This window comes from Kogia breviceps, chromosome 5, assembly GCF_026419965.1.
Source record: "Kogia breviceps isolate mKogBre1 chromosome 5, mKogBre1 haplotype 1, whole genome shotgun sequence".
Lineage (NCBI taxonomy): Eukaryota > Metazoa > Chordata > Mammalia > Artiodactyla > Physeteridae > Kogia > Kogia breviceps.
The window spans coordinates 55315251-55603608 of record NC_081314.1 but is presented as its reverse complement, the minus strand read 5'-3'; the positions used below and the strand labels follow the sequence as shown (position 1 = coordinate 55603608).

The 288358-nt window shown below is 40.1% G+C and overlaps 2 protein-coding genes across 5 annotated transcripts; one reads left to right on the top strand and one right to left on the bottom strand.

The window, feature by feature from the left end:
• Nucleotides 1–24611: 24611 nt before the first annotated feature.
• TMEM212 (transmembrane protein 212) lies at nucleotides 24612–34027 on the bottom strand. The gene is made up of 3 exons (XM_059065374.2): nucleotides 33869–34027; nucleotides 26000–26059; nucleotides 24612–25014 (listed from the first exon to the last, which is right to left on the bottom strand). The coding sequence occupies exons 1-3, from the start codon at nucleotides 34025–34027 to the stop codon at nucleotides 24619–24621; spliced, it is 615 nt and encodes a 204-aa protein (XP_058921357.1). The 3' UTR covers nucleotides 24612–24618.
• A 34053-nt stretch (nucleotides 34028–68080) lies between these two features.
• On the top strand, nucleotides 68081–286037 carry PLD1 (phospholipase D1). Of its 4 annotated transcripts, XM_067034015.1 has the most exons (28): nucleotides 68084–68223; nucleotides 120359–120519; nucleotides 157915–158079; nucleotides 158324–158451; nucleotides 162454–162599; nucleotides 162827–162932; nucleotides 164682–164747; nucleotides 168607–168665; nucleotides 169692–169784; nucleotides 185146–185298; nucleotides 187996–188145; nucleotides 188850–188933; nucleotides 198835–198916; nucleotides 206308–206418; nucleotides 208329–208529; nucleotides 209570–209783; nucleotides 210364–210477; nucleotides 219217–219345; nucleotides 220072–220190; nucleotides 221888–222001; nucleotides 231817–231927; nucleotides 234353–234441; nucleotides 248861–248974; nucleotides 251317–251366; nucleotides 262342–262476; nucleotides 270097–270250; nucleotides 279219–279336; nucleotides 280959–283691. In XM_067034015.1, exons 3-28 carry the CDS (start codon nucleotides 157920–157922, stop codon nucleotides 281181–281183), a joined length of 3225 nt encoding a protein of 1074 aa, XP_066890116.1. In that variant the 5' UTR covers nucleotides 68084–68223; nucleotides 120359–120519; nucleotides 157915–157919; the 3' UTR covers nucleotides 281184–283691. The 4 variants fall into 4 exon arrangements, with proteins under 4 accessions (XP_066890118.1, XP_066890116.1, XP_066890115.1 ...); XM_067034017.1 differs by lacking the exon at nucleotides 210364–210477 and having other exon boundaries at nucleotides 68081–68223; nucleotides 157919–158079; nucleotides 280959–286037; XM_067034014.1 differs by lacking the exons at nucleotides 68084–68223; nucleotides 120359–120519 and adding an exon at nucleotides 121874–122061 and having other exon boundaries at nucleotides 157919–158079.
• The last annotated feature ends 2321 nt before the right edge of the window (nucleotides 286038–288358 follow it).

Here is a 288358-nt window from a genome sequence, read left to right as displayed (position 1 = left end):
AAATAATATTTTTACTGAAGTATAACATACATGTAAAAAAGTGCACAAATCATAATTATAAATATCAATTAATTTTCACAGAGTGAACAATCCCATGTAATAAACACACAGATCAAGAAATAGCACTTTTTTAGCACCCCAGTTATTACTTTTCCAAAGTAACCAAACCCCCAAATCACAGACCATTATGGCTATTTCTCAGAGGGAGGATGTACTCACACTCCCACCCCCCAAATTTTGTTCAGATGTCAAGATTAATAATGTTGCACATATACCAAGATGATATGAGAAAGTTTCTTACATACTGAGGCTTTCTGGGGAGAGTAAGGAACACCTCCCAAGTTGGTCTAAAAATGGATTGAGTGATTAAGAAAAGGAGACTGGCCTGAGATTTTTATGGCAGTCAGAGGATGGGGCCAAAGAGAGTGTTCCTTCATGTGAGAAGGGGCCTAAATGGTTTGAACCTCCCACCAATGTCAAAGAAAGGAGCACCCAAGGTTTTTTTAATCAGCTTGTACAGATGTTGGACAGAAGAGAAGCAGGTGGGGTGAGACTTAAAATATGTCAGTAGTCTAACATCAAAAAATGGAGTCAGGCTTTTTATTACATGAAGACAACCTACATTTATTTCTTGCTCATGCTGCTTGCCCATCATGGTTTGAGTAGGGCCTCTGGTTCATGACATGTTTACTCTAGACTGTCAGGGCAAAAATTATCTGGAACACTGCTAATCACTTTAGTGGAAAGAAAAAAGAAAAGCCAATCTCACACTACTTTGTAAAGCTTCTGCTGGAAAGTGACATATGTCACTTGTACTTATATTTCATTGGTCAAAGCAAGTCATATGACTCTGCTGGATGCAAAGGGGTAAGAAGAGTGCAATCTACCATGTGTTTAACAGGAGAACCAGAAACACTTGATGAACCACACTGTTGTCTGCCACAGGTGGTTCTTAAAGGATGAGTAGGGCATTGATAGGTGAAGAAAGAACAGTGTCAAAACTGAAGGAATAACATGAGCAGAGATGTGGAAGGGTGGATGGTGTGACCCAACAAGAGAATGCCTAAAATGAACATGTGGGAGAGGAGATTAGAAAGAAGTGTTCAGTTTAGTAATAGAAAGCCTTGGAAATGAAGTATTTTGGACTTTTAGCATTGGATGGAATGAACTATTTTGAGAATATTGAACATGTATTTTCAGTAAGATAATTTACATAAATAAGAAGTCAGGAAGTGATCGTAATAGAGAAGAGTAGATCAAGGTCTGAACTAGGACAGCGGCAGTGGGGATAGAAAAGCGGAGGCTGGGGTCTTTGGAGGTTCACCTGGTTATGAGGTGAGAATAAATAGTGAAAATTATTCCATTGTCTTCTATCCTAGATGAATGGAAGAATGGTGGAGACATTTCTAGGGCACAGAGGACAACGTGGGGGTGAATTAATATACTTGCTTCTGAAAATGTCCAGTTTAATATAGTGGAAGGACACTACTATAGACTGTTTGTGTCCTCCTCCTAAATTTATATGTTGAAATTCTAATGCCCAATGTGATAGTATTAAGAGGTGGGGCCTTTGGGAGGTGATTAGGTCATGAGGGTGGGGTCTTCATGAATGGGATAAGTACCTTTATAAAAGAGATCCCAGAGAGCTCCTTCACCCCTTCTGCCATGTGAGGACCCAGAGAGAGAAGGTGGCTGTTTATGAACCAGGAAGTGGGTCTCCACCAGACACAGAATCTGCCAGCGCCTTGATCTTGGACAGTCCATCGTCCAGAACTGTTGTTTCTAAGCCACCAAATCTATGGTATTCTGTTATAGTAGCCTGAATGGATTAAGACAGACATCAAATGTAGAGAAACACTCAAAAACTATTGTCTAGCACATAAAAAAAGAAAGAAGACTGGACTTATAGATTCTAAAGTCAACATCAGATAGGAGATGTTGAGGCCAGAGAGACTGTGAAGTTAGAAGAGAAGACTGAACTTTGAGGCACATCTACATTTAGGGAGTCCGATGAATATAACAGACGTTAGTAAAGAAAGCCGAGAAGGACCTATCACACAAAGAAGGGGCACAAGCTTCAGGAATAGAGACAGCTGAGCAAAAGGGGAATGACTCACAGTGTTGACGCTGCCGAGAGGACACACAGGAGGAACGTCAACAAAGATCCCATTGGGGCTTCCCTGGTGGCGCAGTGGTTGAGAATCCGCCTGCAGATGCAGGGGACGCGGGTTCGTGCCCCGGTCCGGGAGGATCCCACATGCCGTGGAGCAGCTGGGCCCGTGAGCCATGGCCGCTGAGCCTGCGCGTCCGGAGCCTGTGCTCCGCAACGGGAGAGGCCACGACAGTGAGAGGCCCGCGTACCGCAAAAAAAAAAAAAAAAAAACAAAGATGCCATTGGATGTGGCTGTTGAGCGACGCTGGGAAAGCCATTTTATAGAGAAGTGGGATTAGATGGCAGGAGGGTTAGGGCAAGAAGGGGGAATAAGCAAATACAGATTACACTTTGTGTAACTTTGGAATTGAAAAGAAGGTGAGTTATGTGTGGGAAAGCTTAGGAGAAAGGCAGAGTTTCTGGAAAGCTTAACTGTATATCTTGGCATGCCATCCTATATACTTTCTTTAGGGCAAGGGTTTTAGTTAAAAATAAGTTATGCTAAAAATCTAACTATAATTCTTGGTAAATTCTAAAATACTTCATCAGTACTTTATAGGTGTGGCCAAGGAGAATTCCACAAGGGTGGGCATGTGACTCAAGAGGGACCAGACAGAATGAACCCAAGGACTGTGTCTAGAGTGATCCAGAAATTCTTCTGCTGGGTTTGGAAGCTGGCCGAATGTAAGCTGAGCACGGCCAATGGCCATCTTTTCCGTTACATGGGTTGAGCCTGCCTGAGAAAGTGCCAACACTGAGGAAAACAGAGTGAGAGAGACAGAGACAGAGTCAGAGATAGAAGCCTGGCCCCAGTGTGCCCCCCTTTTAGCTGTGCCTGTTCTATGTCTGTACTTTTCTGGTATGTAAGCCACTCAACCCCACTCTTTGTAAAAACTAATTTGTATTGGGTATTCTGCTATTGCAACTGAGAAAGTCCTAATATAGTACAACATCACCAAAAGCTCGGTACACACACTCTCCACAGGTACCTTCCACATTACAGAAATTAACATCTGTTAAAATCTGTACAGCTGTGATTATGAGAACTTCTGAATAGAACTGAATTTAACATTTGTCTTTCCTTAGATTGTTGATGAGTTTCACTGAAGGAATAGGAAGAATGTAACGAGATAAACATTAACTTTTGAGTCATCAGTGTACATAGTTTTCTTTGAGATATAGTAATGGAATGCATATGCATCAGATTACTAAGTTGTTGTTTTCCTCAAATGAAATCTTTTAAAAAAAATGGCATTGCCAGTAACAAAAAGGTAATATCTTTGATCTTTTTTAAGGAAAAACTTTCCATCTCTATGATGCAACCTCAAGGTTCAAAAATCTAAAAAGACTCTTTCCCTACACATACTGCATGAGCTGGTCTTCCTTATTTGTTTTTGGATTAGTTCCCAAGTGACATCAGACACAGCTGCAAGACCCTTTTCTCTTTTGTGTGGCATCAGGCAGCATCAGTTTGTGAGTTGCAAATACCCAAACTCTCTCCTGAAGATTAGCCTAAACTAAATTGCCCTGGGGACAAGAAATGAGGAATTCCTCCTCCACCTGCAGAATTTAAAAAAAAAATCTAACTTTCAAAAGGAGCAGGAAGCAGCTTGTCCACAATAAATCACCAGCAAGAAAGTGTTCTGAGGAGGAAAATGTTGATATTAATAGAGGCGGCATTTTTCTTTCAGCAGAAACGATCTTTCAGGGAATTTGGAACTGACAGCATTGAAGACCTAGTCAGCTGAGATTCTGAATGCCATAAATTTAGGGAGAAATGTTATTGTGTTTTATATACTTGAACATGCTTCTTCCTCTAATTGGGAGGTAGTTGCATTCAAATGTCCAAATCATCTACAGCATTTGTAAGCTCCACACACTGAAGACCACAGTTTTCTTTCTGTTTATATGCCAAGGAGTCTGACTAATCCATTTAATTATCAGTGGGAATAAAGCATCAATGAGGATAAAACTATGGCATGACAAAGAGTGGTTGTTTGGACCCTGCATATAATTATACAGAAATTTTCTTAATGCATTATTATATATGAGAAAGAAAAAGGCAATGGCTGTGGGTCAGAAGCCTGATTCCTAGGCCCTGCTTTACTGTTACCAGTTTAGAACCATGGACAAATCCGTTAATCTCTCTGGATCTCAGTTTTCCCAGCTGTTAACAAGGGGTTATTGGGGAGGATTCTATTGAGACATTGGTTGATGTCTTAGTTACTATTGCTGTGTAACAAATTATCCCAAATTGACTGGCCTAAATCAACAACCATTTTATTGTACAAACAGACTCTTTGGGTCAGATATTCAGGCAATGCTCAGGTGGGCAATTCTTTTGCTTTTCAAGGCAATTACTGAGGTCACTCAAAGGTGCTCAGCTGGCAGATGAGATAGTCTTGAAGGTTCAAAACAACCTCACTCACATTTCTTGTTAGAGATGAGCTCAATCTGTAGACTGGAACAGCTGCACATGGCTTGTCCAGCATGGTAACTTCTCTGGCCTGGTGGTCTCAGGGTGGTCAAACTTCTTACATGGTGGCTGGCTTCTTCCAGAATAAGCTTAATAAGAGAACCACCTAGTTCCAACTAGCCATGGAAATGACACACCATCATCTTCACTGCATCCTATTTATCACAAGGCTGTCCAGATTTAAGAGCAAAGGATATAGATCCTACCTTTTGATGAGAGCAAGGTCAAAGAATTTGGCAGCTATATTTTAAAACCACCACACCTACTTATACAGTCCCAAATATTATTTTTCATTATTCTTCTCCAACAGTGTCTCCATTCCCATATTTTAAAAATTCATTCCTGGGCTTCCCTGGTGGCGCAGTGGTTGAGAATCCGCCTGCCGATGCAGGGGACACGGGTTCGTGCCCCGGTCCGGGAGGATCCCACGTGCCGCGGAGCGGCTGGGCCCGTGAGCCATGGCCGCTGAGCCTGCGCGTCCGGAGCCTGTGCTCCGCAACGGGAGAGGCCACAACAGTGAGGCCCGCGTACCACAAAAAAAAAAAAAAAAAAAAAAAAAAAAATTCATTCCTCACATATATTAGTCCCTACTCTGGGTCAGACATATTGGGTAGCCTACAGTAAAATTGAAGAGCAAAACGGAAAGATGATTCCTGCCCTTAATGGAGCTTATAGTCCAATGAGGGGCACACACATTAATAGAATGCAGGTAAGTATATAATTACAAACTCTGCCACGTGCTGCAAAGGTAAGATACAGGATCTCTGTGGTTCCACAACAGAGAGACTGGTACAGTCAAGATGCTGGGAGGCTCCCCTGAGGAAAGAATGTTCACTTTGGGATCTAAAGAATGTGCTGGAGGGTTTCGGTTTCCCTGGTGGAGCAGTGGTTGGGAGTCCGCCTGCCGATGCAGGGGACACGGGTTCGTGCCCCGGTCCGGGAAGATCCCACATGCCGCGGAGTGGCTGGGCCCATGAGCCGTGGCCGCTGGGCCTGCGCGTCCGGAGCCTGTGCTCCGCAGCGGGAGAGGCCGCGACAGTGAGAGCCCCGCGTACCGCAAAAAAAAAAAAAAAAAAAACCATCACACAAGACTTCCTCTTGTTGCCATGTTGCCCCTAAATCTTGGTCTCCTAACTCAGAAGACCCTTTCTTTCTACCCTACTTGATTGCTCCTTAGCAGTAGTTTATTTCAGAAGTTACATGTTTGAAATTGAATATGTACCCAACGTCTTCTTTGTTCGTGTCCCCAGAACCTCTACTGGCTCCCTACTATTAGCTGGATAGAATTAGTAGATTTAATATGGCATTGGAGGCCCTCCATGTGTTGGCTCCAACCTAACTTCCTGGCCTCCTCCCCCTGCTGTTTTTGGTATCCTGTGCTCCAGCCATATCAGCCTACTTGCTATTCCCAGAGCATGCATTACTTTTCATGCCTCTGTTCTTTTGTCCTCACTGGTCTCTTTCTGAGGTGAACTTCCCCCCTTTGTCTCCACCATTAAACTACTATTCATCTTGCCATGTCTTGCTCTAGGGCCATCTCCATTATGAAGACTTTCCTAATCTCTGGGCATAGTTATTCTACTCATTTTTTTTTTTTTTTTGCGGTACACAGGCCTCTCACTGTTGTGGTCTCTCCCGTTGCGGAGCACAGGCTCCGGACGTGCAGGCTCAGCGGCCATGGCTCACGGGCCCAGCCGCTCCGCGGCATGTGGGATCTTCCCGGACCGGGGCACGAACCCGTGTCCCCTGCATCGGCAGGCGGACTCTCAACCACTGCGCCACCAGGGAAGCCCTGGGCATAGTTATTCTATCCTCTAAGTGTCCTCTATAGCTCTTTACTAATACTTCTTTTCCATTCTGCTTTATTAGCTCTTTTCTGACTCCGTTAAATTTTAAGATCCTTAAAGACAGGAACCATTAAGAAATCATGCCTCTGCCCTCCGAAGAGCCTATCACAGTACTTTCCCCAAGGCAAGCATTCAATAACTGCAGAATGAATGAATGAATATGCATTATTTTGATCAGGTTATAGGGATACAATGTGCGGGGACTTTGCTACCTTTTTGTACATTCAGCATTTAGCATAGTAGGTGGTACCCAATATTGATATTTCACTGTAAATAAACTTAGAGCTTTCATATGTACATATTTTAAAAACCACTGAGTCTATTAAAATGTTTTGCACACAAACCTGAATACAACTTTAAGCACTTAACACTAAACTATAAATTCTTTGAGACAGGAGTTGTGTCTTCTCTATATCTGTGTATTTTATACTCTAAGATATTGTTTTATATACAAATCACTGATATGAAATATAAGAGTTTATAAACCGTTTTTTAAGTTCAAAAGTTATTTAGACAGTTTTCATGTTTATTATATACACATCACTCTGCTAAGCAATGTGTGAATATGAGTGTATATATACATAGACATTAGAACTCTGAGTAAACACAGTTTGTCATGGATTTGGATATGCTATGAAGGAAGTAATCTATCCTGAAAAGTTATAACCACTTCTAGTAAGTCTTTGCTATAATAACTCAATAATCCTTAACTAGGTCTCAATCTTGTCCTTCAGTGTTGCCATTACACACATGTTGCCACTGTACTTGCTCCCATATTGTTTTTCATTGTATTTGAAGAGAATGAAAGTGATGACTATCTGTGTGGAGTTGTGAAGCCAAAAAGCTGGAAGTAGAATTGATGGTCATAAAGTGACAGATGATTAGAGCTAGAAGGGGCTAGAAGACTAGTGAGTCCAGCTCCTTTATTCTACAGGAGAAGCAACTGAGGTTCAAGTTCACACTCTTGCCTTTGTATCCCATGACGCTCAAATTTGGGGAGTCAGGAGTTTAAAAAGGGCACTTCACAGATTAAAGGAAGCAAAAAGTTTACTGACTGTTTTTTCTCAATGGTCTCATCCAAACAGCACTGTTCCAGAACACACCTGTTGGATCCCAGTCAGAGCGTAGTAAGCACACTTATTTATACCACAAATGACATCATCCATCCATCCTGGAAGCCATAGTGTTCACCCCCACGGCTTCTCAGCAGTTGCTAAGATGTCCCCTGATTTCATCGACCTCTGTGTGTCTCGGAGCCTTGACCTTTAAGCCTCCCTGGTGCCAGAATGTCTGCAGCTGTAGGATCAAAGACCCTCAAGGGAAAAATCCACTCTAACTAAGATGGACATGGGATGAGTTATTAGGAAAACCAGCTATATACCCAGGAACCCTTGTTCATCTGGAAAATGCCTGAACTGCAACCCATATATAAACATCAAGCCCTAAGACCTAAACACAACACAAGCCAGAGACAGAGTCTCCTGCCTGCCAGGCCAGAGCTACATCCCACCTGCCTCCAAAAGAACTTGATGTGCCCAGCACATAGTAAATGCTTAATAAATATCTAAAATAAATGAGTGAATGAATGAGGTGGCATGTAGTGAAAGAAATGAATTTGGCAAAATTATGAGCAAAAGATCAAATGAGAAGTTAAAATTTTTTAAATAGGGGGTCAGATATTTAAGTGTTAAGTCCTGAAATGAAATCTAAATTTCGTTTCCAGTTTACTGACAATCAAGGCAAAATGGCAATGCAGAGGGCTTCACCTAGTTCTTATTATGGAAAAGAATATGTCATTTCAGAGCATCAAGTTTTCCTCACTTCTCTATCTCTTGGGAAAAATGTCGTGTGCGAAATCTTTCTACTACACTGAAGTGTCATTTATGTCTTGAGGAAATGTGAAGATCCTTCTTTGGTTTGCAGCCAGAATGATTTTTTTGGCAACAGTTTGGTAATTCTCCTCCCAAGTGATGTTCGTCCAAAGTCTCTGCTTAAAGAGAGTAACTCCATTTTGGTTACCATCCCCTGGCTGCCTGTAACTGCTGGTTCTTCACAATCCTCAGCCAGGACCTACTGTCTGAAGCTGAACCTCAGAGCATTCTTAAAATACTTTCTAAGCCCTCTCTACTTACAGACGCCCTTCCTATGCTAGTCTTGTGGACCTGGATGCTAGGGTATTTTCACAGTACTATACTTAGCATGGCTTATAATCCTTGACCATGTTATCTCAGGCGCCCCCTTAAGAATCCCTTAACAAATAAAGTAACCTGAGCAGAATAAAATCCTTGTTGGTTGATTGATCTGAGACTTGCAGTACTCTCAGCCCAGTTTTGCTTTACAGCTCTCTGCTCCCTCCCACTCAGTCTGTCCATTCCACTTAGATAGTTTCTCCTGTTTACAGCCAAGCTCCATATTTTGCCTTGTGTTGTTCACTATCTCCACAATGGCGTCCATCTCGCTATCTGCAGTCATAATTCACCTTTGAGCTTATCTTCTTTATGATATTTGCCAAACAAAGCATGTGAGGGTTTGCAACTTTAAATTCATTTTTAGCCCTGGCACATATTTCTTTTACTCCCAGAATTTAGGGGCTAAATGGACCTTACAATTAATTTTGCCTCCTTGGTCTTATAGATGAGGAAACTTAGGAGACCCCAAAAGATGAAATGATTTTCTTTTCAGTCCTTAGCCTGGTAAGTATAGAACACATTAAAACTTCTTTGTGGTGTTTATTTTCTGTGTCCTCTCTGTTTTGTGGACTAGGAGATTTCATTTTCCAATTCTTTGCACCTTGTCCTCTGGCCAGTACCCTGCATATTCTTTTTTTTTTTTTTTTTTTTTTTTTTTTGCGGTACGCGGGCCTCTCACTGTTGTGGCCTCTCCCCCCGCGGAGTGCAGGCTCTGGACGTGCAGACTCAGCGGCCATGGCTCACGGGCCCAGCCGCTCCACGGCATGTGGGATCTTCCCAGACCGGGGCACGAACCTGCGTCCCCTGCATCAGCAGGCAGATTCCCAACCACTGCGCCACCAGGGAAGCCCTCTGCATATTCTTAATTGATAACAGATTCATGAACTAAGTGAAATGATATCATCATCATTTATTTATATTTTACTTCAACCTGAAAAGAATTAATTCATTAATAAATAAATTAGGGTCACTTTAAAGTAAAAATAAAATACATAAAAACTTTGTCGTTTGGTTATTTCAAGGCAGAACTGATAACAGGTGAGTTTTTTCACTGTTCTACATCAGTCTCATCATTATAGCATATTAATTACAAACACCTTTTCTCACCTATCAATTCTGACAACACTTTGTACTAAAAATATCTGTTTTAATACTATGAATTTAAAAAGCCATCATTACAAGGTAAACAACCTATCCGATGGGTAAATTCCCTTTTTGAGGATGCCAAATGGGCAATGAGAGTCTTGTTTATGATAAGTAGATTTAGAGAAAAGAAAAACAATTCAGCCTGTGCATAAGCTTCTACAAATAGGAGATGTGAGACGTGTTCAGAACAAAGAAGGGGTCATCCTTAAAAAACACAGGAAGCTTTGATCTTTTTCCCTGCCTAGAGCAAGGTGAAAGGGTAGAGTCTTAAACAAGTCTGATCTGTGTATTTAAGTTAAATGACAGTTTCAACTTGTATGGGCAAGCAAGCAGAAGGGTTACTCAAATGGCAAAAAGTACCGGCTCTAGACCTGGTGACTATACAAATATACCAAATATAAAATAAATTCCTTTTTTATTCCTCATAGGTTTAACTATAGGAAATAGTGAGTCCTCAAAAGGGAGCGATTAGATAGTATAAGACTGCAAATTTGGCAGAGTAATAAAACCCCAGTAATTTCAGACATTTTGCATTATTGCCCATGATTTAAAGTTCTGTACTTTTTTCTAGGCTTGTTATGCTTCCTAGGCTTGTGACCACTGATACTTCTGACAGACCTTGGAAACAGTGACTCATTTATGAAGACCCACACGTTTGAGAGAACACCCACAGGATAATGAAAGAAAGGTGTGACAACTATGCTTGTTTTGACTCATCCTGGGGAAATGTATAAGCCCTTCAGATATTTGCACATTTTTCCAGAGATAGCATATTTGTCACTACAAGGTCCATCCAGTTACTATGTAATGATTTATAGATGTAAATGCTGTGTAAACTGTGTCTCAGAGCATCTCTGACATCTACCCACTCAACTGCTGTAGAGAGCTTAAATCTGTTTGGCAAACCTAGCATAGTACCTAGAAACATTGCTTTTAATGTAGAAATCCATCCTGGTTCTAGGACTTTTCGTTTCTGACATGATAAGTGTTTGATTTTTTGGTAGTAGAAACTTATCACTCCTGATCACTCTCCTCCACTGACATACAAGTGAGTTAGTATAAATTCTGTTTTGAAATGGACAAAAGAAGCATCAGGAAGCTGTTTTTTTCTGTCATATCTGCAGTCTTTGCTTGGTAGATTCCACTACCTCCCAGGAGGATCCAGAAGGAAGATAAAGAGAAGAAAAATGACAGATGATAAGGCTGGACCCCTCCCTTCGTTATTTACGAGCACACCTGTGGTTTCCAGAAGGGAAACAAGAAGTCGAGGGAATAGACACTTGTTCCCAGGCAGTACTCACCAGCTACTCAGCCACTGGATCCCGTGTCCAAGGCAGAAACCCAGTTATTGAACCAAGTCACAAGGCTACACATGGACAAGCAAGGGTGATTTGGTGTGGAGTCCCAGGGGGTTGGCCTCAGCTCTTAAATAATTCTTACCTCAGTCGTGTCTCTCAATTGGTCTGAAGGACTGGAGCAGGTCTGTCTGCACGTGGAGTCCAGAGCAGGGTCTACCATCTGGGGAACAGTAGGGCCACTATAGTTATGCGATTTGCACACGAGAGCACCTGGCCAGGCTGAAACCTAGCCCAGAGCTCATACTCGCCAAGCTAGGTGCCTCACACCCCCTGTGTTGGCATATTGGAAGCACCTGTTCATAAATCCCCAGAGGACTCCCTATTGCTGAGGTGACCCAGCCAGGAGGCAGATTTGGCCCAGAACTCACAATGAGGCAGGTCCTCGAATTCACACTTCTAGAGATATGCCCCAAGATGTGATGCCTACAGTTACAGGGACACTCAGGATCGAAAGGAGAAGACTGGTTCATCATTCACCTTCAAACTGTGTCCCATTGCACTGTCACTGGTTGTGAGATGTCTGTGTGAATCCAAAAAAGGCAGATCTAGTCCTGAACCAGAAACCATGGTTTGATAATCGGAGAGTGAGCTAGCTTTGAATCCTGCTCTGCCTTTGGCCAACCTGTACAATCACCCCTGGTGGCTCTGCCTATATGTCAGTTTTTAAAATAATCTGGAAGTCACTTTGCAAGTGGCAAAATTATATATATATATATTTTGTCTAAAGTACTAAATGCTCTAATAACTAAAACATTCCACAAGTTTTGTAACAATGTTTTAGCACATCTTTATCTTAAATATATCAGGACTGTCACTAAATAGAAGTGGCCTGGGTCTCTTTCGCTCTCTCTCACTGACCCCTGGGAAGTCCCAGCCAAGGAACAGGAGGGAGGGTGGCAGGAGCTGGAACAAGGCAGGCCTGACACCTTCCATGGCAAACACTGCAGCTAACGAAGGCAGCTTGTCAGCTCTAATCATTTTTCCTGCAGGAAATGTCATTGCTTCATTGCATTGCAAGAAAATGATGTCATAGCGTGGGGTCCTGATCCATTTCCTGACTTTTAACCTGAGTCTTGTAACCTTTTTCAGCTGCACCGTACCCAGAAAAAATGAAACACATTGAATGTAAAGGCCAGTGTGTCTCATTAAGGCCTCTGAGGCTCCAGGATGGGGGTAACTTCTGCATATATATTAATGATCAAAGTACAGTTTTGTTTGGGGGTCACGTCCTGGATATGGCACGGGCCCAGGACCCAGGAAAGTAAATAGTCTTCAGGATGTGTCTGTAATTTCTTGGCAGAAACCTTTCCTATATTGTGTTTAATTAGCAGGGACAATGTTAAATTTAATTAGGAAGGCTTGCTTAGTTTTTGCTTTGTGGTGGTGGTCTTTGCTGTTAAGCTCTGTATGAAAATGAGTAATGGTCCCCAAACTGATATTTAAAATTTTACACTGCGTTTGTGTCTCCATGTCTTAGGACTGGTTACAACCCCAGACTAAATGACATTATTAAGCTATTTCCTGGAATGTCAAGGGTTGAAATTGCCCTGTCAAGAACGACTCTGTTCTTTCAGGGTTTCAGAGAGCAAGGGCTCGGATTGCATTCTTGCTCTGTTATTATAAGTTTTTCCCTGGCAGGAAACCGCTGGATCTCAGAAAATTTGCATATATCCAACGAGAGTGATCCGCTGTATAGAGGTTTTCAAGATTCCATGACAACACTGTGGAAGAATCTCATATGGGGAAAGGGGATTTTTTTTTTTTTTTTGCTTTCCCTAAGCCCCATTTTAAATAGTTTCCTTCCCACAAGCTGATGTGTCCACATTCAAAGAATTATAAGTAACCCAGCCTCTTTTCCCGCCTTGGCGTCTGTCATTAGCCCAGTAATATCAACAGCCCCACAAAACTGAGAACAGGCTGTTTAAAGTAAGAGTGCCTTATTCCTTCCAGTCGGTAAATCGGACTTTTTCTGGGCATGTGATGGTGAACGTTAACCATTTAGTTTCCCCAGGCAAGGGCATAGCAAAATGTCTGCCCATGTCTTTGTGCATGCGAGACCAAGAAATAACCACACATATTCCTTGATGTCTGATTAACAATTTATACAAAGGATTCCAGTTAACCTAAAGCACTTGGTATTGGTCTACTTCTCTTATGTATCCATTTGGGATCCTCAGAATTGTGCACATTTTGCTGAGATCCTCTTGCAAAAGTTCCAGGAAGCAACTATTGGAATTCACTGGTTCAACAGTTAGTGCTGTAGTGGCTGGAACTCCAACCGTTGATAAAATGCCCAAGAGTCACCTTAAATCCTTTCGGAACAGAATAAGGTATAAATAAGAAAGCAAAATGTAAGTAAATAAGTAACCATGGTGTCCAATTCTAGATGGGAATGCTCAATTAATATTAAAATTAATTCAGACAGTATACTGATAAATTCGCAGTCCCTACTTGTGTAATCACCAGGCCTAGGAATACATATCTTACTGCTGTATTAAGTGACGGATAAACATGTGTTGATTGAAAAGCTGAGCACTGGGAGGCACCTAAAGGGTTTCCACACACCAGCAATTGAGCTGTGTGTCCTTGAACATGTCACTTCACCTCTCTGAATGTTATACTTTCCATTTGTAAAATGAAGGTATTAAATACTATTATGTCTAAGGTGTCATGTCTAAAATTTTCTGTACTTCTCCATTTTCAAAAGAAAGGGCTTTATATAGACTCATACCAAAGGCATCTAATAAATGTGTTGAATGAACCAACATCACTAGACACTAATTTTGAGCGCTAAGGGTGTGTTAGACTTTCTGCTGTGTGCTTGACCCATATAGTATCATTGAATTCTCTCAGCAAGTCTGGGAATTAGCTATGCCCATCAGCTCCATTTGATCAGAGAGGAAATGGAGGCTATTGCCTAAAGTGACAGAGGGCCAGGATCTGAATCCAGGTATTTTTCATTCCAAAATTGCACCCACTTTCTGCTACGCTACACCAGTGCGTGCGTCTCAAACTTTAGTGTGCTACACAATACCAGTGCGTCTCAAACTTTAGCCCTCACCTGGAAGAGGGCTTCCAAAAGCAGATAGGTGGACCCAACACCAGAGTGTCTAGTTCTTACAAGTTCCCAGATGCTGCTGCTGCTGCTGACCTTGGAACCGTATTTGAGAACCACTGTACTGTGCTCTCAGGGGCTACAGATGCAGGACCAAGACACAGAGACACAGAAGTTATAAGAAGCAGGTCTCTAGCCAAGACAAGAAAGACATTTTACATTTCGAACCACTCAGCAACTGACTGGAGTTGCCACTTAGGAATGGCTGAGCTGTCGGGGGCATATGAATCTTGGGACATTTGATGAAAAATGAGTCTAGGGGCTTCCCTGGTGGCGCAGTGGTTGGGAGTCCGCCTGCTGATGCAGGGGACGCGGGTTCCTGCCCCGGTCCGGGAGGATCCCGCGTGCTGCGGAGCGGCTGGGCCCGTGAGCCGTGGCCGCCGAGCCTGCGCATCCGAAGCCTGTGCTCCGCAACGGGAGAGGCCACAACAGTGAGAGGCCCGCGTACCGCAAAAAAAAAAAAAAAAAAAAAAATGAGTCTCAAGTGCCTCTAATAAGGTCTCTTCCAATTAATTAAGTAGTTTGTCTTAAGTGCCAAAGACAAGCGATAGAGAGGTCAGGAGGGAGGACCACAGTCCCCCTGCAGGAGAGCCTTCTCATTATCCCCACAATTCAAAGTTTTAATTGTGTTTTGAAGATTTAGAGTCACTTTGGTAATGGCAACAAAGAAAGGGTGTGAAAGCATTTCCTTAATTTGGGTATTATGAAATTACAGTTCAATGAAACATCACACAGGGAACAAGAGGAATTTAAAGAAAACATTCATTCACTTCCAACTTATAGTTCAGATTTTAAAATTCTATGACAACAATGACATAATTTCAATTTTTGTATCATAGCATGTAAATCAGAAAAAACAAGGTTAACCATCAAAAAGGGCTAAAGTGTACAACTACTTCAATTTTTTATTTTATAAGAACATAGAGGAAAAATGTTTAAAGATCAAAATTATTTTAGAAATATTTCAAAATAATGGTCACAAAGATGACAAATTTAAGAGGAATATTGCTTCAAATTTATTGTCCATTATTTTGACCCTAGGAAGGAAAAAAATACAATAGTGTTTATTTCTACAATTTATCAAAGAAAATAGAGTGTCATTTCTGACATTTAATTTAGTCTTTTTTATGTCACAGGAGCCCGATGAAGAATGACTCAAGTAACAGCATCATGGTACCTCTTAAGGATTTAAAAGGAATCACCAGAGAGAACAAAATTGGTGATACTGGTGGAGGGGGATGGCAGAGAGATATAAAAAAAGAAATAAATGTGTAATAAAATATCTGGCATAAGCATGAAACGATCCAGAAGAACCATTACTTTTGTGGACAGGGGCTGCCTAAAGAGTAGGGAGTCTCTCTGTTGACTATCTCTTTTGGTGGTTTGCTGTTTGTTTTGTCTGGTTTGGACTGGTTTGGGGTTTTTCAAAACTTACAGAAGGCTAAAGGGCACTTTCTGAAATCTTTGACTGAGTCAAGAATTTTAATTTGATTAGCAGTGGGGGGAAGATAGCAAACATTTCTTGAGGCCTATCAAGTACCATGCTCAGTGTCAAGGCTCTTAATAGTAATTATATCATTTCATTTTGCAACATGTGAGGTAGGTGTTATCTCCATTTTACCAACAAGGACCTTAGGCTCAGAGAGATTCAGTATTCATTTGCTCAAGGCTACTCAGATAGTACGTGACAGAAGAAGCAATTACCCCTCAAATTGTCTGATTTCAAAAGTACCATATCTGGTTCTCTCTGTTTCATAATGCTGAAAGCAATTCTTCATTAAACCACTGCTCCTTGGTATGGAAATTCAAATCTACTTTTTCTATGTATTCTTTTCTGGAGATTCTTTTTGGATTCCATCACCATAGTAAATTTCCCCATGACATGTGAATTGTCTTTAAATTTAAAATATTCCGGGCTTCCCTGGTGGCGCAGTGGTTGAGAGTCCGCCTGCTGATGCAGGGGACGCGGGTTCGTGCCCCGGTCAGGGAAGATCCCACATGCCGTGGAGCGGCTGGGCCCGTGAGCCATGGCCGCTGAGCCTGCGCGTCCGGAGCCTATGCTCCGCAATGGGAGAGGCCCCAACAGTGAGGCCTGCATACCACAAAAGAAAAAAAAAAAAAAAAATTTAAAATATTCCTTCTGTAGGTTTAGGTAAGATTTTAGCTATGGCTAGGAAGACATAAAAATGACATCTAGTATCACAACCTGCTTCCCTTTTCCTCTTTTGATTCTTACACGGCCAGTCCCACCTTTCTTGCTCACCTTAGACAGTCCCTGTCCTTGAGGAACTCACGTGCTCAGAGAGGAGCTGAGTACGCATGATGTCATGCAAAGGAGCTTGGCTGTATCCTGAGCGTGAAGGGGAGCCACAGAAGGATTTAAAGCAGGGGAATGATAAGCACAGATGTGAACCTGAGAGCTCCTTCTAGAGCCTGTGTGGAAGATACTTTTTAAGAAAGACAGACTGGAAGCAAAGCAGTCTGAGTGAGAGAATATGGGAGCCAAACCTGGGTTGTCACCGTTGGTACAGAGAACGGAGGACACATTAGAGAAATGCTTGAGAGGTACAGTTGTCAGGATACGGTGATGGACTCAGGTGTAAGGAGTCAAGGATGACTCCAGGTCTCAGGCTTGTCCTGAGGAGTATCATGAGTGTTGGCAACTAAGCCGCAGATACAGGAAGAGGAGCAGGTGTTGAGGACAAAGAGATGATGCACTCCACGATGAACACCTGGAGGTTGATGTATCTGAGGGACACCAAAAGAGTGTCTAGGAAACAGTCAGATGCAGAGCTCATTAGAGCAGGAGAGGGGACTGGGCTACAGATGTGGATGTGTGAGGCGCCAGCCCAAAAGTGGTAAGTGAGGGCACCAGTCTTTAAGTGGTGAGCAGAGCAGAGGACCTTTTGGAGGAGACTGAGGAGGAAAAGCCATGGAGAAGGAAGAGAACCAAAGAGAATGGTGTGTGGAAGTCAAGGGAGATAATTTCATGAAGAAAGCACTCAAGGGAGATGTGGATTGAAAAGAGACCATTGGGCTTGGCTATCTATAGGTCATTCGTGGCCAATCCTTGCCATGGGAGATTCAGTAGAAGAAAAGAAGAGATACATTGTTAAATTAATTCAGCCTGGATTGAAACTGTCTTATAGCCCATGCCCTTCTGCACTAGGTTTATTATAAACTCAAAGCAAGGCATAATTAATTTTTGGTATGCAAACAACTTGATGGAGTGTCCGATGGCAAATTTTAGTACCTCATTGGCTAGAATCCCAGGTAGAAGTCCTCTGATTTCTTCTATTAAGTTCTTACAATAATTTTTTTTAAATGATGAGATGTGAAACTGAATATTTACCTTAAGTGGAAAGAGTGGGACTCACACATTAAATCCAATCACTCTGTCTTGTCTCTCATGGTCCAGAACCCTTTTGCATCTTCCTGGACTCCTCCTTTGTCCCACATGCTACCTGTTATGAAGTCCATTGATTCTACTTCCTAAATATCTCTCAAATGTATCACCTCTTCTCATGCCCACTATCACTACCTAACTCAGGTCTTGTTATTCCTCATCTGGGCTCTTGATCCTCCTGGCCTAAGTCTCATTTCCCCTCAGTCCTTAGAAGTCAATGGAGTGCCAGAATGTGTTTTGCTCATTTTTCTGTACTTTAGCATGATATCTGGCTCATAGTACATGCTCAATAAATGTTGAGGAGCAAGGATAAATAATGAATATTATATTTATGGCTTTAGGTTCATAATTCTTGATATGTGACAAGAGAGAAGTCATTTCTGGTGAACAGAAGATACTCCTCTTGTCCAATAGGTACTAATTGCTGTCCAGAACCCAGTAATTCTATTGCTTTAACAAGGAGCTTTCTGTTCCATCCAGGACTCTAAGTTAATTATATGATGTAAGAGAATAAATACATTTAAGAACAACTTTTTGCAAATAAAGTGGAGTCATAAGCTTCTCACTTATTCAATTATATAATGCTAAGTTTTTTGTTTTGCTTTTTTAAAAATTTTTAAAATTGAAGTGTAGTTGACTTACAATATTGTGTTAGTTTTAGGTGTGAAGAAAAGTGATTCAGTTTTATATATATATATATATTTTTTTTTTTTCATATTATTTTCCATTATAGGTTATTACAAGATATGCAACATTGTTCCCTGTGTTAGACAGTAAATCCTTGTTGCTTATCTATTTTATGTGTAGTAGTTTGTATCTATTAATCCCATACTCCTAATTTACCCCTCCCTCACCTTTCCTCTTTGGTAACCATAAGTTTGTTTTCTATGTCTGTGAGTCTGTTTCTGTTTTGTATATAGATTCACTTGTATTATTGTTTAGATCTCACATATAAGTGATCTCATATTTGTCTTTCTTTATCTGACTTACTTCACTTAGTATGATAATCTCTAGGTCCATCCATGTTGCCGCAAATGGCAATATATAATACTAAGTTTTTAAAAAGACAACAAGATACTTCTGGTTGGTTTGATACGACAGATTGAACATGGAGCAAAGAAAGGTGCTTTACTCAAGCGGTTACAGTACGCTGTGGATCTGTGACAACTCTCAAGCCTCGCTCGAGTACCGTTGCTGGTGTCTATCACTCCTTGAGCTGGCATAGCAAGGCCATGTGGTGCACCCCAGTGACACATCAGTGTGGCTTAGGACAGCTAGAGAGCCACCCGTTGCTGCTGACAGTCCTCCCTTCTGAATGGTAATCTTCTCAAGTGAAATAAAGTTTTCTTTCAAAATCACAGACTGAGAAAGATCTGGCAAGGTCTTTGGAGGTCGGCTGCCAAGCCCTGGGGTCTCAGAGATGAGGGAGCTCAGGTGCACGACTACTGACGTGTGTAGGGTGCACTGCTGCCTCGCGTCCACCGTCCTCTCTGGTTCCTAGGCTCGGTCTGAGATGGGAAAGTGTGGTGTCATTCCTCACCCCCCACGGCTCCCATTGTGGTTCAGCCTCATTATTTCCTCTATTTCTCTCCCTTTTTTCATCTGAGGTGTGAACTCAGGCATCCAATAGTAGCTGTCACGTATTCTCCTCTTTAATTAATAAAATTTAAAGTATCCAACCAACATTGTTGCACTCCTAAATGGTTTTGTACTTACAGATTAGCACCATCACAGTCATTCTGAAATATTCACTAGTATAAATTCAGTTTTCTTTGTTGAAAACTGACTTTAAATGATTGTAGAGAATGGAGGCTTCTGATTTCTACTCAAGTTTCTGCCCTGTTATGAAACAAAACTGTCTTCTTTCTTTTAAATCTATTTCTAATTTAAAAAAATATGACATTTAAAACATTTAAAATTTGTTAAAAATTATATTCATAGTAAGAACATTTTAGATTAAGAGTAAGGGGTGAGGAAAAAATTCTACTAGGATATTTTTTATTAAAAGATAATGTCAAAAGGGAAATACGTTGAAGCTCACAATAATTTATAAAGTAAAAATGGACAAAAAGCAGTTCTCTGGTTACTAACCCCTCCCCACCTATTGCTCCTTCTTTGACAAAATATCGAGCTTTTTTTTTTTTTTGCGGTACGTGGGCCTCTCACTGTTGTGGCCTCTCCCTTTGCGGAGCACAGGCTCCGGACGCGCATGCCCAGCGGCCATGGCTCACGGGCCCAGCCGCTCTGGTGGCATGTGGGATCTTCCCGGACCAGGGCACGAACCCGTGTCACCTGCATCGGGAGGCGGACTCTCAACCACTGCGCCACCAGGGAAGCCCCAAACTTTTTTTAATACATTACAATGGACACTTTTCCTCTCTTAGTAACTTGCTATCACCCTTGGCATGGTCCCACTGATTTAATAGAATGAAAATACCTGGAGAACATAGCTTTCATTTCTAAATTATAAGTTAATTTTTGTCTGTGAGAAACATACGAAAAATTGTCCATAAAAATCATGACTACGCCAAGTCAACTGGAGTACGTAAGACTGGAGATGCACCACCTAAGAGGTGTGGTCCAGGAGCGAGGAGCCTGGTCTCTAGGCCCTTCAAGACCTGGGAGAGAACCTTGACCCTACATGGCCACCTTGACATCCTCATCTGTGAAATGGGGTCAATGAGCTTTGGAGTGTTGTCAGGAATAAAGTAGGCAAATAGTAACTGTCCAATAAATAACACCTACAATTATTCTTCTATCACTTAGTTTTATGGCAACATTATTATTATTCCAGAGAAAATTATGAGACAGAAGGAATAGTAATGCCCTAAATCGCAATTATTTTTCTAGATTTTAATTTTTCAACTGACCACTTTGAGGTGACCACATAATAGAATTTGTGAGGAAGAAATACAGTGGATTCTTACAGTTGCACGGTACTGCTTGAGCTTTACTGGATCTGCCCGAGGGGATTATTTCCCAGAAGCAACGGAAATACCTTGCTATAGCCCAATGTGGGACCTCAGAACTTTAGGATAAGAGTCATGGAAGAATTTCTTTCAAAACACATTTCTATTGCTAATGATGCAGAGTACGTCTGCTGAAAGATTTGGAACCAGTATATTGCTGTTAATTTGCCTTTTGTTTGTCCTCCTCTGATAAATAATCTGTCACCATGTTTTAAACTGCATTTAGAGGGTTTACCTACATCTTTTATGGCAAACATTTCTCAGTTCATTGAAAAAAATAATAAAACCATTGTATCACATGAGAAGGAGAAAATATTTTCTTTCCCCCTTTCATTAAAAAAAAAACAACCCCAAACATAACAATGAATAATGAAAGGAAAACAAACGAAGCCATTCCATTCCATGGAGGAGGGGTAGAGTAGCTGCAGGGGACAGCTGCAGCGCGTCTGGCGTCCCAATTCTTTCCTTTCTCATCACTTTATTACTTACTGGACCAAGAATGTAGACAATTTCAGCTACGGTTGTTATGCATTTTAGTTTTTCAACTTAATTCTGTGTGGTGCTCATTTGCCCTCTGCACTGAGTCCTAAGCCCACAGGGTCACTTCAGTGTGTTGCATGGAACCACACAAACAGGGGTCTCTTAGTCCTCTCCCAGCTCCACCCCTTCCCACGAGGCCCTTGAAATTTGGAAGGACTCACTGTCTTAGTCAGCCTGGGCTGCTATAACACACTACCATAGACTGGATGGCTTAAACAACAGACATTTCTCACAGTTCTGGAGGCTGGAAGTCCAAGATCAAGGTGTCAGATGATTCAGTGCCTGGTGGGAGCCCACTTCCTAGTTTGTAAACAGTCCCTTCTTGCTGTATACTATCACGGTGGAGAGAGACAGAGCACGCTGGTCTCTTCATTTTCTTATAAGGGCACTAACCCCATCACGGGGGCTCTGCCCTCATGACCTCATCCAAATCTAATTACCACCATCACAGTGGGGGTTAGTGCTTCAGTGTAGATTTTGGGGGTGACACAAACAGTCTGTAGCACTCACACCATGCTTTTGTGGGTGTTTGTCAAAATCATCAAACCCTTCATGCCTCTTTCAAGCATTAGACCTCTGGTTTTAGTTGGGCACCAGTTGACTGCATGCTCATACACTGTCACTGTGTTACTTTCAGTAAGATGCTATCAACTGTTTATGTCCCCTCCTAAATCCATATGTTGAAATCCCAATCCCCACTGTGATGGTATTCGGAAGTAAGTCATTTGGGAGGTAATTAAGTTTAGATGAGGTCATAAGTGTGGGGTCCTCATGATGAGATTAGTGTCTGTAAAAAATAGGAGACAGAGAGATTGCTTGCTCTAGGAGCAAGCCCAGGAAAGGCCTTGAGAGAACACAGTGAGCAGGCAGCCATCCACAAGCCAGGAAGAAAGGCCTCACCAGAAACCAACCATGCTGGCACTTTGATCTTGGACTTCCAGTCTCTGGAACTGTGAGAAATAAATGTGTGTTGGTTGAGCCACCCAGGCTACGGCATTTTTTAATAGCAGCTTGAGCTGACTGGGACACAAGATGACTTCAATTCTACTAAACTGCAAAGACACAGGAAGGAAGAAATAATGAATGTGGTGATTCCTAAAGGGGTGCTTGATTCATTTTTGAAAACATGTTTTTAAACTTGCAGAAACAAACCCTTACGAGGGAATATTTTTCATCATAATATTGACTGTTACATATAGATCTGAAAAAATTGATTTTGTTTTACAGTACAACCACAATTTCCCCCAAATCCTCCTTCAAACCATCACTTTTTTCTTTTTTACAAATTTTCATAGCTCTTAAGTTTCCTGCTATGTACTATATTTACATAAAAGAATTTTACTTTTCAGGCAGACACTTAAAAGTGGGCGGGTTTTAAAAGCATTTTCAGTGTTCTGTTTATACGAAAAAAGTATGAATCAGCAGCATATTTCACAGTTTATTAATAGTTTTAAATAAAAATTTTAAAATATTACTTATCCCTTTCAGCACTGTAGGGAATCTAACAACATAACTACACAGAGGTTCATTAAAAGTAGAATCACTATGTAGAACTCTGTATCCCAGCAAAGGATCCACCTTTCTTTCTAAGAAAGTTATGTGTTTTCTAGAATTTTGATAAACAATGCATTTATTTCACTGCTAGAAATTGTGCCTAACGTAGCTGAGATTTCTGCATGGTAACAAAGGTTTGTGCAGGCTTCATGAGCTCCTTTTGATATCGGGGCAACAGTGGTGTATTTATTAATATAGGACATCATATCCATTATGTCAGCTACTCATCCTTGCTAATGAAATTTGATCTGCCACCCCTATGGATTAAGTGGTGTCAAGTCATCCAAGAATGTTCACCAAAGACATGCTTATTAAATTTATCTAGAACTCTCACCCAAGCTAGTGCTGCATTTTATGCAAATGGGAAAACTGAGATTCTGTCCAGAATTGATACTTAGTGCATTGTGTGCTAGGAAGAGAATTTTCATCAGCATCTCTTGGGGGCATGTGTTAAAAACGCACGTTCCCTGCCTCCAACCCCAGAATTTCTGACATAGTGGGAATGGACCTGAAAGGGATGCAGAAATCTAGTTTCACAAAAACCCTGGGTGCTTCTGATGTCATTGATTCCCTTTGAGGAACGTGTTGTAGTTGCACTGGGTCCTATACCTAGCTCAGAAACCACACAGCAAGGAACTGTTCTGAGGAAGATGGGCAAAGGCAAAACCCTGAAGTCACAGAACTTTGCTCTGCTTTCAATTAATTTTCCCTCTCTCCAGGCACTTTAGGTGGTCTCACTGTTGGGTTTCCCTGGCAAAGCACTGTTGGCTTACCAAGCTCGGCATATATATTTTTCATTCTTTTCTCCCTATCCTCCACCCTACATTAAACCTCAATGTTGTGAGGGTCATGCTTAAAATGACAGCCAGATGTCTGATTAGCTATGCATGCTAAGGGGTTATGACTGTCAACTTTTAATGTCTATATGTCTCCTATATGCATAGGAGACTATGCATATGTTCCTTAGTAAATAGTCTAGAAAGTTACGACATTTGCCACAAGGGAGAATTCTCAAATACTAAACCTCTACATGCCCTGGCAGTACGACGGAGGCGGTGATTTTGGTCTGCTTGCCTTGTTTCTCGGCAAGTTCCTTGTAAAATCAACTCTGTTCCTAAGAATGTACAGGATTTCCTTTGCAGATTTATGAAGAAGTTGAAGAGGACAAGACTGACCACAAAAAGCATTGAGAGTGCCAAATTCTTGTCTTCCAGCTTTACTGGTTGGTGCTGATAGGATGAAACTGGAAAAAAATTGGCTAACATAACCCAAATTCACTTGACCCTGATGTAATCCTAACTTGAATCATAAAGCCAGTATAAGAGATTGCAGTGAGAAATACCTCTTTTCAGAGGGAGGTTGTTCAACCCACAAAGGAGGAACCCAGTATCAACTGTAGGAATTTGGAATCAGAAATCACTTGTGCTGTTTTCCCAGTGACCCCGCTCTAACCCTTCTGGAGGCTAGAGCCTTGCATCTTAACGGTCTGGCAGAGGAGCAGAGGATGCAAGGAGGGCGATGAGGGAGCCCAGGACAAATCTGGCCTGATGAGGAGAAATAGCTCTGGGTTCTGAATCTGGTCCTACTAGTCATTAAGCTGTGTGACGTTGGGCAAGTTATACAAACTCTTTAGCCTCCATTTACTATCTGTGAAATGGGAAGTACACCGACACATACTAAATATTCAGTTCATAATTCTATTATTATCATATTAAAATTATTATCAGCCCTTTCGGAAAAAGTTAGAAAGCTAAATCTGATGTTGATGTATTATATATCAGCCTCTTAGCTGCAGTAGAAGTAGAAAGAGTGGGAGAATTTTGGTTATAGAAGACACAGGGGTAAAAAAGAGAGACAGATTAAGTATTAATATACCAAACTTTCCATTTTAGCATTTAGGATGGAACAGGAACTGGCTTCCCCTTTCTGGAAACTTACATTTATATGTCCATTCCGGATAAGTCTTGCAGAAAGTGTGATGAACGCTGTCAGGGACACACAGAGCATGGCAAAGCTCAGGCACAGATCTAAGGCTTGAAGTGTCAGGTGGTACTCTTCATAGTGTGGTGGGTCTACACAAACTGATGGGAATTTTGCATACGGAAAAGGAAAGGCAACTGCATAACCAAGGTAATTGGTCCCTGCAATCCCCCAAAACGAGTAGAAGCAATATGGGCCAAGGAGAGCAGATGCCAGGGCTACAGTAAAATGAAGTGGACATCCCAGGATGCTCAGAATCACAAAGGTGAAACTAGCTTCCCACTGAAAATAAAGCAGAAACAAATTGTTACTTTGGGAACTAGATTTTTCAGAAGCTTCTTAGCAATACGTGGAAAGAAAGAGATGCTGGCTATTCATCTTTCCTACTGCGAAATGAAGGAGAAATGGGTTACAACCGTCTCTTTAGGCCCTTTTGCCTTTCTCTTGAACCTTCACTATGGGAGAATAACATATCGACCCACTGGAGCAAAAATGGAATCAACTCCACTCAACACATGTATTTGCTTACTTCCTATCATGTGTTGAGAAACAGTCTGGGTAGGAAAACAAAGATGAGTGAAGAGAATTCCTGCCTTACCCTAGGACCTTGTTATTCAGAGTGTGGTCTATGGTCCAGGAGCACGACTATCCCCTGGGAACTTATTAGAGATGTAGAATCTCAGGCCTCACTCAGATCTACTGAATCAAAATCTGCATTTTAACCAGATCCCCGGGTGATTCACATGTATATTAAAGTTTGAGAAGCCCTGCTGTAGCCATGGGAAGAGGAGCTATAATCAAATCAAGGTAGTCTTTCTGTACCTTGGGATTTACTTGGCTCTATACTGTTGAAATGCAAGATATCACAGACTTTTCATCCTTTTTTAGGGGAAGAAGTAACAGGGAGATTGGAAGGAAATGCCAAATTGAGGAATTGAGACTTGAAAATACATTATTAAGAACAGAGGATCCTATAGATCCACTTTTTCAGAATGAAATTCAGGAAGACTAACACTGATTCTGTCCTCCCCAAACTACACTACTTAAATACAATAATCACAGGAACTGGTAGAAAATGTTTGGAGCAGGTATCAGATAAAAATTATGCATTTAAAACATCATTTATGACTGAAATTCATCATAGTAAGGCATCTATTAGATAGGATTCAATTATAATCAGAAATCATTCTCTGTGTTCCATCCTGAACTAGTAGAGATTTGACCTTCAAACTTTCTCTGCCAACCTACTCGATGTCTATACATTTACCAGGTGTCTCTGGGTCCACTCTTTGTGAGCCAACAGTAGGAGTATCCCAGTCATGATGGCCTGTGAAAGGAAAATGGAAAAACAACATTCCGTGAGAGAAGGTACCTATGGAAAGAGTTCAGTTTGCTTCACGGTTTGACAACTTTATCATAAACCAGAAGGAATAGCAAATGGCTAAATGGATTTATGGCTCTGATCACTGCCTCATCCATGATGACAATGAGGAAAAGAAGCCATCAGTGTCACAGAGACATGATTCACACAAGCTCATTTTCTTGATTTTCTATGTTGCTGTTGCCATCACAATTTATAACCTTTACTACTGTAAGATGTCACTGCAATGAAAGCTTGGCTTTAAAACCCTTGCCGTATGTTTTATTTTGATTAATTGTCTATTGTTCATCTTTTTCCAAATTGCTAAATTTACAAATGGGAGGAACTGAAAAGGAAACGTGTCACAGAACCGCACCCACCCCCAAACCCTCCTGGCAGTGGTGTATCTTTTACTCTTTGCTTTCTTTTGAGATTCAGCAGCCTCAGCCTACCGGTGATCCCTGTCTCTCAAGTAACAAAGATTATCATTAGAATGAATGCATGATGGGGCATTTATTGTTCTGGAGGCAGTGGTGTCCCGCTTTTCAAAAGAGAGTTCTTCATAGTCTCCATTGAAGAAAAAGCCCCCAAATGCAGAATAAAAATAGTTCCACAAAGGAGAGAATGGTGTCACCAGAACTGAGCAATAGATAATGAAAAACAAATTCTGGGCTCGTCTTCGCTTCAGCACCGGGTCTGATGGAGACCTTTGTAATCAGAGTCTGGAAATTGCTTATTCCCAACCCATAAATCGTTTGTTCCTGGTCAAGGAACGTTTTGAGCTTGGGAGAGAAAACCAGGAAGAGATGTGCCTGAAATAAGATATAGAATGAGGACAGGTTTAAAAAGAGTTACAATTTAGGGTTTTGACAGAGAAATAAACATGACTGTATGTATAGTATCAACAGGAGAAAAAAATCAGAGCTTTTACCAATATGGTTTTGTGGGACGTTGCTTTTTGTAGCTCCAGGTCTGGCATATTTATTGTTTTGAGACCTAGCTTTTCATTTTCCTGGCATATTCTATTTTGAATATTGGATTTAGAGTATCTGAGAGCGAGGGAAAAAAAGCACGCACATGCACACTCACACAAAACTTCTCATGTATCTAAGCCTGACATTCCAGACTTTGGCATCGCCATACCATAAAACTCCCATGGATAAAAACAGAACCATCTGCAATCAAAAGTGGTTGGCTTGATTCTGCAAGAGGAAAGTTTCCAAGGGACCCTATGGAGGTTGAGCCAGCATAAACAGTACAACAAAACAGGAGAATTATTAACAGCAACTGTAGCACTGATGCTAAGCCTGGGACTCGTCTCTGCTTTCAGAGGCAAAGTGCTCAATTGACACGTCACTCCTCTGTGTGAGAGAAATACTAAAGCAAACGAGATAAAAAGCAAAGGAGATGTCTCTGCTGGTTGAAGTCCAAGTAGATAGCTGACATTATCAGATGCTTAGAGTCCAGGTTGCCTTAACTACTTTGGCACAGACAGTTTCTTTCCTTTCAAAAGTTGAAAAATCCTGCAGAATTGAAGTTGCCTGTTATTTCTGTTGTAGCTGCCAGCTTCAATTTTGCTCTGTTTACACAAAACTTTGAAAAAGATCTTTCATGGGGGAAGCTGGTGTATGCATGCCATTCAGCAACTCGTTAAATCCACCCTGAGTACTGTGGCTCGGGAGCCAAGCACACCCATCTTTCCTGGTGCACGCCTGTGCGTGGGAGATGGAGTGCGGGTATTCCCCCAAGAGTCACAGGCTTTCCTTTTTCTTCTTTTCATTTATTTTTAAAAAATTTATTTTTAGACAGGGAAGGGGAACAGAATAAAAAAGGAAGAGATTTGGGACTTGTCTGGCGGTCCAGTGGTTAAGGCTCTGCTCTTCCAGTGCATGGGGCATGGGTTTGATCCCTGGTTGGGGAACTAAGATCTCACAGTTTTTTGGCTGCGTGCTGTGCCACGCAGCCAAAAATTTTTTTAAAAAAGGAAGAGATCTGAGGGAAGAGAAGTCAAGTGGGAAAAGGAAATGTGGGAGGGTCTGAGAGGTGAAGAATTGGGTAGAGAGGGGCGGTCAGGTTGTGAGGAAGGGCGGAAAGGAGGCCATGCCTGGGGAGGGTGGGAGTGCAGCTGGAGGCCCAGCCCTGCACTCTCCACCCTCAGCTCTTCTTGACAGGCTGTGGACTTGCTCTGTGGGGACAGTTCCAAGGACATTACTTGGGTTTTGCAAAAGTTGCTGCTAACATTCTGCATGCTAATTGTGACCCCTCCCACTAAATCTTTAAATGGCCCCAGTAAGGATGCAATTCCCAGAAGCAGATGAATTGAAGGAAGCAGAGAGCTTCACAACAGAAATAGAAACTTTTAGAGGAATCATTATAACATGGGCTAATTTATTCACTTACAGACATCTATTTTGGGTCTACTGGGAACCAGGGATGTGATAGGAACTATGCTGATGGAATAATGATAATAACGTTTAACATTTATTGAGCACTTATTCTATGCCGGGCACTCTACCAAATGCTTTACATGTGTTAATTCATTTAATCTTCATAATGAATGACCCTAGGATGTAGATCGTCTCCTATTTTTAAAATGAGGCACAGAGAAGCTGAATAAGATAAGCAAGCTCACCAGGCAATAATTATTCAAATAATGGCTCCAACTCTCAACGGAATCTATAGTCCAGGTATGAAAGGAATGAAGGCACTGTGGGGGAAATATGACTCAAAGCAGGTTTGAAGGATGGATGTGACGTCAGTGGGAGATGCAGAGGGAAGGGCAGTCCAGGCAGCCAGGGTTGCAGCCGGTGGGAGGGTCGGTTTCTGGCAGAGAGGAGTAGGAAATCAGGCTTGAAAGCCACGTGAGGTCAGGGTGTGGAGGGCCTCAAAATCCAGGCTAATATATCTGAACTTGGTTTGGACAATGAAGCAACACTAAAGATTTTGTTTGTGTGTGTGTGTGTGTGTGTGGTACGTGGGCTTCTCACTGCTGTGGCCTCTCCCGCTGAGGAGCACAGGCTCCGGACGCGCAGGCTCAGCGGCCATGGCTCACGGGCCCAGCCGCTCTGTGGCATGTGGGATCTTCCCGGACCGGGGCACGAACCCGTGTCCCCTGCATCGGCAGGCGGGCTCTCAACCACTGCGTCACCAGAGAAGCCCGACACTAAAGATTTTTGAAGACAGGGCTAGACCGGCATAGCAGAGGTTTAGAAAGATGGGCCTGTTATTGCTTGCTGGCTGCATTGGCCTAGAGGTCTCTGTAGGACCTTGGTCTTTAAACTTCTTTTTTTTTAACCTTTACCCATAGTAAGAAATTTATTTTGTAACATGGCCATGTTACAAATATTTTTACATCTAACCAAAATAACAATAACTTTATTATGTGTGATACACTGTAGTATTCTCTATTATATTCCATTCCATTCTGTCCCATCCTATTCTATTCTATTCATATTCTATATGTTTAAATGCTAGCAACACAACAGGTTGATTTTATAACCCATTAATGTATAGATTCCCACAGGTTGGTTATCAAAGTTTCAAGGCATAAAACCTGAGTGGGGCAGGAAGTGGTAAGGAGGTGGGCAGGGGGTGCATAGTGAGAATGAAGAAGAAAAAATGCATAGGGATTTGCCTCGTAGGAAAAATAAAAGTTGGCAATGGATTGGATGTAGTGGGGCGGGAGTGGGGCTGAAATGGGTTGGTTTGGGGCATTGCTGCCCTAAGGACCAGTAGCATCTCCTCCCTTGGGAACCTGTCAGACATGCAGAATCTCAGCTTCACCCTAGACTCACTGAATCAGAGCCTGCATTTTAAGATCCGTGATTTACATGCACATTTCAGTTTGAGAAACACTAGTTTAGAGTAAAGGATTGAGTCAAAAGTCACTCCGGTCGGGTTTCTCTGGTGGCGCAGTGGTTGAGAGTCTGCCTGCCGATGCAGGGGACACGGGTTCGTGCCCTGGTCCAGGAGGATCCCACATGCCGCCAGAGCGGCTGGGCCCGTGAGCCATGGCCGCTGAGCCTGTGCGTCCGGAGCCTGTGCTCCGCAACGGGAGAGGCCACAACAGTGAGGCCCGCGTACCACAAAAAAAAAAAAAAAAAAAAAAAAAAAAAAAAAAAATTACTCTGGGGTTTGAAATTGGGTTCAAAGACTGGGAAGTCAGGAGAAGGCATGGTGGTAAGATGATGACATTTTTGGACCAGTTAAGGTTCAAGAAGCTTAGGATATCTAAGTGGAAAATGGACCATCAGCTGATTGGAAATCACAGGACTGTTGATGCTATAAGAGACCTGAGCACTGGTGCAATCAAGTCCCTTCTCTAATGAACGAGGAGACTGGAGCTTGCGTGGATGAGTCCAGCCCTACCTTTCTCCGAAGTTCCTGTCTCCAAGCAGGGTTCTGGGTGCAGCACTGCTGCTCACCATTGGCCAAGTCCCTGGACCCTACAGACTTTAGCTCCTGTTTTTAAACTCAGTGCACTTCAGTCTGTTCATCAGAGCTTGATCTACAGGCCAGGTTTTCCAGGATTAAAGTAGAGTTCAGTCCTTAAGGCTCAATGATCTCCTTGCTACATACTTTCTAGCAGCTGATGACTTTCAATAACCTGGTTCAAAAATCCTAGGAAAACAGCTTATCATGTGGCTGTCAGAATTGAGCTAGGAGAGTCTGAGGAGGAATATTTGTGAAGAATTTAGAAAAAGCTTTGAAAGAAAGGCACCGAACAAACACAAAGTATGGGTCACTTCTAAAATCTATCTCTTCCAATCTCAAAAGAGATATGGAGTCATTTTCAAAAGGAAATATGTTTGAAATGTTCATATTATCTTTCTACCAGAGGAAGATGCACTTTGCAGGCAAGTTGAGAAGTGATTGGCAGGGAAGGTTGTGGGATAAGTCAGAGACCTTTGAAGTTGACCCTAATCAGACAGAGCTGTGGTTCACTACCAAACTCACTAGGAAAAAAATCATGTTGTTCCAAATTTAGACGTTATTGAAAGAGTGAGCATTCTTATTGCTTTCCTTCTGGTGAGGATTTTTTCCTGCTTTAGTGTAAATACCAGCTTGACCTTTATTCTTTGCCACCAACTGTATAAGGAATTCTGTACTGTCAGAATGGAGAGCATGGCATTCACCTCTCATTCGACAATATGTATCAAGCAATATTTAGCACGAATACTTAGCACATCACTTACTCCCTTTCAAGTGCTGGAGATATAGCAATGAACAAATTAGAAAAAAAAAATCCTGCCTTTGTACAATCTACATTTGGGGGGAAAAGACAAACAGACAATAAGTCAGTCAATTATGTTGTATATTAGATGGTGTTATGGGGGGAAAAGTAGAGTAGGGGATGAGAGATTGAGAATGCCATTTGCGGGGGAGGTCTGCAATTTTAAATAGGGTAATGAGGGAAGGCATCAGTGAGAAAGTGACATTTGATCCAAGAACTGAAGAAAGTTAGGGAACAAGCTCTATGTGAGAAAAGACTTCAGGCAGAGAACTGGCAGTGCAAAGGCCCTGAGACAGAAACACACCTTGCCATGTTTGAAAACAAGGAGCCAGTGTGATGGGAAAGAAAAGAGCTAAGGGAAGAGTGGTTGGAGATAAGGTCAGGATGTAACATGATAGGGAACTCAGCAGGTCATCAGGGAACAGAGTGGGAGAGTGAGGCAGGTGGCAAGGAATTAGGAACAAAGGGTTTGGACAGAGAGTAGGGCATAAATGAAAGGCATCGTATTAACTAGCATTTGTGTAGGGCTTTAAAATTGGCAAAGCTCTTTATTATGCAGTCTCTGAGCAAATTGTGTTCATTCTCTTTGAGCCTCTTATGTTTAGACAGTTTCACATGGGCTCTCTTTACCTGTGAAATTCCCCATTCTACAGGTAAAGGCAATGAGGAACTGGTTGAATGAGGGCCCTGTTCTTGACTACATACGAAGAATGTTAAAGTCAGGATTTGAACAGAGGCCTACCTCTCCAAATCCTAACTCTCTGATCTACTTTCCCATGCTGTCACTCTCAAAAAATCAAAAAGCCACCAATTAGCTATGTGCTAGAGATTTGTCATGTCATTTCTCTGGGTCTGATTGGTCAAACAGATGTTTGGTGTAGAATAAGCATATATTCAGTAATCTGTGAACCTAATCAAATCACCAATATCTGTTGACTATATTATGATAGACCCTGCAGGGATAGGCAAAGAATTATAAGAAAGGGACATAGGATTGAGCTATAACCATGGTTTTGTTAAATTTTGGACCAGTTGTAAAGTCAGAATTTTTACAAAGTTAACTAGAATAGAAAATATCAGAATTCACTTCACATAGGTTAAGTATTGTTTTGTAAAACATATGTTATATAAATCTAGTTATATGTATATTTCAGTATCTCTCTTTTTACCTTGAGAGAAATATATAGATGTATTTATGTACATTCCAGGTCCTGATGTAAAATATTTTTCTTACTCTGGGTCACTAACAAAAAAGTTTGGTAGTCATTTATATAAATGCCATCACTGCATTCTAGTAGACATTTAATAAACATTTCCTTGAGTGTGCGGTTTGGGGTAGTTGTTGGGGGAAAGAGGAAAAGTTCAAGACTTGGGTGGTGGTGTAAAAGAATACATAACTGAAAAAAAAGAAAAATACCATCAAATCGTTTCCATGTTCAGTTCCATGCTCCCGCCATTCTGCTTTCCTCCATCTGCACGCCATCATTAAACCCCACTAAACCAAATTCCTTTAATATCGAGATCTTGTTTTATTCTCCATTGTAACTCAAGCATGTAGTAGGCTACCAATACATATTTATTTATTAAGCAAATTAAAATTATATTTCCTAGGGTCTTGCTTTTAGATGATATCTCTGTTAAGTTTGATTTTTTAAAAAACGTAAAATATTGCCCCTCCTGAGAGTGGCTACATTTTAAGAGAAAACTCCATACGATCAAAAAGCTTCAAAATCGAATTGTCCAGTCTCCAATAGTGAATGTCAGGCATCCCAGGAAACCACGAGAGAAGGATTTGTTGGATGTTTGGGCCTTTGTAACCCCTCTTCGATCATGCTGCCATGGCAGCCACCTACTCCCAAGACTACATGTGTTGGTTTCTTTGACCCAGGGAGCTGAGGTACCAGTGTCATCATTCACCTGTGGTGACCATTCAACGGGCAGACATTGAGCAGTTACTTAGTACCCCCGTGTATTTGACACATGCAAATTTGGCAACAATGTGAAATTAGTAAAGCCCATCACTCAACTTCTTCAATTATTTTCAGTTAAAGCAGTTGTGTTCAAAGAAAAAGGTGGGAGAACTAAGATTTGGGGCTTGTAAACATTTCGGTCACATAAACACCCCTTGGTGTTTCTAATAAAAGCATTAGTCTGTAAATTATTTTACTTCGTTCTTCATTTAAAAATTATTTTTCATGGTTCATATTTTTTTCTACATTCAAATTTCAAAAGATAGATTTTGATTTCTCAGAATGTCCAGGTAAAGAAGATTAAAATAAAATAATTTTTGAAGAATGTCTCGAACAGCATTTCCACTATAGTATACCTGATGTGTTGTAGATATGATTAAATGATATTAAGAAAACCTTATATTTAAAAGATAACTAATAGAAATCAATGTTCTAAGGTAAAATCTGATTTTCTGTAGAATTTTGATGTCTTCATATTGTTGGAAAACTTTAAAGGTACATGTTATTCTGGTCCCTCCTTCCCTCCCTCTTTCCTTTATTCTCTCAACATATGTAATAAAAATATTTTCTTACCAAAGCTCCATTCCAGACGGGACAAGCAATCCAGACACTCCACCCTGTGAACCAAAGCTTGTAGGAAAAGACTGGGAAGAAAGCAATAACTCCAGAGAATACACTGAGAGCCCCCAGAGTAATGAGAATCCAGCCAGCAGTCTTGTATAAGCCTTGCATTTTCCTCTGTGACTTGGGTTCTAGGTCTCAAAGATGTTTTGTTACCAAAACATGAGAGTATGTCAAGCCTCAATAAACAGAAGTTTCTTAGAGACAGTAGCCATGACACATGTGGACTGTTGATCTACTTGGAAACAAGATTATATTTGTTTTCAGTGAAATAATAATAAAATGTAGTGATATAATCCTTGACATAAATTTGACACAATAAATTCTAATACCAGTTTTTCTCAGAGAGAGAAATCATTCCTCGTGTTGGGCTACCGCCTTCATTCCCTTCATTTTACTCTGTCTTGGGGAGTGACCACTTCCTGGCTTAATCAGATTCAAAGGCTTGCTGACTGAGCTAATTGTTTCTCAACTCAACCTGCCTGGTGGTTCCAGCATAAAGCCAACATCCTTTGTGCACAATAGACCTACATTCCCAGCACAATTTCCCACAAAACAAAGTAAAAATAAGCACTCTGATCACTTTTCATTACATTTAATTTCAATGATTTATAGCAAAAACAAGACCTCTCCTCTGCTTCAAAGTTCAATTCTACTACAATTATTTTTAAATTTTTGATACAGATTTATCCCCAAATAGGCACAAGCTTCATTATGGACTTCTGCATTGTTTTCACTAAACCAGCTTCAGCTCAGTTAATTTATTATTAATTCAATTATCAAGTAAAGGGCAAAGATGGAAATGTATGCAGTTGTAAAATAAACTTTGAGGAATCATTCATTAGTTGACTAAAATACTGATCTCCATTCTCGAATCGTAATTCAAAATTTAGACGGTGGGCTCATGTACATTGAAGCAATCGCAAAAGTTCATCTCTTAGTTTCTCACGCATTTGAGAAGTGGTGGGTATTTGCTTTTGACTCAGAGGACATGTTTGACTGTCCTTCCAAGATAACATCTGGAAAACACAGACAACTTTCTGAAGCGATCTGATTAAATTTCTATGCAATATTAATACCTTTTTTTCCCCTTAAATAAAATTAAGAAAAATAATTTTATGGATGGAGAGGTAGTGGTTTAGAACATGGATTTTGGAGTCAGACACAGCTAGGATCCTGTTCTGGTTCCACTCTCTACCAGGTATGTGTCTTTGGGCAAAGGCAAGTTGCTTAGCTTTTCTAGGGCTGTTTCTTCATATGGGAAATGGGAATAAAGTTAGTGTTTATGTCATCAGGTGGTGATTGTCAGCATTAAATGAGCCAATATATGTAAAATCCTTAGCGCTGGGCTCCGAACAGCAAAGATGCTTGGGAAGCTACCTGTTATTTCGTTGGGACATTGCATCTTTGGAGTTCTTTCAGTATGGGACAAAGGCACAGCCTTCACTGTTTCTCTTATCTGTCGTCTTATAGACATTAGGTTTAACTTTTCCTTATCAGTCTGGTAAAAGCTTCCAAAGGACCCTCCCATGTACAGTGAGGAGTGAAGCTTCTCTCTGACTCTCTGCAATTTTCTGTCTTACTGTCTTTAATCACCTTTCCACAGTGTGACCCAGATTTTGAAGAAGTTGCATTCCTGGATATACAGAATTCAGGAAACCAGCTCAGGCTTTCTGCTATAGATGTTATTTTCCATCTCCTCTTAACATTGTGGGAGTGTAGTCGCTGATATTGTTTTCCCCCCAATGCCACTAGGTAAGTTCCACAAGAGCAGAGGGCTTGTACGTCTTATAAATCCCCTAGATGTATGACATCTCCAACACCTAGAAACATGTCTCGCCCAAAGTAGATACTTAGGACACACTTGTCAAATTAGTTAATGAATACTTTCAACTTCCCAGCTTCGCATTTGGGGCCCCATGGGTTAGACATCTGGATCTGTGTGTGGGCACCACGGTCAGTGTGTACTAATGTCAGTGTGTTCCCTTGTTACAGAGGCAAGCCTTCTGGACTGAAGAAAGACGTGTTTGTGTTAGTATTTGGTTTGAGCTGTTTTGACTTTTTCCTTTACTTTTTATCTCAAGGTTATAGCTACATGGTATGTCAATATACTGCGGGTCAGATCACTCTCTCCTGTTTGCATGTTTGGAAAATAAAGACTGTTGAAATACTCATGTTAAACAGTACAAAGATGTCAAACAAAGGGAATATGTTTTGTTTTACTCTGGGGGGGGGCTTTTTCGGTGTTTGTAACACTGTCACACTAACCCTCTGTCACTGTGACCTGTAAACCTGAATTTATTAGTGATTAGGAAAGTCATCGCCACTTATTATAAAAAAAGAAGGGACAGAGGGAGAACTAGGGATTTCTCTGTGTTTTCCCTGCTGTAGGAAACCTTTCCACACTGATTTCATTAACGCAAGAAGACTTTCAGGAAGGGCAGCTACCGGCAAAGAAGAGAAAATGTAATTCTGCTCCTGGCCCGGGCTTCCTCTCAGCTCGGCCACGTCTCCTGTTCTCAGTGTCTGGCAGCCAGGGAGGCTCACAGGGTCCCTGCCCCTTCAGGGCCCCTCCCTCCCATTTGGCACTAATTTACTGGAAGGCCGGTCTGTAATCCCTGGTGGAGGTGGTGTTTGTCAAGGTCTTTGCAGGCTGCTTTGCAGATCTTTCCTTCCCTCTCGCCATCTTGGCACAGGGAAGAATGGTAGAAGTTCTACCAAACTCTTCAATCCAGCTTTGCCACTGGAAAAAAAAAAAAAAAAAAAAAGGTCCCAAACAAACTGACATTTTGATTCCAACACTCATCCACCCACCCCCTGCAAAAAAAGAAAGAAAAGGAAATGTAACCTGGACCCCCAGGTAGGTGGGATAATGTCAGTGATGCTGAGAGGGAGAAGCTGATTTGGACATTTGCCACCTCTCTAGATACACTCCTTCACATGTAAGTCCTAGAAATAACAGCTCTGTGTATGCTCAAGTCTTAGGGTTTTTTTAAAGCAAGTTTCAAAGCCACAGAAGGGGTTCCATTTTGCCATGATAAAAGAAAATGGAGCTCTAAACAAGAGATGGAAAGAAAACGCTTTATTTCCCCAGGAGCTTCAGGTGACTACCTTCATTTGTTTACACATTAGAGAGGTAGCTCCTCTAGCAGAAAGAGCATGGGCTTTGGCATCAGAGAGACCTGGGTTCCAGCCTCTTACACTGTTGGTGGGAATGTAAACTGGTGCAGCCACTTTGGAAAACAGTGTGGAGGTTCCTCAAAAAACTAAAAATAGAGTTGCCATATGATCCAGCAATCCCACTCCTGGGTATATACCCAGGCAAAACTATAATTTGAAAAGATACATGCACCCCTATGTTCATAGCAGCTCTATTTACAATAGCCAAGACTCGGAAACAACCTAAGTGTGCATCGACAGAGGAATGGATAAAGAAGATGTGGTACATATATACAATGAAATATTACTCAGCTATAAAAAAAGAATAAAATAATGCCATTTGCAGCAACATAGATGGACCCAGAGATTATCATACTAAGCACCGTAAGCCAGAAAGAGAAAGACAAATACCATATGATATCACTTATACGTGGAATCTAAAATACAACACAAATGAACACATGGATGAAACAGAAACAGACACACAGACATAGAGAACAGACTTGTGGTTGCCAAGGGGGAGAGGAGGTGGGGGAGGGATGGATTGGGAGTTTGGGATTAGCAGATGCAAACTATTATATATAGGATGGATAAACAACAAGGTCCTACTATATAGCACAGGGAACTATATTCAATATCCTGTGATAAACCATAATAGAAAAGAATATCTATCTATCTATCTATCTATCTATCTGAATCACTTTGCTGTACAGCAGAAATTAACACAACATTGTAAATCAACTATATTTCAATTTTTAAAAAAAGACCTGTGTTCCATACTGAGGATTCCATCTGATATATACAAAAAGGAATGAAAAAATTAGAAAATTTTTAAAAATTTTTTTTAAATTTTCTACTTTAAAAAAAAGTTAGAAAATTAGAAAAAAATATCCTGCCAACCTCAGTGCAGCAACTGATTCAAGTACAATGGATATGTTTACAATGGAAAATATCTTAACCAGGATAAACCAGGTTAAGTCACCATCAAGTGATCAAACTTTAAATCACCAACAACAGGGCAAACGGACCTCACTGTCTCCTGATATGATACCATTACCTGTGTAGCACTTTTGGTAAAAATGTATAGCTTGAATCTAATCATAAAGATATAGTCAAACTCAGATTACTGGGACATTTTACAAAGCACTAGCCTGGACTCTTCAAAATTGTCCATGTCGTGAAAGATAATAAAAAGGTTACTGGGACAATTGGGGAAATATAAACCTGGAGTTTTATTAGATAACACTAGTGCATCAATGTTAAGTGTCTTGAGAGTATGAATGGCATTACAGTTACATTAGAGAATGTCTAATTGGTGACTAGGTACATCAGCGTTCTTTATGCTTTCTTCCAGCCTTTCTGTAGGTTCGAAAATTTCAAATTAAAAGGTGGGAGAACAAAAGGGAAATAAAAATCTATGGATTTAGTAATGTGCAAAAAATGAAAGGCCTAACTTTTACTCAGACATCCAGCCATGCTGCTCAATAATCCTTGAGCATATTGACCAATGTAGATCACAGTGTAAGGAATTCCCCTTTAACACCAAGATGAACCTGTCTTCCTAGCATAGAAACGATGGACAGATGTGTTTGATTATACTGTGAAGACACAGCACTCATACAGACACACTGATGGGTATCTTTCATATACTTTTTTGTCTTTCCAAATATTCCAGGTTCTTAACTGGATTAAAAACATTTCCAATGCTCATTCATAATGCACACTTCCCTCTGCTTTTTACTAGCTATTCGGCTTCAACTTTGAGTGAACCCTCCCTTCTCATAATGGCTTGGGGTTTAAGGAGAGCAAAGTTCAATTTTTATCATCCCTAACTGGGAATTGTCAAATTTAAAGGCTTTCAATCTGCAAGATGTTTGGACCTAAATAGATTTGTGCCTCAACGTGTACTTACCTAATTCAGATTTTATCTGGGGTTTTTGTATATCTGACCCTCAGATGTGTTTTGAAATCATCTGGAATTTATCAGAATTTTCTTCTGTTTTCGCAAAGAAAAACAACTCGAGTGTGTCACCGGCAAACTTGTGCAGCTTGCTGTCGGTTGGCTCTCCCAAGCCCTGCAGCTGGAAGGAAGTGGTCTTATTGGCAGACTTGAGGAGCCAGGCAGCCTCCCACAGGCTACTGTGGAGATGTCTGTCTTTTAGAAAGGCCGCTCCTATCTTGTTTTATCATGGAGATAGAGGAGCCACAGATAGAATCGATTGTGACAGCGGCAGTGATTGATTGGTGCTTTGGCCACCAAGGAGAGGGGAAGAAACTAAGAAAACAGGAAGAGAGAAAACAGTGGGGGTGTCTGGGGAAGAGAGGTGGGGAAAAGACGGAGAGGAGAGAAGGACAACAAGAGAGAAGTCAGAACACAGAGGAAAACATTCCCGAGGCCAAAACCAGCTTCTTGCGTCACTCTCAGATCCAAAGCCTGGGTCTGGACAGAGTTGACTCAGGGACAGAGGAGTGATGGGAGTCATGGGCCGTCCATGTACATTTTACAAAAGTTGTTTGTAGGGAGGACAAAAGGAAATAAATAGAGGGAAAGGGCAAAAAAAGCAGAAGGAGAAAGAAGCTGCTCTAAGAATACGGAAGTGTTCTCAGATTATGCTTGTTTTTCAAGTTGATTTTAGGGACCAATTTTTAAGTCCTCTTAAATGGAAAATGTATATTCATTTAGATCCTTCTCTTGGCATTTTTGAAAGAGGAAAGGACCAAATTGTTCAGTGAGAAATGAAACACACTTTTTGATCCAATTATACCCATGTGAAAGGCAAAAGGGAGGGAGGAACAGAGAGGATGCGTTCACTAAAGCTCTCTATGGGTGTCTTCATTATTCCCATTTTACAGATGGCAAAACTGAGGTTCTTGGGTGTTAAACAACAAAAGTTACCCAGCTAATTAGTGTCAAATCCTGGTTTGGAACTTAGGAATACTTGACTCTGACATTTGTAATTTTTGTTTTTCTCTAGTAGATCAGTATACAGGGGTACTACATCTTTTAAAGCACATATGTACATCTGAAAATTGAACCATGAAGTACCAAAGCATATAGGACAGTACTCAAGCCAAGGACATAATAGAAATGGAGATGATGCTGCATATGCACAAAGGAGACATTCTTAGAACTGCTGATTCTACTCCCAGTTACAAAAAAAAAACAAAACAAAATTTAAAAACTGAACAAAGAGATTCCTTGCTATTTCTCTTTTAAAAATTAGAACAAAGAGGGAACTAAAACCAAAGTTTCATTTCTGTGTATTGATGTAAAAATCCCAGCATTCCTATCTAGAGCATTGCTGTGGCTAGTTTTCCATTTTGCAGTGCTTCATGTCGGGGCTCATCAAGGGCTCTTGCCCTTGATGTGGAGATGGACTGGGATGGTTGCTGTGTGGAATGTTCCTGAACATCTGCTTGAGGGGGTGTGGGCTAAAACAAATGAATATGATGAGGAGCAGCCTGGTGTAGTAGACAGAGACCAGGGCTGTGTGACCTTGAGTAAATCAAAACCTCATAGTCTTGGTGTCCTTCTCAGTAACATGTGGAGGTTAGACTAGATAATTTCTAAGACTCCTTCCATAGCTAAGATTCCATGGCTTAAAATAAATCCCAAAGAAGCAAAAGTACCTAAGTGGCCAAAATGCCTGTCCTTAAGAAGTCGGTATCACTAAGAATGTTATCTCCTTGAGGACTGGGAACTTCCAACTAGATCCCCCTCTATCTGGTACAAACAATGGGCATGTAATAAACACTGCATGCTGTGTACTGGCTAATTGGATTCTTGCTGGACAGATTTCCCCCAGAATTCCTCCAAGGAGGCCTCACTTTGACCCTCGTGGCACACAAATAACCAGTAACTGGGAGCCAACATCCACCAGCTGGATAATTAAAAGACTCCAAGTAACAAACTGGTGATCTCAGCCCAGCTCTGGTGACTGTGTCATAAAATAATGAAAACTTGTCAACAAACAGCAGAGGCTAAGGAGGGCAAGGACTGAAGGAACATAAAACCTAATCACTCTTCTTTCCCAGCTTCTTGAAAAGGGATGAAAAACTGGGAGGGAAATGGTAACAAACATCTCAGGCATGGAATTTCTGGTGGAAGAGATGAGAATTTAACGAGGATCTGGATGTGGCAGAAAACCAAAGGCAAATCCCCATTCACTGGCCAAGAGTGACTAGATAGGGTGAGCCTCTCTCAACTAGTTTCTGATTGGTCAGGAAACAAAGTTCCTACTCTGTTTTCCAAGCAACAGTTAAAATATCAGGAGCCCCTGGGCTTCCCTGGTGGCGCAGTGGCTGAGAGTCTGCCTGCCGATGCAGGGGACACAGGTTTGTGCCCCGGTCCGGGAGGATCCCACATGCCGCGGAGCAGCTGGGCCCGTGAGCCATGGCCGCTGAGCCTGCGCGTCTGGAGCCTGTGCTCCTCAACGGTAGAGGCCACAACAGTGAGAGGCCTGCATGCCGAAAAACAAAAAACATATCAAGAGCGTCAATTTTCTACATATTTTAAAATATAGGAAAGCAACATGAGCTAAACATGGTACAAACAACTGATTCACTCCTTCACTTCATCAAGGTCTCTGCTCAAAGGGCCCCTCATCACAGACCATCCCTCACCAATCTGTTTTGCCATCTCTTTTCTGAGCTTACTTATGACTACCTGATTTATTCTCCCTAGCTCCCTGGCTTACTTGTTTACTATGTATCTTCCCAACTAGAATGAAAGCTCCATGAAGCCAGTACTTTGTTTTGTTCACTGCTACATCTCAGAGCCAAGAGCAATGCCTGGCCCACAGTAGATGTTTAGAAAGTATTGATGAATGAATGAATGAATTTATGAAGTCACTGCTTATCACAATAGCTAGTTTATCCAGACCATTTTGCTGTGAAAGCTAGCTCCTGAGGCCTTCACTTAAAAAGATTTAATTTCTTGGTACGTTAAATCTCTCCTGCTCTCCATGAAAATCCACACAGAAACACAAGGAAAATCTTCTGGGTTAGCTCACCCAGCTGTGAGACTGCACTGTGACACTTCTGCATTGTATGTAGGTATATGGGAGAGGCACCCTGAAGTCACCCACCCTGGGATTCTTTTGGCCTGGCTGAACCAGCACAGGACATACTGCCCATGACCCTGTGTTAAACAGAGGAAGACACAAGGTCACAGACTAACGGCCTGAGTCCAGCAAGAACTTCCGCCTCTGAGAGAAAGCTCCTGTGTGCACTTTTTTAATCCACTGATGATGCCAACTTTTAAATTGGTTCATGTTCATGGTGATCTATCTAATCTAGTGGTTTTTATGGATCTCTGCATATTCAAAGGCTTTATCCATTTCTTTAGCTGACCACTTTCCATAGATAAAAAGCATTTTCTCCTTATCTGTAGAAAAATGAAATAACAAAGACATATAAAACTTTCACTTGGGAGAATCTGGCTAGGCAAACTTATGCTTCTATTGTATTTTCATACAGATGATATTGTGATCTTTTCTAAGATAGGATAACTAATAAACTAAGTGCATCCTTATAACATAAGGAGTTGGGTAGCATAGTAGAAACATCACCTACTATTAGCAGATGATGGTATCATTTTTGTATACAAAGGCCCACACTTTCCTTTTTCAACAATGCAGATATCCTGCCCTAGTTTTTTAATTTATTTATTTTTTAAAGAGGAGAAAGGCAATTTCTTGGAACTTCCGCATAGCATTGTCCCAGTACATAAACCCTTCTAGTTCTTCCTCACTATCCACAGAAAGCTAATAGACATAAAAGATAAAAGCTAGGCTTAAGCAAGCCTCCTTTATCTAATGGACAAGTTCACGAAGAAGAATGTGGGGCAATGAGAATGAAAAGTACATGGTAATAACCCAACTGGAGGATCACAGACAGAATCTAAAAGAACCTTAGAGATCCGTTGGTCCATGCCTGTCATTTCACAGAATAATTCCATGGTTAAAATACCAAGAAAAAGAGCCATCCAATTGCAACATTAACCTTAAATTTAATAAGCCAGTTGTGACCGATGATCTTTCTGTTATATCTGCATTTAGCACTAGGTGTTGCTCTACTGCTATTTATAGATCAGCTTTTCTTTGATATGCAGCAGGAATTGAACCTCCTAATTTGAGTTCCATTCTGCAAATGCTGTTTCTAAGATTATACTCTGCTACTATATTATATGTTATGTTGAACAAGCTTCATTTAAATGACATAGGTATAAGCATACTGAATCTACTGAAACAGCCACTCTGGAAAAAAGTGATCAATACATGTCAGGGAAAGGCTATTCCAAAGCTAACTTTTTCAAATTGTCCTAATTCAAATATTTACTTAAACTCTGTTTTTATATTGTGTGCAATACAAGGGGAATGACATTGTTAGCTGTGTGTTTCCTGGAACTGACCATCTGCTACAAGGCCACAGATAAAGTTTGTTTATAGAAAAACAAAATATGAAAAAAAAGTTTAGCACTGTTCTATTTGAGGTTTAATACTCCCACACATACTAAGTGGGAGAAAGGACAACTTTCTAGAATATTTCTTTCTCCGTGACAACAGAGGACAGAAATACTTTAACCCCCTCTAGTGACAGATGAATCATTACATAGATTAGTTCAGTTGTTCAGAGTTGAATGATAATACCACAAGGACAGACAGGTCATGCTTCAAGAAGTTTATAGTTTAGGAAGAAGGCAAATTTTCAATTCACCTGTAAGTTTTAAAGGGTATAAAATTCAGCTGTTAAGTGTGACTCTTCAACATCATTACTTGGTTCTTTCAACTCGGGTCAATTTGTTATCAACCTCAGCATAAATGTTCCAAGTTCTACAAGTTACATATGTTATACTTATCTAATCTGAATTTTAAATCTTCGGGATATATGTAACAAAACAATGTCTAGTATATTGTTGCTAAATGTTATTTCTCAGTTTTGATATTTACCAATAACTATTTGTAAGACCAATAATCAGGCAATGATGCTAATAACAGCCCTAGGTTTTTATCAAAAAGGAAAGTGGCGGGGCCTGAAGCCCAGAGTGGGAGAATCGTAATCACGTTACAGAGCTTAGAGCAAAGAGAGAGAAACAGTTCGTGCAAAACTAGCTGCTGGGATCCATAATATAAATCCTTCAATCTAGTCCTAAAGAAAAGGTTTCTTCTAATTTTTATAGTTTGGGCTTCAGGCTGAAAAAACTGAGTCCTTGGTTGAAATTTGACTTTCTTACAAAATATACTTTTTAGCTCTCTCCCTAGCACAAACGCAGCTCTTCTTTTCTGAGGATTCTGTTTTATTTACATCCTTTGAGGATAAAACTATACTTTGTGGTTTTTATACCATATTCACTTAGGATATTTAAAAATAGAGTAAACTCTACTTTTTCTCCCAATTCTCTCTTCACAGAGGTTCTCCTCTCCCCACCCCTTACAGCCTCAGTGATAATGTAAAATAGTTTCCACTATTATTTTTGCACTTCTTCTGTCAGGCTCCATATTAAAGATGGGCAATTTTTCAAAAGTGATAGGTCAAACTCCTGATCCATGTTCTTGTAAATTTGGGGTAAGAAGATGTTTACGTGTTAAGAGAATTGTGTATTTTCTCCAAAGGGAAGAGGGGGAAGAATGTTTGAAAGAATCCATTTTGGAAATCAATGTTTAGTGAATGGCAGGACCGAGAGGTCAGTAGGTGCCAAGGAAGTTTCTGCCATCTCTAGTCAGACCCACGTCTATATGGACCATTCATAGGCAAGGCTATGGGGGTGTGTGTAGTGGATAAGAACAGTAAGAGCTATGAACATAGGCTTACCATTTACACACACACACAAGTTACAAAATGCTTACCCTTCATTTTTCTTAAGGCTAAATTAACCAAAGCTTAAAAAAAAATTCTGCTGTATGAGCTCTTCTAATGTCAGCTACTAATCTCTTCCATCCCTTTCAATCCTCCAAGCAGGTTCCATCTGCATGATTCCAAAGAGGTGAACATAGGTCCCGTTCTTGCTTTAAAATTGTTTCCAGCCTAGCTTAACCACCTCTAATGTTCAAGTTCATTCCAAGATTGAGACAAAATCTCTCTATCTAAAGCAAAATAAAAGCTAAATTCCTACCTTTTGGCCTCATTTCATGTTTTATTATTCTATGTTAAATTCCTACATTTGGGCCTCATTTCATGTTTTATTATTCTATGTTTCCTAATAATACATTTTGTAAATATTGAAATGGGCACACGTTCTGTGTACCAGAGGCAAGGCTATGCACAGTTAATGCAAGTCACGATCCTCAGAAGAGGTCCATTTCAGGCCACATGCAATTTACATTTTTTCCCTCCTTCTTGATATAGGGAAAAGAAAAAAAAATCTAGAAAACATTATAGAATCCAACTATATGCATTTTTAGGCCAATGATAAAGCGTAGGCTTTAAATGCTCACAGTAGGGACAGAGCTGGCCTGAGCTGCAGCCTGGGGGTGTGTAAGCTGATGTACAGCTGTGATATTCACAAATCATAAAATGTGGGCAGACCGCATTATTACAAGGTGCTACTAAAAAGCTTATTAAAGTCTAGCATTATTAAAGTCTAGAGATGTTTGCTTAATACCAGCTAAGCTCACACACACTTGAAGAATTCATTTTATGTGTTTTAGTAATAATAATAGAAATAAAAATTCCCCCTCTCCCCAAGCTGCTTACTTTTTTCTTGTTAATTCTTGGTTAGAGAAGACAGTAATTATAAGAAAGACATTTCAAAGAGCACGTACACTTTCATCAAATAAAAGAAGTATTTACAAAATAGATTTAATTATGCTTTTTAAAATGTAATTATTTCAGTTAGACAAACCTTGTGCTCTATTTCCTTGAAGGAGAGGTTTGCAACATTTTGGGGGTGCACTTTTAGTGAGCAAAAGCCTTCCTTTTGAATACCCACATCAGAGTAACTTTGGAATGAGCAATCAGTAGTTTCTCCCTAATGTGGTAAATGTGGTGTTTTTAAACAGAGGACACTCTATAGCACAGGTGAGTTACCTTTTATCAGCACTTCCTCATAATGAATGATAAAGAAAGATGCTCTTTGAAGTGCATCAGTTTCCTTTTCAGATTTTTTTCAAAATACTTCAAAACACTGAATCCCTGGGCAACACTATTTTCCTGTGACTTTACTCCTGCCTGTAGAATTGTAGGACTCTGCCCCAATTCTGCAAGAGAATGTTTCCGGTCTCCCTCTGGGAGTCTGCTATTCTTGCAGCAGAGGCTCCTACATTCATTTCCTCCAGATGCCTCTAGGCGGCGCTGTGCCCTGTGCCTTCATCCAGCAGCTGAGGTGATGCCCCAGCTGCTGCATGTCCTTGGCAGATAGCTGCAGTATGATCTAGTCCATTATCTTTGGACCAGGCCTCTGGCCTTGACTCTCCTTCCTTGTGAGTCTTCTTCCCCAGGGGAGTCCACAGCCTCATACACATACAGCTGGCCCTGGAACCTCCCTAGGTTTGTCTGAATTTGCAACAGTTTAGGCTGGCCTGGGGGCCCTCAGTTATATAAAGATTGGGGCTATCACTGTCAGTCACCAAATGCTTGGTGCTTAGCACTATTTGACACTACAGAAAGATAGGAGGAAAGGGATGGCAGGAGGGCAGGAAGAGGAAGGAAGGAAGTGGGGGGAGGGAGGGAGGGGGAAAGAAGGAAAAGAAGAAAGAAAGAAAGAAATTTTTAAAGGATGAAAGAAAAGGACTGGAAATGAAAATTCTAAAAGGTACATGTTTCCTGTCTTTAAGAAGTTTATTATCTACTTGGTTATAATTATTCATAGCTAAATACACTGCAAATTTCATAACAAGATGACTAAATCAGGGCATATCTAGATGCCAGCTTAAAGACTATTTGCAAACAGACAATTGATATCAATCAAGCCAGCCAATAAACTCCTCTTATGGGAGATGTCATTGCAAAAAACACCTTCTCTGCCTAGGACCAAATCTAAGTTTATGGTTTTAGTAAATGAAAGGAGAAAAATTTCTTCTATCCATCAATCTTTTTTTTTAAGATTTTTTTTAATGTGGACCATTTTTAAACTCTTTATTGAATTTGTTACAATATTGCTTCTGCTTTATGTTTTGGTTTTTCGGCCCTGAGGCATGTGGGATCTTAGCTCCCTGACCAGGGATTGAACATGCACCCCCCTGTATTGGAAGGTGAAGTCTTAACCACTGGACCACCAGGGAAGTCCCTCTCCATCAATCTTAAATTCAACTGTGGCCTGGACTTCAGAAATAAGCTTAGTGCTAACGATTTTTGAAAGTCCTTATGCAATATTTTTTTCACCAATACTCTCATAGAGGAGGAAATTGCAAGTTAGGGAAATTGCATAAAGTATTTAGTCTTTAGCTGATCTAAGTATTGGGTCTGAAGAAGTGTGTGAACTTCGAAGACACCAGCAGTCAAAGCATTGTTCACCTGGCACTGAAGAATGTCTCCCCAGTTCTCTGGGATGAGTAACATCTCTTCTTCCCCCACCGTCCCCCATTTAATGGAACTGGGCCAATTAGGGCACAAATATACAAGTAAAAAGGGTTGTCATCTAATTAGAGATTGAGGGACTATTGTCTACCTGTTCCACATGTGACATTTTTATTAACACTGCCTAACATCATGGTAGCTTTGGGCCAGGCAGACAGCACTCTTAGGTCTTACTGAGCTTGCAGTCAGCTGAAGCTCTCAGGTGTGTTACTGTACCAGCTCTTCAGGCATCTCCCATGCCATATATATAGCACTGATTTGTCGAACTGGACACTTATTGCTCCTTAATTTCTTGGTAATGTTCACCCACTCTCCTATTCTACTGAAATCAGTGTGAATCTTGATTCTGATACTTTCCCTCAGTTTCCATCCGCAAACTTAATAAAGACAAATTTGTTACTGCCATCTACTTTATTAGATGAAGCTACCTGGAATCCTGTGGCAATCTGCTAAAGGCCTTGTTCCAGGCTGATAATCTCACATTATTAGAAACACTTTTGGGGAGTGATTATTCAATCAGTTTTGGATCCACATAATAAAATAATCAGAAATACCATGTATATGTATTCTCCTAATTTACCAGTAGCTCTAGCCAAATATTACATCAGGCTTGTTTATGATAACTAATTCCTAGGAAACCCTTGCTGGCTCATCTGAGCGTCCTCATCTGAGCAAAATAATATTCATGAGTCATTTTCTGTTTATAAAAGTAATAAGAGGCTCTTTGTAAACAGGGTTTTAAAATAAATGCATAAAGAAGAAAACAAAGCCAAATGAAATCTCACCACCTACCACTGTAAACAGTTTGGTAACTTCCCTTCAGCTTGCTCCTTCCGTCTTCACTCCTCTCTCTCCCTCCTCTCCAGGCACACACCTTATTCAATCCCCTCTGACATTCACTCTGTGCCCTCCCATGCCCCAGATCAAGTAACTGGATAATAGTCACCTGGCGCTTTAAGAGTATATGGGTACAACAAAACCTGGAAAAAAAAGGGTAAGAGAATTTTGACCTTTAAGATCAAACGCTGCAAGACTAACCCTAAAACGGAAATGTCTGTGTGCATACTTGTAGAGTGATTATTCTTGAAACAGGTCAGAGGAAGTCAAGGAAGACTGAGGTACTGTAGACTTGGACTTATCGTAGTCAGGAGGAGCCAGAGTTCAAGAGAACACGGCCCCAGCCGGTCACCTGCACCAGGGAGCCAACTGGGTGCCAAGTCAGTGCCCAGGTGTTCACGCTGATGCCCAGTGGAAGCCACCAGTCAGCAGTGGCCAGTCAACTGTCTTGCAAGTTACACCCCTCTGTTGCCAAGGCTTTTCACGTGTGACACAGCACTCTCTTCAATGGACCCAAATGATATTGGAGGAACAGGTAACTCAGCTTTCATCAGCTCAAAGCTCTATCTGTGTTGAATGAATTTGAGTCCCAAGTAAAACCGTTGCCAACTGCCCTCCAAAAAACCCCCTTCAACATGTATACATATATCATCATAAACATGTGTATTTATCTATAGCTGTACTATATACTTAAACCTATATACCTCTGCGTACTTGTCAACCCAAGGCTCTGCCACTGCAGTTGCCTGGTCTCTACCAAACTGAGGTGCTGCTACCATCCACACAGCTAGAAATCTACTGAAGCCCTTCTCACCCACCCTTTCAAGGCTCCACCGCTGAAGGCCAACCTCCCCACTGTTCTGAGTCCAGATGCCCTCAGCCCTCACATCACTTGGCAACTCAACATCTGCTCAGACAGCATTGAGTTAGAGCTCTGTTTTGTTCCTTACAGTTTTTCCTCCTCAGGTGCACACAAGCTCTGATATCTTACTGTGCTTTATTTTTGTATTTTAAAATGTCCAGCGAGGTTAAATACTTTTTCATTTATTTATTTGCCATCTTTAAGTTTCTTTTGCAAACTGACTGTTTGTGTAGCTCATTTTTCTGTCTGTCTTCTTTTATGTGCCCCCCAATTACAAGCAAACCCTTTTCTCAGATATTAGGAAATCATCTCTTTAGAGAGCCATTGCCCTGAGGTCACTGAAGAGTCTTATTAATTCCTGCATGGAGTAAAAAAAATATATATATATAGGTCTAACTATGTCTTCCCTTCACTACCTCTGGAATTCCCACTTCAGTAACCTTTTCATCAAAATTATGAAACCCTAATAAATCTTAGGGTTCTATGTAGCTCAGTTCACACAGTCATTGTTAAAGAATTACAGTCCAACAACAGAGTAATTTTAGAAGATTTCTGATATTTATATATAACAAAGACCGTAAAAAGGGTTCCAGTTCATACCCCCAGCAACACAGAGCATAGGCCCTTTCGTGCAGCCACACCAGATCCTCTTGGCTCCATGCTCTGACACTTTCCCACTACTCCATTTCCCACACAAATTTTCTTCCTCTCTCTTCCCCACTGTCTCCTAGATCTTTATTTTGTAGATAGCTTAGCCTCTCTGCCTGAGTCCTCTCTTCCTTTATATCTACCCCTCCTGCCTAGTTCCTTCCTACTCATTCTCCTAATTACAGGTCACAAAGGTAAGGAAGTTGACTAGGCACATTCACACCTTGATCAATTTTGTTCCTGTAACATTTGAAACATTTGACAAAGTCCACTACCATCTGCTAGCAACCACAGGCCTAAGATACCATCAGGAGCAACAGTTTGCACCTGCATGGAAATTACACAAGAGTGCTATTAACACTTCAAGCCAATTAACTCCAACCCTGCCTATCTTTCCTGTACTTTTGGCCAGCTCCCCAACTGCAAATGTACTGGTCATTCATACTCTGTGCTGTGTTTTGTCCTTTTTGCCTCATTAGCTCCAACACTAAACCTACCTCTGGGGCCTTCTTATGGTGCTCTGTTGCTCTCTAAACAAACTTCTCATCCTGAAATACTCACAGAACAATATCACGTGCCTTGTACTCCTGTAACGCTACTCTATTCAGTGCAGCCTGCTGGAAGGAGGCCACTGTGGGATTGGGGAACCATGTTCAGATAATAAAAACTTATCCCTCTTTTTGACAACAACTCTTTGAAATGATTTCATTCGCAGTTTAAAAATGTTTGTGGACCTCCTGTTTATGAGTATGGATTACACGCAAAAGTTACAAGGTTAAAAATAAAAGGCAGCCCTTAATAAATATTTGTTAAACTAGTAGAAATATTATTTGTATGGGCCAGTTGCAGATATTCTAAAATGGTTAAGAGGAAGTAGTGGACTTAGATGGGACCCGAATCTATAATATCAAGTACAATCAGTATGCCAAGGAACACTTTCTTTGTTGAGTTACATTTTCTTTCTTGCTGAAAACTTGGATATCAGTTTTTGTTTTCCAGTGCTCTGGTGATTTTCATCTTTTCCATGACTCTGCAAATGTTACCAAGCACAGATTCTGCAATTGCATCTACAATGTTTTTAGTGAACTGGAATGTCAAGCATCTGTGTTTAGAATCCAAAACTTAAGAGAAGCTAAGAGTTCTCTTCCTATCTGATTCTTCACTTATGTTAGCCTTAACCCTTGTGGTTGTTCTCAATTTTTTAGCTTGAAAGTTACTCCCTTTGATAAAGACAGGCTAAAATGGAAATTAAATACTTCTGCTTTCTTTTTTCATCTCTAATGGCTTCATCTCTTCTTCATACTATTTCTTGTTCCAACCACTACTTCATAAAATGGTCTTTTTTTTTGGCTGTGTTGGGTCTTTGTTGCTGTGCACAGGCTTTCTCTAGTTGTGGCGAGTGGGGGCTACCCTTCATTGCAGTGTGCGTGGGCTTCTCATTGCGGTGGCTTCTCTTGTCGTGGAGCATAAGCTCTAGGCACGTGGGCTTCAGTAGTTGCAGCATGCAGGCTCAGTAGTTGCGGCGTGTGGGCTCAGTGGTTGTGGCTTGTGGGCTCTAGAGTGCAGGCTCAGTTGTTGTGGCACCCAGACTTAATTGTTCCAAGGCATGTGGGATCTTCCTGGACCAGGGATCGAACCTGTGTCCCCTGAATTGGCAGGAGGATTCTTAACCACTGTGCCACCAGGGAAGTCCCTATAAAATAGTCTTTTAAAGTTGAACTTAGTATTTGTCATGAGCCTCCACTTAATCAGAGCTTGAGCCCTTTTAACAAAATTCTTACTCTTTTGATTTTGGTTCCCGCTTTCTGTCTTTTCTATCTGTGCTTTAGAGAGCTAGGAAACTCCAGGAACATTCCTTGAAGAGTCTCTTGCTATGCAATCATGTCAAAGTTTCTCTAAATATTTTCTGAAATCTGCTTTTCTAATGTTTAGAGTTTGTGTGTCAGTAGGCTCAGGATTCTCATTTTTGGCTACTGTAAGTGCTAAGAAAAAAATAGACAATTTCTGATCTCAAATCAACAACATAACTTTAAAATCTAAGGATATAGTAAATAACAAAATAAACCCAAAGCCAGCAGAAGGAGAGAAATGAAGATTCGAGCAGAGATAAGTGAAATAGAGAATAAAAGAACAATAGATAAAATCAATGAAACTAATTGTTGCTTCTTTGAAAAGATCAACAAAATTGACAAAACTTTAGCTGGATTAAGAAAAAAAGAGGAAGACTCAAATTACCTAATTAGAGATGAAAGTGGGGACATTACTATTGATTCTACAGAGATAAGAGAGCACTAAGACCAATTGCATGTCAAAAAATTGGATAACCTAGATGAAATGGACAAATTCCTAGAAACATAAAACCTACCAAGACTAAATCACGAAGAAATAGAAAATCTGAATAGACTCAAGATTAATAAGGAGATTGAATCAGTAATCAAAAATCTCCTCAAGGGCTTCCCTGGTGGCGCAGTGGTTGAGAGTCCGCCTGCCGAGGCAGGGGACATGGGTTCATGGCCCGGTCCAGGAAGATCCCACGTGCTGTGGAGTGGCTGGGCCCGTGAGCCGTGGCCGCTGAGCCTGCGCGTCCAGAGCCTGTGCTCCGCAACGGGAGAGGCCACAACAGTGAGAGGCCCACGAACCACAAAAACAAAACAAAACAAAACAAAAAACCTCCCCAAAAAGAAAAGTCCTGGACCTGATGGCTTCACTGGTGAATTCTACCAAACATTTAAAGACGAGCTAATACCAATCCTTCCCAAACTTCTCCAAAAAACTGAAGAAGAGGAAACACTTCCTAACTCATTCTATGAGGCCAGCATTAATCTGATACCAAAGCCAGACGAAGGCATTACAAGAAAAGGAAACTACAGACCAATATCCCATATGAACATTTATGCAAAAATCTTTAACAAAATACTAGCAAACAGAATTCAACAGCATATTAAAAGGATTATAAACCATGACCAAGTGGGATTTATTCCTGGAATGCAAGGATTGTTCAACATATGAAAATCGATCAATGTAATACACTACATCAGTAAAATAAGGGAAAAACCCAACTTAATCATCTTAACTGATGCAGAAAACATTTGACATAATTCGACACCCTTTCATCATAAAAACACAACAACATAGGAATAGAAGGAAACTACCTCAACAAAATAAAAACTATACGCTTGGCTTTTGAACAGCAAGGGGGTTAGGGGCACCAACCCCCTGCACAGTTGAAAATCTGTGCATAACTTTATAGTCGACCTTCTGCATCCGCAGTTCTGCACACATGGATTCAACCAACTGTGAATCGTGTAGTATCATAGTATGTATTTATTGGAAAAAAATGTGTGTATAAGTGGACCCACACAGTTCAAACCCATGTTGTTCAAGTGTCAGCTGTATATGAAAAGCTATGTTTCATATATGAAACAGCAAACATCATACACAATGGTGAAAGACTGAAAGCTTTTCCTCTAAGATTAGGAACAAGGCAAGGATGCCCACTTTCACCACTTCTATTTAACATAGTACTGGAAATTTTAGTCAAAGCAATTGGGTAAGAAAAAGAAATAAAAGGCATACAAGTTGGAAAGGAAGAAGTAAAATTATCTCTGTTTGCAGATGATATAATCTTATGTGTAGAAAACCTTAAAGACTCCACAAAATAGTTGTTGGAACTAATAAGTGTATTTACCAAAGTTATAGGGTACAAAGTCAACACACAAAAATAAATTGCATTTCCCATCTGCAGCAACATGGATTGACCTGGAGATTATCATACTAAGAAGTAAGTCAGAGAGAGAAAGACAAATATCATATGATATCATTTATATGATTAATCTAAAAAAATGATATAAATGAACTTATTTACAAAACAGAAACAGACTCACAGACATAGAAAACAAACTTATGATTCCCAAAGGGGAAAGGTGGGGTGGGAGGAGGGATAAACTGGGAATTTGGGATTGACATATACATATTACTATATTTAAAATAGATAACCAACAAGGACCTGCTGTATAGGCCCTTTTGCTCGATATTCTGTAATAACAATAGGAAAAGAGTTTGAAAAAGAATAGACATATGTGTATGTATAAATGAATCACTTTGCTGTACACCTGAAACTAATACAACATTTTAAATCAACTATAGCCCAATATAAAATAAAAATTTTAAAAAATAAAGTGTACCTTTTTAGCATAAAAAATAAGCTGCATTTCTATACATGAACAATGTCAAAAGAAAATTAAGAAAACAATTCAACATACAATAACATCAAAAATAATAAAATACTTAGTAATTAGCTTAACCAAAGAGGTGAAAGATATGTACAGTGAAAACTATTAAACGTTGCTGATGGGAATTCCCTGGTGGTCCAGTGGTTAAGACTTGGTACTCTCACTGCTGTGGCCCAGGTTCAATCCCTGTTCGGGGAACTAAAGATGCCGTGAGCTACAAGCCATGGCCAAAAAAAAATTATTAAAAAAAAGTTGCTGAAAAAAATTAAAGAAGACATAAATAAATGGAAAGACATCCCATGTTCCTGGATTAGAAGATTTAACATTATCAAAATGTCAATACTACCCAATGTGATTCAATGCAATCTCTATCAAAATCCCAATAATGATTTTTTTCCAGAAATAGAAGAACCAATCCTAAAATTCATATGGAATCTCAAGGGACCCTAAATAGCCAAAACAATACTGAAAGAGAAGAACAAAACTGGACGACTCATGCTTCCTGATTTCAAAGCTTACACGATAACCAAAATCAAGCGTGGTATTGGCACACAGATAGACGTATGCACCAATGGAATAGAATGGACAGTCCAGAAATAAACCCTTATGTATATGGTCAAATGATTTTTTTTTTTTTTTTTTTTTTTTTTTTTTTTTGCGGTACATGGGCCTCTCACTGTTGTGGCCTCTCCCGTTGCCAAGCACAGGCTCCAGATGCACAGGCTCAGCGGCCATGGCTCACGGGCCTAGCTGCTCCGTGGTATGTAGGATCTTCCTGGACCGGGGCACGAACCTGTATTCCCTGCATTGGCAGGTGGACTCTCAACCACTGCGCCACCAGGGAAGCCCTTAAATGACTTTTGAAAAGGATGCCAAGACCATTTAATGGGGAAAGGACAATCTCTTCAAAAAATGGTGCTGGGACAACTGGATATCCACATGCTAAAGAATGAAGCTGGACCCTTATGTAACACCATATGCAAAAATGAATTCAAAGTGGATCAAGGACCTAATTTAAGACCTAAAACAATGAAACTCTTGGGACGACTCCCCTGGTGGCACCATGGTTAAGAATCTGCCTGCCAATGCAGGGGACATGGGTTCGAGCCCTGGTCCGGGAAGGTCCCACATGCCGCGGAGCAAGTAAGCCCATGTGCCACAACTACTGAAGCCTGTGTGCTTAGGGCCCGTGCTCTGCAACACGAGAGGCCACCGCAGTGAGAGGCCTGCGCACCGCAGTGAAGAGTAGCCCCCGCTCGCTGCAACTAGAGAAAGCCTGTGCACAGCAACGAAGACCCAATGCAGCCAAACATAAGTAAATAGATAAAAAATAAATTAAAGTATAGAATCTTAAAAACAAAAAAAGAAAGAAAGAAACTCTTGGGAGAATAAATAGGACAAAATCTTCATAATATAGGATTTGGCAATGATTTCTTAGATTTAACACTAAAGGCGCAGGTAACAAATGAAAAAATAGACAAATTGGACCTCCTGAAAATTTTTTTTAAAATTATGCATTGAAAGACACTATCCACAGAGTAAAAAGGCAACCCACAGAATGGGAGAAATTATTTGCAAATTATATATTTGATCAGGGAATAATATCCAGACTATAGAGAGGACTTCTAAAACTCCACAACAACAATAACAACAAAAACAACAAACCCAATTCAAACATAAACAAAGAACTTCAACAAACATTTCTCTAAAGAAGATATGCAAATGGCCAATAAGCACATGGAAAGATGCTCAACATCACTCATCATTAGGGAAATGCAAAACAAAACTACAACCAGATAGCAACCCACAATGATTAGGATGGCTACTTCCGAAAAAACAGAAAATAACAAGTGTTGGTGAGGATGTGGAGAGACTGAAACCCTGTGCACTGTTGGTGGGAATGTAAAATAGTACAGCCATTATGGAAAACATTATGATTTCCTCAAAAAATTAAAAACAGAATTATCATATGATCTAGAAATTCCACCTCTGAGTATATACCCAAGAGAACTGGAAAAAGGGTCTCAAAGAGATATTCGTACAGCCATGTTCATAGCAGCATTATTCACAATAGCTAAAATGTGGAGCAATCCAAGGGTCCATTGACTGATGAATGGATAAGCAAAATGTGGTATATACGCATAGTGGAATATTATTCCGTCTTAAATAGGAAGGAAATTCTGCAATATGCTACAGTATGGATGAACCTAAAGAACATTATGCTAAGTGAAATAAGCCAAACACAAAAAGACAAAATGCTGTGTGATTCCACTTATATAAAGTATGTAGAGCAGTCAAAAATCATCAAGTCAGAAAATGAAATGGTGGTTGCCAAAGGCTGGGGGAAGGAAAGAAAGGAGAGTTATTGTTTAATAGGTGTAGGTTTTCAGGTTTGCAAGATGAAAAGAGTTATTTGTATGGATGGGGGTGGTGGTTGCACAACCACATGAATGTATAATGCCACTGAACTGTACACTTAAAAAGAGTTAAGATGGTAAATTTGATGTTACATGTATTTCATAATTTTAAAAATTGAAAAAAATAGACACTAGACATTTTCTGTCAAGATTTTCCTCATTCCTATGTTACCAACCAGTTCCTGTGGGTCAAAATTAAATCCTGAATAGAAGATTTCTTTTATTGCAAAGAAATTGTGAAAGTTTGTTTTCCTGTCACAGCTGACGGAACTGTGGCCCACAAGCAAGGCAGAATGGCGGCATCCTTCTACCAGAACGAGAACTGCAGAGATGTCGCCATTCTGTCTTGCCTGTGGGCTACAGTTCCGTCATCTGTGACAGGAAAACCCTATGCCATCTATATGCTTTATTCCTAAAACAACTGTCACTTTTTAAATCTTTGTCTTCTTTTTTCCTCATCCCCTCCTTTTGGCTCATCTACTTCCTACAAGTGTATGATTTCTCAATTTAGAAAACTCAAGATTTAACCTTTCTATTCCTCTATTTCTTTGAACAGATTTTAACTCGTTCATTTTGTCTTCAATGTGTATATACAAAATTTTGGTGATACACATGTAATTTGTGTAAAACTATAAAATTACATGGCTTACTATTCAGGCCAGTGGTAACTGATCTACAGTTAGCTAAATTGCATGAAAACAAAACCTAAAAGGGATAAAAAAGAAAGTAACATATTCCTCATTTACAACTATTGAACATCAACTGCGTTTCAATATTCATTACAAAAGTCAATCTTTCTTGAGACTTCCCTGGTGGTCCAGTGGGTGAGACCCCGCACTCCCAATGCAGGTGGCCTGGGTTCGATCCATGGTCAGGGAACTAGATCCCGCATGCATGCCGCAACTAAGAGTCTGCATGCTGCAACTAAGAAGCCCATATGCTGCAACTAAGAAGTCCGCAAAAAAAAGATCCCACATGCTGCAACGAAGATCCCGCATGCCGCAACAAAGACCCGAAGCAGGCAAAATAAATAAATAAATAAATATTAAAAAAACAAAAAAAAAGTCAATCTTTCATAAGTGCTAGCCTAACAGATTTGTTAAGTTCTGGATTTGTAAATACAGTTATGAGAAAAGATTCCTTAGTTTTGTGTATGTCATATATACATGTATGTTTAGATATTTATTTATTTGGCTGTGCTGGGTCTTAGCTGTGGCACGCAGGATCTTTCCTAGCAGCGTGTGGGCTTCTCTCTAGTTGTGGTGCACGGGGTCTAGAACCCACGGTTAGTTGTCCCCCCCACCCCACATGTTGGATCTTAGCTCCCTGACCAGGGATCGAACCCGTGTCCCCTGCATTGGAAGGTGGATTCTTAACCAACGGACCACCAGGGAAGTTCCTGTATATGTTATATATTAATCAATATATTGTCATAGGGTTCAAGTCTGTAGAAATCATTTTATAGTGACCAACCAAAAGAATAATGTAAGACACACTCTGATTAGGATTTATTTCTGTTTAGTACCTGCAAATCAGAATTTCTAAGAGCAAATTTTTTTTGGCTAAATATAAGTATATTTATATTTTAAATTTAATTTTAAAAAATTTTTATTGAAATATAATTGATTTACTCTAACAGCAAATATTAAACTGTACAACTCAGAGGAAATAACTACTCTTACAATTCCCTGCAGAGCAGGGAGAAAATATTACCTTTTTATTTATTTTTAGTTTTAAAAATAAGAAGGGAATTAAGTCTTAATAAAATATTTTGGTAGACAGAGGCATCCTTCCTCAAGTTTTTCTTCAAGTAAAAATAATTAAAATAATGTGAGGAAAAAATATGGCAACCAAACATCAGCAAAAAATTGTGGAAGATGCATATATCATATTGTGGAAGAATTTAAGAAACATGTGTTAGAACAAGTTTTTCAGCATGGGAGCCCTTCTATACAGTTGGAGGAAAGAATGAATATTTCTACAGTGTCTGGGCTTATGTTGGATTCTGCTTTAATTAAATACTAGAAGTAATTTTCCTGTTTCACTTAAGCAGTGGCAATCAGCAGAGGTTATACTGTCCCACTGGAACATTTTGGAAATGGGGTGTATTTTTGACCAACACAGTGACTGGGGGGCACTTACGGGCATTTAGTGAGTAGAGGCCAGCGATGCTAGAGATCTCTTATTCATGGAATGGTCTTGTACACTGAACAATTGTCCCTGATCCCACACAACCTCCAAAGGTCTTATTGGACACTCATGTAAGTAAAAAACCCTGCTGAGTATCTGAGCCTAGAACCAACTCTGTTTTACGTATAAGTTCATAATATTGCTTGTATACTTTTCATATAGACTGCATTTTTGGAGAATGTAACTAGTGTACATTGAGGAAAAATTGTTCTTTCGAACTTTGCTAAGAATTGTTCACAAACTATGCTTGTTCATTCAACAATCACGAACAGATTGTTCATAACTCACTTGGCAGCAAAACCTGACCTGAATTGAAGGTATTTGGAAAATTAAGTCACTCGAGGCAACACCTTTATCAGCTGACAATTTAACTGTCACATTCAAATATCAATATAAAGAAATGTGTTGACCCTCTCTACTCAAAGTGTCCAGCTTTAGGTAGACCAGCAGCTTCAGAATCACAAGCTTGCTAGAAATGCCCACTCCAGATATGTGAAATAAGAATCCACATTTTAACACAAGCCACAGGTGACTTGTATGCACATTGAAATTTGAGAGACAATGATGTAGACAATAATTAGGTGGAAATTTGTCTTTTAAATGACCTATATTCATTATAGGGAATAAAAACATCTATCCCTCTTATTATGTCTTCCAGTGTGGTTTGTTTGAGAATTTTACATGTTGAGAGATATTCTACTTTTTTATCATTTACTTTCTCTTATTTCTCCTTTATTTTCAATTCATATTTGTATTTTGTGAAATTATGAATTAATTCCACTTCAAGATAAGAAAGAGAATGTTACAACAATAAAAAGGATGTGTTGCTCTTATAGGGCTGAAAGCTACCAAATAAAGGAAAGATGTACTGAAGGACAAAATATATTATCAGCATACATGAATTCCATAACAAAAACAATGTTTTATGGAAAAATTGTGACAATGTCACCACTGATGGAAGAGTTGCTTTGGCTGGAATAAAATTTGGATTCTGGGATAAAAATGCAGACAGCTTTAAAATAAATTTATTCATTGCATCATTCAGAGGCAAGAAGTTCTTGCAGGAAATAAGGTGAAGCTAAAAGTGTACAAATTGCTATAGATATAGATACTATATCTACTGACATAGATAATGGTATAAAAATCAGGCCTTTAGACTATAGCAAACTATTCACTGTTCTTGGTAGAGATGATGAGTAATGATGTAAACATTTTGTATAGCAGACAAGGTTGCTGGTTTTATCATGGCTGAGTACGTTAAAGGAATGACACACTTTATTTTCCAAAAACTTTAGTGTTCCACACTCTGTCTTTTCTATGATAACAAGTGTCTATCAATTCTGTGACAGTAAAACAGAATTTAAAATTAATGCTGTCTTCATAATAGAAGTGTCACTTTAATAACAAGTGGAGTTTCTGCTTTTGAAGGAAACTCGGGCCATGGCGAAGGGCATAATGACAGCAGACCTTTGGAAGTGCTTCCTTCGTAACTGATTGACTTTGGAAAATATGTGTCATCTATAAAAATTCTCATATCTGCCCACCTTAAAAAGCTTGGAAATATAGATTTTTTTTATTCAATTAAAAAATCTTCCCCAAAATGACTTTCAAATGGGTTTTGAATCTATTTGCTAAATACAGTCGTTAAAAACATAAAAATACAGGGCTTCCCTGGTGGCGCAGTGGTTGAGAATCCGCCTGCCGATGCAGGAGACACGGGTTCGTGCCCTGGTCCGGGAAGATCCCACGTGCCGCGGAGCAACTAAGCCCGTGAGCTATGGCCGCTGAGCCTGTGCGTCCGGAGCCTGTGCTCCGCAACGGGAGAGGCCACAACAGTGAGAGGCCCGCATACCGCAAAAAAAAAAAAAAAAAAAAAAAACATAAAAATACAATGAATCTGATTAGTTGGCAAATAAAATATTGTGCTCTAAGATACTGAATGAATTGGGAGTGGGTAGGGAAAAGGGTTTTAAAGTGTTCTTCCTTGTCTCCAGGGTCTACTCCATTCTGTTTTAATTCAGGTCTGTGATGCCCTATCTAAAATTCTAAAATCCAAAAAGTTCTGAAAACCAAGTTTTCTTCCTAACTCACTGCACAGGAAAATCTTACCTGAATTGATTCGAGGCTATTTACAGTTTTTATTTTTCCATACAGTGTGTCTATTCATGTCTTTTGCTGCAGAAATATGAAGGTATTTAATTATGGGGTGTTGCCCCAAGCCTCACTGGGGGTATTATATATGATTATAATATAACATAATTATATAATATACAATTTTCCAAAATTCATAAAATTTTGAATATCCTAAATTCATCTGGTCCTAAGGGTTTTGGAGCTTGTGGACATGTGCATGTGCGGTGGTGAATATAAGATAAGTAAAGAATTGAAAAGTATTTTTGATGATATGTCGGGGTCTTTTTCATTGTAAGGTTAAGGATTGATAATTCTGAAATTTCTTCCCTGAATTTTTGTTGTTAAAAGGATAGTGAAGTCACATCTTTGGGCAGAGGGTCTATAATTCAAAGTGAGCATGTAAGTCAAATAGATTGTCCCACTAAAGAAATAATATATGTATGTATATATGTGTGTGTGTGTAAAATATATATTTTTTCTTTTTTTTCCACTTTGTTCTTGCAGAGGATTCTGCATCCTGGAAACACCCAGAGCTCAACTGAAGCTAAGAGCTGAGAGGTTTCTGAGAGATGCTTTTGCAGTATCTGGGTGTGAGGGTAGGGCAGTCTCTACAGGCTTACAAACTAGACTAAGGCATGAATTTGAAAGTGCACCTTTAGTGCGACAGATTATACAAGTGTGAAAACCTATATCAGCAACAATTTAGTGTGAGTGTCCATATGATTACATTTCTACTGGAAAATGAAAAGTGATGCAGGCAAATGATAATGTTTTCCAAACCCCTTAGCTGTTAGCAAATGTTTGCCAAGAAAACACTTCCATAATTCTCTGGAGGTTCTAAAAGATTAGAAGGCACACAGGCAGGGACCCAAGTGGCTCTCATCCTGGGAAGTTTTGCCGCTCTGTTATCATTAAAGAAGCAATTTATAATATGTCCTTCTATTTCTATTCTTTTATTCTAAGTAAGAACATTTGCTGGTATAACAAACATAAATTTCTAAATCTAAACTGAACTAAGATAGTGTAAAACCAAACAAATGTTTGTAGAAACATTTTACTTGGAAAATGCAAAGAATGCTAATGTGTAATAGAGTCTGAAGCTAGATGCTTTTGAGACTATAGGTATAATATCTGATTTCAACCAGCACTAAACTTACGATGTGAAAAGCTGGATTTGTTGCATGTTTATTTAGGCAAAGGTTGAGTCAAAACTTGATGGGAAAGAAATTTGTCTTTAACTTTGAAATGGGAATATGTATGGTGTAGGAACTGGTCTAAAGGGTGGTAGAACTGAGTTCTACAGGGCAAAACTGCAATATATCAAACTTACATTTCATAAACAAATAGGGCATTTGCCCAAGTGAAGATAAAAAATGCAACAGGACAAAGAACTCTACTCAATATTCTGTAATAACCTGTATGGGTAAAGAATATGAAAAAGAATGAATATATTAATAACTGAATCATTTTTCTGTACACCTGACACTAACACAACATTGGAAATCAACTATGCTCTAATAAAATTTTGTAAAAAATAAAATAAACTGAAAAAATGCAGCAATAATGCTACTAATTGGACGCCACTGATGCCTTCACTAATTCGACGCCACTGATGCCTTCACTAATTCATCTCCCCAGGAATTGTATGGTCAGGGAAAAACTAATGCCCTTGTCGAGTAAGGCTGCTCCTTAATATTTGGTTTTCCTTCCTTGGTTTTCCTGAATATTGGTTCCTTTCCTTTCTACACCAAGATGCAAAATCTGATCCCTTTCAACACCTCCATGACTCTCACTCCAGTCCATCCTTCCTTGGACTGTTCCTTGGTCTTCATGCTTCTATCCTCACCCCCATGCAGTCTAGTTTCCAGATAGCAGTAGGTGTGCTTCTTCTAAAACAAAAGTCGCATCGTGTCCCTCTTTTGCCTCAAGATTTTCATATCAATCAACATTAAATTCCACATATACACACTACTATATATAAAATAGATAACCAACAAGGACCTACTGTATAGCACAGGAAACTCTACTTAGTACTCTGTAATGGCCTATATGAGAAAATAATCTGAAAAAGAATATATATATATGAATATACATAGAATAGAATATATATATATATGAATCACTATGCTGTACACCTGAAACTAACACGACATTGTAAATCAACTATACTTCAATAAAATAAAACACAAAACATTCATTTCAAACCCCTTCCTCAGGGCTTCCCTGGTGGCGCAGTGGTTGAGAATCCGCCTGCCCATGCAGGAGACACGGGTTCGTGCCCTGGTCCGGGAAGATCCCACATGCCGCGGAGCAACTAAGCCCGTGAGCCATGGCCGCTAGGCCTGCGCGTCCGGAGCCTGTGCTCCGCAACGGGAGAGGCCACAACAGTGAGAGGCCCACATACCGCAAAAAAAATAAATAAATAAAAAAAATAAAAAATAAATAAATAAATTAAAAAAAACCCCTTCCTCTTAGGAACCTGCACCCTGCCATTCCTCTGACTCCATTTTCTATCATTTTTCTCCTTGCTCACGCCACTCAGTTCACCTTTGCCTCCTTACTCTTCACTGGAAAATACCAAATATATTTCTACTTCATGGCCTTTGTACAACCATGAGGTTGATGCTCTTCCTCCAGACATCTGCAAGACTTGCTTCTTTTCTTGTGCTCCGGTGTCACCTTATCAGAGAAGCCTGATAAGGCTTTTCTCTGTCAGCTTCCCTCAACTTCATTCTGGAAGCCCTTGTCTTTTCCTTTACCCTGGTTTATATTTCTTCATAGTACCTTTCATCTCCTACATATTTCAGTCTGTCCTCCTACAGAAATGCAGAGGCTTCATTTGTCTTATTCATGTAGTATGTTCTTTTAAACTTAACATTTTAGTACCTGCAACATAGTGGCTTTTTATAATGTATGAATGAGTGAAAACTTATACTTGATGTTAAGTTTAAAAGTTAAAAATACATAGATATGTTTGTATAAAACACGTTAGCTTTGAAAAAAATGTTTTTCTTTATTATGGAGTCACAGATCAATATTTCCTTGATATAATTTTTTTACCGTGCAATTTATGGATTTGGGGGGAACTGATTACAGTTGCTTTTATAGTTAATTGAATACAATTGTAGCAACCAACTGACATACAATTGTATCATGCTAAACAAATATTCACTTTTAAATGATTTTGCATGTTTTCTCATTTAATAAACATGCTACTTTGTATAAATGTACAAATGTATGAAAATGAATACAATTTTAAAAGATACATAAACATTGAAGATATAAAGTTAGACTTACCTAATGATGGTTAGGGCAGTTGGATCCTTTTGGGTCTTTGGATATGAAAACACTTCAAAGGGACTGGCTAAAGGTAACTGAGAAGATTACCTCTGATGTTTCAGCTCAGGTTGTAGGCATCAGTGAGGCCCCTTGAGTCACGTGGTAGACAGCCCACAAACTGAGTGTTGCTGGGAGAAATCATGAAATGAATGAATGGTCTGCAGGAAGCTAAAATGAAGATCGAGAGTTACAATGCTTCTGTACACCTTAGCAATATCCACTCTGTTCCTCATTCTCTCTTGAGAGTTCTGGTCCTAACCACTGTCATTTTTTTTTTAAGCCTTGATAATCACATTATTCTCATCTTTCATTCCATCACTGTTATGATGGCTAAAATGATTTATGTCAGCAGGTGACCGAGGATAAAATACCCTGCTTCATACTCTGAGTTTCCAGAGTAGCATGTGTACTGTGATTAGTTAATTAGGATTCCTAACGAATAAATGAAGTGCTAACCAGGGGACTGTTAGGTGGATGGAGGATGATACAGAAGTCACACAAGTTATGTTAGTGAGGGTTACCGAGAGACAAGCAATGGATGCAGACTCTTGCTATCTGAAGGAAAAGGGCCCCAAAGACGCAAGGCAAGGCTGGGAGACAAGACTGGAACCAACAGTTACAAAGGAAGTGCCAGAAGGTTAGAAACAAACAAATCAGGAAGTGGCAAATTGCCTCTGACTGGGTCATCCTGCTCAGGGCAAAGCTGCTGCTGAAGCTCACTGCCTCTGCTCAGTGAGCCCAACCCCAGACACTGCCCTCTCTCTCATTCCTTGGGATTCAGTCCACCTGACCTACAGGATAAATGAAGTGGTGGTGGGAATAGAGAGGAAGGATCTGGCTTTTGTCTTGGAGATTGCTGCCTCAAATTATCCTTTTGCTGAGACTATACACATTTGGGTAGAGATAATTCTCTATAAGAAAATGGAATTATTAGAAAAGATGATGGATGCTGGGTATCCAAAAATGACCTAGATGATCGGGACAGCAGCGTACATATAAAATATAACACAAGATAAAATCTGGGGGAGCACACTGGTATGTAATTTTTATTTATTCTATAGATAATACATATATAAATAATGTTTCTATTAAAAGCATTAATGCAAATTAACAAGACCAGCAATAATATCACATAGGAAAAAACAGGCAATAGACATGAATAGATCATTCTCAGTAAATTGTACAAATAATAAACATGAAAAAAGTTTTCATCATTATTGATTATTGAAGAAATGCTGATTAAAAGAAGATATGATTTTGGTCCCTCACATTTCCAAATTATAAGCAAGATTATACTTAATACTGGAAGGTATTTTTGCAGCATCTCACAGAGTTTGAAAAATGTTTATAAATATTGATCCAGTAGTTCCATTCTTAGGTCCCTATTCTCAACAAAGATGGGTATTCACAGTGTTAATTCCTGAATGACTTAAAACTTCCAAAAAGTCTGGAAACATTCTAAAAGCCACCAATAGATGAGCAGATAAGTAAATCATTAGAATATTCTTCAACCACTAAATACTTTTTTTAAATTTAGCGATGGTTAAAAAAATACTCAAAATATAAATATTCAGTGAGATAAACAGGATTCAACATTGTATCGGTGGTATTAATTTAATTTTGTAACAAATCTTTATGTATAGAAAACAAAAAGGAAATACAACAAAATGTTAATAATGGGTGTGGAGAGGGAGAATATAGGTAATTTTAATTTAAAATATTATCTTCTGTAGTCTCCAAAACATTGTATTTTTGTAAAATATAAATGTAAAAATTATAAAATGGGCATATATTACTTTTATACTGAGAAAAAAAGATAAAAATGGAAGAGGATTTAGAATACCACTTGTGTGATAAAAGTGTCAAACATGTATCCAGATGGATATATAACAGGATTCCATAGTCATTTCTTTCTTGACATCTCTGAAGATATCCAAGATGTGGAAAAACAACAACCAACTGTCAGCAAATCTCTTAGGCCAATAGAAATAATCACATACAGAATCATACTATATATAAAACTTATATTTGACTGTCCATAGCTTAAGTTTATCTCTAAACAACATATGGCCTTTTTCTATTTTATTCCTCTAGCTCAGGGAAGCAGAAATTCAATTACTGTGAGGGCACTTAAATAATTTTATTTCTTATTATAGTTAATAGAAAAACCAATTGCCAAATGTTTTAATGATGACACTTCGAATTTGGGATGCAATTTTATAGCCTGCTGGTTCTCAATCAAAAGTGTTATAATTCTAAAGACAAGCTTGTAAGAGTGCATTTCTTGTGTGTATAATACTTATCAAATCATCTGTGACTAATAAAACTTGAGAAATAAGGGGAGGAAAGGGTATTCAGCCTTTTGGTAACATGCTTGTCTTACAATTGCCAAAGTACTCTTAGGCAATACTCTGCTTGCTCAGAGGGCCATGTGTTCAACTGTAAAATTCTGTCAGTATCACAGGATTCAAAAGACATCAATCATTTCTGTCAACAAGGAAAGAGTGAAGGCAGTGTGACTCTTCTATCATTAGGAAAAGATGTGCTCAAGAGGGAAAAATGTAGTCCAGGGAGAGCTGAGCAACTATAGGTTAGAGGAAAACAGAGTTTCAGACTACAGTATAATTTCACTTCTCCTCCCCTACTTTGGACTGGAATATTATATTTTTCACTTCATGTAGTTCCACGTGTGCAGTAAGACATTATGTAACTCAGCCAGTCTCGGCCGCGCAGTATCCACTAAGTGTTTTAAAGAAGCCATCGTTATTAACAGTTTGGGGTATGCGGAGGCAATAGCTTCCTTTGGCTTTGGCAGAAAGCAACACTGTGTAATGAGGTTAGGGTGGCATATATTAAAAGCTATATTCCAAAATGGCTGCTAGTCAAGCCACATGACAACTGGTTCTTTTTTTTTTCTTAAGACTTTGTTCTAAGTGGACATCAAAATCTCTGTATTTGGACAGTTCCGTGGATGGAATGGGAAATTTTCCATGTTTTACTCCTGGTTTATTATTATTATTATTATTATTTATTTATTTATTTTTTTTGCGGTACGCGGGCCTCTCACTGCTGTGGCCTCTCCCGTTGCAGAGCACAGGCTCCGGACGCGCAGGCTCGGCGGCCGTGGCTCACGGGCCCAGCCGCTCCGCGGCATGTGGGACCCTCCAGGACGGGGGCACGAACCCGTGTCCCCTGCATCGGCAGGCGGACTCTCAACCACTGCGCCACCAGGGAAGCCCTGGTTTATTATTTTATACTAAGATTTCTGAATTATACCCAGCCTGAGTTTCAGGCATCAAGACACATGTTCTAGTCTCCTACGTTCTTGACTGGGTGACCTTAGGCTGGTTACTTCACTTTTCTGAGTCTCAGTTTCCTTTGCTTGTAAATTAGTGATAACACCTACCGCCAGGGAGTTCGAAGAAGCCTTATGCATGACATCAACGAAGCTCCTACTTCTTAATTGCGTCACCTCAGGCAAGTTATTACACTTTTTGGCTCTTCTCCCCTACTTGTAAAATAGACCAATTCTGGCTACCAGCTGCGATAGAAGAGGATAAGATAATCTAGCAAAGCTCCTACAACAGAGTCTGGGCCCTTGGCGGCTCAAGAGTACCTGAAAATAATAATTAAAATGCTAGTGAACGTTCCCTAGTTTAATGCGGTTGAGTTCTGAAACTCTGGGAGAAGAGAGAACAGAAATACAGACCAGGAGAGAGGCCCAGCGGCCGGAGACCTCCTGCCCAGCGATGGCGGCCCGCTTGCGCCGCGACGCACCCGGTCCGACACCGCCTCGCCCCACCCCTGCCGGGCCAGCGCGAATCCCGGCGCCGAGTTCCGGGCGACGGCGCGGTCCCCACTCAGGCCCTCCTTCCTTCCCTCCTCCCCTGCCTCCAGCGGTGCCAGCTGCGCCCGAGCTCCGAGAATCCGCCGCCACCGCGCAGGTTCCCGCGGCCGGCCGCCCTCGCCCCACAGGTAGGAGCCGCGCCGCGGCTGGGGCGCGCAGAGCTCCCGCGGGAGCCGGTTTCCGCTGCGCTCGCGCTCCGTCCCTCCTCCCGCCAGCCCCGGGCAGCTGGCCGCTCCCCGCCCAACTTGGACGGAACCTTGGCAGTGGCGTCGGCGGCGGGCGCCAGCTCCTTGCGGCCTCGCGGGAGCGGCCTCCCTGGCAGCCTCGGGGGTCCTCCTGTGCACGCCTTCGTCCCGGGTTCCTGCAGAGTCGACGCTGACAACTTCGGCGCTCACTCTTGCCGGGGCGGGCGGCTGTCTGGCGCGCAGAGCCGCGCTGGCTCCGGGCCGAAGTTGGGGGCGTCCTCTGCAGGATGTGCCCATCTCCCTCGTCGCGGGGGCCCCCAGTACTGTGTGTCCGGTGACCCCAGGTCACCTCGCGCGCCCGAGGGTTCGCGTGCGCAATGGGATGACCGGGATGGCGGGCGCGATGGGACCAGCATCCCGGACCAACCAGGAAGTGCTGTGTTCCGAGGCTTGGAGCCCAGCCCGCCAGATGCACGGTCCCGGGCGTGTGGCCATACAGCTGCCCGCTGCGGCGCCCACGAAGTGATGACGCCCGGGGTCGGGCAGGGCAAGGTGGGGGGCGAGGAGCTGGGCGTGTGTGAAGGGACTTGTTTTTCTCGCTCCAGCTCCAGGTATGTGGGACTTAGGTCTCAGATCCAACAGCGTGGTGCTCCAAGCCTTGAATAGGATTTTGTTAAGCCCTTCAGAACTACTCTTGTAGAATCAGTCCAGAGCTACCGCCACGCCTATATTTGCTCCTTCTCCTTAGTCTGCGATTATTGCCTTCTTCACTTCCTCTGTGAAGTACTAAACGCAAGTAGATTCTTACTGACCATAAGGGTTTCTGCATTTGATTATCGCTAGGTTTTTCCCCAGGATGAGGGGTTCCCTTACTGCCAGGCCTGCCCGTTACAGTTTAGATGGCCCTTTGAGTGCTTTCTCAGGGCTTTGGGGAGACCAGGTATCTGTGCTGTGTTAAATGGCCAGTTAATGGTGGTTCAGTGAAACCGTAAAGAATGGAAAGAATCTACAGCTTGAACTATTAACAGGCTCCACAATTACACAATGCCTATTTGAATAAGAATTTCTTAAATTCTTACTAAATTTTTAATGGTATTAAATGTTTTGTGATAACATACATACAAGTGAATTGTACACAGGCTTTTAGCTTGAATTTGTGCACAGCCTTTACATGTTGTTTGAGGATCTTTTCACTAATTGTCTGAGCTCCCATCCTGTCTTCTCAGGATCTAGTATAATTCACAATCCATATAAAAAGTATGAGTAGTTAAGGCTTTGTGGAAAGTTTGTCTTTACCATGTTTGTCCCTGTTGTCAGAGTATTTGTGAACCATGGCGAGAAGTGCTGTCTAACACTCATTTAGGCTTGTTAATACACTTACAACTAGGTCGTGGGGGACCCTGCTCCTTAGAAGTTGTCTGATTACTAAATGTGTGTTTCTTAATTGAAAATCATTTGTTATAAATTTCATTTACCTTTAAGTCTTACAGGGGTTTTTAAAGTTATTTTACTTTTATTGTGCTAAGATACACATAACATAAAATTTGTCATTTTAACTTTTAAAAAAAAAATTTATTTATTTATTCTTGGTTGCACTGGGTTTTCATTGCTGCTCATGGGCCCTCTCAGTTGTGGAGAACAGGGTCCACTCTTTGCTGCCGGTGTCTTCTCCTGTTGCGGAGCACGGGCTCAGCCGTTGTGGCTCACGGGCACCAGAGCGCAGTCTCAGCAGTTGTGACGCAGGGGCCCAGCTGCTCCACGACATGTGAGATCTTCCCAATCCAGGGCTCGAACCCGTGTCCACTGCATTGGCAGGCGGGTTCCCAACCACTGAGCCACCAGGGAAGTCCTCATTTTAACTATTTTTTGGTATACTGTTCAGTGTCATTAAGTACTTTCATATTATTGTGTTACCATCACCACTATCCCTCCACAAAACTCTTTTCATTTTTTTAGGGTTTTAATAACATTTTAATGATAATGATTGTAATGCAAGCTTTAGTTTTCTCACTAAGCAAAGTTTGAGTTCCTTCTCATAGCTTTAGAGAAATTCACATTTAAAGAAGAAAATTGAAAAGCTGTAGCCAGACTGTGTTTAGTAAATCTTACCTCCATCAGGAAGGGTCTAATACATTACTCTATGAGGATAAACTCGTGAGCTATTTAAATTTGTGTGTAAAGGTACTGTGAGGTTTAGCTATTAAGTGGGAGAAACAGGTAAGGGAGTTTTTTGGTTTTGTTTTGATTTTGGTTTTTTTTGGCCACACCAGGCAGCTTGTGGGATCTTACAGTTTCCAGACCAAGGATTGAACCCGAACCCTGGGCAGTGAGAGCTCTGAGTCTTAACCACTGGACCACCAGGGAATTCCCTGGAGTTATTGTTGATAGTTTCCCCTCCCTAATCTCTAACAGAAAAATGAAATACTTTTGTCTCCTTAGCAGTGCAGTAGCATGTTTCTAAATTATGCTTGAGCTCAGGTTGTGGCAGCCTTTCAGTAACTAAAAGGAGTTTGCTTTTTTTTTAATGTTCTTTTTTTAATATAAATTTATTTATTTATTTAATTTTGGCTGAGTTGGGTCTTCGTTGCTGCGCTCAGGCTTTCTCTAGTGGTGGCGAGCGGGGGCTTCTCTTCATTGAGGTGCTAGGGCTTCTCATTGCTGTGGCTTCTCTTGTTTTGGAGCTCAGGCTCTAGGCATGCTTGCTTCAGTAGTTGTGGCATGCTGGCTTAGTAGTTGTGGCTCACGGACTCAGTAGTTGTGGCTCGTGGGCTCTAGAGCACAGGCTCAGTAGATGTGGCACATGGGCTTAGTTGCTCTGCGGCATGTGGGATCTTCCCAGACTAGGGATCAAACCTGTGTCCCCTGCATTGGCAGGAGGATTCTTAACCACTGCGCCACCAAGGAAGTCCCCTAAAAGGAGTTTTGATCAAGGTAGCTGCTAGGTGTAGCAGTTTCTTTTCCACTCTAGGTGTTTTTAAAGATTGATGCCAGAGGACCCAGCACATAAGATATGGCCCTTTAAACTCTTTGAGTCATTGTGTCCGTGAGAGAAGCTGTAGCTGTGCGAGGCCTGGTTTTATGTTTATAATCCTTTAAGTCTTAGCACCACAAAATAAAATGTATTCTCCCACCAGGGTTTGGGTAAATGTTTTTGCAGGGTTAAAATGAGAAACGTTTAACCTAAACTTCCCATAAGCCTGTGACATTTCTGATTAGGAAAGGAGTGGTTCAAATCATATTTCATGCTGCAGTGGAAATGCCTTCCAATGTGTTAGTTTCCTTAAATTCACAGTGCAGTGTAAAATCTGTATCTCAGATGTTTTAGTGCTGGGTTATTAAACAACAGTATATGGATATGTAAGTGTTTCATACTGTCACAGTTATTTTTTTCCTTTGTGTTGTGAAAGTTGCTTAATTTTTGAATTTATTGAACAAACATTCTGGGACAGAATAACATGATTTGCTTATTTAATCAACACTTAAAGGTGCTTACTGTGCGCTAGGTACTATTCTAAGCGTTTTACAAACATGAGTACATTTTATTCTCAAAACAACCCTGTGAAGTAGGTAATAGTCCTACCATCCCCATTTTATAGATGAGATAATTTGAGGCACAGCGAGATTATACACCTAGCACATGGCAGAGCTGGGGTTCCATCCCAGGCATCCTGAACCCAGGGTTTTGGCACTGCTGTCTCATCAGAAAAATATAACCCGAGATTCTACCCTCCTAACGGATGAACTTTTTTCATATTGTTATATTCCTATCTTGTCGTTGTCCTCAGGCATAAATAATTTGACATAATTGCAATCAAAGTACAACTCAGAGAATTTTTTTTTTAACATCTTTATTTGAGTATAACTTTTACAATAGTGTGTTAGTTTCTCCTTTACAACAAATCAGTTATACATATACATATGTTCCCATATCTCTTCCCTCTTGTGTCACCCTCCCTCCCACCCTCCCTATCCCACCCCTCTAGGTGGTCACAAAGCACAGAGGTGAACTCCCTGTGCTATGCTGCAGCTTCCCACTAGCTATCTAATTTACATTTGGTAGTGTGTATATGTCCCTGCCACTCTCTCACATTGTCACAGCTTACCCTTCCCCCTCCCCATATCCTCAAGTCTATGCTCTAGTAGGTCTGTGCTTTGTTCCCATCCTACCACTAATCTGTTCATGACATTTTTTTTTTTTTAGATTCCATATATATGTGTTAGCATACGGTATTTGTTTTTATCCTTCTGACTTACTTCACTCTGTATGACAGACTCCAGGTCTATCCACCTCATTACAAATAACTCAGTTTCATTTCTTTTTATGGCTGAGTAATATTCCATTGTATATATGTGCCACATCTTCTTTATCCATTCATCTGTTGATGGACACTTAGGTTGCTTCCATGTCCTGGCTATTGTAAATAGAGCTGCAATGAACATTGTGGTACACATGACTCTTTTTGAATTATGGTTTTCTCAGGGTATATGCCCAGTAGTGGGATTGCTAGGTCATATGGTAGTTCTATTTGTAGTTTTTTAAGGAACCTCCATACTGTTCTCCATAGTGGCTGTATCATTTTACATTCCCACCAGCAGTGCAAGAGTGTTCCCTTTTCTCCACACCCTCTCCAGCATTTATTGTTTCTAGAGTTTTTGATGATGGCCAATCTGACCAGTGTGAGATGATATCTCATTGTAGTTTTGATTTGTATTTCTCTAATGATTAATGATGTTGAGCATTCTTTCATGTGTTTGTTGGCAATCTGTATATCTTCTTTGGAGAAATGTCTATTTAGTTCTTCGGCCCATTTTTGGATTGGGTTGTTTGTTTTTTTGTTATTGAGCTGCATGAGTTGCTTATAAATTTTGGAGATTAATCCTTTGTCAGTTGCTTCATTTGCAAGTATTTTCTCCCATTCTGAGGGTTGTCTTTTGATCTTGTTTATGGTATCCTTTGCTGTGCAAAAGCTTTTAAGTTTCATTAGATCCCATTTGTTTATTTTTGTTTTTATTTCCATTTCTCTAGGAGATGGGTCAAGAAGGATCTTGCTGTGATTGATGTCATAGAGTGTTCTGCCTATGTTTTCCTCTAAGAGTTTGATAGTGTCTGGCCTTACATTTAGGTCTTTAACCCATTTTGAGTTTATTTTTGTGTGTGGTGTTAGGGAGTGTTCTAATTTCATACTTCTACAGGTAGCTGTCCAGTTTTCCCAGCACCACTTATTGAAGAGGCTGTCTTTTCTCCACTGTGTATCCTTCCCTCCTTTATCAAAGATAAGGTGACCATATGTGTGTGGGTTTATCTCTGGGCTTTCTATCCTGTTCCATTGATCTATATTTCTGTTTTTGTGCCAGTACCATACTGTCTTGATTACTGTGGCCTTGTAGTATAGTCTGAAGTCAGGGAGCCTGATTCCTCCAGCTCCATTTTTTGTTCTCAAGATTGCTTTGGCTATTCGGGGTCTTTTCTACAGGCCAATATCACTGATGAACATAGATGCAAAAATCCTCAACAAAATGCTAGCAAACAGAATCCAACAGCACATTAAAAGGATCATACACCACGATCAAGTGGGGTTTATTCCAGGAATTCAAGGATTCTTCAATATATGCAAATCAATCAACGTGATACACCATATCAACAGACTGAAGGAGAAAAACCGTATGATCATCTCAATAGATGCAGAGAAAGCTTTTGACAAAATTCAACACCATTTATGATAAAAACCCTGCAGAAAATAGGCATAGAGGGAACTTTCCTCAATATAGTAAAGGCCATATATGACAAACCTACAGCCAGCATTGTTCTCAATGGTGAAAAACTGAAACCATTTCCACTAAGATCAGGAACAAGACAAGGTTGTCCACTCTCACCACTCTTATTCAACCTAGTTTTGGAAGTTCTAGCCACAGCAATCAGAGAAAATAAAGAAATAAAAGGAATCAAAATAGGAAAAGAAGAAGTAAAGCTGTCACTGTTTGCAGATGACATGATACTATACATAGAGAATACTAAGGATGCTACCAGAAAACTACTAGAACTAATCAATGAATTTGGTAAAGTAGCAGGATACAAAATTAATGCACAGAAATCTCTGGTATTCTTATACACTAATGATGAAAAATCTGAGAGTGAAATTAAGAAAACACTCCCATTTACCATTGCAACAAAAAGAATAAAATATCTAGGAATAAACCTACCTAAGGAGACAAAAGACTTGTATGCAGAAAACTATAAGACACTGATGAAAGAAATTAAAGATGATACAAATAGGTGGAGAAATATACCATGTTCTTGGATTGGAAGAATCAACATTGTGAAAATGACTCTACTACCCAAAGCAATCTACAGATTCACTGCAATCCCTATCAAATTACCACTGGCATTTTTTACAGGACTAGAACAAAAAATTTCACAATGCCCTTGTTTTTCAGTAGAGGAAATTAAGGTGGAGTGTGGTTATGTCCAGCTCTGTGAGCACTGGGCGAGAGTCCTGGAGACTTTCTACGGTCTCCTTGCCTCTTGATTGTAAGGAGTTTGGGACAGGGATCCTGAGAGGGCCTGGGGAGGCCAAGGTATGTATTTTGGTGGGGGGCAGTATTTGCCAGTTGGGGGGAAACGCTTCAACATTTTAATAATCATTATGACGATTCCAGAGCTAATCTGCTAAATGAAGTCCTGGGTTATGTTCTGGGCAGATAGGAGCAGAAGCTTGTGGCCGACTGTGGGTCCTGGAAAGTCTTGCTGCTCAGGGCTTCAGAACCCCGGATTCTTTCCCCAACTGCTGGTGATGCCTACCTATGACCTCAGGCTCCCCTCTGGATGAGAGGAATATTTTATCCTGTATTCAATCATTTTTTGAGCTTTTTGGATCTAGAGTTGGGAACCTTTTGAAAGCCTCTGACGCACAGAACAAAATGAGCCAAGAGCAACATGGAAATAAAAATAACTTTGGTTGGCTCTTTTGTTGAGAGAGGGAGAGACTTCTAAGGGCATAAACTGACAAAATTTATATTAAGGACAGGAAAATCAAAGTTCAATATTCAACAGTGATTTTTTTCAAAGTAGTCTTTTGCAGAGAGTAAGTACATTTGGATGAAGGAGAATAAGGAATAAACATGGAAAAGGGAAGGTGGTGAAGAGGGAGAGAGGAGCCAGCAAAGGGGAAGACAGGGTGCTGAAACCTTCGTCAGCTCTTTACACAAGCCCGGGCTTCTGTATGGTTCCTCTTAACAGTGCCCTTTGAAATGTCAAATGTCGTTGAGAATTATCTTTCCTTTGGTTTATCTTGAAGTGATTATTTATTTTTTTATTGAGGTTACATAGATTTATAACATTATGTAAGTTTCATGTGTACAACAGTATATTTCTACTTCTGTATACACTACAGCCACCAAAATTTCATTTCCATCTGTCTCCATAGAGTTGACCCCCTTTACCCATTTCACCCTCCCCCACCAAAGCCTGACCCTTCCCCTCTGGCAACCACTGCTCTGTTCTCTGTATCTACGTGTTTGGTTTGCTTTGGTAGGTTTGTTCTTTTTTTTGCTCTTTTGTTTGTTTTTTTTATATTCCACAAATGAGTGAAATCATATAGTATTTGTTTTTCTCCGACTTATTTCACTTAGCATAATACCCTCAAGGTCCATTTATATTGTGCAAATGGCGAGATTTCATCTTTTTTATGGCTGAGTTATATTCCATTGTATATACCACATCTTTTTTATCCATTCATTCATTGATGGGCACTTTGGTTGTTTTCATATCTTGGCTATTATAAATAATGCTGCAGTGAACATAGGGTGCACATACCTTTTTAAATTAGTGTTTTGTATTCTTTGGATAAATACCCATAAATGGGATAGCTGGATCATACGGTAGTTAGTTCTAGTCTTGATTTTTTGAGGAACCTCCACACTGTTTTCCAAAGTGGCTGCACCAGTTTACAGTCCCACCAAAGGTGCACTGAGGGTTCCCTTTTCTCCACATCTTCACCAACACTTGTAATTTCTTGCCTTTTTGATAATAGCCATTCTAACAGGCATGAGGTGATATCTCATTGTGGTTTTGATTTGGATTTCCCTAATAATTAGTGATGTTGAACTTCTTTTTATGTGCCTGTTGACCATCTGTATGTCTTCTTGGAAAAATGTTTATTCATCTCCTCTGCTCATTTTTAAACTGGGTCATTTGTTTTTTTGTTGTTGAGTTATATGTGTTCTTTATATATTTTGAATATTAACCCCTTATTGAATATATGATTTGCAAATATCTTCTCCCATTTAGTAGGTTGTCTTTTCGTTTTGTTGATGGCTTCCTGTGCTGTTCAGAAGCTTTTTGGTTTGATGTAGTCCCACTTGTTTATATTTGCGTTTGTTTCCCTTGCCTGAGGAGACATATTCCGAAAGATATTGCTAAGACCATTGTCAAAGAGCATACTGCCTATGTTATTTTTTCTAGGAGTTTTACAGTTTCAGGTCTTACATTCAGGTCTTTATCTTGAAGTGATCTTACTGTTGCTTAAAACTATTGCTAATCAACAAAGCATATGTGGACAAGGGGATACCAGGGAACTTTTAGCCCCTGCTTAGGATCTTCATACCAACCTAGTCTGTTTTTGTTTGCACTAGTTTTATATGAATGAATTTTATATATAGCATGATATTAGCATCACTGGGTTTGCAATTATTTTATCACCCATCTTCCTTGTGAGAGGTCACAGACTGTGTTTTTGCCACTGTCCATTGTAGTGTTCAATAAGTGTGAGCAGAGTCAAAGGGTGCATTTAAAGGATAAAGCAAGATGGTGTGATTCATTATTCAAAATACGTAAATATTTCCCCCAAACAAGGTTTTTGTTTGTTTGTGTTTTTTGCGGTACGCGGGCCTCTCACTGTTGCGGCCTCTCCCGTTGTGGAGCGCAGGCTACGGACGCGCAGACCCAGCGGCCATGGCTCACGGGCCCAGCCGCTCCGCGGCATGTGGGATCTTCCCGGCCCGGGGCACGAACCCGTGTCCCCTGCATCGGCAGGCGGACTCTCAACCACTGCGCCACCAGGGAAGCCCGGAAAGAAGGTCTTTATAGTGAATGTTTTACTTATTTATTTGTTCTGCCGTGCCATTTAACTATTTTTAGAAATAAATTTATAGATGTGGAGTGTCCAGTCTGTGGCATTTTGAATTAGCAGCTGTACTCATTTTATTGTCCTCTTCCTGCAGTGTTTTCTACCTAAATTCTGATGAAAGAGTCCTTTGAAATAAGTATATTGGGGAGGTGGCAGTGGACTGAGATTCAGGTTCCAGAATCCTATTATCCTAAGGGAAAAAAAAAAATCACCTGATAGGATATTGTAGATGCTAAATATTTCAAAGCTAGGAACACAGAGCAAAGATTTTTAACCCTAACCCTCACCTCACTGCAGTCCCAACCCCAAGCTGCCAGTGTCTTGGCTGGAAATGCAGGGTGATGAGACAGTGACAAAGCAAAGCGGGTCTTGTAAAGCAAGTAAGGTAAATAACAGTAAGACACAGTTGAGCCCCACAGGTTCCTCACTAGGAGGAATAATGACCACAGGCCTTGTCCTAGGAGCCAGAGAGCTAGGATTCAGATCTTGAGGACTCTAGCACCATGTAGCCTGAGCCAAGTAACTTAAAAATCCCCTATACCTATCTGTAGAATTGGGATAAAAATCGTACCTATCTCATAGGATTATTGTGAGGACTACAGGAAATGAAGCCTGTAAATCATTTAGCGTAGAGCCTGGAACATAGAAATGACACAATAAATGTTAGGTTCCCCTCTTTCACATCGCCCTCCCTGCTCCACCCGAAATCCAGCAGGAGTGACATCCATAAATAACCAAGCAAACTGGAATCACTGCTGGAGGAGACATGGAGGTGGGGCCCTATGGGAATGTGGACGAGGGAGAAATTAATTTTTCCCAGGAGGAATTCTTGAGTGAGAATGGCATTCCATGAGACCCCAGTGATGAGAAGCAGTAGAAAGACTTCTGGCAGCAGAGCTGGTTACAACTAGGGAGAATGGACTGTATGCCGTTGACAGTCATACTTTTTGGGTATGTGTTTTGACATCAGGTAGAAAATTTGATTTTTCTTAATTTATAAGCATAGGATGGTATTTAGTAGGAGAAGCAGAATTCATCGCTTTTTACCAAGGAGCGTCTGTATAGAGGTGTTTTTTTTTTTTTTTTTTTTTTCGGTACGCGGGACTCTCACTGTTGTGGCCTCTCCCGTTGCGGAGCACAGGCTCCGGACGCACAGGCTCAGCGGCCATGGCTCACGGGCCCAGCCGCTCCGCGGCATGTGAGATCTTCCCAGACCGGGGCACGAACCCGTGTCCCCTGCCTCGGCAGGCGGACTCTCAACCACTGCGCCACCAGGGAAGCCCTAGAGGTGTATTTTTTAAATGTATTTAGAATTAAGAATAGTGTGCACTCTCAAGGTAAGAGTGAACTAGCTCGTGCTGTGTTGGAAAAATATCCCTCCCATCACGTTCTTTAGCTTTACATGAGATTGGAGGAGGGCATCGTTGGCACCAGCAGCTTTATTAGGGTGTGGGTAACCCATATCTGCACGATCATGGATGGACGTGTAGACTGTGTGTCAATAACCTAGACCAGCACTTTTCACACTTGAAGAAAAACATTGTTGTTACTGTTCCCCACCCTGCCCCCAAGAACTGCTTTTCTGAATGAGCCTCTTGTGTGAAATCCCAGTATGTAAAACACCCCAAGCACAGCCATTCTTGATGATTCCTAGATGGGGCCAGTGAGCCAGCTGCTTCCTCCCATCCCCCTCCCTGCCTACCTCCTGGCACCAGCTGCCCCTCAGCAGCTGCAACCGTGGGGCTCCTAGGAGCAGATGTGAGGGCTGTACATTGATTGTAGGGAAGAGAAGACTAAGTCCTGAAGAGGGAAAGGAAAGGAAAGGCAGTGGACTGGTTTTTTAAAAAGCTTTTGCCAGTGGTACGTTGGAACTGGCTCATGCTGAGAGCTGGTATTAAATTTTCAGGAATTTCATGAGCCAATGTTAAACATGACATTATGAAACATCATGTAGCCTAAGTTGAGGTTTTAAACTTACACTGAATACATTATATTGAAAACAAAGGTAATGTCTCCTGAATTTGGAGATGTGGTTGGAGGGAAAGGAATACGCCTAGTTACACAATGTTCTTAACTGTATTTTCCTATTAGCTGGTACAGTTGTGGTTTCATATATATATATATTTATTTCAACTGCAATCACTTCATTTTTTTTCTTCCAACTTGTATAAGATTTTTTCTTTTTCTTGTTTAATTGCATTAAATATGACATCTATAATGGCATTGAATATAAGTGGTAATAGCTGACAATCTTGTTTCATTCCTATTCCTTGGAGAATACTTTCAAATTCTACATAAATGATATAAGCTATACATATTTTAGATAATCTTTATTAGACTATAAAATTTTACTTCCCTTTTTCTTTTTTTTTTTTTTTTTTTTTTGTGATATGCGGGCCTCTCACTGTTGTGGCTTCTCCCGTTGCGGAGCGCAGGCTTAGCGGCCATGGCTCACGGGCCCAGCCGCTCCGCGGCATGTGGGATCCTCCCGGACCGGGGCACGAACCTTTGTCCCCTGCATCGGCAGGCGGATTCTCAACCACTGCGCCACCAGGGAAGCCCTTCCCTTTTTCTTTTAAAATAATTTTTAAAATTATGAATGGACACTGAGTTGTATCAAATGCTTTTACTGCATTCACTTCAGTCCTTGATTCTGTTCGTTTGTAGAGATAGGATTCTTCAGACTCAACTTTCCCCTCCAGGACAAGCTTGCCCTCTCCTCACTCCTAATCACAGTCATTCTAAGATCTGGCTAAACAGAATCACCTGGGAACTTATTTAAATTCAGATTCCTAGGTCTGTCACATACCTACTAAATTGGGATTCTTGGGGTGGGGGAGACTCAGTGCAGTATATAGTAAGTTCCCTTTGGATTTTGACGATCCTCCCATGCACCTGCTTGGCCCTTGTGGGCCCTTGCTGCCCAGCCCTGGGGCCTCATGTGCCCTGCATAGTATCAAGTCATTTGGGCTGCTGGGCCCTGGCCACACTGCACAGGAGTCTTGATTTTTATGTTTGGCCTCAAATTCTCTTCCTGTGAAACAGCTTTCAGAGGCTGCCTCTTTGCCCCATGAACCTGTTTCTCAGATGAGGGCCTGATTCCCCGCGCTCATTTCTTTTGGGGCCTAGCTTCCCAGCTAAGGACACAGCTCGGCGTGGTGCTTAGAGACTAGCAGGGCAGTCGGCTGTGCTGGGTTTATTTCCACGTTAGCCTCAGATTTCACCTTTCTGAACTATAGTTGCCCATCTCGGGGGATTGTCAGGAGGTTTTTGTTTCTGGAACACACCAACCTGGTTCCATTTTAGGGCCTTTGCATTATGCTGTTCCCTCTGCTAGGAACACCCTTCTCCCAAGTCTTTGCATGGCTTGCATCTCTTTGACATTTGGGTCAGTGACAAAAAGTTCACATGTTACCTGTCTGGCAAGTCTTTCCCGACCATCAAATCTGCCTCCCCAATCCGTCCGTATTACCTCTCGCCCACAGCCTCATCATCCTAGCATTTTACTGTGGGTGATTTTTACCCCAGTGCTTATCACTATGAATTTTTCTTCATGTCTTGTTTTCTTAAGTATTGAGTTTCCTACATAAGAACATAAGCTCCATGAGAGCTGGGATTTGCCTGGCATGTAGCGGGTGCTCACTAATTACTTGTAAAATGAATGCCTCTCCAAACTGCTACATAAGTATGTGATGTTAGTATGTGATGAACCCTGGGTTCCCAAGTGATTCATCTGTTTTCGCAATAGTTCTTTCCTGACTCCACAGATGTTACTTTCATGACAGTGATTCACTGCTGAGATATTACGGCCATTTGGAACAATGGCCACTCAACAGATGGGACACAAAATCTGTAGCTCTCTGTGTGAATGTTAGCTTTCATTTGCAGAGAGAGTGTAAGGGCTTGATTCAGCTGTACCCATTTGTCATGTGGGTGATTAATCTGTGATAAAATGGATCAGTTAAACATGAAAGTAGTATAAAATAAACCGGATCGATTTTCAGAATCTCCTGTTTCCCTCCTTTTTTGAGTTCTACCGGAGGTGGTGTTTGGGTGGGGTGATGGGGGTGACGGGGAGTGTGCATCACTCTATAAGACTCCAGGAGGCCAGAAGGGCATGTTGGAGAGGTTTGTCCTGTCTGATCTCACAGGGAACAGACTTGACTAGTGGGGAAGTAATTTTTGCAGCTCTGTGGCCAAGAAAGGCCAGTAAGGCTGGCAGTGAAAGCCGTCACCTTGTGTTTGCAATGGTGCTGCTTATGCTGATGCTGGTGAGTTTGTCAGCAGAGAGTTTTGATGCCAACAGAGTCCTCAGCATGCGCTTGTGTGGCTAAGATGTGGTTCCCACATAGAGCTTGTGGTCTAATACAGTCAGTTGAAGTCATGCAGCTCAGTGCTGCTAGGCTGCCTGAAATGGGCTGGTATTTTGTAATGGTAACTTGTCCTAGTTTTTCATGATAGTAATTTCAAACTGCTCTGGGTTTCAGAGGGGCAAGCTAGGATTGGAGCAGCGGGTGGGGTCAGAGATATATATATTTTAAAGATTTTTTTAAAAAATATTTATTTATTTGGCTGCGCCGGGTCTCAGTTGTGGCACTCGAGATCTTCATTTGCGGCATGAGGGATCTTTTAGTTGCGGTATGCATGCGGGCTCTAGTTCCCTGACTAGGGATCGAACCCGGACCGGCTGCATTGGGAGTGTGGAGGCTTAACCACTGGACCACCAGGGAAGTCCCTAGGGTCAGAGATATAGAGAGCAGGGCTCTGGAGCTTCTCTGAACTCTACTTTTAATAAAAGCATCTCATTAAAAAAACATGATTTTGTATATTTACCTTTTTAAAAATAAACTTTTTGTTTAACATTTATAGAGAAGTTGCAAAGATGGTATACAGGGTAAACTTTGGTTTCCTATCTTACTAACAGCTTACATTGGGATGGCACATTTGTTATAAAGAACAAATACTAATGCATTATTATTAAAGTCCATACTTTATTCAGATTTCCTCAGTTTTCTGTAATGTCCTTTTTCTGTTCCAGGATCCCATCCAGGATACCATGTTACATTTAGTTGTCATGTCTCCTTAGGCTCCTCTGGACTATGACACTTTCTCAGATTTTCCATGCTTTTGATGACCTTGACTGTTTAAAGGGGTACTGGTTAGGTACCCCATAGGTGTCATGTAGAATGTCCATCAATTAGAATTTTCATGATGTTTTTCTCATGAGTAGACTGGGGTTATGAGTTTTGAGAGGAAGACCACAGAGGTGGTCTCATCACATGTCAAGAGTACACACCAACAACATGACTTATCACTAGTGATGTTGACTTTGATCACCTGGCTGAGGGAGTGTTTGGAAGGTTCCTCCACTGTGAAGTTACTCTTTCTCCCCCTCTCAATACTGTACTCTTTGGAAGGAGGTCACTCCGCACAGCCCACGCTATTGAGATGGCGAGTTATGCTCCACTTCTTTGGTAGGGACAAGCAGCTGCATAAATGATTTGGAATTCTTCTGCATGGCAGATTTGTCTTTTCATCCCCACTTGTTTATTTATTCAATTATTTATATATATCAGTATGGACTCGTGGATATTTATCTTAAACTGTGGGTTATAATCCAGTACCATGTTATTTACTTATATTTGGCTTTTTAAAGATTGTATTCAAACAAAAACATTCTGCTGTTTTAAAATGTTAAAAAAATATTGTTCATATATATAGTTATATATATAGTTTTCTATATAATGTTATTATATGTAATAATTATTTATATAAAAATAAATATACATATATTTATCTTTCCCTCTATTTTTCCTTTAAATATCCTATTTATGCATTTATTTATTTGGGGCAATAAAAAGCAAATTACCACTTAGGGTTTAATCATTTTGTTTCCATTATTTTTTGCAGGAGTGAAATTAAGATATAAATATTTATGTTTTGGGGGGAGTGGTAGAGGTCAAAGGCATTTCTTCCCCCTATTGTGTACTGAGTTTGCACTCAGTTCTTTGAATTATTGCTGAGATCACCTATATGGTTATTTACACTCATCTGACTTCCTAAAATTCCTTAGGAAGTATAATAACATACAGGGATTTAGGAATAATTTTTGTTTTCAGATTTTTCTTAAATAGAAACTTTGAAAATGCTACTCAAGGTACTATTCTTCTCACTGCTGGAAAAATGGTAGATTTATTACAGGAATCCCCCCCATCAGTCTTCTATGCCTTCTGTTTTCTACAACCAATCTCTTATGTGCAGTTTTTTTTTCTACTAAAGCATATAATTTAATAAACTGTATGTAAACTTGTATCTCACCTTTTTTTTTTGGAATTTTTGAATTTTATATTATTTATTTTTTTATACAGCAGGTTCTTATTAGTCATCCATTTTATACACATCAGTGTATACATGTCAATCACAATCTCCCAATTCATCCCACCCCCACCCCCACCCCTCGCCACTTTTCCCCCCTTGGTGTCCATACGTTTGTTCTCTACATCTGTGTCTCAATTTCTGCCCTGCAAACTGGTTCCTCTGTACCATTTTTCTAGGTTCTGTATATATGCGTTAATATATGATATTTGTTTTTCTCTTTTTGACTTACTTCACTCTGTATGACAGTCTCTAAATTCATCCACATCTCTACAAATGACTCAATTTTGTTCCTTTTTATGGCTGAGTAATATTCCATTGTATGTATGTACCACATCTTCTTTATACATTCGTCTGTCGATGGGCATTTAGGTTGCTTCCATGTCCTGGCTATTGTAAATAGTGCTGCAATGAACATTGAGGTGCATGTGTCTTTTTTTTTTTTTTTTGCGGTATGCGGGCCTCTCACTGCTATGGCCTCTCCTGCCGCGGAGCACAGGCTCCGGACGTACAGGCCCAGCAGCCATGGCTCACGGGCCCAGCCACTCCGTGGCATGTGGGATCCTCCTGGACCAGGGCACGAACCCACGTCCCCTGCACCAGCAGGAGGACTCTCAACCACTGCGCCATCAGGGAAGCCCACGTGTCTTTTTTTTTTTTTTTTTTTTTTTTTTTTTTTTTTTTTTTTTTTGCGGTATGCGGGCCTCTCACTGCTATGGCCTCTCCTGCCGCGGAGCACAGGCTCCGGACGTACAGGCCCAGCAGCCATGGCTCACGGGCCCAGTCGCTCCGCGGCACGTGGGATCTTCCCGGACCAGGGCACGAACCCGTGTCTCCTGCATCGGCAGGCGGATTCTCAACCACTGCGCCACCAGGGAAGCCCCACATGTGTCTTTTTGAATTATGGTTTTCTCTGAGTATATGCCTAGTAGTGGGATTGCTAGATCATATGGTAGTTCTATTTTTAGTTTTTTAAGGAACCTCCATACTGTTTTCCATAGTGGCTGTATCAATTTACATTCCCACCAACAGTGCAAGAGGGTTCCCTTTTCTCCACACCCTCTCCAGCATTAATGTTTGTAGATTTTCTAATGATGCCCATTCTAACTGGTGTGAGGTGATACCTCATTGTAGTTTTGATTTGCATTTCTCTAATAACTAGTGATGGTGAGCAGCTTTTCATGTACATCTTGGCCATCTGTATGTCTTCTTTGAAGAAATGTCTACTTAGGTGTTCTGCCTTTTTTTGGATTGGGTTGTTTGTTTTTTTAATATTGAGCTGCCTGAGCTGTTTATATATTTTGGAGATAAATCTTTTGTCCATTGATTTGTTTGAAAATATTTTCTCCCATTCTGAGGTCTTTTCATCTTGTTTGTAGTTTCCTTTGCTTTGCAAAAACTTTTAAGTTTCATTAGGTACCATTTGTTTATTTTTGTTTTTATTTCCATTACTCTAGGAGGTGGATCAAAAAAGATCTTGCTGTGATTTATGTCAAAGAGTGTTCTTCCTATGTTTTCTTCTAAGAGTTTTATAGTGTCCAGTCTTACATTTAGGTCTCTAATCCATTTTGAGTTTACTTTTGTGTATGGTGTTAGGGAGTGTTCTAATTGCATACTTTTACATGTACCTGTCCAGTTTTCCCAGCACCACTTTTTTTTTTTTTTTTTTTTTTTTTTTGCGGTATGCGGGCCTCTCACTGCTGTGGCCTCTCCCGTTGCGGAGCACAGGCTCCGGACGCACAGGCTCAGCGGCCATGGCTCACGGGCTCAGCCACTCCGCGGCATGTGGGATCTTCCCGGACCAGGGCACGAACCCGTGTCTCCTGCATCGGCAGGCGGATTCTCAACCACTGCGCCACCAGGGAAGCCCCCAGCACCACTTATTGAAGAGACTCTTTTCTCCATTGTATATCCTTGCCTCCTTTGTCATGGATTAGTTGACCATTGGTGCATGGGTTTATCTCTGAGCTTTCTATCCTGTTCCATTGATCTGTATTTCTGTTTTTGTGCCAGTACCATATTGTCTTGATTACTGTAGCTTTGAAGTATAGTCTGAAGTCGGGGAGTCTGATTCCTCCAGCTCCATTTTTTTTCCTCAGGACTGCTTTGGTTATTCGGGGCCTTTTGAGTCTCCATACAAATTTTAAGATTTTTTGTTCTAGTTCTGTAAAAAATGCCATTGGTAATTTGATAGAGATTGCATTGAATCTGTAGATTGCTTTGGGTTGTATAGTCATTTTCACAATATTGATTCTTCCAAACTAAGAACATGTTCTATCACTCTGTCTGTTGGTATCATCTTTAATTTTTTTCATCAGTGTCTTATAGTTTTCTGCATACAGGTCTTTTGTCTCCCTAGGTAGGTTTATTCCTGGGTATTTTATTCTTTTTTGTTGCAGTGGTAAATGGGAATGTTTCCTTAATTGCTCTTCCAGATTTTTCATCATTAGTGTGTAGGAATGCAAGAGATTTCTGTGCATTAACTTTGTATCCTGCAACTTTACCAAATTCATTGATTAGCTCTAGTAGTTTTCTGGTGGCATCTTTAGGATTCTCTTTGCAGAGTATCATGTCATCTGCAAACAGTGACACTTTTACTTCCCCTTTTCCAATTTGTATTCCTTTTATTTCTTTTTCTTCTCTGATTGCTGTGGTTAGGACTTCCAAAACTATGTTGAATGATAGTGGTGAGAGTGGACATCCTTGTCTTGTTCCTGATCTTAGAGGAAATGCTTTTAGTTTTTCACCATTGAGAATGATGTTTGCTGTGGGTTTGTTGTATATGGCCTTTATTATGTTGAGGTAGGTTCCCTCTATGCCCACTTTCTGGATATTTTTTATCATAAATTGGTGTTGAATTTTGTCGAAAGCTTTTTTTGCATTTATTGAGATGATCTTATGGTTTTTCTTCTTCAGTTTGTTAATATGGTGTATCACATTGATTGATTAGCATATATTGAAGAATCCTTGCATCCCTGGGATAAATCCCACTTGATCATGGTATATGATCCTTTTAATGTGTTGTTGGATTCTGTTTGCTAGTATTTTGTTTTGCATTTTTGCATCAGTGATATTGGTCGGTAATTTTCTTTCTCTGTAGTATCTTTGTTTGGTTTTGGTGTCAACGTGGTGGTTGCCTCATAGAATGAGTTTGGGAGTGGAGTGTTTCTTCCTCTGCAATTTTTTGGAAGAGTTTGAGAAGGATGGGTGTTAGCTCTTCTCTAAATGTTTGATAGATTTCACCTGTGAAGCCATCTGGTCCTGGACTTTTGTTTGTTGGAAGATTTTTAGTCACAGTTTCAATTTCATTACTTGTGTTTGGTCTGGTCATATTTTCTATTTCTTCCTGGTTCAGTCTTGGAAGGTCATACCTTTCTAATAATTTATCCATTTCTTCCAGGTTGTCCATTTTATTGGCATAGAGTTGCTTGTAGTAGTCTCTTAGGATGCTTTGTACTTCTGCAGTGTCTGTTGTAACTTCTCCTTTTTCATTTCTAATTTTATTGATTTGAGTCCTCTCCCTCTTTTTCTTGATGAGTCTGACTAATGGTTTATCAATTTTGTATATCTTCTCAAAGAACCAGCTTTTAGTTTTATTGATCTTTGCTATTGTTTTCTTTGTTTCTATTTCATTTATTTCCGCTCTGATCTTTATGATTTCTTTCCTGCTACTAGCTTTGGGTTTTTTTTTTTTTTTTTTAACATCTTTATTGGAGTATAACTGTTTTACAATAGTGTGTTAGTTTTTCCTTTACAACAAAGTGAATCAGTTATACATATACATATGTTCCCATATCTCTTCCCTCTCGCATCACCCTCTCTCCCACCCTCCCTATCCCACTCCTCTAAGTGGTCACAAAGCACAGAGGTGATCTCCCTGTGCTATGCGGCAGAGCTTTGGGTTTTGTTTGTTCTTCTTTCTCTAGTTCCTTTAGGTGTAAGGTTAGATTGTTTACTTGAAATATTTGTTGTTTCTTGAGGTGAGAGTGTATCGCTATAAACTTCCCTCTTGGAACTGCTTTTGTTGCATCCCATAGGTTTTGGATCATCGTGTTTTCATTGTCCTTTGTCTCTAGGTATTTTTTGATTTCCTCTTTGATTTCTTCAGTGATCTCTTGGTTATTTAGTAACGTATTGTTTAGCCTCCATGTGTTTGTGTTTTTTATGTTTTTTTCCATGTAATTCATTTCTAATCTCATAATGTTGTGGTCAGAAAAGATGCTTGATATGATTTCAATTTTCTTAAATTTACTGAGGCTTTATTTGTGACCCAAGATGTGATCTATCCTGGAGAATGTTCTGTGTGCCCTTGAGAAGAAAGCGTAATCTGCTATTTTTGGATGGAATGTCCTATAAATATCAATTAAATCTATCTGATCTATTGTGTCATTTAAAGCTTGTGTTTCCTTATTAATTTTCTGTTTGGATGATCTGTCCATTGGTGTAAGTGAGGTCTTAAAGTTCCCCACTATTATTGTGTTATTGTTGATTTCCTCTTTTATAGCTGTTAGCATTTGCCTTATGTATTGAGGTGCTGCTATGTCAGGTGCATAAATATTTACATTTGTTATATCTTCTTCTTGGATTGATCCCTGATCATTATGTAGTGTCCTTCTTTGTCTCTTGTGATAGTTTTTATTTTAAAGTCTATTTTGTCTGATATGAGAATTGGTAATCCAGCTTTCTTTTGATTTCCATTTGCATGGAATATCTTTTTCCATTCCCTCACTTTCAGTCTGTATGTGTCCCTAGGTCTGAAGTGGGTCTCTTGCAGACAGCATATATATGGGTCTTGTTTTTGTATCCATTCAGCGAACCTGTGTCTTTTGGTTGGAGCATTTAATCCATTCATGTTTAACGTAATTATCAATATGTATTACCATTTTCTTTATTGTTTTGGGTTCGTTTTTGTAGGTCCTTTGCTACTTTTGTGTTTCCTACTTAGAGAAGTTCCTTTAGCATTTGTTGTAGAGCTGGTTTGGTGGTGCTGAATTCTCTTAGCTTTTGCTTGTCTGTAAAGCTTTTGATTTCTCCATTGAATCTGAATGAGATCCTTGCCGGGTAGAGTAATCTTGGTTGTAGATTCTTTCCTTTCATCACTTTAAATATGTGGTTTTTGACCATAATCTCTTCAAATGTTTTCTAGGGTCCTTTCTCTCTCTCTTCTCCTTCTGGGACCCCTATAATGGGAATGTTGTTGCGTTTAATGTTGTCCCAGAAGTCTCTTCGGCTGTCTTCATTTCTCTTCATTCTTTTTTCTTTATTCTGTTCTGCAGCAGTGAATTCCACCTTTCTGTCTTCCAGGTCACTTATCTGTTCTTCTGCCTCAGTTATTCTGCTACTGATGCCTTCTAGTGTATTTTTCATTTCAGTTATTGTATTGTTCATCTCTGTTTGTCTGTTCTGTAATTCTTTTAGGTCTTTGTTAAACATTTCTTGCATCTTCTCGATCTTTGCCTCCATTCTTTTTCTGAGGTCCTGGATCATCTTTACTATCCTTATTCTGAATTCTTTTTCTGGAAGGTTTCCTATCTCCACTTCATTTAGTTGTTTTTCTGGGGTTTTATCTTGTTCCTTCATCTGGTACATAGCCCTCTGCCTTTTCATCTTGTCTATCTTTCTGTGACTGTGGTTTTCCTTCCACAGGCTGCAGAACTGTAGTTCTTCTTGCTTCTGCTGTCTGCCCTCTGGTGGATGAGGCTTTCTAAGTGGCTTGTGCAAGTTTGCTGATGGGAGGGACTGGTGGTGGGTAGAGCTGAGTGTTGCTCTGGTGGGCCGAGCTCAGTAAAACTTTAATCCGCTTGCCTGTTGATGGGTGGGGCTGGCTTCCCTCCCTGTTGGTTGTTTGACCTGAGGTGACCCAACACTGGAGCCTACCTCAGCTGTTTGGTGGGGCTAATGGCAGACTCTTGGCTCATGCCAAGGAGTGCTTCCCAGAGCTTCTGCTGCCAGCTTCCTTGTCCTCACGGTGAGACAGAGCCAACCCCAACTCTGCAAGAGACCCTCCAACACTAGCAGGTACGTCTGGTTCAGTCTCCCCTGGGGTCACTGCTCCTTCCCCTGGGTCCCAATGCGCACCCTACTTGGTGTGTGCCCTCCAAGAGCGGAGTCTCTGTTTCCCCCAGTCCTGTTGAAGTCCTGCAATCAAATTCTGCTAGCCTTCAAAGTCTGATTCTCTAGGAATTCCTCCTCCCGTTGCTGGACCCCCAGGTTGGGAAGCCTGACGTGGGGCTCAGAACCTTCACTCCAGTGGGTGGACTTCTGTGGTATAAGTGTTCTCCAGTTTGTGAGTCACCCACCTTGCAGTTACGGGATTTGATTTTATTGTGACTGCGCCCCTCCTACTGTCTCATTGTGGCTTCTCCTTTGTCTTTTGATGTGGGGTATCTTTTTTGGTGAGTTCCAGTATCTTCCTGTCGATGATTGTTTAGCAGTTAGTTGTGATTCTGGTGCTCTCGCAAGAGGGAGTATCACCTCTTTTTAAAGCACTTAAAAGTCTAATGTATAGCTGATCGCAACATACTCATTGAACTGACTGAAAGTAGAGGAAAGAAAGATACTAAAAATATTTCATTCCCTTTACTTCTCTTAGTGTTTTAGATTTTCTCTTGTATTTATTTAGTCAATTTTGTTCTAAAGTCCAGTGCTTTTCAGTGTTCCTGTTTCTGTGCCAGTTCATACACACAGAAATACTTTAGGGAGTGGTTTTAGTCATGGGGAAGTGCCTCTTTTTTTTTTTTTAATTGAAGTTGTGGGTAGACAATTATACTTGGAGACCATTTGGGCCAGGAAGATGTTACTGAGTCAGGTGTTGTTTGGTGGCTTAGTTTGTGGTGGATTCCCCAAGCAGCCCTGCTGTTCTAATGCCCCACTGAGGACTCAATACTCCTTTAAGGAGTATGAGACCCATCCCAGTGAAACTGCAGAAATGCATCTCAGAGGATGGGGGACTAGGAGGAGCTCTAGTTCTTTATGTCTCAGGGCAGAAAGAATTCAGCGAGAGGCAAAGTGATGGATAAGAAGTGACTTATTAGAATAGGAGGTTTGTGAGGCTTACAAGCAGGCAGGCAAGGGAATGCTGAGGCCCAGATCTTAGTGGGCTACAGTTTTATAATCAAAGGAAAAGTGGGGAGGGGGAGAAGACCACCTTCTTCCTCTTTCTTGAGCAGATGTCAGGCTTCTGTCATCAGCTCCTTCTCTGCATCGGGCAGGGGAGTTTTCTTGTCCCTACACGGTCAAATTGGACTGTCAGGGTGCAATGGAAATGAGCAAAAAGGAGGTAACATATACTAAAATATGGCAAATCATTTCAGGTTTTAGTATAATATAATGTCACCTTTTCCTTATATTTTTGTTTTTAGTGCGTGCAGAGGAGCATGTCCTAGGAATCCTTAACTTACTGACTTCACTGGGCAGGATGTGGGTCTATTTCCACCATTGTTTTATTGTTTTGGGGCATGTCTCATGCTTCTGTTGCATGGTTTTGTTGCTAAGTAAGTCTGCTTGGTTTTGTGGTTAAGCAAACCTGCTTTCTTGAGTGATCATTAACTTACAGGGGTCTCCCATACTTATTTCTCTACTTACAATCCCCTAATGGGATTAACTATTTAATCACCTACTTTGTCCCTTTACTCTGTCTCTATCACCAGCATGACTGACTCCGTCAATGGCAAAGTAAACTCTAGCCTATGGGTCAGTTCCCAGGAAGATCAGGTAATATGCCTAGAGCTGGACCTTGAGATCTGGCCAGATAGGTGTGAAGAATTTTCTGTTACAATCAAATAAAGGATACAGTATTAATTTAGAATATGTTGAGAAGTCATTATTGTACTGCATGGTCATTAAGCACAAGTTAAGCATAAAGGATAAGCACCTTACTTTATTGACTGTAATTAGAATTATTTTAACACAACCAGAGCACACATTTCATTTTCATCCTTTCCTATCAAACCAGTGCCTGTATTGACACCTACTCCTAATTCCATCCAGGATTTTTTTCTCAATTTATTTGTTGATTCACTGAGTCATAGACCTTTAATCTGATGACTTCTATCGAGTAAAAGTTTTCTTACATCCTGATTTCCTAGGGCCAGTGGCTCAGGAAGGCTATGAAATTTATCCATAACTTAAAATGACCATATGTTCTTTGAGCAGGAATGACTAGAAATGACTAATGTAATTTCTCCTCTTTGTTGTGGCTTACAGCCACTCTGGGTCTGGGGCAGGGAGGGAGGGGCATGGCTTCAGATAAGGCCTGGGCTTCTTTGCCTTTGGGGTCCTCTTCACCATAGCCCCCAGAGCTGATGCAGGGCTAGAGAGATAGCACAGCTCTGGGGCAGAGAGGATGGTGACCCCCTCAGCTGGAAGTAGGTCCTGAATTGGTCTCTGGGCTCAGCAGCCACCCTGGAGCCTCTTCTCCTCAGAGGGTAGGCCTGGAGGACATTGTTGCCCAAAACAGAGTCTTGATTTTCTTCAGAGTGTAGATCCATTACTTAATGCTGCAAAAATGGGTTTAGAGTTGTATTAGTAAAGGATGTTTAAGTGATCGTGATTTGTTGAAAACACCCTCATCATTTAGTTCTGCATCACACCCCGCAGCATTTTAATCAGTCCACTTTGATCTCAATCCAACTCACTTTCCTACTGTTGCTGATTGTCGACTGGAAAAAATACACAACCTAAAAGTTGAGAATTCTGTTTTATTTGGTGGACAAAACTGAGGACTTATGCCCTAAAGACAGCCTCTCAGCTAGCTCTGAGGGACTGCTCTAAGAGGTAAGGGAGGAGCCAGGATATATAGGAGTTTTTGCAACAAAAACCGGGTAGTCGGAACATCAGAAGATTACTGTTAATCAAAGAACACCAGACATCTCAAGTTAATGAATTTAGCACTTTTCTATGTATGGGAAGATGCCAAAAGTCTGGGCTCATTGATATTATTCCTTTGATATGCACCTTCACTTTCTAGGGCCAGTATCCTGCTTTTCTCCATCCTGAATCCCCTCAGGGTACACAGTTGGGGGCAGCTGTAGTGGCTGTTGGTTCGATGGTTGCCACATCCTTTGTTTACTGATATGGCAGGCCGTATTTTTCATCCACATGATTATACAACAGTAGGACAATCTTACTATGCAAGCGTGGGTATTACCTGGATTCAGTGGCCTGAGTGCTTTTTCTTTCCCTTTAAAGTTTCTTGGGGTTTCACATTTTAAGAGTCAGTGATATTTACATTTATCTATTATTTATCATTTTATAAATAAGTCATGAAAAAATGGAGAACGGGTTTTACTACTCTCACATGACAGTCATCACAAAACTCATAAGAAAGAACAGCACTTAAGGAGTAATAAGCCTCTAAAAACTCCAAAGATTGAGAGAAAAGGAATGAATTCTCGAAAATTGAGCCAACTTTAGTCAATAGGAGGCTCAAAATAAATGAGAAATTTAAAAACATTCACATCGGTACATGTCAGTTTTTTCATATTATTAGGATATTTGCATATGTTTTGGTCAAAAGCTGCGTACTTAAAAAATATGCATTCAAAAGGGAGATATCCACAATATAGTATAATGTGTTTTTAAAAAGACAAGCTTCTGGGCTTCCCTGGTGGCGCAGTGGTTGAGAGTCCGCCTGACAATGCAGGGGACGTGGGTTCGTGCCCCGGTCCGGGAGGATCCCACATGCCGCGGAGCAGCTGGGCCCGTGAGCCATGGCCGCTGAGCCTGCGCGTCCGGAGCCTGTGCTCAGCAACCGGAGAGGCCACAACAGTGAAAGGCCCGCGTACCGCAAAAAAAAAAAAAAAAAAAAAAAAAAAAAGACAAGCTTCTGAGTTTGCCTCTAAAAATCATTCTGTGTGCATACTTTACTTGTTAATAGTGAGTCCCGCGAGAAGTTTGAAGAACACGCATTCAGGGACTGCTTATTCTTCAGTTCCTGTGGGATTTCTCACTTCATGCAGACAAGGCGTCTCTAAGTAAACCTTCTTGGCCAGATCAACTAATTCATCATTTTGAAGATGACAGATTGAAAATGACCTGATTTGTTTATTGTACAATCTGTCATTATTAGGTAATGTAAGTGCATTTCCTATTCCATGTAGCTTTTTATGCACGGATTTAAGCAGTCTAAATTCCCTATCACAAACTGTGGACGTGCTGCAAAGAACTCTGGTCTGATATTCAGGATAACCTGAGTTCTGGTTTTGTCTCAGCTGCTAACTTAGTGTGACCCTGGGAAATTTATTTCGGGAAATTCCACTGGTACTCTTATCTGTTTCAGGCCAGGCCTCTGGAGCTGGGATGAATTAATCTTAGTCCTCGCCACTGCCCTCGGGGGATTTACGGTCTAGTGCAGTGGTTCTCAGACTCCACTGTGCCTCAGAATCCCCTGGAGGGCTCATCAAAACAGAGTACTGGGCTTCACCCTAGAGTTTCTGATTCAGTAGGTTGACTGAGTGGAGAATTTGCATTTCTAACAAGTTCCCAGATGCTGCTGATGCTGCTGGTTTGGGGACCACGATTTGAGAACCACTGATCTAATGGTTTAGCTGACACATCTGTAACCACAATTCAAAGATTAAATACTGTGAAATAAGTACAAGTAACGTGCAGTGGGAAACGGAGTGCGGAGAGGTGGGACAAAAGATTAATGACCAGCTGGAGATCTGAGAAGCCCTAATGGAAAAGGGAGAGGTTAAGCAGGATCTTGACAGGTGGATAAAGCCTTAACAGGTGGGGCATTTTGGGGGCTGGTGCCACACCAAGCTCCTGATGGGAGGGAGAGTGCAAAGTGTATGTGCAGGTAGGGGTAGAATCCAGCCTAGGTGGGCTGGAGGGTTGGTGTGGGGCAAGGAACAACCAGAAACAGATGGAATTGAGAATGAGAGAGTTGGAAATGTAGACTAAACATGCTTTTGGTTTTTGGATTTTGGCGTCAAGGGAACAGCATGATCAGAGCCATGCTTAAAAAGGGCAGCTCCGGCATTGTGATTTCAGGAATGACTGGGGTTTAGGCTGCTTAGGAATTCCAAGCAAGAAGGGCATGAAGGTGGGAGGCATGTCGTTGTGGGATGGATTTGTGCAGAACCACAGATTTGGTAGTTGATTGGTTCCTGGGGATGAAGAAGATGGAAAGGTCAGGAGAGACTGAGGGTTCAAGTCTGAGTTGTTGGGGAGGAAGGAGGGTGGCTGGATCTCTTGGGGGAGGTAGGTTGGATAAGAAAATGAACCTAGTGGGACCTTGGTTTCTTTAGGAGGGGACTGGATCAGATGCCCTTAAAGGTCTCTTTTTAGTAGGACTGTAATCAATGTTTTGAGGGTTGTTGATTGGCTGAAATATTACAGAAGATATTTGTACAAAAAAATAAATGGCTTATATATAACAGGTACTCATACATTTGTCGATCGGTTTGTCTGGGTTAATCATTAGCTCTAAAATATTTACTGTAAATAGACTTCTTTTTTGAGGTTTTCTTCATTTTGCTTATAGTTTTCTTAGTGTGTCGACCTGCTCTTCCTCCATTTTATGTACTGTACATGTAAACATTTTTTGGTTTTTTTGTTTGTTTTTTTGTTTGTTTGTTTTTTGTTTTTTGCGGTACGCGGGCCTCTCACCGTTGTGGCCTCTCCCGTTGCGGAGCACAGGTTCCGGACGCGCAGGGTCAGCGGCCATGGCTCACGGGCCCAGCCGCTCCGCGGCATGTGGGATCTTCCCGGACAGGGGCACGAACCCGCGTCCCCTGCATCGGCAGGCAGACTCTCAACCACTGCGCCACCAGGGAAGCCCTGTAAACATTTTTTGGATATGTGTTCTACACGTATATATATATTTTTAAATGAGTATAGCAATATTTTAAAGCTTCTGGACTCATTCTTCCATTATAATAATCACACCATGTATTGGTATATTTGTGTACAACCCTGTCTTTCCCACTGGATTACAAACTCCTTTGAGTAAGAACACGTCTTATTCATTTTTGTCTTCCTCACTGCACTCCTTATAAGTGCTTGTATAAAGTGGCCAGCAAAAGTTTGAGGGATTGGATTGAATCATTGAGTAAAAGTCAATTACTATCTGCTTCTTTAGCAAGAGACAAAATGGTTCAGGCAATAAAAAGTAGGAGTTTAAAGGGAAATGGAAATCCATGTATCTTGGGAGGCTGAAAGAGGAAACATTTAATTCAGTAGACTTTCAGGACTAGAATAGAGATATTCATGGACATTTTCAGAACCAGAAGCAGAAGCCCATAAAAACGAGGAGAGTTTTCAGCTCTGTCTTAAATTAGCCCTTGAAAACGTTGTGCCAGACGTTCTACTGTGGACCTCAGTCTTTTTCATTTGTAAGGTTGTGACTGTAGTAAATTACAGACTTTTATACCTCTCTGCATATCCTTTGGGGAGAATTCTAAGCCGAGGGAAGAGCATGAACAAAGCATCAGAGATGGGAAAGAGTATGTGTATTCTTTGTGACCCGGTGTGACATGCTAGGAAATGAAGCAGGAGAGGGAGGGAGAGGCCCGGGTTCCGAGAGCCATTACTGCTAAGATAAGGAACTTGGACTCTATCCAATGGGAGAGTCTTGTGCCAGGTGGTTTACTTGGGAATGCCATCTGGAGAGCAGGAGTGAAGGAACAGAGTCACACAGGGAAGGAGACAAAGCCAATACAAGGAGGAGTTTACTGAGTTGGCTATTGCTATAAGCAATTGGTTGCTTGTTTCCAAGGGATCTTCTTAGGAGAAGTCTTATGAAATGTGTCTCAGCATAGTTCAGCTAGAGGAAAAAAAAGGAGTGTCTTTTATTCATCTTTCTCGTCTCCCATTGATTAAAGGCAGCCCTACTTTTTCAGACGGGGCATGTCTAACTGCCAGGTGGGTTCCCATGGGCACCTCATGAAACAGCATCAAAGGAGCTTGGGATGGAGAGGCCCTGCCAGGCTACACTTGTGTGAAGCTGGTGGGATTCTTCATAGAACTGGCTGCCATTGCAATGGCAGGAATACAAGGTGTGTTTGAGAGGATTTGAAGTCATGCATAAAAGGTGGTCGATACAGGGAGCTACTGAGGGATTTTTAACAAAGGAACCAGCTAATCGGATTTATACGATGGTGTGCTTGTAAATGGTTAACAAATGTTTAACCAGCTCTCCAGAAAAATATGTGTGTGTGTGTGTGTGTGCGTGTGTAGCCGTAATAAATTTTACTGATATAAAAGATCTGTAGTACCCCATTTACAAATAATGATAAAATAGACAGTACTCTTTATTGTAAAGTCCATATGGCTAATGGATTCTGACAGTTTTCTGTTGGCAGTTTTCACTGATCTCTTGTACCCGTAGCCAACCTATGGTTACAATTAATGAGAGACGACAGTTGATGCTTTCCTATTACAGTATGAAGTAAGACCAAAGTGAAACAATGAAGGCATATCCCAGAACTTCCCTTGCTCATTAAGCATCTTCTTTATGTATTGGAAGAATATTACCTCAACTTTTTGTTTTATTCACAATAGAACTACAACAGGCACCACACATTAACATTTTCTCTATCACTTTCTGAAGCCTAGACAATCAACAAAACAAAAATCAAGCTATGATTCTTAGGTTTTTGTCAATTTCCTTATAAAAATATTCCCATTCTGGCCGATTTCAACTTATAGGGAATTGGGAAGAGACATACAGTAGACAACATTATACAGCATTTCCACAGACAGTAAAACAGACCTAAGTAACCCAAGAGCATAGATATTACTGACGTGTACTAAAGCAATAAAGAAGTGATGAATTTCAAGTGTTTATTACCTTTGGGGTTAATATAATTTATTTCATTGTAAATCTATATAATTTACTTGTTAATAATTGTTAACATTTAACAACTGATTCATAAAATTTCTGAAAATTTACCAGTCAGTTCTCAGGATCTGGGATGACCAGCCCAGCACACTCCTGGAGTTATATTTTCAGAAGATCACTTTGGTAACAATCTGTAGAAACGTTTTGAAGGGGAGTGGTCCGGAGTCACCACTGAAAAATATACCTGAGCTACGTTAGGGGTGAAAAGGAGGAGACAGACTTAGGAAATGTCTTCAGATCCCACTAGCATGAGGCTTCAAATGAGGTCAGGTTAGTAGAGATAGTGCCGATTTCACTGGTTCCTGTCCAAACATGGTTATGTAGGACCTTTAATGAAAGTCTCCTCCAAATATTCCCGGAGCCTCTGAGATATCTTACGTGTGCTTGCAGAGGCCCTTGCGCTTCGGGTTTCTGGTTGATGACTATGGGCCAAAGGGGTTTGAGGGTGAGGCCCCACCCCTACCCGAGCTGAGAATGGGATCCATGCCAAGGAAGCCATGTGTCAGGCCTTGCTTTCCCAAGCTTGCAAATCTGGGGGAGGGGGCTTTCGAAGGACGCTGGTACCTGGCGTGTACCCCACAGAAATTTATCTCCAGCAACGTGAAGTTGCTGGGTTTGTTTTTCTGGGACTCACAGAGGCAGGGGGAAGACGGCCTTCTCCATTTCTTCCTGTAATTGCTCACTGCGGCAGCCCTGGCCAGTCTGGAGCTGGGCAGGGAAACAGCCCCTCTTTCCTCTCCTGGTTTGGCTCCTGGAAGTCACAGAGGTGTCTCTGTCTGCGGGGTCCCTCTCCCCTTGCAGAGCAGCTGGTGCAGATGAGTTCCTGATGACCAGGAGCCCCTCTGACCCATCCAAACTCCCAGAGCATATGACTTTCATCTGGGGGTTGTGTAGCCACCACTGTTCTTAGTAGAAAAATGAGGTGGAGTTAGATTAAAGGGTGGAAGTGGCCCCTGGGCGCATGGTGGGGCTGCTAACTGAGGCATGGAATATGGAGGGTGGTGCATGTGTGGCTGGGCTGGGGGAAGGGGAAGAGGATGGAATTGGGGTTTGAAGTGGAGAAGTTTAATCACGCTCAGTTTTGAATTTGATAAAATAGGTGCCTGTGGGACAACTCCGTGGGTACTGGGCGTTCAGGAGAAAGAGAGGAAAGGAATGGTGGTGTTGAGAGTAGTAAAGCTGGTGAAACCGTGGATGACTATATAAGATGCCCTCCCCATGAGGGCATAGAATGAGAGAGTCGTCAGGCAGACCAGCAAGGGCTCAGAACCTCAAGGAACACTAGTGGTTCAGGGATGGTGTGGGGTTAGGGGCCCGAGAGCCGCACAGAGAGGAGTGTCTAGGGAACTCTGAAGGGAAGGAAACGGCAGGAACAAAGGAGCAGAGGCTGGATTGTGGCTTCTCCTGGGAACAGTTTGGGCCATTGTGTTTATGCTTATAGTGTCCTATAAGTTTATCTATTCAGAGTTATGATGGTGTTAACCTTGCCTCCCTTCCTCCCTCTAAAAAAACAAAGTCAAAGACTCTGCAGTATCTAAATGACCCAGGGATAGGACGACATCTGACACTTTTGTACCATGTTAATACTTTGATCCAGGCTTTGATAGTCAGAGTGAGAAGAAAACAAATTTCCTTTAAGCTAAAGGAAATGTCAACTGTTTCCTGTTTGATGTTTCTTGCTGTGTTTTCCACATTAATCACTTCATTTTTCCCTTGGTCACTGACCTGATGTTTTGTTTTTCGTTTTTTTTTTTTTTTTTCTCTCTCACAGTTGTCAGCTGCCTAGTGTGTCAGACAGTTTCTCACCATGATATAGGGACACATTAAAAGCTTGAGCTGGCAAGGCTACCGCCCAAAGTGTGTTGCCACTGTCAGTGGTTATGTTCACGAACATCCTGAAAGCCCAGTGCTACTGAAGTGAATTGTAGGCTTTGAAATGACCAGGCGGTTTGCATTTAGCAAAAAAAAAAAATATATATACCCTAGACGTGTTCAAGGGTTGCTGGTTTGGGAGAAATTAGATGACTCTGACATGAAAAGACAGACCCTATCTAAAGAGATAGGAGTGTGAGTTTTCTACAGCACAAGTCTGTCGAATAAGTGGATTTGGATGTGACCACAGGCCTGCCATATGAAATTCTATTCCATGGGAATTAAAGTTAGTGGCTTTTTGAAGGCATTTATCGCAGGCTGTGTAAAACTTGTTTTCTTTTGCCAAAGCATAGAAGAGTGGAGAAATAAAGGTGGGCTTTTACTGTGATTGTTTATCCGCTCTAATCCTCTTAAACGCTTAATGTGTCCCCATGCACATAGCAGTGAAAGTAAATATAGCTATTTCTTATAACATAGCAACTTAGATGTGTTAGTTTACAGCTAAGGGAGTAGGAAAACTAGAGGAAACTGTCCTTATATCGGTTAGGTATTAGGTGTTTAGCTACAGTATCAGAGACCCCAGATCGTGCCTTTATTTCCCGAGTAAAAGCAGTCTGCAAGCAGGCAGTTGAGAGCTGGTACGATAGCAGGAATCGTTAGGCTCTCTTTAGCTCTCCAGTCTCCCATCTCCAGGATGTGGCCCATGTCCAAGAGGGCTGTTGGAGCTCCAACCATCATACGCTGTCCATTACCTGCGGGTTCCACGTCCAAGCCGGATTGAAAATATTCGGAAGAAAGAGGGCAACGTTTTCCGAAAAGCAAAACGTGAATTTGTCACACACGGGTAACTATTTGCATGGCATTCACACTGTATTACAATTATTTGGATAGCACTCCCTTACATTGTATTAGGTATTGTAAGTAAGCTAGAGATGATTTAAATAAATAGGAGGATGGGCATAGCTTATATGCAAATACTGTGCCATTTTATATAAGGGAATTTAGCTTTGGCAGATACCCACGGGTGAAGGGTGTTTCTGGAATCAATCCCCCAAAGATACTAGGGGTGACCGTATTTACATTACAGGCAGAGAATGAAGAGGGAAGAAGGGCATGCCATCTCCCTTTTCAAAGATCCGTCTCAGATTTCCAGTATTCCTAACTTACCTCTCATTGGCCAGAGCTTAGGCCCATAGCCCTGACTAGCTGCCAGCATCGTGTTTAATTCACTCCATATCTCTAAATTATGATAAATCTCATTTTTGAAGAATTAATTAACCCATAACCTTCTGTTCTCCTGGCCATTATTGCAAGAGATTGGGAGAGAGCTAATGCAAGAGTGAGATTCTTTAGGGTCTTTCTTTCTGGATGACTCCATACCAAGAGGTCTTCCTCTCAACAGTAATAACTGTAACATCATGAATCAGCCAACATTTACCCTAAAGGCAGAGCTGGTAGATTATATAGATTAAGGGATGAATCCATTAAGGAGTTGCCTTACTCAGTTGAGGGGCCTGGCTTAGAATGCTTGAAAGGGCAAGCAGTCAAGAAGAGAATATTATTGGTGGGCTGGAGCAGGAGCTCTTGGAGTCTCTGAATTCAGGGAGGGCCTAACCCCTCTTTTTAAGGGCTTTTAACTAATTACACCAGTTCTGTCTAGTAAAATCATACTTTTGACTAACTAAAGTCAGTGGATTCGCTCTCTTAATCACATCTGCAAAATCCCTCCACAGCAGTGCTAGGTTGGTCTTTGACTACCTTGGGATGTATGTAGGTATGTACCTGCAGCCTGGCTGCTGTCTCCGTTTACTGCAGCTCTCAGGAGTCCATATCCCTCGCAGTTAACCCTAACCAGGGACATGTACGAAAGGGAACTCTGGGGAATGTAGCGCGGCTCAGCCACGTTGACACATCACAAATCCATCGTATTCTATTAGTTGTCAACTAGAGTCAGAGAGGCGGGGCAAAAACAAATCAGTGTTTCTTTGTTTCTGATATTCTGGCAGAAGGTGGACTGATGCTCTGATTGGTCATTAAAACCAGGGCCTGGCATTAATTGTGCATCTTAATTATATTTCTGCTTTCTTTTCCTCCTCTGTTTCTCATAGATAGTTAAGACTTTATTGTTGATATTTTCGTTTGGCAAGTAAAGAGCTTTTAGGCTCATCAGTCATTGCGAACTCATCAAAGTTAACAGAACTTAAGATCTGTTTTTAACACTAATGGTAAGATGTCCAGTTTTTTCCTGGCAGTTTTATTGAGATATAATTGACAGACAGCACTGTATAAGTTCAAGGTGTACAGCATGATGATTTGGCTTATATACGTCATGAAGGGATTATCACAATAAGTTTAATGAACATCCATCATCTCATATAGATACACAATTAAAGAAATAGAAAAAAAATTTGTGATAAGAACTCTTAGGATTTACTCTCTTAACTTTCATATATAACATACAACGGTGTTCATTATATTTATCACGTAGCACATTATACCCCTAAGATATCCAATTTTCTAATAGCACAAATATTTTTTCTCACCTTGATGTCTTTTTGGGGGTCTTCTTTATACAGAGATACTCATTAGTATCTTTCATTCATAGTATCTTCATTTCTTCATTTCTTTCATATCTTTCATTCATTAGTATCTTTCATTCATAGTACCCTTTCATTCTTTATTCAAACCAATAATAGCTTTTGTAATTTAAGTAGTACTACATTACACTAAATGCTAATCTGTTTTTACTGATGAGATTCAGATGCTCATTAGTCTTTTGTTGAAAGAGTCCTGTATTCTTTTTTTTTTCAAATAACAGCTTTATTGAGACATAATTCACATACCGTGAAGTTCACCCTTTTAGAGTGTACAACACAAAGGTGTGTGTTGATCATCACTAATTCCAGAACCTCTGTATTCTTTTATATTAAATATAGATGTGAATGTTTTAAGACAAATGAAGAATTTGAAAAACTCAGTTCTATTGTCTGATTTAAGTTCATGTGAAAACAGAAATTGGTGACTTTTGCTCAGGGCAGAGCTGCAAACATTTGATCTTAATTTTGTGAGAAGAATACACATGAGGCCTTCATTATGGGATTTTTTTTTTACCAATTTATGTGTATTATTCCCTCAGATGTAGTTCAGAATTGGGGCTTTCATTCATTTGTTTAGCCGGTATTTAGGGAACCTTTACTTTGTGCCAAACTCAGTGCTAGGCACTGGCAGTTCCAAGTTAAATGAGCCTTGCTTAGAAAGCTTGTGGTCAGGTGGGTGGAGAGGTTGGTAAAGTCATTCTTTTGGCCTTTATGATGTCACCTTGACTGTGAGCTCCAAAGGCACGAAGCCACCTGTGCTAACATACACGTGTGCGGGCATCCACAGTTACTGGACCGTGACCAGTTGGAGGTGACCGTGTCTGTAAAGAAGACTTTGAGAACACATCTGAACATTCCTTGAGAGACGCAGGTCTTCTTAGGGGCTGGTTTCACAGCAGCTATGGGGGAAATCACTAAGCTCTTCTAAGAAGTGGACACAGATTCTGAGAAGTGCAGTGAATGTCGCTGCAGTTAGTGAGAAATGAAGGGTTCCCACTACAGTGGGGTTTGCATCCTCACTCCCTCCAGAGCTCTACTTACATAGCACCTATCAGAGATGTCTTCCCTCACCATCTCTCTAAAATAGAGCTCTCTCCAGCTCTACCACTTTGCTCTGCTTTCTATCTCTTCTGAGCTTTCATATCTGATACATTTATTTTTTATTGCACACCCTCCGCCCCCCACCGGCCCCATGAGAGCAGATATTTTGTTTTATTTGTAGCACTCTCTCCAGTACAATGTCTAGTGCTGTGTCCAGCACATAGTGCTAATACGGATTTGTGATGTGCATGAAGGATCTAAAAAAGGATGCAAATTATAAAATTCTGCTTATATGGTTCCTTATGCAAGCAGAAATTAATTTTCTTTTCCATTTTTGGTCTTTCAGAATTCAAAGTTCTTTTTTTTGCGATACGCGGGCCTCTCACCGTTGTGGCCTCTCCCATTGCGGAACACAGGCTCCGGACGCACAGGCTCAGCGGCCATGGCTCACGGGCCCAGCCGCTCCGCGGCATGTGGGATCTTCCCAGGCCGGGGCACGAACCCGTGTCCCCTGCATCGGCAGGCAGACTCTTAACCACTGCGCCACCAGGGAAGCCCGAGGCTATTTCTCATTGCAAAATAACAGTCTGAAATTTGAATCCATCTTACCTTTTCTGTTCCTAGACCTCAGTGAAGAGAAAAACAGCTGGGACTTTGCTATTGGTCCAATTTAAAGAAGCATGCTTTCCAGCCTCAGTTAGGTCCTCTCTTAGAATGTAAGCTCACTGGGAGCAGGAGGCTTGTCTGTTCTCTTTTGTATTCACAGAGCCTAGAACAATGCCTGGCAAACATTAGGCAGCAAATAAACTTCCACCCCTCTCTCAGTCACTGACCTTGTGTCTTTCTTCTCCAAGAAAACAGGCCGTAGGAATGAACTCCCTCAGAATGCCCTTAGGCTCCAAACATTTCCATCCTCCCTTCCCTCTTTCTTATCTGGGTCAGACTTCTTGGAAGTTCTTCTCTGTGTGTTTTTCGTTCCTTTAGGAGACTTCCTGTGGGACACGCCCCCTCTCAGATATGAAACCATTTAACACTATTAAATCTTTCCCTTCAACTTACAGAGTGCCCGAGTCTGCCCCATATGTCCGGACCTTGTCTGGGCCCTCCTTCTCTCTTGCTTCTCTTCCCTTTACTGCAGCCTCCTAACGTATGTCAGTGCTCTCCTGCTCCCCACCTTGTCTCCTGAAACTACCCAGGAAGGTCACCATGATGCTGAACTGCCTAGCCCAGTGGCCTCGGCTGGTCCATAATTGGCGCCTGTTTGAGCCTGCTGACTTACCCCCCAATCCTCTTGAAGTTGGTGCCATGACACTCCGCTTTCCCTCCACCCTCTCTTTTGGCTTTGCACATCTCTGGCAATGGTGTTGCCCACACCTCCTCGTTTAAGTAAGAAATGTGGTCATCTTTGACCTCCTGCCTCCCTGGCTCCCAACTCAGCTCATTACTAAATTCTTCCTTGATGCCTCCTTTCCATCCCCACTGTGGCCACTGTGGCCACTGCCCAGGTGGGCTCTTGGCTCCTGGAATCTATTGGAATACTGCTAATTCTCTGCCTCCAGCTTTACAGAGTGCTCTTTCTAAAACACAGATGGCTTAAAGCCTTCTATGCTCCCCATCTCCAAACACTGGATCTAAAACTCCTTAGCATGGCATTCAAGACCTATCTCAGTCCATTCACGCTGCTGTGACAAAATATCACCGACTGAGTAGCTTATAACCAACAGACATTTATTGCTTATGTTCCCGGAAGCTGGAAGTCCAAGATCAAGGTGCCAGCATGGTCACTTTCTGGTGAGAGCCCTCTTCCTGGTTCATAACCAGCACCTTCTTACTGTGTCCTCACGTTGTTGAAGGGGGCTGGGGATCTCTGAATCTCTTTCTTACATTACTAATCCCGTTCATTAGGACTCTACCCTCGTGATTTGAGGACCTCCCAAAGCCCTCACATCCTAATACCATCACCTTTGGGGGTTCGGATTTCAACATGTGAATTTGGCAGGGGTAGGGGGGCGCAAACATTCAGACCCCGGGCAAGACTCTTCTCAATGTGACTGTCACGTGGCTTTTCAGCTTCGTTTCCATCTTCCCCAATATATATGCGCGCATCCTCTCTCCCTCTCTCTCCGTCTCTCCCTGGCTGTCTCTATCTCTGTGTCTCTCTCTGCAGGGATTCTCAGTGTCAGAGCATGCTGTGTGCTCTCTGGCCTTTGGGCTCTTTGAGTTGGATGCCTTTCTCCTCTTGTCCATTTCTAGATAGAAACATCCTAACCCTTCCTTGGCCACCCACTTTCCCTGCATGCTGACTCTCATCTGCCCTCTTCCGTGTTTGCACGGCATTTTCAGGCACAGCTCTGTACACGTCTACTGGGCCATGTAGGCTGCCTTCTCCATGAGTTTGCCAGCTTTCTGAGACCATGTCTGTCTTAGTCATCCTTGAATCCTCAGTGCATAGTGGAGTGCTTAGTAGATTGAAGGTATTCTGTAGATATTGGAATGAAGGAATAAAATTCAAATCAGACGTCTCAGTAACAGATGCAAACCAACCTCTGTAATGGCAGCAGAGAATATAAGTGCAAACGGATGATTGGACTTGGCAATTGAAGTATATCTGAACTGTAACAAGAGCTCTTTTTTTGCCTTCTGAAGCTATCTTCAGCAGTGATGTGTTTTTATAAATGTGGAGAACCACAGATCAGCATATGTGTCAAAGCTCTTCTGTCCAGGACAGAACTGAGTTACATTGTCATCTTAACAGTACTTTCCTGGATCAGTGTTCAGGAGATGTGAAAAGTTTTTAGAACAATTCAAGGAATGTGTAGTAAAGTTTTGTTATTTTGTCTCCTTTGTTGCTGTATTGTTTTTGTCTGTGGGTTCTGGTTTTTATTTGGGAAACAAATGAGAGACAGGCTGTTAGAAAACCAGAGGCAAGCTGTTTGGCTTATTGACATACTAGCTGACTGAAGTCAGTTGTATGGGTGATCCAGGCATCTATGCATTAAGGAAAAGCTCATTCTACGACCTCCCTGGTGTTGGTAGCTTGTGAACTTGGCCTGGTTTTCTCCGCAGTTGGTAAACTGATCATCCTGTTTCTCTCTGTCAACCATCTCATCAGTTTACAGGTCAACATATCCTCTGTTCAGTTCTTACAAAGTGAAAATGCAGGTGCACTCACAAACACGAAGGTTCATTTTGTTCTGGAGGCTGACAATCATAATACTTTTTTAAAAGAATACTTTTCTTCCTTATTTAAAAAACCAAGTTCTCGTATTATCTGAATTTCATTAGATTATTAGAGAAAAGAGATTTCCTTTTCCCTAATGAGAATGCAGGTACTATGGACTTACTGCTTCATACGAGGCATCGCCCTTAACTTGCATCAACCTGCCTTGTATATACCTGCTCCCCAGCCCCCAGTACACACCACACCATGCACATTAAACACCATGAACATGAACGCCACACCAAGAACATTAAAAAGGGGGAAAATGTCCTTAATTTTATTTTCTGGGCCTATTGATATCTGAGTTGTTACATATGCAAATATACTTTCGATTCTTTTCCTGGTACATAAATCCATAAGATTTTCTCTAGGGTTAATGTTACGGTCATGAGGTTTCTCTTGGGTGCTGCATTTTGTACAGCCAGCTCTTGCAGTGTGAGAGAAGCATCAGCCACTTGGGGGCACCCAGGTATTTATTTAATGAAGAAACTGAAGGAATTGCCAAGGGAAAGTAATTTGATCCTAAGAAAGAAGGGGAAAAATATTCAGTGCAGATAGACCATTTCAAAATAACTAATCCAGAAAGTAGGTCTGTGTTGAACACTGATGACCGTATCCTAAGGAAGGAAATTTACCAGACAGCCTAATTTACTGTACAGAGTCAATAAAACCCCAGAGAGGTTCCTGTTTCTTAACGGGACTTCTGCATAGGCACGTAGCCTTGGGGATCTCAGAGGGAGGCTGGTGGTAGAAACACAGAATGAACAGTGATTGGTGAGAGAATTCAACTGTAAGCTTCCCCAGGGCCAAGACTATGCTTTCTCATTCTCTGTTGTTGTGTGCTGGGTGCCCAGCACTCTGCTGGAGATGCGTATCCAATAAATATTTGTTTACTGCATGACGTCATGGATGAATTGTGTGAATGTACAAGGAATCTAACAAAGAATGCGTGGCCAAAGGCTGGAAGGTTTGAAACAGTGATGACCTAGTAATGAAGGGAGCTAATGAGCATGAAATATAACTACAAGGCATTGCAGGTATTATTAGAAATATTTGCTTGGCTCGAACATTTGCACATGTAGGGAAAATCCCACATGGCCTATTCTAGTTGAAATTTTGTCAAGTTGAGATATTGTGTTATATACATTATATATATCATACGTATAATAGACTTGTTCATTTGCATTTTGAGTATGTAATCAAACAACACAGAAACTCAAATGACATGGATGCTCAAATTACAATTTTTATGATACCATCCAGTGCAAATTTATGATTATAATGTTGTTTGAGGTATAAGAGATTCTGAAATGCCTTTGGAATCCTCAGATAATGTTCAATTGTGCTAAAATGTATTTTTAGTGTTCTTAATTTTTTTATCCTGTTCTAGTTCCTTGAGAACTGGAGACCCAAACAACTGCGTAGGCAGCTCAGTTGCTTTGTTAACCCTGACTCGGTAGATAGGACTCTGGGATGGAGCATCCATCTGACCAGCTATTTTCAGATGGGTTCAGGGCTGGCGGCTCCTTGGTTCTAGCTTCCTGAGTCTTTTCCTCAGCTTAGTAGCTTCAGAAATTCACTTTCAGTAAGTCAGCTAGGGGTGAATGAACCCTTCACATTTGCTAGAAATCAAGCTCACTAGGGACTGAAGAAGACAGGATACTCTTTTATTTGTTCTGAGGAATTATTATTTCCAGATAGTCCAGGATATGTTATTCATTGGTGAGTAAAATATTCTCCTATCAGGAAAATCTGCCATGAAACCACAGTAAGTTCACAAGGCTCCTTGGAGAGAACAGAGCAGAATAAGGCTCTCTTCCAGTCCCATGATGGGCATTTAAATTGGGATAGACTTTTTGAAGGGTAATTTGGCAATATCCCATGAGATTAAAGTCTGGATGTCTATGCTAGTCACCTTAGTGTTAAACACAGAATGCTGAGCTTAAAATAGACACACCTACCATTGTGTTTAACTTTCCTTTATGTCTCTAAAGTATATCTTTGTACTGGCAACAGCTATTTGTTGATTAGCTGTTATGCCAGGCACTATGTGAGGTATTCTGAGTTCAATACAAAGGTAAAGCATGGAGAGTTCCAGATAAGAATGATCCTCTCTAAGGGGGCAGGTTCTGTGGGTCCCCAATAGCTACGATACCAGACACAACTTGATAGATATTTTAAGAGGTGTAGATGCAGAGCTTTGGAGGTTCCAGAGGAGTGTGGTCCCTGTTTGGCTTGAAGTGTGTGCTTGGGCTGGAGCCCGAAGGATAATAGGATGTGTGTGCCCAGAGATTGGGCAGGTGGAAGGGATGTCCAGGTGAAGGGAACAGCAAGAGCAAAGGCTCAGAGGTGAAGCAGGAGGGGTCTTGTAGGAGGAAGGGGAGTTCATTTGCCTGGGACATGATGTGTGTGCAGGGGAGCAGGAAGGAATTGGACTTTAATAGTGGAAGGCCAGGCTGGGGAATCTGGACTTTTTCCGGTAGTACTTAAATGCCGGTGAGAGTGTGGCGCCTTAAAATGGTTTCTTAAATACACAATTATCAGTCTTTCTCAAATTCTGAATGCCTGAAAGAGTGCTAGCATCTTTTTTTTTTTTTTTTTGATAATGAGGTGACTTAATGCTTCAATGTTTTAAAAATAAATTCTCTTGAAATAATTACTATGAGTCTAGCTTTTTTCAGATCCTCCTAATGTGGTATTTGTTTTGTTCCAAGTAGCAACATGTTCTTTTTAGGAGTGGGAAATACATGGCATAAAGGGATGTGCTGAGAGACAAGAGAATAATTTTTTCCCCTGTAGCCAATGTGTTGAGATGAAAACTCACACCAACTCTTTGTCTTATATTTCCCAATTTCATGAAAATAAAAACATCTTCTATAAAAATTATTTTTAAGGACATGAGGGCAAATAGTGTCCTTGAGTCTTGGAAAGATCAAATTGGTACACAGATTGTCCAATCACAGAGAATGATAGAGGCCAGGAGTGCTGGAAACGCTAAGGAGTGTTACAGTTAGGAGGGTGGACTTAGGAATCAGACATGAGAGTTCAAACCCCAGCTCCACCACCCACCAGTTTCTCTTCTCACTTCTAATATCCCAGATCAATCATTTTATCACTGATCCTTTGACTCTGCCACTTTTGTTTTCCATCACTGACCTGTGTATTCCCCCTCTACTCACTTTACATCCCCTGGTCTGCTGTTGTGTCACCTCTCTCCTCCCTCTTTCTCACCCTCCTGCAAAACCCAACCCTCGTTAAAATCAGGTTTGTCCAGGAAAAACTCTGCACACACTGCCCCCAGACACACACACACACACACACACACACACACACACAGAGTTCTGATGATACTAAACTGAGTAATCTACCCGCTGCACTGACACTCAGTACTCTCTGGCAAGCCTACCATGTTCCCTAGTAAATTTGTTCTCTCACTTTCCCGGGTGATTATTTCACACCTTTGTCTCTTTGCTCAAACCTCCAAAGTCCCCTCCTGTCTCTCTCTCTCAGTCAATGATCTTGCTGCTTATTTCAGTAGGAAACTACAAGTAGTTGGAACAGCAGCCTCTTATTCCGCTACCACCAAATCCTCCTGCGTTGGCCCGTAATGCTACTCCCCCAACCCCCGGTCTTTGCTGTGGATGAGCTGTGTGTGTTCCTGGCTGAGGTCCATCTCACTCCCAACCCACCAGATCCTCTGCTCTTTTGCCTATTTGAAACTTTGCTTCTATAGTATCCTCCCACTAGCTTCGTCAAAGTTCCTCTTTTTACTGGATCATTCTCATTATTCAAACATTCTATAACATCTCCATTCTTTTAAAATACCCTCCTTAATCCTTTGTCTCCCAGCACCTTGGCCACACCCTCACTGTTCCTCTTTAAAGCAAAACTCTTTGAATAAGTTGTCTGTTCTCTGTGTCTCCAATAACTTACCTCATACTTTCCACCCCACCCTGCCTAACGTGTTACTATGAACATTTTCAAACATACAGAAAAGTTGAAAGGATTTTAAAGTGAACACTCATATAACCACCACCTAGACTCTACAGTTAATGTTTTGTTTTATTTGCTTTAACACATATCTTGTCATCTCTTCATCCCGTGATCCTTTCATCAATGCATCTTAGGTTTGGGATGCCTTTTAAACCAAGTTGCAGGCATCAGCACATGCTCTCTTAAACACTTCAGTGTGCATGTTATTAATTAATTAGTTAGTATTAATTAATTAATTAGTTAATTAATTAGTTAGTATTAATTAATTAGTTCAGTATTTGTTCACAGTGCTAATGTCTTTGGAGGTGAAATTTGTATACGCTGAAACGCACACATCTTAAGTGAATCATCAGGGTTCTGACCAATACGTACACCACCTCTGCAATCCCAACCCTTACAAAGTGTGGAACACGACCATCACCACAAAAAGTTCCCTCATGCTCCTCCCCAATCAATCTCCAGTCCGCCCTCCCATCTCCTGCTGGAGGTAACCTCTGTTTGGATTTTCCCCCACCATATGTAATAATTTGAATTATACAGTATGTACTCTTTTGTGTATGTTCTTTCACTCAGCATAATGTTTTTGAGACTCATCCATAACATGTGTATTAGTTATTCATGCCTTTCTATTGCTAAGTATTATTCCATTGTTTAACTATACAACAGTTTGTTTATTCATTATCCTATTGAGGATAACTAGGATGTTTTCAGTCTGGGGCTATTATGAATAAACTTGCCACAAACACACACAAAAGTCTTTTTGTGGATATAGGTTTTCTTTGCTTTTGTCTAAATACTTAGGAGTGAAATTATCAGGTCATAGGGTAGGTGTATATTTATTTCTGTAAGAAACTCCTAGAACTTAAAAAAAAATGGTAGTATTGTTTTACACTCTGACCAATGGTATATGAGAATTCGGATTGCTCTGTATCCTTGTCAGCATTTGGTTTTGTCAGTCTTTTTCATGTTTATCCATTCTGGTGGGTATGTAGTGATATCTCATTATGCTTTTTATATAAATTTCTTTGATGAATATTAACATTCAGTACTTTTCATGTGCTTATTGGTCATTAGTTTATCTTCTGTGAAGTTCTTGTCAAATCTTTTGCTCTCTTTTTATGGAATTGTAAGCCTTCATGACATGTCCTAGATATCAATTCTTTGTCAGATATCTGATTTGCATACATTTTCTCCCAGACTGTGATTTACCTATTCATTTACCCTTTTTTTTTTTTTGGCCACACTGCACGGCTTGTGGGATTTTAGTTCCCTCACCAGGGATCGAACCTGGGCCCTCGGCAGTGAGAGTGTGGAGTCCTAACCACTGGATCACCAGGGAATTCCCTTCATTTTCTTAAAGGTGTATTTTGATGAGCAGAAAATTTTAACTTTGATTAAGTCTAATTTGTTTCCTTTTAAGTTTATTGCTTTCTGTGTCATATCTAAAAGCTTTACAGTTTTAGCTTTTACATTTAGGTCTATGATCCATTTCAAATTAATTTTTGTGTGTGATGTGATTTTGGTCAAGATTTATTTATTTTGCCATATAGATATTTAGTTGTCTTAGCACCATTTGTTATTAAGCCTTGTCTTTCTCTATTGGATTTCTCTGTCAACTTGTGAAAATTCAAATGATCATATAAGTGTGGGTCTGTTTCTAAGCTCTCTGTTCTGTCTCATTGATCTCTTTGTGGATCCCATGTCAGTATCAGACTGTTTCATTACGGTAGATTTACTAAGCAAAGTCTTAAAGTCAGGTGGTGTAAGTCCTCCAACTTTGGTCTTATTTTTTATAACTGGTTTGGCTATTCTAGGTCATTTGCATTTCTATACACATTTTAGAATTAGCTTGTCAATTTCTACAAAAAGCCCAGTGAAAGTGTGATTGGGTTTATTGAACTTATAGATCAGTTTATGGAGAACTACATCTTAATATTTAGTATTTTAATCCATGAACATGGTATGTCCACTTATTAGATCATTAATTTCTCTCAGCAATGTCTTGTAGTCACAGTCTCATTTGAACCCACTCCATTTAGGTTTTGTGCCCCAATTCCCCTGAAACCACTCTTGTCTAGGTCACCAGTGACCTCCACGCTGCTGTATCCAATGGTCAGTTCAGTCTTCCTCTTTCTTCATCTTTCAACTGCCTTGACATAATTGATCACTCTATCCTTGAAGCATTTTGTTCACCTGGCTCTGTCTCACCATGCTCTCCTGGTTTTCCTCCCATCTCACTGGCAGCTCTTTTTTTGGCCTCCTTTGCTGGATCCTTCTCTTCCTAACATTTAGATGTTAGAGGACCCCGAGCCTCAGTCCTCAGACTTCTGTCCTTTATCCATTCTCAGTCTCATGGTGTGAATATGTTACTTAAAGCCAACCACAATGTCTAAAGCCATCATACTCCCAATTTTATATCTCAGTCCTGAATCCTGGACTGATATATCCAAACCCCAGACTTATATATTCAACTTCCTACCAATCTTCATTTGGATATCTAAAACATATCTCTCAAACTTAACCCTTCCAGAATGGAACTCTTGATTTGCCTCTGAAATGTTTTGCACCCTCTCACTCCCCACCACCCACCATGTTCCCCAGCTCAGTAATTGGACTTTTTTCCTTGTTGCTTATATATCAGTCTTAGAGTCTTCCCTGGCACCTTTCTTTCTTTTACACTCTGCATCTCCCTACATCAGAAAACCCTCTTGGCTCTGTCTTAGATCTATCTACTTCTTAGCCATCACTCTATTCCAAGACACCATCATCTCCACCTGGTTTACTGCAATATTCTTCTAAGTAATCTGCTTTCTCTCAGTCTATTCTTTATACAACTTGAGTCACCTTTTAAAATGTTACAGCATTTCACTTCCCTGATTAAAACCTTCTAGAGCCTTTCCATTATATTGAGGGGGAAGAAAACCTGTGCAATGGTTTACAAAGCCTCACATGATCAGACTTCCCTGTTCACTCTCTGACTTCATCCCCTTCTATTGCTCCTTCTTTCACAATACTCTGACTACATTGGCCTTTTTGTTGTTCTTGCACATTCCCAGATTCTTTTGGCCTCAGGGCCTTTGCAATTTCTGTTTCTTCTGCCTGGAACCTTTTCCCCAGATAGTTACATGGCTTGTTACCTTACTTCATTCAGGTCTCTGCTTAAGTGTTGTCTCCTCAGAGAGGCCTTTTCTGACCACCCTATGTAAGGAGGGTGCCGCCCCCACCCCATTACTCTCCATTCCCTTACTCAGCTTTGGTTTTCTTCTTAGCCTTTAGCATTATTTGGTTGGATATTTATTTGTTGATAGTCTGTTTCACCTGGTAGAATATGTACAAGCTCCCTGAGGACAGGGACTTTCTTCTTTGAATCATTAATGCTGTTAACAATGCTTGTCACATAGTAGGTGCTCGAAAAATATATGTTGAATGAATGACTGTGGGCAAGTGAACCTTGCAGGCTTCATTTTCTTCATCTGAGAAGTGGGGGAAATCATGGTATCTACCTCATAGGGCAGATGTGAACGTCAAATAAGATACTGCGTATAATAAGACATTTGTGGCAATAGTGTTGGCTGTTATTGTAATTACTGATCAATAATACAAATGATTTAAGCCTCTTATAATCAACCAACAAATAGCTAATTAAGGTGGGTTTTGCCTGTTATATGCTTTTTACAGTGGTTGATTTCAGAGGTATAACTTGTGATCCAGTTATTGGTAACTTAGTTGGAGGAAACAGATATAAGTACATGAAAAGTTAAATGCCTTAGACTATTTAAATAACCAATTGAGACAACAGTAGAAATGTTATCAAGCTTAAATAGTTGCCTAATGCATTTGCTGATGATGATTGTTCTAGGTATGAGAAATAAAAGCGTTTTTGTTTTTTTTTTTTAAACCAGGGTAGTATGAGGAGGCCTTATGGAGCACATGGATTTGGGCCACCCCTTGAAACACTGGGGATGATTTTAATCCTTTATTGGCCATGAGGTGGAAGGGCATCAAAGGTGGGACAGTGGCATAAAGACAAAGTGGGGGAAGAACTAGGGGAGTTGGAAAATGGAATGAATCAGTTTGGCTGGAGGGAGAGGTCTTGTGAGGAAGTTTGAAAGCAACGCAAAGAAAACAAGGTAAGAAGGAAAGCTAGTGGCTTCAGGTGACAGGAAGCCCTCCCTTACTAGGAATGGGCAAGCAAGAAGGAAGTGCTTATGGGTAATTAGGAAAGAAGGTAGCACATCACAGGCTTCCTGCTGCCAGGTTCACTCCCTTCTCCCACACAGCGCAGGTGGCTCAGGGCATTACTCTCTGATGCACAGATAGTGGACAGGCATGCTGAGTCCATGTGTCCATGTGTCCAAGGAGAAGCAGACACAGGAGGGCACTGCTCTTCTGTTCCCAGGGCCTGGAAGCCAATTTTGAACTCTTTTTATCCACAGGAATTCTCACTCTAGGTGGCTGTGACTAGAAGGCAAGGGACAATTTTCAGTATGGCTTCTTATTTTTAAAAAAAGAAGGAAAAGAATAGAGAAACTTAGAAATTAAAGGCCAACCAATAAACAATAATTTACATTTTAATATGCATATTAAGAAATACTCAACTTTTTTTCAGAAGAACATGAAGGAAAGCAGAATATGTCACCCTAAAATATGCTGCTTTGGCATATTGATCATTTTGAATTAAAGTTACTTAAGAAACAGCCAGTGCAAGAAGGATACTCTAATCTCCTTTGTCTCCTTGAGAGCAGGAAATAACTCTCCCATGTGAAAGGGATTCTCCCTGTACCAGGAGTGTAGAAGGCATCCTTATTAAGCCAGAGACAGGGAATTCAGGGCCAAGAAGGCTATATAAACCAATCTTGTTACTTCTTTATTAATTTGCTACCCCAAGCCCAAACCCGTATGTTTTGTCATTTTTTCACAAATTTATTGTTTCTTTTGTCTAAAAGGCATAAAAGCTGCCTGCTTTTGTCACCTCTTTGAATCTCATATTTTTACTGGTATAAAAGCTGCCTGCTTTGGTCACTTTTTTTTTTTTTTTTTTGCGTTACGCGGGCCTCTCACATTGCGGAGCACAGGCTCCGGATGCGCAGGCCCAGCAGCTCTAGTGGCATGTGGGATCTTCCCGGACCAGGGCACGAACCCGTGTCCCCTGCATCGGCAGGCGGACTCTCAACCACTGCGCCACCAGGGAAGCCCTGGTCACTTCTTGGAATCTCATATTTTCACCGGCTCTCGTATGTACAAAATTAAATGTATATTTCTCCTGTTTATCTATGTCAATTTAATTATTAGACCAGCCAAAGAACCTAAAGGGAAGAAGGGAAAAGTTTTCTTCCCCCACAAGTATATTAGGTGAGTCATGTATAGCCACATTCTCATTATCATGTAAAAGGAAACACACATTATATGAGAAGAGGCCAGAGTAACCTGTGAACAGATCAGATTTTTGAAAAAAAAAAAAGTTTATCTAGCCAACCGCGAGATAAAACTTTGCTTTAATGATATAATTTTGTGTAAATTTGCAGCAATCTAAAAGTGTCCTTGTGTCCCTTAAGTTTTTTGTTATCAAGAAGTTAAAAAATAAATGTTACCTTTTGCTGCGTTAGATATCAGAGCAATTTGTAGTAGTTAAGAAAATGACCCTGTAAGAGAATCAAAATAAAACAAAAAAGATAAAATATAGATATGAGCCATGACAGATGTGACAGAACAGGGAATGGATGTGAAGACAATAAGCCACGTTGTCGTTAACAGAGCCCTGGCAACACGGCTCTGACACATGAAATAATGAACGCCCGTCGGTGGGCACAGCCAGGAGAGAACAGAGAGCGCGTTGTTTCAGCCTGTTTATCTAATTTCAAACTAATTGCGTAAGTATAGGCTTCTGTTCTGATTATAGCCAAAGGAAAATCAAACAGTTGAAATACTGTAAGCCCTGTAATTCACTCCGTTCAATAATCAGAACTAAATAAAAGAATTTTGAGCAAAGCATCCAAATAAATTGTTAGTCCTCCCTGCAAACGGAAGCCTGAAGAGAAGCAGGATCTACTCGTCAGGCTCTGCCCTCACTCTTCGTCCTCTCCTGATCAGGTTCTAGCTAATGTGATCTGAGGGCTCGGCTCATCGTCGCCTCTTCTGTGCTCAGGACTACGGCTCGGCTCCGTAACGGGAGACGGCAGATGCCAGGTTCCACGCCTGGGACTGGCCCGGGGAGTGGTGTCTTCTGGGACAGCGGCTTCTCTGAGGTTTCAGGCAGGTTGGCGTCGCCTGCCTTTTCCTACTCTGGGTCTTTGTGATGAGCTAGTGAGCTGATACCTATGAAAGCACTTTGTTGACACAAAAGGGGTTCTATGGTTGGTGGAGGAAAGAACACAAATCAGAAGTCCTGGGTTTGAATCCAGGTCATCTCATACTCGGTCTCCCCTTTCCTGTATTCCTTTTTTTAAGCGTCTTCCTGTGTTTTTCTCCCCCCTCCCCTTAAATCACGTTCTTTGGTTTTGTGTGTGTGTTCGTGGACCCCCCCCTTTGGCATTCTAGTGACGCTAATGAATCCCTTTTCAGAATAATGTTTAATGCATTAAGTTAAATGCATAAATTTAAACGAATAAAATTAGAGGTTCTAGGTATTTTTGCCGTAAACATCTTTGCCGTAAAGCAGTCTCATTGCACAACTAATTGGCCGTAAGGCAATTTTGCCGTCAAAGATAAAATAACGAGGCGACAGTTTGGTTTCGACTACGTTATAGCAACTTGATAGAAAATACGGTGAAAAGAAAACTTACTGAAGTGTGAAATAAGAGTGTAAAGCCAGACTGCATACTATACCAGAAAATAGCATAACAGTTTGCAAATCCTAAGATGAGTACAGTCATCCCTCTATCCCGTCAGAAGCAAGTTTATCAAACTACGGCAAATATAAAAGAGGCAGCTAGTAATACACGACAGTCTAAGCATTAATTTTCAGTTCTTTAGCTCATTTAGATACAACAGCTTGTTTTGTAATGCCGTCTTTACCAAGTTTATCACGCAGTATTAGAAGTTGGAGGCAAAGGAAGAATCAAGCTTCTCATCTAGAAAGAAATGGTTACATGATTCTTGATAAGTTTTATGAAAATCATGAAATTTTTTTGCTCTTTGATAGTGGAGAACATGATGTAGACAAAATTTTCATATTTGGCATAGAAACTGGCTTAGATGATTTGGTGAAATATAAGGACTGTCATGGAACATTTAATGTAGTCCAGATATGTATACATATGTATTACATATACGTTTATATACGTGACATATAGATAAATAGCAGCATCCCTTGTCAGTTCGGTTTATTTCCAGGGAAATCTGAAGAGCCTTACAGCAGATTTTTTTTTTTATACCATGAACTTATGTCCAACATGAGATCCTGAATCCTTTATGACTGACTTTGAGAAAGGAAGTATCATTGCTTTCACTAAGAAGGTATTTTAAAAATTTTGTTATTAGTTTTTCATGTTTTGTTATGTCCTTTTTAATGTCCCTATTTTATTTTAGTTTCCTTATTTCATCTTTTACGGCAAAATTGTCTTATGGCCAATTAGCTGTGCAGCAGAACTGCTTGCAGTAAAGATTCTTACAGCGAAAATATCAGACGTGAAAATTAGTATGCATAGGGTTACCAAGGAAACCAATTAGACCGATATACAGTTATACCAAAAAAGTAATAATATAATAATATCCATCCTTTATTAACGCACTACCTACCAAGAGCTAGTGACAGATTTAATAACTACTGTAATTTGGGGATAGTAATGAGTGGAAATGATACTTTGAGATACTTGCAATACTGTACTGTGATATGAAGATATTTTTGATTTCTACTTGTGACAAGTCACGGTTACGCCTAATTGTACTGTGAATTATTGCCTACATTTGTAATTGAAGGGAATGCTAAATTTCAGTTAAAGGTGAGTAAAAATTAAAACAAAAAATTTCCCTACCCATGTCCTGAATTCTCTCTGAAATCCTCAGATACCCCTTGCCTTAAAACTTCACCCTTTCCTCTTACGCTGTGTGCCCCGCTGCAGCCCTCCAGCTGCTGTCACCCTAGATGTGTACCTCCCGTCCGTGCAGGGGACAGGAGCACCAGACCTGTATCTCCTGCAGCCCACTGCACATCCACCCTGGATGACCCACAGGACCTCACACTAGGCCTCGGCCTCCAAAAGCCAACTCCTCGGCTTGTCCATCCCTCCCCTGCTCCTCCAGCCAGCCTGCTCTTCCTCCCGTGTTCCCTGTTCTGATGGTAGCATTAACAACCTCCACATGGCTCAGGCCCCAAACCTAGCTTGAGCAAGTAAGTGAGCGCTGCTGCGGCCAGGGTTACCGCCCTAGCCTCCTTGATAATGTTTATGGAAGTGTAGACTTGTACATTTTAAAGCACTGCTCTGCCCTTTTCTTTACCTGCAACATCTTCTAAATGTCTGCTTACCCTACAGGGCTTAGTTCCTTCTTACTTCTCTTTCCAATATGTACACACTGTGGTTTAAAATGTCTTGGTGATGTCTCTTTAGCTCCATGATGTGACATCGGAGGACTCCCACCTCCCTTGCAAAGTTTTCTTCTGTTGGTCCCCCAGCCTCACCAAGCTCCCTATGGTCCTTCCAGTGGCCCACTCCCCACTTCCCCCTTTTCCTTGGCAGACAGAGTGAGTGCCTTCTGCCTGGGGATCCCTTACCTGCCTCATGGCCTCCAGGTCTCAGTTCTGCGGCTGCTTGGCTGGACAGCCTTTCCCAGCCTGTGCCGTCATGAGGACTGTCCATAGAGCAGTTCTTGTCCAACCAACTCCTGCTCCCTTGCATTTGAGCAGAGTCTGGCAGGGTTTCACCAGTGGTGTGCACTCGGGAGGACAGCATTATCAAAGTATGTGGTTAGGGCTTCCCTGGTGGTGCAGTGGTTGAGAGTCCGCCTGCCGATGCAGGGGACACGGGTTCGTGCCCCGGTCCGGGAAGATCCCACATGCCGCGGAGCAGCTAGGCCCGTGAGCCGTGGCCACTGGGCGTGCGCGTCCAGAGCCTGTGCTCCGCAACGGGAGAGGCCTCAACAGTGAGAGGCCCGCGTACCGCAAAAAAAAAAAAAAAAAAAAAAAAAGTATGTGGTTAGCAGCACTGACTTCAGAGCCAAATGACCTGGGTTCTAATCCCAGCTCCGCCACTAGCTGTTTGATCTTGGCAAGATACTTACCCTTTAGATGCCTCAGTTTTCTCATCTGTGAAACTGGCATAATTATGGATTTGTGTGATATAAATGAATTAATCTCCTGAAGCCCTTTAGAACCATGCCTAGTTTATACTGAGAGCTTAAATATCAGCTATTATTATTAGTTTTAGTTTCAGTAATGTGGCTTGGGCTCGTTTAAAAGTCACACCCTACTATACTTTTATTTTTGCTGGAGTTTTATTAAAGACTGTTGTGTAATTCGAAACCCAATATTTAACTGTTCTTCATCTCCACTGATGTTGATATCAGAACGTTGATTTTAGCAGAAGTAATTTATGTGAGACCAAAGGAAATACTTTTTGAAAGAAAGGTAGGAGGACTCCTGGGGATACAGCCTCTTAACAGAATGATGGAGACACCGTCCCACCAGCAGTTAGCTAGTTGAGTTGGGGATTTATCCGTGGTTCTTTCATTTCAGAGATTATGTTGATCTCACAGGAATTTTTCTTGCAGCCCTTTGGGTAAAAGAGAGATCAATATTATTTATCAGAGGATTTCTCTGGGAATGCATATCATCATATATGCTTGCAAACCGATCCACATAAAAAGATGGTTTTGAATGTAATTACTTTTTTTTGCATGAGTGTTTTCATATCCTCTATAAATATTGTGCTCTGTGGGAAGAAACTTTTCATGATTCGTACCACACATTGTTTGTGACATTAATGTGCTCTTATAACTGATCCTTTTCTTCCCTTTTTCTTTCAACATTGAAGCAGTATTTCCCCGGAGGTTTAACTGTTTCCGCCTTTTCTAGGTTTTGCCACCAGGTGGGGCACTGGCTCCTTTATAAGGCACGGGCCAGGGCTTGAGGCTGGTTTTCTCACTGAGGTGGCTGTCTTGCCCCGTCATTCTGAAGTGACCCCTGGAAAAACTGTTCAGCCCTGACCCTGGGAGTGGGTCGAAGAGGCCAGCAGGGTGAGTGTTAAATCTGAGGGAGTTTCAGGGCTTTTCATTCCTGATCTTGTTGAGCTAATATGCTAATGACCTCTGTTTCATAGGTTTTGAGTAACTTGAGTTTTACCGGAAATACATGTAAATCTACTTGGCAACAAGTGAATCAAGTTTTCCTTGGAATATTTGGTCCCATCTTTATGGCTCAGAAGAAACATTACATTTGGTAACCTTGACCATTACGTTAAATAGGTCTTATTTAAATGAGATAGAAATAATGGAAACAAGAATTAAAACTGCTCTTGGCATTGAAAATTCGGGGAAAATTGTGTATAACTGTGAACACTTCATGTTTAAAAGCAGCACATGGATTTTTATTCTTTTTTTTTTTTTTTTTTTTTGTGGTATGCGGGCCTCTCACTGCTGTGGCCTCCCCCGTTGCGGAGCACAGGCTCCGGACGCGCAGGCTCAGCAGCCATATGGCTCACAGGCCTAGCCACTCCGCGGCATGTGGGATCTTCCCGGATCGGGGCACATACCCGCGTCCCCTGCATCGGCAGGCGGACTCTCAACCACTGCACCACCAGGGAAGCCCTGGATTTTTATTCTTAAGCGATGTACTGGAACATTATTTTTTAAGCTATAAATGCCTTAAATTATCAATTACATTTTTCTAGAATGAAAAGTAAATTTCTTACTTTGAATCCATTGTGAGTCATATTAAGTCCCAGTTTAAACTATAAAAAACTACAAAACCACCAAAAAACTTTTTTATTTTATAATATAACCTAACTGTAGATGGTGAAATTGAATTATGAGTGATTTTCACAGTTACTGACACTAAGTCAGAATCAGAAGTTAGAAGGTTCTTTCTTAAGTTTTCCTCTTGAACCTAATTTTTAGACTTCAGTGATTAATGAGGTTTTATGCTTATTTAATGTATTTTTAAAATCTAGAAATAGTGATCGTATGTGCCTTTGGTTCTCAGAAGCAATAACTTCATGTGGTCCCTCTTAGGCGATGTGAAATTATAGTGCTATATGTTCCATCACCACCACCACCAATTTGGGCAACAATATAAAACTCATTTCATGTCACTAGTGGAGGGTACACTGTATTCCTCTTGTTTAAAATGAATGAGTCACTTTAATACAGCATCTGAGGGGCAAGAAGGCAGTGAGAGTGCTCTTTGTTTCAGCTGTTGTGTTACAGTTTTCTTGGGTAGCAAGTACAGAAATGAAGCCTGAAGCCTTAGCTCATTCTGTATGTGAGTTTTATTTCTCACAGCAGCCCAGTGTCTATTTAACATATGGGAGTGGTTTCAAGTTCATTACTAAAGCTTATAGGCTAAAGTGCTTTGTGGGCTTGGCTATGACTTAAGTGGCCTTTGGGGAGTTGGCCAAAAACGGGGCTTGGGAACAGACTGCTTTCCCCGGGTCTGTGGATTCTCGGGGTAGTCAGTTGTTTTTTTTCCCTGTCGGCTATCAGCTGCTTTGAAGATTAGCTTCATAGTAAGGATTCTTTCTTCAAAACAATATGAAGCAACTACTTTCACAGGGGCACCAGGTTAGTAAATAAGGTTTTGAACTTTCTGCTGCATGTGTCAGATTTTCTTTCTGTCCTCACGGGGCGATGACATGACAGTCAGCATAGCATTTGTGCTGTTGCTGCGTTCTTTTAGAAAATAATGTGAGTTCGTCGATCCTACGGAGGGCTGGGGGTTATGGTTCTCCTTGTAATATATGCATCGCTGGACAATATTAAATGCAGGTGGAAGCCAAGAAGAAATGACATTTATGTGTTGGATGTGCAGTCTAGAGAGTTGTACCTGTTCATATGCATTTTCAATTCCTTTTTCAGAATTCCTTTCTTTGTGTCTTCCCATTATATCTTCTAGGAATAACTATGATTTTATACACGGTTGATTTTACTTTATGGAACACGAGACAGCAGTGTGTAGTGCCCCAGCCAGTGGTGTCATCCTTCGCACCCTGTGCGTGCTTGCCTGATGCATGGTTTTCTCTGGGGCCTACTGCTTATAGTTACAAGGAACCAGAATATGATTTTAATTTTCCTTTTGAAAAGTCTGACATTTTCCTAGAATGCCTCAGAAAATACCTGCATACTAGTTGACATGGGCAGAGTGTACAGGTTGATCAGGCTGGACTGAATCTTTTCCTTAGTCATCACTGTTTTTATTCTGAATTGACTCCTCTAGGAATAAATATGACTGTCAAAATGGAGTGTGCCTTGTAAGACAATGAAAGGATTGCTAACAGTATTGAAATGAAATTAAGTCAATAGAGCGAAGTATCAAGAGAATATCTTCCTTAACTTCATTAACTTAGACATCTAGAGAGTGATATTACCTTTGTTTACTTGTCACCAAAGCAATCCAGCATGAAATTGTTTCACAAGAGTATGTGGTTCGATTTGATGATGTTTTCAAGTTTGCAACACTTTATGAAATATATTGGCTTTTATGTTACTTTACGTATGCTTTAGTTCAAGGTAAGTGCTGGTGTTTTTTTTTTTTAATATGAATTTATTTATTTGTTTTTGACTGCATTGGGTCTTTGTTGCTGTGTGTGGGCTTTCTCTAGTTGCAGTGCATGGGCTTCTCATTGAGGTGGCTTCTCTTGTTGTGGATCATGGGCTCGAGGAATGTGGGCTTCAGTAGTTGTGGTTCACGGGCTCTAGAGCGCAGGCTCAGTAGTTGTGGCGCACGGGCTTAGTGGCTCCACGGCATGTGGGATCTTCCCGGACCAGGGCTGGAACCTGTGTCCCCTGCACTGGCAGGCGGATTCTTAACCACTGTGCCACCAGGGAAGTCCCAGTATGGGTATTTAAAAATATGCTAATATATTTCTGTTATTGCCATTTGAGTCTCCTCTTTTTTTCCCCCTCTGGGAAATACAGTGTTTTAGAAAGGGTCTGTTCTCTCAGGTTCTCCTGTGTTTAAAAATATAAAATTGAGGGAGAAGGGAGACAGAAATAGGTACTTAAATCTTTGAGGTGATTTGCTAAAGTTTAAAGATCCCAGTTCTATCTCTGCTGAGGCTGAAGTTGCAAAGTTATGGCTGCACGCTATCTCAGGATTGCAAAATTGACTGTACTTTATCCCCTTCAAGACACAATTGTACAGCTGTATTATTACCCCTGCCTCTGCAGATATTTTCTTCAACAGTAAATCCAAAAAAAAAGAGCAGAGATTGCTATGACTTGCTTAATATATGCTAGTACTGCATATGTGCTATTATTAATATTAAATGCTATTAACTTAAAATTTTAAAGAAGACTTCTGTCAATCTGATTGTAGCTCCTCAATGATTTAAAGGACTGTGTTAAAACATTTTACTTGTTGATTACTTGTTTGCGCTTAGCTGACATGGATAAAAAGTCTTAAAAAGCTCACCTAAAGCTCATTTAGGTCTGGTAGGTCTCAGTTTCTGTGTTCCCAAGTGCTTCGCAGCCTTTTCTTCTACAGATAACAGAACAGTACTGACTGGAAACAGAAATAAACAATGTGGCAAAGGATAGAGTAAGAGGGGAAACTCCTTAAAAACCAGATTTTAGGGTTTTCCCAAAGAGTATTCATTACAGTAAGCTTCCTCCAAACAGGAGGGGAAAAAATAAAGACTGTACAATAGAATGCTCAAAATCTGTAACTTGGGATGGAGGCAAATCTTATTCCTGATTCCAGGCTTGGCACACCCATTGCAGTTTTGTTCTCATCTTGCCAAACTGGTTTAGTTTTGTGACATCTCTGCTTTTTGGCTAAAATCAAGTAGAGACGGACATTTTTCCCATTCCATATCAGATTAAGCTTTGAGCCAATTCATTTTTATCCAACAGACTTTCTTGTTAACAGTCAAAAGTACCCTTGATGCCTCATAAATCTCAGATGGTTATGAACATAGTTGATGATCCATTATTTCGACATGAATTGGCCCACACTCGAAACATGAGGAAGGTTAAATGTCAGTAGAAGGTAAGGACTTAGAGGAAAGAAATGAATAACCAGGAGGAATCATGATGTCAGGAGTGGGTTTTCTGACTGCTGAACCTTTATGATAAATGTTCACCTATTGTCTGGTTCCATTCACACCCCAGATCACTCTCATTTCCTACCCAGTCTTCCTCTTCGAGGCGCCTGTTTGGGGAGCTGTCAGTTCTTGATTTGCAGTTTCTGGCCTTGTCAGACCCATCGTGTACAGCCACCCCTGCCTTCTCCATGCCTAACCCGCTGAGTTCTTGCTCCTAACCCTGCTCACTGAAGGGGCCGATGTGCAAGGGTCTTGTGTTTACATATCAGAAAGTGGGGCAGAAAGCAAGGGAGACTGTGATGCCGCCCACCGCAGAAATGAACGATTTTAATAACGACAGTGCATACGAACTTCCCAGAGGGACTGCGAAGGCTGAGGACAGATTCTACTCCCAGGGCTGATCTGACCGTAGACTTCACCAGTTCCTTGGTTCCTTCTGAAGAAGCCAATTTAAGTTTGACCTTCTGGCATTTCTGGGGTTGAAGATATTAGTACCTGTGGCAGGAGTAGTAGAGGAAATGGTAATAGTAATAATAACAACTAACACTCAAAAAGCATTTCCTAAAGGCAGTCCCTGTTCTACGCCTCTTTTAGTCCTCACAACAACCCTAAGGGGTCGGTTGTCTTTATTATCCCCATTTTACAGTTGATGAAACTGTCCCAGGGAAGTTGCATAATTTGTCCCAAGTCATAGCAGCTAGTCAGCAGTAATAGTATTGTGCCTCAGAGGGGTGCTGTGCTGGAGAAAAAATGGTATGAGGAGTTGATGTCTTTGGGAAATATAATCCAGTCTTTATTATTAATGAGAAGCAACCATGTAAATACTGATATCTGTGCTGCTCTTCCTACTCAAAGATGCTTCTGTTGACCCACTGTCAACCAATAAGGCATGTCCTTTGTGTCCTTTCCCTACTGGGTGTTTGTGCGTGTAAGCTTGTACTCTGCTTTCTCACATGTTCTGCTGGGGACCAGTGGGAAGAACCAGTGACCAGTGGCAGGATGTAGAGCTTACTCGTGGTCGGTAAATGAGATGAGTGGTGACCCGTCCACGTGGCGAATAAGCCCACAGCCACAGTTGAAAGCTGTCTGTTACCTACACAAGCTAATCTTGGAACTTTTGAGACTTTTAAAGGCTAAAATGATAAAACCACTGAGGCTCCAACTTGGACCTTTTGATTGTTTAGCTTTAATTAGGCCTGTATGAGTGTCCTCTTCATTCCTGCCCAGTATGATTTCCTGCTGATAATCAAAGCTCTGGTTATTTTGTCAGTCCTGAAGGCTTTCTGAGGCTTAGTGGAGAGCCAGGAATATGAGACATGTATTTCCTTCAAAAACATAAATGTGCATTTGAAAATGTGGGGCAAATAACTTACTCTAGATTGGCCCCAAACTTAAACATGTGACGAATAAGGTTGGAACCTTTAAAAATATGTAAAAATACAGTCCATAGGTTAAGGAGTTATATTTTTAAAAAAGAAAGTAGAAAAGAAATCAAACGGTTTTATTATTTGGATGGGGAAGCACTTTCTCTTCCTAAAACCAATAGAGGAAATCACAAAAAGAATAGGGCAATAGATTGGAATTTTCCAGGTAGGAGTGCAAAGGCTTTAACTACAGAAATACTCATTGAAGTGTTATTTGTTGTCATGAAAAGTTGGAAATAATCAAAATATACAATAGAAGAAAACTGCATAATGGATCATTATGCAACTACTACAATTTTACTTAAGAAAAACTATAATCGGAGGAAATGGTGATGATAGATATTTAAGATAAAACACTGGATAGTAAACTATTTGTGCATCACGTACTTGGTTGTGTTTAAAATATACCTGTCCTGGGGCTTCCCTGGTGGTGCAGTGGTTAAAAATCCGCCTGCCAATGCAGGGGACACGGGTTCAAACCTTGGTCCAGGAAGATCCCACATGCCGCGGAGCAACAAAGCCCATGTGCCACAACTACTGAGCCCACGTGCCACAACTACCCAAGCCCGTGTGCCTAGAGCCCATGCTCCGCAACAAGGGAAGCCACCGCAATGAGAAGGCCGCGTACTGTGAAGAAGAGTAGCCCCTGCTCGCCGCAACTAGAGAAATCCCTTGCACGGCAACAAAGACCCAATACAGCCAAAAATAAATAAATAAATGAAAATAAAATAAACCTGTCTCTGTATGTGTTATGCTTAGGGAGAGAACAGAATAGATGATCACATTAAGTTAATTGGGGTTTAGGGATTATTTTAAAGGTGGGAATTTCTGGCAGTTTTAATTTTCTCCTTATACTTTGTTGCATATTAACATTTAAAAATATGATTCTCTTATATTTGAAAACATACAAACTATTCATGGAGAGAGAAAAATGAAAACAAGATATACAAAAATTTAATAGTAAGTTAACATCACCCATAATCTATTTAAGGTGGTAACTCTAAGAATGCTTTTAATTTCCTCAGTTTGTAAATTTAAGGTTTCCTTTAAGAATTTATTATTTTCATAATAAAAATTAAAATAGATTCGGAGTGACAGGTTAGAGTTGAGGCAGATCAGTCTTTATAAAGGAGAGGATATTTTTACTTTGGAGAGCAATTATTTTGCTGCATTTATGTGTTATTTTAGGAAAGTGCCTTTTGATTTTTAGGTGCCAGGTTTAAAATCTTAATCAGACATTATAGCTGATTAAATTATAAGATATATAGTTTATTTAATAAGGGATGTGGTGGGCTTCCCTGGTGGCGCACTGGTTGAGAGTCCACCTGCCGATGCAGAGGACACGGGTTCGTGCCCTGGTCCGGGAAGATCCCACATGCCGTGGAGCGGCTGAGCCCGTGAGCCATGGCCACTAAGCCTGTGCATCCGGAACCTGTGCTCCGCAATGGGAAAGACCACAACAGTGAGAGGCCCACGTACCGAAAAAAAAAAAAAAAAAAAGGGATGTGGGAAGATGCTCACTTAAATACTGGAAACAACAGTCCAGGAAAGACACTTTCATGGATTTCCGGTGTGTCCAGATGTTTTGATAAATCTTCATTGGTCCAAGGGCAGTTGCTGATGTTTAGAATGGGACAAGTCAACATACTGAGACAGTCCTTAGAAGATATGATTTGACTGGAATAATGAAGGTGGAAGAGAACCTTGGAGTAGTTGACTTCATTCTTCCTCCTTCTTTTACAGATGAGGGTCCCCAAAGCCCAGAATGATTGAGTCCCCAAGGTCACAAGGTTCTAGTCGACTTGACTGGAGTCTTTTGGGGTCCTTTTGAGGTCTTTTGATTCTCCTATTGCTGCTGTTTTTAATATTTCATTCTGTCCACTTACAAACATTTTAGTAATGAGGAATGAAATTATATTTCCATTTTTCCTGGGTTGGTAAAAATCAGAAGCTAATGCCATTCAGCACTTACCTGATGACATTGGAGAAAGAAGCTGAAGGCTCATTATGGCTTCCAAGGAAAACTTACCAGCTTCACAGGCGTGGTCTTTATTCTCATCATTGTTTGAACATTTTGTTCTTGGGTAAAGGCTTACTTAACACACATCTGGTTTCCATGTTTGTTCTGGAAGACAGCAGCCACAAGGAGTGACTAGAGATCACTGGATACTGAACCCTGGGAATTATTTTTTAACAACTTTATCGTTATTGTATAATTTACACATCACAAAGTTAACCCCTTCAAAGCGTACAATTCTGTATTCTTTAGCGTATTTACAGAGTTGTGTAACCATCACCATAATCAAATTTTAGAACATTTTTGGCACCTCCTAAAGGAGAGACCTTGTACCCACTCTCCCTTACCCAGCCCTAGGCAAGCACTGTTCTAACTTCCTGCCTCTAGATTTGCCCATTCTGAACATTGAATGAAATCATACACTGGATGAGAAAGCTAGAAATTTTAATTTGATGCTCCAAGACTGCTTAGGTGAACATGACCTGGTTACTCTGTGGGCCCTTTCTTCTCAACAGTGTCTTGAACTGTCAGTTTGAGACCAAATGAACTCAGTGTTGTCACCTATTTACTAGACTAAGTGGCTTATTTTTGTTTTCTGGAGTCCCTGTATTCAAGATTCAAATAAAAAATATTCAGTATTCAAATTTTAAAAATATATGGCAGTACATATCCATTAGTATGAGATTGTTGTAGGCTGTGCTGCAAAATTGTTAGGTTAGACCACAGCTTATTAGATGGGATCTTGAGTGACTTACTTGACTTCTCTAAGACCCGATTTCCTTATCTTTAGAATGAGGAGCATAGTACTAGTACTTACCTTTTAGGGTTCTAGTGAGTATTAAATGAAATAATGTATATATAACGCCTCCCACAGTGCCTGATGCATGAGTGTTAAGTGAATGTTACCTATTGTTATTAGTGTCATTTATAATAAACTGTAGGAGTTATTTTATTTCATTCTTTCTGACTTCATCTATGTACTAATGAGGATTTGAGTTGGCTTGCAAGAATATTTACATACCATTAAACACACACACACACACACACACACACACACACACACACACACACACACGAATAAAACAAAAACCGGGATGATAAAGTTAGTAGAAGGACAGTATCAGAGGAAATAATAATAACAGTAGTAATGAGAGCTAACATTTATGTAGCAGGTTATGAATGGACATTTCTTCAGTGTCCTTCCTAATGAGTGGAGGGAATATTGCCAGATCAGAAATGGGCAGAGACACTGAAATGAAGCCCCAGGCTGGGACCTGGGAGGGACCTTGATGGTCTCTGGGCCACCTTCATACCCCGTGCATGAGACAGAGCCAGAGATGACAGCTTGGTGTTGGAACTCACAGTGTGAAGGTGAGTTCACCATCACAATATGGATAGTCGTTATTTATTAAGCATTTACCATGAGCTAAGCTAGAATTAGAACCCCAAGTGACTCCAAAGTTATATAATTATGAAGTATGCTTGTCTACTCCAGGCAACCAGTTTCTTTATAAATAGTTCTTTTTTAAAGAATGGCCTTATATACATTAAACTGAAGTGTACACTCTCGTAGGCACCCCCCTTTCCCATTCACATAGTACCTTCTACATAGAGAAGCAAACACCTAATCAGATAGTCCCCCAGATATCAGAAAACAATGATCATGGCCCTCACCCTGCTTCACTCTTTTGCTCAAACATGCGAGGATAATTTTATTGGACTTTAGGTTAGGTATTCCAACACACTGTCACTGTTTCTTTTTCTTGGTATGTGCTTTCCCTTCAAGTATGCTCAGTGAACTCCTACCCAGTCTTCAAGACTCGTTTCCAGTATGCCTTCCCCAAACCCCAGGTTGAGCACTTCCTCCTCCAGGCTCCTACTGCAGTTCTGGGCACACGGTGGCAATGAGCTGTTAAAAGCCTGTCTCCTTCCCTGGACTGTGAGCGCTGTTGACCTTTGTGCTCCTAAACTCCATTCTAGCACCTGGCATGTGGTAATTGTGGAAGAGAGAATTTTGATCTTATGTCATATGGATTCCTAACTATATCTGGTTTTACAGAGGTATCAATCATAAGAAACGTCTTTGACAAAAGATGTGTAGGTAAACCTTGACTCCCCAAGGGCTGAGCCATAGCCTATGGTTTCTCTTGGACCAAAAGTAGCATCATCTGGGGAATAAGACAAGGTCCTTCAGTTAGTTACTGAGCCATTCTTTTTGCGGTACGCGGGCCTCTCACTGCTGTGGCCTCTCCCGTTGCGGAGCACAGGCTCTGGACGCGCAGGCTCAGCGGCCATGGCTCACGGGCCCAGCCGCTCCGCGGCACATGGGATCTTCCCGGACCGGGGCACGAACTTGTGTCCCCTGCATCGGCAGGCGGACTCTCAACCACTGTGCCACCAGGGAACCCCTGAGCCATTCATTTTTACCTGGTAAAAGTATCCACTAATCGCCTGATGTAAACAAGGTACTTGTTTGTTGGGAAAGGTTGATACCCACCACCTTTGCTCAGAGAGATTTAGATAACAACATTTGCAACATTGACGATGTAGTTGAATCACAACGTTCATAGTAAACGTAATACCAGTGTTCATAAATGTTGATAAGAAGACACAGTCCAAAGTTATGCTTCTGTTTTAATCTGGCATCTTAGCAGTTTTTCATAGAGTATGGATAAAGGTTATTCCCCAAAGCATGGATAGAGGGTTAATTTAAGAAGATGTATGTAACTGGGGCAAGAAGGGAGCTGGCCTACATCTGAAGGAAAGAATGTGGATCTCACCAAGGCTTTGCTGTCATTTGTAAAACTGGTCTCCCCCTTAAATGGATTCATTTAGGGCCGAACAAGAACTTTCTACATGGAGTAGGTCAGGCGGTGGTACTGCCTCTTGCCGTCTGAGTTCGAATCTGTCAGTCTTCATCCAAACTGCATCTTTACCTCCCATGTGAATTGCTACAATACTAGACATCCCAGTGAATCCGTCCTCTCCTCCCTTCACTTTCTGCCAGTTTCATGGTTTTGTGCTAGCTTTTCCCTAGACGGTGGAGCGCTAGCTCGTGGAGGCCAAGGGGGCCACCTCTGCTCAGAGTGGTCCCCTGAGGTCTGGCCTGGGTTTGGAGGAGGAAGACTCAGGCATGGTATTCTAAAGCTGAAGTGGAAACAGGGTGTAGCCTCTGAGACCAAGAAGGAGGCTCTTCTGGCAAGTGCTGATGTGGCGCCATCCAGGCGCTGATGGAGCACTTCCTATTTTAGGAAGCTGTCCATTCACCAGGGCTCTTTCACTCCTAGAGAGCTCAAAGTGTTAGAAAGTTCTCCTTTATGCTGATGTGACATGGGCCTGACTGGAATATCTATCCCTGTGTTCCAGCTCTGTCCGCTGGAACCACAGAGGAAACATCTACTTACACCCACAGGTCTTGATATATTCAAAAGGCTTCTCATTTTTGTGCAGCCTAAAAATTCCAGCTTATTTCAACCATTCCTCGTAGTATCATGTTTTTCAGACTTCTCCAGCCTGATCCTTATTCTCTGAGTATCCATGGCTTGCCTTTGTTTTCTGTGGCCCTCAGACTGAATACAGTTCTCCAAGTGTAGTCTAACCAGCAGCTGGGATTATTGGCTGCTTTCCTGCATACTGCTCTTCTGATAATGTATCCTAAGAGTGCATCAGTTCTTAAAAAATGTTAACATGTGCCATTTGGGGGGACAGTCACTATTTTCAAGGCAATGTGCCAAAGTGCCTTATATATGTGATGTTATTTAACCTTCACAGCAGTACTGAGGTCAGTATTACTACCGTATTTCCTTGATTCTGAGACACTGTTAATGGCAAGATACACCATCAATTAAATTTCAGCTTTTCAGGGAGAAGTAGAGGAAGGAAAATGCCATCACATTAAACGGAGACATAAAATGCAATAGTCCTGCCCGTTTCAGAAAAGTTAAAATGCGTGTTGGGGGAAGGGGGACAGAAAGCACACCTTAGAAAGGAAATGTATCTTCATTCTGGAGATGAGGAGCCCAAGCATAAGGATTTGAGTGACTTGCTACAGTCTGTAGAAGGGAGAACCGATTCAGACCCAGCTCTGCTGACTTCGGTGTATGTTTCCACCATTCTTGCTACTGCCTCCTAAGGAGCCCTAAGGTGAAGTTGGTTCATCCCAAATCCCTGGGGCTTTTTCACAAAACAGCTGCCAATCCGGGCAATCCCAGCCTGTACTTGTGAGTGTTTAAACCTAAATGCAGATGTCTGCATTTGTCCTTGGCAGTGAACTGCTTTCCATACGTCCGTATTTTTAGAGTGTGGTTACCGGATCAAAGACTGTTAAGTATTTTGTGACTCTAAGTGGTGTATTCATTAACAATGCCACCAGCTATGAGGTTGATTTAGCACAGTTGTAGCTGGTTTTCAATATAGTCCATCACTGGCCTCATTGAGAATGGGAATTTAGGTCTGTTGTGGGAAACTTATGTATATTTGATTCTCTCGTCGGACTCCTCAGGCCCCTGAGCCCCCATCGTAGGCTGACTCAGGCCCCTTCAGTGCTTCTTTGTAGTTAACATGTGCCTTCCTGTTTCCATGGCCTCTGGACTCAACTCTGAGTCAGAATCCTTGGGGGCTGCACAGCCCTAAACTTTGCTCGTCTTCCTGCTTGCCCTCTGGCTCTGAGCATAGCCAAGTCCTCCCCTTGCCTTTATTGTAATACCCTGGGTTATTTGATGCAGCCTGTAGAAAATCTCTGAATCCCAAGGATGATTTATGATGGTAACAGAATTAATGGGTTGAGAATTAAAAGCAGTTCTTGTTTTAGCTGCATTGTAATGAAAGCAAGCCTTCTAGGAGGTATCTGGATGATTAATTAGTAAGAAATCTATTCTAATTGTTCTAGTTCTCCCTAGATGAAGACAGGGAGGACATAGAAAGCGTCAAGAATATATAGTTGAAGGCTTTAAGGAGAAGAACCTGCCTAGTAGATTTCAAATGACTGAAAGGATAGAAATGAAGAAGAGAATGGATTTCCACCTGTGTGCAGTGCAGTCTCTTAGCTCTGGGAAGCACAGAATGGTGACTGGAAAAGAATGTAATTTATTTTTTATTTTAAAAGTGGGAATAAAGAGAAAGGTCAACTGCACATGTGACTTCCCACTAAGATAACTTTTACTTATATGCATGGCTTTTATATATGGAGTTATTGGGGTTTTATAACTCTGTTTAAATGGGTAAGAAATAGCAAAAATTAAGTCCTTCAGATGCTTCTTTAGATTCTGATTCATAGCACGACATAACTCATATCTCTTGTGAGAGGACAGTTGCTGTCCTGCACTTCTTGGCTAAAAATATAGTCCATTTTCTGACTAGAAATGTAGGTATGTGATTTAAAAAGAAAACCATAAACCATATTGAAATAGCTCAAAGTTAAATCAAGTTTAAACTCAAATTTAAGTTGACTTCAGTCTTGGGCTCAAAAAATGTGTTAACATTCAAAAGGATAAAGTTGCCTTGTTAAGAAGTGACTCCTAGATTGTGAACGAAGGTGGTGATACCATACAAGTCTTGAGCTTATCAGTCCATAGCACAGCTCTACCCTTCACCTCATGAGAGATTCAGTATTTGCCAAAGACTTAATGTATTTTTATTTGCTACGTGACACGTGCTTCTAAAGACACAGGTTTGGAGATTTTAGAAGGTGTGGAACTATAGTTATACTCCCTATAGATTCAGCCATTGTCTCTATCATCAACTCCCTAGGCATCTTTATAGGTCCTTTATAAATATCTGTGTGCCATTATCTAGGTGAATTAAGGTCGTGACACAGCCATAGCAAGCTGATTTTGTTCTCACTGACTATAACATTTCTGTTGTATTTTCCTTCTCAGAGTTTCTTTCCTCCTGTCATAACGTGTGTCATGTTGGAGCTAGTCTAAACCACTGCCTTTCAAACTGAGATGTCTCTGAATCACCCAGGTATCTTGTTAAAATACAGATTCTGTTTCTGCGATATGGCTAAGATTCTGCATTCCCAGCAAGTTTCAGGGTGATGTCTATGCTCAATGGACCACGTTTTGAGTAAAAAGGATCCCAAGGTTTTTACAGTCAGTAATCCCAGGAAGACAGGTGGTGGGAAAAAGCAAGCAATAAAACAAACATTAAATTGGAGGAGCCTCATATGTTCATCGATGACTATGATTACTTTGGCCGGTGCCCCGTTGAGTTCAGAGGGGCAATAGTGCGTAAGCGCACATTGATTAAGAACCCTGGGCCCTGCATTCCTCTCTGCCACTCAGCAGTTGAGTCACATGGGCACATTACTAATCTCTCTAAACCTCAGTTTCTGAATATGTGACATGCAGATAATATGAAAATCTACTTCATAGGGTTATTGTGATGATTAAATGATATAATGCATATGAAGTACTTACTTAATAAGTGCTTGCTAAATGTTAGCTATTCGTAGTGATGATTCAGAAAGCATTTCTTGAACATCTACTATATGCCTGGCATGTAGGTGTGTAAAAATTCAAAGACAACTCTTTAATTTCAACAGAGATTGAATTGGGTTTTTTGGGAGTCCCCAAAGTTGAGATTAGATCTAAAACTGGCTCTGAGGCCAGTCCTCTTCCTGCCTAATTCTGTGCCTAATTCATTGGCTGTTTCTTATGTTGGATAACCATATTAAAGCTAACCTGGTTTCAGACAACTTTAAGTGAACCCGTGTGCTGAGTCATAGTGGATTCAACATGTTTTAACTTAAAACCAGAAGTGAGTTATGTTTGGTTCCTTGGGTTTGAGCGAGTTATCTCTGAGGATAAAAACTGAAGGATAGGTTTTTGTTTTGTTTTGTATCAGCCTGATTGTTTTGCTTGGCTTAGGTGAAACTGAGATCAGAGACTGGGCATAGTTTATTTCTATTCCGGTGGACCATATTCTGAGAATACACCTGCCTTCCACTTTGGTATCTACCTTTTGAAGTGATTTCAAAAGGATTCTGTCTTTGCACGAACTAACTTGTTTTTCTAAGGGACTAAAAAAATTACACCCTGCTTCTTTCCCAACAAGCACCCAGCACAAATGCCATGTGTGCTTATGAGGTGCTGAGTATTGCCACTTTTCATCTATCTTTTGTACCTTTCTTTCGAACCCTGTCTTGAAAAGGAAATCATCACTGACCCAGAATTTGTCTTTTCTTTATCTAATTGTTTCTCTAGTTGTTGAGACTTGCATGCTTTTTCTGAGCTTATAATAGTTCTCTTTGTGATACATACTTTTGTAATTTCTTAGAAAGATACTAGTTTGGCAGAAACTTCCCAATAAGACTGTTGTGTTTGTGAAAACATAATAATCTCACTGAGCAGAGTCTTCTGGTAGTGAAAACAGTGGAATTAAAGCAATATTCAAGGTGGGAATTGACAGATTGCTTTCTCTAAGTGTTTTGACAATGTCTTTTCTTCCCCTGGTCTTTTTGGTTGTAAGTAGTAGTTTGTCTATTTTTGTTATATGTAACAAAAATAAATGTAAAAATGACTTTTGCTGCTTGTTATTCCTCTATAGGATCAAGAAAAATTACCTGCTCTTCCTCTGAGTATTGATATATATTTTTTGAGTATTGATATATGTTGATTGATTTTTTTACAACTCTGCTTACTATTCCTATGTCCTGGCAGATTTTTTTAAAAGTAGCTTCATTAGGATATAATTTACAAACCATAATTTTCACCCGTTTAAAGTGTACAATTTAAAAGTTTTTAATATTCACAGAGTTATTTTTGTAGATTCTTACCAGTATATTTTTCTTTTCTCTTTCTACTGTGTGTCAACCCCCCACCATATTACCATACTTTTAATGAATTTGGTTAGTACTGACAGTTTGGGGCAGATATATGTACGGTAACAAGGAACTTATAGAAACTACTAACTTAAGGCACTTCCTGGTTACTTTGTGGCTTTTTATTAACTTTATATTAATGCTGTTTTAATGATGAATTGATCATCTGTCAACTATGCCCATGCATCATTAGGCATGGCCTGTTTCTCATCCCTCCTATCCTTCCTTCCCCTAACCCTCACCCTCCAGGCACATCCAGTTTAGCTTGTTTACCTGAAATATTACATTGTTTCTCAAATGTGGCAGAACTGAACTCTGATGGTTCCAGGAAGGCATTACTTTATGTACCTGAGACTCATCTGGAAATCATTGTTGTCTGCAGTAACTTTATAAAGAGAGCAGAGCCAGTATTCCATTTAGCCCAGTATCTTTTTTAATCTGGGAAACCACCATTGGTTATCGGGGTAATAAAAAAAATAACCATCGAAAGTGATGTCACTTATCCTACAAAATCCCATTTTGGGCAGCCCTAAATTATTGTCATTGAATACTTTTTAGCTGCAGGCCTCCAGCATCGAGAGTGGGGAGTGAGAGGTGGTAGATGGGGACTTTGAGATAAAGTCTAAATGCCTTAACATCACCTGCCCTTAACCCCATACCCAGCTACACTGCACCTTTTTTCATTTCCTCAAACCTGCCGTGGTTATGGAGATAAAATAGAGTGGCTAGACTGAAGAGATATTTAGAATTTGACAGGACTTATTAATTGGTTGGATACAGAGAGTTAGGGAAAGAGAATTGCTGAGGATGAGTTCCAGGATTCAGTTTATGCAGCTGGGTAGATGATGTTCCCAATTCATGCAGGAAGGAAACACAGGACAAGGAGATGTTTGGGGATTTGGAAGATGATGAATTCTATTTTGAGAATATTAAGTGCACCTAAAAGGGAAGTTCATAGGTAGCTGGGTATATAGATCTGAAGCTTAGTAAAAAGAATAAGGCTGGAAAAGAGTTACTGAGAGCCCAGTAGATACTAGTGACCGGGAATCCAGAGATGGCCCCTGCCTTCAGGGAGCTTCCAGTCCTCCAGGGGAGACAGAGGGCAAGTGGAAAGGAATGTACTCAATGGTGGTATCAGCTGGGAGCCATAGAAACACCAAGGAAAGGAAACAGCAGCATGTGTTATAACCATTAGAATGAATGAGATTACCCTGAGAGGTGAGTAGAGTAGAGAAAGGAAGATCCTAGGATCCTGAAAAATACTAGCATGTAAATGCTGAGCAGAAGAAGAAGAGCCTGAAAGAAGATTCCATCTCAGTGGTGAGAGAGAGAGGAGGAAATCTAGAAGAGTGTGGGGACATGAAAGCCAAGAGAAGAGACTCTTAAGAAGAAGGGAGGGCTTCCCTGGTGGCGCAGTGGTTGCAAGTCCGCCTGCCGATGCAGGGGACACGGGTTCGTGCCCCGGTCCGGGAAGATCCCACATGCCACCGGAGCGGCTGGGCCCGTGAGCCATGGCCGCTGAGCCTGCGCGTCCGGAGCCTGTGCTCCGCAGCGGGAGAGGCCACGGCAGTGAGAGGCCTGCGTACCGCCAAAAAAAAAAAAGAAGGGAGTCAAGCAATGAAAAGTTAAGTGACATAAGAATGGGGAGGGACCCTTTGGGTTGCATAAAATGCAGGCAGTTAAGAACTTTGGTGGGTGGAAGCCAGTTGTAGTGGGTTGAAGAATGAGGGAAGAGTGAAGAAATATAAGAAGCAAGTAGACAACTTTCTTAAGAAGTTGGCCTTGAAAAGGGAGTGAGAGATAGCAGGGTAGCCCAGCTGAGGTTGGGGTCCATAAACACTAGTCCATGCATTTGGATGCTTTTTCTGCACCCATGTTTAGAAAACTTGGGGTAGGGGCCAAGAAGGCAGATAGATGGATTGACCTGGACTGGGCCTTGTCAGGTGACTACAAGAGGACAATGGGGTAAGTGAGTAGAGGTTTCCAGTGAGAGAGGAGTTACGGTGATGTATCATGTGCCCTCAGGTGGATGAATGGGTGTGAGGCCTGGGAGGGGCTGAGGGGGTGCTAACAGCCTGTGGGAGATGCAGTAGTTGCTGGGTAACAAAGGTGTTCTTGGATAAAAATTGCCTTCACTGCTGTCCCACCAGATAGGATGGTGATTTCCTGGCTTTAATAATGAGTGAATCACAGGACAGGTCTGTAGCCATTTCAACACGAACCCTAAATCTGAGATGTTCTGCTGGTTTGGCAGGAGGATATGCTGCCTAAATCATTTATGTTGATTCATCCCACCAAAGGAAGATAAAAGTGGTATCTGTGTTGTTCTGGCTATATTACTTCCTTTTCTAGATTTACTTCTTTTGTTAAAATTGGTCAGAATTCATTTCTGTTCCTTTTAGTAAGTAGTTTGGTTAAGTGCAAGGCAAGCAGACTAGTTTCCAGAGATCAGGTTTCAATGAGGAACATTTATATAGTCTTGTGTACATCTGAATATGAAGACGGTAGCTCATAGGGAATGGAGAAAGCAGGGAATGTGAAGTTCAAGGGTCATAATTTGAATCTCAGATCTACCATGTACACAGTATGACCCTCATCAGACCTCTTACTCATTTTGGATCATTGCTTCTTCAGCTGAAAAGAGGGTTAAAAATAATACCATTTGCCCTGCAAGATTAGGAAGATCAAATAAGATATATATGTGGAAAATACTTTGTAATCTGGAAAGCTTTATGCACATGTTATTCTCTGTTTTGCCCATACCGTGAGCTATTCCAAGTCTTATATTCATTCAATGCTCATTTGGTCCACAGACAGTTACTGAGAGCCCAGTAGACACTAGGAACTGTGGATCTTGAGTTGGCCTCTCCCTTCAGGAAATTGAGATTCTTCTAGAGGAGACAGAGGCCAAGTGGAAAAGAATGTTCTCAATGGACTCACCTAGATGCTGTAGAAGCACTCAGGAGAGGCATCTGAACCAGCCTGCAAGGTCAAGGAGGCTTTCTGGAGGAGGTGGCATCTGGGACAAAGAATGAATGACAAGAGTTAATCAGGCAAAGAAGGAAATTGGAGGAAGGCAAACTCCAGAGGGAGCAGCCTGTTGGAAGGCTGAGAGGTCAGAGAGCAAGGAGCAAGTTTGGTTCAGTCTAGCTGAGCAGGGAAGTAGAAATCCTTCAAAAGCTTGACTCAAGTCACAGCGAGAGAGAAGTGAGAAGCTGAGTGGAACATACATGTAACTGAGATGCTTGAGAATATTTTAAGTAGCAATAGGAAAAAAACATGGAAGCAGGAGAGCTTGATAAGGGAGTTGATTAATGGAAGGATGAGAGGAGGGTTGGAAAGAAGCACAGGTGGGAGACGGGAGAGGTGGGAGGAGGGGCGCTCTTCTGGGGTTTTGGTGGGGAAGGAGGTAAACACACAGGGTGAGGTGGGGTGTAATGAGAGTGTTCTTTTCACATAAAATAAGTGAGGTCATTTTGTTTCCCCAGCACCACCTACTGTGGTGCTCAGCACATTGCAGTTGCTCCATAAATACCCATTGAGTGAATTACATCATCCCGAGCCGCTTGAGAAACCCACAGAGCAGCACGCCTGGAAAGCAGGATGGCTTGCCAGTCTGGCTGGCACACGCTGCCTCTCTCCAGTTCACCGAAATTTGGCAGCCTGTCTTTCAATCTGCCATTTCTTGTTAGCATTGATGCAGTTCATGTGCTTCTGACCATCAGGGGTGTCACAGAGTCAGGTGTCAGTAGAATAGCTCTCTGTCCCTTAGTGACATTCATGGGAGTGGCAGTTTCTTGAGTGAGGACCAAACTAGTTCATTCCCTGTGGGGCTGGCAGCCGGTCCACACCTACTGAGCAGAGTCTGCCTGCAGCTGAGACAATAGTTGTTTATCCTGCCTGTCAGGTCGTACTCCTTACACATTTCGACGTGGTTCAGAGCTGCATTATAAGGAACAAATCTGCCCTGGAAACAGGCTTGTGTGAGCATGCAGGGCATGAAGGAGGCCTGAGTTCTAGTCTCATTTCTGCTTCCTCTGTGGGATCCCGGGCCTCTTCTTCTCAGTGCATCAAAGGAGGTGGAACCAAATGATGACCTAGATCCTCACTGTGTGCTAGATGTCACTGACCAGGTTTTGTATCCATCAGTTTCATCAGTCTAAAGATTGTATCCGCATTTCTTACCCAGTGTCTGTTATCAAATACATGCGGCATGCAGGTTTATTGAATTGGGTTGCATTAGCTTCTGTTTTTTTCTCAGACACACGCACACGCACACACACACACACACACACACACACACACACACACTCATTTATGCACACCCAGAGTAAAATAGTGCCCATTGATGGTGCAGTCTGTGTTCATTTAATTCATTTCTTCTCAACAAATGCTAAAGATATGAGACAGATCAGACTTGACTTCTTTCAGAGATGGCAAGGAGCTTAAAGCCCCTGAAACAGAGAAGTCAGAAGAATTAGGAGGCTGTATCCAGGACCAGGGAAGAAAGAGGCTGTGATCACATAGTGAAACTAGCCATGGGGCTGTGATTGGAGAGGCTGGACACAAGTGTAACACATTGTCAGTCTGGGTTCCCAAGGAGCTCACAGCTCAGTAAGAGTGAAAGAAATGCAAACAGATAACTTCACTTTAGCAAAAAAATGCTGGGTTTGTATGAGGGAGACCAAAGGAATGACAAATACATTGAGTTTTCTACTCCCACAGTTTGGCATTGGGTAAACATGTCTGTTACTAGGTTTTACATTTTTACTTCACTTGGCTAGAGTGTCAGTGTTTGGTGATTGACATGCCTTTCTTATTAATGATACTAATAGTAACAGTAATATTTATAATATTGACTGTATTAAGTATCTTACTTTGTGTCAGATACTGGGTTAATTACTTTACATGCACTCTTCTACCATCCTATTAAGTAAGATTAGCCCTATTTTACAGATGAGAAAACTGAGGCTCAGAGAGACTCAAGCAATATAAGTAAAGCAATGTAGTTACAAGACTAATAAGGGGGACTTCCCTGGTGGTCCAGTGGTTAAGACTCCACACTCCCAATGCAGGAGGCCAGGGTTCAATCCCTGCTAGAGGAACTAGATCCCACATGCCGCACCTAAGAGCCTGCATGCCGCAACTAGAGATCCCACGTGCCTCAGCGTGCCACAGCTGAGCCCCAGCGCGGCCAAATAAGTAAGTATTTTTTTAAAAAAGAAAGACTAATAAAGAGCAGAACCAGGATTAAGGGCCCATGTTCTTAACCCAGATGGGCACTCAGAGTCTGTACCTTGGTTGCAGGTAAGCCAAAGGAGTGCGTGAGGATAGATTGGAGGCTGAAGATGGGGATCTTGTGACAGGGTGAACCCAATGGATTCAAAGTTCTCACCTAACTTTTAATTGACTAGCATTTTCTACTCAGCAAAGAGTTTAGAGTGCTTACAGTGTACATCTGTGGGAATGATCCAGCCTCCTGTCCCCAGTATCACAGAAGAAATGAGGCATGCCCCTAAACCTCTGAGATGCAAATGCCACCAAACACTTAGAAACCAAGTACTGGGAAGCTAAGTCAAGAGAGATGGCGACCTCTGTCTTCTGGGGATGGTTGGGGAGAGCCAGGAGAGTTTTAGTGAAAGGTAATGTGTAAGGTCTCCTCAGGCAGAGAAGCTGGGGAGGTGGGTATTTAAACGACAGGAGAAGATGCATGGGTGGGAGGAGGGCCAAGGCCACATGTACAGGTTGGTGCATAATTATAAATCAGACACCCATATGACCACTACTCAGGTCAAGAAACAGACCCATGCCAGCCACGCCAGAAGCTGCTTCCACGTGCCCCGTCTCAATGCCAACCCCCTGATTCCCAGAGCAATCGCTATCTTTGTGTTTCTTCATAGTTTTATCACCTGAGTGTCATCCCTAGACAGTGAAGTTTAATCAAGCTTATTTTATTATTTTTCTATTTGATATGTATTTTGAGCCACCTTTAATCTACAGATTCTCTTGTATCCTTTTCCTTATAATTTTTTTGGTTGAAGACCCCAGGGCTTTTGACTTGGAGTGTTGCCCACAAGCTGGATTTTGCTGATTGCAACCTCATGGTACAGTTCATTGTGTCCCTCTGCTTTCTGCATGTCCTGTACATTGGCAGTTGGGTCCAGAGGTCTTCTGATCAGATGAGGCCTCAATCCCTAGGACCTGTTAGACTAGGCGGGAGTGAATGAATGGAGTTGGAGTAGGAGGTTGGGCTGTAAAGGCATTTTGAAGTCAGATCAGAAAGTGCCTTGAATGCTGTAATAGTGAGCTTGAGCTGTGGTGTGTGTTTGTGTAGGTGGCAGGGAGTGAGGAGACTCGAAGAGGCCAACTTTGTAGGTTTTTGAGTCAAGGAACAACATCTTCACAAGTACCCTTTCCAGCCACATATCTATATAGGAATGACTGTTGGTCATGATGTTAAAAGGGTGAACTAATGAGTGTGAAATCTTGAAATACTATGCAGATGGTTGGTTATCATTTTCTGTAATACTATCATATAAGGTTGCTAAGAATTTCCTATAAATGCTTTGTGAGTGAAACTATGTAATAGGAAATAGTAAGTTCATAATATACATACTTTTTCGAGGAGCATTATAAATATTATAAGACTAGGTCTAGGGAGAAACATGGATCTTAAGAAGTGTAAAAGGAACAAATCTAAGCAAGTTGTCTATTGAAAGAGAGGGAGATATTACCTATTCTGCTTAAGAAATCTTAATTTCTTAAGATTCTTAAGTATTTCTAAAAGAAATACTCTTTTTCCAAATGGCTTATCAAAAACTGCTGCCGCCAGTAGAATTTAAATAGGGCAGTGGACTCACAAGTATTATTTCTTAGAGTCTTCAGGAACTTCTTGACTTCATTATTCACCTTGTTTTACTTTTAAAAAGTAAGAAGGCCAGTTTATAATAACAGCAACTCACATGTACATAGCACGACTTTGGGCCAGATGTTATTTTTCGCATTTTATATGTTGACTGATTTAATCCTCAGAACAATCCAGTGTGGTAGGCATTACTACTCTCCCCATTTTCTAGACTGGAAAAGTGAAGCACTGAGAGGGTAAGTTACTCATGTATGTTTACACAGCTGGTAAGTGGTAGAATGGAGATTCAAACTCAGGTAGTCATATGACTCCACGACACTGTCTCAGCTAGAATCCAGGTGGTAGCTGGGCCAGTGACTCAGGTGTTTTCCTAATAGGAAGGGTCCTCCATATCTGTTTTCAGTCTGAAATACCTGTTCTCTCGTCATTTCGCTGGGACTCATGTTAGAGCCCTGGCCCACTGCACACTGTCGCTGAATGACTGGGCACAGTGCCTCTGTTCTCTTGAGTCTCAGTTCACTCACCTCTGCTGTGGAGATGAAAGTAATGCCTCCTGGGGACTTCCCTGGTGGTCCAGCAGTTAAGACTCTGCACCCAATGCAGGGGGCGTGAGTTCTATCCCTGGTCAGGGAACTAGATCCCACATGCTGCAACTAAGACTTGGTGCAGCCAAATAAATAAATAATTTTTTTTAATTGCAAAAAAAAAAAAAAAAAAGGAAAGAATGCTCCTGTCTAGGGTATTCTGAAGTTCAGATGAGATCAAGTCTAGGAGAATGTGTTAAAAGAAGGAAAAGGCTATATGTTGGTTATAATTTTAATAATAATTATTATCTGTACTTGTATATTTTTGAAGAACTTGTGAAATGAGTTTCACTATATTTTAAATGCTTAGATTCTTAGAATAAAGAAAGGGACTACCTAATTTGGAGAGTTAGATACCTGGTGCTAAGGAGGGGAAATTTTCAAATGAATTTATTAAGTCTTTCTTGTTTTAAAAGTTTAATTGAAGCAATTTTAATAGCTCCTCCAGGAAGGAAAACTCAAACAGAACTTCAGTTTTGATGACTGTTTTTCCCTTACCTGAGCATCACTACCATTAATAGTGGACATCCCAACTTTATAGACAAGAGCCATGGAGCATCAAGGCCCTATTTGGAAGGTTAATTTAATTGTCTCAAAAGAGGTCAAGTTTACTTTCAGTTCCAATATGGGCCTATTTATGTTTTTACTGAACATTGAACTAATCCCTAAGCATGCCAACAATCGGGGATGATAACTGTTGACTGTAAGGGGAATCAGGTTGAAGTCTATAAATATGCTTTCCATGGGTGGGCGAGGGACAGTGGGGGACAAAACAGTTCAAAGTATCTTGCATATTGCCCTGTTAGTGGGTCACAAGTATTGGCTGAATTTAGAAAGAATAGTGAATTTTATTTGTTTGCAAGGAATGCAAAAATCATTAACCATGATTGGATTTAAGGGTATTAGCAAAGTGTCACATTTAGCAGCTTTTTTTTTTGATTGTTTGTTTTAAATGAAATATTTCAAAAATAGAGAGAAATATTTAGGGGAAAAAACCCTATGTACCTGTAACACCCAGATTGAAAGAAAACGTTACTGATATATTAAGTCCTCTTTGTACCCCGTCCTAATTGCATAATTAGAGGGTACCCACCCTCTTTCCATAAAGGTAACCATGCTTCTGAAGTTGTCCTATGTTATTTCCTTGATTACTTTTTCTTTCATATTTCTACATATGTTTATGTTAATAGACAACATACAGGATTGTTTTGTTTGTTTTTTTAATTATAAATACAAACTGCAAGCTGACTTTTTTTTCACCACACTTTGTGTTGAGATTTATTCATGTTGATACATGTATTTCTGATCCACTTATTTTCTCTGCTGTATAGTATCTTATTAAAAATATAATCCAATTATCCATTCTCTGATGAATGAACATTTTGATTGTCGAGTTTCCTTTACTATGAACACTGCCTCAGTGCCCATTCATATATGTTTTCTTATACTCCCATGGATGAGTTCTTTGTGAATATACTTAGAGGAATAATTGCTGGGCAGTAGGTTATACCATCTTCAAGTTTATTAGATACTACTAAATTGCTTTCCAAAAGGTTATTTCAATTCATACTCCTACCAAGGAGTGAATGAGAGGTCTAGTACATTACCAATACATTTTAATTTCAGACTTGCAAAAATTTTACTAATCCAATGGATTTGAAAAAGTATCTTATTGTTGTTTTAATATTACTTCCCTGATTACTGGAAAGGTTGAGAATGTTAAAGGTTTACTGGAAATTCAGAATTTATCTTTTGTGAATTGCCTATATATTGCCAGGCCTATTTTCTATTGTTTTGGATCTTCTTCTTCTATAATTATAATTCTTTATATATTCTATGTGTGTGTTCTCCAAATTTGGGCTTGTCTTTTAATTTTGCCATTTGCCTAGCAATTTTAAATTTTAGTGTAGTTGAATTTATTAACTTTTCCTTTCAGGTTTGTGCTTTCTGTGTCTTAAGATTCATCCCTGACCCTGAAGTCATAAAGACATTCTTCTATATTTTATTGCAAAGGTTTACATCTTTATAATACTTTTTATGACTTTAATCCACATGGAAGTTCTTATGGAAACTGTGAGGTAGGGAACTAATTTTATTTTCTATTTCTTTATAAATTTCCAATTATATTTCTTTATGAATTTCCAATGGTCCCAGCTTGTTTATTGAAGAGTTCATTCTTTCTTCACTAACTTTTTTTCATGCCAGTTTTATCATTCACCAAGAACCCATGTATACATAGGTTTGTTTTGGGTTCTCTGTTTGGTTCTAGTTGTCTGTTTCTGTGCCAGTACTATACTATTTTAATTTCTCTAGCTTATAATATCCTTGATATCTGGTTGGATAAGACTTATCTGCTTATTCTTAGTTATGTTCTGTTATGAAGTTAGGATCATATTGTCAAGTTCTGTGAGAAATTCTTTGGAATTTGAATTAGATTAGCTTGGGGAAAGCAACATATACTCATTTATTCAGTTGCATATTTATTGAATTTCAGGATGTTATTTCACTGTCTTATGGACTCTGTTTCTACTGATAGTTTAATGTCATTAATTTGGTTTTTCTGAATATTAACAGGACATTTTTCTCAGGCCGCTTTTAAGATTTTCTTTCTTTATACTTCAGGAGCTTGACTTTAGTATCCCTAGGTGTGCTTTTCATTGTATTTATTCCTGCTTGAGATTCACCAAACTTCTTCTGTCTGTAAATTTATTTCTTTTAGCAATTTTTAAAATTGAAGTATTGTTGGTTTACAATGATGTGCCAATCGCTGCTGTACAGCGAAGTGACTCAGTTTCACACACATACACATTCTTTTTTTAATATCCTTTTCCATTATGGTTTATCCCAGGAGACTGGATATAGTTCCCTGTGCTCTACAGTAGGACCTTGCTGTTCATCCATTCTAAACGTAGTAGTTTGCATCTACCAACCCCAAATTCCCAGTCCATCCCTCTCCCTCCCGCTCTCCCCATTGGCAACCACAAGTCTGATCTCTATGTCTGTCTTTCAGCAAATTTGATAACTTTTTTAGCCATTATTTCAACCTTTTTTTCCCTGTCTCATTTTCTCTCTGGAACTCAAATTACGTGAATGTTAGATCTTTTGATATCATCACATAGGTCACTGAGGCTCTGTTCGTCTTTTAGAAATCTTTCTACCCCTTTATTTGTTCTTCACTTTGGATAATTTCTGTGGATCTGTCTTCAAGTTCACTGACTCTTTCTGTCATTGATGTTAAGCCCATCCAGTGAATTTTCCTTTTTTTCTGCTGAGATTTTCTACTTGCTCATTCATCAAAAACATATTTTCCTTTACATCCTTGAGCATGTTATAATATTTGCCTTAAAATCTTTGTCAGTTAATTTCTACATCTCAGGATGGGCCTCCATTGATGGACCTTCCTCCTCAGAATGGATCACATTTTCCTGTTTCTTCTATGTCAAATAAGTTTAGATGATACTGTAAAGGATATATTCTAGAGACTTTGGATTCAGTTATGTTCTATTCAAGAGTTCATTTATTTGTTTTAGGAGGCACTTCACTTGGTTGGACTCATACTTCAAACTCTATATATTTCCTGTGGTGGGCAGTAGCAAAAATCTCTGCTGAAGTCATTTTAGTACTATCTGAGTGCTTTGGAGTGTACCCCAGTCCTACATGGTTCAAGGATCAGCCTAAGCAGAACTTGGTGCTCCCTTTGTGTGGCTCTCTCCTTTCCAGGATTTCCCAATTTACTTTTAAGCTGTTGTAATTGCCACTGAAACTGTTTCCTGGGTTTTCAAGCCAGTACAATTATGGACTTTCTTTCTGAGTTTTAGGCACCCCACTTGGCATGGACTAGGTGTGCCCTGAGACAAAAACAATGCCATTTCTTTCTTCCAAATGTTGATTCCTTTCCAGTTTCTGCTTGCTTTTGATTGTTCTTCAGTCAGCTATCTTATACATTTTGTCCAGAATTTATAGTCATCATCTGTGGGATGGCTGACCTAATAGGAGCTACACCTCTATTACTGAAAGCTGGAAGTGGTGATCCCAGATAATTTTTATATAAAGTTTCTTATTTTGTGGTTTCCACAGTTTCATGCAGTTTCTTTCCAGAGCTGCTGGGTATACTTCTTTGAGTCTCTTTGAAACAGATTGTGCAGCTCTTTGAGGCTCCATGTTTTTGTAGAAGCCTCACTTTTGGGCCCCTGCCTCCCATAGTCCTGGGATCATGTCTCCTAACAGTCACCTGGGGACAGAAAAGTAATCCCAGACCCTTTATTCACGATCAAAAACCCTTTGGGCAAAGCTGATATTGACACTATGTGTAAAATAGATAACTAATGAGAACCTACTGTAGAGCACAGGGAACTCTATTCAGTGCTCTGTGGTGACCTAAATGGGAAGGAAATCCGAAAAAGAGGGGATATGTGTATATGTATAGCTGATTCACTTTGCTGTACAGCAGAAACTAACACAACATTGTAAAGCAACCATACTTCAGTAAAAATTTTAAAAAAAGAAAAGCCTTTTGGGTCCCTTTAGCTTTAGTTCTAGTATACCCACCTGACTTTATTTCTTTACACTTGGAAGCTGGAAGCGTTCCCTCATTATTGTTTTTGTTGCTGCTGCCTCTGTTTTTATCCTTGACTAAGTATTTTCAAAAAATGATTACAATTTATTCAGCAGTTCCATGTTTGTAGTGGGAAATGGGCACCTGCATTAGCTTAATCCATTTTGTTTTCAGACATTAGCAGCTGTGTTTTCTATAGTGAGAAACAAATAGACCACCCCCAGAATGCTACTCTGGCTGCTAATTGCTGTACTCAAGAGGGGACTGAATTCTGATATTGTTACGTGGACTTTGGACAGAGGACTTGTAGCTCTTAGAATAGTTAACAGCTTAGAAGGAACTGACATGATTTCAACATCTACTATAGCCCAAGCTCTAAGCTACTCACTTTATATCACTTAAATTCTTACAATTCCTTACTTTAATAGTATTACCTCCACTTTACACATTAGAACAGTAACTTTAAAGAGCTATAAGTAACTTGTTTCAGTGTAAGGAGAATCAGAATTCAAGCTGTTTGACTCACAGATCACATACCTTCCATGGTACTCTGCTGTCTCAACAAATTTTTTTGATAATTATATAGATGAGTAAAAAATTCAGATTTTGCTGTGTTTCTCAGCAGTCAAGGCAAAATTTGAGAGCTCTTTGGCACTGGAGAAATGTCTGGAGTTTACACATGTATGTTTGCCAGCTTCATTCTTTTCATAGGTGAAATTCATGGGTTATCAGTGAAAATACTTTCCGTGCTGCCTAAACTCACACTAATGGAGGTTGTTTGCCAATTCCTTTGGAGGACAGTGAAAAAAAGGAATCATAGAATTTTACACAGCTGGACAGAATTTTAATGATAAAGTCTGTATGTGAGAACACAGTTTCTTCTAGTTAAATGGGATGGCCATCATAAGATGCAAAGAACAGTTTTAAGAAAAAAAGAAGCAAGAGTAGAAATGATTATATTAAAACCCTTGAATTAATATCTGTAAATTCTTTTTCTTTATAAATTTATTTATTTATTTTTGGCTGCATTGGGTCTTCATTGCTGCACACGGGCTTTCTCTAGTTGCGGTGAGCAGGGGCTACTCTTCATTGCGGTACGTGGGCTTCTCATTGGGGTGGCTTCTCTTGTTGTGGAGCACAGGCTCTAGGTGCGCAGACTTCAGTAGTTGTGACACACAGACTCAATAGTTGTGGCTCGCGGGCTCTAGAGCACAGGCTCAGTAGTTGTGGCTGGAGGGCTCTAGAGTGCAGGCTCAGTAGTTGTGGCGCACAGGCTTAGTTGCTCCGCAGCATGTGGGATCTTACCAGACCAGGGCTCGAATCCATGTCCCCTGCATTGGCAGGCAGATTCTTAACCACTGTGCCACCAGGGAAATCCTATCTATAGATTCTTGATCAACATGTGTTCTTATCAAAAGCAACATTGTGCTCAATAAAAATATCTTTATTTACTATTCTGAGCCAGTGAAAGAAATTTTTTCTTAAAGTCATTTTAATAGAGATTATCCTGGAAAAATATTTATCTTGTTCATATATTGCTCACCTACTGAATCATTGGTGTTCTAAATCTCCCTTAGTAAGAAAAATGTTTATATCACTTAACATAATTTGTTAGCCAGAATAAAGAGTGTTTCTATAAATTTAAGTGCAGTTAATGTCCTCTCCTAAAGACCCATCACAATGCATGCATATTCTATTCTTGGCCATAAAAAATTGAGTACTCATTTAACACTGAAAGATATTATTTTTAGAAGTCTGACCGCAGTGTATAGCAATGTTAGTTATCTTTCTTTTTTTATTTTTATTTTTTTTAGCATCTTTATTGGAGTATAATTGCTTTAGAATGGTGTGTTAGTTTCTGCTGTATAACAAAGTGAATCAGCTATATGTATACATATATTCCTATATCCCCTCCCTCTTGCGTCTCCCTCCCGCCCTCCCTATCCCACCCCTCTAGGTGGTCACAAAGCACCGAGCTGATCTCCCTGTGCTATGTGGCTGCTATCCCGCTAGCTATCTGTTTTACATTTGGTAGTATACGTAAGTCCATGTCACTCTCTCACTTCGTCTCAGCTTACCCTTGCCCCTATCCCGTCTTTCTTTTCATAAAGAAGAATTTTTCCTTTGGGATCCTAATTGGATTTAAGTCAATTTAGTGGCTGTACAAAGTCTCTCACTCATCATATCTAATAAACTTACTAACAAACTTTGGGGTCAAGAGGGCTCCTCTTATCTTTTCTCTTCAGTACAAATGTTGATATATGCATTGTGATCTATAGAGGCAGGAAGAAATCTTCCTTAGATATTGGTTGAGAATCATCACCTAAAATACCCTTTGCATTTGGGCTAGGTTTTAATTTCCTGGTTGGGGTTGCTTAGAATGTGTTGTTTTCTCTGACATTTAGTGCTGCTGAGAGAGGAGATTTCCTTACAATAATGTATTTGTTGTAAAGTCCTAAACACAGATAGTTGCTTGTTAATTTCAGTTTTAAATGAGGAAACTGAGTACTGAAGTCCAGGTTAGTAAGGCAAAAATAGGAGCAAACCAGGCTGACTGCCATCACATTGCTGTGTGACCTTGAGCAAGTCACTTAAGCTGTCTGTGTCCTCAGTTTCCTTGTCTATAAAAAAGGAGATAAGAATAGCACCCGCTCCATAGGGCCTTTGTGAGGGCAGGTTGAGTTAATGCATGCAAAGCACCTGTATCACTGCCTGGAACATGGTAAGCACTATTAGAGTTTACTTTTTATTATTACCATTACTATTGCTTTTTATCATTACTATTAACTTCAGCACAAAATGTACTTCTGCAAGAGGGGAGATGGCTCAGTGGTTCATGCTGGTTCTAACACTGTCTGAGCCCATGTTTCCTGGATCATAGAACCTGAGCTAAGGTGGGCTTTACTGAGAGCAGCAAGAGGGAGGGGAGAAGAGAAGAGAGGCAGGAAAGCATGGGAGGTGGTGCATTACCTGGCCGGCCAAAAATCAGACAGTGAGTGGCTTGGTCGCATAGGGCAGCTTCCAGATTGTCTGTGTGGGACCAGTGTGGCCAGCACAGGCAGGCGAGGAGAGGGGAGAGGGGTACGTCTTCCATGCTCACCGGTTGTGTGGCTTGATTTCCCACGCCCCCCTCTTTCTCCTCCCCACCACCCCCCGCCCCCCAACACACACACACAGCTCCTGAGGAAGCCAGGTTCCAGCCCCTGGTGCTGAACTTCCTCAGAAGCCTCAGGATGAGCCAGTCCTTCTGTCCGTCTGGCCAGAGGTGGGTGGGGCTGGGTTGCTGGAGCCGTGAGAGCTCCTGCTGGGTTGCACCCTGGACACTGTGCTGAAGCCCTGCCCTCCGCCAGGAGGAAGCCAAGATGGTTTGGTGGCATTAGGAGAAGAGGTGAGAGTGGCGGTTGATGGGGGTCTCCATTGAGCCAGCAACAGAGGCCAGGGAGCCATCCAGGGGCAGCCCATGCGCTGGGACCAGCCCCACCGCTCACAACTGTGTAGCCTCAGTAAGCTGCTGTGGCTCTGTGTCTTGGATTCTAAATGAGATGTCCTGAGGATTAGAAGTGATACATGTAATGTGCCTTTAATGCTTGGCTCAGAGTGGGTACTCAATAAATGACATAATATTTTCCTATCCACTAATATTTGAAACAGACATCAGTTTCTTTTAACACTTGTATTTGCCTCTGGAAATGAGATATCTGTTTGAATTTGAAGATATGACTAAGATGAACTAGAAGAAGCTGATACTATTGTGAAGAGGGTAATATTTAACCCTAGAACACGTCAAGGGAAATGACTAAGAAAGCTTATGGCAGAGAACAGAGGCCATCCAAAGAGGTCAAAGGATTTAGAGAAAATCATGAGAACTGAGAAATGATTTTCATGCTAAAAATTGCTTTTGTAATTGTAGATTCGGCTTTATTTTTATTTTTTTTATGGTACGCGGGCCTCTCACTGTTGTGGCCTCTCCCGTTGCGGAGCACAGGCTCCGGACGCGCAGGCTCAGCGGCCATGGCTCACGGGCCCAGCAGCTCTGCGGCATGTGGGATCTTCCCGGACCAGGGCACGAAGCTGTGTCGCCTGCATCGGCAGGCGGACTCTCAGCTACTGCGCCACCAGGGAAGCCCCCGGCTTTATTTTTAACTAGGGGAAAAAAGAGAGCATGATTTCCAACTTCTGTTCTGTGGAAACAGGGAGTCCAGATTATTTAGCACCGTCGTCTCCAATCTCGACACCCCAGGGAGAAAAGCAGAGTCAGTGCTAGGCCAAATGGAGGCTTTGGTATGAAACCAAGAAAGAAGGATGAGAAAGTGGGAGATTGCTGGGCTCTGGGGGCTTCAAGACCAAATTAGATATGAAGCTCAAAAGGAGGGTAGTGTTTGGGAATTAAACGTCTATCTCTTGGAACCATATAAGTAATAGCAAGTCTGTCCTGTTTGCATTTTACAGAGAAGAAACCCTGGAGGCTGTTAGTTGCCCAGGTTACGCTGATAATAAGGAAAGAATGAACTTAGGTCATCTGACCTGTCTTCTACACCGGTGACATTTAATTATCTATTCAAGGCTTATGATAAGCCCTCCAGCGATATTTGTGGAACAGATGTTCTCTTTAAAAAATTCAAAGATCCAAGTAAACATTGAGTCGGGTTTTTTTTTTTGATGTGTTACTTTCTCAAAATATATAAACTGGAATGTAAAATATGATAATATCATTTACTTTATTCAAAGTCAGCTAAACTCCAAAAATAATTATCCAAGGCTTACTATGTCATTGGAGATTGAGTTTAGTACTTGAAAACACATTTATGATTTTTGCATTTCAGGGAGCATCAAATCAGTTCTGTACAAATCACTGCTGTATAATATGTTTGGGGGAGGTTACGTAGTATGGATCTGCCAATTAATTTCATCAAAATGAAAAATGGGAAGACAAGAAATTCCCATGACTCAGTTTGGTTTTAAATGATCTAATTATAATTCATTTCATATTCATACATTATGATTTTTGGTTTAGAAATCCATTGCATTTATTTCCCTTGGTAAACAAACATCACATATTGAAAAAAATATGGGGGAAACTTTCTAATTTATGTTAGAAAGGGAAGCAAGAAGTGAATCACAGTCATCTTCACAAAATGAAAGTTGAGGGGGTTTTTTTGTTATTATTGTTCCTTTTTGAATTGTTTTATTCTAAGACTATGTGAAGTAAGAAGTAAAAGTGTCCATCCGTCCTGCCACCCCCAGTTCCACCTCCGGCTGGTTAAAGAGCTGGACTTTGGAGTCAGATCAAGCAGGGTCAGATCCAACTCTATCCTGGACAAGTTGCCCACCCTCTCTAAACCTCTCGTCTTGAAAATGGAGGTAACAGTAAGACCCATCTCCTAAGGTTGTTGTGAGGAGTCAATGAGATCATGCAATTAATCTCTTTGTATAGTGCCTGGCAGACAGTACCTATTCAGCAAATATTAGCTAATGTTAATATTTATTTTAATGTTAATAGTTATAGTTGATATTATTATTCTTGTATTTTGGCTAAGGCAATGTTTATGCATGTATCTGGGAAGGAAAATATCTGCTCCCTTTGATGTTCTGCTTCCCAATCATGTTGAAAATTAAGACCAGAAGAAAATTCTAAATTTCTCTGATTTCACCAGTAAATAACTGGAGGTAATTAAATATTCCCTGCAAAGAATTTTAATTCTAGTATTTAACCCCAGAAAAAAACAAAGCGTATTTACTTCTCAGATACAGATGCAAATAGAAATAAAACACAGCTGCTGTTATCGCTCCGTGGGCACCGTCTCTACTTGGTACCAAAAGAGATAATGATCTTGCAGTATAATTTTATAAGGAGGTAGCAAAATCAATTACACTATCTCAATTGTAAACACTGAAAGGCCTTTTCCCATTGCTGGTTAAGATAGGCTGTAACTGTGACAGCTGCTCACCGACCGTTATAGATTATTTTAGATGAAAGAAAATATGGACTAATAAATTATGATTTGACAACATAAGAGTGTTGGTGGCCTTACAGCTTCAAATTCAAGAATGAAACCAGCAATACACTCGTTGGATGAAAAGTCAACCCAAAGCAACCATGCACTCAAGTGAAGGCAGTGATGGACAAATAATTTGGTTCATTTCCCATTAATAAAAATGGTGAGGTCTTCACAAAAGCATAAACAAATCTGCAAAGCCTTTGGATCAACTGAAATTCCATGTAACCTTATAAAATATTATGAAGCATAAAAATAAAAGGCTGGGCTTCCCTGGTGGTGCAGTGGTTGAGAGCCCACCTGCCGATGCAGGGGACACGGGTTCGTGGCCCGGTCAGGGAAGATCCCACATGCCGCGGAGCGGCTGGGCCTGTGAGCCATGGCCGCTGAGCCTGCGCGTCCGGAGCCTGTGCTCCGCAACGGGAAAGGTCACAGCAGTGAGAGGCCCGCGTACTGCGCGCACACACACACACACACACACACACACACACACACACACACACACACACACAAAAGTGAAAACAATAAAAGGCTAAGATAAAGTTTAGGATGCTGTCAGGATATGTTGTTTCCTTAATTGTAATGAGAGTGGAGCCAGTAGGATCCCTTCAAAGGGTGATGATTAAAGTAAAGAGTATCTATTGTTATGGAACTTCAACTTCATATAAATGATCGATTTATAGACATTCAAGCCCACAAAATAAAATCAATAATTACGAACCTCTATAACCAAGTCCATGAGATTTCAGAGCCAGACAAATCTGCTTTATAAATTCAACACTGACACAACTGGAGTGACCTTGGACAAGTTATTTATCTCAATAATCAAAGTTTTGAATGCAGATAATTCAGAATAATCATAAGTACCAAGTAGGATCATTGTGGGTACTAAATAACATAACTGAGCTCAAATGGTGCTTAGCACGTAGTAAACACTTGAGGATAAATGATAAAGAGGATTCCTTTCTGTTTCTTTTCTCACTCTTCCTTAAGCTTTTCACAAATTTATATCCTTCTGTTCTCCTGATCTGAAATAGGATTTATTTTAGCTTGATCCAATGACTCTGTACTATTTATTCCAGTTAGCTTGCAATATATAAATTACTCTGTTCTCTGTATATCTTAAATTCAACATGCATTTTTAACATTAACACTCAGTCCAAAAGGAAAGTCATTTGGAGTAACCCTTGTTTTCCTTTGCTATGCTGAGAAAGTTAACTGAGTTAGCCATTAGACTGTTTAATCAATGAAAAATACCTAACGTCTTGACAAATTTACAAGCAGCAATGATATGAGGTAATTTCTTACTTGTTTTTCCTTGTTTCATTTCCTCTAAGTTTTTCATTACCTTGTATTTTAAATAAAGTAAACCCTGGCTCATAGTTGGCATCTAATAAGTATTTGTTGAACTGAGAGGGAAGGAAATAAATGTTTTACTTATGGCAATGGCTCCATGAGAATGAATCCATGAATATGAATTCATATGAAAAACTACTTCAGTTAATTTCTTGGGATAGGAGAAGGGTTAAATTGATTACATTATAAGGGGAAGCTGAACAATTTGTAGCATCTTTTATTTACATTTAGTGTTTTAGTTTTAAAGGGACCTTAGAGATGAAATGGCTCAGCCTCCTTAATTTATAGAGGAGGAAACCAGAGCCCTGAGTTTAAACAGCTGAGCTGCAAGAAGAATTCATTTCTTTTTCTTTGCATTTGAGTCAGCTTCTAAAGGGACTTGCTCAAGGGCACTGGTTTTACTAAAACTTCCATCTATTCTAGGGGCACTTACATATCTACAAAAAATATACAGAAGATAAAGACCATGGTTAAGAACGTCAGCTTTTGGGTCAGAGAGACCTGGTTTCAAATCCCTTCTCCATCACTTACTAGTTATGTGACCTTGGACAGATTGTCCAAAGTATTCATCAAATTACCTGATCTCTCCATGCTTCAGTTTCCTTATCTGTAAAGAGGGGATGACAAGCCCTGTCTTCTTCAAAATGGAAATAACAAACCTTCATAGATTTATTATTGATAATAAATGTGATAAGGTATATAAAGGTTTATCACCAAGCCAGGTGATAGTAAGCAATCAGTACACATTAACTGTTATTATAAAATGAATTAGAAGTGGGAGAGAAAGTTGAAGGGAAGTGATATAGGTGAGGCTAGTCCTATATTTTGCTAAGAGGAGGCCACAAATTTGGCCCCAAGCTTCCTTATAGCCAACATGGGGGAGGAAACGTGATTGACTACACAGTTCACAGAGAAGTTAGACATATTGATTTTACATGCCTGGCCAAACCAGAACCTCCCTCCTCTACTCCCATCTTTGTATTTCCATATAATTTCTCTTTCTACCACACATGTTAGTATAGGTTTGAGAGACTTGTTGAGTTACAATAGGGCTCCCCAAGTCTACCCAAGACTCTGTCCTAGCATATCTCACAGAGGCCAGCCTACCCCTGCTTCTTGATAGCACCCGTAGGAGAGAACCCAGCTAAGTGTCTTCCGCTCAGCACATGCCATTCTTAGGAAGGCCAAGACCGTGGAGGAGGCCAGGGATGAATTTGGGATTGTGTAGCTTATCTCCATCACCTACATCAGGCACTTCTTAATCACGGGAACCAGTGTCTTTACATATTCACTCATTCCATCTCACAGTGAGTAGGTGGTGGATTCTCTGTAAATGTTTGTGATTTGCAGTAATAAATGAATGTATGTGGAGGAGTTACTGGTACGGAAGCCCTCGCATTTTTGGGTCTGGTTGTAACGGAGAGATTATTCAGCCTGTACCGATTTTTCAGCCAACTTCAGTGACAGCATTCAAGGCTTAAATCTTGGTATTTTAAATGAAAAATAAAATCTCTGTGGACTCTTCTTTCCTGGGTTCTGATGTGCAGTGACCTGTATTATTAAATGTCGGAATGAAATCGAACCACTTTTCCTAAAAAAGGAGAGAAGTGTAGTTCTTGCACTTCTGGTATCTTTCAGAATAGGTATACTAATTGGTTACCTTCCAGGACAGGTACGTCACTATAACTCACGTAAAGTCATGGCCAAATCTCATATCTCAAAAAGATAGTATGTGCTTTGCTGGGGATATCACCTATAGGGGAAATGTAGAAAGGTTATGCTACATAAAAATACTTTTCAAATCTGCATCTTGAAATTATTGTAAAATACCCTAAATTTTCTGTAGAAAATATTCAAAGTTGTTTATTTTAGCTGGTATTCTTTCTTTCCATGTATTTGTTGAAGTCAAGAATCAATTCCTTTTCTCTGGATAACGATTCCCAAACCCATCTACCTTGAGTCTCTCCTTACTTACCCAAGTTAATAAGATCGGATGAAAGATAATGTTGGCATTTGGTCAATGTGGTGTGTCTTTTTCTTGCTTGTTTTCTTACGTGAGATACAAGTAAGTATCTCATTCCAATTTAATTTACAATCTAGGAATCCTTTAAATGTTAAACTGGAAAATAAATTAAAAGGTTGTTTGAGGTAAGTGGGGCTCACATAGAGCTAGTTGACTTGTTTCCTTATGCTATACCTAAGCCTGGATTTAAATAGTAAAATAGGGTTTTGGGTTTTTTTTTAAAATTAATCTTTATTGGAGTATAGTTGGTTTACAGTGTTGTGTTAGTTTCAGGTGTACAGCAAAGTGAATCAGTTATACATATACATATAGCCACTCTTTTTTAGATTCTTTTCCCATATAGGTCATTACAGAGTACTGAGTAGGGTTCCCTGTGCTATACAGTAGGTCCTTATTAGTTATCTATTTTATACATAGTAGTGTGTATACGTCAATCCCAATCTCCCCATTTATCCCTTTCTGCCTCTTTTCCCCCTTGGTGTCCATAAGTTTGTTTCCTACATCTGTGACTCTATTTCTGTTTTGTAAATAAGTTCATTTGTACCATTTTTTTAGATTCCACATATAAGCAATATCATGTGTTTGTCTTTCTCTGTCTGACTTACTTCACTCAATCTCTAGGTCCATCCATTTCGCTGCAAATGGCATTATTTCGTTCTTTTTTCTATTTGACAAAAATAATAAGTCTAATAACCCTTTTCTTCTTTCCTTTGCTTTTACCCTGTCTCAAGCCAGCATGTCACTGAAAGATGAGTCAAGAGTAAATACCTCTGCACTGCAGAAAATTGCTGCTGACATGAGTAATTTGATAGAAAATCTGGACACGCGGGAGCTCCACTTTGAGGGAGAGGAGGTGGACTACGATGTGTGTCCCTGCGATCCCAGGATACAGGAAGGTAAAGACTGATGGTCTGAGTGAGGAGAAGAGAGTTTTACCAGGGTTGCTTGGCAGAGCACAGATTTGAAATAACCAGCAGATGATAGATCATCCTTGCTGATGTCACAACACTGAGCTCATTTTCATTAGCTGTTTTCTTGTTGTAGCATGTTATGATTCTTAAAAAAGATGCCTGTAAAAGGCAAGTTATGCTAATATCATTGTATTCTTGCAATAACTTTGTTTACTTATTTATTTTTTAGTGTATATTCCTTACTCTGCTATTTATAATACTCAAGGATTTAAGGAGCCTAATACACAGACGTATCTCTCCGGCTGTCCGATAGAAGTTCAAGTTCTGGAAGTGGAGCGCTTAACATCTACAAAAAGGGTCAGAGCATTTATGGACTCAACTTGTATTCGTCAGTATATACGATTTAACACAATGACTCGCATTTTCCTTCCTCCTAGCTATGACTATGCTTTTAACTTTCGGTTTGTGTTTTCGTTTATCACTTCTGAGTGCTCATCACCTCTCAGGTTTTTGCATCCTTCTCATTTGGTCTTTATTCTTATACATCTGTTTCCCCATTCTGGAAAACGCTTTTTTTAAAAGGCACTTAAGGCATATTATAAGTTTAATAAATTGCAAAGTGCCTCTCTTAGTCCTTCTCTCTCCCCAGTTTTCTGTTCAATGTGGACTCATGAGGCATTGCTCTTCCACCTAGAATGCCAGATATAAGCCAAGGAAAAGTCTCGCTTTCCTAATGCTTGTTCAGCAGGAAAATAATGATACTACCTGGCTCTTGAAAGAAACAAAGCCAGGAGGCTGCACTGGCCATTGCCATTGCCCAGAAGTGCTGCTCAGAGAATTCTGCAGGCATACTCTGCCCTTCTGACTTGTTTCTAACACCACCCCTTAAGCTTCACTCACATTTTCTCTTTAAGCTCTGGAAAGACATTGGGAGTAGAGTTTTCGTCAAGCAAACCTGCATTCTTTTGAAGGGAATTGGACTAGGAGAAGCTGTTAGGGTAGCTGCGTTTGCTCTGTTACTGACTGGATTTCACACTTGTCAAGTCTGAGGGTAGAGAACATTGATGCAAGCTGGTGGCCTTTGTCCATTTGGGTTAAGCTCTGGCCCTGGCAGAGTAAGGCAGCCATTGGCTCCTGCCTCGGGGGAAGTGTAGAATAATCTTTCTGCCTAGGGCAGGCTCTGGAGGGTGGCACGTGCTGCCCGCTTCCTGATGATTTTGCCTCGCGCTCTGTCCTGACCTACCTGTGCATATCCTGACTCCTAGTTTACAGCCACCTCGGTATTCAGCTTTCCTTCAGGCTCTTCCTATGAGTTGGGTCCATATCTGCCTGATACACCACTGAACGCAACCTACCAAGAAATGTCTCTAAAATGACCTTTGCCTTCTTATTTTGCCTATCAGCATTTAGATTGAGAGGTGATAACATGTGGAGGTTAAATGCACAGACTCCAGAGCCAGACCACATGGTTTAATTCCTGTCTTTGCATTGTGATCCTCAGCCATTTACTTAAACTCTCTGTTTCTCAGTTTCCTCATCTGAATAATAGGTATCATAGGATACACCTTTTAGGTTTGTTATGAGGATTTAATAATAATAATACATAGTATAATATAAGAATATTATATACTGTATTATACAAGTATATACTGTATAATACTATGTATTATTATTATTACTAGGCATCTGCTAATGTTATTTATGAAGATAAATATTGAAGCCACCAAACCAGGGACTTCTCTTTGCTCATACTCTTCTGTTAGTCAAGTGAGTTTAGTTCTGTTCTTTTTTAATATATATTAAAATTTTTCCTTTGGATCCTAATTTTTAAAGTATAGTTGATTTACAATATTATATTAATATATATATATTATATTAATTTCTATTTTAAATCTTAGTCTGTGTAGGAAAGCTAAGGAGCTTCCTTATCCTACTTAGTGTTTAGTTCACTAAGAAATATGAACTAAATTCATGCAGTTTGTATGTGATTCCAGGTAAATAAAAATGACACTTTTCTAATGACTGAATGCATTCTGTGTGCCAGCTCATGGTTAGGCATTTCTCTTTTCACTCTCATGACAATTCTGAGGGACATGTGTTGCTCCCTGCCTCCCCAGCAGGAGAATCTCCCACTCCTCCTCCCACCCTTCTCCACCCTGTGCTCTGCCCCCCAAGGCTTCTTTGCCTTTGTCTTCTGGCAGGGTTCAGGCAGTGGAAAGCCCAGACTGGGGCCACCCTGGGCTGGCTGTGTCCCTTGACCAAAGGCATCCTCCCCCCAAGGCAGCCTCTCTACATGGCTCTCTCCTTCCTACTCCAGCACCTGGTCTTGCCTCTTGTCCCTTTGGAACTGGGGATGCCTTCCTGAGTCCCAGGTAACTGTCCTCACGTGGTTTCCTTACTTTATCACACCTTCGTGGGCAGTTCCTTTATTAAAACTTCTCACACTATTCCAGTTCCAAAAAATTCCAGTAATTCTGCTGGGATATTATCTGACAGAAGTGATGCTTGGCTAGGGCTTCATAGCTGGTAGGCTGCACTACAGTGTTTCAAGCCTTTAAAATCTTCAAAAAGGATGGGACAGTCTGTTTCCATTGCCCTACACTGCCTTAGAATTGCTAAGAAGTTTAGTGTCCAAAATTCTGTGTTTATGTGTGAAGGATAAAACTTGGCATTTGCAATATTTTTTAAGTATTCAGTTTTCTTAGATTGGGAATATAATCCTAGGATATGGGGCAGCTTGTTTAACTTGTATAATTTTTCTTATGTATTTGGCTTGTCTTAAACTGAGCTTTTTTCACTTGAATGCGGAGTTTCCGGCCACTCTGAGTTCTCCTGCAACCTTCTCTGTGATACATGATGCAGGATGATTGATGCCTGTAATGTTGGCCAAGGTGAAAGACAGCATATAATATTAGATCCCAGAACTGGGTTTTTTCGACCTCTGGTTATAGTAACTGTCATGGATCCCAACTAGAGGCAAAGCAAGAGCTGGATTTGAATATTTACCAGTGATATGTTTGGATTCCAGGTTTAAGAGCACAAGTTACATTGATTCTCGTGCATTTTTTTTTTTTTTTTTTTTTTTTTTTTTTGCGGTATGTGGGCCTCTCACTGTTGTGGCCTCTCCCGTTGCGGAGCACAGGCTCCGGACACGCAGGCCCAGTGGCCATGGCTCACGGGCTCAGTTGCTCCGCGGCATGTGGGATCTTCCCGGACCAGGGCACGAACCCGTGTCTCCTGCATCGGCAGGCGGACTCTCAACCACTGCGCCACCAGGGAAGCCCTCTCGTGCATTTTTATATACTACATCTACACAACGTGGTCCATGCTTTAGAAGTTTGCAAAATATACCAAACATCAGTGATGATTGGCAGCAGCCCGGGAATCACCCGTGAGGTTGCTGACACCAAAGCCTGGATAAGCTAGTAAAGTAGGAGACATTTACTTTCTTTCACCCTCAACACTTATCAATACCTGTGGTGCCTCGATCTCCCAGCAGGGGCCAGTGCCCTCTAGGTGGTCCAGTGTCCTCTACCCTCCCCTATCCTCCACACACCATGGGAATTTCTCCACAATCTCCTGTGCTTTGTAAATATCCCTCCATCTCCTGACACTTTCCACAAAGTCAAAACTTGTATCCCCCAGGTCTGTTAGCTCTTCTGATTGAAATAATTCACTAGTCACTAAGATATATTTGCATTTTAGTAAGAAATATTTTTAAAATTTTAAGTGGAAATTCATTCTAGTTAAGTAGTTGGGGAAATATTTTGTGTGTAGGAAGATCTTTTGCTTTTTTCCCTCTAATCATCCTGTATCTTCCTAGTCACTGGTGTTGCTTCAGGACAGGGAGACGTTATAGACGAGGATGGACCTTGCAAGCCATTTCAGAAGGAGAGGGCATTAGTGTCTTTTGTAAAGAGCTGAAGTGGGCTAAGAATGACAATGGAAGTTATTTCCTCCAGCTTCCCTCTCACCCCCTCCATTGTCTGTTCACTGCTTGTACTTTTGGACAATCCCCCCATGGCTGATTATGGCTTTCACTCATTGTTTCTTTTACCTGGTTTCTTGTTTCAAGGGTGGCTGTGTGTGTCTGTGTATGTGAAACAATAGGACTGGTGGGGGTTTGCCTTTGGTGTGACTCAGAGTTTGTCTTATGTATATCATAAGATGAATCTTTAAGAGCATATTACTTCTGTCATCAGTCGTTTTGGAAAACTTTTTGCTTCAGTACTTACACAGAATAAGTAGGCTGGATTTAAAGATACATCCATGTTACTTATTACTTAGCATTGTTCATTGAGAGATTTTGGAATTTTTGTTGTTATCTAAACTATCAACCATTTTTATTTATCACTATAGGTACCAAGCATCAATCTTTACACTATTGAATTAACACATGGGGAATTTAAATGGCAAGTTAAGAGGAAGTTCAAGCACTTCCAAGAACTTCATAGAGAGCTGCTCAAGTACAAAGCCTTTATCCGAATTCCCATTCCCACCAGAAGGTAACTGTCCCAGAATTACTTATAAAGTTATCCCAGTATACAAGTTGGATTGAAAGAATATTTTATTCATGTTATAGGTTAATGAGTCCATTGTTGGTGGATATTTTTTTTATCAAATAGGCTCTTCTAAAAATAAGCTATCTCCTGAAAGATGCTATGACAGTCATAGTTTAAAGAATAATCTAATAAATGTTTGCATTGTGTGTGTGTGTGTCTCTGTGTTTTAGACACACATTTAGAAGACAGAATGTCAAAGAAGAGCCTCGAGAGATGCCAAGTTTGCCCCGTTCATCTGAAAACATGATCCAAGAAGAACAGTTCTTTGGTAGAAGGGTGAGTCCTTTCACTCTTCTGTTGTTCTGAACATACTTCTGCAGTGCTATAGAAACATGGCATCTACTGAGGGGTGAGGTGGGCCTGGATGCAACTTCTCTCACCTGCTGATCCATCACCCAGGCTGGTTTAGCTTTTCTGGAACTAATTAGGTAACCCTTCTTCCCCAAGCCACTCTGGCCCTGGGGAGGTTACATTTTCCCAGAAGGGGAAGAGTGTTCTATGTCAGGAGTAACTTTATGTGGAAGCTGCCTACCCCTCAGAAACCTTTTGGGGTTCATTGTGAGGCAAGATTGAGCTCATCATTGAGGGCTTTGAGGTCTACTCTTTTAAAATAATGTATTTCTGGGCTTCCCTGGTGGCGCAGTGGTTGAGAATCCGCCTGCCAATGCTGGAGACACGGGTTCGTGCCCTGGTCCGGGAAGATCCCACATGCCGCGGAGCAACTAAGCCCGTGAGCCATGGCCGCTGAGCCTGTGCGTCCGGAGCCTGTGCTCCGCAACGGGAGAGGCCACAACAGTGAGAGGCCCGCATACCGAAAAAAATAAAATAAAATAAAATAAAATAAAATAAAATAAAATAAAATAAAATTATGTATTTCCATATATTTGCTTCAGAATTTGTAGTGGCTTCTATGGGCACTATGGACAATATGGAAGTTCCTTTAAAAATCTAAAAATAGAGCTACCATATGACCCTGCAATCCCACTCCAGGGCATATAACCAGAGAAAACCATAATTAGAAAAGATACATGCACCCCAGTGTTCATTGCAGCATTATTCACAATAGCTAAGACATGGAAGCAACCTAAATGTCCATCGACAGATGAATGGATAAAGATGTGTTATATACATACTATGGAATATTACTCAGCCTTTAAAAAAGAATGATATAATGCCATTTGAAACAACATGGATGGACTTAGAGATATCATACTAAGCAAAGTAAGCCAGAGAAAGAAAAATATCATATAATATTGCTTATATGTGGAATCTAAAAAAAAGATACAGATGAACTTATATACAAAACAGAAATAGACTCACAGACATAGAAAACAAACTTATGGTTACCAAGGGGAAAAGTGGGGGGAGGGATAAATTAAGAGTTTTATATTCACATATACACACTACTATATATAAAATAGATAACCAACAAAAGCCTACTGTATAGCACAGGGAACTATACTCAATATTTTATAATAACCTATAAGGGAAAAGAATCTGAGAAAAATAGATATGTGTGTATGTATGTATAACTGAATCACTTTGCTGTACACCTGAAACTAACACAGTATTGTGAATCGACTATACTTCAATTAAAGTAAATAAGTAAAAATAAAAAACGAATTTGTAGTGGCTTGTTCTAAATATATGTAAATATCATTCCCAAACTATACATGGGACACTTAGAGTCTCAGAAGAGTAGGACCAAGTACAGACACGTACAAGAGTAGAACAGAAACCTCAGGAGGTGGGACACTTCTTCCCACACTGATTCAGTGATACGGTGCTGCAAAGGGCAGAAGATTAATTCACTTTTTACCAGAAAATTAATAAATGTCAGTTCTGTTTTGTAACCTGAAACTTTGGTGTTCTGAGAGGGATGTATTCAGGGTTTCCTTGTCCAATGAAAACACTAATAAATAAATAACTTACAGAAGTTAAGATGGAACAGTCATGTCATTTGTCACTGTTTACATTTTCCCCTAAGTATGATGATATCTCTAATGTGAAATATTTGCATTACAGAAACAACTAGAGGATTACTTGACAAAATTACTAAAAATGCCCATGTATAGAAACTATCATGCAACAGTAAGTACTATTCAGTGATTTAAATTTTGAAATAATTTATAAAACTGTAAAGCTAAATTTTGGATCATTTTATTAACACAAGTGCTTGTATTCACTTCTGCATTATTCCTTGGGTTAAACTAAATGAAATGAATCCAAAATTGATTTGTCAGCAAGGATCCAGTATATGAGGATGCTGTTTTTTAAATATCAAATATAACTTAATTAATATGTCTATAACAATAGATTTAAATGAACTTGAAATGCTACTACAGGCTAGATTATCTAGAAATCAACTTCCTTCTCTCCTCAGGCTTCCAGAATAATGCCAAAAAGCATTTCTAATGCTGAAGAAAAAACGTTGAGTAGTAGGTGATGAAAACAGTTGAGCAGAGTGGAATACCCAAAGATTATACAGAGCATACTGTGATTGCCATCTGATTGGCCTGTGATGCCTGTAAAAGGCTTGTCTTTTCACGTGTAAGTGAGAAGCATGGGAAAAGCTAAGGAGAGAAAAAGCTCTAGAGAATTCAGAGAGAAGAGAGGAGAGGTGGTGAGGCTTGGAAGCAGCTGCAGAGACTTAAGTTTGGGAGGCACTTGGCCGGCAAGCAGGAGGAAGTGGGCTTTACAGGAGGCATCAGAAAACAATGACCTTCACCTTCTTAGAGGCCCTCGAGGCCTGGGGCAGGGGTGGGGGCGTGGTGGTGGTGTTAAAGGGTTAGCCTTCAATTATCCAAAGGTTCAGATAACTGAGAGGGCACTGCATTATTATATTCTGTGCCCGTGTATGTATAAACCGTATTGCTGTGGAGGTTGAATATGTGTGTATGGTATGTGTGCAGAACTTCAGAGTAGCTGCCGTTATGATTCGGCCTCTAGTTTAGAGAATGGCATGCACACATGAACAGAAAGAGGGAAGCCTACTGTATTTAGGAGAGGAAACAAGAGTGCCTTGACTCTTGGGAGTTTTTTGGTGCCTCGCTGCCCTATTGCTGCCTGCCTATGTGTTAATGGATGCTGGGCATGCACCTAGCTGGTCCCCTTTACACACAAATGACCTGGGGCCAGGCCACAGCCCACCTTCTGCAGCAACTTGCACTGTGATGTTTCATTGACTTAAAGGACCTTCTGTGGTTTCATAATCCTGGAGAAGAGTTTTCCCAGGGAAACCAGCAATTTGGATCCAACCAGAGAACCTCAAGATAAGGCTGATGGGAAGGATTTCTTCCTTTCTAGGACTCAGGAGTGTGCATCTTTGAAAGTACATAACGAATAAGGATATTACTTCTATTATTACTAAAAATGCTGCTTCCTGATTTCTCTGAAATCAGACATACTGTTTTCTTTCATAGAGACTTATTTAAATGCGTGTTAGTACCAGCATGCAATAATTTTCCATTTGTTTTACTTTCCTGCCTGCCTGTGACTTGGCTTTAATATTTCTTTTGGCCCTTGAACAGTACTTGCTGAGTTTAGTCTTCTTTTTCTGCATGCCTTTCTATATTTTGGGGTCTAATGTTGATTTTAAAATGTTTACATTTTTTCAAAATGTTCATTTTAATTTCTTTTCCAATTATAAAAATCTTTTAAAAGTTGAACCATATTGTATTTAGGTATTCCAGGGTGTCTTCCAAACATTTCCTTTGGAAGGGAAAACCTGGTTTAAACTGACTGAATATATGTTACTTCTTATTTTTTATTTTTTGCCGCACTGCGCAGCTTGCAGGATCTTAGTTCCCTGACCAGGGATTGAACCCGGGGCCACGGCAGTGAAAGCACTGAGTCCTAACCACTGTACTGCCAGGGAATCCCTCTTTCTTGGTGGTTCCTTAGATTATTCTCCCTAACAGCAGAATTCTCCAAAATGCTTCAAGCATGGGATACAATTTGATCTGTCTTAATTTTCTAATGTTATTTTCCTCTCACACTAATTATAATTTGTCCCAGAGACTAGATTTGCAGGCCTCTGTCTATTTGACAGAGAAATTTGATAAATTAGATTGGTATCTGTGTGTCTCCTTTGATAATTGTGAGACATATTAAAACTTCTGTCTGAAAAAAACATATCAAAAGTTATTTTTATATAATCACATATAATTAACTTATATTTTTATAAGTGTAAAACAAGCCCCCAGTAATTTCTAGGGTCCGTTATTACCCCTCAGGTTTGTTGCTTGTCCCTTTGGCATGGGAACCCTTTGCTTCCCTGTTTCCCTAACATTTAAATGTGCTTTTCACGAGTTCCATTGGAAAGAAAAAAGATATTGATTAGTACATTATTCAGAGATCAATAAGCCCTATGGATTATTGTCAGGCTAAATTGATCTTTAAATTCTTATTCCTGAGAATCACCTGCCCAAATGGAGAATGGAATTCTTATCCCTGAAGATGCATGGAGAAGTTTGGACAATAAGATATTATATTTCAAATTGTATTATTTAGGATTGCTTCTAAATTGGCTTTGCCACGTTCTTTTTCAATTCCATAAATCTGTATTAGAACATTTATTGCCAAAGACTTTTTTTCTATGTAATAGGACTAGTTCTTCCTTCAAATTTCTCTTTAGTAAACCATTAGGATAAATTTAAATTTTATCTTAATACACAACTTTAAGTTTTCTGCACTGCTAATGTGTACCTTTTTATTTAGATGAAATTTTTACATTTAGCAATTTTCGTATGATATTCTGAAGTTATAGTTTCTGAATTAGTTCAAAGAATATTTCTGTTGTCAACTATTTGATAAGAGCTATGTGCATAAGAAAATATCCAGGTAATAGATAAGTGGTTTCCCTGATGTTTGCTTTTCATTTCCTCTTCTTCCATTCAACTAGTCTCTGACTTTGCATAATTTAGTTACATCTCTGTAGTAGTTTCTTCCAGTGTAAACTAGGGTTAGTATTTTTCTCTCTGCTCCTTAGAGATAAAATGAGAACTTATGGCTTAGGATCTTGAGACATTTTGGATTCTGTGGCTTAAAGTCTGTGGTATCACTTCTAATAACCTATGTATTTCTATATTTTCTGATTAGAAAGTAGTTCCACAAATCAGATTTTAAAAATGTATGGTACCGAATTACCATGTTTTATATAAGAAATAAAATGTAAAGACCTTGACTTTCAAAATCCTTATAAAAAGTACTATGTGAGGATATGTTTGATTTGGGGTTTTTAAAGATATTTAAATACTTTTGAATTTCAAAGACTTCTTCAAATAACCCTAAGAAAGAAAACCAAGCATTTAATTGGACTTCACAAGTACTGACAGCTTTCAGAGGTGTGTAATTCTTCTTACAAGGTTAATATTAGAGAGTCCCAATCACATATACAAAACTTCAAAGGAAAATTGTTATGTTTCATTTTATTAATCCCATTTACAAGCCCAGATCAAGTGCCTTTTCCTCTGTGATGTCACATTAGCTAGGAAGTGGTCTCCCTCTCCCTATAACTCTATAACTTTATAACTACTTTTCCATGTAACTGTTATGGTTCTTCCCATAGAACTTGGTTGATGTGTAGTGTTTTCCATGTCTGGTCTCCCCTTTGCCTCCTAATGCCAGGAGTGTATCTGTTTCGTCTTTGATTTTCTGTTAAGGCTGTTATTGCCATGGTCTATTGCCATTGGCAGATCTCTCCATGACCTTCTTGAGCATTTGTCTCTTCATCTTAGAGCACACATCACTTTCTTGGTTGTATTCATTGTGTATATGCTTCTAAAATACACTCTTTCAGGACAATACCATTGTTATTGATCTGTGTCGTCTGTAGAGTACGCCAGACGTGTTTATACATGAAGGTACCTAATAATATTTTTCTGAATGCATAAATTTCTCCCCCTCTTTTTTTTGCTTTCTAAAGTTTGGATTTTTGGCCTCTTTTCAGACAGAATTCCTTGATATAAGCCAGCTGTCCTTCATCCATGATTTGGGACCAAAGGGCATGTAAGTTCCAGTGTCGGATCTCTAAGGAGAAGTGTGAAAAGTTGATGAGCATTAACACTTGATGTATTAACATTTGCCAAGGTGATAGAGCTCACCTGGCTTCACTGATAGCTGCTTTTCTTCCCAACAGAGTTAGAGCAACTGAGGGACCTATTTATACAAAACAGAGTATCTTGCTACTTTAAACAAGGTGACAACTGCTCCACTCTCCTCCTCTAACCCCACAGTAGGGGTGTTTAACAGGCGTAGCAAATATGATGTGTGGGAGAATGCCTTAAAAATCAAATATACAAGATCTCTTCTTTTAATCACCTATACTAAAAATAATACTGTATAAAATGTATGCCAAGTAACAGGATTGAAATTTACTTAATGATTATTTTCCTTCATAATATGAGAGCCTGATATTACGAAGAGCTTAACTTTTGTAGTAAGGAGCATTGTTAGCAGCTGTTTTAATTTTTGTTTGTTTAGCCATTATTATTATTCTTTCTTTTCACATCTTTCAAAACCAGGATATTTTTTCTTCCAAAGTATCGATAATAGCTTTGCTCTGCTTCTTTGGCATGGCTTTGTACCAGAACTGTAGGTGAAGGGATGCAGAAATATATCTGTGGAATCTGTGGGTGAGCATCTCCAGTGGTCTCAACAGCAGCTGAACCTTCCCCATGCAGGCATTTAGCAATGTGTGGGGTCTTTTTCAGGCTGTCACAGTGACTGGAGGGAACGCTCAGCATTTAGAGCCAGAAGCTGGAATGCTTAAGGTCCTGCAGTGTGTGTAACAGTATTCTGCTGCCCCCAGTGCCAATAGGCCGGCATCTGACCAGAGTACTTTAAAAGATTAGCTGCTGGAGTACTTAGCCTAGTAAACATAGCACTGAGCTATTTGACAGTGAAAGAGGAAAAAGTGGGGAGGAAAGACACGGGAGAATGAAACGGTTTATTTAGTCCTAAGTTGTGAGGCTGTATCAGCTAAGTGTGAGCTGGAAGCTTGAAGATGATGGGTTAACTTGATGTCTCTTTCAGAGAAGGTATGATAATGAAAAGATCCGGTGGACACAGAATACCAGGCTTGAACTGCTGTGGTCAGGGAAGGGCCTGCTACCGGTGGTCCAAAAGGTAGGACTCGAGAGTTTTGTGTGTTTGTTTTAATAAACTGAGTATTGGGGGAGTTTTTATTTACTAGTTTTCAGTGATCAATCTTTGAAAGTCATGGCAGAGCAAATTTTAAATTAAGTTCCAGGTTTCAGCTCTATTTAAACATTCTACTCAAACTTGGACTTGTAGGCAGAGTGTGCCAATTACATACATAAAGACCTAGTGGGCCATAGGATTCAAAAATTGCTCAGCCAAAGAACATAGACAGTGGCCAATAAGCACAAGTAAATATGCTCAACATCACTAGTCAGTAGGGTAATGTAAATCAAAACCACAGTGATATACAACTTCATACCCACTAGGATGGCTATGATAAAAAAAGATGGACGATAGCAAGTGTTCACAAGGATGTAGACAAATTGGAACCCTCATACATTGCTGGTGCATCATGTGAAATGATGCACCCAACTTTGGAAAACAGTGCGGTAGTTCCCCAAAATGTTAAACATACAGTTACCATATGCCCCAGCAAATCCACTCCTAGCTATTTCCAAAGAGAACGGAAAAAATATGTCTGTATTAAAACTTATACGTGAATGTCCATAGCAGCATTATTCAGAGTAGCTGTACATTAAAATATAAGCTAAAAAGATAAAAATTGGTCAGAGTTCAGGGATAATTTTAGTTATATCTGTGAGAATGTATATTATGATAAGTGTGATATAAACCTATGTCCTGTCCAACTAAAGACTCCTTGTGGAGCAGTATTCTTATCTGATCTTATTTGTTCCTCAAAGCATTTATCACAATGTTTTGAACATAATGGACAATAGCTATTTGTTCCAATAATAATTTACTGGAATTTTGAAAAATATTAAGAACTATATGTTATTTCTCTAACCTTGAAAAAGATATATGAACTCATGTGTAAAAATGAAATTGAGCTATGTGTGGGTTAAAAATACACGAACTTGGGGCTTCCCTGGTGGCACAGTGGTTGAGAGTCCGCCTGCCATTGCAGGGGACATGGGTTCGTGCCCCGGTCAGGGAAGATCCCACATGCCGCGGAGCGGCTGGGCCCGTGAGCCATGGCCACTGAGCCTGCGCGTCCGGAGCCTGTGCTCCGCAGCGGGAGAGGCCGCAGTAGTGAGAGGCCCGTGTACCGGAAAAAAAAAAAAAAAAAAAAAAAAAAATACACGAACTTAAAACTAGAATCTACCTTTATTTTAGATACAGTGCCAGCAAAAAATACCATTAAGTTGAGCTCTTATTTTCTGGGTTTTGAAAGGATAGAAGGAAAAGATCAAGAGATTTGGCTAGAGAAAATGGAAAATTTCTGTGTTACAAAAAATTTTTTTACTAAAATAAACAGGGAAACAATAGACTAGAAAATATTTGCTTTCAAATAAACTTCTGTCATTTATATAGGGAAACTTGGGGTATAAGTAACATCACAGGAAATTCAGCGACTCCCACTTGAAGTATCTTCCCACCCTCTCCCACCCCCAATTGTACAGAACCCAGGGGAACACCAAATGCCAAGCCGGGAGAGGAACAGAGTATAAGCCAGCCGGCTTCTGCCCTTGCTTCCTGCCCCACATCATGTCTCTCTGGGAGACAGAACTTGCCAGCCCACTGGGGCCCTGGTACAGATTCCTCCTGCCTACTCCTCCTCAGTCACCAACTTTGCCTAAGGTTGCTGCTGAGTGCCAAGTACGGATTTCAGACTGCAAGACTTTGACTGAAGTCTTGCTCTGGGCTGCCTGAACAGAGCAGGCTGGAAGCATTCGCAGCCCCCAGGAACAGCCCTCAGCCAAGAGCTGGAGGGAGTCCAGCCCCTTCACCCCTCAGGTGGGGTGATTCTGCAGCAAGCTCTGTACCGTCTCCCCTGGAGTTCCCCAGCAGATGTGCAGCCCAATTGCCCACAGTAAAGTGTGTGAAAACACATCCTTGATGGCTCCCTTACTGCTCTTCCTTCTCGTCCTTCCCTTTCCTGTGCTTCCCATTAAGCTCCCTAATAAGTCCCTTTACAAACTTCTTTCACTTACATCCTTGTCTCAGAGTTGACTTATGGAGCAACCCAACCTTAAGACATTTACTGAAGAAATGGAAGCCTTGATCTGGTCCCTTTTGTCATTTATTGAGTGCCTAATGTTTGCCAGGCTGTATTCTAGCCTCTGTGAGAACAGTGGTGAACAAGATGAGGTCCTTGCCCTCACAGAGCTCTATTGGAGGGGAACGCAGGCAGTGGAGAAGCTGACAAGCAATGTGAACGACATCAACACAAGTGGTGATCAGAGCTTTGAAGGAAAAAGAAGGCAATGGGATAATGAGGGACTTGAGGACTGCAGATGGTGACTTTAGCTCTGGGAGCCAAGGAACTGATGTTTGAGTTTAACCTCTATGACAAGGGGCAGCCTGAAAAGATGGGGGGGGAAAGACTTTGTTATATAAAGGAAATACACCTCCCCAACTTTTAAAGTCTGGATTATATCAGACTTCAACCAGGACAATCTAAAAAGATACGATCCTCCCAGGAATGAAATATGTCATCATTTTAAATCGTGTAACTCTTTCCATGAAGCTTGAAGCCTTGGTTCCATATGAATAAGTATTTCCTGAGTCACATTCGTGGGATAAAATGTCAATACCAAATAAAGATGCTAAGATATAGCTGACAAAATTTGTTTGGAAAATTTCCCACACTAGAAGACTATTGGTGTCTAAATGGGAGTTTACTTTTAAGGGCAACACTCGGTCATAACTCTCTTTGTTATTTTTGTATCCTTAAAAAACCATTCTGATTGCTTTATATATTCTATATTGACAAATTGCCATAAGGCAAACAAGGCAATCAAACTTTCAGTCAAGTCTCATAATGACTTTGTCTCAGGCACAAGTAGAAAGAAAAAAAATGACAAACACAGCAAATATTTCTTTCCACAATTTAAAACATCTACTTAAACAGCACATCCTATTGATGGACTAGATGATGTTTCTTATCTCAAATAATGTCTTAAAAGAAAGAGATAAATAGGGCTTCCCTGGTGGCGCAGTCGTTAAGAATCCACCTGCCAATGCAGAGGACACGGGTTTGAGCCCTGGTCCAGGGAGATCCGACATGCCGTGGGGCAACTGGGCCCGTGAGCCACAACTACTGAGCCTGCGCATCTGGAGCCTGTGCTCTGCAACAAGAGAGGCCGCGACAGTGAGAAGCCCGCACACCGCGATGAAGAGTGGCCCCCTCTCACCGCAACTAGAGAAAGCCCTCGCAGAGAAACGAAGACCCAACGCAGCCAAAAATAAATAAATAAATAAAAATAAATTTTAAAAAAAGAAAGAGATATTTTTAACACATTTAGCATTTACTTTACTGAACTGTGAGCTATACCAAGCATTACAATTTTTAGACACTGACAGTGTCTAAATGATTTCATTTACTCTCTGGGGCCCATTTGTACAGCCATTATTTAGGCAAAAGGATTGCTTTGCCTGAAGACTTGCTCTCGGCCCTGGGAAGATACCAGTGGACGTGACAACATTCCCTGCTCTCAAGGCCCTCATTTTCTAGTGGAGGAGAGACAATAAACAAGCAGACATAAATAGTTCCAGATAGTGATAAGTGCTATGAAGAAGCTAAACAGGATGGAGTAGTGGGTGGGATGGGAGCCCGGGAAAGCCTCTCTGTGGAGGAATGTTTAAACCAAAGGTTGATGGATAGGAAGGGACTGCCCATGGGAGGATCTGGCAGAAATAATTTCTGGGTGAGGTATAGCAAACGTGGAAGACCAAAGAACAAGTTTAGCAAGTCTCAGGACCAGTGGGACCACCGTGGTGGGAGTGAAGGTGAGGAGATGAGGCTGAGAAGGTGATGTCTGGCTCATGTGGGTCTCTCTGTATCTTAATGACATGGCAAGTAGTAGCACAGGTAGTCACATCTTTTTTTTTTCTTTTCTTTTTTAACATCTTTATTGGAGTATAATTGCTTTACAATGGTGTGTTAGTTTCTGCTTTATAACAAAGTAGATCAGTTATACATATACATATGTTCCCATATCTCTTCCCTCTTGTGTCTCCCTTCCTCCCACTCTCCCTATCCCACCCCTCTAGGTGGTCACAAACCACCGAGCTGATCTCCCTGTGCTATGCAGCTGCTTCCCACTAGCTATCTATAGGTTTGGTAGTGTATATATGTCCATGCCACTCTCTCACTTTGTCACAGCTTACCCTTCTCCCTCCCCATATCCTCAAGTCCATTCTCTAGTAGGTCTGTGTCTTTTTTTTTTTTTTTTTTTGCGGTATGCGGGCCTCTCACTGTTGTGGCCTCTCCCGTTGCGGAGCACAGGCTCCGGACGCGCAGGCCTAGCGGCCATGGCTCACGGGCTTAGTTGTTCCACAGCATGTGGGATCTTCCCGGACCAGGGCACGAACCAGTGTCTCCTGCATCGGCAGGCGGATTCTCAACCACTGTGCCACCAGGGAAGCCCAGGTCTGTGTCTTTATTCCCCTCTTACCTCTAGGCTCTTCATGACATTTTTTTTTCTTAGATTCCATATATATGTGTTAGCATACGGTATTTGTCTTTCTATTTCTGACTTACTTCACTCTGTATGACAGACTCTAGGTCCATCCACCTTACTACAAATAACTCAATTTCATTTCTTTTATGGCTGAGTAATAGTCCATTGTATATATGTGCCACATCTTCTTTATCCATTCATCCGATGATGGACACTTAGGTTGCTTCCATCTCCTGGCTATTGTAAATAGAGCTGCAATGAACATTTTGGTACATGACGCTGTTTGAATTATGTTTTTCTCAGGGTATATGCCCACTAGTGGGATTGCTGGGTCATATGGTAGTTCTATTTTTAGTTTTTTAAGGAACCTCCATACTGTTCTCCATAGTGGCTGTACCAATTCACATTCCCACCAGCAGTGCAAGAGTGTTTCCTTTTATCCACACCCTCTCCAGCATTTATTGTTTCTAGATTTTTTGATGACGGCCATTCTGACCGGTGTGAGATGATATCTCATTGTAGTTTTGATTTGCATTTCTCTAATGATTAATGATGTTGAGCATTCTTTCATGTGTTTGTTGGCAATCTGTATATCTTCTTTGGAGAAATATCTATTTAGGCCTTCTGCCCATTTTTGGATTGGGTTGTTTTTTTTTTTTTTTTTTTATTGAGCTGCATGAGCTGCTTGTAAATTTTGGAGATTAATCCTTTGTCAGTTGCTTCATTTGCAACTATTTTCTACCGTTCTGGGGGTTGTCTTTTCATCTTGTTTATGGTTTCCTTTGCTGTGCAAAAGCTTTTACGTTTCATTAGGTCCCATTTGTTTATTTTTTATTTTATTTCCATTTCTCTAGGAGGTGGGTCAAAAAGGATCTTGCTGTGATTTATGTCATAAAGTGTTCAGCCTATGTTTTCCTCTAAGAGTTTTACAGTGTCTGGCCTTACATTTAGGTCTTTAATCCACTTTGAGCTTATTTTTTTGTATGGTGTTAGGGAGTGTTCTAATCTCATACTTTTACATGTAGCTGTCCACTTTTCCCAGCACCACTTATTGAAGAGGCTGTCCTTTCTCCACTGTACATTCCTGCCTCCTTTATCAAAGATAAGGTAACCATATGTGCATGGGTTTATCTCTGGGCTTTCTATCCTGTTCCATTGAGCTATATTTCTGTTTTTGTGCCAGTACCATACTGTCTTGATGACTGTAGCTTTGTAGTATAGCCTGAAGTCAGGCATCCTGATTCCTCCAGCTCCGTTTTTCTTTCTCAAGATTGTATTGGCTATTCGGGGTCTTTTGTGTTTCCATACACATAGTGAAATTTTTTGTTATAGTTCTGTGAAAAATGCCAGTGGTAGTTTGATAGGGATTGCATTGAATCTGTAGATTACTTCAGATAGTAGAGTCATTTTCACAATGTTGATTCTTCCGATACAAGAACATGGTATATCTCTCCATCTATTTGTATCATATTTAATTTCTTTCATCAGTGTCTTATAATGTTCTGCATACAGGTCTTTTGTCTCCTCAGGTAGGTTTATTCCTAGATATTTTATTCTTTTTGTTGCAATGGTAAATGGGGGTGTTTTCTTAATTTCACTCTCAGATTTTTCATCATTAGTGTATAGGAATGCCAGAGATTTCTGTGCATTAATTTTGTATCCTGCCAGTTTACCAGATTCATTGATTAGCTCTAGTAGTTTTCTGGTAGCATCTTTAGGATTCTCTATGTAGAGTATCATGTCATCTGCAAACAGTGACAGCTTTACTTCTTCTTTTCCGATTTGGATTCCTTTTATTTCCTTTTCTTCTCTGATTGCTGTGGCTAAAACTTCCAAAACTATGTTGAATAAGAGTGATGAGAGTGGGCAACCTTGTCTTGTTCCTGATCTTAGTGGAAATGGTTTCAGTTTTTCACCATTGAGGATGATGCTGGCTGTGGGTTTGTCATATATGGCCTTTATTATGTTGAGGAAAGTTCCCTCTATGCCTACTTTCTGCAGGGTTTTTATCATAACTGGGTGTTGAATTTTGTCAAAAGCTTTCTCTGCATCCATTGAGATGATCATATGGTTTTTCTCCTTCAATTTGTTAATATGGTGTATCACGTTGATTGATTTGCGTATATTGAAGAATCCTTGCATTCCTGGAATAAACCCCACTTGATCATGGCATATGATCCTTTTAACATACTGTTGGATTCTGCTTGCTAGTATTTTGTTGAGGATTTTTACATCTATGTTCATCAGTGATATTGGCCTGTAGTTTTCTTTCTTTGTAACATCTTTGTCTGATTTTGGTATCAGGGTGATGGTGGCCTCGTAGAATGAGTTTGGGAGTGTTCCTCCCTCTGCTATCTTTTGGAAGAGTTTGAGAAGGATAGGTGTTAGCTCTTCTCTAAATGTTTGATAGAATTCGCCTGTGAAGCCATCTGGTCCTGGACTTTTGTTTGTTGGAAGATTTTTAATCACAGTTTCAATTTCAGTGCTTGTGATTGGTCTGTTCATATTTTCTATTTCTTCCTGGTTCAGTCTCAGCAGCTTGTGCATTTCTAAGAATTTGTCCATTTCTTCCAGGTTGTCCATTTCATTGGCATAGAGTTGCTTGTAGTAATCTCTCTTGATCTTTTGTATTTCTGCAGTGTCAGTGGTTACTTCTCCTTTTTCATTTCTAATTCTATTGATTTGAGTCTTCTCCCTTTTTTTCTTGATGAGTCTGGCTAATGGTTTATCAATTTTGTTTATCTTCTCAAAGAACCAGCTTTTAGTTTTATTGATCTTTGCTATCATTTCTTTCATTTCTTTTTCATTTATTTCTGATCTGATCTTTATGATTTCTTTCCTTCTGCTAAATTTGGGGTTTATTCGTTCTTCTTTCTCTAGTTGCTTTAGGTGCAAAGTTAGGTTGTTTATTCGAGATGTTTCCTGTTTCTTAAGGTAGGATTGTATTGCTATAAACTTCCCTCTTAGAACTGCTTTTGCTGCATCCCATAGGTTTTGGGCCATTGTGTTTTCATTGTCATTTTTTTCTAGGTATTTTTTGATTTCCTCTTTGATTTCTTCAGTGATCACTTCATTATTACGTAGTGTATTGTTTAGCCTCCATGTGTTTGTATTTTTTACAGATCTTTTCCTGTAATTGATATCTAGTCTCACAACGTTGTGGTCAGAAAAGATACTTGATACGATTTGAATTTTCTTAAATTTACCGAGGCTTGATTTGTGACCCAAGACATGTTCTATCCTGGAGAATGTTCCATGAGCACTTGAGAAAAATGTGTATTCTGTTGTTTTTGGATGGAATGTCCTATAAATATTAATTAAGTCCATCTTGTTTAATGTATCATTTAAAACTTGTGTTTCCTTATTTATTTTCATTTTGGATGATCTGTCCATTGGTGAAAGTGGGGTGTTAAAGTCCCCTACTATGAATGTGTTACTGTTGATTTCTCCTTTTATGGCTGTTAGTATTTGCCTTATGTATTGAGGTGCTCCTATGTTGGGTGCATAAATATTTACAATTGTTATGTCTTCTTCATGGATCGATCCCTTGATCATTATGTAGTGTCCTTCTTTGTCTCTTGTAACAGTCTTTATTTTAAAGTCTATTTTGTCTGATATGAGAATTGCTACTCCAGCTTTCTTTTGATTTCCATTTGCATGGAATATCTTTTTCCATCCCCTCCCTTTCAGTTTGTATGTGTCTCCAGGTATGAAGTGGGTCTCTTGTAGACAGCATATGTATGGGTCTGTTTTTGTATCCATTCAGCCAGTCTGTGTCTTTTGTTGGGAGCATTTAATCCATTTACATTTAAGGTAATTATCTATATGTATGTTCCTATTCCCATTTTCTTAATTGTTTTGAGTTTGTTATTGTAGGTCTTTTCCTTCTCTTGTGTTTCTTGCCTAGAGAAGTTCCTTTAGCATTTGTTGTAAAGCTGGTTTCGTGGTGCTAAACTCTCTCAGCTTTTGCTTGTCTGTAAAGGTTTTAATTTCTCCATCAAATCTGAATGAGATCCTTGCTGGGTAGAGTAACCTTGGTTGTAGGTTTTTCTCCTTCATCACTTTAAACATGTCCTGCCACTCCCTTCTGGCTTGCAGAGTTTCTGCTGAAAGATCAGCTGTTAACCTTATGGGCATTCCCTTGTGTGTTATTTGTTGTTTTTCCCTTGTTGCTTTTAATATGTTTTCTTTGTATTTCATTTTTGGCAGTTTGATTATTATGTGTCTTGGTGTGTTTCTCCTTGGATTTATCCTGTATGGCACTCCCTGTGCTTCCTGGACTTGATTAACTATTTCCTTTCCCATATTAGGGAAGTTTTCAACTATAATCTCTTCAAATATTTTCTCAGTCCCTTTCTTTTTCTCTTCTTCTTCTGGGACCCCTATAATTCGAATGTTGGTGCGTTTAATGTTGTCCCAGAAGTCTCTAAGACTGTCCTCAGTTCTTTTCATTCTTTTTCTTTATTCTGCTCTGCAGTAGTTATTTCCACTATTTTATCTTCCAGGTCACTTATCCATTCTTCTGCCTCAGTTATTCTGCTATTGATCCCATCTAGAGTATTTTTAATTTCATTTATTGTGTTGTTCATCGTTGCTTGTTTCCTCTTTAGTTCTTCTAGGTCCTTGTTAACTGTTTCTTGCCATTTGTCTAGTCTATATCCAAGATTTTGGATCATCTTTACTATCATTATTCTGAATTCTTTTTCAGGTAGACTGCCTATTTCCTCTTCATTTGTTTGGTCTGGTGGGTTTTTATTTTTCTCCTTCATCTTCTGTGTGTTTTTCTGTCTTCTCATTTTGCTTATCTTACTGTGTTTGGGGTCTCCTTTTTGCAGGCTGCAGGTTCGTAGTTCCCGTTGTTTTTGGTGTCTGTCCCCAGTGGCTAAAGTTGGTTCAGTGGGTTGTGTAGGCTTCCTGGTGGAGGGGACTAGTGCCTGTGTTCTGGTGGATGAGGCTGGATCTTGTCTTTCTGGTGGGCATGTCCACGTCTGGTGGTGTGTTTTGGGGTGTCTGTGGCCTTATTATGATTTTAGGCAGCCTCTCTGCTAATGGATGGGGTTGTGTTCCTGTCTTGCTAGTTGTTTGGCATAGGGTGTCCAACACTGTAGCTTGCTGGTTGTTGAGTGAAGCTGGGTGTTGGTGTTGAGATGGAGATCTTTGGGAGATTTTCACCATTTGATATTACGTGGAGCTGGGAGGTCTCTTGTGGACCAGTGTCCTGAAGTTGGCTCTCCCACCTCAGAGGCACAGCACTGACTGCTGGCTGCAGCACCAAGAGCCTTTCATCCACACGGCTCAGAATAAAAGGGAGAAAAAGTAGAAAGAAAGAAAGAAAGAAAGAGGATAAAATAAAATAAAATAAAGATAAAATAAAATAATTAAAATAAATATTAAGAAAAACAAATTTTTTTAAGTTAAAAAAAACAAAAAACGGACAGGTAGAACCCTAGGACAAATGGTGAAAGCAAAGCTATACAGATGAAATCTTACACAGAAGCATACACATACACACTCACAAAGAGAGGAAAAGGGGGAAAAATAATATATCTTGCTCTCAAAGTCCTCCTCCTCAATTTGGGATGATTCATTGTCTATTCAAGTTTTCCACAGATGCAGGGTACATCAAGTTGATTGTGGAGATTTAATCCGCTGCTCCTGAGGCTGCTGGGAGAAATTTCCCTTTCTCTTCTTTGTTCGCACAGCTCCCAGGGGTTCTTCTTCGCTCAGACAGGACAGGGTTAAAGGAGCGGCTGATTCTCGGGGGCTCTGGCTCACTCAAGCTGGGGGGAAGGAGGGGTACGGATGCGGGGCGAGCCTGCAGTGGCAGAGGCCGGCGTGACGTTGCACCAGCCTGAGGCGCGCCGCACGTTCTCCCGGGGAAGTTGTCCCTGGATCCCGGGACTCTGGCAGTGGTGGGCTGCACAGGCTCCCGGGGGGCGGGGGGAGGTGTGGATAGTGACCTGTGCTCGCACACAGGCTTCTTGGTGGCGGCAGCAGAGGCCTTAGCGTCTCATGCCCATCTCTGGGGTCCGTGCTGATAGCCACGGCTCGCGCCCAGTCCCGGAGCTCCTTTAATCAGCGCTCTTAATCCCCTCTCCTCGAGCACCAGGAAACAGAGGGAAGAAAAATTCTCTTGCCTCTCCGGTAGGTCCAGACTTTTTCCCGGACTCCCTCCCGGCTAGCTGTGGTGCACTAACCCCTTCAGGCTGTGTTCACGCAGCCAACCCCAGTCCTCTCTCGGCTTCCCACCGAAGCCCGAGCCTCAGCTCCCTGCCCCGCCCGCCCCGGCGGGTGAGCCGACAAGCCTCTCGGGCTGGTGAGTGCTGGTCGGCATCGATCCTCTGTGCGGTAATCTCTAAGCTCCCCACCTCTCTGCCACCCGCAGTCTCCGCCCACGAAGGGGCTTCTAGTGTGTGGAAACCTTTCCTCCTTCACAGCTCCCTCCCACTGGTGCAGGTCCGTCCCTATTCCTTTGTCTCTGTTTATTCTTTTTTCTTTTGCCCTACCCAGGTACGTGGGGAGTTTCTTGCCTTTTGGGAGGTCTGAGGTCTTCTGCCAGCGTTCAGTGGGTGTTCTATAGGAGCAGTTCCACGTGTAGATGTATTTCTGATGTATCTGTGGGGAGGAAGGTGATCTCCGCGTCTTACTCTTCTGCCATCTTCAAGTGGTCACATCTTGTTAGAACAGACCATAATCTCACCTTGTTTAGAACAAGAGTACTCTTAAAAGCTCACGTATATTGGTGCCAGGCATTGTGTTAAGCAATGTCCACGAATCATCTCAGATTCCTCACAAACTCTTATGAGCTGGGCATTATTGTTATCCTCATTTTATGGATTTAGACCTCAGGCTCAGTTACCCAAGTTCACACAAGTGCCCAAGTGGCAAAACCGGAATTGGAGCCCAGGGAGGCTGACCTCAAGGCAGAAGCTTAGTCCCTGAGCAGCAGCAGAGACTGACCCCCTGAAGGCTGCTTGATGGATTCCTTTTTTTTTTTTTTTTTTTGCGGTACGCGGGTCTCTCACTGTTGTGGCCTCTCCCGTTGCGGAGCGCAGGCTCCGGATGCGCAGGCTTAGCGGCCATGGCTCACAGGCCCAGCCGCTCTGCAGCATGTGGGATCTTCCCGGACCGGGACATGAACCCGTGTCCCCTGCATCGGCAGGCGGACTCTCAACCACTGCGCCACCAGGGAAGCCCGATGGATTCCTTTCTTAATGCATATTCTCCTGTTAAAGCAAAACATCTGTTGACAAAAGAGAGAAAGGGGAGAAACCAGAAGAGGTTTAATGAATGGCATAATTAAGAAGAGCTTAAGGCCAGCCATCAATTCACCTTATATCTCATGACTGTTGTAGAGAACAACTCATCACTGTCAAAACGGAAACCATTATCTTTGGCCTTCAATTTTCAAAATCCAGCAGTCACTACTAAACTGTTCTGTATTTCCAGGCTGCCACATCTTGGACTTTGTTTCTCAGTGTGACAAACCTGCCAGCTGTGGTTTTCAAAGCCTGTGGCTCCTTCCCCGTCAGCAATATAGCACACCGGTGCTCTGGGCCTGTGCCCTGCTCTCTGCTCTCTAGCTTGCATTGAAAGTCAAGCTGGAACAAGGGACTGTAGCCAAAGAAGGACCTTTACCAGATGTGTGATCCATCTACCCTGTTCTAACCTTGACCACTCTGTATCAACAGGCAGCTACATGTCTGGACTCATAACTCAGCCCCATCAGAATGCCTGAGTTACCATGTGATATCATGGCCTTGGCATTTATATTGAGCAGAGTTATGAGAATTCTTATAAAACAAATTTCTGCATTTGCTAAAAATTATTGAGAATGTTATCCATTAAGATTTTTCAATTGCCTTATTAGGTTCCAAGTGAGAAACTTCCTTTGAAATTTAGTTTTTTGGTGGGTGACCTCTTTATTTCCTTAATTTATTCATTTGATAAGAAAAAACAGGAAGGGACTTCCCTGGTGGCACAGTGGTTAAGAATCTGCCTGCCAGTGCAGGGACATGGGTTCGAGCCCTTGTCCAGGAAGATCCCACATGCCGTGGAGCAACTAAGCCCGTGCACCACAACTACTGAGCCTGTGCTCTAGAGCCCGTGAGCCATAACTGCTGAAGCCCGTGCGCCTAGAGCCCGTACTCTGCAGCAAGCCACCGCAATGAGAAGACCACGCACCGCAACGAAGAGTGGCCCCCACTCTCCGCGACTAGAGAAACCCGTGCGCAGTAACAAAGACCCAATGCAGCCAAAAATAAATAAATAAATTTATAAAAAAAGAAAAAAAAAAAGAAGGAAAAACCAGGAAGCTCAAACCCACATTGGCATGCCATCACCATAATTATATTAGTGTTGTGGTTAGGTATTTGCTTTCTGGGACCTTGATATTTTTCCTTTTATTAACCATAGCACATGTGTGTCGTTTACTGTGTTATCCTAAATCCATCCCATGCCCTTTTATTGGAAAGGAGACAGCCTATATATTAAAAAACAAATGAATTAAATGAAACCATGTGGAAATCAATGTAGATTTGTCTGCATTAAATCCCAAATTAGAGAGCCACTAAAATGTAATGTGGTTAGCAATTTCAGTAATGATTTGTTATACATTTCTTTTAAATGCTGAGTTCACATGTTACATTTACAGTATTAGTTAATTTACGTTCAGGTGTTCTGGCCTTACCTATTTCATAATGTGCTTTACGTTGCCTAATGTGTGATATAATACTCCCATTGTTACTTTATTTAGTTATCGACCGATTCATTTGATCACTATACAGTCTCAGGTGGATATGATGTTAGATGCAGCTTGACAAAGTTGCCACTTGTTTCCACTTCAAATCAACCCCACCCTTTCTCTCTCGCTCTTTCCACTGTCAGTGTCACGCCTATCATCTGCGTCCTGACTACGCAAGGTGAGGTCCTAACCTCAGCATCCCCTTCGAGTCTTGTTAGAGTGCAGAATCTCAGGCCCCGCCCCAGGCCTACCGAATCAGAATCTGCATTTTATTTTATTTTATTTTTTTTTTTTAATTTATTTTTTTTTTTGTGGTACGCGGGCCTCACTGTTGTGGCCTCTCCCGTTGTGGAGCACAGGCTCCGGACGCTCAGGCTCAGCGGCCATGGCTCACGGGCCCAGCCGCTCCGCGGCACGTGGGATCTTCCCGGACCAGGGCACGAACCCGTGTCCCCTGCATCAGCAGGCGGATTCTCAACCACTGCGCCACCAGGGAAGCCCAGAATCTGCATTTTAACAGGATCCCCTGGTGATGCATATTCACAGTGAAGTGGTGAGAAGCACCGTTCTCTGTTACTACAGCAGCTTGCTAACCTGCTACAGGACATCCTTCTTTATCCTTCAGACCTTTCTTTCTAAAATATAGTTCCCATGATTTATGGTCCCATTGCCTTGCCAGGGCAGGAGGATTCCTTTATTTAAAAGGCATCTGGGTGTTTTTTTAGAAACACAGGTTGTCCGGCCTATTTAATGGATCTGTGGTAGGGCCGAGGAATCTACCGTTTTTTTAACAAGCATCTCAAGAGATTCTGATGATCAGACAAGTTTAGAAAAAACCGGTTCCGTGATGTAAAGTCATCCTCCTTCGCATGGCCTTCAGACCCTCCTCAATGTGGCCTTTGCCTGTTCCCCACGCGTACCCCACCTACCTTCACTGTCCATTTTCTCATACTACACCTCCTGAAACCCCAGCCTCCCCAAACTTACTTCCAATACAGGCAGCATTCCCACACATTAGAGCCTTTGCTAACTTCCCTCCATACGGGATGTATACCTTGAACCCTCTGGGCTCTACGTGATGGGCTTCTTCCTGACCTCCCTCAGACACCAGCTCTTTGGGAGAATGCCACTAGCTCATTCTCTTAGTGAGAACTAAGGACTCCCTCCTCCTTACACACATCACTTTTTGCTTTTTTTCTCTAGTACCTATCCATTCAGCCTAGAATTGTCATCGTGCCCCACTAGCCTAATAAGCTCCTCTGAGAACATGTCTGATTTATCTTTTTGTTGTTTTCTACCTCTGCCCGAACTCCCAGTTTATCACTCTACTTTTGCATCATGAGGCTCTTAAATAGATATTGGATTGAATGCAGATACACTTTTGAGAGACCATGCTCCACTGAGCATCATTTATTAATGGTCCTTAAAGCCAACAATAATTTGAAATGAACAACAATATGTAGATTATCGGATGCTTACTGGATGTTTTTGAAAGGAGGGTTTTACTTACGCAGAGACTCATTGGCCTCTTTTATGGTGGTTTATTTTAGCAAACACCAACCCATTCCACTTTTCGAACAACTATGGCGCCTGCTTTGCATCCTATTAGCTCTGCCTGCCCATATCAGGGGCATTCTTCCAGGATTTGCCATTAGTGTTTAAAGAGCTAATGAATTGTTTTGAATTTCTTGGTGCCAGTACTTCTCAAAAAAACATAATAGGAAGATTTATTTGTGTGTGTGGTACGCGGGCCTCTCACTGTTGTGGCCTCTCCCATTGCGGAGCACAGGCTCCGGACGCGCAGGCTCAGCGGCCATGGCTCACGGGCCCAGCCGCTCCGCGGCATGTGGGATCCTCCCGGACCGGGGCACGAACCCGTGTCCCCTGCATCGGCAGGCGGATTCTCAACCACTGCGCCACCAGGGAAGCCCAGGAAGATTTTTAATTGTTTTTTGTTTTATAGTGTTTTCATACTTTTTAAAACATAGATCCCTTGTGTAAAAAATAAAATTATGTTTACTGTCTGCTAGAGTGTTTACTTCAGACGTGTCATAATAATTTGTTCTTTTTGTTTCAGTAATTCAGTACAACTTTAAAAATACTTATTTCCTTCTCACAGGTGGTTGATAGTAAAAGATTCCTTTTTACTATATATGAAACCAGACAGTGGTGCTATTGGCTTCGTCCTGCTGGTAGACAAAGAATTCAGAGTTAAGGTGGGAAAGAAGGAGACGGAGACAAAATATGGACTCCGAATTGATAGTCTTTCAAGGTACAAATTGGAAATATTTTTTAAAGATTTCTCTAAAAACAGAGTTTTTCTCCCAACCTTAAATGAAGAAGATGGTAAAATAATTTAGATGTTAGAAAATTGTTATTTATAACTCATTCTCAATCAAAAGTGATGAAACTACTTTTCTTTTTGTATATTTTTAAGATGTGAATTACATATGTACACGAGTCAGAATAAATGATCCCATGTGTTGCTACGTGTGTGTTTTAATAAAATATATGCCTATTTTAACAAAATTGACTACCCAATAATACCAATTTACCAAACAGATAAGGAGTAATAATTCATATTTTTTAAAAGTAAAATTTTACTTTATAAATTGATATCCTTTTATTAACAAAACATGTAAAAAGTGATTTGATTAGAAAAATTCTGTTTACATACAGATTTTAAGAAAGATACCTTGAAGGATACTCAACTGTACATTTACTGTAGATTTTATTAGCAAGTGTGTGTGTGTGTTGATAAATGTTTCTGGAAGACTGTAGTTATACATTATATGTGTGTCTTTACATATACATCTGTCTCTATAAAGTTCAGCCTCATGTATATAAATACTTATACATTTCTCTCTTTATACACACTGACATTAAATATGTATATTATATAAATATGCTACTCTTCGTAATAAGTTTGCATGTGTGTTTGTGTGTGTGAAAAAAGTGCTGAACTTCCTGATCTCTGACAATAGAACGTTCAGGATTGGTTATTGGAAATGTAGTGGTGCTGCCAATAAACCTCCCTCCTGGGAATCCCTGGTGGTCCAGGGGTTAGGACTCTGTGCTCTCAGCTCTCACTGCCCAGGGCCCAGGTTCAATACCTGGTCAGAGAACTAAAATCCCACAAGCCGAGTGGCATGGCCAACAAACAAACAATCAAACAAAAAAAACCCCACCTCTCTCCTGGTACTGTACTTTCCTGTTTTCTGGGGGACCATAGAAATCAGGCCATAATTCTCATTGGTTGCTATAACAGTTACTTACTGGCCGTCTTACCTCCATCTCCTATCCTCACTCACTTGCACACCCTTGCCAAATGAATCCATACAGATCCAGGTTTCATCTGCTTCCTCCCTGGTGTAAGTGGTCCTCCTCATTGTATCAAACAAGCCTAAGTTCCTCCATTTACAATCTGAGGCCTTTTATCTCTCTGCCTTTATTGGCAACCCCTCCCTAATACAGCCTTTCAGTTCTATGGAGACCTTCTCACACATTTTAAAATTCCTCTTCACCTTTCTTCTTCCTATCTCCATGTTTGGAACGGTTTTTTTGTTCTTAACTCTGGCTCACATCCTGTGATAAGACCGCTGTTTGTCACTATCTCTTCTACAATATCTGTTTCTCATAACTGGTTTTCAGAGGCATTTCAAATCAGTTGGAGTAGTACTAGCATGTTGGCTCAAGCCCAGGCACTTTCCATGCCCTCCTGACCTGCCCGCAGAGTCCTGTATCAGCCCTGCGGCAGCGGATGCGGAATGCCTCACTGCTCCCAGCACCACCACGTCTCACCTCTCCCCTCGCCAACCCCCAGACAAAAGCCAAGCATCAATGTTAGGATGTTTGGACATCCCTAATCTTTATAAATAATTATTTTGGGGTCTGTGAATATAGCCCTTCCCCTGCTTCTCATCAGGATCATTGCATTTCCCCCCAAAGGCAAACTCTCCCTCCTCACTCACAGGGCTTTTATACGGAGGTGGGTTTCTCCCTAAATGGCAGGGAGACCGCTGGCTCTTGTTTTCTCTGAACTTCAAATTTGGATAACTTATTTCCACATCTTGGTGGTAGTCACCATTTCTGACATTTGTCATGTAATAAATTTTTATGATCTCCTATTCTGAATTTTTTTTTCAGCACTTATAAATCTGTAACTATTTAGGATAGTTAAGTCATTGGCAGTAGAAAAATCCAGTGCAATCTGGGTTACATCAGAAGTAACTAATAAGCCACGTTAACCATGGCTGATTCCAAGCTTCCAACTATGTCATTGAGATGGCGTTTTCCTGGCATTTCTCAGCTCTGTCTCCTGGGATCTGCTCCATCCTCAGGCTGGTCCCCTGGCGGTAGCAAGATGGCTGCCTCTTACACTCAAACCAAGTTCAGTGGAAGGGAAAGAGTCTCTTCCTGGCATTTCTGAGCAAGTCCTTGCATTTATTCTCACTTGTTTGGTGGAATTGGCTAATGTCCTCATCCCTGAACCAATCTTTGAGATCAGGGGCTGGAAGATGCCATTTTGTTGGCTTTGGTGGACACAGAGTAGGGAAGGGAGGTTGAGGGAGTGGACACCAGTCAGTCCCAAGGGAAATGTCCTCTACAGGAGCCAACAACTCTCTAACACTTAGATATAGGACCTCACCTTATGTCTCTTCCGTTGTCCTCCTCACAGCCTAGCACAGCGAGCTCGAGGCCTGTAATAAGTGCCTTTACACAAGTTTGCATAAGTGAATGAGGGAATAAGTAACCTGAAGGTTTGTTTTTGCTATGTTGAATATAGTTTTAAATCCTGCCAAAAACGTTTAAAAATCTACTTTTTTGATATAGGTAAGGTGCCCTTTGCCTAAAATTTTCAAGTTTGCTGCAGTAACAAAACAAAATGGGACATGTTTAATTCTTAAATTGTTTAAAGAGACAGAACACAGAGTGACCATTCTTTTCCACATTTTGCTTTTCTTTGAAGGACACTGATTTTAAAATGCAACAGCTATAGACATGCTCGGTGGTGGGGAGGGGCTATAGAAGAGTTCATCCATAAACATGGCCCCAACTTTCTCAAAGATCATCGATTTGGGTCTTATGCTGCTATCCAAGAGAACACTTTAGCTAAATGGTAAGATCTTTTTGCTCTAAGACTATCACAGTAGTCATAGCATTTAATATTGTAGTGGTCTAAATTCACCTGGAATCAATTTTTGAAGCTGTGAAAAGATATTATGCATTATACTTAACAAGGGCCTTTCTTTATAGGACTACTTGAGCAGCACTTAGTTTTCCACTTTTTGTTTTTATGATTTTTTACAGAGAGCTTTAGATAGCTAGCTTTAGATTTTGAAGTTTGATTTTAAAAGTTAACTTCATACATTTTCTTAATGATGCAAATGGAAAGTTTATTTAAGTCATTAGCCATAATTTAAGAAAGAATTTACTTGCCAGGTATTTCTTTTAAATGAAATCCTGCTTAGCATGCTTTTCTACCCATGGATTAGAAACTGGTCTGCTTTCAGTCTCAGAAGAACAACCGTGTGTGAGTTCAACAGGATGGGAGAATTCATCTGACCCCATACGATGATGAGACCAATCAATTTGTTATTCTCTCAGCAGAAAAGAATCAGGTTGCCTACTTCTGTCTATTTACTGTACTTCCTTCATAGCAGACAGAAGGTATTGTTTTCAATCCTTGTTTCCAGTTATACAAAGTAAACTGGTGGTTTTGTAGAAACTCTAGGCAGTGGCTTCTATCTTCTCTTTTGCCATACGATAGATTCCTTTGTGTTGTTGTTGTTAAAAAAATGAAACAGAAAACTTGTCTTTCAGGTATGTTAATGCCAAAGGATATTTTGAAGATGTGGCGAATGCAATGGAAGAGGCAAAAGAAGAGATTTTTATCACGGATTGGTGGTTAGTATTTGTCCCGGGGGAGTTTGTTTGGAGGTCTCTATGTTTGGGAATATAGAACAGTGTTGTGCTGTTGTAGAATCGTACATTAGGAAAGACAGCAGTACTCACAGATGGTTTGGCCAAAGTCTCAACTAATTAATTGTAGTAGCCTCCACTAAAAGGTGTTTTCAAAAAACCTGGCACCCATATATATTCTTAAAATATTTAGTTTGAACAGTTTTGTTTTTGTCTTTCTATTTGGAAGCAGATAACCAATATTCATTTTAGTAAAGATTATTTTGCAATGCAAATATAGGTGTAGAGGTAATGGAAAATAATCTTCCCTGGGTATCTTTCCTTATCTTGCTATGTCTGTCATGAGGTCCAATGAATATACTTCCTCTGAATTGTTCCTTTGAAATTAGAATATTCCCATTTGCCTATTGCTATTAAAATATCCATTGTAATGGTTAGCTTTTTTGGAGATGCATCAGGTTTCAGCTATCTAATCCCCTTTAAAATCATCCACGAGAGTTATTATGTTTATTAAAGCCACTGAAAGTCTTGTACCTAAAACTCATTTAGCTCTTGGGAAATTTTCCTCCTGGAGTGGGTGTAGGCTTTGTAGTCTGACTTTAGTTCCAATTATCCATCTGCCTGGATAGTTAAAACCCATTGCAGATGCTAACATTTGCTACAATGGAAACGAAAATGTCTTAAATATGTTTTTCCTTCTAAGAACTTAGTTGCTTGAAATGCCCCCTGTTTTTCCCTATCCTGTTTCCTTTCAAATGCTCTCTTGTACTGAACTATGAAAATATTGTCATAATTCATTTCCTCCTAATTCTAGGTTTTGCAGGGAGGGGAGAGTAATTAGGAATGTGAACGCATCTTCTTCTACTGTTTTGCCTCAGTGATGGGGAAATCTATAATTCTAGGGCATGCTTTCCCAATTGGCACTATTGACCTTTGGGGCCAGATAATTCTTTATTATGGGGGTGTTGTTCTGTGTGTTGTGGGATGTTTAGAACCATCAGTATCCCTGGCTTTTATCCACTAGATGCCAGTAGCAAGTTCCCAGTTGTGATAACCAAAATGTCTTCAGCTGTCATCACATGTCCCCTGGCAGGGCACAGTCCCTCTTGGTTGAGAACGATTGATCTAGAGTCAATTGATAGGGTGTGTGATAGTCAGCATGTCTGAGAACTTGTTTATTCTCATGTTTATGGAGGACCTTAATCTTGGCCTTTATATTCTTGCCAAATTTTATCTCTTCAGTCAGTTACCAGGAATAAAAGAAAGTTTCATACTTAGAAGCTATCTCTTTGGTTGAATACTTTCTAAACACTTATGAGAGTAGATTCAAGCTTAATGTAATAGGTATGTTCCTTTAAAAAGTATTTCTGAAAGTTTGACAGGGACAAGAAAGAGATTGAAAATAGCATTTCCACCGAACCTATATTTTCATGTTTTACACAAGCAAATAATATATATTTTGAAGGTTCTGAACACTAATATACAGACTCATTTAAACATCTAAAGAGATGGAACCTTGAATGTTTTTTCTTCTACAGTCAGCAAGAAAATAAATCAGGAGGTTATTGCTTTTTCGTGACTGCACTAGGATAACATCTTATTATGACACTCTCTTTGAAATAAAACCTTTGCAGCAACTTCCTTCATAACAAGGAAGAAAATACTTGTTGTGCAAGTATGTTGCAAAAAAGAGCATTCAGAAACTTTGTCAAACCCTGATATATCTGGGTCTGAGAGAGTGAAAAGCATAGTGAGAAGGTGCATATGACCTTTAGAAGTTTCCAGTCTAATTCAAGAGACATCATATACATGAGTGAAAACTGTTAATCTGTTTCTAAAACAATTAGTGTGCAAGCAAAGGCAGATTCAGTGAAATGAGAAGCAACCTGGGACCTAGAAGCTCTTAGTTTCTTTATTTGTTAATTCATTTAACCATCCATCTTTTCATTTGTTAATTTATTCACTCATTCATTCCAGAGCTGTTTAGTGAGCAGCCTCTATGGTGGGTACTGAACGAGGCCACATGTACAGAAAGATAGAAGAGAAGCAGCCCCTACCCTGGAACAATAGAGAGTCAGGAAGTCATGTGTAGAACAATGGATTAGGGCAGTGACTGAGCCTGCAGGAGCTGTGGAAGCTTCAACGGACAGAACAGTGGCCTGAGTCCTTGGGTGATGGAGCTGTCCAGTTGAAGACAGTGAATGTTTTTGACAGAGGGATAACCAGGACCAAGGCATAGAGGGGTGAGAGAGCACAGCAATTTTGGAGGAAGGTAGAGCTCATAAACAGCTTAAGCATAGCATTCTTTGGGATGGTGGGTGGAGATAGCATTCAAAAGACGGGTTAGGGCCAAATTGTGAAGGGCCCTTCGTGAGCTGCTAAAGAGTTTGCATCCTTTGAACACTGGAGTCCTTTGAACTCCAGTGCAGTCCCTTGAACACTGGGAATCAGGGAACATTTTAAGCATGGGAACTTTAATCAAATTTGTTTTCTAAAAGGGACCATTTTGGTTATAGTGTAGAAGATGAATTGAACAGTGGTTATAGAGACCATCTAGAGACTTATTGTTGTGGTCCTGGAGAGAAATGGTGAGATCTCTGCTCTGACCACCTTAGGGGCCTTTTACTGTTACTAACTTGGGGCAAGTCATATTCACCTTTATAAGGGGTCATTTTTTTTTTTTTTTTTTGCGGTATGCGGGCCTCTCACTATTGTGGCCTCTCCCGTTGTGGAGCGCATGCTCAGTTGCCATGGCTCACGGGCCCAGCCGCTGCACGGCATGTGGGATCTTCCCGGACCGGGGCACGAACCCGTGTCCCCTGCATTGGCAGACGGATTCTCAACCACTGCGCCACCAGGGAAGCCCTATAAGGGGTCATTTCTAAAGCATAGTTGAATAACATTAACAGTGAGTAGCTACTATTTGTTGAATTCTTACTAAACGCCAGGGACTGTGTTATAGATGAGAAAAGTGAGGCTCAGTGGGGCCGATTAGGAAACTGCCCATAGCAACACAGCCTGTACGTGCTGGTGCTGGCTTGGATCCAGCGTGTCTGCTCTAGTGCCCACATGTCATGGAGCTGCCTCTCCCAGGAGCTGACTGCACCGCATGGTGTGCGAGATCCCTTTTAGCTCTGACATTTTTAAAGTGCAGATTGGATTTTTTTAAGGTACTGGATAAAGTAATAATCAGATTTGGGTAGATTTAGTCAGAAGAAATTTTCTGAAGAGGTAAATTCTAAGGTAGGCTGTCAGGTTAGAAGAGAGAATGATTCGTTAAACAGCCCAGACTATCTGAAAATTAAGATGAAGAGTAAATCCTAGCTAGAAGTTGAAGGTATCAAAAGAGGTAGTTTCTGTGTAAAGATTAGTGAGCATTCCTCACTTGTTTATCTGTAGCTCCCAGGAGAACATGTCTTATATGTCTTTTCTGTGCTTGGTGCTACTTCACGTCACCTGTGAACTACCCAGTGTTCACCGGAGTGAGTCCTAGAATGAGGCTGGGTGCCAGATGTGGCTTCCAGTCCATTGCTGTAACTTAGGACCGATGTAGAAAGCGTGACCTAGATCAGCTTTCCTCTGGATGATGGTGATTCTCGTTGCCACTGGTCAGCAGGGATGTTTGGAGCATGTGTGTTGAGTCTTTGCCTAGATTGGTTCTCTGCCTGGCCTGTCGGTGGTGAGGGTGCAGGTGGGGTCTGCCACAGTGTCTGTACTGAGTCCGTGCATTAAACAGGCCAGAGACAGACTGGATTAGTAAAACTGGAGAAAAAGAAGAAAAGCAATAGACAAAGATATTTAAAAGGGGGAGTTTATCAGAGGAAGGGGAAGAGAAACAAGGTCTCCTTTGGGCTGGAGACAAAGGCTATAAAGTAAAAAACATACTCAACATTTCATTTGGACTGGCTCACAAGCTAAGACTATTCTAAGTAGGAGACACATTTAAGTTGATTTTAATGTTATGTTTTTCAAATGGTGGGTTGAGACTCTTTAGTAATTATTTATTAAAAGAATTGGGCTTCCCTGGTGGCACAGTGGTTAAGAATCCTCCTGCCAATGCAGGGGACATGGGTTCGAGCCCTGGTCTGGGAAGATCCCACATGCCGCGGAGCAACTAAGCCCGTGTGCCACAACTACTGAGCCTGCGCTCTAGAGCCCGTGCTCCGCAACAAGAGAAGCCACCGCAATGAGAAGCCCACGCAGCACAACAAAGAGTAGCCCCCGCTCGCTGCAACTAGAGAAAGCCCATGCTCAGCAATGAAGATCCAACACAGCCAAAAATAATAAATAAATAAAATAAATTTATTTTTAAAAAAAGAATTTAGTGGGTTATGTTCTTAATTTTATTTAAATAATGAAATAGGATAAGAAAAGGAAGGAAATAAGAGAAAGGAAAGTTGCAACTTAAGTGGCAGTAAGGGTTATCACTTTGTGAAATTTTTATTTCAGTAGTCAGTAGAAGACTGATTGATAGGTAGGTAGATAGATAGATAAAAATATTGGGGTGGATTAATAATGTATTCCTGTGGATTATGACCCAAAAAGTTCAAAAACCTCTGACTTTCAGCAGGGTTGGCAAACTTTTTCTGTAAAGGGCCAGATAGTAAATATTTTAGGCTTTTCAGGTCACATACATACAGTCTCTGATGTATATTCTTCCTTGTGTGTGTGTGTGTGTGTGTGTGTGTGTGTGTGTGCATGTGTTTAATAACCCTTTAAAAATGTAACAGCCATATTTAGCTCATGGGCCATACTAAAACAGGCAATGGACCAGATTTGGCTCATGGAGCACAGTTTGCTAACCCTTGTCTTAGAAAGTAGATTCAAGTTACTGTATTATATCAATACTAGGAGTTAAATATATGGTTAACATGAGAAACAGTCAATCTGTTTTCCAAAGTGCTTGTACTAGCAATGTATGAGAGTTTCATCCCTCCTCATCATTGCAAGCACTTGGTACTGTTAGTCTTTTTTAATGTTAGCCATTCCAAAGGGTATGTAGTAGTCTCTCACTGTGGTTTTAATTTGCATTAGCAATGTCTTTTCATGTTAAGGATATTTTCCTGTGACTTTTGGACATTTGTTTAGCTTTTTTGGAAACATATTCAAATCTTACTTTTTTTCTTTTTTTATTGGATTGTTTTATTACTAAACTGTAGAAGAACTTTATACAGTCTAGCTACAATTTGCTCCACTTCATTCTGGCCTCCATGTTTTCTGATGAGAAATTCGTGGTCATTTTGAATCATTGTTCCCCTCTTAAGTAATGCATTGTTTTTCTTCTGAGTGCTTTCAGCATTTTCTTTTTGTCTTTCGTTTTCAGCAGTTTGATTATGGTCTTTGAATTTATCCTATTTGGAGTTCACTGAGCTTCTTGAATCTGTAGATTTACATCATTCATCAAATTTGAGAAATTTTCAGCCATTTTTTCTTCAAACATTTTTCTTGCATTTCCCTCTTTCTCCTCTTTTTCTGAGTCTCTGATGACACAAATTGTGTCTTTTAGTATTGTCCCACAAGTCTCTGAGGCTCTGTTCATTTTTTTCCAATCTTTTCTTTGTTATTCAAATTGGATAATTTCTCTTTATCTGTCTTTAAGTTCACTGATTCTTTCCTTTGTCACCTCTGTTCTGGTACTGAACCTATCCAGTGAGAGTTTGGTTTTTTGTAATTGTATTTTTCAGTTTGAAAATTTCTCTTTGGTTTTTATTTATATCTTTATTTCTTTGCTGAGACTTTCTGACTATCCATTCATTTTAAGAGTGTTCACCCTTACTTGTTGAAACATTTTTATAATATCTGGCAGAGAATTACATTAAATAATTCCAACATTTATGTTCCTTTGGCGTTGGCATTTGTTGAATGTCTTTCCTGCAAGTTGAGATTTTTCTGATTTTTTGTATGCCAAGTAATTTTTTACTGTATTCTGGAAGTTTTGAATATCATGACTTTGGGTCTTGTTTAAATCTTATAGAGAATGTTGATATTTTTGTTCTAGCAGGAAATTGGCCCATTTGGGTTCATGCAGAATGTTCCAAGCAGTCTTCAATCTGTGTGTTTTTAATGTCAGTTTTGTTTTCAAAGCCTTTGCAGTGCTGTTTAGTTCTGCCCCCCCATGTGCTCCACCTAGTGGCCAATTTGGTCAGTGGTCTGTTTCTAATTTCAGTTTTCAAATTCTTTGGCATAATATTAGGACCAAACTCATGCATGGGCAGCTTAGGAGTGATCTAGAAATTCATAAACAACTTGATATCATTGCTTTTCTGAGATCCTTTCTCTCCATGGTATACCCACCCCTTATGGGTTGCCTTTGGCTTCCCTTTTTAGTCCCCTTGCTAGAAAGAGGCTTTATTTACCCTGCTCTGCTACACACTTTCTTCAATGACACTTTGTGTCCAGAGCCAAGCAATGGATATTTATATTTTCCTCTTGGAACCACAGCTCTTCCATTGGAGAGGAAAGTTCCATTTCCTCATTTTTGATGCCTGTGGGCCCCTCCCTGCCACCACTATCACTGTCAGGAAATCCCACTCTTCCTCCTTAAGCCTGAACTAGAGGACTTCTGAGGCTCTCTCTACCAGTGCCAATGCCCATTTCCAGGTTCTCCCTCCCAACTGAGAAATCAGAGGGAAAAGAATGGTAAAATCACCACTGGTTAGACAGTATGTCAATTTTTTTCTTCTTTCTCAGTATTGAGTCTTCCAATTCATAAACACTGTATATCTCTCCATTTTTTTAGATCTTATTTAAATTTTCTCATCAGTGTTTTGTACTTTCCATATACAGGTCTTGCACTTATCACTAAGTAATTTGTGTTTTTTTATGTTATTGTAAATGGTATTTTTAAAAATTCATGTTCCAATTGTTTACTGCCAGCATATGGAAATGCAATTGATTTTTTATATTGATCTTATTTACTGCAGTCTTGCTTAGTTCACTTACTAGTGTGAATAGCTTTTTTGTAGATGCCCTAGGATTTTTCCATAGATGATCATGTGATGTGGGAATAATGACAGTTTTCCTTTTTCCTTCATAATCTGCATGCCTTGTATTTCTTTTTTTCTTTTCCTTTTTCTTTCTTTTTCTTCCTTATTGCATTGGCTAGCATCATCAGTAAAATGTTGAATAGAAGTGATGAGAACAGACATCTTTCTTATTCTCAGTCTTAGAAGAAAAGCTTTCAGTCTTTTATTATATGCTTTAGGTAGATTTTTTTTAATAGGTGCCTTTTATTACTTTGAAGAAATTCCTTCCTATTTATAATGTATTGAGACTTTTTATTCTGAATGGGTATTGGATTTTGTCAAGACTTTTTTCTGCATGTATTGAAATGACCATTTTTTTCTTTTTTTCTGTTAATGTGCTGAATTGCATTGATTGATTTTCAACTTTTAAACCAAGCTTGCATTCTTAGAAATAACCCCACTTTGTCATGATCTGTTATCCTTTTTATAAGTTGTGATGTTTTGGTAAAGATTTTTGCCTCTATGATCATAAGGAATATTGTACTTAATTTTTTTCTTTTCTTGGATTGTCTTTGTTTGGTTTTGGTATTAGGATAATGCTAGCCTCATTGTATGAGGTGGTATTTCCCCTGCCTTTGTTTCCTGAAAGAGTTTGGGTAGGATTGATATTATTTCTTCCCACTTAAATAAGAAATCTGAAATAGTCAAACTCCTTTTTTCTGTTTTAATCTAGCTAGTTTGTCAGTTTTATTAATCTTTTCAAAGGGCTAGATTTTGGTTTCATTGAGTTTTGTCTACTGTTGTTCTATTTTATATTGCATTGGGTTCCATTCTTATCTATTATTCCCATCCTTCTTCTTACTTTTTCTTAATTTATTATTATTTTTTGTCTTCTTAAGATGGAAGCTCTGATCATCGATTTTAAGCTTTTTTTCTCATACAAGCATTTACAGCTATAAAATCTTCTAAAAGGAGCATTTACTTAGAAGCACATTTTAACGTCTCTGAAGTCGTAATACCTCATACACTCAATAACATCTTATAGTTATAGCTGTCATTATTTTTTTCTCTTTTAGTGATACACACAGTAATGATGCATCTTACAGTCATTGGTGTCCTAAACTCAATGAAATGTAGTATTACAGAATTCTTTTGAATTTTGCTTAGCTAATAATTACTTAGTAAAGATCTTGACATAATGATGCTTGTGGGTCATAGTTATTCTCTCCTTGCCTTTGTTTATACTTTGTTTATAGCATGACTGTTAGTTTTTATAGCATGACTATTTTTATCTTTTCATGTATTATCCTCAAAATCCAGGTCTCCTTGAGAGCCTGCTTAAGATCCTCCAAAGCATCTAATAGAATACTCTGCATACAGGGTGCACAGTGCTTTTAGATTAAAAAAAAAGATGATAAAGACTTAATTGCAGAGTATAGACTTGAAAATGGCCCCAAAACTGAAGCCCTCCGAGCCCATAATTAATGTGTACATCAAAAATTGCAAGTGTATATATGTTGTTGGGTATGTTCTACTTTCAGTGAACTAGCAGTGCCCAATGACGCACTTTTCTATTTAAAACAGATGTTTTTAATTCATCTTAGATCTTTTCCTATCAGTTGCTGCATTTTTTGTTTGTTTGTTTGAGTTGTTTCCTATTCTAAACTAAATATGTTAATATTTATACTGTACACACCCTTCTACTTGTTTGTTTTCTTATTTATCTTACCCAATATGAGTTTCTTTAGATACTTTTTTCTCTGGGTTTTTATTTTCTTAAACTGAACGAAACAGCGTAAAATTATTTCTTTTAATCTCTTTAGCTCCTTTAAACCCTGTTGTTTTCACATGCCTAGAAGACTCCCTGGCTAAGCCAGTATTCCACCCTAGTATTCTGTAAGGCGTTGATCCTTACACAGTCTACCCCACTCCTCCAGGTCTAGCATTTCAGTGGATGAAATTTTCTTTATTGTTTTTTCTGTTTGTTTTTCCCATTATAGAGGAGGTACACTACTTACCAGTTTAATTCAGGCAATAATTTTGAACACACCCCCAAGGGAAAAAGTGACTCCTGTACTGTGCTGCTTGTGGCACTACTAAGGAGAAGAACCTAGGGGTCCATTCTCACACTGGGAAAAGTTCATCTATCAGCAAGCCTGCCTTCCTCCCTGCTTAGAAAGCCCCAGGTTCCTGTGGACACTGCTTGGTATAGGAAATCAGTGTTCATGTTTATCTATTAGAACACTTTTGGCCTAGGTTGCTAGAATGCTCAACTAAAGGTGGCTTAAACAGTGAGGATTTGTCTCAGTGAATGAGAAATCTAAAGTTAGGCAGTACTAAAGTTGGTGAAGTAATTCAGTGATTTCAGGGTTCTGGCTTTGCCCTTAAATTTCCATTTGGCTGCACCTGTCTAAGCATCACACCCCCATACAACATCCATCCTAGAGCCGCTTTTCCTGGGGTTTTTTGTGTGTGTGCGTGTGTCTCTTCCTGTCATCAGAGAAAGAACTTTTCCATTAACCCCTCGTGTACCTCCTCATATATCTCATTGTACAGGATTGTGTTATTTTGTGCTGGAGCTGCACAGGAGTCTGGGAAAGCAATTATTTAGAATATTCACATTCAGTCATGGGAGGTGGGCTCTGACAGCAAGGAAGGAGAAGGTGGACACTCAATAGTATCTGCAAGTGTGTGTATGTATGGTGTGTGAGTAAGATAGAGAAATTGAAATTGACTTTTTTGGGGTAAAGGCTGCTGTTCCCATATGAAGTTGTATGTGGACTCATAGTGGAACTTTGGATGACCTGCCACAGTGGAGGTTGGTGATGGCATTTGAGCTAAAATTGCCTCTGCTTCCTATGACACAATCAGAACTTTATATTTTGTTTTAGTTTCTTGAAATCTTGGTTTCATGATTTCAGGTTGAGTCCAGAAATCTTCCTGAAACGTCCGGTGGTTGAAGGAAATCGTTGGAGATTGGACTACATTCTTAAGAGAAAAGCAGTATGTACTTTCCTAACAAATGCTGATGTAATTTTTAAAAAGTTTATTGCCTCTGAAATGCCTTTTTTTCCCAAAGCCCTTCATATACACTTATAACTTTTTTCTTTAGAGCTTGACAAAAAGTAGAATACTTACTGTTTTCAAGTTCATTTGGTTCTGATATTTTTCCCATTACTTTTGAATCATAAATATTTTGACCTAATTCACAGCATGGATTATATTACCAACTCTAATTTTTTGTTTTTTAATCAGTTGTAGGCAGCTGATTTGTTAAGCAAAAAATTGTAATAAAATTTCATCACTGAGTAATAAATGATGAAATGAAACATAGAATTGTATTTATTTATTTTTGATTATTTTGTCATTTGAGCAAAATTCAGAGTCATCTGAGAATGATTTCAGTCAGATGGGGTCAAGCTGATGTTGAAGCATGTCAAATGGAAGGACATAAAGAATTGGTGGTTCCAGTTTTGGGACAGTTCATGGTAATAGTGTGAAATAGTGTGACCCTGTAGATCCTGGGTGAGCATTGAGTGTGCTTTTTTTGTTATAAAAAGTAAACAACTGAAGCAGTATAGGCTCACCAATGACTACTTCACATTCATATTTCTAATGAAATTTTTTATGTGGTTGGTCCTCAACTGAGTTAAATTAAGTTGAATTAAGTTCAATTTATTATTAATCATGTCCAAATTAGGGAGTGTTAGTAGCCTTTTTACTATTATTTGAAACTGTCTTAATTTTTAGAATTCTGTCATGAAACATTCTAGCAGATTTGTAGGTCCTAAGTAATTGGAGTTAGTATCAGTATTTTCTATTTCTCATAGCCATCACTTATTTCTTTTTTTCCATCCTCTACATTCCACTACCCCTTTCCCACTCACCTTTCCCCTTTCTTTCAATGTCTTTTCCCCATGCCTTTAGTTTAGGATTTCTGGGGATAGTATAGTCAGACCTCACTGTTGACATTAAAGGCAAAAGAAGTTGATTGTCTTTATTTCAGACACATGTTCTGCCAACAGCATCATTTTCAAGGCCAGTCTAATTTGTTGTCTCAACAGACTTCCATTCACAAAATTGGAAATTCTGGTCTTGAAAAGCATTATTTGCATATTCATTAAATAATCCATCATACAGTTACTGTGTCTTCTCTGAGCCTGGTACTACACTAATTACTAAGGATGCCATGTGTGTGAATAGGATTCCATCCCCGCCCGTGGAGGGCTTGCTGAAGGACTCATGTCCTGGGCTTAGTCCTAGCCTTACCAAACCTCTTTCTACATATTGAATGGGCTATGACTTTCTCCATGTTTCTCTCTGTGAAATGGCAGCTTTCCCATTTCTCCTCTCAAAGTAAACTCCAGAAACTCCATTCTCATAAGTTTTTCCAGCCTTGCCTAGCGATCATCAATTCATAACAGAAAATCCTCTCCTTATCTGATACTTTACTCTTTTAGGTTTCAATTAAGATGTTTCTGTTGAATGCCTCTTACCTGCAGGGCACTTGGCTAATCACATGGGAATGTAAAAAAATAAAAGACATGATTCTTGACCTGAAGGAGCTTAAAAACCTACCCAAGAGTCAGCTGGGTACAGAGACAGTGCCAAGATTCAAAGCAGGAGGGAGAGCATTGGGTAGGTCTGATGTAGAAGACCCTCACAACATGAGGAATTTAGGGCATTTAGTATGGGCCAGAAATTTTTAAGAAAGAGCTTTCTAGGTATAGGAAGTGTGATGAGGAAACATTCTGGATGCAGGAATTCATAAGGCCTTGTCAGCCACAGCAAGGTGACATAGTTGATGACACCTGAGTGTTAGCATAGGTAGGATGGGGGATCAAGCTGGAAAGGCAGTTGGGATGTGGAGGCTTTGTGAGTCAAGCCAGTGGTTTGCACTTTACGGACAACAGTGGAGAACCACTGTGGGGTGGGGGGGTATGATGGAAGAAGGGTGATCTGATAAAAATGGTGTGTTGGGGTGGTGAATCTGGTAGTAGGAGGAAGTGGGAAGAACCCAGAGTCAGAGAGCTACATTTTGGATCATGTGCGTGTGAGGTGCCTACAGAACATCTAAGTGTACTCCAGAAAGGCTCAGAGCTCAGGAGGCAGGTCCTGCAAACCTGCCTTCATGGTAGCTGGTGTGTGTTTGTTTATTCCCCTCAGCATATCTGCCAGGTCCCTTTTCTGTCACTATCATGGCTTCTCTTTGCTTTTACGGCCCATGAATCCTGTGAGGTACCAGGTAAATACCATGACCAGGTAAATAGTGCTGCCTGATAACCGTGCTTTGTTTGTTTCAATTTCATCTGCTTTTTGAAACTTGTAATTTTTAAATTGCCTGAAATGATTTTTTTAATTTCCTAAGGAAATAGTAATACTATTAAATATTAATTTCTCAGTGGTACATTTAAGAGAATTGCTCATCCTTAATCCAGTTACACAATATTATTAAATTTTTAACATTCAGATCATTCCAAATTGACATTTCATATGCTCATAAACACTGCTTCACATAAATAATTTAGTTTCTGAAAGCCACTAGCTTCACAAAGTACTGGGTTTAAAATAGCATTTATTCTTGCATTAATGGGTCCCAGAGGTCCGCAAGGTTGATTGAAATGAATTATTTTTTTCTTCTATCTGATTATGCAGATCTTTGGGGAGAAATTTAGTGTCTCTGCCTTATAGCCAACATATAGGTAAACATTTCTTTCAATGGATGTTTCTTAGGGGGAAAATACAATATTTTGTTTCTCTGGTAATAGCCAAGTTGATATTTTCCTGTTTGTTTGACCTTCTGATATGCAATGTCACCATTTAAAATAGTGTAAGCCAATGTTGAGAGGCAGACTGCTTTAACTCAAAGCAGCATCCCAGGGTTTTCACAGTTCTGCATTTATTGCACTAAGAGGTGAGGTTGGGGGCTTCCCTGGTGGCGCAGTGGTTGAGAATCCGCCTGCCGATGCGGGAGACACGGGTTCGTGCCCTGGTCCGGGAAGATCCCACATGCCGCGGAGCGGCTGGGCCCGTGAGCCATGGCCGCTAGGCCTGTGCGTCCGGAGCCTGTGCTCCGCAACGGGAGAGGCCACAGCAGTGAGAGGCCCGCATACCACAAAAAAATAAATAAATAAAAATAAAAAAAATTAAAAAAATAAAAAAAATAAGAGGTGAGGTAAGTTGTATCATAGTTATCGTAACTGCATCCCTGTATCCAATTTGTATATTTTAACCTTAGAAATATGTGATATTTCTGATGAGACTTGCACCAAAAGATTCTTCAAGTGCAGCCACCTGGAGACTTAACAGAACCTAGGTTCTCAGGGAGGATTTTGTCGTCAGGTTAATTTCTTTCTGTCCTGGGCCACAAGGCACATTCTAGAGTTGCAGTCAGTGACCAACAGGAGGGAAGGATGTCCAGGTTTGTCAAACGAGATGAATAATTACATCACTGCAGAGAAAAGTCAAAGGGAATCTTACCAAAATGGTGGGCTAGAAGGGCATGGCAGGGAAGGAGGGAAGGGATCTTCAACCTTAAGGACTGTGCTTTGACCAAAACTGGTTTTAAAAAAAGGCACATGAGCATGTGTGCTCTTACATCCCAGTGCTGCTTTCATTTAAATGGTGAGGATACGATTTTTTTTTTATCCTTTACTTTGCATGTTCCTAAAATATCGCACACCTCCACCTCCCATCCCCCCCCCTCCACCGGGGAAGCTCTTGACAAGTGATGATCCTGGAGATGTGTTAGCTAAGCTATCTTTAGGCAATGGACAAACTTAGCTACATTTAGAAAATATTTTGACCACAGTGCTTGAACAGTCAGAGAAAAAGCTGGCTCAGAAGCAAAGTCTCTTGATTTCAACTCTAAAAGATGTATATTTTTCATTTTCTTCACATGCATTTGTATGTGTAAAGCACCTAAAAATTCCTACTGTTAATAGTATTACATCTGCTCTACTTGCTTAAAAACTAATTAGAGGGGCTTCCCTGGTGGCGCAGTGGTTGAGAGTCCGCCTGCCGATGCAGGAGACGCGGGTTCGTGCCCTGGTCCGGGAAGATCCCACATGCCGCGGAGCAACTAAGCCCGTGAGCCATGGCCGCCAGGCCTGTGCGTCCGGAGCCTGTGCTCCGCAACGGGAGAGGCCACGGCAGTGGGAGGCCCGCATACCGCAAAAAAAAAAAAAAAAAAAAAAAAAAAACTAATTAGAAAAGAGGATAGAACTTTTATCTTTTTAAACTCAGGTGTCATAAAATTTATTCTGTGGAATCCTTGGGTTAGTTGACTGCAGCAGAGATAAGAAACATGGCGTAGAAACGTAAGAAGCACAGTCTAGTCCAGGCTATTTGTTTTCCTACTTCCCCTATTAATACTTTTCTTCTGAGCAAAAAGTAATTTCCCCTGGGGTCACTAAAAGGCATTGGTAAAACACTGGATACTTCAAAAGTGTATTTTTGAAGTTACAGAATTAACATCAGTCCTTTTTTTTTCTAATTTAGCTTTCATTTTGCACAAATATTTCCCATATTTTGTATAAGTCTGCACTATTATGGCCCAACAAATGCCTTCATTCCCAAGGGACGTATTTTGCTTTGCCCTTTATAGTTTAGAGTTTATGGCAGTGTTGTAATACCTTGACCAAAAGAAGAGGAATTTATTGCTTTATTATCACAGGAATCTTGTCACTAATTAACTGTTTATTGTGGACATGGACTTAAGTAAATAATTGTAAACCAGACTACATAAAGATGAACTTTTTATATTTAATTACTTCCTTATTAGTCATTTCTATTTAAGCTAAAATGACTTAAAAGTGTCTATCCTATTTCCTGCAGAGTTATTTATTTCAATGTGAAAAGACACAGTATAGAAGAAAATGTCAGGTATTAATAGATGGAGGATAATGCTATAATCCATTAGCATTAAAATCTCTGTTATTTAAAAAATCCATTAGTTATGCAGATAAATGGAAAATTGTAAGATTCAGGCCAGTTCCTAATTTTCAATTACTGTACTTCATGAGTAATAATCTCATAAGCCTAAGAAGCAGAATTTCATCCATTTAAAACAAATGAACTGCGATGAAAGATGTCAGGTGTAATGTTCTATAATTTAGGTTGAAATTGGGGGTCTTAAACTTTATATTATGTCATTCAATGGGAGGCTGTTTTTTTAACTGCTATTCAGTGCTGAATCCTAAAATATTCAAATAGCAAAGTAAATCTGAATAGTAGAGGAGAAAAATAAAATAATGTTCTAGTTTTCATTTAGAGTGCTCACTGGCCAGATCATTAGAAATTAATCTGTTCACTTCCTGCCTGCACTTTCACTTCCTTATTTCTTTACTCAAGTCTGTACTTATGTACTTGATTACAACAATAGTTGCATAATATAATAAGTAACAAGCAAGTTCCAAAAGTCAGCTGTTAACCAGAGAAATAAAATGACATATGTATTTTTAATCCTGTTTTTTTTTTTTCAGAGCAAGAATGGGTCTTCTCTTAGTACTCAGATTTCTTTAATGCAGACCAGAATGTAAATCTAGTGTATCCCTTCAAAAATATGCACACTTTTCAGATATTACTAACATCAAGTAAGATAGTTAGTATTTTGAAGTGATGTGTTATTATAAGGATTTAGGGGCCAAAATATGCTTTTTATTGGCAGAGCAACATTGGGGAACTGTATATATGTTTGGTTTACTCCAAGATTTTACATCTTGCAGCCTAAAAATATTAACTCCTATGTTATTTCACATTTTTATAGAATTGCAAAAATATCCAGTTCTTATAAATTAGATGTGTTCAACCAGTAAGCCTTCTTAAATTTGTGACTCAAATGTCCATTATGAACAATACCTAATTACCATAGATTACATTTAAACTGTAACTAAATTATTCACTCTAGTTTATTAGATATGCCTGCATCTCAATTACTGTAGAAAGTATTATGGAAAACTTCTTGTCTTAAATCTGTATGATATTAAATGCCTAGGTGTAGCTACAGTACCCAATATGCATGTAATATGTTTCAGAATGCTTTCAGAGCTGCTGGGTACAGTAAATGCAAATTAAAATGTTGCAAACTGCACAGCAACACTGAGGATGCAAACCTAGAAAGTAAAAGAGTGACATAAGAAGTGGGGGTAGGCCTTCCCTGGTGGCGCAGTGGTTGAGAGTCCGCCTGCTGATGCAGGAGACACGGGTTCGTGCCCCGGTCCGGGAAGATCCCACATGCCGCGGAGCGGCTGGGCCCGTGAGCCATGGCCGCTGAGCCTGCGCGCCCGGAGCCTGTGCTCCGCAACGGGAGAGGCCATGACAGTGAGAGGCCCGCGTACCGCAAAAAAAAAAAAAAAAAAAAAAAAAAAAAAAAAAAAAAAAAGGAGTGGGGGTAGATAAAATAGGGTTTCCTGGAGGAACTGTATGTTGGTGGTGGAACTGTGTAAGCGGACAGGGATGGGGGAGGACATTCAGGTGTCAGGCAATTTATCAAAAGCTAAAACCTTGTCATCGCCCAGAACTAGGAAAGAAAATACTAGTACTTTTCTATACTACCAGTTGTTGGACATTTTTTTGATGGTTAATATGAAGAATAAATATTATTTGTATAGCATATTAAAGTTTATGAGGCAATTTTGGTTTAATTTGACCTTCACAACAGCCTTATCTACTTTCTTTTAGGTCCAAGGTCTAAGGATGGATCAAAGTTCATTTCTGTGCTGCTGCTAAAACTCGGGGATTTTTGAATGTTAGAGAAGCTGACTTCTGAAGAAGTCATTTCAGTGGTGAAATAGACATTAATGATTTAATTATGGGTTAAGAGTATGAACCAATACATTCACCTCTGAAGACTGAGAAATGTTTTTTCCACTGAAATAATTTTTTAATAAAGAAAAATTCTATGAAAATACCTCCAGAAACATTTAAGCCATGTTTAGCATAATTTATTGCATCAGAGTTTTAAAAACACTGTTATTTCAATTCTTTGTGGTATAATAAAAACAAGCAGAAATCCTAATCCTGTAACATGAATCAGGTCAAAACTTTCCTCAATGTCAAGTGTTCTGAGATGTTCAAAGTGGTAAGACTATCAGATACTTTTAGTATTTAAAGTTGCAATTTCAACTTTCTGGCTATAATTAGTCAAATATTGACTATCTCAGTATGACAAATCATAGAATGGAAGGGAGATAAATTTTTATTTTTTATATTTGTGTCTTAATATACACTAATGTTTCACCTTCTTGTATTGCATTTTTCATTAAATATTTTATTATACTTGTTTATAGAAAAAATTTTTAGAAAGTACAATGCCCCAGAAATGAAGAAGAAAAAGAAAATCATAACCTACCTCCAGAAATTCTTATTCCTCCCTGTGTTTTCTCTTGTGACAGCAACAGGGGGTGCGGATCTTCATTATGCTCTACAAAGAGGTGGAACTTGCTCTTGTAATCAATAGTGAATACAGCAAGAGGACTTTGATACATCTACACCCCAACATAAAGGTATTCAGATCATCTTGCTTAACAATGTTTCTTCTTTATTATTCTGTAGTTTTTCAGATACATTTTACTTTGAGCAGTGGTAATCTTTAGAATTTCCTAATGTATATTTTGAGTAAATAATATTGTGAACTTCTCAGAAATAAAATAATTATACTTTCTTATACTTCTGATCTTGATGGAGTCAGCAGAGTTCTCATTTCTGCTTCTCTTATCCTGATAATTTAGCCAAGAACATTCTTCCTAGAGTTGTTTTAAGAGCCCTGTCAAGTTTCTGTACTCCTCATTAAGGTTATCCTGGAACCTCTTAAATATGATCTCCCTGGGATATCCCTTGAACACTGATAGCAACAAAGAGAACTCCTTTAGGAGATTTAAAGTGCTCTCCTCCTTAAAAGCACTTTGTATTAAAGTACTAGTAACGTGAATAAACATGATAAGCAATTTGAAAAAAGCCTTTTGATATTTTACCAAAGACCTGAAGCCTATCAGTAAATATTGTCACCCAGTCACTGAGCTACATCAAGACAATGAATTAATCTTCAGCAGGCTTAAAGTATATAATGATTATATATTTCACCCGATTAAAAAAAGGTATTCCATGTAAATAATAACCAAAAGAGAGCAGGAGTGGCTATACTAATATTGGACAAAATAGACTTTAAATCAATAAAGTTTACAATAGATAAAGAAGGACATTATATATTAATAAAAGGTTCAATGCAGCAAGAAAATGTAATAATTATAAACATTTACATACCTAATACTGACCATCAAAATATACAAAGCAAACATTGAAAGAATTGAAGGGTGAAATAAAACAGTTCTGTAATAATAGTTGGACACTTTAATATCACACTCTCAATAATGGATTGGTATATACATACAATGGAATATTTTTCAGTCTTAAAAAGGAAGGAAATTCTGACATGTGTTAAAACATGGATGAACCTTGAAGACATTATTCTAAGTAAAATAAGCTAGTCATAAAGACAGATATTGTGTGATTCCATTTACATGAGATCCCTATAGTGGTCAAATTCATAGAGACAGAAAGTAGATGGTAGTTGCCAGATTTTGTGAGGAGGAGGGAACAAGGAGTTTTTGTTTAATAGGTATAGAGTTGCAGTTTTGCAAAGTAAAAAGTTCTGGTGATGGATAGTGGTGATGGTTGCACTATATGAATATGCTTAATACCACTGAACTGTACACTTTGAAAGGTTAATGTGGTAAATTTTATGTTATGTGTATTTTACCACAATAGAAACATGTTATTAAAAAATAAAGTTGCCTCCAAAGTTTTTGGAATGTTTCTACTTAACGACATACAAAATTAGGTCAGTCTGGGATTATTTAGAGAGAATTCCATTTGAAACCAGGAGGTTAATAGCTTCCTAAATTACCTTTAAAATCAAGAGCTGCCAAAACATCTATATCCCTATATCAATGATTACTAGTTCAACTTAATGACTGCCAAAATATCAATATACTTATTAAAAATTTTGTCAGAGATAGGTGTAGGCTAAAAAGTCTTAGTGTTTTTTATATAGCGTATAACATAACCCTTTTGGGGGAAAAGGGAATCTGCTATTCCATTGAGCTGCCTTTTATTGAAATATGCAGCCAAATTTCAAGCTAAAGGGCAGCTTCCCCCATATGTGAGGGGTCCAGGGTGGTCAGGGGAGTTTTGAAAAGTATCCAGGGGTACACACTGAAGATAAAATAAATAAATACTCTGCTAAATACTGAGGATAAAATTAGAAGTTTGGGGATTTTCTTTGATGTATAGATAGTACATTTTAGCATTTGAATTGTAGGAAATGTTGTTCAGGGGAGTAAACAGACCTATTTTATTATAATATGAAAGACGTTTTAGAAAGCATATTACGCGTGTGGTTTTTTTTTCTCTCAAGGTGATGAGGCACCCAGATCACGTGTCATCCAGTGTATATCTGTGGGCTCATCACGAGAAACTCATCATCATCGACCAGTCGGTGGCCTTTGTGGGTGGGATTGACCTGGCCTATGGAAGGTGGGATGACAATGAACACAGACTCACGGACGTGGGCAGCGTAAAGCGCATCATCGGGGGACCTTCTCTGGGTTCCCTCACAGTTAGTAAATTTCACCTTTATGGAACTGCATATAAGGGACACAGTTTGTATAAGTGTGTATTAATCGTGTGATTGGTTGACTGATGGATTGAATGAGAGGGGGCATATCCCTGGAGAGGTAAAGAACATTGAGTCCAACACAGACCTGGTTTCAAATACCACTTAGTGAGCCTGTAACTATGCATCTGTTAATCTCAGTTTCTTCTCTTGTAAGAAGAGAAAACAGATTTGATAGAGCATTTGCTATCTCATAGTCAGTTCCTTTTGCTTTCCACTTAAATTAAAGATTTAGTTCCTATTTGGGAAAAAAGTCCATAAACCAAAATGTGCGGCAAAATTGGACTTTTAAGTTAAATAAGCAACCTTATTACAATTAGCTGCCAAGTTTTTTGAAATCTTCCTTCTTACAGACATACAAAAGTAGGATAGGTCAGTCTGGAGTCATTTAGGGAATTCTGTTTGAAAGCAGGAGGTTAATAACTTCTCAAAGTAGCTTTCAAATCAAGAGCTGCCAAAATCTCTATATGCCTATATTTGTATACTTATTATTTCAACTCAAATGGTTACCAAAATATCAATATGCTTATTAAAAAGTTTGATGGGCTCCATCTTATTTTACTGCTGTATATGTTGGTGACATTTCTGGGAAAACATTTAGTGAAAAGGTAATGAGGAAAATAATTGACAGAAAAAACATCGCTTACTTAATATTTATCAGAGGAAGAAGTTCAGTAGCTCAACAGTGAGTATAACTCATGTAATTGTATTTGAAACCAAAAGGTTAATTGGCATGAATTTTCTGGCCCAGTGAAAGAGGAACTATAATGGACTTCCTGGTATCCCTTTGGAAGTATTTAAACACAACACAAGAATCGCCCACTGCCCTGTGGCTGACCTCACACATATTATTGTGTGCCTCTTAGGGAGCCTCCATCATGTGTAAACTTTAAACTGGAATTAAAAGGCCACAGTGCAGCTTATCTTATGCAGTTTCTTTTCTTTTCTTTCTTTTTTTTTTGTTTTTTAAATAATTTTCTCAGGCTGAAACAACAGAGTCTATGGAATCCTTAAGCCTCAAAGATAAAAACGAATCTAACAAAAATCTGCCTGTCCTGAAGACTGTTGATGATGCAGATTCAAAACTGAAAGGAAGAGGAAGGCCCAGAAAGTTCTCCAGATTCAGCCTCTACAGGCAGCTGCACAGACACCACCTACGCAACACAGACAGCATCAGCAGCATTGACAGTGCCTCCAGTAAGTCATCGTCTGCACTGGAATTTATCTCAACTATGCTCCGTTCCTCCATAGCCAGACACTGTATACCTGTTTGCAGAACTTGTCCTTCTATAATGGAGTAAAGTGAACAATGCTGAGAAGTCATTATATCATCCTATTCAGTCTCATGCCATTTCATGGCTCTGTTTGACTCATTTTAGAACAGATTTATTGTTTTATTCACATCACTAGTCATAACAACCACAATTCATGCTTCTAATGGTTGCAGAATGACTAAGCATTTCTAAAATAATGCCAAGTTATGAAGGAAAAAGCAAAGTATTAGGTGTACTTTATAAACTTTTCATATGAGAGATGTCATGTCTCTTTCTATCCAGAAATACATCCAGCTTTTATCCTCAAACGTCAGATTTTCTACATCTTATAAATTTACCATTCTTTAAGATTTGTCTTAAAGCTCTACAGTTTTCTGTTTGTGACTGATTTTATAGCCTCGCCTTGTTTTTAAAATGATTGAAGCTGCTTCTGAGTTTAGAAAACCTGCTATATTTACATGTATCTATATCTCTGTAAAGAAAGAACTCTCAACTTTCTCCAGGTGACTGTAATCACTGTAGGAGTCGTCAGAATTTAATCCATGGTTTAAAGCCCCACTTGAAACTCTTTCACTCTTCCAGTGAGTCTGAGCAGGGGCTCACTAGACCTAACGCTGGTAAGTGATGTGTGAAGTGCCACAATCTCTGTAGGCTTCAACTTTTGCTGCTAAGCAGAGTGACTGTGTCTCTGGATTGGCTTTCCATTCTCACAGTTTTCACCCCACGTATATTTTTAGAATGATAATCTGATAAGTTTCTGTAAGAACTAGGTTCTCGAATAAATTAATCAGGGCCTAAAATATGGTGGAATGAGGAGGAATTGGGCAGTGGATCGGATTTAGTGACAAGTGATCATCACAATACATAGCAACCACAGTAAAATTGTAAGCTAGCATTTCCTGTGTGCAGACTCTGCCGCTCACTGCCCCGAGCACTTGTGGGGCTTGGTAATAACAGTGTTATCTCCTTTTTACAGATGAACCAACGCAGGGTTAGAGATGATAAGTGATGTGCCCAGAGAAGTTCTGATTTACCAGTCTCCCAGAAGTCATGCTTCAGACTTGTGATTTAGCAGATACGCAGATGACTACATCAGGACCTTTTGGCTAAATTCTTAAGGCCACAGTTCTGTGTACTATTTAGGAGACGACTGAGACAGAGCCCAGCTAGCATGACTGGCTGTGAGTCACTTGTGGCTGTCAGGAGCTAATGACCCTGAACATTAAGCTGGACCTTGAGCAGTGGTTCCAGCATTCTGTAGTCTGGAGACCCTGCAACTTTTAAACTGATTCACCGTATATAGTGAACTAAAGCTCCAATGTAACTGTTCAGTAAATTTGTTTGTGTTAAATCACATTGATATAAAATACATTAACAACATTGATATACATTAAAATATGGAGAAGAGCATATATGGGGAGACATTTTCTTTATTTAGCATACAGCTAGTCCTTGATGGCTATGTGGATTCAGCGATAGCTCACAGTAATTCCTGCGCTCCATAGAGCGTCGTACTTAGCCCTGAGAGAGGGCACTGGGAAGTCCAGAGAGCCAGGTCAGGGGTGCATGCAAGGACAGACATTAAAGATAAAAGGTTGCAAACAGGTCCAGGTATTGCTTTGTAATTCCAGAGTGGGGCTTTGCTGCATTAGGACTGACGATGAGATGGAGGAATGAAGTTGTGAAACATGAAGTCAAGGGGACTGAATGCTAGTGTTGCTGACAGCAGGATTGGGGGCAAGTGGAAAAGAAGATGCAAGCTGGGTGCAGAATACGTTCAGTAATTCAGGCTGATGGCAGGCTGAGAGGGGTGATCCCCATAGTGGTGAACTAGAGACAGCAATGTGGGTGGTTTTCAGGTGTTGATGGAAATCCTCTCCCTAATAAACTGGATACACGTCCAGTGCAGTGTTTTTTATTGAGAGAGAGAGAAGAGAAAAAGTAAACAACCTAAAATCCAAGAGTAGAGGATGGAGGATGGTTGAGACCATAATGAACAGTTCATTCCCTTGATGGAATTGCACAATCATTAAAAACTATAAGTGGGGATACAAAAATAAATGTATATGACTCATTTGTTCTTTAAATAAGTACTTACTGAGCTCCTATGTCAATCACTGTTCTAGATACTAGGGATGGAATGAACAACACAGACAAAATTCTGTTAACTAGTAGGAGAGTAAGGATGGGAATTGTATATACAAATAGATCATCAAACACAATGTGTCAGGTGGTAAGAATTATCATGGAAAACAGTACAGCAGGGGAAGGGGGGAAGGGCAGAGGGGAGGAGTTACTATTTTATATGGGGAGGGGGTCAGAGAATGCTTTTCCAATGAAGTGAGTTTTCGAGAAAGATCAAAAGGGAGAGAAGAATCAGGATAAGATAATGTCTGTGGGGAGGGAGTCCAGCCAGGAGGAATAGCTAGTGCATACTATGAGGCAGGAGGGGATTGGTATGTTCCAGGAGTGGCTGAAGTCAAAAAAAAATGTCGGGTGGGCTAGGGGAGAATGATAGGAGCAAAGTCGGAGAGGGTTGGGTAGATTATAGAATTTTGGTTTATACGTTGAGTGAAAAAGGAAGGCATCAGATGGTCTTGAGCAAAGGCCAGACAAGGTCTGACTTGCATTTTTACAAACGTTTTCTTCAGAGCAGACAGGGGTGGCAAGTAGTGACCAGGCAGGCACTGAATACATCTTGAAGTGGAGCTGACAGCATTTGCTAATGCACTGCATATGGGATGTGGGGGATGGAGAGGACTCTTTCCATTAACTACATTAAGTTACAAATTTAATTTTTTAATATGAAAAAAGTAAATTTACTTAAATAGGAAAGCCAAAGTATAGTTGAGTCCTTCTGGCACAGTGCTTTGCAAAGTCTATTCCTTGGATCCTGGTGTTTCTCGGGGGGCTCTGAGGATAATACTGAGGGCCCCGGACCCTCCTATCTCTATTGGTACCTGTGTCAACCAGAAAAATCCCACATATATTATTTTATATATTGGACTGCCATGTAAATTTGTATTGGGGGAGGGGAAAGGAAGTTCTACTGTTAATAATGAAGGAAGTTCAAAGAGCACAGCTCTACATTTAAATCATGTAATGACTTAAACTTACATTGCCTTGGGCATCCCTGGTGGTACAGTGGTTGAGAGTCCACCTGCCGATGCAGGGGACACGGGTTCGTGCCCCAGTCTGGGAGGATCCCACATGCCACGGAACGGCTGGGCCCGTGAGCCATGGCTGCTGAGCCTGCGCCTCCGGAGCCTGTGCTCCGCAACGGGAGAGGCCACAGCAGTGAGAGGCCCACGTACCGCAAAAAAAAAAAAAAAAAACTTATATTGTCTTATAGGACTTGAAACCCAAATTAAGCATAGAGTGACTCTTCATTATAAGTTTGAAACTGAATGTTTACTCTAGTTAATAACTTCCTTTCCTAAAGATATGAACTGGATTAGCTTCTCTGCAATGTTTCACTTGAATGCAAAAGGCCATGGCTGAACGGGGCTCCTAGCGAAGCCTGGGTTTTTTTTGTTTTTGTTTTCATTATTGTTTTGTTTTTTATGCTTCATCATGGTTTCCTTTGTTTTCCATACTTTTTTTGTATGATCTGTGTTTTCTTTTTTCTTTTTATAAATTTATTTATTTATTTTTATTTTTGGCTGCGTTGGGTCTTCTTCCTGCCCACAGAGTGCACGCAAGATCACTGTGGGTTTTTAAGTAGAAAAAACTGCACTAAAATCAGCTCATCCTAAATGTGATTAGTAACTATGGTAGATTTCTATACTATATATTTTAATTCAAAATCACTCAGCCATCTTCAAGATTATTTTCTCTTAAAATTATGTTGCAAGAGGGAGAATTTCAAACACATTGTTTCCTTGATACAGTTATTTTAAAAGGGTTGAATTTTATTCTTCTTATATTCAGTAATTGTTTGCTAATCTTTACCTTTTAAGCAAGATTTAATATATGGCTGATGGGGAAAATAATTCTTGCCATTTAGTTGAGACAAGTGTTTCAAACTCAGATATCTAATAAGAGATAATGAAGAGTAGGTTAAATCATTTCTAAACTCTGTTTTCAGTGGTGTAGAATGTATAACACTTATTTTCACTCTCAAAGAGCTTATTATCTAATAGGTAAGTGGTGGTATTACTAAGCTAGTGCCTTAGTAATTCATCAGAGGGAAATATCATCTGGCATGAGTTGTCAGTGAAGCCTTCTCCACAACTGTAAACCTGATCCACAATACCAAAATCCAAAAAGTTTCAAGAACCAAGAGATTTAAATATATATATATATATATATATATATATATATATATATATATACATACATATATATATTTATATATAACTCATTGGGGACCTGTTTTGGAACTGGCCGTGAATATAGGCAGAAATTCAGTAGGTAGAGACTAAGAAGGGAGAAAAACAGGCACTCCAGGTAGATGTTATATCTTAACACACATATGAGAAATGCCAACAACAAAGGGGGAAACCAACAGCAAAATGAAAAAGACAACCTACTGAATGGGAGAAGATATTTGTAAATGATATATCTAATAAGCAGTTAATATCCAAAATATATAAAGAATTAATATAACTCAACAACAACAAAAAATAACCCAATTAAAAAATGGGCAGATGGGCTTCCCTGGTGGCGCAGTGGTTGAGAATCCGCCTGCCGATGCAGGGGACACGGGTTCGTGCCCCGGTCCGGGAAGATCCCACATGCCGCAGAGCGGCTGGGCCCGTGAGCCATGGCCGCTGAGCCTGTGCGTCCGGAGCCTGCGCTCCGCAATGGGAGAGGCCACAACAGTGAGAGGCCCGCGTACCACAAAAAAAAAAAAAAAAAAAAAAAAAAAAAAAAAAAAAAAAAAAAAAAAAATGGGCAGAAAAGCTAAAGAGACATTTTTCCAAAGAAGACATGCAGATGAACAACAGACACACGAAAAGATATTCAACATCGCTAATTGTTAGGGAAATGCAAATCAAAACCAGAATGACTTATCACTTCACACCTGTTAGAATGCCTATTATCGAAAAGGGAAAAAATAAAAAATGTTGGCAACCACGAGGAGCAAAGGGAACTTTCATGCACTGTTGATGGGAATGTAAATTGGTGCAGCCGCTTTGGAAAGCAGTATGGAGATGCCTCAAAAAATGAAGAATAGAACTACCGTATGATCCAGCTATCCTGTTTCTGGGTATTTACCTCAAAAATACAAAAATAACACCTAATTCAAAAAGATATATACACCTTTATGTTCATTGCAGCATTGTTTACAATAGTCAAAATATGGAAACAACCTAAGTGCCCATCATTGAATGAATGGATAAAGATGTGGTAAATATATACAATGGAATACTGCTTAGCCATGAAACAAGATGAAATCTTGCCGTTTTTAACAACATAAATGGACCTTGAGAGTATTATACTAAGTGAAATAAGTCAGATGGAGAAAGACAAATACTATGTGATTTCACTGATATGTGGAATGTAAAAGACAAGGAAACAAACACAGAAACAAAATAAATAAGCAAACTCAACAGAAATAATTATGTAGTTACAGAGAACAGAGTAGTGGTTACCAAAAGGGAAGGGGTTGAGGGAGAGTGAAATGGGTAGAGGAGATAAACTGTATGGTGATGGATGGAGAATAAATTTTTGGTGGGGAGCATGCTGTAGTGTATATAGAAGTAGAAATATAATGTCATACAGATGAAACTTACATAATGTTATAAACCAATGTTACCTCAATTAAAAAAAAGAAATTAGAAGATTCTGGATTTTAGAAAGGTAATACAATACCTATACTCTATATTACGTTACACTCCTGGCAAAGTCCAGGAAATACCCTATATGCAAATCATTTATATTCGTGCAACATCAAGTGGGATAAATAAAGGTAATAACCTCAAGTTCACGTCAGGTTTTGCTAACAAATGAGCTATGAAAAAAAATTTGGATTTTCAGAGCTTTGGGGTTTTGGAATTGCTGTTGATGGGTAGTTAATTTGTATGGATTGGGCTGGTGGGATATAATTGTACCAATATCTGGAGAGTCTTGAAAGTCAGGCTGAGTCATTGACCCTCATTCCTTAAATGCTGGAGAATCCCAGGGGAGGTGGAATTTGGAAAGGGTGGGGGGTGGAGGGGAAGGGTAGGGGAATAAGGATGGTATTTTACAAAGTTCATACTAGAGACATGGGGAGTCTGACTACCTTGTTCCAGTGGGCCCAAGAATGAAGTGAATAAGAGAATCTTTTTTCAGAAGAAAGAACTAGCAGATTTCAGTAGGATTTGAGAAGTGGTGATGGGGAAGTGGGTGGAGAAGACAGTGAAGAAGAGAGGGGAGGGCTTCCCTGGTGGTGCAGTGGTTGGGAGTCCGCCTGCCGATGCAGGGGACGCGGGTTCGTGCCCCGGTCCGGGAAGATCCCACGTGCCGCGGAGCGGCTGGGCCCGTGAGCCATGGCCGCTGAGCCTGTGCGTCCGGAGCCTGTGCTCCGCAGCGGGAGAGGCCGCAACAATGAGAGGCTCTCGTACCGCAAAAAAAAAAAAAAAAAAAAAAAAAAAAGAAGAGAGGGGAGCCAAAGGTGATTCTTCTGAGGTTTTGCTTGAGAAACCATGAACAGAAAGCAGAAATCTCAAGGGAAGACTTGGTTTTGTGGGAATGATGGTGATTCTAGTGTTACGCATGAGTTTATAGTTTGGTGGGACAACTAGGTAGATGAGGTCAAGTGAGGCATTGGACATGGCTGTAGATGTAGAGCCCCAGTGAGAAGCCAGGGCTACAGGGGTACATTTAGCGGAAAGCTGGGGAAAACCTTGTGAGGGAGGAGGAGCTAGGAAAGAAGATCAAGAAGGGTGAGTTGGAGTAATGATAGGGGAGTGCAGCCTTGGAAGCCAAGAGATGAGAGAAAAAACAGGAGGATGTGGCAAAGTCAGAAGACACCGGGTGAGGGGCAGGAAGATACCTTCTTCATGAACTTCAGCAGCCAGAGTCTGGGCCACCGATGGATGAGACTTGCAGTAAACTGGCATGAAAAACCGGTGCCAAAAGACAAGGCAGATGCAATTATGAAGTCAACTGGGAGCCAAATATAGACTAATAAGAACCACCTCAGGTCGGCATTGCTGATGTAAAAAGTCCTCCCTTCATGCTCATATGTGTTCATGCAATTCTGAGCAGTAATCGCAGTAAGTAGGAGTATTTTGTTCTGTTTAGCCTTAATATTATTTCATTTGTTCTGAGGAGGACCCTGATTTATTTGGACTAGTTTTGGCCATGACTAAAACCAAAACCAAATTTGAACTGTGAGCAGGTTGAATTCAATTAGCACCAAGATCATTATCTGAGACTAAGAATTTGCTTTGTTTTTCTTATCAAAACTGATTATTCGGTGAGATTTTTAAACAAGTATATGTGTATACATATAAAGATTTAGCCTGGAGTTTCTCAATTGATGAAAACAAATTTTATATATAATATATATATATTTTTTTAAATTTTACTTTGGAATTGACCCACTTTATCTCATTCTTTGTTCCCTTTTTTTTCTTTTCCTGTTTTTTTAATAAACAAAGTGCCATGCTTACTATAAAGAGCCTACAGGTGAGCAAATAGACCTACCAGTACTTTGGCCTTTCAGTCTTAGAGAGCAGGAAAATAAATCACTGGGAGAAATGAACAGAATTCTATTTTTAACATTATTAAGTTTTGTTCATTGTTAGCATTTTAAGACATTTTCCTTTTACAGAAAACTCCAATACCCTTTGGAGGTTAATTATTCAATCTGAGATAGAATACTAGCAGTATGTGTGGTGATTGTTTAAAAACTTTTGCTCTGCAAATACTTATTGATTGCCTACTGACTGCCAGTAGCTATACCAGGCACTGAGAGGACATACTCCCCACCCCAAAGTTTATAGATGAGTGAGTGAGGAGCAGGAAGGGAGCATCCTTACACAGTTGGGTCACAGAGTCAGAGGCCCTGAGGTGTGCAACTGTTAACGGTTCTACTGCAGTGCTAGGGACTGCCTCTCCCTGCTGAGATCTGGGAGGTGTCTCTAGGACAGATGACAGCTCATGTGGCTCTTGAAGGAGGATGAGGAGTTCAAACCAAGACGGAGGGAAGAACATTCTAGGCAGAAAGAATCATGTACCAGCTGCATGATGAACCAGGCCTGTTAAAATCAGTGAGAAGTATGGTGTGCCTGGGGTCTGGGTTGTGTGGGGAAAACAAGGACCAGAAAGAGATTGTCAGCAGTTTGAGAAGAGCTCTCTGTGCATACTAAACCCTTAGGATTTGACCCCCTCTAGGCAGTAGGTCATCCTAGAAGTCTTGTAAGCAAGGGGTCTGCATCTTTAGAAGGACAGCTCTGGGGCAGCGTGTTGGTAGGGAGATCAGTCCGGTACTCTCACTGGCTCCTGCACGTGGTGCCATTTATTCATTCAACAAACATTTTTGCATCCAATGTCTATCTGTTAAGTGCCTCTTTCGTGCCAAGTGCTGCATTTTGTGATTTGTAGTTCTGCTAGTTGTCCTGCTTAGTTGTCTTTGTGATCAGCATATTCCATAAACATACAAACTATTTAAGTCAACATAGTTACCCTTAAGTAAAATATTCCCGACAAAGTTCTTTGTGAAATATTGCAGTGGATTGCTGCTTTTGCACCTTTGTGGTCATGAGCTTCTGTCTATTGTTACACTTTTTATGGATGTCATTTATAATTTTAGAAAAATAGAATGTTAAAGCCCAAAAGATCTTAGATGTCATCTGGGCCAAATGTTTCCTTTCACACATAAAGGATTTCTGACCCAAAAAGATGAAGCTCAGTGTCACTTAGCTAGTCAGTTCCAGGGCTGGAACACAGGCTGTCTGCAAATTTGAGGTTCTTGCATTTTGAGATGCAAAAGACAAGAATTATACATTAGATGTGCACCATATTGGTTGAGGAAAAAAAGGACATGACTTCTTTATGGCCTCTGCGTCTCCTGTTCCTCCACCTGACCTGACTTTACTGCTCTCTCATAGGCTCTCCTAGCAAGTTCTTTATTCACAGTTAACCCTGTGATCCATCCCTCCAGTGATCTGGTAGATGGTGAGAATATTAAATTTCACTGTCAAATGATGAACCTGATTATAGCCGCAACTACCCACTAATAGTAAATTCATGAGGGTTTTAAAACCTTGTCAGTCCACAGCCTCATGAACACATGCTGTCCTAGTTATGAGGCTTAAGAAGAAAAGTTAAGAAGTCTTTAGGTGTTTAATAAATAAGAGATCAGCCTCCCTCTCTGGGGTCCACCTGAACCAGTCTCTGATTGGGTTTTGCTGCATTTACAGACACGGGCTCCATCCGAAGTTTACAGACAGGTGTGGGAGAGCTACATGGGGAAACCAGATTCTGGCATGGAAAGGACTACTGCAATTTTGTCTTCAAAGATTGGGTTCAACTTGATAAACCTTTTGCTGGTAAGTACCATGGTAGTGGGTGGCTACTTATATTTTCTTTTCCTTGTCAGCATCTCAACAAGTATGCATGTGCATGATCTAATATCTTTTGTTTTGTTTTGTTTTGAATATTTGGTAAAACACTGGGAACTATGATTCAGTCATATACTTAAGGGCTTTTCCTTATAGTAAGAAAAGAAAATGAAATAGAGCTTACTTGTTGGAAATCTCCAGCTTCCATATAGGCATATTTTAGGGGGTTAATAATCTGTAATTCTCCAGGAGATGGTTCCCTTCCTTTGATCATCTCCTTTTTTCTGCATATCATCTTCATCTTTCAGCATTAAAACAACACATTTCAGATTATCACTGTGCTTATATATCTAACAGGAAATAGGAACGTAGCTTAACATTATTTCAACAGGATAAAAAAGAAAAATGTAATGTCAAGTACACAGCTTTAAATAATGTGTACCAACTCACATCTGCCTTGCCTAGTGATTATCTAATAAGTGAAGTGGAAACATATTTGGGAGAGGGGCATGAGGGACTGTGTTCCTCAGTGTGAGTTCTATGTTTCTCTTGGCTATAAAGGTATTGTTCTATCCAAGCCAAGTAATATACACACGGTGGGCATCACCACATTTTCTTATAGGTATCGTAGTCAGGGTCAGAGCTGGGGTCAGATGGCTTGTGTGCCTCTGGGCACAGAAGTTAGTGAGGACCTTGCCTGGTGCATCTGGGCAGATTTCATTGACAGGTACTCCACCCCCCGGATGCCATGGCACGACATCGCCTCTGCCGTCCACGGGAAGGCGGCTCGCGACGTGGCCCGTCACTTCATCCAGCGCTGGAACTTCACCAAGGTACATAGGTGGTCTTATCATGATCCAGTCCACATGAAGAGAGACAGGCCAGGAAGAGGAGGCGAGAAGGGGCTGCGGTGGCCGCAGCTGTGCTACCCATCCACTCTTGGGTGCCCGGTTGTCAGAGTGCCTGGCTCTCTGAGCAAAAGAAAAAGAAAATGTTCCTGAACTTTCACACCACAGACAATTCAGAGGGTGGAGGAATGATGCTACTGTCACAGCCTATGGTTTAACCCTTTGAACACTTGGGACACTCAGTGTCGTTTAAGCATATGGCCAGGGCTGATAGTCACGTGGAGGGCTGTCGGGCTACTGTAGGGGGATGGGAGCCTCGTTCAGGTGAGAGAGCTGGAGCTTGCAAGGCCTTCCAATCCTGGCACTGCCGTGGGCCCATATTGGTACAGGCTTCTGAGAGGCGGTTCTGAGCAAAGTGAGTAGTATGAGAAGGCGGAGCCATTTTTCTTTTCTCCAGTCTGTGTCTTCTTTAGTATGATGCCTTCATTACTTATAAGAATTTGACCTAACATTCCTAAGTTAAGTACCTATCGTCTAGGTGTTATTAAGGTTCCATTTTATTTATAGAATCTTAATAAATAAAATAAATAAAATGGTTTTATAGGCATTTTCTCCCTATAATTTGGAAAAAGATTTAGTTTTATTAGCAACTTAAAGTGTCCCCTTATTTTCATTTAAATAACATTATAAACAGTTAGTGGGAGCTCTTAGAAATAGGGGAAATATTTTTAACAAGAGTTTAGAGGCAAATGAAGGAATAAATAAAAGGATAATATTTTTAACTTATTGGACTGACAAAGATAACACTGCAGATACCTACAGTTGGATTTGGGATCTAAGATGGTCTTATACCTTGCTCCTGGGAGGATAAATTGGTACAACTGCAGAAAACTTTTTAAAGGTATGTAACCTTTGACTCAGAAAATCTGTTTCAGGTATTTAAGCTAAAGAAGTTACTCAATAAGTCATTTATCTTGACATTGCATCTAATAATTCATATAAAATGAGAAACAGCTGACATCCTCATTAATAGAAATCGTTAAATTATTATTGTTCCATGCCATTTTACTATGAAATTATTTTTAAGTGATATATAGTGCTTTACTGCTGTTGCAAGATATGTACAACGTAGTAAAAAATTAGTTTAGGGCTTCCCTGGTGGCGCAGTGGTTGGGAGTCCGCCTGCCGATGCAGGGGACACGGGTTTGTGCCCCGGTCCGGGGGGATCCCACGTGCCGCGGAGCGGCTGGGCCCGTGAGCCGTGGCCGCTGGGCCTGCGTGTCCGGAGCCTGTGCTCCGCAGCGGGAGAGGCCACAGCAGTGAGAGGCCCGCATACCGCAAAAAAAAAAAAAAAAAATCAGTTTATAAAATAATCCCATTTTTGCCATTGTATACTTCTATAACTCCAGGTTGTATTTAAGTTTTCTTTAAAAATACAAAGCAATAATGCTCACTCCAAGAGGTAAAAGAAGGAAAAAGGGAGTTTTCTGTCCCTGGGAAATAGATGGAAAACAAAAATAAATAATCTATTGCCTCTTCACCTAGAAACACCCATTGTTAATATTTCTTTCCCTTTTTCTTTTTCAAATGAACCTGAACTTTTTTTTATAAGCACAAAGTAAGGAAGACTGGAACTGTTTTTTCATTTGAATCTTTTTTTACCTGTTTTTTCTTTATTTTAGATTATGAAACCAAAATATCGGTCCCTTTCTTATCCTTTTTTGCTTCCAAAATCTCAAACAACAGCCCATGAGTTGAAACACCAAGTGCCTGGGTCTGTCCATGCTAATGTACAGGTAAGTCTGGCTTTTCTTTTTCATGAAGAACTACTGGGTACAATCATTCTCACTGGACTAAATGCCTGTTGGCTTCAAGTTTTGCAATAAGGACAACTCCAAAGCAAATCTAAGTAAACCTTTAAAAACTTAGTATTGTATTTTCTATTTTAAATGTACTTAATTTATCCTCGTTAAAACTCTCGTATAAATATAATAAATGCATATCTTTAGAAAAGGCCACTCAAGGAGAGGTTTGTCCTGTAATTCCTTCTGAAGTGACTCTAACAACATGATACCCAGTAAACCTGGAGCTGATACCAGTGAAGTACTAGGAATACGGCTGAAACTTAGCATCTAGGAAGCTAGTGATAGTTCACTCTAATTTTAGTTCCTAATTAACCAAATGCCTTTTAGAGACACTTTTAAAAGAATGAGAAATTTGCTTATTAAAGTAAGAAAATTGGACCACATCCAGTTCAACATTCTCAAATTACAAATAAGAAAATTAAGACCCAGTGAAACTTTGAGACTTGCCAAGGGTCATCGAGCTGGTTATCAACAGAGGTGGAGCTTGAAATCCTAGTCTAGTCCATGGTTACCCAATCTGCTCCTTGTACCAACTCCAGCTCAAGTGTCCTGAGATCATGCAGGGACAGAACTAGGATTGCATTGCCTTTTGTTCAAAGTCATCACTATCGGCGTCAAATGTATTGTGTAAGTACAGAACAGATTGGTGTTTGCCAGAGGCAAAGGGTGGGATGGGAGGGGTGCAGAAATGGGTGACAGGGGTCAAAAGGTACAGCTTCCCGTTTTACTCTTAATAAGTCCTGGGATGTAATGTAGAGCATGGTGACTGTAGTTAACAGTACTGTGTTGTATATTTGAATGTTGCTAAGGGAGTAGATCTTAAAAGTTCTCATCACAAGAAAAAAAATTTGTAAGTATGTGAAGTGATGGATGTTAACTAAACGTGTGGTAATCATTTCACAATATAGACATATATCCATTTTTTTAAAGTATTTTTTTAAGTGAAGATCCAGTAGTCTGCTGCTGACATCACTATTATGGATGTATTTAATTTGGATATGGATTCTGGTGAATATGCTAATATAAATGAAATGCCTAAATCAGTTACTTTGTACTACGTGCAAGGAGAGGTGTGTGTATCTAAGAAATAAAAAGTCATTTCAGACCATAGATCAAATAATAGAACAATCAAAAAGATAAATCACTTAAGAGAATTTACCTACAGCAAACTTCGTCATCCCAGGCTAAAGGAGATAACTAATTTAAACTTAGAGGCACAGATACGTATGCATTCATATGTAAGTTAATGAATATTTTATGAACCTGTTTAATTTTATTCTACTTAGAGGGAAAAATAACCTGTGCTGTAAGATAAAATAGGAGCCTTGATATTAAGAAAATAAGAGATTTTAATTTAATATTTGAGGTGGCATTAAAATTGACTCAGTGATCAACTTATCCAAGTTAGCCGATGCTAATTAAGCATGTGTTGAAAAGTTATTTCTGAAAATTGTGTATTTTTATGATTAGCAAAAGATGGTTTATCCCAGAATTGCATATACATACCTCTTCTAACGTTTTTTGGTAAAGCCCTGGTTTATGTATTCTCTTCCTGCCACCCTGATGAGGCAGATAGATGCTCTGCATATCCGTCCTACAGAACACCTCCCTTGGTTCACCTTCTCCCTATCAGTGGATGTTGTGGTAGAAATGGTGCTAGATCAGTGACTTCTTAACATGCTCACATGTTCATCCCTGACATGCCCAGGCTGCCTGCACTCTACAAAGCCAATTGATTTGAAAGGAAGTTTACCAAGACTCATTAATTCATTGATTCAGTCAATTTATGTCTACTAAGTGCCATCTGTTTGCACAGTCAAATCATCAGTGCACACCTGGATACTGAGGAGACAGACAAAAGGAGTTCTCTGCCTCTGGAAATGGAGTTAGATGGGGGAGAGGAAGCTGTGATGTTAAAGAATTCAGGTAACAATGCAAGCTGTGGTCTAGGACCAAATGCCAGTCTTGAGAGTATGGACCAGCGTGCCATGAGAGGTTGGCAAATGAGAGGGACAGAACTGGGTACCCCCTTTAAGGAATAAGTCTGCTGCTCAGAAGATGGTAGAACCAACTGCAGCAAACCATTTGCCCTTGAAGAGGTAGTAGATAAGGTTCAGACAGCATAAGGCCAGATTGGGGACGCCCTGAAGTGCTGGCCTGGTTCATTTTGACCTGATCCTGGAGGCATTAGTGAACTTTGGAATGTTTCTTTGTCATCTGAGAGGAAGCATGATACATGAATGTTTTATGAAGATTAATCTAGATCAGAGTTTCCCTAATTGGGTTTTGCCTGTGAAATGCTAATAGCTATTCCACAAAAAAAGGTTTCCATGGACAGATAAGTTTTTGCAGATTTTTAAAATATAGGAATTCTTAGTGCCTTCATTATGTCGACGTGCATAATGAAATTACTAAGACTGAATATTCTATGAGCATTTCCCAAGCTTAATTGATGTAGGATCTCTCAATTTGTCACCTATTTCCATTTTTCCAAACAAACACACTTTGGGACCTAAAGTTTACACATGTGAAAAACTTATAAGACTAGAAAGAGAATGAACACAAGGAGACAAGTGAAGAGACTGCTATAGTAATTCTAGAATATACACTAATTTCTTTCTTTTTTTTTTTTTTTTTTTTTTGCGGTACGTGGGCCTCTCACCGTTGTGTCCTCTCCCGTTGTGGAGCACAGGCTCCGGACGCGCAGGCTCAGCGGCCATGGCTCACGGGTCCAGCCGCTCCGCGGCATGTGGGATCTTCCCGGACCGGGGCACGAAACCACATCCCCTGCATCGGCAGGCGGACTCTCAACCACTGCGCCACCAGGGAAGCCCTAGAATACACTAATTTTGTGTTTATAAATTAGTATTCTTTTTCTTAAAGAGGACTCCCCCATAGTTTAAAAAGTTTTAGACCTCACAAAACATCTACTGGTTGCCAGTAGATGTTTTGCAGAACTGCCAAAATAACTCCAGTTGTGAAAACAGTGGGCACCACCAGGCAGTGCATCTTTTTGAAGACAGGAAAATCTGAGATGACCAGACACTGAAGAAAAGAAAAGAAATTACCCTGCTCCATTTCTCCTTTTCTGTAAACTTCTGACCACAGCATTGTTTCACTTCACATTACTTACTGGCTCTAAACATTATACACCTTGTTATAGGCATTGTTGTTGTCAAGTTGTGAATGTATAGTGCTTAGCGGGTAAAAGCAATAATCTAGTCCAATCCCTAGTTTTCCAGAGAATCCAGAAGACATCGGGGAGATAGGGACCTGACTGTGTAGGAGGCTACTTAAGTTTTAAAAAGTTTATTGTTGTATTTTCAAGTCTTTCACTCTCTCAGTTACAGTGTGGCAATAGCCAAATGACTGTTAAATACTCTTGGTTGAGAAATTTAATAAAACTTAATAAAAGTCCTCTTATTCTTTTTAACATTGATTTTAACATAGTTTTTCACATAGTTTATTGTTCATAACATAACTTAGAGACCACAAGCTTAATTAACTGGAAAGGAGCGATGTAATGTAGCCAGGGGAAGGGGCAGACTGTATTCAAATTCCTACCTCACCACATACGAGCTGTATAACCTTGGGAAAATTATGTCACCTCTCTGAACACGTTTCCTTCATCTTTAAAACAGGAAATACAATAGTGCCTGTCTCATACGGTTGTGGTGATAGTTAAATAAATTAATCCATGCAAATCACCTAGAAGAGTATAGTAGTTTGAATTCTGTCAATATTAGCTACAATCTTCAGGCATTCCCTAGTGTTTTCAAAAGCTTGCAACAAAGAAGCTGACATTTCTCTAGATTGGTCACAGGCTAGTTCTGGATACAAAAATCTTTATACTATTTATACCATATATATTGAAATGGAGAGAGAAAGAGCATTGGACACAATAAAGTAAATAACAGATAAAATCATGTTGTTCTTGGGCTTCCCTGGTGGCGCATTGGTTAAGAATCTGCCTGTCAATGCAGGGGACACAGGTTTGAGCCCTGATCTGGGAAGATCCCACATGCCGTGAAGCAACTAAGCCCGTGCGCCACAACTACTGAGCCTGCGCTCTAGAGCCCACGAGCCACAACTACTGAAACCCGTGTGCCTAGAGCCTGTGCTCCACAACAAAAGAAGCCACCGCAATGAGAAGCCTGCACACGGCAACAAAGAGTAGCCCCCACTTGCCGCAACTAGAGAAAGCCCACGAGCAGCAACGAAGACCCAATGCAGCCAAAAAAAAAAAAAAAAAAAAAGATTTAAAGAAAAAAATTCATGTTGTTCTTTCATCTGCAGAAAAGAACCCAGTTATTTAATTTTTTAATACAAAAGCACGGGGCCCGATCACCCTTAGGCATGTACTACTGGTGATTCCACACCAGCTACGTGCATAGCTGTTGCAGAAGCTGTAGCCGACAGGGCCGGCCAAGGAGACTAGAACTACAGCAGCCAGAATGGAGACCTGCCCTCACCAACATGAATTTCTGCTTCTAAAAAAGTCATCCAGCCCTGAGAGCTGACTTCAGCAACTTCCGCTGACATTTTAAAATAATCTTGGGTGTTTCCCCTCAGTGCTGGGTATTCTCAGAAGCCTGCCAAGAACACTCAGAGAAGGCATAGCAGGAGACAGGCGTGGGGAGGGGGTTGGAAAAAAGATGATTCTGAAACTGCTTAGGCACAGAGTTTATAAAAGAACTTGTTTTCTCCCTAAAAAGAACAAACTATCTTCCTGAACACTATCGTTGCCACTTACGATAAATGACCAAGACAGAGGACATCTGACATGTCTATTAAGGTAAAAGAAAGTGCTTGATGCCAAATTAGCATTAATACAGAATCGATACGTGGAACAATCCTTTTTATTAAATTGGGCAACTTATAGTAGAAAAGTCATTTCTTAGACAGTCATTGCCAAGAAGTTCTACCAAACTGAAGGAAATAATTCCACTGGAGTTATGTCTTCAATCTCTTTGTTTATTAAAAGAAAAGAAAAAATATATAAATGCAAATGTAAGTGACATTCAAATTATACTACTGGAAAAATTTGTTCCTACACTTGGGGAAAATGTCCAAAAGACACTCCAAAGGATGTCAATGTAGGAATCAATGTAGATTTCAAAGGACAGCAAAGTGTTTTGTATAGTGATAGAACAAAGTAGGTAGGGAAGGGTGAAAGAAAGCCACTTGATTTATTTCTAAGGAAGTTCCTTAACACAGAAGCTGCTTTCTGTTTACGGACCAGGTCTTCATACAGTAAGACTTCTGTGCATCTTTCTGTGAGTCTTGACTGGCTGAAGCCACGTGAACAGGGAGTGTTCACTCAGTGCCCAGCATTGCACTAAGTTATTTATGGAGTATCTCATTTAATATTCACCAGTCTATAAATTATGGTCCTCTTTGACCCCATAATTTACAGATGAGGAAACTAAGACTTTGAGAGGTTATTACACAGTGAGTATTGGACGGCATGAGACTGGATTCTAAGCAGTCTGCTTCCAGAGGCTGAGGTCATAACTGATCAGCAGAGAGACTGTTTCCAGTAAGTCCCAGGATGGTTGTAACCACCTAGGGCCCCAGCAAGGCAAAGCTGCATGTCATGCTTGCCTTTTGATATTATCCTCTTTTGCCGTAGACCCAAATCCAGCCCAATCCAGCCCAAACTCTCCTTTTGCTTTCTGCCTCCAAAGAGCCCTCAAGTATGCATTTTTTCCTAGGACTTCTCTCCCCTTAAGTCTTATTCTTCAAAAAGCATATTCTCTTCCTTTCCTTCAGCCTCAAGTTTAACTTTTCACTATTGCTCAGGCCAAAGGATCATCCTATTCGAATAATGACACACTGTGATGTGAATGGATGACGCTCAACTGTAGAAAAATGGTTCTTAGAAGGAAGAGCTTGGAATTCCCTTGTGGTCCAGTGGTTAAGACTCTGCGCTTCCACAGCAGGGGGCCTGTGTTCGATCCCTGGTCAGGGGAACTAAGATCCCACAAGCCATGTGGCACAGCCCCCCCAAAAAAAAAAAAAATAGAAGGAAGAGCTTGGTAGTGTGAGGCAGATTCTTGAACAAAGTCCATTTCTGCTGCTTCTTGCCTGCAGTGCTCCTCATACAGACTGGAAGAATGAGGCCCAATAATTTGAGCACTTCTTTTCTCTCCCCAACCCATGCCACTTGTAAGCTGCAACATGGAGGCCAACTTCTATATGAGAGACAAAAAAAAAAAAAAATAGTGCTTTTGTTCCATGATTGACTTGGGAGCTCAGAGAAACAAAAAGGAAGTAAGATATGTACTGAATGTGTATAGGGAATAAAAGCATTGCAGTTAAGAGAACAGGAACTGGGGACAAACACTAAGAAAGTTTTGAAAGTTTTCCTTCAAGAAGAGATTTCTGTATTTTAAGCCACATATTCAGCTTGGGCCCACTGTATGTAAGGGGATTAGAGCTTGTGGATAAAGAGAAGGTTATCTTTTAAGAAGTCAAAAGGTAGGACACGGTACAAAAGAAAATGACTGGTTTTTGTTACAATCTTGAGGCGAAAACATAAAATCAGAAATATGCCCTTTATAAAGGGCATAAATATACTTTAAAATTGTGTATTCAAACTTGAGATTTGAAAAGCGTGGGTGAGATTTGATTCTCAATCTACTTGGGGCAGTAAGATAAGCCACATTTCTGTGTGTATAAGGAGGAGTTTGAGGCTTGTCTCAGTTACAATGGTTTGAAACAGAAATGCAAGACAAGTTAGGTCAGTTAAGAAAAAGAAGTGAGTAAATCTTAAATTTGAAACAAAAGTAAGTCAATTAAAAGTCTTTGACTTACTAGATTTTGTTTACAAATTTCCTAGAACATCAAGCATTTAAAGCAGTGGAGTTGGTCCCTGGTTCAGGGGTAAAAGAGAAATTCATATTTTCAATTTATCTTGTGGTGATAAACAGATTTTAACTAATCAGAATCATAGTAAATGAATAATAATTCCAAGTAATTTTTTTCTGTATTACTTGAAAGATATGTTCAAGTTTAACCAAAAATGATGACTTTTTAAAGTTAAATGAGTTTTCATTTTGAGAAAATGATATAGATTTAGATTCAGACAATAAGACAGGTAATGCTGAACCCCCTTAGGATGTAGGCAACCCCCCACCTTCTATGGTTTTATAGGCATCAGGGGGGCTCCCCTCTACTTTGCTTATGCTCTCCCACAGGTTGATGCCAAAATGGTCTTCTTTTGGCTTACAAGTGGTGTACTTATTATAAACATTCAACTGCCTTTAGAAAGGAAAACTTTTACCATTATGCTTCACAAGAAAGACGGCAGATATGTGACCTTCATGCTTTCCCTTCATGGCCGCCATTGGCCTTCAACCTTAGATTTCTTCCCCTGTGTGTCTAGTTCCAAGAAACTGTTATTCAACATAGCTGTCCAGGAAGACTTGGGATCAGTTAGTCTTGACTTTCGAGTTGAAACTTGCTTGACACTCCTAATTTATGCATTATGCAAATGAGTTTAATAAGCCTTTGAAGCAGCAAATTTTGAGAGTGAGAAAGGAAAGAAAGTATAAGGTTTTGGGATTTGAGGGCAAGACTAGGACATTACCACCAAGGGTTGTATATAAACTTTGCTCATAGCTTTTTAGAGAGGTAAATCAACCATATATCAAATATCTCCTATGTGCTGCATAACATAGTGCTTTGTGTTTGTTATGCCATTTTTTTTTCTTTACAACAGCTCTATGTGGGAGTGTGTGGGTGGGCAGATGTGTGTGTGAGAGAGAGACAGAGACAGAGAGAGCAGTCTCAAGTGTTCAGAGGAGGAAACTGAGCCTCCGTGATGTTAAAATGACTTGTTCAAGGTGAAAGAGCTAGTAAGTGCAGAGCAATAGTGCATATCTCAAGAGTTCCTACCATTCCAGTATACTCTGCAGTTTTATACATTGTTTCCAGAGTAATATAGAATCGGATCAGGATGGGTGGCAAAAGAATCTTCTCAAGGTTGCCTGCATTTTAGGGCTATGCTCCTTAGCAACAAAATTCAACATAAATTTGAGTGGGCAAAGAATGGAAACCTCTATTTGTTCAACCTTTGTTATTTCTGCTGATGAACAGTAATGCAGTTCCTTGAAGATTATGTGAATCAAGCTATTTTCCAAGGGTGCATTATATTTACCTAAATTTTTCTTCTGAGATATTTGACTATTCTTGTTCACAGTTAAATTTTCCAATTTCATTATATATATTCATCTGATAAAATTAAATAAAATGCTTTGAGGGAACTATATTGTAATAAATACCTCATAATGAATAAAGAAATAACATTTTGAGGATGGCACAATCAGTTTTAGCAAGTATTAGGTTTGAATTTCAGTAGCCTTATATGTGCAATTTTTAAAGTTATTGATTAAAGCAAGAATTTTACCAGACCTTTTATATATAACAGATATAAAACTTGATTATGTATTGGATCACTTTATGAATTTTTAAGTATGGGCTATTCTTTTATTTTCAATTTCAGTTGACCTCATGAGGAACAGTTTCAATATTTATTTCAAATCAGGATTAGTGAATATATTTTTATGGTGATTCTTCTGTGAGGAAACTCTATTGCTTAAGGAAAGTCAAGTAATAAGCATTTATTGACCACCTACTATATGACTAACATTATACTGGAACCCTAGTTAGAGTGCTGAAAAAAAATTACAACCAATGGATTCTTAGTGTTGAAAAAGCCTTCCATGTGGCCAGACTGTAGCCTGGCCAGACTACAGTCTGCTCTGAAGCGTCTCAGGCATGATACACCACAGCTCAAATACATCCTCTAAGTTCTCATTAATAACAGCAAACACTTATGTACCCCTTACTAGGTGCTTGGTCTCCTTTGGCTCACTGCACAGTAATTCATTTAATCCTCTCTACAACCCTGTAAAGTGGATACTCAGTTTTATAGAACAGAAATCTGAGGCACAGAGAGGTTGAGAAACTTGACCAAGATCAAAGCCACTAGGTGATTGAGCTAAGCTTTGAACCTAGGCAGTCCCTCTGTGCATCTGTGTATTTAACATATATTCAGATGTCTGAGCTGGATGCTCTTGTAATCCAGGAGGAAGCAGGTGAGTGTCTGAATAGAGGGAGGTGGTATGAATGAGAAAGTTGAGAGTTGAAGTGACACACCAAAGATCAGACAGCTAATTAAAACCAGAATCAAGATTAAATGTCTAAATGAATCTATTTGTCTTTTAGAAAGTATTATTCTGAACAGTATCTATTTGAGGGAAAAAGAGTAATCACATTATCAAGTCAGAGCTAGGGTGACTGTATCATATGATTCAAACCAGGACACTTCTGAGAGTAACAACACCACTTCTGGTGTTATTAATACATGAGGCATTCTGGTGTGATTGTGGGGCTATAACAGAAAAAGAGTACAAATGGTCACCCTACTCATAGCCACCAGAAGAGGTCCTTCTGAAATGCTCTTTGTAGAAACCACATCTCCTGGTTTCCAATCTTGAATGAAAATAATCCTGGGTGGAAGAACATATATTCAGGATTTAATGTCCAGCTGGGCCCCTTCATTATGGATGATGTTTAAGGACCAGTTCCCTACCTACCTACTCTGCCTTGGCCCACACATGACACAAAAGCCACTGTAATCCATTAGTTATTTGGAAGAAAAAGATGGGCTTCATTTATTAATACCTGTGGTGTCATCTCCATTGTCTCATGTTTGCTCATTTCTGATTGCTGCCTTATAGTTGCTCCGTTCTGCTGCTGATTGGTCTGCTGGTATAAAGTACCATGAAGAGTCCATCCATGCTGCATACGTCTGTGTGATAGAGAACAGCAAGCACTATATCTATATAGAAGTAAGTCTTGCTCGTGTAAATTGGTATGACAACCTGCCTTCCTGTAAATATCACAGAGACTGCAGGGTCCCCGAACTCAGGACCTGCTACATTAATAAGTGTATGTTGAGATGTGAAGGGGTCACCTGAATTTTGATTCCCCCAGCATACCTGACATTCACTTTGCATTTTCATTAACTCGGGACTCTAACAGGAATCCCCCAAATCCTTATTATTAAAATGTATCAACTCGTAATATTATTAGCCAGAAATATCCCAACATGGAGACGTAAGTTTTGATTTGGCTTGAGTTGGAGGGTGTAAATGTGAGGCATGTGCTGCTTCAGGAGAACACACACAGGGGTAGGCTGTTAACATAGAGACCACTGGATGCCTCTGGTTTGGGGATGTTGGAGTGGGGAGAAGGCAGGAAAAGGAACATGGAAAAGGGAGATGTAAGAATAGCGAGGGCAAATACCACCTTCTTCAATTCTGTGTCAACTACCATTCATTATAAAGCTTGTTCAGTTCTCAGAGTTTGTGTGTAGAGACTAGGAGAAAACCCGCGGGTACTGGATTTAGTTTGGGAACCTTAACTGTGCTTCAAAGTAGATCTGAAGCTAGTTCAGAGCACTTGGAAAGTCCTTTAAAAATAAAAAGCCGTGACAATGGAAAGATAACTCAGAGCACATCTCTCTTCTTTATTTTAGTATTTTCTTTCCCACTGAATTTAAAAATATATATGGAGAGAGATGGGGTCACTGGGGAAAACCATTCTAGCCCTACTTTCCTTCCCCTTGAGTCCTGGCCCTATCCCCTTCCATGAAGTGACAATTAATTAAAGGCAAGTGGGAAAGAATTGGAGCTTAATTTATTTTACAGACCTGGAGAAAGAGGAGGCTGATTAAAACTATTAGCAGGCTAAATGCAATGTGGTATCCTGGATGGGATCATGCAACAGAAAAAGGGCATTAGTGGAAAAATTAGTGAATTCTGAATGAAGTCTAGAGTTTAATAAAACTAATACTATTAGTGTTATTAATTTCAACAATTATACCATAATAATGTAAGATGTTAATGGCTGGTTCATTCGTTACCCAGCATCCTTTTGCTTTGTCTCTTTTTAGTAGTATTAAATCAGCCTTTCTTTGTAAAGCTACCACAGTACTAAATGAGGTCAGGAATGCCATATTGACACACATGGCTGTGGACATAAACTTGGTTGAAACGCCTGTAGCCGAGGTAAGCAGTTGGCGTTCACCCTGCTCCCTCCAAAAAAGGAGAAGTGAAGGATGTGAGTCTGTGTTACAGCTGCTGAGGAATGCTAAGCTTCTCTGTGATATGAATTCAGAACAAACATGGTTTGGTTGCCACTGAGATTTTGATTGTTTGATGCCCTAAAGGGAAACATATTCTTAAATGAGTTTTTGTCTTCCTCTAAGTTTGTCTTCTGGAAGCTGTTTACAGCTTTATGCACTTAAGTTTAAAAGCATGTACGATAGTAAAAATGATAATGTGGCAAAAGAATGTTAATCCTATTTCGAGTCATTGCCTATATATCACTTCACCTAAGATGATTAGCAAAGATTACTCTGTGATGATTATACTTATAAATTACAGGTGTGCTATAACTATTTGTATAGTAAGCAGAGTGTGTGATATTCATAATATTTGTACCTAATTTTCAATAATCCGTAATGTAGCAGCTAAATCTTTCATACCATTATAATAATAATGTTGTACCCTGGTTTTTTAGTAACTGTTTTTTTTTTTTTAGTAACAGTTTTAAAGAATGTTGCATGAACCTATAAGCAGAAGTACTTAAAGAAAAAAAATTAAAATATTTCTCTTTCCATCTTATTGGTTTATTTACATAATGCAACATACCTACAAAAGAGATTTGTAACTACTTAAAATAGAAGTTCAGGAATAATAAGAGACCTAAACAAATGAGATAAGATCAAGGCAGATACTAGGAAATGGTGGAGAAAATTAGACCAGGATTCTGCCATCTACCCTGTTCAAAAATAAACTTAGCATGAGATAGAATGTTTACCAATGTGGAATTTTTCATAAGAAGCATTTATACAATGTGTGAATCTGAAAAACCTGATTTCTCTCTTAAGTTCAGAATGTTCCTACCATTCTAAGAATGTAACCTACAAGGAATTTTTCATGATTAAATAATAGTTTAGCCTTGCACTTTACTAAGATGATACAGGTAATATTGCTTAGAAATGCATGAAACCCGGAGTGACATGAGACTTCTTTTATTCCCAGTGTCATTTACTTTTCTGAGGTGATTTTAGGAATCAGAACATGTCTGCTAGGTGAAACATTTTTAAAAATAATATCAATGTAGTTTTTTGTTATATACCACATTTTCCTTATATGCATGCTACTAAGATAAGAAAAACTTATTATAAATCTCATTCATTTTGCATAGAACCAGTTTTTCATAAGCTGCGCTGATGACAAAGTTGTGTTCAACAAGATTGGCGATGCCATTGCTCAGAGGATACTGAAAGCTCACAGGTAAGGTTTTTGGCATCTTGGTAGGAGCTGTTGCTGCAGATGTTCTTGCATTTACTGCTAAAATGACTTTGAAAGTCCATTCTTAAAATACTACCTTTTTCTGGGCTTCCCTGGTGGCGCAGTGGTTGAGAATCCGCCTGACGATGCAGGGGATACGGGTTCGTGCCCCGGTCCGGGAAGATCCCACGTGCCGCGGAGCGGCTGGGCCCGTGAGCCATGGCCGCTGAGCCTGCGCATCCGGAGCCTGTGCCCCGCAAAGGGAGAGGCCACAACAGTGAGAGGCCCGCGTACCACAAAAACCACAAAAAAAAAAAAAAAAAAAAAAAAAAAAAAAAAAAAAAATACTACCTTTTTCTAACAGGCATGGCTTTGGTTCAACTACCAGTAGGTTATTGATTCCTTAAATCTGAGTCAGTTGCTGAGAATTGTTGAGTCCATTTTTGAGGGGCTCTGAGTGCTCTCAGAGCACAGTCATTTTTTCCTGGCCAGTCTCTTTCCCATGCATTAGATTTGTGATTTGATTTATTTAAAGGCAGACAGTGAGCTGTGTTCACTTAAAAATCAAAGCAAAAGAGTCATAACATTTTTCCATGGGTTCTATTTAAATTCTTGTTACCCTTTGTTGTATTTTTTCAGCTCCTGGGATTATTTTCTTTAATAACACTTTTATTAAGATATAATTCACATACCATACAATCCCCCCAAAGTGGACAATTTAGTCTTTTGTAGTATATTCACAGAGTTGTGTGCAGCCATCGCTGAATCAATTTTAGAACATTTTCATCACCCCAGAAAGGAACCACATACTTATTAGCAGTCACTACCCATTCCCCCTTTTCTTAGCTCCTGGCAACCACTGATCTACTTTCTTTCTCTGTAGATTTGCCTGGTCTGGTCATTTCATATAAATGAAATCATACAATATGTAATCTTTTGTGACTTGCTTCTTTCACTTAACTTAATGTTATAGAATGTACCAGTATTTCATTTATTTTTATTGTCAGGTAATATTTCATTATCTGGATATACTTCATATAAATGGATTTATCCATTCATCAGTTGGTATATATTTGGGTTGTTCCTACTTTTTGGCTATTATGAATAAAGATGCTATAAACATTCTGAACTAGTTTTTATGTGAGACATGTTTTCATTACTCCAGGGGTGGAATTACTGGATCATATGGTAACTCTATGTTTAACATTTTGAGAAACTGTCAGAATGTTTTCAAAAGCGGCAACACCATTTTACATTCCCATAGTGTATGAGGGTTCCAATTTCTCTGTATCATCACTAATACTTATTATTATCTCTCTTTTTGATTATAGCCATCCTAGTAGGTGTGAAATGGTATCTCATGTGGTTCTGATTTGAATTTCCCTAATGACTAATAATGTTGAGTATTTTTTTGTTTATTGGCCATTCATGTATTGTCATTGTCCATTGTTTAATTAGGTTGTCTTTTTATTACTGAGTTGTAAGAGTTCTTTAGGTATTCTGGATACAAGTCTTACATCAGATGTATGATTTGCAAATATTTGTTCCCACTCAGTCTGTTTTCTTTTTTACTTTCTTGGTAGTGTCCTTTGAAACACAGAAGTTTTAAATTCTGATAAAGTTCCATTTATCTCTTTTTTTCCCTTTATTGCTGTGCTTTGGTTTCATAGCTGAGAAACCACTGCCTAATCCAAAATCATGAAGATTTATGCCTGTTCTCTTCTAAGGATGTTATAGTTTTAGCTCTTACATTTAGGTCTTGATTCATTTTTAGTTACTTTTTGTATATGGTGTGAGGTAGAGGTCCAACTTCATTCTTTTGCATGTGGATATACAGTTGTTCCAGCACCATTTGTTGAAAAGTCTATTCTTTCCCTACTGAATTGTCTTGACACCTGGGACTATTTCTTTTTATGGCTGATTTTAGCTCTGTGTTAAAAACAGCAAAATAAACAAACAAACAAAATCGTTACATTTTATTATCTTAATTCATTGAACATATGCAGTGGAGAATGTTAAATACATATGCATTTGGGGCTTAAAACATTTTTTGACTTCCAGTGTTCTGTGGTACTTTAATATCTTTTTTTCACAAAATATGTGGGGATTTTTAGACTAAGAACATTTTATAACAACAACTACCAGCATTTTATATGATTCACAGTTTATATCTACAGACTCTTACTGAATTTTCACAACTACTCTTGAAAGTAGATCATATAGTTTTGTTGTTATTATTATTGTTGTTGCTGTGCATTTTTATTTTTATTTTTTTCTGCTTAATTCCTTTATTAGCATTTAAGCGAGATACCTCTGCATTTTTTAGTGGTTGGTCTGGGGATTACAATATGCATCTTTTTTTTTTGGTCCCCATTTTTAAAGTTAAACTGAGATGAAAGAGTTGGTGTGACTTGTCTGGGCCACTAACAGCAAAAGGTAAAAACAGCTTTGAAGCCAAGTCTTTGGACTTTGGACCCAGTGCCTCCCACACCATGTAACTCCAATGCATTGACAGTTAGGATTAGAGACCACTTCAGGGTTGCCACAAATTGAAGCACGTAGGTTGGGCCTTTGTAATCTCCTCCTCCCACTGACTGGTCTTTGGATGTAGGCTGACTTCAGGAAATGGGCATGCCCTTGGGTGAAGCAGTCCCCTTTGGCCTCTGGAGGGCAGTTCCTGGAGAAAGGCTTCACTGTGAGTGAGTAGCCAGTGGCCAGCTCTAGCTGGGGGAATGGCTGTCTTGATCCCACAGTGAGGGCCTTTGGGCAGCAAGGCACAATACTCACCCATCCTGTGGGATGTACAGTGTTTCTCACCCCTTCCCATGCATCAAAATCACCACTTTACAAAAACGCAGAGGGCTGGACTCAACTCCAGGCTTGCTGGATCAGAATTTTCTGGAGGTGGGCCCAAGTACCTGTATTTTATAATATTTCACAGGCACAGCCAGGATTATATAGTACTCATCTAGAACAGCATATATGGCCATAAATATGAATGATGGTCTGTGTTTTTACAAGTGACCTTTATTCTTTGCCTTCTCATATGCTTTTATTAAGAAAGTCACCAAGGACTGTTTCTGAGATGACTTAAAAACAGTCTTGTTTCCAGTTAAACACATATGTACACACAGAGATTCCTTGCATCCTTTCCAGTCTCCAGTCTCCCAATTTTCTGGGTCAATTTATGTCCCATTTACAAAACTGCATTATATTTCTGACAACTCTTGCATTTTATTGATGCAGGAGTATCCCCTTTATAAAGCACATTTGACAAAAAAGAAAAATAATTTTTTTCATGAAATTGAAATGTCACAAAAATACATTAAATTGACAAATGAGCTCATTGGGCTGAGCAGTGAATCATGAATTTTGGAACTTTGACAGCTAATTAGGAGAGTAGGATGAATCTCAACTTCACTCATCCCAGTTATTCACTTATTAGTACATGGTTTAATAAGTATCTGTAAGATTTGTTTTTAAGTGTTTGGGAGCCTGAAAGAATATTTTTCTTTAGCATATTAATTTGTCTTTTAATACCTGGACTTCTTCTAAAATCATAGCACTTTAAGGCTGGAAGGAATGTTAAGATATTTTCTGATTGAACATTTCCCAGTGACCCTGGGATCCACGGTAAGAGAGTATGGTAAGGTAGCATCTGTTGCAGATTTTATCTCCTGCTTAGACGTTCACAGAGCACCTTAAAGGGTGGCAATTTCAAGCTCACTTTGTAGAACCTGGGAAATGAGTTCGTCAAATTTCACATTAACCGTGTGTCATTTAGCTCTGATCTCTCAATAATCTCACTTGCTTTGACAGTCACATTTTAAAGTGGTTTGTATATCACACATTCAAACTTAGTGGGTACACACACATATCCTGGAAACCTATTTTACATGTTCCCCCTCCTCTGTATCTCCACATTATCGTTTCTCTCCTGTGTTAATTCCAAACTGTAAAATATATTTTCATTGAATAATTTCAAATCTGTGAGCTTGTATTCTTAGGAAAAAGGTAAAGGTAGAATTAGAAAGCTTATCTTGCAGGCTGCCTGCAGTGGCTCCCCTCCTTCTCACTGAGGGCTGTCGTGTGCCATCCTCAAGCTCACCCCTCCCCTCTCTTCCTTTCACTCTTCTGCTCTCAACTCTTCTGAAACTCAGAACTTCCCTGCCAGAGTCACGTGCCTAGCAACAAGTATAACTTTGGTTGTTGGAAAAAGAATAGAATAGAGCACAAAGCAGATGGAGGGAAATGACAGTCAGCATTTGGCCAGCCTGACCAAGGAACACAGACTCTCTTCCAGGACCCTCCCACCCTAGAGAGATTGGCATCTTTAAATTGCCAACTTCTCTCAACTGGGCTGAGCCTTTACTTTTCTGCCAGTGCTGGAATCCGGTCCCACACCAGTTCCCTAAAGTGAGTTCTCTGCTTCCCTCACTTTCTCCTCATTCTTTCTCAGCAGCTGTAATTCTTTTTTTGTAAATTCATTTTTATTGGAGTATAATTGATTTACAATGTTGTGTTAGTTTCTGCTGTACAGCAAAGTGAGTCAGTTATACATATACATATATCCACTCTTTTTAAGATTCTTTTCCCATATAGGTCATTACAGAGTATTGAGTAGAGTTCCCTGTGCTATACAGTAGGTTCTTCTTAGTTATCTATTTTGTATATAGTAGTGTGTATATGTCATTCCCAGTTCCCCACTTTATCTCTCCCCCACTTTGCCCCTTGGTAATCATAAGTTTGTTTTCTACATCTGTGACTCTATTTCTATTTTGTAAATAGGTTCTTTTGTACCATTTTTTTAGATACCACATATAAGCGATATCATAAGATATTGTCTTTGACTTACTTTACTCAGTGTGACAATCTCTAGGTCCATCCATGTCGCTGCAAATGGCATTATTTCGTTCTTTTTTATGGCTGCGTAATATTCCATTGTATATATGTACCACATTTTCTTTATCCATTCTTCCATCAATGGACATTTAGGTTGCTTCCTGACTATTGTAAATAGTGCTGCAGCGAACATTGGAGTACATGTATCTTTTTGAATTATGGTTTTCTCAGGGTATATGCCCAGGAGTGGGATTGCTGGATCATATGGTAGCTCTATTTTTAGTTTTTTAAGGAACCTCCATACTGTTCTCCATAGTGGCTGCACCAATTTACATTCCCACCAGCAGTGTAGGAGGCTTCCCTTTTCTCCACATCCTCTCCAGCATCCATAATTCTTTACAGAAACAGGCCAAGCCTCCATGATCTGATTTGTGACCTAGAGCCTCAGAATACTGTTCACCCCAAGCTGAACTAAAAATCTGTGGGAATCTGTGGGAATCTCTGCAGAAAACAAAAGGTCTGCTCTAAAAAAGTAAAACTGTCTTCGAGTTGAGACCAGCTCCCAACCCACTGGAAGCCTGTCTTTGACAACTCAAATAGGACTAGAGATCAGGGAGAAGAAATCATAATCCACAGTCTAGAATTGACTGGCTTATACCATGTTTGAATAAGCCAAAACGAAGAGTGGTCCAAGTAGAAAACATTTTAAAACACTGTGTGCCATGAATGTACGGTTTCTGAGGATGAAACCATTGTTGCTTATGGAAACTTGACATGCATAATTTTGCTGCCCTGCTAAAAAGTTTGGAGGGAGAGAGTGCATTTTGCACTGTTATCACCACAAGTTTGACACATGCAATGAAACTAGGCAGTTGATTTAATGCTTCTGTGTTTTAATATTAAACTGCACTGGAAAATACACAATTAAACTGCCTTGGAAAATACACAATTTTGAAAATCACTCAAACTCTTCATGCTTCCTATAACTGTAGACCAGTGCCAGATAGTGCTTGCAGTTTGCCCATGAGTGATGGTATGAGGGACCTCCTCTGGGGAATCTGAAATTAATTGGGAACCAGATGTCTGGAGATCTGAGTTCTTCCCAACTCTGTGTCTACAGGTATGTGACCTTTTGAATCTATCATTTTTGCCTTTCTGGCACTCTGTTTTTTCACCAACAAAGAGAATAATAATATCTGCCTTACCTATCTCGTATGAATAGATGTGAAAGCAATTTGAAAACCGTAAAGCACCAGTTCATGTAAGAAATTATGTTATTTCCAGGAAATTCATCATCTGGAAATATGCTAGCTCGTGGTAAATTCTAGCAGGGACAAAGAACCACATATCAAATCAACTATTTAGAAATTAATATTTATGTTAGAAACAAATGTTTTAATGAAAGAGGTGTTTAATGTGCCTCATTTTAAATTATTAAATGACTATTGCTAGATAAGGACAACTTGCTTTGGTTCCCTATCTCTGGCACTTCTTCATCCTGTGACAAGTAGAGGCACATGATTAAAACACTGTCTAGAGGTGTCCTGCCAGAAAGCTATAGCTGACTCCTCATGGGAATCAATTTTTGGATTCCCCATTATTGATTGGATTACACCTTCCCCCAAAATATAAAATAAAATGTATTCTGAAACGTAATGTGTGTTCAGTTTTGCTTTGCTTTGTTTTAATTTTAGGCACTGTTGATGATTCTTTGAAGCTTTCCAATTGAGATCACTGGTTGTTAATTGATTAATAATGTTATCAAATCGTTTTTGAGTCATTCCACATCCAAGGTGCATTTTATGCATTGCTTCATTTAATTCTCACATCAGCCTTATGAAGTGGATGCATAATGATTTCCATTCTACAGATGAGGCAGCTGAGGCCAAGTGCGATTATGGTAACTTGCCCACATCATGCAGCTATTGATGAGTGGAATTGGGTCTCAGACCACATCTTTAGGACTTAAACTTGTGCTCTTTACCTTGTGCTACTTTTGTAGCTCAGCTACAAAGCTTCCCTCATTTCAAGGGAAGTAGAAATGTTCTAATGTTAAGCCTGCAAGAAATCTAGAAGAGGTACTTTATTTACAATTTTTTTAAAAATCAGATGAACATTTTATTTATTTATTTATTTATTTATTTTTTGTGGTACGCGGTCCTCTCACTGTTGTGGCCTCTCCCATTGTGGAGCGCAGGCTCCGGACGCACAGGCTCAGCGGCCATGGCTCACGGGCCCAGCCGCTTCGCGGCATGTGGGATCTTCCCGGACCGGGGCACGAACCCGCGTCCCCTGCATCGGCAGGCGGACCCTCAACCACTGCGCCACCAGGGAAGCCCAGATGAACATTTTTTTTAAGTAATTGCTTGATAGATAAAAATTTCTTAGGTTTAAAGAAAAATCTACATCCTATAATTACCACATCTTATAATTTGTGTACCAAGTTGAAAGGACATGTTGGGTATATTTCAGAACCATTGTCTTAACAAAATTTAAGCTGCAGTTATAATAAAAGAAGAAAAATATGAAAATGAAGTATGCCAATGGCTGGTTTCACATTTTATCTTGTGGGATAATCTCCAAGCTCTATGAAATTAATGGAGAAGAGGTTACATTAGGGCAGAGATGACAGATCATGGCAGAACTTTTTTTTTTTTTTTTTTTTTGCGGTATGAGGGCCTCTCACTGTTGTGGCATCTCCCGTTGCGGAGCACAGGCTCCGGACGCGCAGGCTCAGCGGCCATGGCTCACGGGCCCAGCCGCTCCGCGGCATGTGGGATCTTCCCGGACCGGGGCACGAACCCGTGTCACCTGCATCGGCAGGCGGATTCTCAAGCACTGCGCCACCAGGGAAGCCCAATGGCAGAACTTTTGATTTAGATCATTTAATTGCTTTTATTTGATTCCAAAAATTATATAAATGATAATCTCAGCAGATAGAGAGAGTAAAGATTAGTACTGGTCAGAGGCCAGAAATCATTTTGAGTCTGAGCATGTGCCCTGGCAGAGAGATGAAGGAAGGGAGAGACTCTTTCTTAAAAATGAGAATGGGGCTTCCCTGGTGGTGCAGTGGTTTAGAGTCTGCCTGCCGATGCAGGGGACGCGGTTCGTGCCCCGATCGGGGAAGATCCCACACGCCGCAGAGCGGCTGGGCCCGTGAGCCGTGGCCGCTGAGCATGCGCGTCCGGAGCCTGTGCTCCGCAATGGGAGAGGCCGCAACAGTGAGAGGCCCACATACGGCAAAAAAAAAAAAAAAAAGAGAGAGAGAATGAAAATCGCTGGGCCATTGTGGGAACAGTTTAATAAGAGGTTTTGTAGAATCTTATTTAAGAGATACTGAGGGACATGCCTGCCAAAGGTTATCAAGTCCAGAGTGAAGTCTAAGTCACACATGCTAGACTAACCCTGAACATTCTTACATTTGAAAGCTTGCTGTTATCAAAAGATAACCAACAGAAAAAAATTATGTGTGTGTGTTTTTGTGTGCACACACAATATGTAATGTCATAATCTATAAAAATCTCACATATGATATGCAAAGTCAGTGCTAAATAAAACCAGCATTTCTAGTGGACTAACAATGATTTTCACCAACTCCTTCATTTACAGATGAGAAAACTGAAGCCCAGAAAGGTTTACTGCATTTTAAAAGATTTGCCAAACACAACATAAAATGGGCTATGTCCCAAACCACTGAGAAGCTACAGATCCAATTCTCCCATAACTGATACCACTATAGAATAAAATTCTCTACACACACACAAAAAAAAAAAAAACCAAAAAAACCACTAATCCCCAACCACAATTCTTACTTCTGGCAGCGTTCACTGCTGCAAAATCTACAACGAGAGGATTTATACCAGCTCCTGAAGCTTATGGCAATGAAACATGATCTATAAATCTCAGATTCTCAAAAAGTAAAGCGTCTTGTCACTGGAGAAACACAATGAGCTCCTTTGGGGCCTTCTTATAGGTCCTGAGACCCCACTCTGAGCAAAAGAGCCCTGACTACCCACCATGCTGGGGAAGGAGGAGGTGAAGGAGGAGGGGTTCTTCCGGAGAGAACAAGGTGGGAAGCTGGAGGAAAACCACTGCTAAGACCCATTTACGTTGGTGAACTAGGACTTGTTTTTAAAGGGACAAGCAGCATTTCAGCAAATCACAGAAATTGAAAATATTAAAGATCCCACATTCTCATCACCTAAACAATTTACTTTTTGTTTTCCTATTTTCTTTTTGGTCCATATTAATATACAGACATATTTTCTGAGTTGTAATTTATTTCCTTTTCCTGTAACTCACTTGGATTTCTGTCTCAAGTCCCTTTTCCACACAATAGAAGGAAACTTCGTTTAGTCACTTCCTGATAAATGTGGCCAAATTCAGTGGTTTCTCATTTCTGCTCCGTATTCAGTCCGTCAGGGTGCTTCCTGGGCTTTCCTCCCCTCCCCTATCCTTGGTATAGACGCTAAGGGGCCCTGGATCTTTGGGAAGGGGCTTCTAGCACTCAGTATCGATCTGTCAAGCTTGTTCTGGCATCTGCTTACTGTAACCTGGGGTCCGCAGCCTTCTCCTCTAAAACCTGCCTTTCTGTCCCTTCTCCTCTACTGCTGCCAGTAGAGGGTCCCTGCACTGAGTCTGACTCTTATTTCTTCTTCCTTTTTTTTTTTTTTTTTAATTTATTTTTTTGGGCGCGCTGCACAGCCTGTGGGATCTTAGTTCCCTGACCAGGGATTGAACCCGCGCCCCCTGAAGTGGAAGCGTGGATTCTTAACCACCAGACCACCAGGGAAATTCCTCTTATTTCTTTATACTCCCGTCTCAACTCAAAGGATCTCTCCCCAGTTTCCCAAACCTAAGAAGCTGACATCTTTGTGCCCTGGTTCCTCTGTGAGAGCGCCATCCTAGGAGCAATGCCTGCTTCATATATCCAGTCACAGAGAGGGGGAAGTTAACACATTTAAGGGGAAAAATTATTTAATATTTCATAGTATCAGCCTGCCACATCTATAATTGTCTTGTAATTGTAACTTTGCCTTAGGGCCATTTTAACACACTACCAGAGGTACTTTGCTAGTAAGTCATCATAGTGGTCATTTTAGTGGCTGTAAGAAGTTACATCCATTGAGTGACCATAACATAATTTAGTTAATCATCCCCCCATTATTGGACATTTCCAATTTTTATCTATTATACATAACACCGCTATAAGAGTTAGTGGGTTTTGAAAGAAAAACTTATTTTAACAAAAAGCCTGAGCATGCAATTTTATAAAATTGTTCTGAACTAAAGTGGATGGAGCAGTTGCCTGCATGATGGCCTGGTGCCCACTAGCTCTTCTCTTGCTTTTAAGATCATAAATAATTCTGCACATTAGGGGCTCAGGTTCTTGCCCTATGCTGATAGCTATCGTTTGCACCACCGCAGCATTGTGAGGATGCAGTGTTTCAGAAGAGGTTAGAATCCTCGGTGGCCAAGAACTGTTATTTTCTGGGGACCGGATCAAGGAAGGAAACTGGACAGGTTAGCACATAGAATTTTCTCTTCATTGGCTTAAACTTAGCTACAACTTTATGGTTTGAAATTCCAGAGCCCTTTTTTTCTATAGCAGTGAAAATCTAAGTCATTTATGCTAATTTGCTGAACACAGTTAAAAAATTTCATCATTTAGGAAATTCAAGAACTGCATTGTGTTAAAAAAATAAAAATAAAGAAGCAAGGATTTTGATATAGAGCTAACCAAGAACAAGAAAATGTGAATATTCTGATTTCTACAAACTAAATTTGCAAATATGCTTTATCTAAAGATACAAGATTTTTATAGAACATTTCCCAGTGTCTACATTTTGAAGTCATTTTTGCTTTTATAAAACACATGAGCAAAAGGAAACCATCTTTTCCAAACAGAATTACAAACACTTGGTATTCACGACCAGCAATACTGCTTCTAATAAATGTGAGAGATGACTTATGTGGGTTGGCACACATAGCAAAATAAGCATTTTGGGGTAGCAAAAAATTAGAAACAGTTCAATGCCCAGCAATAGAGAACTGGTTAAAATATTATGGCATGGATTTGGAATACTGTCACGGTTATTAAAAAATAGGCTTCTCTCTAAATACAGTTATCAAAAAATTTCCAGGATACACTGATAAATTACACACAAAAAAATATCGTTCAGAAAAGTGTTTACAGTATTCTAACATTTGTATAGAAGGAGAGAATACATATATATGCTTATAAATTCATAGACTATTTCTGAAAGAACATGAAAGGTAATGCAAATTGCCCTTAGGGAGGGGAAACAAAGGCTGGGGACAAAGGAGTGAAAAAGAAGTTTTTTCATCATATAATCTCCCACCTCTGAAGGTTTGCACTGAGAACATATATTATCCATTTGAAAATGTAATTTTTTTTTGGTGGTTCCTCAAAAAGCTAAACATAGAATAACTGTATGACCCAGCAACACCATTCCTGGGTATATACCCAAAATAACTGAAAATGGACTCAGATACTATATGCCCGTGCCCACTGCAGCATTATTCAGAATAGCTAAAAGTGGAAACATTGCAAGTGTCCACTAACCGATGACTGGATAAACCAAATGTGGTCTATATATATAACAGAATATTATTCAGCCATAAGAAGGAAGGAAATTCTGACCCATCCTACACCGTGGATGAATCTTAAGGATATTATGTTAAGTGAAATAAGTCAGCCACAAAAGGACAAATATTGTTTGATTCCACTTAGCTGAAATATCTAGACCAGGCAAATTCCTAGAGACGGAAAGTAGATTAGAGGTTACCAGAGGTTGCAGGGAGGGGAAATGGGAAGTTACTGCTTAATTATCACAGTTTCTGTTTGGGCTCATGAAAAAGTTTTGGAAATAGAGATCATGATGGTTCACAACATGTGAAGGTAATTGTTAACACTGAACAGTACACTTAAAAATGGTGAAAATGGTAAATTTTATGTTTCATATATTTTACCACAATCAAATAAATTCAAATAAGATGTAATCTAATTTAAAGAAAAACATCCTGTTTAACCTCTTGTCTACCAGAGTCTTCCCAGAAACAAACATTCTTCCAACCTGACCCCATCCTCCCAAAGCAAATAGTACCAAGTGCATGCTGAGTGCAAAGGTCCTCTGTGGGGCACTGCCCAAAACAGAAAGATATGTGGACGCACGTCCTGTGTTTCAAAAGGGCTTATCACATAGCCTAGCCTTGCAGAGGTACCTGTCACTGTTGTGTAAAGCAAAAAAGATGCTGAGTAGGCATCCCAACCATGTGCAGCGGGAGTGCAGAGGCAGGAGCAAACCAATTTTTTTTTAACATCTTTATTGGAGTATAATTGCTTTACAACGGTGTGTTAGTTTCTGCTTTATAACAAAGTGAATCAGTTATACATATACATATGTTCCCATATCTCCTCCCTCTTGCGTCTCCCTCCCACTCTCCCTATCCCACCCCTCTAGGTGGTCACAAAGCACCGAGCTGATCTCCCTGTGCTACGCGGCTGCTTCCTACTAGCTATCCACTTTACGCTTGGTAGTGTATATTATGTCCATGCCACTCTCTCACCTCGTCACAGCCTACCCCTCCCCCACCCCATATGCTCAAGTCCATTCTCTAGTAGGTCTGCGTCTCCATTCCTGTCTTACCCCTAGGTTCTTCATGACCTTTTTTTTTTTGTTAGATTCCATATATATGTGTTAGCATACCTAAGTGTCCATCATCGGATGAATAGATAAAGAAGATGTGACACATCAATGGAATATTACTCAGCCATAAAAAGAAATGAAATTGAGTTATTTGTAGTGAGATGGATGGACCTAGAGTCTGTCATACAGAGTGAAGCAAGTCAGAAAGAGAAAAACAAATACTGTAGGAGCAAACCAGTTTTCACTGGAACATCCAGGATGGCTTGATGGAAGGAGCCGGTTATCAGCTCCTCTCTGCGAGGCAGAGAAGGGCATCCAGGCTCAGGGAGCAGATGAGTTAGGTTGACTAACCTTACTGGGGGTGCACCTCTAAGCGCAGGGCAGTGGTGTCCAGTCACTGGAATGTGGGCCTGGGAGGACTAGACGGAAGGTGATTCGGTAAAGGCAGTTGAAGCCAGATGGTGTCAATTTTCAACTGTAAAATTCGTTTGGACTTTTAAATACTGGCTGTGAGGAAATAGCTTAGGTATTCTTTTTGTTCTTCCCACTATCCTGTTTACTATCTAGGAATGTGAGCTTCGTACCCTTATTTGACAGAGAACTTTAACCGTTTATATTTTTTTTAAAAATGGGTTTTTTCCAACTCAAACTGTGTTTGCCATCTAGCGATTAATCCATGCCATTACAACACCCTGGTTCAGATTCCTCATTTCTCAGCACTGCGGTTAAAGCTCATAGGCCTCCAGACTCCGTTCTTCTGTTGGCCGTGGCTTCTGTCTCAAACTGCACTTTCCCTGTGCCCTGATATGTACAGTATGTTGGCATCAGAGACCTCAGTAATGAAATCTGACCCCTCTGAGAGTAATAATAATATTGACCTGAAAGAAAAATGTAGCTATTTAGAAGACAATGCACCTTAGAAATTAAGTATTATGAAAAGTTTAAGTAGGTTCCGATTTGAAAATTAACCTGTAGCAGCATCTTCGTGTGAATGCAGACTTCTCACATAAACTGGTGAGATTCTGACCATAAGGGATACCACAGTCATCTCCAGACTTTCTCTTCTTCCTGTGTGTTTTCTAGAGATAAGGATATTAACAGTCTCGCCTCCAAAGAGGCGATACCTATTTGAACATTATTCTCCAAATTTCTGACTTTCTGAATGCAGATCAAAGTTAGGAGCCACACATTCTGCTTCTGTTTCTTTTCTTTCAAAAGCTGTTGTTAATCAGTTGGGACAGCAGATCAAGAAATATTGTGTTATGTCTACAGGAGATTTAAAACTCAACATCAGTCATTCAAAATTCTCGACAGGCCCAGGGTAACATTTTGCATCTGAAGCAGAGTTTTCAGAGATGAATCAGAGTTTCTAAACAATGCTGATTTCTGCATTGGAAAATATACTGGGTCCAATATCTTTTTTTGCCCCGAGATTCAGGCTGTGGGAGCTCATTTACTCAGTAATTACTAACTGAATGCCTACTATTTGCTGGACTCTGAGCTCAGTACTGTGGCTATAACTTGTTATACATAAAACAGTTAGGATAACGTCTTTTTCAAAACTTTATTATAACCCCTCCACCTCCCATGGGATCCAAGCAAGACTTTTTGACAGTGAATTTTGTCCTAGGAAGAATTGTGCTATAGAGAGATAGTGGGTACAATTCCCACTTTACTGCCAAGTTCAGCTTATTTTTCAGGTTGTTATGAACGGTTAGTCTGGATAACAGTTTCTGGCCTTTAATCCAACAGCATCCCCTTCCCTGCCAAAGCCTGGAATGTGATAGAATGTATTGTAGGAAGCCGTTCACTCAATCTCCAAAACCATGTGAACTGCTTGACTGTCATTTTAAACTGTTACTGTGTCTTTTTGTGTGTGTGTGTGCAACTCTTTCCATCTGATTTTGCAGGGAAAGCCAGAGATACCGGGTTTATGTTGTGATACCACTTCTGCCAGGTTTTGAAGGAGACATTTCAACCGGTGGAGGAAATGCTCTACAGGCAATAATGCACTTCAACTACAGGTGCCAAAGTTATAAAATCCTCTATTTACAGCTTTCAATCAGTTATGCATGTAAGCTGGCGAAAGCAATGGAAATGTTTCTCCACATCTATTCAGTGGAGCATTGAACAGATGGACACTTTGCTTTATTTTGCTTTTGAATCTTGGCCTGTTTACTAGTTGATAAAATTCATATAGAGCCTAAAATCATAAATGGTAGGCCTAGGACACATGGCATGTATAAAAGAACTAAAATATTAGTGTCTCTTTTATACTCATTGCCTATCACATATATAGAGTGCTTGTCTCCATTTATGAGGTGTATATATACACACAATATACATGAATATAAAAAAGACTAATATTTTTGTTCTTTAATATATGTTAATATATTATAAATGGAGACAAGGACTTTATATAGATACAGATATGAAGTCCTTTATACATAATTAATTTTTAAAGATAATTTTTAAATTATCTTTAAGCCACCAGATAGTTATTGAGCTTTCCGTATCCTTTGCAGTAAGTAGATGAAAGAAAAAAATTAAATGCTTAAAATGGTATGATTTGCACATATTGGTTTATGATTTTTCTAGGCAGCAATCCTTCAGCAAGGTTGGTAATAATAGTCTCTGCCAGTAAGTGAAGCATGAAGGTTCTTTCCTGTCTCCTGGAATTTTAATTGTTTTCCCTACCATCACTTTGTTAAAATTTTAGGGAACGTGGTAAGTCCTGTTCTCAATATTCTAAGAAGCAGAGTTTCCATATTCACTCAAAAAGGCACATGAGACTTCAGACTTGGCCAGTGGAAGATTATGAGGGGGTGGTGAGAGGTGCTAGCTGGTGGGCGGGTGTAGAGAGGTGCTGTAGAAAGTGATGGAAAGGCCCCCCTGACGTTCTTTTTGGGTCACTTAGCTGAGAAGAGGTAAATGGACAGGCCTGGCATGAATCCAGCTCCCAATTATAAGCTCTGTGACCTGAAGCACAAAAGAGCCCTACTCAGGATCACACTTAATAAGTCAAAGCAAGGACTAGCGCCTGGATATTTTCTTTTAATATCCCCTGTTCGTGAGAACCACCTGTAGTTTCCCACCTTTCTAATCAAATTCTTTTGTGGAGGAGGGACAAATGAAGTCTTGCCCCAAACCCCCAGTGTGTAAAGCAGATAAGGGTTCAGGGCCTTGGTCAAATTGGGGCTGGGGGCTTAGATGCCCTCTTGCTTGAGTCCCCCTCCCTAGAGGCACCTCCTCAAGATCTAAGGTCCTCCAGGCACAGTTTAAGCACACCACTGTGGTGGAAATCTTTTTTTTTTAATCCTCTTGCTTCTTTCTGACTTTTTAAGCTTGTATCTTTCTGTCTGCCAGGGTTTCAAATAAGGTGTTTTGTTTCATCTGGGGTAATTTTGCCTCATTACAGTATGAGAGAACTTTAACTGTGCTTTGGTCTATACACTTGGATTGAAGATTTGCCTATTTCTAATATTATCTGATTTATAACATGGCAAACAAAGCTTTTCAAGTATTTAAGGCACTGACATAATGTTTAATTGGATTTTATCCACTTCATTTGCCATGCTAACATTATTTTTGGAATATTGTCGATTGTAATTATTTTCTGTAACTATTTTCTTGGGTTTGAACCAGCTGAATGAAATAACATGCTTTGCTTTTGTTCAGCAACCAAAACTATAACCTTTTATTATGCAAAAACATCTCTATTTTCTGGCATCATCTTTAATAATATCAGCATTTCCCAGGCATAACTGTACTTTTAATTACTTTCACAGAGCAAGCAGGTGGAATGTAGAATTTTTTGTCTCATCGGTCTTTATAATTCATCGACTATTATCAGAGTCTTGAGCAGCAAAATCATTAGTAGAGGCAGCTGTTTGAGACTATATTTTTCACTTTTAAGGGGTTTTCTCACTTTACAGAGACAGCTCAGGTATAATAGTTTCCTTAATTCCAGATTACTCTGCTAAGTTTGCCCTTTTCACCTCTGAAAGTAATATGATTCTGTAAGTATTCTTATCTATTGTGGCATTCTAAGTTTATCTTTGTAGTCACCACATTTTCTAAGTGGGAAAACTCATTCATAACTCATCTTTTAAAAATAGCATCTCTTTCTGAAATCTAAGATCAATTTTATAACTTTTCCATTTACGCACTTTAAAATAACTTGTCCCATCAATAACATTACAGAAGTGACATTCATATGTTTTTTTGGCTTTTAAAAAATCTATGTAGCATCTTCTCATAAAAGCACTTGCTCTATTTTTACTTGGATTAGGACTCTACCCCACAGATATTGCAATTGAAACCTTTGAAACCTCTATAATTATTTCTTTCCTTTACATATGTTCAGAACCATGTGCAGAGGAGAAAATTCCATCCTTGGACAATTAAAAGCAGAGAGTAAGTAACTGCTTTTCTTTTCCTCCGTGGTTGTTTTTGGTGACATATCAGTGATTCTTAATGTTTTCACAGTGTGGTTATAGGACTCTTCACAAAAGGTAGCCCACAAAATGCTTAACAGAAATAAATTACTTATTCTCATTAAATTGTCCAAACAGATGTTCAGATGAAGACATCACAGCATGAGCTGCATAGGTGATAAAAATGAGAGTATGTTTACAGTTTTTTATAATTTATTTTTATTTATTTATAATAATTGTTTTGATAAGAAGTGGAATTTGTAAGGCACTTCAGAATGACCCCTTGTGTATCTTCTCCTGCGATCCTTCACCACAGTCCTGGGGAGTAAGCAGGAAGGTGTCATCCCTGCTTTAAAGCTGAGGACACAGTCAACATCTATATACGTGGCCTCCTACAGATGCAGAAGTCCCAGGGTTCTCACATACTGTCATATTTAGGGAGGAAGACTAATTCTATAACCATTTAAACACCATAACACTTGACTAAATCTTCAAGGGTATTATGCTGGAGGTAAGTAAATAAGAAAAAAAAAAACCACAGTAATACCTTTTACTCCTGAAATTTTTCACATTTTCAAAGGCACTTTCTCAGATATCTTAATTGATCCTTCCACATAGTTCTTAGCTACAGTACATTGTAATTGTGGGTTTACTTACCCATATCTCTGTGAACTGACTCTAAGTTTAGCACATAGTAGGCACTCAATAATCTTTTATACCCTGAACAGTAGGTACAGAAAATTCCACAAGAACTAAGCTGAAGAAAGAACCCAATTTGTCTGACCTCCAGTTCATATCGGGTTAAGATTGTGAAAATTTGTAGGTCACATTAAAAAGACTAGATTTTTATCCAGAAAAAGACAAGATATGGTGTTTTATGCCACTAATCACTGATTGAACTCATCAAAGTGGTGTTTATATCAAAGCTCACTGACTGATGGCACGTGAGAGAAAATGGTGCCTTGGGAATGGATAAAAAGGTTATGTATGGATAAAACTGTGAAGAAGCATTTGAGGGGATATGGGAGCAGAAGAGTACAGGAAGGGTCAGATAATCCTAAGAGTTTCAACCCAACTCATCAGGAGGATGGAGCTGCCACAGGAAGGTCTGAAAAGTCAGGAGGAGCCACCGCAATCATATGATGCCATGTGGTGTGGCGTTCACATATGCTATACACCTCAATTGAGGTTTTTGAAAATTTTATTTTACACTGGGAGCCTCCTAAATGTGGTGCACTGGGTGATGTATCAGAATGTGGGGAGAAAAAATTAGGCCTTCCATGTATGTATATTTTTCCTTAAAAATAAAGAATTAGGGGCTTCCCTGGTGCCAGTGGTTGAGAGTCCGCCTGCCGATGCAGGGGACACGGGTTCGTGCCCCGGTCTGGGAAGATCCTACATGCCGCAGAGCGGCTGGGCCCGTGAGCCATGGCCTCTGAGCCTGTGCATCCGGAGCCTGTGGTCCAGAATGGGAGAGGCCACAACAGTGAGAGGCCCGCATACCACCAAAAAAAAAAAAAGAAAGAAAGAAAGAAAGAATTAGGACATTAGCAGGAATGGTATAGTAAGGATCCCCCCAAATCCATTCCTACATAAAAGCAACAAAAACACTAACAAAAATTGTCAAAAATCAACTTTTTCAGCACTCTGGAAATTAACCAAGGGCATGTAACAATCTGTTTATTCAAGAAAGACAGCAGAATCTTGGTAAAAGCAGCAAGCTTTTTAATTTGCCATATGCCCATCCCCTTCTCCTCATTCCACAGTAGCCTTGAAAACCAACTCCCCATCACTGTGAAAGAAAACCAACAGCCTAGCAGCCCCTGGAAGGAGCCAAATGGGTTTGAAGCTCCCATCCCCCAACAATTCTCAGAGAATTGTCCTAATTTGACCTGTCTGACAGTTTAAAAGACTTTAAAATGGCTAGTTTAACTATGTTCAAAAAACGAAAGGCAACAAATCTAAAGACTAAAGAGAAGTCTAAAAACAATTTCTCCCCAAATAGAGAGTATAAAAAAATAGAATTTTTTAATTTAAAATTTTTATTAATTTTTTTACATAAAAAGAACCAAATATGAATTGTGGAGTTGAAAAGTATAATAACTGAAATGAAATGTACATTGGAAGACTCAGTAGCAGATTGGAGTAGGCAGATGAATCAACAAACTTGAAGATAGGTCAATTGAGATTATCCAATCAGAGGACCAGAAAGAAAAAAGGATGCAGAAAAATGAATAGGGCATTTAGAACAGCCAAAACAATCTTGAAAAAGAACAAATTGGAGGACTCATGATCCCAATTTCAGAACTTACTATAAACCTACAGGAATAAAACCAATGTGGTACTGATGTAAGGATAGACCTATAGATCACAGGAATAGAACTGAGAATCCAGAAATAAACTCTTATGATTATGGTCACTTGAATTTCAACAAGGGTTCCAGGACAATTCAATGGAGAAAGAATAATCTTTTCAGCAAATGGTGATGGAACAACTGTATATTCACATGCAAAACAATGAAGATGGACCTCTACCTCACACCACATACAAAAAATAAGTCAAAATGGATCAAGACCTAAAATATAAAAACTGAAACTATAAAACTTAGAAGAAAACATGGGCAAAAAGCATTATGACCTTGGATTAAGCACACGTTTCTTGGGTTTATAACAAAAATATAAAAATGGATAAGTTGGATTTCATCAAACATAAAAGCTTTTGTGCTCCAATGGACACTATCAAGGAACTAGAAAAAAATGACAGAATGGGAGAAAATGTTTGCAAATCATATCTCTGATAAGGGATTCATATCCTGAATATACAAAAGAACATTTACAAGTCAACAATAAAAAAAAATCCAATTTAAAAATGGGCCAAGGATCTAAATAGACATTTCTCCAAAGCAGATACACAAATGGCCAATAAGCATATGCTCAACATAATTAATCATTAGGGAAATTCAAATAAGAGTCACAAGATACAACTTCATATCCACTAAGATGGATATAATTTAAAACATAAAAAAGATAATTATGAGAATATGAAGATATTGGAACCCTCATACATTGCTGCTCGTAATTCAAAATGGTGTGGGCGCTTTGGAAAGCAGTTTGGTAATTCCCTAAAAGTTAAACATAGAGTTACCATATGACTCAGCAATTCTCCATAGAATATACCCAAGAGAACTTAAAGCATATGTTCACACAAAAACTTGCACATGAATATTTCTAGCAGCATTGTTCACTATAGCCAAAAGGTGTAAAGAACTCAAGTATCCATTAATGGGTGAATGAAGAAACAAAATGTGTATATCTGTACAATGGAATATTATGTAAATCTAAAAAGGAATGTACTGATCCATGTTACAACATGGATGAACCTTGAAAATATTATGCTATGTGAAAAGAAGCAGGACACAAAAGGCCACATATTGTATAATCCCATTTTTATTCAATGTTTTTAATAGGCAAATCCCTGGGGGCAGGACAGTAGATTAGTCATTGCCAGGGTCTGGGGAGAAAGTGGAATGGGGAGTGACTTCTAATGGGTATGACATTTCTTTTCGGAGTAATTAAAATGTCTTAAAATTGGGTAGTGGTGATGATTGTACAGCTTCATGAATATATTTTTTAAAAAAACACTGAATTGAATACTTTAAAGAGGTGAATTTTATGGCGTATGGATTTTTAAATGATTTGGAAGTTTAAAAATAATGAATAAAGCTTTTAGGACTACATAATTTTTTTTTTTTTTTTTTTTTTTTTTTTTTTTTTTGCGGTACGCGGGCGTCTCACCGCTGTGGCCTCTCCCGTTGCGGAGCACAGGCTCCGGACGCACAGGCTCAGCGGCCATGGCTCACGGGCCCAGCCGCTCCGCGGCATGTGGGATCCTCCCGGACCGGGGCACGAACCCGTGTCTCCTGCATCGGCAGGCGGATTCTCAACCACTGCGCCACCAGGGAAGCCCAGGACTACATAATTTTAAACTTATCTATTGATGTGTGGTATTCAGTAATTTTTCACTAATGGTCTCCTCAATCTAAAAAATCTTAGAAAGAACTTTGGACATAAGACATGTACATCACCAATAATAAATAATTTCAGGGACTTACCTTGTGGTCCAATGGTAAAGAATCCACCTTCCAATGCAGGGGACACCAGTTCAATCCCTAGTCTGGGAACTAAGATCTCACATGTCGCAGGGCAACTAAGCCCGCACGCCACAACTATTGAGCTCACGTGCCTCAAAGAGAGAGCCCGGGTGCCGCAAACTACAGAGCCCAACGCCTTCTGGAACTCGCGCACCACAACTAGAGAGAGAAAACCTACACGCCGCAACTAGAGAGAAGCCCAAGCGCTGCAACGAAGAGACCATGCCTTAACGAAAAGATCCTGCATACCTCAACGAAGATTCCGTGTGCCGCAACTAAGAGCCAACACAGCCCCAAAATTAAGGAAAATAAATAAATTAATAATAATAGTAATAATAAATACTTTCAAAAGGTGTATCTAATTTTATCCAGGACATAGATTTACCAGAGTATTACCCTATCTCTATTTTCTAACAGTTTAAAATTAAACTGATAGTGAATGAGTAAGGTTCGAAAAGATATAGTGATTAAAAACAAAATTAGGAAAGCCATTCGGTAATGACAGTGACTAGTAAATATGCAAAGGTGAGGTTATAGGAGAATAAAAAGTCAGAACAAGCCTAATATTTAGTTTCTCAACCATAAAAATGTCCTGAACTTATTATAAAGCATTTTCTTTGGCTCTGGACCCTTTTCCTGCCTCTGCCTATTCTGGGGAAAAATTGGATTTTAACATAAGAAGTAATTTCAATGTTAAGCCCTCTTATGAAAAGAGTTCCCAGTACCCTGGGAACAAGTCAAAATCACGCATCTCAGTGGGGAAAATGTTCATTGAACATGGAAGAACAGATTAATTACATAATGCCCCTTTTTGAAGTACAATGTTGTATTGTTGGTTTTGTTTTTGTAAATGTATAGTGGATTTTAAATATATGAACTAACTAATCTCTAATTGAATAGAGAGCTGTAGTTTTTAGAAATAACAAAACTGCTGCTATGAATATGTTAAAATTCCTGAAAAGAAAACCAGCTGCGATTAGTGTATGATTTTCTGATACACTGATCTTCAGGGATTTAGTTAATTTAAAGCATTTCTTTATTATTTTTATAATTGTTGTGAATTATGGCATTTTAGCAGCCAATTTCATATAATTTAACACACGGTCTAGAGGTATTCAATCAGGATTAGAAACATACTTATAGGAAGTGCTTATTTAAGCAGCAAAAGCCTGTAACAACTCTTCAAGTCCTCTTTCACAAAGTGTCCGTATAAACATAGAGTCTATTGTATCAAATTTCTCATCTTTCGAGCTATCGATATATATGCACCAACGTTCACAACAGTTATGTCTTAGGGGCCTATATAAACCTCCAGATTCTCACATACCTCCATAGCATGTAAGTTGGAGCCCCTCATGATTCTTTTCTATCTATTGCTTCTTATTAATACCTGTCATGCTCCTGGCTTTCTTCTGTTTTCTTCAGAAGGCACTGTTTCAGTATATCCTCACACCACAAGTTAACATCACCAACTTTGTACCTGTTATTCATTGAGCCAGTTTCCTTCACAGAATAAAGTACAGTCAGACCTCTGTATCTGCAGTTTCCCCATCCACACATTCAACCAACCACAGATCGAAAATATTTGAAAAGGAAAAAATAAAAAATAAACAGAAATTTCCCAAAGGCAAAACTTGAATTTGCCATGTGCAGGCAACTATTTGCATAGCATTTACATGGTATTAGGTATTATAAGTAATCGAGAGATGATTTAAAGTGTACAGGAAGATGTGTGTAGATCATACGCAAATGCTATACCATTTTATATAAGGGACTTGAGTAGGGCAGATTTTGTTATCCTTGGGGTTCCTGGAACCAGTACCCTGCGGGTACTGAGGGACCACTGTACTGGCCAAAGTAATTTCTCAATTTGATTTGTCTTCTTCTCACTAGAGTGTATGGTGGCTCCATTCACCTCATGTGACAGGCCACACTTTAATTCATCAAAATGTCTGCTTTCTGGCTTGGAACCTTTGTTTTTCTTCTGGTCCCTGTGACTGGTACTCACGCTTAGCTTTCTTCCTAAAGGCATTTTTCATAAAGAAATAAAGATTTTTTTACCACTTCAGAAGAGCTATTTCAGGCACTTCCCTGGTGGTGCAGTGGACAGAAATCCGCCTGCCAATGCTGGGGGCGTGGGTTTGATCCCTGGTCCGGGAGGATCCCACATGCTGGGGAGCAACTAAGCCCGTGTGCCACAACTACTGAGCCTGAGCTCTAGAGCCCGCGAGCCACAACTACTGAGCCTGGGCGCCACAACTGCTGACGCCCACATGCCTAGAGCCCATGCTCCACAACAAGAGAAGCCACCCCAGTGAGAAGCCCGCGCACCGCAATGAAGACCCAACGCAGCCAAAAATAAATAAAATTAAATCTAAAACAAAACAAAACAAAAACTCCTTTAAAAAAAAGTTATTTTGTAGCAAGGATGAAGGAGTAGGTATGGACTGTGGGCTGTGAGGCTCGCCCACTAGTTGGAGTGTTGTTGAGACTCTACAGACCTGCTGTGAAATGGCACAAATCTGTGCCTTAGGAAATTACAAGTTATTATGTCTTAAGCTTTCAGGCTGCTAACAGCCAGTCAGTATCGTTAATCTTTAAAAAATATTTTTAAATAATTTCAAACTTACGGAAGAATTTCCAGAACTGCCATATACCCTTCATTCTGATTTCCCAAATGTTAATAATTTGCCTTCTTTGCTTTATCATTCTCTCCAGATAGATAGATAGACAGACAGACAGACGGGTGGGTTTTTTCCCTCTGAACCATTTGACAATAAGTTGCAGCCATGATGCTCATTTACTCCTAAATATATGTGTGTTTCTGAAAAAGCAGGACATTTTTAAAGCAACTATAGTTCAATATAGAAATTAACGAAATTAACATTGATATAATGCTATTATCTTGTTTGCAGACCTTTTTGAAATTTTGCCAATTGTCTTACTAATTAAGGTCCTTTATAGCAAAAGGGGGGGGAAATGTTTGTGTGTGTGTGTGTGTGTGTGTGTGTGGCCCAGGCTTCAATCAACAACATGTGTTGTATGTATCTTTATTTTCCTTTAATCTGAAATAATACCTCAATCTTTTTTTTTTTTTTTTTGGAGGATGGGAGGACTTTCATGATCTTGGTATGTTTGAAGAGTACAGTTATATTTTGTAGAATAGCCCTCAGTTTCGGTATATCCATTGTTTCCTCGTGATTAGATTCAGGTTATGCGTTTTCAGCAAGAATATCACAGAAGTGATGTGCCCTTCATGTACCATGTCAGGAGGAACATGGTGTTGATTTGCCCCATTACTGGTTATATTCACTTTGATCACTTAGGGAAGGTGGGATCTGCCAGGTTTCTCCACTATAAAATTACCATTTTTCCCTTTGTAATTAAATATTTCATGGGAAAACACTTTGAGTCTATATAGTAAATATTCTGCTTCTTATCAAACATTCACCCACTGGTTTTAGCATATATTAATGATTCTTCCTGGATCAATTATTACACTATGGTTCAGTTATTATTACTATATTTCTAAATGTTGATTTTTCAGTTCCATTGCTTCTTCTATATTTATTACTTTCTTCTAAATTTCTTAGTTGCAATTCTACTATAAGAAAGTTTTCCCTTCTTCCCCACTTATGCATTTATTCATGTGTGGACCTGTGGATTCTTATGTTATTCAGTGGGTAATAATTTTGATGATCAGCTTGCACAGATTTGGCCAGTGAGGGCCTTTTTAAGCTTGCTCCTATGTTCTTTGGACATGTTCCCATCAGCCTTTTTTTCTTACTGGCACAAGAGTTCCAGACCCATGTTGTATATTCCCAGAACTAGCCCTGCAATCAACCATTTCTCCAAGAAACCTAGGTTCTTTTAGTGGAAATTGGCATTTAGAAACCAAATTCTGGGTGCTAGATATGATCATTACTACTGGGATATTACTGCTTTAGGCCTTTTGTATACACATTATTATATATCTATCTATCTGTCTATTTATCTATCTATCTACCTATCCATCTATCTACCTATTAACTATCTGTCTCCATACTGATACTTATAATTCCAGTCCCATGCCACAGGATTCCTTCTATTATCTCTAATATGTATACTTCCTCAATCTTAGAATACACGAAAATCTGTAGTCCATACTACTATGAAAAATAAATCTCACTAGAATTCAGTATTTGTTTACAGTTCTTTTTGTCTTTAGCCTAGAGTATATGCTCAAAAACCAGTGTTGAAAATTTACTTGGATTATGTTATTAATTTGAAATACAGTTAGGTTCATTGCTTTAATTTGTATTTCATTTTAAGCTTTTTTTTCTCTGTCTTTCTTGATTAAGTGAGTGTAACAGACTTCCAATAGTCAGAACTATACAAAAGCCATGCATAGACAAGTGCCACTCCGCTATACTTCCTTTCAGTTTCTTCCCCACCCATCTTTTCCACCCTATTCCACTCATCCCCTATTGGTAAACAATTTTGTCAGTTTCTAAGTTATTCTTGCTGTGTTTCTTTTTGTACAAATGAGCAGATACATGTATATTTTCTTATTTCTCCCAATCTCTTTCATGAGAATAGCATACCACATATTTTCTTGTGCATTTGTTTTTTCATTTAACACTACATCCTGGAAATCACTCCATATCAGTTCATAGAGATTTTCATTCCTTTTTAGCTCTGCATAGTCTCTCATGTATAGATTTGCCATAGTTGATTCAATCATTCTCCTCTGTATGAACATTTAGGTTGTTTTCAATGTTTTTCAATTACAGTTATGCAATTGATAACTTTGTGCATATATGTTCTTATTTGTTTCAAGTGTATATTTAGGATAAGTTCCTAGAGTGGGAATGCTAGGTCAGTAGGTAAACATATAGGTGGTTTTGTTAGATATTGCCAAATTCCCCTCCAAGTTTGTACCAATTTGCATTCTCACCACCAATGTAAGAGAGAGCTTGCTTCAACCCAGTCTCACCAATAGAATGTGTTATCTTACTTTTGTTTTTTGCCCAATCTCATAAGTTAAAAAATGGTTTCTCAGTGTGGTTTTAATTTGCATTTCTGTTATTGTGAATGAGAATGTATGTCTTTTCAAATGTATCTTTTCGTGTGTGTGAATTGTCTGTTCTTGTCTTTTGCCTATTTTTCTGTCAAGACTTTGATCCTTTTCTCCCTTCAGTTATTGAGTTCTTTATATGTTCAGACTCAGTTCTTTGTCTGTAATGTATACTGCAGATACGTTCTTCGTCTTTGTCATTTGTCTTTTGTTTTTGCTTATTGTGTTTTGTGTCATGCAAATTTTTTTAATTTAGCCAACATTATTGATCTTTTCTTTTATTGGCTCTAGATACTTACAAGCCTTCCCTGAACTCAGGTTACCAGGAATTCACCCTGTTTTCTTCTAACACTTGTATGGTTTCCTATGCTTACATTTTCATCTCTGATTTATTTGCAGTTCTTATGATTGCTGGGAGAAATGTATATAATTTTTATCTTTTTCAAATAGCTATGCAATTGTACTAGCACCTTTCATTTAAAAATTCTAGTCCTTTATGTAAAAAGCTCTTTTCCTAGAGATGCAGCCTTTATCATATGCAAAATTTCCATACCTACTTGGGTCTGTTTCTGGACTTCCTATTCCATTCAGTGGTTTGGCTGTCTATTTATGTACCGGTTCTACACTGTTTTAATTATACAGACTTTATGGTATGTGTTAATATAAAATATGGGAAGGTTTATTTGTACATGGAGGAACCTCTGTATATTACCTATGAACAAACTTCTATCCAATATACCTAAATTTAATAGACACACTAGCATCAGCAGTAAAATAGAACACATCAGTAATACATGGAAACTTCAGTAAATGAAACATGAACTACCATTGGTTCTATTAGTATGCTTCAGATTCTTTTAAAAAATTTATGTTCTCTTTCTATAAGAATCTAAGATGGTTTGGTTCCACTCCATTTATTCTTAGTATCAGACTTTGCTTATCCAGGGCGATTGCTATGTGGGAGAGGGACCATAAAATCTCATGACTAACACTCATGCCAGGATAATGAATATGGGTTGGTTTGATATGGAATGCATTTCTTCTTATCACATAAATGACCCTCACATGATGAGAGGACAACATTTTAAAGTACAAACCTAGTACTGCTTGCTCTGAAGAAAATTCTCCGAAGTCAAATGTCCTTAGGATTCTTTCCTAATTTTAGTGATTTAGGAGGAGTGTTATTTAATTGCCAACACTCTTACTTACCCAAAGTCTGCAAAATTTATCTGCTGTTTTGCGCTGGATATGCTGCAAAGTGTTTGTACATCAGGTAGTTTGGGCTCACATCTTGCATCTGATTTAAACAGCGGCAGGTGTCAACCAAGACAGATGCAAATGTCACACTGAAATCTTGGGTTATCTACTGCAGCTATACTTTATCACTCTTCAGTAGTTGCTCACCAAATCATTAAAATAAAATGTTCATATTTGAATTTATCTTTGGATTACCTCGGCATAAGGAATTCTTAGAAATCACTTCAGTATGATATTTTTAAATTGTATCTCCATTCATATTAATAATATAAAACTCTTCAGAAAGCAAAAATAGATCCTAGATGTATTCTGAAATTATACACACACACATACACATACACACACACACACGCGCGCACACACATACATATATTTTACAATCTATTCTTAACCTGTTTATGTGGTATATTTGTTTTGAAAGACAGTAAAATTTAAGGTGCCATTATTGAGCTTGGTCATATTAATTTTAGTGATTTCTTATTTAATTTACAGTCGGCAATCAGTGGATAAATTACATATCCTTCTGTGGTCTTAGAACACACGCAGAGCTTGAAGGAAACCTAGTCACTGAGCTTGTCTATGTCCACAGCAAGTTGCTAATTGCTGATGACAACACTGTTATTATTGGTAAGTACTTGGTCTCTAATTGTATTCCTTGTTAGTTGACTTACCTCATGCAACAATCTTTCTTTTTATTCCTCTACAGCTTCCTTTGCAGTTGAAAGGGACAATCACACAGTTATGTAAAACATTTCCGAAGCAATCTTTCTTGCTTATGTCCTGTCTAATCCCTGCTTTTATCTATGAAGTAACAGAGGCACGGAACAATCAAATGGCCATCGTGTAAATTACAGTGTCCAGAGACATCAATTTAAGCCAGCAGTGCAATAGTCAGTCTGCTCTCATTAATTCTTTATTATTCCCTTATTTTTATTTTGAATCCAAGTACCTAGATTTCTGGGCTTGGAAGGAGCCCAGAACTCTTGTGGGGAGAAATGTGTCACAAATGAGTACCTTGTGGTGATTTGTACGTGCGCACATCACACCCACCTAAGCATTACCACAGATCTGAAGTTTTGCAAGAGTTAGGATCGGAAGGATATTAAAATATTGCTGCCTCTGTGCTTACCATTTTTTCCCTGGAGTCAATGTTTTGGATGTTATTAATCAGAGTGCAGAGCAGACCAGCTTTCTTGGGGGTGGGAGTGAGGTGGAAATTGTATAGTAATGATATGATGTAGTCCTAGGCTAAGGTCTGCAGTCTGTTCCTGCAGTCCTTGCCCCACTGACAGATTCGGGAGAGTTACTGGTTGTACATTCTACCCAGATTAGATCTTGACCAGAGGGGTGGGTTTGCAGCTTCATTCTTGTATACACCTGAAAAGCTTCATTTTCCCACCTTTGAATTGGTTTGCCTTCTAATATCATGTTACACGAATACTGAAAGGCCAGGAGGAGAAATAGAGTATTAATAACCAGTCAGATAAATGAATTGACAAGGGTGGGGGGATGTTACTTAGAGATATGCTGTGTCCCACTATTGGAAATTCCACTCATCCATTTTAAATAAAGTGTAGTTTCTCAGCTATAATAAGATACTTAACTATTCTTTAAGAAATTAAGTGTCATGGGGTGTTTCGAAAAATTTTGGCAGTAAATATGCCTTTTCCATGTCTATCCTCCACTGAGAAAAGAAAAAAAAATCTCATACCTAGGAGTAATGGGACTGTCTTGTCTGGAAGAAGATTTGAAAAGAAAAAGTAGTTCAGAAGCCAGAAAATGTATAGACCACAGTGTGGTGATACATATATATGTGTGTGTGTGTATGTGTGTGTGTGTGTGTGTACACATGCACACATTCTTTTAATACTTATTGGGCATTTAAGAAAAATATCTTGTGTCTTCAAGTTCTTGCTCAATAGGGATCAAAGCTCTTTAAGGATTTATTTCCTTCCTTACTTCCCCCAATATACAAGTTTTCTCTTATTTCCCACAAGCTATTCTGGTCTTGCTCTTCAGAAGCCAATCTCAGAATATTTTTATATTAAATTTGGCAATGACAATAAGGAAAGGAAAAATATTGATTTTGCTGAAATGAAAAAACAAACAAAGCCAGATAAAATTCAGTTGATCTCTTCAGAAAGATTTCAGAACTCTTGAAGTAAAAATTGACAGATGTAAATATTTTCCTTTTAAAGGTCATTTTGACCTTCAGCCTGCTTTACTTTACATCAAGTATAAATGCAAAGTAGTTTTCAGTATCTGAGCTAACAGTTAAACAGATTTGTAGAGTTTTTTAGTTGACTTATTTTCTTGAAAGGTCTCTGCCCTCAAAGGCTACAGTTTATTTAGGCTAGCAATAACTGATCCATTTTGCACATCGTTCTTACCGACTTTCTTGAAACTGAAGACGTGGCCTTGGGAGTATGACGAGGTCTCACTTGCTAGTCTTTAGAGGCTGCACTGCTTTTTCTCCTTCCCCAAGGTCAGAACACATTTCCCCCGTGGAAAATCCACAGATACTTTTGTTCTTTTTATCTCAGTGGAAACTCTAGGAGAAGCAGGCGTGTTATTGCTGCTCTCAGATATCTGGCCTGTTTTCATAACACAGACAGAGAACAATGTTCAAAATTCTCAAAGAGGAACCTGAGAAGTTAGAGTGACAATATTTTACAGGTGTTAAGCAAGTAGCTGAGAGCTTAAAAGGAATTAAAGTAACCAGTGATTAAGTTTTCTAACATGGCAGACTTATGCCAGAATTATTGAATAATTAATGTAAGAAAAATGACTAATGCTTTATCCTCATTTTTTTTCCTCACAAGGAAATACTTGGTTTCTCACATTGAGATCTCTTTTATGTGTACCTTTAATTACCTCTCACCCCCAGTGGCCCTGTTGGTCCCGAAATCTGTGACCAAGTCCAGTTTTCTAATTCGTCTTACTGGCACTTAACAGAACTAACATTTATTTGCTTTCCTAAACAAAACAAGGCTATCCTTAAAGTCTATCCTGTTGACTAAGTGAAACTATGTTTTTTAGTATTCACTAATCCATTGCACAACACAATAGGGAGATACAAAACATGATCACACAGTGCCACTGCCTTACACAGCTCATGGGCTACAGGGGAGGCAGGTATTATTTCCACTAAACACCAGAAACCTCGGGATGGATATTGATGAACTGGCGCAAGAAGGTCCAGAGACGGTCAGCGAAGGTGGGTATGTGGGAAACTATGGAGAGAGAATGGATATCACTGCTTAAGGGGCAGGCTCCAGAGCAGCTGTTGAGAGTCTGTAGTTGAAAGACCACCCCAGTAAAGAGCGAGTCCCGTGGGTCTCAACCCTGGCTGCCTTAGGATTGCCTGGTGGCTTTTTTTTTTTTTGGTGGGCTATGCTTTTTTAATTAAGGTATTATATATAGTAAATTGCACAGACCTTAAGTGTACAGCTTAATGAATATTCACATATGTTTACATTCATGTAACCACCACCCAGAACAAGATACAGAATATTTCCATCACTCTGACAGGTGTCTTCCTGTCTCCATTCAGTCAGTCAGCCCCTAAAATATTTTCACTGTCACCACAGAACAATTTTGAACACAGATGAGTTTCAGTTCAGATAAATGAAACTATTATTTAGGGGGAAGATTATTCATGTCTGCAATTTACTTTCAAATAGATTCCCCTTACCCCGAAGATAGTTTAATTGATAGATAAATGGATGGAGTGGTATTAGGGGAAAATATTAATGCCTGGTTCCTGCTTCCAGAAATTCTGACTCATTGGTCTGGTTTGAGACCCAGGCATCAAGGTTTTTTTGCTTTTTGTTTTTATTTTGGCACCAATATCTTTTGAAAGCTTCCTAGGTGATGCTGCTGTGTAGTCAAGCTGAGAACTCCCAAACTGGAGGCACAGGAAACACAAGTGGGTAGAAAGTACTGAGTAGCCCACTGAGGCTCAATTGAAGAATCAGTTTTCCTTTAAAACAAATAAGCTAAAACAGGGTAGAGTTTGTGTGTTAGTTGTCTATTACTGCTGTAACAAATGACCACAAACTTACTGGCTTAAATCAGCACAAATTTATTATCTAACCATTCTGTAGGTGAGAAGTTCAGCATGGGTCTCACTGGGCTAAAATCAGGGTATCAGCAGGGCTGTGTTCCCTTCTGGAGGCTCTAAAGATGAATCCATTTCCTTGCCTTTTCCAGCTTCTCCAGGCTGCCCACATTCCTTGGTTCATGGCTCCCTTCCTCCATCTTTGAAGGCAGCAGTGTTAGATCTCTCTGAAAGTTCTCAAAGCGTCAACCCATTCTTCTGTAACCACATCTCTCTCTGAATCCCCTTTACTTTTAAAGACTCTTGTGATTATACTGGGTCCACCTGAATAATCCTGGATAATCTCCTTATTTTTAAGGTCAGCTGATTAGCACCCTTAATTCCACCTCCACCAGCAGCTTTAATTCCCCTTTGCCATGTAATATAACATATTCACAGGCTTTGGGAATTAGGACATGGGCATCTTTGGGAGCCATTATTCTGCCTACCACAGAAGAATTCACAATTTCTGAAACAGGACATTTTAAAAAAGCAAAACCACAAAGGAAATGACAGATAAGTCCAACTGCATTAAAATTCAGAACTTTATTCATTAAAAATGCTATAAATAGAATTAAAAGATAAACCACAAACTGAAAAAAGGTATTTGCAGTACAGTTAATATTCAAAACATATAAAGAACTCCTTAAATCAATAAGGAAAGAGAGTATCTGAAGAAATATGGGCAAAGGAATTGTATAGGAACGTCCCCAAAGAGGACATACCTGAGGCCCATAAGCATATGAAGCATGTTCATCCTCATTAATATAATAATGAAACAAAGAACAGGTTTTCAAAATACCAGTTGGCAAAAATTAAAAATTGGACAATCCAAGTATTGACAACACTGAGGGACACCAGGGACTCCACTCTTGCATACAGAGCCCAGGTGAACTCCCACATGTGTACACCAGGAAACATACACAACTATGCAGAACATAATTGTGTATTATAGCAAAACTCTAGAAACAAGCCAAACATCCATCAACAGTAGAGTGAAAAAATAAGTTTGGAGGTGCTCATTCAAGGAAAATAATGCATTACAATTATGCACAGATAAATCCCAAAGACATGATTTTGAATGAAAGAAACAAATCTCCAACTATATGATTCCACTTATACAAATTAAAAATAAGCCAAAAGTAAACTTTTTGGTTTAGGAAAACATCATCAGAGCATGATGAACACAAAATTCTATACAAATTCTCTCTTAGGAAGGGAAGATCTTTCATGGGAAGACAGCTGAGGGCTTCTGGGATGTGGTAATGTTCTGTTTTTCAGCTTGGGTGATAAATTCAGTGATTTTCTTAAATTATTACTTAAGTTGGACTTATAAGTTTTCGTATACTGTTTTCTATTTTGCTATATTATATACTGTTTAAAAAGTTCCTAATAGCGGACTCAGAGAAGGTCATTTTCCAAAAATTATCAAGGCAATGTCCTAATAAACCAAGGAATTGCAGTTACCATAAAAAGTAGTACGTGAATACAGAGCATATTTCTTGTAAACAATTAAAACTCTAAGGACTCATAGAGAGTAAAAGGTCAAAATTCCCCTTATTGTCAGGCTTCCCTGGTGGCGCAGTGGTTGAAAGTCCACCTGCCGATGCAGGGGACACGGGTTTGTGCCCCGGTCCATGCTGCGGAGCAGCTGCGGTGAGCCTGTGCTCCGCAAAAAAAAATTCCCCTTATTGTCTCCCTCTCTTTGCCAGGAGGTACTCACCACTCTTACCCTTCAGTGTGCATCTTTCTAGAGGTCACTTGCCCTTTCTTCTTCCTAGTATGTTCTATAGAAATGGGTTAATACTATACCTGCTGTTCTGAATTTGATTTTCAGAATATGGGAATGTTTAACAACAAGAAGGGAGGTAACATTTACATCTATCAATATCTCATTTTCGGTATCTCATTTATTAAATTCATCTGAAATTTTCTCTTCCCTTTCTTCACATTCCTATTAAGTAGTAGCCAACTCACTTAACCAGTGTGGTTGAGAGTCAGTGCTCTGGGAAACTCCAGATGGGCCCTGGAAGTACAAGAACCACACCCTCTAAGAATTCCAGCTCAGAATGTCAGGAATGCAGTCGTCCCCTGGCAATGGGAGGGAGTCAGAGAGGACTGGTGTGAACGTGTGTGTGTGTGTGTGTGTGTGTGTGTGTGTGTGTGTGTGTGTGTGTGTGTGTGGCTTTCCAGGGGGCTCACATCCCCAGTCTCCCTGACGCTGAAGAGCAGCTATGTCCTCCCAATTCAGCAGCCCCGGCCCGAGAGTGCCCTCTGCTGGGGCCCTGTGGTAGTGATGTCCCAAAGCAGCGCTGTGGAGTCCTTCCTTATTCCTTGCCCCTGACAGTTGATTCACCCAGAGAGGAGGCTTCTCTGATACAAACGCTACATGCCAGCAAGTCTTCCCTACCTATGGCAATGTTCTCTAGTGCAGATATTCTCGAGGTAACAAGTACTGATAATAATGCCAGTAATAATTAGCATTTGTGGGGCAGTTTATAGATCAGTACGTGCTTTCACATGGTCTTACTTAATTTTTACAACAACCCTACAAGGTCTGTATTATGATCTCGATTTATAAAAGAGCAAATTAAAGCTGAGAAAGATTAAATGACTTTGCCCAAATTAATGCTGGGCCACATGTTAAGCCCAAAGACATGGCTACAAATTTTATAGTGTAATTAAAGTGTAAGTGTATGTATAAACGTTGATTTATTGCTAACAAAACAAAGTGTTTCAAAGGTGGGGCCCACCTTACAGCGCTCAAATGGTGCTCCCAACTTTCTGTGAGGTGCTCCATCCCTTCTGTCACCCAGAGTCCCTACGGGACACCGTCCCATCCACAGTTATCATAGAGTTGTGTATTAACTATGTGACCATATTGTAGCAAACGGCAGTAAAGACTTTTCAGGAAGAGCCAGCTTCCTCTCATGTCCAACATCCCACAATCTGGGCTCTGGGTAGGGCTGCTAACACCTTACCCCCGATGGTCCCCATCACAGACGGTAGCCCAAGCTTGTGTTCAACCTCACTCTTCTTCTCCCTGTCTGCAGAAGCAGTGGAGTGTGGGACTAGGGCAAGAGGAGCAAGAAGAAAAAAGAGTCAGGCCCCTTTTGTAGTTTGTAGGACACCTCAAGGATTCAAAAGTGTGGATCCACGGTGATTAATGCAGAAAATGTAGCAAGGTTTTTGAATACACAGCAGAGGAGTGCAGAAAGTGCAGGTTGAACTAATATTCAAATACTTGCCCTTCACATGTGAAAGTCAGCATTCTCAGCTCGTTTGGATTTAAAAATAGAATGGAGGGAAGTTGATACGGAAGCTGTTGGCATGCCACACAAGTGAGGCAAGAGAATGAAAACCCAAAGCCACTAATGATAATCTGTATTTGGGAGTGGACTATATTGCTTGTGAAGGTCCTCTTGTGTTTTGACATTTATAATTATGTGACCATGAGTTAAAGTCTACAGAGTTTGATCCTACGTATGAAACCTTACTGCACTGAGCTGGTAAGTGTTCTTGTTTCTTTGTGTGCCTAATGACTATATCAGTTAGACTCCTTTGAGTCACAAGATAGAAAATTCAGCTAGAAGTATGTGAAACAATAAGGGAAATGTATTACTTCACATAACAGAAAATAAGAAGGTTCTAGGGTTGGCTAGCTCAGTGACTTAAAGACCCAGAGTCTTTCTTCTTTCTGCTCTGCCATGTTCAACTTGTCTATTTGTCACTTGGTTACAAAGTGGCTGCAGCAGCTCCCACAATCATGTTCTCATGCAACCCTTCAAGCCAGAGTATCCAAAGACTGGAAGTGACACCATCTTGTTCTTCTGTCTATTTATAAGAAAGAGAAAAACTTTCTCAGAAGCCCCTGGCAGATTTGCCTTATGTTACATTGATTAGAATCATGACAAGTGCCCATTTCTAAGCCAATCACTGGCAAAAACAATGAAATGATCATGACTGGCCTTAGACTGATCAAGATTTACCCCTGGGTTAGGGAGCACCCTGCCTTCCTAGAGCACACAGCATCTCTTGATACCCGAATAAAATTAGGGGCTTTTTAGCAAGGAAGAATTGAGTCTGGAGGGCAAATGAGTGTCTGCCAGGACAAGAAAATTGTTCAGTTTCACTGTTTCTCCTTATAGGCTCTGCCAACATAAATGACCGAAGCATGCTGGGAAAACGGGACAGTGAAATGGCTGTCATTGTGCAGGACACGGAGACGGTCCCTTCAGTAATGGATGAAAAAGAGTACCAAGCTGGCCAATTTGCCCTAGGACTTCGGCTGCAGTGCTTTCGGTGGGTCTCGGAAGCTGGGTCTCCCTCACATAATCCCGCTGCAGTGGGCAATGGAATCCAGCCCAGCCTCTGGCCCTTAGCACACATGCCATCTCAAGGTTCTTCTTTGTCCAAAACAGCGTGAACCATGCCAGTCGTATACAAAATGGCTCTGTGTGGGGCATAAAAATTTCCTGTTTGAACAGCTTTTATTATTTTTATGTGTAATGGAGAAAACTAGCATTTTAAATCTATTCATTGATTTAGGACCAGGTCAAACCATCTAGTGTCTATTTCATTTTTTTTATAGTGAGTCCATTTTTAGAAATTGAAATAGTTCCAGCGATACAAGGATATGATAAAAATTACTAAAGGAGAAAGCTAGCGACTACTAGTGTTATCTCCCGTTGCGGAGCGCAGGCTCCGGACGCGCAGGCTCAGCGGCCATGACTCATGGGCCCAGCCGCTCCGCGGCATGTGGGATCTTCCCGGACCGGGGCACGAACCGTGTCCCCTGCATCGGCAGGCGGACCCTCAACCACTGCGCCACCAGGGAAGCCCCTGGTGTTAAATTAAATGTGGAAACTTCATTTCTCAGATTTAAGATGACTCCTGACATGGAAGATTCCTGATCTTCTGCAAGAAGATGTGAATTTTAAACAAACCTGTGGTCCAACAGAGAGAGCAGTGGGCTAAGTAGCAGGGGTTGTGTGTCCCTAAATAAGTCCTTCATTCAGTTCAGTGTTACTGAGAACTTTCCTGGGCGGGGCTCTAACTGGCCCCATCCCAGCCCCTGTAGTTCAGTCTCAGTTGTCAGAGTGATCCTTCGAGAAGCTAACTCAGGTCCTGTCACTCCTGTGTTCAACCAATCCTCAGTGCCTTCTTATCTCTCTCTTTTTTTTTTTTTTCCAAATGGCTTCTTATCTATCTCCTTTCCCTCTCCCCCAGCCCACTGAAGACACACTGAGCTCCCCACGGTCTGTGGAACACACCCTGACCACTCTCCCACCTGTAGGCTTTTGCAGGAAGTCCACAATTATAAGATTCTAGAACTATATTGGCCAGGATGGGATTTCAGTGTGGCTGCTCTGGTGAGATAGAGCCAAGTGTCCCTGATTAAGGGTGGTATTTTAAGCTATTTGATGAAAGGCACTGCACAGATACTGTTGTGGTGCTGTTGTTTTAACCCTTCCAGTGTTAATGGTCGCTTCTGAAAACTGGCTCACTTGCAAATGGGCACAAAACCAGCACTTCCCTCCTGCAAATGCTGGTGGCCCTTACCTCCTACCTCACTCCCGACTCTGGCTTTTTTTTCCTAATAAATTTTACAACTAGTTTATTATCCCTTATTTAGCCAATATTCCATCTTTATTGAATAGCATATGTATTAGAGTTAAGCATTTATTTTTTTTTAACATCTTTATTGGAGTATAATTGCTCTACAACGGTGTGTTAGTTTCTGCTGTGTAACAAAGTGTATCAGCTATACATATACATATATCCCCATATCCACTCCCTCTTGTGTCTCCCTCCCTATCCCACCCCTCTAGGAGGTCACAAAGCACAGAGCTGATCTCCCTGTGCTATGCGGCTGCTTCCCACTAGCTATCCACCCTACGTTTGGCTTTTGAGGACCAAGCTTCAGTTCCAGAGACGTCCCTTCTACTCCCTTTGCCGCAGGAGCGCAGCCAATCCATCCCTCAAAATTTGACTGTCAGGGCTTCCCTGGTGGCGCAGTGGTTGAGAGTCCGCCTGCCGGCACAGGGGACACGGGTTCGTGCCCCGGTCTGGGAAGATCCCACATGCTGTGGAGCGCCTGGGCCCATGAGCCATAGCCACTGGGCCTGCGCGGCCGGAGCCTGTGCTCCGCAACTGGAGAGGCCACAACAATGAGAGCCCCGCGTACAGCAAAAAAAATTTGACTGTCAGACCTTCTCACAGTTTTTATTGCTGTATTTATCACCTTTGTTACTAATTGTTTTGTCAGTAAGGTTTTTGTTTTTGTTTTTTTTAGACCATTGATATTTTAATTGGCTTCTAATGTTAATTTGTTTTGTTTAGCAGGGGAGAGTTTAAGATTAGCAGCCCACTGTTAATCAACCCATTGATTGCCTACTGCAGCTCATATAAGGAAACAAATATTTCCTCCTGTAAGCTAGAAATAAATGTCACACCTTTTCAGTTCCATGAGAACTTAAGTATTCTCTTTAAAGGCATAGCCTCCTTTATAACTTTCTAAATGTATAATAATTATAGAGGGAGAGGGTTCTGATTACAATATATTTTTCATTGTAGAAAATTTGGCAAACAGAAAAGCAATAAGGAAATTAAATTTATCTATAATCCCACCACCCAGTGCTAACAATTTTAACATTTGATGTATATCATTCCACTTTTTTTCTATACATAAATATTCACTACTGTATTTCTTTTTTTAAACCTAATTAGGATCTTGCAGTTCTACAAAGTCCTTTATCATTTAAATAATGTTACACGCACTTTTCCATGTCATTGCGTTCTTCTATAACATTTAATGGCTGCATCGTATTACATCGTTTGAGCCCGCCATAATTCCTTAAACCAAAAACTCATTGATGGGCAGATTTTTCGCTGATATAAAAAAGTGGGTATTGTTGGGCTTCCCTGGTGGCGCAGTGGTTGAGAGTCCGCCTGCCGATGCGGGGGACACGGGTTCGTGCCCCGGTCCGGGAAGATCCCACATGCCGTGGAGCGGCTGGGCCCGTGAGCCGTGGCCGCTGAGCCTGCGCGTCCGGAGCCTGTGCTCCGCAGCGAGAGAGGCTGCAGCAGTGAGAGGCCTGCGTACCGCAAAAAAAAAAAAAAAAAAAAAAAAAGTGGGTATTGTTGTAGATAGTATCTTGCTTACCTTCTTAGTTGTTTCCTTAACTAAATCCTAACTATAGGATTTCTAGCCAAAGGAAGTGTGCAATTTCCTTTGCCCTCTGAGTTCTATTATTATCTTTGCCGATTTGTTGGGTTTCAAATGGAGTTTCATTATTTTAATTTGCAATTTGAAGTTTTAAAAATTATTAGCCATTTGTAATTGTTCTTTTGCAAATTGTCTAGACTATTCATGACCTTTGCCCATTTTGTTGGAATGTTTCACTTTCTTTTAATAATTCATCAGTAATTTAAGTACATAAGAGCCTAATTTCTTTCTCCCACTTGTTGCAAAGCTGATTTGCCAATTGCCTTTTAATTATATTTAGAGTATTTGGGGGAACCATCAATTCTTATTAATCAAATCTATCAGTTTTTTTCTTTTCCCCCCTTTTAAAAAATATGCTTAGAATAGCTTCCCCAAGATAAAATATTTACTTATATTTTCTTCTAATGCTCATTTGATTTTAACATTTAACATCTTTTACATTTAACATCTGCAATTTATTTTTAAAAATTTTTTAATAAATTTATCTATTTATTTAGGCTGTGCTGGGTCTTCGTTGCTGCGCGCGGGCTATCTCTACTTGTGGCAAGCGGGGCCACTCTTCGTTGCAGTGCGTGGGCTTCTCGTTGTGGTGGCTTCTCTTGTTGCACAGCACAGGCTCTAGGCACGTGGGCTTCAGTAGCTGTGGCACGTGGGCTTCAGTAGTTGTGGCACGTGGGCTTCAGTAGCTGTGGCTCGCGGGCTCTAGAGCGCAGGCTCAGTAGTTGTGGTGCACGGGCTGCACAGTATGTGGGATCTTCTCGGACCAGGGCTCGAACCCATGTGCCCTGCATTGGCAGGCGGATTCTTAACCACTGCGCCACCAGGGAAGCCAACATCTGCAATTTATTTTAATGTAAGAAATGAGGTAGGGACTCTAACTCTTTTTCCCAGGCAAACTAACTGATCCAGAACTGCATGACTGCAGTACTCATTGCCTCTCTAACCTGCAGTGCCTCTTTATGGTGCACCGAATTGCCACACATCCTGACCTATCTGTACTCTCTGCTACTTCCTATTGAAAGTCTGTTGACTTGCATGCCATTATGATACCAGTTTAATTATTGTAGCTGTGCACTTTAATACTACTTCCTACCATACCACTTCCCCAAATTAGTATTCTTTTCCAGAATAATCTTGGCTACTCTTATTCATTCTTCCACACGAACATTAAAATTGTTTACTCAAGTTCCCTCACTAGTTTTTTGATCAGGACTACAGTATTTTTATAGATTAATATATAAAGAGTTGATGTCTTTATAATATTGAGCCATCCTATTGAAGAACAAGGTATGGACTTCAATTTATTCACTTTTTTTGTTCTTCAATAAAGCTCTAGGGTTTTCATTATTGGAAGCAGAATTTGTTCTTCAGTGATCATTGAAGTTTTTTGTTGCTGTTCTTTTGGTTTTATGCTGATCCTATGCATTTCATGCTTAAGTTTATTCCTAGATGCTTTATTTTTCCTGGCAACTTTCAAACTGTCTTGAAGAGGTAGTTGTTCTTGAACAAGCATTTTCACTTTGCCACAATGGCCAACACAAATAATACATTAAAAAGCACCATGAAAACCTTGTGTTGATTTTAGCTCTTTTTATTAGGAAATATTCTCAAAGATAAATGTGACCTAGAGCAGAGCCATTTTCTCCCTTAAAAAAATGCAACTTCGATCCATTTTCCATCTGGGCTATTTTTGAATAGAAATAGAGGCACATTTCGATGTGAAATCAATTCTAAATAGAAGCAACCATCAGGGTACTGCACTAAATGTCACAACTGCATGCCAAACAGTTCATTAAGTCCTAGAAAATTATCCAAACTTTACAGATGTAACCATCACTCAACAGAAACCATTATCCACATAAGTAGAGCTCAGAATCATTTATAGTGATAGACATGAGAAATTGCAAGAACAGAAACAATTTTCTGCAGTTTTCCTACTGTCCCACTGATGCATAAACAACTAAACATTAAATAATTGACGTTATTCACGTCAACATAAAATCAAATTTGTTTTCTCTGAAACCTTACTCCTCTAAAGAACATCCAGAGTACTTCATATTATTTTTACTGTATAAATTTTTATAATTAAAAAACTGACAGGGAAAATAATTTATTACTGAACATTGTCTGTTATAGACTTATTTAAATACTTTTTCTATACACAAGCTCTTAACTGATAACTTAATAGACACATTGCCACACCTCCTGTTCTCATTTAAAGGCAAAGTCATAGAAATATTCTTTCAGCTCTGTTTTCAGTTGGTTAGACGCCACCCACATCAAAGGCTTTACTATAATTGACTTATTGTTATAACTTGCACTGTCCTTCAAATTTGGCACGGTTAAATTTTGCTTTGGTTCTTAAGGAGCGGCAGCATCTAGGTGCAAACATCATCCTTTAGAACCTTTTTGAAAGTTATTCCTATATAGTCTGAGGGAGACATTATTTGAAGTAGAAATAGAATTTTGAGGTTATAAAACTCTAGGAATCCTAGTGAGCCCAGGTGCCAGATCCATTTATTTTAGAAAAATTTTATATAGTAGAAAAAGTGAAGACTAAAACTAAAATGTGAAGCCCTTTTATCCCTATAAGCTGGCTGAGCCTTTTCAGGAGTTGATAATATTGGAGTTGACTGCGGAGAACATACATGGTTAATTGCGTGTGTGTTGGAACAGCCTTTCTTGAAGTACATTTTGCAAATTGTTTGACCCAGGATTGTAAGTCTTAAATTTCTCCTAGTGAAATAATCATAGAAATTCACAAAGTATTATGTATGATGAATAAATTATGTTCATTATAGCATTGTTTATAATAATGGAAAACTGGAAACAACCCAAAAGGTCATAATAAAATAGCTGGTTAGGGCTTCCCTGGTGGCGCAGTGGTTGGGACTCCGCCTGCCGATGCAGGGGACATGGGTTCGTGCCCCGGTCCGGGAAGATCCCACATGCCGTGGAGCGGCTGGGCCCGTGAGCCATGGCCGCTGAGCCTGCATGTCCGGAGCCTGTGCTCCTCAACGGGAGAGGCCACAGCAGTGAGAGGCCCGCGTACCACAAAAAAAAAAAAAAAGAAAAAAGAAAAAAGCTGGTTAAATAAAATTTCACATAATGGGAAATTCTGCAGCCATTAAAAATGATGATGTAAATCTACACATTTAAATACAAAGAGGGTAACAATATTATGACCTCCACCCTGTTAAATCCAATGGTCAATTCTCATCTGAATGTGACTCCGTGGGGTTCCAGGATACCCATCCTCTGGCTTCTCTGCTGCCTCACTGGCTGCTCCTTCTTTCCCCTACTGTTGAGGTGCACTGGTCCTCTTCTCTCTATACTCACTACTTTGGTAAAGTCAGTTAAAGTCACATGGCTTTTTGAGTATACATATGTGGACAATTCTCAAGTGTGTATCTTCAGCCAAACCTCTCCCAAACTCCAGATTCTTTTATCCAGCTGCCTACTTAGCATCACCACTTGTGTATTTAATAGATGTCCCAACAGGTTCAAAACTGAATTCCTGGTCTTCTCCCACTAACTGGCTCTACCCACAGAATTCCGCATCTCGGCTAATGGCAACTACAGTCTTCTGTTTGCTCAAGGCATAGCCCTTTTAGTCATCCTGATACCTCACTTTTTCTCACACCCTGTGTCCACTGGATCAGTGAAATCTGATCTCTCCACCTTCCTCTCCACCACCCAAGCCACCATCATCTCCCAACGAGATCACTGCAGTGACTCCTAACTGACCTCCCTGTTTCAATCCTTGCCCTGCACGGTCTATTCTCAATCAACCAGCCATTTGTTAATATTTAAGTCAGATCCTGTCACTCCTTGCTCCAGTGTCAGCAGTATGTCCCAATTTCATGCAGTGTATAAGCCAAAGTCCTGCTGAGACCCATTTCTCCACTTTTCTTTCTTTCTTTCTTTTTTAAAATAAACTTAGTTAGTTAGTTAGTTAGTTTTGGCTACGTTGGGTCTTGGCTGCTGTGCGCGGGCTTTCTCTAGTTGCAACGAGCAGGGGCTACTCTCCGTTGCGGTGCACAGGCTTCTCATTGCAGTGGCTTCTCTTGTTGCGGATCGCGGACTCTAGGCATGCTGGCTTCAGTAGTTGCGGCACACGGGCTCAGGAGTTGTGACTCACGGGCTCTAGAGCGCAGGCGCAGTATTAGTGGCACACGGGCTTAGTTGTTCTGCGGCATGTAGGATCTTTCCAGACCAGGGATCGAACCCATGTCCCCTGCATTGGCAGGCAGATTCTTAACCACTGTGCCACCAGGGAAGTCTCCCCACTTTTATTTCCAATGTAGCACAAGCCTTTTTGGTATTCCTTGAACCTATCAGGCATGTGAGAAAAGAGCTTTGGACTCAGTTTCAATTCTAGCTCTATTAATAGAATGCCTCCAACCTTTTGTTTCCCATTTGCAAAATGGGAATCCTGTACCATCTACCTCCCAGGATTAAGGTGGAAGTGCTTTTTATCACTCAGGCTTTACGTAAGTCCCAGCGCTTTTATAATTTTCACATATGACCTCTAAAACTTGTCTTGCTTTGCTTGAGAATTTCTTATTATTTCTAGTCCTCTGTTTATATTTGATCAATTCAAACAATCTACTGTATGGCTTCTTTTATGCCAGGTACTCTGGGGATATGAGAATAGCCAGGTCATGTTCTCTTAAAGAATTTACATGCTAAAAGTGGGAGATGGGCCTATGAAAAGCAAAAAGTGCATGAAGTATTGCAGGTGCTCTGATAAAAACAAAGCACAGATGAAGCACAGTGAGGGGGACAAAGGAAGAAAGTTCAGATCTCTCAGGATCGACGGGGAGAAATGGGAGAAAGGAGAAAGGGAGCCATACAAAGTTTTATAGAGGTGACCTTGTACTGAATCCTGAAAGATGGTAGGTAAAGTTAGGCAAACAGGTAGGGGAGGGAAAAGCCTCCCCGACTACTCCCATCTCACACTCTTAAAGCACACCTGGTATTTACCACATTTTAATTAATTCCTTTTGAGGGTGATTCTTTATTCATTGTTGATCTCACCCACCAAGTATAACTGCACCCAGAGAGGCTCCGTGTCTTTCGTATTCATTTCTGTACCCTAGAGTTCAGCATAGTTCTTGGCCCAAGGGAGGGAAGAAGGAAGGAAGGAAGGAAGGGAGGAAGGAAGGGAGGAAGGGGTGGGGAGGGAGGAAGAAAAGTCAAGTCTTGGTTAAGAGCACAGGTTTGGGAGTCAGGTGGTCCTGGTTGGAGTCCCAGATATACAATTTGCTAGCTGTATGACCTTGAAAGAGTTACTTGACCTCTCTGTGCCTTAGTTCCCTTTTTTTTTAACCTGTTGATCTATTTATTTATTTATTTATTTGGTTGCACTGGGTCTTGTTGCAGCAGGTGGGCTCCTTAGTTGTGGCTCGTGGGCTCCTTCGTTGTGGCATGTGGACTCTTAGTTGCAGCATGCATATGGGATCTAGTTCCCGGACCAAGGATCAAACCCAGGCCCCCTGCATTGGAAGCTCGAAGTCTTAACCACTGTGCCACCAGGGAAGTCCCCTTAATTCCCTTTTCAGTAAAAGGAAAATAATAATACTTGCTTCTTTTGTTTTTACTGTTTTTTTACATTTTTTTTTAATAGCTGCTTCTTCATAAGACTGTTGAGGATTTACTGAGATCGTTTTTGGAAAGGCTCAGCACGTTGAAAGGCACATGCTTTGAATACTAATCCTATCTTCCAAGGTTCTCACCCTCTTTGGCCAAATTACAAGAACTCTCTTAGAGCAAAATGAAGGTGTTTCTCTGTCCAACAGTTAAAACTTTCAAACATCATAACAACTTAAGTTTTTCTGTTTTGTTTTGTTTTGTTTTGCAACTTGGCTTTATTTTATATAGACACATAGACACACACTTAGTCTTAATGGCTTCCTTTGATTTCTTTTTAAAAAAAGGACTTCTGTGGTTGAGTGTCTGAATTGCTGTACCATTAGAAACAGTGCCTGCAGCAAACTGCTTTGTCTCAGTTACTCATTTTGGAGGACACTTGTATTTCAGGGTTGTCCTTGGCTATCTTTCTGACCCTAGTGAAGACATTCAGGATCCAGTGAGTGACAAATTCTTCAAGGAGGTGTGGGTTTCAACGGCAGCTCGAAATGCTACAATTTATGATAAGGTGAGGTTCACATATCCTGCTCCTCTTTTAATTGAATCACGTCACAAAAGCACATAATTATTTCTGCATATTATTGGTACAGAGTATTCTTAATGAGTGTAAAAAACCAATACACCTCCAAGTTGTAATAAAATAATTCTTGGTAGACATTAAAAAAACAGAGTCAAAAAGAGCCATGGATTATTGTCTAGAAGAGACTTTAGTGGCATTCTGGTCTCAGATTCCAGAATCCCATCATAAGCATCCTTAGCAGGTGGTTACCCAGCCTTTATACATGTCTAGTGACAAAGAGAAAAGAGGCAGATGGGGTGAAAAAATGAGTCAGACTTGGGTTCAGCCCAGCTCACACAGTTGCTGGCGATATAACTATGTGTATAGTAATTTGATGTTCCAAGCCTTCCTTTCTTTCCTCTCCTATAAGTTGGGAGAAACATTCACTAGGTGGTCGTGAGGATAAAGAACAGTCTATTAAATGTATTTAGCACATAGTACATATAGTACATGGTGTCCATCCTAATGATGAAGCTTATTAATAATGAGAAACTTCCTCATTTGGACAGCTTTAATTTTGGAAAGGTGTTTTAAAACCAACTTCGTTTGTTAGGGAGGCCAAATGCATCTTCTGGTAAGTTCCATCCATTGATGATGATAAAGAGTGTACAAGATTTGAGTGGGCCTCTCACCCGACACTGAAACAGGTTACATCATGAAGTAGCCAGCATTCCATCATAGAAAGTACTCAAGCTGAGTTCCACTGACCATCTATCATAAACTGGGTGAGAGTGCATTCTTCTTCTGACTTCCAGAGTCCCCTCAGCACAGAAAATTCATCATTTCTAATGAAACATGACAACTATCTACATAGCCTTATTTCATACTGAGGCCTCAAGGCCATGATCAAATAGGTTGTGCGCATGGAGTCTTTTCAAATGTAATCTTTAAAATGCAGGGCACAGCCTAGTTTGGATCCTGGATTGGGAGGAATAACAGCTATAGAAGACATTTTGGGAATAATCGGATAAATCTGAATATGGACCATATCTTAAATAACATAGAATTGATTTTCTGAGGTGTGAGAATTGTATTGTGGTTATATAGGCACATGTCCTTATTCTTAAGAAATACATGCTGAAATATTGAGGTGTGAAGTGTTATGATGTGTGAAACTTATTTTCAGTTAGCAAAATACATGTATAATTGATAACTTTAAGTACAGGTACAGATATGAACATTTTTCAAAATTAAAAAGTTAGGGAAAATATAATACACAATTTTCCTTTTAGACCAGAACCTCCAGTGAAATTCAGGGGTGATTATTATCCAAAAAGTAAGGTATCACCCATGAAACTCCTTACCACTAGCTTGACTTTATCCTGAGGTCAATCACTTATGTAGATCAGATATAGGATCTGTGTTGTTTTTTATTTTTTGATAGAAGCAAATCTAGCACTCTCTTTGTAGCAAACAAAAGAAGAAGCCCTTCTTTTGTTTCAGGTCTGCACTGTAACATAAAACTAATATGTGTTTCCTAAAACAAAGCTTTTTGTCCGTCGGAATGAGTATTTTCAGTAAAGAGGATATGCTTTCTTTTAAACCTATCACTCAATTTCCTATTTAATCAGGTGTTCCGGTGCCTTCCCAATGACGAAGTACACAATTTAACTCAGCTGAGAGACTTCATAAGCAAGCCCATCTTAGCAAAGGAAGATCCCATTAGAGCTGAGGAAGAACTGAAAAAGATCCGTGGGTTCTTGGTACAATTCCCCTTTTATTTCCTGTCTGAAGAAAACCTACTGCCTTCTGTTGGAACCAAAGAAGCCATAGTGCCCACCGAGGTTTGGACTTAAGAGTCATACTTGTTTGCAACTCAAAGACTTCCACCCTGAAGAGTACATGTCACTCAGTGACTTTCTGGAGACCTAACAGCCAAAGCCGGACCCAGCGCACTCTTGTATCCAATACTTGGACCCTTTGGGTTGGCTGGGAACGGCTGTAGTCATACTGATATAAGGACAGTGAACATCAGCAGGGCTTTATAATTCCTCCTGTCTATCCCTGTGAAGAAAGGACTGTATTCTTAGGTAGCATATACCCAACAGCTTAAACACATACTAAAATTCCATGATGTATACCAAACTGCATTTTCTTTGCTAACAAAAATTCACCTGTCACTGTGATCTACTTTGCCAAAAGTTGTCTGAACCTCCTTATTCTTCTCTGACCCTCACTTATGCAGTTGATGTCTGCTGGGTCTGCCTTCATCTCATAGTCCATACAGGCTCTGTTTGAGGTATTGTTTATTGCTGGAAGATGTTGTGATGCTGCTTCAAGGTTAGTTAAGGTTACATGGGATGCTTCTGCTTCTGCCCATCTGGTCCTGGAGAAGAGTCGTGTGCCCCCAACCAAGGGTGTGGTCCGTATTCCTTTCCAGTGACTGAAAGGACAGGACCGACCTTAGTCTACACAGCAGCCCGTGTTAGGCACCTCTGATAACATTGACAGCAAGTATGTTGACACCACAGATCAACAGGAAGGAATCAAATTCGGTTATTAAGGCAGAGATTTCACTTTGCCTCCAAAGGCATGGACAAGATGTGTCCTTTTGATAGGGCCCACCCTATCAGATTTGAAAACGTGTAGGATATTTGATTACACAGCAACCGATAAAACTCAAAGACACAGCATGCAGCCTTCAGCAATCTTCAACCTTTTGGCGGGAATCTGATCCAGATAAGAAAAGAAGATTTCTTATAGTCCTGTAAAATTTCCTGTCATCCTTAGCTGCTGGATTGATTGAAATTTGAGTTTCTACATTTCAAAATCAAACCAGTGAATACAACTTGTCTTTCAAGAGAATCAGGGGCTTCATAACTCATGCCAAGTTAATGAGTATGAGCCTAATCTTATTTGACATTCAGCTCGCCAGCTATGTTACCTTCTTTAAGAAAAATTGTTTGCAAAATACATACAACTTCACTTGGTTATTAAATATACATTAACATTCCACCAGGGTTCCAAAGAGATTAGGATTATTTTTTAATTCACATTATCCTAGTCTGTGAATTGTTCTGGAAACCCATTTCTCCTTTTTGGATGTTAGTGTACATACCCTTTGGTACCCCATAGCTCTAATTTTATTAAGCAGAACTATTCTTACAACCTAAAGAACTAATGTGGGTTCCCAACAGGCCTGAAGCCATAAGACATGGTGTAGGTGCAATGATTACACCTCTTTGGATTACCTGGACAGAATCTCATCCAAAAGAGTAAGGACCCAATCCCTATTTTCCTAGAACTGATAGTCCAGTGGAAAAGGTTAAACAGGAGCACAAAGTCAGTGAACTAGGTTAGTAGGAGAGAGACAGTGTCACACCCAGGAGGGTTTTACAAATGAGGTGGGACTATGGAACCAACAATGGAAATGAATATGCTTTTATGGTGGCTGAAGATAGTAAAATGGCTTCATTCTATAGCAGTTATAAATAAGACATTTGCTATTTATGAAGTTTAGATTGGCATTTAAAGTGTTGAGTGTATGTGGAATACCTAAGGATTTTTCATGTTTTCTTTTTAAAGTTTTTAAAAATGTAGAACAGTCAACAAACTGGCTCTTGAAAGGGCCCTTTCTCTTAAAAAAAAAAAAGTCACTTAATCCAACCTCTGCCCATTTTATAGCTGAGGAAACTAAGACCCAGGTTAGTTGAAGGACTCACTGAAGTTTACCCATTAGGACCAGTGACATTGCTGGTCCATTACTGGCCTCTCCTTTCACTCATCACAGCCCCAAAAAAGAGGAGATGCAGTAAATAGATTTCAGACAGGATGTCTCTAAGCTATTTTGAACCCTGTGATATTATGTATTTATGTGCTTGTCTGTCTCCCCCTACTAGAATGTAAGCTCCATTGGGCAGGGACTTTCCTGTGTTTTGTTCATAGTGTATCCCCCAAGCCTGAAACAGTGCCTGGCTCATAGGAGGTGCTCAGTATGTGTTTGTTGGATGAATAAAGGAAGTGGAGGAGAGAGCTAATGAAATGAAAAACTTATGGAGTCTCGGACAAGAAATCTTCCTGCTGTTGCTAAAGAAACTGTTAGCAAGTTTCTTTTCTACTGCATCCTCTTAAAGGCAAGATGTTCATCTGCAAAGAGAGGGACTGCAAGATTTATTTGGGTGGATTTTATGGAAAATTCAGTGCCATAATTCCCTGCTTTGCAGTAGCAGTTTACATAGTGCAGCATTCTGCAAAAATTGCATGGGCTGTGGACACAGGATATACCATATGGCCTAATTACCCATCATTCTCTGACACCATTACTACCTAATAGAAGTTCAAATAAATTATCTTTAACATTGCAATGTCTGATATAAACATTAAAATGTATGTGATTCTGTCTTGAAAAGCTATTATGAACCTGTTCAACATTTTAAATTGACTGTAATCTTTTGAAATGCCTATAAGTGCTGTACCTGACACTCTGATAATCTCTGTAATAAGTTTTGCTTTCTAGAAGGAAAAATTCTATGATTATAAGAAGTGACGAATAGAAAGTGGTCATGGCCTATTAAAGCTATTCAGATTGGCCAAGCTTAGTGGTTGGAGGATACTGAACACAGCAGGTTGGGTTCAGGCATTTGCTCTGGAGCAAGTGTCCACTCAGGGACTCACCCTCCACGGGGGTGGCCTTCATTCTCAGCTGTAATGCATCACAGAGAGCTGGTCATTAGATAATTGAGTGACATATTGTAAAACAAAACATTGGTTTTATTTTAATAGCATGTTTGGAAGAATTTGTCTCTAGGTAGTCAAAACCAGAAGCAGTTAATCTCTTATGTAATAACTTGGGAAATTGTAACATATCGTGAATTAACAGTCATCCAGATGAAGGCAGTAAGCCAGAAAGTCTTTTTGCAGATATAAGACGACAGGCAGAACAGATTTTATAGACATCATGGAGATCCTGCACGTCTTTCTGCCCCTCCTCATTCCTTATTCCTTCAACCTCTTTCCCCAACCAGAGCCCTTCCATATTATGGAAAACATTTTAGAGGACAAGGAAAAGCTTTCTGGGAAAAAACAACATTAGACATCTAAAGTAAATCTTCAGTTTAACTCACACTTTTAAGTGATTGACAAAATATTATCATTTTTTAACAGAGGTAATGGTTCTTTTTAACATCTCTGATCTGATGTGGCACTTGAGCATTTTCAGATGCCTGTCACCCTCTGGAGAGGGGCTAAAGAGGGCCCTTCATGTCTTCTCCTCCCTCTCAATTCTCCCATGTATGAAAAGTGAGCAAACGCTAAAGGATTTTCAGTGTGCTTAGGAATACAATTTTATTTCCTTGGAAGATCCTCTGAAGTCAATTACTACTGGCAACTTGGAGGTTTAAAATGGGTTCTACCAGGCATAGGCCTTGAGAAATTCTGGAATCTAGAAATTCACTGAAAAAGGAATTCATCGCCATCTATCAAAAAGTTGCAGGTGAAGAATCAATGGATTCGCATTATGTTTAGGGGGAGGCAGATGCCATAATATGATTCCTAATGGCATTTAATTCACATGTGATATATTACTGGCTTTGACTGCAGATTGGAAGGATTCATTAAAGGAAACAAAAATTCTTTGGCTTAATTTATTATAGGTTATTTTCTTTTTTCCTTTATACCAGTATTAAATTTTAACTTAAAAACAAAAAGTAATCAAAGTAAGATAAATGAAAATTTGTCACACTAATCATTTTAAACTTTTAAGTTTTAAAATCAGAGACTGGGATTGCAATGCAACCAAAATGCAGACTTAATTACTCTTTCCTAGTTCTGCTCAACACTAGGAAATGTAACATCATGCTCTCCTAATGTATATTCCACTTGGATTCTTCACATAAAATTGTCTGAGTCAAAGGTACTGATATTCTCCTCAACCATTCTAAAAATTCATACCAAAGTATTACAGTTGGAGCACATGTCTCTGATGCAAAAACCAGATACTTGCTGGTGAACATCCATCCATTCAGAATATTCAGATATTCTGGACAGAGCTCAGGCTCTAGCCTCACCCTTATGGCAGGCTTTGGCAAACTAAGGCTGGGCCTCCTGTTTTTGTAAATAAAGTTTTATTTGAATGTAGCCATGTCCATTTGTTTACATGCCTCATGACCAAATGATCTGCAAATCTGAGAATACTTGCCATCCTTAAGAAACGTTTACTGATCCTTCCTCTAGAGAGAGCAAAGAATGTACAATTAGGGTACCTCAACCAGACAGATTTGGGTGAGTTCTAATCTCTTCCATAAGCAAGGTTTTCAACTCTCCATATCCCAGAGCCCAGCATTCTACAACAGATTTATTCTAACAAGGTCAAGTCCCTTCAAGAATGAAAAATCACATGTTGTTTTGTTCTGAGTTTTTGTCAACTAAAGTAGTCTTCTCCCAGCTGAGCACTCATATGGAAGTGTGGTTGATAATGTTTGTAACCAAAGTGTTAAATTAGGATAGATAGGCCTCACGATTTGTATTCAGAATGACAATTGTGAACTCAAGAAACTCAGTCTCCCTGGATTTTCCTTCTTTGAAGCCTTGGAAATGATACGTGTATCCATTCTCTGCCTCACAGTCAATGCTTTTGATGCCAAGTCCCTTAACTGCTTTTATAAATGTAAATATTCATTAATTAAACAATTAAAAATGTGAAATTGGCCGTATCCCTCTACTTGAAAAGAAGATTCTTCATTCTGTGGATGGGGTTTTTAGAGCCAGCGCAATGTAGGTCTGAGCTTGAGACAGTAACCTGTGCCTTTGGAGCAGGTGTCAGAGCCCCAGCGTCCCCTGCTTCCCCCAGTGTTCTCACAAACGTCATGCACACATCTCAGCAGCACCCAGAAAGAGAAAGAAACAGAAGTCCCCTTTTGCCCCCTCCTCCACCGGTCACTACCTATTCCCTGAAAGGCAATCACTTTCCCCAGTTCTTGAAACAGAGATTAGTTTTGCTTATTTTTGTATCCCACTGGCTTTTTCAACAAGGACACTCTCAGCCTTTATCTCAACTAGGCATCTCTGAAGCTTTCTTTGTCTTCCAGGTGGCTCCTTATGTTTGTAGAATCGTTGGTGGGCTCTCCATTTCACTTCTTCAAGATCTGCCTTGTTCTTCTCATTCTACTCAATGCTCAGGTGATCCCATCGACTCCCATGGCTTCACTGCCATCTCTGTGCTCACCTGCAGCCCAGGTCTCTCTCCTAAGCTCCAGACACATTAGATGTCTGAGCAATAGAGATCTCTACTTGCTTTTCCTACATGCACCTCCAAGTCAACAATACATCCTGTCCAAAATGGCAGCCATCACCAGCACTCTCCAATGCTTCTTCTGTTGTTCCCCGTATTAGAGGACAGCCCCACTATCCACCAAATATTATCCAAATCGGAGAGAGAATCATCATCCTCTATTCCTCCCTTTCTCTCACCTCCCCAACTTCCAGTCAGCCACCAAGTCTGCTAGTTCCCCAACTAAATGTCTCCCAGGTCCTGTCACTTATTTCTCTTCCTAATGCTACTTCCTACTTGACCTTGTTCACCATCACCTCATCTGGATTAACTAGTCTCACTGTCAGGTCTGGTCCCTCCCAAATGCATTCACTACAATTAGAGATAATTTTTAAGCACAGATCTGATCATGTCTCTTCTAGCTTAAATCCCTTTAAGAGCTTTTGTTTTCAGGGTAAAGTCCTCATAAGGTTTTATAAGGCTCTTTATGGACCCACACCTCCTTATCTATCCATCTGAATCACTCCCAGTTTGCCACTCTTCTTTTCAGCAATAAAGGATCTTTATCCACAAATTTCCATTTCTCGTTGGTTAAATATTGGCCCTGGGGGAGTCAAATCCCCGGCACTTCTGGAACTTCCCTACACAAGGACTCAGCAAGCTGCTGTGGGTCCGAGAGAGCTGGTGCAGAGACAGAGAGAAGCCCATCAGGGGCAAAGCTGTAGCTTGGGGAAGTGCCCTCTGCAGGTACAGTTGAGCTCAGAGGTGGGTGGACAGCCTGTGTGATGGGGCATCAACAACACCCCGTAGAATGGGCCTGTGATTTTTCTTTTTCACGATGTAGTAATTCTTATTCTAGAAGCATATAATTTGTTTTTTGTTTTCTTTTACATTTTTATTGGAGTATAAATGCTTTACAGTATTGTGTTAGTTTCTGCTGTACAACAAAGTGAGTCAGCTATATGTACACATATATCCCCATATCCCCTCCCTTTTGCTTCTCCCTCCCATCCTCCCTATCCCACCCTTCTAGGTGGTCACAAAGCTCCGAGCTGATCTCCCTGTGCTATGCGGCTGCTTCCCACTAGCTAGCTATTTTACATTTGGTAGTTTATATATGTCCATGCCACTCTCTCACTTCATCCCAGCTTCCCCTTCCCCCTATGCCCTCAAGTCTGTTCTCTACGTCTGTGTCTTTATTCCTGCCCTGCCACTAGGTTCATCAGTACTGCTTTTTAAACTTCCATATATATGCATTAGCATGTGGTATTTGTTTTTCTCTTTTTGACTTACTTCACTCTGTATGACAGATTCTAGGTCCTTCAACCTCACTACAAATAAGTTTCATTCCTTTTTATGACTAATATTCCATTGTATATATGTGCCACATCTCCTTTATCCATTCATCTGTCAATGGACACTTAGGTTGCTTCCATGTCCTGGCTATTGTAAATAGAGCTGCAATGAACATTGTGGTACATGACTCTTTTTGAATTATGGTTTTCTCAGGGTATATGCCCAGTAGTGGGATTGCTGGGTCATATGGTAGTTCTATTTTTAGTTTTTTAAGGAACCTCCATACAGTTCTCCATAGTGGCTGTATCAATTTACATTCCCACCAACAGTGCAGGTGGGTTCCCTTTAGAAGAATATAATTTGAAGACGAGGATCTTCTTTCTTCATACTTCACATTGGGCTTGTCACAGTGCATAACGTATTGTTCAGGTTATGTGAAAAGTGACTTGAAAATCTTCCTTTGCTCAT

What these genes read in the sequence shown, in the direction of transcription:
- TMEM212 (XM_059065374.2), bottom strand. Translation starts at nt 34,027, where the DNA reads ATGCAAGGCTTATACAAGACTGCTGGCTGGATTCTCATTACTCTGGGG. An exon ending in CCGTCTGGAATGGAGCTTTG is followed by an intron (nt 26,060 to 33,868) that starts GTAAGAAAATAT and finishes TTCCTTTCACAG; the next exon opens with GCCATCATGACTGGGATACT. An exon ending in AGTGGACCCAGAGACACCTG is followed by an intron (nt 25,015 to 25,999) that starts GTAAATGTATAG and finishes CTTTATTTTCAG; the next exon opens with TGGGAAGCTAGTTTCACCTT.
- PLD1 (XM_067034015.1), top strand. Translation starts at nt 157,920, where the DNA reads ATGTCACTGAAAGATGAGTCAAGAGTAAATACCTCTGCACTGCAGAAA. An exon ending in CAGCATTGACAGTGCCTCCA is followed by an intron (nt 209,784 to 210,363) that starts GTAAGTCATCGT and finishes AACTTTCTCCAG; the next exon opens with GTGACTGTAATCACTGTAGG. An exon ending in ATAATGCACTTCAACTACAG is followed by an intron (nt 248,975 to 251,316) that starts GTGCCAAAGTTA and finishes ACATATGTTCAG; the next exon opens with AACCATGTGCAGAGGAGAAA.